This window comes from Phyllopteryx taeniolatus, chromosome 9, assembly GCF_024500385.1.
Source record: "Phyllopteryx taeniolatus isolate TA_2022b chromosome 9, UOR_Ptae_1.2, whole genome shotgun sequence".
NCBI lineage: Eukaryota > Metazoa > Chordata > Actinopteri > Syngnathiformes > Syngnathidae > Phyllopteryx > Phyllopteryx taeniolatus.
The window spans coordinates 17,235,900-17,524,257 of record NC_084510.1 but is presented as its reverse complement, the minus strand read 5'-3'; the positions used below and the strand labels follow the sequence as shown (position 1 = coordinate 17,524,257).

Genomic DNA, 288,358 nt, shown 5'->3' with positions numbered 1-288,358 from the left:
GCTCTCTATGTAATATTAACACTATTTGTAGAAGATTTTCCTTGTGAAAACCTCACAGTGCTTCGTTTCTATCCATTAGCATTGAACTGTTTAGAACAGGGATTCTCAAACTTTGGGTCCAGCTAGGGACTCCTTCGAGTAGACATTTTTCAAAGGACCCCCTCATAATTCTAACACCAATTATAAACCTCTTTTCGAGGAAAAAAACTGGCCCAACAAGTAAAATCATAGCTGAAATAATATAACAATATGTTTTGTTTTATTGCAAAGCAATACAATCAATCAATTAACTTTCATTAAGCAGACTCATAGTTTATATACAGTAAAGTTAAAAAACACACACAGTCTGGTACACGATAATACATATAAAGGTTTTATGGATACCAATATTTGTTTAAGGGTGCTGAAGATCGCTTTTAAGGGGGCTAGGACGATAAATCTTCGCCATAAACATACTATCAAATATTTTCGGGGGGCTTGACAAGTTTTTAGGGGGGCTGAAGTGTAATTTACACACATTATTTTGACTACACATTATTAACATTTCGTTATGCCATAAGGAAACATGCATAATATGTTTGGTTTTTTTTTAAATAGCAAGCATTTTGGATTAATTGTTTGTGTACTTAGGTAAACTCCAGGTGCATTATTATACTAAACAACAAAAAACAAATGTTGAATAAAATAAACACTCCTTTAATAGACTTGACAATTTCTGCTTTATTCTCTCTTATTTCTGTAAATTCCCATATAATCCTGTAAATTTAAACTGTACTACGAGGCAGTAGCAATCAGTGAAGGAAAAATAATATACACTTACGAATAGGCCTCCAAAAAGAACAAAACAAACACTGACTCAAATTGATCAGAATGTCTACAACATGATGTTTAACTGCCGGAATTATTCATGTTATGATATATTCAGATATATCCATCTAATGAACTACAAGTTTGTTTGTAGTATTACCCACAAGCATTTCCATTTAAATTGTACTATTTAAAACATGAAGTTAGCTGATATCTTGGGATTCATACCCAAATTAATGGAGTTAAATACAAATTGCTTTTACACAATTTGTATTCATGTATAGTACGGATGCTTACACATGTATATACACACACACATTACATTACACACACATGCGCCCGTGCACACACACACACACACACACACACACACTGGACTGAGGCCTGTGACTATAACAAGCGTTGCTGTCTGCCTCAGTCGTCTCCCAGGCTTTGGAGGAGGATGGTGAGGAATGTTAAGGAACCAGGGGAAGCCAAGCATCCACTCTCATCACAAGGTGGGGGTGCAGGGGAGGGACTTGAACGCACCACACAGCTCTCTCTTGCATCCATTCAGTCTGCAGAGACCCTAAACAGTCAGGCAAGCAGTGGAGCATCTCTGCTATTTTACCTGTTTTGTTGATTTTTCCTACCGACATTGTTCTCCACTTCATAGTTTTATGGTTATTCTATTGCTATATATATATAGTCTTGATCAGTGGTTGTCAAACTTTTCAACACTAAGTAACAACAAGTAGCACCTCAGAAAATACTTGACTCTCCGAGTAACACCATAATGACCACCATTAAAATACAGTGGTGTAATAGGCCCCAGCGTTCATCAAAAACAAGGCAGAAATATAGGCAAATAAAATAACTGTACTTAAGCGATTCAATCCAAATATATTGCACATAACAGTTAAATACAGATTGTACCTAAAGAAACATCCAAAAGGATTAAAGCTGCAGTGAATACTGTAATTTCATTTTTTTTTTACACCCAAGTCACTACTAAAGGAGAGGACACAATGATGACCCCTATCAGCTCCTCCAACTTCTTGCTGTATTTTTTAGGTTTTGATCTTTTACATTTTGTGTCGACCCCCGCGCCCCGCGCTTGCCTGCGCACTGGAAATGACACATTTTACTTAGCAATGGGTGGAGCGTAGACTCTTGTCTTGCATTTTAAAAGGCTAACTAAACATATTATTTTGCATTTCTGCAGCAGAAAATAATCATAAAATATTTACCTCTTCCAAAGAATACATCTTTTTTTCACACCGTCTGTCCTTCAAAACAGAATAAAAAACATAGAATCACACTGTGAGGAAGCGGGGGCTAGCCATAGCCTACGTCATATAAAAGCAACGGCTCTCTTGTTGTGATACAAAATTCCAGTGTGGGGGTGGCAGAAACAACATACTGCAGCTTCAACTGCAAATGTATTGTCCCAAAAAGTTAAATACAACTGAACTGTACTTAACAAATGTACTGTGTCAAAAGAATCTTCAAGCTACTTTATTATATTACGCCCAGTTCGAACATTTAACTCTTGATTCTTTCTTATGAAGGGAAGAGGGGAACCTGAGTACCACACATAGTACCTCTACCACACTTTGAGAACCACTGTAGATTAGATAAGAATAGATAGATAGATAGATAGATAGATAGATAGACAGATAGATAGATAGATAGATAGATAGATAGATAGATAGATAGATAGATAGATAGATAGATAGATAGATAGATAGATAGATAGATAGATAGATAGATAGATAGATATTCATTCATTCTGAGTCTTGGGGGGGAAGAAGAAGTCGATGCTGTGGGCTTTGGTTGGTTATGGATGCAACACTGTGTCCTGCTGTTAATGAGGCCCGGTGAGCTTGTTTTTAATGAATTGGTGAAAAGGTGATGCTGCGGCTGGTGTGCGTGTGTGTCTTAGTGTGTGTGATGACATTCTCTCATTTAAGCCCCAAGGTAGAATATCGCGTTGTCCAATACTGATCCAGCCGCCCCACCCATACACTCTTTTTGTCAATGTCATCAGACAGTATATGGTGTTTATTTATTCATGTACAGTTTCTATTCACATCTGCCAAGCATATCGTCCATGTGCAATTTCAGATATACAGTAGACCGCCGCTATTTGCAAGGGGTAGGAACCTAGGCCAACCGCGAATAGTGAATTTCCACGAATAATTGACGATAATTGCTAACTGCTCACGTCAAAGAGATTAGAATTGTAATTATTAGTTTAAACAAGAGTGTTGTCCGGCTTTTCGAGAAGAGGTGAGACAGGCTCTCGGTGGACAGGAGGAGCTTCCAGAAGACTGGACCACTACAACCAAGGTGATCAGAGAGACAAACAGGAGAGTACCTTGTGTATCTTCTGGTAGGAAAGGGGAGAAGGAGATTTAGTGGTGTAACCTTAAAGTAGGGTTACAAGGAAAGAAAGTGGGACACTGAGAGGACCGAGGAGAGGAGACAAGAATACACACAGATGTGATGAAGGGAAAAGGTAGAGGTGGTAAAGGCCAAACAAGAGGCATATGATGACATGTATGGCCCGGTTGGACACCAAAGAAGGAGAGAAAAATTTATACAGGTTGGCCAGACAGGAATAGAAATGGGAAGGATGTGCAGCACGGAAGTGTGATGAAGGATAGAGATGGACACTTTTCTAAATCTGCCTATCTTTAATGTGATTCTTCCATATGTCCAGTGTTTGGCCATTACTGTTACCAAAAACTGTCAACACCGGGAGCCTTTTCATTACTTCCTTCCTTCCCTTTTCAAAATGAATACTTTCTCAATGCAGCTTGTGTGCTTCTATGTTGCCGTCGGTTTTTGACACTCTCGCACTGTGCATCTCTCTACGTCTCACCTCTGCAGAGGTGTTTAATTTAGCAAAAAACATTTAGCTTTTATCATGGTATAGTTCCTTCTATTTTTCCTTTCACGCTTGGATCCAGTTACTGATTCCAACAACGCAAGGTGTATCTTTCAGCCACATCAGGTGATCTCCCACCCCCCATTGTCCACTCATTTTAGTGCTATAACTACAAAATCTTTTCTCATAATGAGAGGAATAATTTTGATAAAAGAAGATATTTGTTTTTGATTTTTCATCCATGTTGCAAAGTTGATTGTAGAGAATGTATACTATTATGTGTCAAGACGTGTGCAGCCCTCAAAGATGCCACTCCTGCTGTCACAAAGTTAAACGGTTTATTAACATCCCTGAGGGGCTTTTTCCATTTCCCTCCATCTCTACATGTCTCTCACTTCCACTTGCTGGGTGGGGCGTCAAAGCTCAGTGGACCACGCCAGACCTTGTCTATTTCTATCCCCTTCCCGCCTTGGCCCTATTTGATGACACATGAGGGCCCGGGGGCACATGACTGACCCCCTCAGTCAACCCTCATCGCCAGGATTGACAGATGTCAATCAAAGTCTGGGCTGCTGTGTGACCAGGGGGAACAATTATGAACAGTTTGTGTTGTTGGTGGTGTGTTTGTTTATTAAGTGTATGCTCATCATTTTGAAATGTCAGAGCTGTCCAATTTGTCAACTCTTTTGATTAATCAACATTTGTCAAAAATCAAACTGAAGTATCACTTTGTTATTAATTGTGTGTATTCTAGAACTCACGATATCTATCTTTTTTTATTACGTGTAACTGACCATGGTTGCTATAATTATCCGTAGCCGGGAAAGCCAGCTCATTTAATGTCACATCTTTGTGTGTCACCAGTTAAAGACGAGATGTCTCTTTCTGTCGTTAGTGCAGTGAGCTTGTCTTTGTTGTAACGGCACTGAGACATCCATTGTTGATCTTTATTTTTTGTTCTCTGCTGCTGCAAACCACTAATGACATAGCATCCAGATCAAACCCATCTTTTCATACATTCTGCAACTTTGCAGATGTAATGGCAACTATCACGTTGAGGTATGAGGTGGGTGGTGGCAAAAAAAACTTGCAATATCTTCTCCTTCTACAGCAAAAGAAAAGATATATAGTGTCGCTCATTTACATTTCAAACATATTATTTTATTCCTCAAACCAATTTGTCCTTCCATGTCTTATTATCGCATTGTGTAAATTTGATGCCACTTGGGCCAAGGATCTGTAACAATATTATTTGCCATATGGTACAAGTCTGTGCAGTGGACCTTCTGAACCTCTCAACTTTAAATTAAAAATAATTACATTCTACATTCCCCTGAACTCACATACCCCTGAAGTCATCAAATTTGGAAACCAATGTTCTCAAAAAATATGGTGCCATCATGTGTAACCTCAGCATATCTCGCAAGACGTCAGTTTAGAGTGTCAACGGAGGAACTCTGGTTGTGTGGTTTGCTTGTTATTTGGCTTTTTGTGGCTTCGTGCATGACATCATGTGAGACCTCGGCATATTGTGCAAGACCTCAGTGAAACTCACAACAGCTCAGTTCATTCACCATCAAGCCTTAAACACTGTTCTGTTGTGTTCTCATTTGTCTTTTCCTTTTTTATGGATTTTTTCCTATGCTTAATTCATCGTCAATGTAGATTGTTTGTTGAAGTAAGAATATTAAATATGAGATGATTTATTTAGAGGAAATTTTCCATTACATTTTCATGTGCCCTAACACTGAATGGATCCCTTTTTGCACAACTGCAGTGGTGGAAGCTACAGAAAAGAACATAACATTCCTATATTTGCAAACATTAAAGGAGCTATACTGTATGATGCATTTTTCACAATTTCAAAGATCCCTGGTGTCTTTATAACAATGTCTGTTTACACAATTTGTATGCCTTGCGAAAATCAGGCATTGAAGAAGCCAGCAAGTGAGTCAGTTTAGTGATCCAGTTCTCATTCCGCCCCATATACTGCTGGGCCAATGGCAAATCCGGCTTTCCTTGAATAATGACCAATGAGCTTTATCTCGCCGGGTGTGTAGCTCGACGGCAGTGTGTGCCACGTTTGGTTCTACTTGCGGAAGCAGAGCCCATCATGTGGTAAAAAAAAGCAAGTGCTCAAGACAGTGTAAGCAATGTTGTAGTGCATGACCACCTCACCAAACAGAAACAACTAGCTGCACCCCGATTCTGCCAACAACTTCGGTAGGCAATCAAGTAAGTGATGATAATCTGGGACCCCAGAAAATGCAATGCAACTCTGCTTATTTTGCGTGAAGCCACTGCTGCCTAATTTAACCATACCCCCACGTACAGTGTACATGGGGGATTTGGAGATAGTGTCATACAGACACTTCAAGTGAACACCCATAGAGATTAAATTTTAGTATCACTTGTGGGGTCAGCATTTGACCACCAATCCAACGCAATAAACCTTTCAAATAATGTAGTTAAGTGGAGCATGACATCAGCAAACATCAATACCCCTACCTCCATGCGGACCACTTGGCCAAATGCTGGTAACACTGCTAGCTAACGCTAATCTGTGCTAACACTGCGACCAAGTAATTGGCTGAGAAACTGTGAGGTTAAACTACAGAATGGCTTGCTTGGAGACATTTTCTGAAATGGACAGAAAGTTTTACTTGCTGTTGAATTTCACACTTGATGGGTTGAGACAAGCACTCCAGAGACCCATTTATTTGTATACAAACATTAAAAGTCATTCTTTTTTTTTTTTTTTTTTAATAATAAGTCTGCTTTTAGGGAAAGCATAATCTTACTCCATGTTTTCATCATAGATTGTCACTTAATTGAAATACCTCACTTCATCGAATTTAGTCTTTGTGCTCATTAATAAACAAATTACTTTGCTACTAGCAACTGTCTTAACAATGCATTATTATGTGGCATAAGATATTCGGAGAGAATAAAATTAAGTGATTTATGTTACTGAAAATAAACATCAATAAGTCTTATAGGAAATGTCTCATTAATTAGTCATCCCTTAATTGGCCCTAAATGCCATTAGCACACAGTGTGTGCTAACCCTGCCTTCATTATTAACTGAGATCTGCTTGGGCTTTTGCTCACACACTATTTGTGTTTGTGCGCACATCCATGCCAATGCACAGGCTGGCTCAGCTTTGATCAGTGGGGCTTGACATTGGTTGGGGATGGGGGGGTTGGCGGCTCGAGGTGAGGTGGTTGGTGCGGGGGCTCGAACCTCCCACTGCTACTGATGAAGACGAATGAGCTAACAAGACATGACGGAATTGCTTTTGCAAAGGGAGGGGGACCCAATGCAGTGGCGTGATGTTGTGTTGAGGGTGGCTAAAGGGGCAGGTTGATTTATCACTCCAGCAGCAGATAACCGTCTGCCCCCCTCCCTACCCCCCAAAACCCAACCCGATTTATCCACTGTGACCCTTTGGTCTTTAATTAAAGCCCCCAACCGCCTACATCATCCCATCCATGTCCTTATTACAAGAGTCACACCACGTATCATATAGACGTGAAGGTGCACGACAAGACAACACTACACATGATTGGGGAAGGGGGGCAAAGGGATGGTCGGTGAAATGCCCAAAATGTCACAACCATGTTGATTTTACATTCCATTACCACCTTACGGTCAGGAGAGTTGGGAGGAAATACAGAGATGGAGGAGAGTAATGAAGCTGAGGAGCTGAAGGTCAAAAGAAGAACGGTAGAAATAGTGATGAAATGGAGGACAGGAGGAAAACGGGCTGATTAAGATATGTACATAATGTGAGGGGGGGTATCAAGGATGACAAATTGAGAAACAGTGCAATCCTCAGAGAGAAGAGGAGGGGTAAAGACATATTAAATGGTATAGGAGGCCAGGGAGAGAGATGGAGGCTTCCTGATGAATTCATAAAAGAACCACGGAAGGAAGGATGGGGGAATCAATCCATCCATCCATTTTCCATACCACTTATCCTCACTAGGGTCACGGGCGTGCTGGAGCCTATGGAGGTTCAGGGTACACCCTGAACTGGTCGCCAGCCAATCGCAGGGCACATATAAACGAACACTCACATTCACACCTACGAGAAATTTAGAGTCTTCAATTGACCTACCATCCATGCTTTCGGGATGTGGGAGGAAACCGGGGAAAACCCACGCAGGCAAGGGTGGAACATGCAAAATCCACACTGTCGAGGCCGGATTTAAACCGGGTCCTCAGAACTGTGATGCATATGTGCTAACCAGTCGCCCACCATACAGAGAGAAAACACCGCTTCACCAATTAGCCTATTAAAACAAGATTGGTTTGCAGATGAATTTGTTAACTTTAAAATAAATGTGTTTCCAGATAGCACATTTCTTTAGTGATTCTTGGCAGAGAAAAAGCTTTGGAGGGAGGGGAAGAGTTCACCCCTGACAATTTATCACTGCACTGCCATTCGCTCTCTGAAATATCAGCCTATTAAAACATTCATTGAGCTGATTAAACTGCAATAAAACCTGGCAACATTTGCAGCGACGCTTTCAGTGAGTGATTTATGAGGCGAAAAGCCTTGTATGCCGTTCCCCAATGCCGATAAAAACAAAGATGTCCACCAACTGACAGTTGACTCCAAGAGACTTGTGTTTGATCTGCAACATGTAATATTATGTACAAAACAATACAGTCATCAATTAACACTAAAATACATTGTGATATTTTGATTTTATTGTCATCTCATGTGACAATTTGTAGCATTTATTGCTCTTTTCACATTTCACATTAAACGTTTTAGTCTTTTTGTCTCTATCGCATTATTCTGAGTCCCTTGAGTTATGACACACCCCACTACAATACGATTGACTGCTGAATCCAGGTGGAACATACACCCGACTGCATCCAGCCCGGAAGGGCAATATCTGACTTCAGTGAATTCCACTCACCCCAACCCTAACACAATTTGTACAAATGTACAAATGTGATACATATTTGGAATGGTCGTCTCATTTAATCTGATGGGATATAGCTCAATGAGGTGCTTGGAGATATTTAAGTCACCTGCAGTTATCTCTGTGTAACCGAAAATCAGTGAATATCAGATACTTCATACATTTTTGCCATCTACTTAATGTGCTAAGATGAGTGCTGAAAAGTTAACAAATAGGGAAAGTTTAGATGTAGGGGCAAAGACACGATGCGGTGACAAAGTGGCCGTCAAAAAAAAAAAAAACGATCCCTACACATGGAAATGGTTCCCTGACATAAAAAAAGGGCAAAAGCAAAAGAAGCTAAACATTCTATTTAAATAATGTCTACAATGGATTAATTATTTCTATCCGCTGAATGTATTGTTAGTTATGTGGACGCATGCATGTTTAGAAGCTATATATCAATAGTATTTGTTCTAATATTGATTAAGAAAATTACCTTGCCAATTTGACAAATCACCGAAGTTTTTTAAACGGAAACAACATTTTTGTACGTTAGTTAAGTCAGAGGATGTAACATTGCGACATTGATGTATCAAGTTGTTTAGTTGTTGGGCTAAAAGTTACACTACCATGCTAAAGTTGCTGAAGCCCAGCAACAGCGAGCACCCTAATTCACAGAAATACTCAAATTAAATCCTTGTCATTTAGTTGCCAAACATGGTGTGAAAAATCTTTCCATCCATCTATTTTCTGTACCGCTTATCCTCACTAGGGCGAGGGCGGGGTACATCCTGAACTGGTTGCCAGGTAATTCCATAATTACATACAAAGAAACAACCATTCACACTCACATACACACGTATGGGTAATTTAGAGTCACCAATTAACCTACCATGCATGTTTTTCAAATGTGGGAGGAAACAGGAGTACCCGGAGAAAACCCACACAGTCATGGGGAGAACATACAAGCTCCACACAGGCGAGGCCGGATTTGAACCCGGGTCCTCAGAACTGTGAGGCAGATGTCATAACCAGTACCTGAAAAAAAAAGGTTTTAACACTTATTGCAGAGTACTGAACTTCGTGCAAGCCACAGCCTCCGTATCTTCCTTGACAAATGGTCAGTCTTCTTGCCCTCATTCCAAATTGATGCCAGTAAACGGTGAAATGAGACTTGATCCCTCCCACCTGTATTGTTGCACCCAAACAACGCACAGTAATTCCCCTTTATTTGACATTGGCTATACATCAAATTTCTTTGTTCACACACTCGGAAAGTCCCAGAACGTAACGTGACAATCTCCAACTTGGTGGCGGCGAGCATGTCCAGAGTTGCGTGACGTCACAGGAAAGCTATCTATACATTAATAATTTTTATAAAGTTAAATTTTTTTTTAAAAAGACTGTCAAAAGCTAAATTGTATTATAATATATTATTTGTGATCAAATGTATTTATTACAGGGCATATGAGACAAAATGATATTAGCTTTTTTCTGGGTGTGTGGGGCAAGGAAAGAGTGAGGAATGAGGTGATCTAAATCTATTGACTTTTTTACTTTCAAAATCAATTATTAAACAGAATTTCAACTAATTCATGTCATTTTAAAACACCTCATGTCAGTTAAATGTCTCTCATAAATGAAAGGGACTAAAGATAAAGCTTTACAATTTAATGTAGCACATATCAGAATAAAACATACCCCGATGGAGATGTGCTGTCAGTCAGTCTGTGAGAACCGTATGTCATTATGTAACCTGTCTGTTTCACTTGGTCTTGACAGGTTTAGTGGGATTCAGATGAATGGAGCAGAAAGAAGGTCATATTGTGCCAAAATCCAGTGTAGAGTTCATTGCATTAGCTGAGGTGGAAAAGTTCCATGTAGGACTGGTGTTGTATTGATCCATATGGTTTATTACAGGCTGTGCAAGTGTTAACACTGTCCAGGAAGACAGGAGGGGTGATTATCTGGAAATGGCCTTATTGATCACTTCAGGGCTGTGCCTCAGGAGAGGTCTGCATGTCCCTCAACAAGACGCCTAGGCTTAGATAGATGCAACACAGAAAAACAACGTGAAACCGCTTGCTGAGATGTGTGTTTATGATAGTCTTTTTGTCCACTGGGATGTACAGCACGTGATCGAGGTCATTCTTCTGAACGGATAAGGAATCACGACCTCCATAGAGGATATGAGCTAAAAACGTAGCATTTAGTTCATAAGAGGTTTGAATCATTGTGGTACAAAAGCATATATACAGTACCTGCTAGTATTGTGAGGACAAAACTTGACTTTTTATTCTGAAGTTTACCGTAGGTGATACAAATGTTCAGCGTTGCATGAGGCTAAGGGAAATTGCTTGATAAACTAATTCCTTACATTATCAGGATGTATCTACAGTGTTGGGAGGTATTGAAGTACAAATACTTTGTTACTGTGTGTAGGTAGATTTTTCAAGTATCTGCCGTTTCAGTATTTAAAGTGTGAGTTTGCAATTGAAAAAAAAGTGTCAAAACGGACAAGGTGTCAATCATTTGCACTTGCAGGTACACTCATAACCGGCACATCCTCGCAGCCTTGTGCTGACCTGTTACCTCGGGCTTCAGGAGCTTTGCTGAAACTATGGTGGAATATCCACCTCCTGAATATAAAAAAAAAAAAACTCGTTTGTGAACAACTAGGCATAAGACGAGCAAACAGAAGCAGAGGGAAGAGACCAAGGCAGATGAGGATTCAGAAGCGACGTAGAATTAGTGACATTTCTGCTCGACATATACGTTTTTCATCTATTTTAATTTAATCGATTGTACATTCCCAAATAATAAAACTTCAAATGGACAACATCCAATGTTATTATAACACTTTATTACACAGAAATCATACTGCCAACTTGGCAGCCATGGCTAACGTTGACTTGTTTACAGTGCACGGCACGTACAACGAAGGCGGCAAGCTAAGTCAGGATAAGACTGATGCAGGGGTGTAAATGTGAGTGTGAATATTTGTTTGTTGATATGTGCCCTTCAATTGGCTGGCGACCAGTTCAGGGTGTACCCCGTGTTTCGCCCAAAGTCAGCTGGAATGGGCTGCAGCACTTCCGCGACCCTAGTGAAGAGAAGCAGTTTGGAGAATGGCGGGTACGTAGAGTGCACATCTCCTCCATGCTTGTGAGGGGCGTGACTTTGGTCAGAGACTCGAGGGAGGGGAGGGATTAGTGAGGTGATGCTACATTCAAAACTTGCTAACAGTTTTAAAACTGCAATCTTCCCTTTATTGTTTTTGAAGACTTTTTGTTACTTCCTACATTAGATATCAGGGAGCTTCTGACTTTCAAAAATTCTCTTTCTAATCTCAAAAAAGGCATACAGTAAATTGTGTCTTTCAGTTGTTAGCTAATTAGCTAACAATTTAGCATTTTTTGTTGTTGTTCGGTTCACAACATTAGCAAAGCTATGGGAACATGTTATTTTAATAACATAAAAGTCAAACCAACGCTAGCTAGCTTTTTTTCTTCTCAGTCCGAGCACTATGAAAGTTAATAAAAGTGGGAAATTATTTTGTGTGCATTTTTTTTAATCATGCAAAGTTATCATGTCTGTATAATTGACATTAAAGCGTCAAGATGCAGAAAAAAATTCATAAATATTCAGTTTTTAGTGACTTCAAATTTAACACCTTGTTGCACCAGTATGACACATCCTGCGAAGCGCCCCTTTTTTTTAGGATATGACATCACAAGGGTAGTTTTTCTCTCAGGCTGGTCAGCAGTTTTCATTAGTCCACCTTCTGATATCGTCATTTACGTGTACACAATTAAGAAATGCCAAAATGTGTTGCGGCTGGGTGTTCAAATTACTCTAGTGAGAATGTAAGCCTGTTTTCATTCCATCCATCCATCCATCAATTTTAAGAGCCGCTTCTCCTCACTAGGGTCGCGGGCGTGCTGGAGCCTATCCCAGCTATCATCGGGTAGGAAGCTGGGTACACCCTGAACTGGTTGCCAGCCAATCGCAGGGCACATACAAACAAACAACCATTCGCACTCACATTCACACCTACGGGCAATTTAGAGTCGTCAATTAACCTACCATGCATGTTTTTGGGATGTGGGAGGAAACCGGAGTGCCGGAGAAAACCCACAGAGGCACGGGGAGAACATGCCAACTCCACCCAGGCGGGGCCGGGGATCGAACCCCGGACCTCAGAACTGTGAGGTAGACGCTCTAACCAGTCGGCCACCGTGCCGCCCTGTTTTCATTCCCCAAAGATACAAATCTTTTAAACAAATGGACGAAACAGGTTCAGAGAACAAGGGACAAGTGGAAGCCAATAGCGTTGTTGGTACTGTGCAGCAAACACTTCACTACAGACTGTTTTTAAGAGGCAACTGCTATGCAGGATTCCGTTGGATTTCAATTACGATACAAACGGGTCCTAAAGCCAACCGCCATACCTACAAATTTGAAACGAAAACACAACTGAAGACCGCGAACAGAAGATATCAAAACAGCGCAGAGAAACAATAGTGATGAAACTGGCCCAGAAAAAAAAAAATTGTCATCTTTTGGGGCGTGAACTATTTGTAAGTATTTATAAGAAAACAATATTAGTAGCAAGTTGCAAGATGGGGAATTTGTCAGTGTACCCTGTGTAATATTAGTATAAATAGTCATGGAGGTACACTGCAATGTCAGTGAACGAATACCATTTTTTGTAAAACGTATACACAAAAAAACAATCGTACAGTTGATATTTACAACGAAGCAAATATACTGTAGATGATCAAAATGTTTTGCAGATATCAATGTTTATTGTTCATCACTCAACCTAGCTTCTTCCTCGAAAAAAAGCGATAAATCACTTGAATTCTTCTGCTTCTGTGTGCTCCGCCATCGTTGTTTACATTTAGGCTTACCCTCATTACGTCACAACATGGCGCCTGAAAATTATCCTTGCGATCGTCTGCATGATGGTGTAATTTATAGTAGTGTATGAAAAATAGGCATTAACAATTATTTTGTGTATAAAAAATAAAAGCTAAGTAGTTCTACTTTCTACTAATGTCTTGAGATAATCATGACATAGACCCTTTAAATCTTCACCTATACTTTTTACATTTGTACTTAAAAGTACAGTATGCAGTTTTCATATTGCGACCAAGATTTGAATGAAGCCTCACTCCACTCCCCGCCCCCTTGCGTCTCTACCTAAAGAAACGGGAGCAGGTGTGCCAATGATTGACTCAATATTCGGTCACACCTTCTGTCGCTACATTCTCTAATTGGCTATTCTTGTCACACCGTGACAAATTATAAAATAGTAATCTAAATTAAATTAGAGCCATAAAATGGGGGCAGTGCGGCACGGTGGGGGACTGGTTAGAGCGTCTGCCTCACAGTTCTGAGGACCGGGGTTCAATCCCCCGCCTGTGTGGAGTTTGCAGGTTCTCCCCGTGCCTGCGTGGGTTTTCTCCAGGCACTCCGGTTTCCTCCCATATCCCAAAAACATGCATGGTAGGTTAATTGACAACTTTAAATTTCCCGTAGGTGTGAATGCGAGTGCGAATGGTTGTTTGTTTGTATGTGCCCTGCGATTGGCTGGCAACCAGTTCAGGGTGTACCCCGCGGGCCTCCTGCCCGATGATAGCTGAGATAGGCTCCAGCACGCCTGCGACCCTAGTGCGGAGAAGCGGCTCAGAAAATGGATGGATGGATGGATGGAAAATGGGGGCAGAGAGGGAGGATTTTTCTAAAAAGCATTTTAACAATATTTACCTATAGGTGAGAGTCATAAAGACAGTTTTAACATATATGATAATAAGTGTTTTTACTGTAAACTCCACCTTTAAGTACATTTCAGAGTGTGACTTTAGTACTTTTACTTAAGTAAAGTATCTTTACTTCTAGTTAAGTACCGAGTGTGTTCACTTTTGTCACCTCTGTTAATCAAACGTTCAACTCTGTTATCGCTCAAATTGTTGCTCCAGCCCACTTCTTTGTGTTCACTGCAATCTGTTTTGAGTGAAAATGCTACAAAATCATCACAAACATTTCAGAATTAAAAAAAGGAATTTAATGCAGCCTTTAACAAGCATGACATTCAAACATGAAGACAGTTTCCCAGAACTTGTAACTACAGTAACCTACTTGTTTTTGCTGCGCCCAAGTGGCCAAAATGTATATGGTTTTGGGTTAGGCGTTGTTGTTTGTTTTTTAAGCCATGTTTTTTAATAATTACAATATGTTTAGAATGGTGTTGTACAAACAGAAAGTGTGGAACTGTTTTTTGTTTTTCAAACATTTCAAACAATATTTTTAAAAAAATTATGATGCTGCCTGCATCAATTTATGATTGAATTCAACTGTTAACATCCTTTGCGATTTCATTTGTTATATTGAATTATTCGATTTTATTAAAAGCAATATAGAATATATTCTGAGTGGAGTAAAATTTTAACGTTTGTTTGTTTAATATTGTATTCATTTATTCATAACAGGATTACACAAGAAAGAACTCATTCAAACTACTATGCACAATGATTTTTTTGTATTATTATTATTCACCTTGATTAACAGTGATGCCTCGAACAAAGGTTGTGGCTTCATGCTCGTGCAACAAATATGTAGGAAAATATATGTCCAAACGGCAAAAATCAATAACTGTACAAATAAAATGAAATATGAAACTTTTTCTGTTTCACTTGCGTACAATAATACTCAAGTATTTTAAGTAAATTCAAGCATCCATGTTTTGTTCATTAGTGTTCATTATTTTTAATTACTCTCTCTCTTTTATTGTCACAAATATTTATTCATATGCAACTTTTCTGCATTGTCAGTATCAGTAGTAAACATAACAATCACTCATGTGCCATTTGTGACACACAGTGGATTTATGAGATTTGACAATAAAGTGTTCAAAATAACTCATGCAGTTGATATACAGGTATGTGGTTACAAAAATAACCCCATTACATCCCTTCTGATTCTGGACGAAGGGCTTGAAATGTGAGTGTGCCGAAATATGTTGGCAATTTTGTCTGCCTCATCGTATGTCAGCTGGACAACATTTGCGAATGCGATTACTATCTGAGTTAGACGGGAGAGGCTCCTCGTGCAGAAGGGCTGCAGGGCTTTTCACCGTGAAGGACTATCTTCCTCAGCCAGCTTCAGCTCCAAGACAATGGCAGAAATTGCTCCATGTGACTCCACCAAAATGGGGAAAGGTCGGGCGATTGCAGTGCTGACCTCGGGCGGTGATGCCCAGGGTAAGTGGTGGGATTTCAGGGTGATATGTGTGGAGTGCAGAGGCTGAGGTAAAGTACAGCTTTTTGGGTAAATTAAAAAAGATTTCATGATCCATCTGTTTAGAGGCGGGCCTTTATTTTAACAGGTGATAAACTTGCAAGCCTAATGGACTCTGCCTTAAAGAATTTCAGCAACTACCAAAAGATGCTCTTGGAAAACAATTTCGACTGTATTTTTTTTTTTTCTCTCTCGTAAGAAATCAAAACTATTTTCAACAGTTTACTATTTCATGAAGTGAGGCCAATTTTCCACTGACATTTCACTTGATTTCACCTTTGACCTTCTTCTTGCCAGAGCATATGGCACTGCAATGTCTTGCTCTTTGAGTTTTTCCAGCCTTAATGAATTCTTACAGACATCCTCAACTGGCAATCCTCCACACTGACTCATTTTCACACCCCAGAAAGTCTCATTTCAGCCTTACATCTGAAGAACTACTCTTGCTCATCTCTCTGTGACACAGGATCTACTTTTCTCGCTAATTATAGAATCATGACCTCTCTGTCATGTGCTATTAAACCTCTTGAAGTAAAGTAAGCGAGCGATCCAACTCTTCTCTGTTCTTGTTTCTAACGTAAGGCAAGATACTCTTGGCGCCTGCAAAGTCAGTCTATCCACATCTTGCCCTTTAAGTGAACCCTGGAGTAATGAGAGGGCACCAACTGCCTTCACTACAAGTTTATGATATTTTCTTCATTTCTATAAAGTTGAGAAAATGTCATGCTTGTCACAAAAGAGTCAAGTGTGTCTTGTTTATTTATATACATGAAAAAGTATCCATCTATCCAGTTTTGATAGAGCTTGTCCTCATTTGGGCCGCGGGTGATCCCAGCTGCACTTTGGTCAAGAGGCAGGGTACACTAAGGACTGCGCAGCAGCCAATCGCAGGGCACATATAAACAAACAATTAGTCACACTCACATTGACACCTATGGACAAGTGATCTTAGTCTTCAATTAACCCTACATGCATGGTCTCGGTGGGAGGAAGCCAAAGTACCTGGAGAAAACCCACACACGCACGGGGACTGTATGCAAACTCCACCTGTTCTAGAGCAGTTTTTACCAACCTTTATTGAGTCAAGGCACCCGTTTTATGTAAGATACTGTAAATCTCCCAACAGAGCACCAAATAAAAATGTCACAAAAAAGATACTGAAATAATCATGATCTTTCTTAATTTACTTACAAATTGACTTACTCGATGTGAAATTTGAGCCTGTTTAATTGAACACAAAGCTGATATACTCGCAGGAAGCCGTGACTTATTCTGTTGTACGAATGGCAGCAGGTGGATGCCCAGGTTTATTGTATCTTCTGCCATCTAATGGAAGTGCATTTCATTGTTCTACCTGTCACTGTACATTGCTGACGTAGATTGATGAACAAAGATATATAACAGATTTTGGGAAAATTAAGTGACATTTCATAATTTACCAGCGCACCCGTGATGAGCTCTCAAGGCGCTGGGGTGATAGTCAATGTTCTACAGTATACCACTTGTCCTCATGAGATGTAGCCTATCCCAGCTGATTTAGGATGAGAGGAGAGGTACACCCTGGACTCATCACTAGCCAATCTCAGGGCATGGTGAAAATTTAACTGTAAATCAACTTATAATGAAGAAATGGGCGTCATTTGCATGTCAATTTAGCAATATATTGTGCTTTATATACAACCAAATGATATTTAAATGTAGCACTTGTATATATACATACTGTGCATAAAATAAAAAGCTTTTCTACCTGCATCTTTTTCAGTACCATTAAAGCAATGCTAATGAACACTGTGTTCTCTAGGCATGAATGCAGCTGTGAGGGCCACAGTTCGAATGGGAATACACACCGGAGCCAAAGTCTATTTTGTCCATGAGGTAAATTCTACTTGCATTGTGTTTTATGTTATTATGGTCAAATTTAAAGCCACTGTCAAAAACTGATCATGAACCAAACTAATCTTGGAACTCAGAATCAAAGCCAGCCACTGTCAGACACAAAAATTAATGAATGTTACAAATGAACCAATCAAACAACACGGAAGTGGTGGTGACACATAATAACAAAGACAACTTGACTTTGGCAAGGGCTCTGGTCACTGGAAGTGCTCCATTCCGAGAGATGAAGGCCACGTGTTGCCTGGAAAGGTTCTTCAACCAGGAATGAAAACCAAGAAGTTTCACAAGTCTCAGCTAATAATGTGCTCTCTTTCTCTCTCTGTTTATTGACAGGGTTACCAGGGCCTCGTGGATGGTGGAGAAAACATTCGCCCTGCTACGTGGGAAAGTGTGTCAATGATGTTGCAACTGGTGAGAAGAAAACCAATCAGTCCGTGTGGAAAAATAATCACTTCAAATTCCCATTATATAGCCAATAATCCGCAATATAAGTATAACAAAAAAATTATAAATCTGCGATGCATAGGACCAGCAAAACGTTCACCACGATATAGCGAGATCTTACCATATACACCTCTTATCTCATCACTATTTTTAACTTGTGACCATCAGGTCACACTGTAACCTTTTGGTGAGTAATTCTAGCAAAGCCTTAGCCTCGACGGTGTAATTGTATATGGGAATGAAATGGGCATTTAAATACCAGGGTTCTTTGAACAGCAAAAGTCACTGATGTAGCTTAGAATGACCCTTCTGCCTCTCCACCTGCTTGAGCCTGGTGTTTACCTATTCTCAGGGGGGAACTGTGATTGGGAGCGCCCGCTGTCAGGACTTCCGCACCAAGGAGGGTCGTACCAAGGCAGCCTATAACTTGGTCAAGCTGGGAATCACCAACCTCTGTGTCATTGGAGGTGATGGCAGTCTCACAGGTGCCAACCAGTTCAGAACTGAATGGAGTGGGCTACTGGCAGATTTAATCAAAGCTGGTGAGGGGTCATAACCTCCAAATGATTCTTGATTGGGTGTCCTGGTAATTGAAAATGTCTGAGACCACTGTCATTTTAACCGGTGCTCAGGTAAGATCACGACAAATGAAGCAAAGGAATCCTCCCACCTCAACATTGTGGGCATGGTGGGCTCCATTGACAATGACTTCTGCGGCACTGACATGACCATAGGCACGGACTCTGCCCTGCATCGCATCATGGAGATAGTGGATGCCATTGCCACCACAGCACAGAGGTAGACTTATACATAAATATATCATACGTGTCAGAAATGTTCCATGACTGGTGTCTCTAAAGATATATTTAAAACCCAAACAACAAATAGCAAGTTTTCCCTTTCACTGTGGCGGAGATGATCAACCAGGATATCTACAAAGAGATTCTGTGGCGTTTGCTTCATTCAGTGCGCAAAACGAGGCGACAGTTGTGGCAGGAATACTCTTTGCTGCTTCACCGTGCCTGCTCACGATGCCCTGAGCATCTGACATTTCCTGGCTGAGAAGAACATTGCCGTACTGGAGCAACCTCCCTACTCACCCAACGTAGCTCTGTGTGATTTTTTTTTCTCTCTTTTCTCTCGCAAGGTCAAGGGGTACAGTAAGGGGTTACGTTTTGAAGATGGTTGTGAAGAATCCTTCCAAGGGTGCATGAAGGCGTGGCATAGAAGAATAGGAAAGTGTGTTAACCTCCAGGTGGATTAGTTCTCAGAAAACATGTTTGGATTTGAAATGCAGTGGAACTGCAGACTCACCTATTTGCAGATTTCTTTTTCAACATTTTTTTTTCAACTTTTGACAAATTCTTTTCAATGTTTTTACTTTTTTTGAAGAACCCCAAAAAAGTTTATTCCCGCTTATTCAATAATTTTTTTGGGTTAATTTTTTTTTTCAATGCAGTTATAATCATCAATTATCTATAGATTTTTGCTATTGACGTTCGGGCCCAGTCGGGTCCACTGTATATTTTTTGTGGCACCAATCCTGAAATGTTTCTGACACACGTCATACTAATATGCTACACGTGAGATTATGACAGACCGAGAGGTTTTCTAACATATTAATTGTGTCCCTATACAGTCACCAGAGGACATTCATCCTGGAGGTAATGGGCAGGCATTGTGGGTGAGTCCAGCCTTTGTGTGAGCAGCAGTCATGGTGAAAACTTGGTGCTCATAATGTCTTTTTCTGTTACACACTGCAGCATCAAATAAGTATTTATAATATTTAAAATAGTGTACTTCTGCTCTATAAAATCAACATCAACACAACATTTTTGATTTTCTTTAAATTTTGTACCTTCACATTAAACCCCCTTACAAACCTTTGCACTGCGTTTTAGTCTCCGGAGGCTTTTATCACTTTCTTCACAGAAGTCATTTTTGGCATTACTGTACAGTAAAACTAAGGACAGATACACTAAGCCACAAACGCGCAGACCGGGGGCCAGACCCGGCCAGCCACATCATTTTAAGTGGCCCGCTAAAGAAATTTATGTTTCTTGTTTAAACTTGTACCAAAATTGCAAATTGTCTTCACTGTTAATAATGTTCAGACAAGGATTTATTTGGTTACCAAACGCCTTTTCACAATGAATTGAACAATAATTGAACAAACTATATTACTTGACTTCTGATTTGAAAACAATTTATCCAACAATTTGTTATGAACATGAAAATAGGATGAGTTGGTAGGATGAGTTGGTCATACATTTGTTTGTTTTCATAACAGCCCTCTGAGGGAAACCATGACTATAATGTGGCCTATGACAAAATTATCTTGACACTAAGCGGCACTAAGCGATGGCACTAAATATTGATGAATATGAATATTGAATGAACATAAATGGAATGAACTTCAATCCATTTACCTCCTGTAAATGGAACTTCATTCCATTTACAGGAGGTTTAAAGGGGCTTGTATTGTATAAAAGTCTTTTTTTTATGTGAAACAGAAAAAAAAAACTATTTTGCTCGTTTTAGGCTTGAAAACAGTAATACTCTCAAGTTAGAAATGTTTGCCATTCAGTGGAAAGTGAGCATGCTCATCATACAGCTGCTAAAATGTTCATCTGAAATTAGAATGGATTGGAAGTCAAACTGCATCAAATTCATTCAACTTTGGAGGTTCCACTGTATCTCCAAATTGTTGTTTTGTTTTGATGCAAAAAGCAACAATAATGCCATTTCTTCATGTTTCAGTTAAAACGAAGCTAACAAAATTGGAGATAGACATGATTTTTATTGGAAACTGACATTGCTTTTCTACTTAGGGTACTATTGTCCAGAACATTTTACTAATCAAAATCATATCATACACCAATTCAGTTTTCGAATACCTGTCATAGTGTTATTGTTTCCACAAACAAGACCCAAGCTCTTAACCATTGACTCACAGTTACCTGGCTCTGGTGACCGCTCTGGCATGTGCTGCTGACTGGGTGTTTATTCCAGAGATGCCCCCAGAAAAGGACTGGGAGGAGCATCTGTGCAGAAGACTGACTGAGGTAACTTTGATTTGGTCCTGCATAAACAAACAATTCATTAAAAATACTCCTTGTGGGTCTATTTTGTTTCTGTTCCTTTTAGCAAAGAAAGCTTGGCAACCGCTTGCATATTATCATTGTAGCAGAAGGAGCAATAGACCTCAATGGCCAACCCATCAGCTGTGAGTATGTCAGGCAGGTCAGTGACATCATTTAGTTTACAAGACTTTTTTATTTTTATTTTAGAAATACACCACTACTCATGAATCCAATACATTTCTGTTCAGTTGGTGTCGAAAAGGCTTGGCTTCGACACCCGTACTACCATCTTGGGCCATGTACAGAGAGGTGGAACACCCTCAGCCTTTGACAGAATCCTGGTACTTATCCATGACCTAATATAGAATATATAATCTACAATAATTTAATCACAAGGTATTGCTCGTTGGCTTCTCTAATGAGTCTGCTCTATGATCATTCAGGCCAGCAGGATGGGTATGCAAGCAGTGATGGCCCTCTTAGAGGCCACACCTGAAACTCCTGCAAGTGTGGTCAGCTTGTCGGGAAACATGGCTGTCAGACTGCCTCTTATGGAGTGTGTGCAAGTGGTATGTCAGCCAGAGCGCGATCAAAATATTATATTTACAATATTTATCTATGCCAAATACTTATGAAAGACAAGGATGCAGAACATTAGTATTCTCACATTCTTAGACAAAGGACGTCACCAAAGCAATGGCTGAAAAAAGGTTTGAAGATGCAGTGAAACTCAGGGGAAAGTGAGTCATCCACTTTTATGCTCTATAATACAACAATGGTAAGTGTTGCACTGAGTTTTCAATGTCCGTACATACCTGCAACTTTTTGAGAATAGGAGCTTTCAGCACAATTGGAACACCTATAAAATGCTGTCTCACATTCATCCTCCAGATACCAAGGCAAGATCTGTATCACATTTTTTTATATGACCCACTTGATCCTGTAAGTCTGACAAATGTTTCTGTGAATTTGCACCTACCAGAGCAATATCAACATAGCTGTACTAAATGTGGGAGCCCCATGTGCTGGAATGAATGCTGCAGTTCGTTCTGTTGTCAGAACTGGCCTACTCCAAGGTCACCAAATTCTGGCAGTGCATGACGGATTTGATGGTTTAGCCTATGGGCAGGTAATTTCTTGTTACACATCCATAGTTTTATAAATGCATTCCCTCTACAATATGTATTTGATGAGGGTGTTGAGCAAACCCGTTTTCCTTGCACAGATTGAGCCTATTGGTTGGACCGGAGTAGCTGGATGGATTGGAAAGGGTGGCTCTCTCCTTGGTACTAAGAGGTGAGGCAGCAATATGCCTGTGAATATACTCATTTATCCAGGTCATTTAATTGTCAGGACATTGAATCGTTCGTAACTGGATTGTTCTGGTTGTCTTAAAAGACATTTCGCCTCTCATCCAAGCAAGATAGGCTCGTGTTATCCTAACTAACCCTTGTTGCATGAACTGATGAAGCCTGCTCAGATGAGAAGCGAAACGTCTTCTCAGACAACCAGAACAGTCAAGTTGCAATCGATTCAATGCTCTGAGAATGAGACATTACTACCAATTGTAATATTTCTTAAACCATGTGTACAACCATGATTTCTCCTTTACTTTTCGCGAAGAACCCTGCCAAGTAAGCTCATGGAGGAGATCAGTCTGAACATCACGAAGTTCAACATTCATGCTATTGTCCTTGTTGGAGGCTTTGAGGTGAGCAGCAGTGGTGGTATTCTACGAAAGCTGCCTCTGCACTGTTGTAGTTAATGGTTAATATAAAAAACAAGTGTGTATAATAATAAAGTGTGTATAATAATGAAAGTTACTTTTTGCTTTAAAGCTACCTTTTTGTTCACAACATAGGCATTTGTTGGGGGTCTGGAGATGGTGCAGGCTAGACAGAACTATGAAGAATTCTGCATCCCTTTCGTCATCATTCCTGCTACTGTGTCAAACAATGTTCCTGGTTCTGCCTTCAGTATTGGCTCAGACACTGCTCTTAACACCATAACCTCTGTATACTTATTTTCACACAAAAACAAAAAAGATCAGCAAACATTTTACATTGTTATAATGCCCCTCTTTCTCTCCTATTTATTACCTTTAGTCATGTGACCTGATTAAGCAATCGGCTGCTGGTACCAAGCGTAGAGTCTTCATTGTTGAGACTATGGGAGGATACTGTGGATACCTGGCAACCATGGCAGGCTTAGCAGCTGGAGCTGATAATGCTTACATCTTTGAGGAGCCTTTCAACATTAAGGACCTGAAGGTCTGAGTAGAAGGATATACAACACAAATGTGACAATGACTAGCAACCGTAACCCTAATTTAATTCAATTGTTAATTTCAAACTCAAGGTTCATAAAAGATGCACAGTTAAAATTAAGAAAATACATCAAATCTAGTTATACAGTGCAAAATACCACCTCACGAACTATGCAAAAGCATAAGACGGTGTCTGGAAATGAAGGAAAACACACAATTCTTAGCAAGCATGTTTTGACTGATATTGTGAAAGTAAGTTAAAAATGACTTAGGCAATTTCGCTTTAAGGCTAACTATATGTAGCATTCTTAAAACATGACCATAAATGAGAAGAATACATCTGCGTGCAGAAATCTTCAAATAACTGAACTTTGACGTATTCAGAGCGGCATCTAATTGCCTGACCAGAAAATTTCCTCTGGCATCAAGTGGACGTATCTGTCTCCCTCTGATCATTTAATATAACACAGAGATATTTGCACTCATTGACACAACAGACCAGGAGTCACCAAGACAAATATGGCATAATGGTATTGCTTGTTCTTGGGTGAGTGTTGATAAGTAAGAGGAAAGGGAAGCAATACAACAGCTATACATATACCATAGACATAGTTACAGTACGCCCCGTCGCAAGTTCCACGTCTGAGAGTGATGTGTCTTTTTCCTTATTCTGGTGAAACTGTCCTTTTCACTTTAGAAAGTATTGCAGCATGTCATGCACTGTTGAGACCAATACAAAGCCTTTTTTTCTTTTTGCACCATCAGCTCTTTTCATCTGGAGAGTGACTGACCCAAGTCGTGTCATGACAACATAATAGCTCAAATGGAAATCCATCTTCATCTACCACTCTTGTTGTGGTCATCTTCAACAATTCAAGCATATGGCAGAAAAGCGCCTTTATTCGTCTGCATATTTTGGCTCATTTTGCCAAAAATTTCATAAAAATATTGAAAAGTAAACCCGTCATGACCATCAGGAAAAAGGCCTCACGCATTTCCTATTAGTCCGGTGAATTACAGTAAGGCACAGTTTATTTTCCCTCAACTTGCTTATAGATGAATGTGGAGCACCTGACGGAGAAGATGAAGACAACAGTGAAGAGAGGACTCATTCTGAGGTTTGGATGAAATCCATTTCCCAATTAAATCCCCTTGTAGAGACATTTCCTGAAGGCACATTGCCCTTCTTTTTTTCTTCAGAAATGAGAACTGCAATGAAAACTACACCACAGATGTTCTCTTCAATGTGTACTCTGAGGAGGGAAAGGGTATATTTGACTGTAGGAAGAATGTACTTGGACATATGCAACAGGTATGGCATTTTTAGAAAGGCAACAGTTAGATGTGAATTCACGTTCAGTTCCATGAATACAACAAAAACAGTACTTCGTCTTTAGGGCGGAACCCCCAGCCCCTTTGATAGGAATTTTGCGACGAAAATGGGGATCAAGTCTATCTTATGGTTGACCGAGAAACTGAAGGAATGCTCCCGACATGGTGAGAACTGAAAGACAAAATGCTGAAATGAAGAATAGTTTCTTGATGACATGTTCTACCTGTGCTAATATGTATTTTAAACTTCAAATCTCCAGGCCGCATCTTTGCCAACTCTCCCGATTCTGCATGTGTGCTGGGCATGAAGAAGAGATCTTTGATCTTCCAGCCTCTGACAGAGCTTAAAGAAAAAGCCGACTTTGAGTAAGTTTTTTTTTTTTTTTTTTAGTCAAAACACTGTGCATGTATTTTCAGGCAGGTGGGGCACAAAGAGAAACTCGCCAAGTCATTGTTGGATAGGCATGTGTTTGTGTGTCTTCAATTAAACCGTGTTCCTGACCGACTATCCCATTGCATCTGAATACCTAAGATTTGACATGAATGTATTGTTTAGATTTTCCCTTTTACACTTATTTTCTTCTGCAGACACCGTATTCCAAAAGAACAATGGTGGATGAGGCTGAGGCCCGTTTTAAAAATCCTGGCCAAGTACGATGCCCGCCTGGACACTTCCAATATAGCTGAAATGGAGCATGTCATCAAGAAGAAAGGCCAAGTTCCTCAGTAGTTTTTGCTTGTAGTTATTCTTGCCATCAGAACTCTACCGACTCCTGTGCAAGCTGTAGGTCTCAAAAATTGCAGCTTAAATAAACATTATACTGAAATGAAAATAAAGAGCAATAAACAATCTAAAACAATGTTGCATTTTATTTAAAGCTGACAGCAAAGACAACTGCACTAAATATGCAATTTGTAAGTTGTAACCCAACCCTACTGTGCGTGTGTCTGTGTGTATTACATTGCAATCAAAATTGTTTTCGCCCGAAAGAAAATATTTCATTGGTTGGAACATACGCACAGTAATACAATGTTTACATTTTTGATTCACTGAGATATTTAAATAACATTTGCAAAGTAAACATTTGAATGCTCAGAACAATTTCTGAGCCTGCAAAAACATTTAATCTTGTGATGCGGTGGTTACTGTAATAGCAAAGCAAACTTTAGTGTGCTATCCATAAAGAAATCAAGTTAACATGAAAATACTGTATCTTTAAAGTGCAGTACTCAGATTTGAGTACAATAAATAACAGCAATCACTCGATCCATCCATTTTCTATACAGCTTATCCTCAGTAGGGTCATGGGTGAGCTACTGAACTAAAGCCTATCCAAGCCAACTTTGAGCGAGATATGGGGTAATTTTACGTGAGTATTTTTGCTAAGAAGAACCATTATGTTCACTCTGTTTAAATGAACTACATTCCGCTCGCTACTTTCATTTTTAGCGACAGGTTTTGATTGCTTGCACGATCTATTTATCTTTGTCAGAGAGACTTGTGTCACCTGACTCTTGTTTCCCAAATCCAACGTAACTACTGGTAACCTTTGACTCCATTTGACCAATCAACCAACGTGATCTCCCCCATTACAAAAACATGCATGTTAGCTTTATTGAAGACATTACGAGTGTGAATGGTTGCTTGTCCATGTATGTCTAAATGTGTCCTGCGACTGGCTGAGGACCTGTTGAGGTCAAAGTCGTATACCAAGAAAGACTTGCCAGCTATGTGCGGGGGCACCATGTTGTTACCTACCTTATATAGTACCACCATGCGCCTAATGATTCCATGAACTAACTGTCAGCTTACCACTACTGATATCCATAAACAAACACTTCAAGGAACAGTGTGTTTGATATTACATAATGTGAACCCAATATGCAATTCTATATTTTTTTTATACACCTTGTATACGGCTTCCGTGTGCTGTACTTGGTTTGAATAAACTTTATTGATGTGTCATGGCAGCCAACACGGAAGTACGTCCACTACAAGTTAATTAGCCTACTATCGTATACAAATCAGTGTTTCCCACAGGACCGGAATGTATTTGTGGTGGTGGGTATGCACCGGCTGGCCGGAGGTTTTTGGGGGTGGAGCGGGGGTTAAAGTTAAACACTTACCGAATAACTTATAATAAATTAAAATATTTTAATTTTAAAAAAATACATCGGTCGGTACGGTGAAAGACCGTTTAGCACGTCTGCCTCGCAGTTCTGAGGAGCCGGGTTCGAATCCGGCCTCGCCTGTGTGGAGTTTGCATGTTCTGCCCGTGCCTGCGTGGGTTTTCTTCGGGTACTCCGGTTTCCTCCCACATCCCAAAAAACCTGCGTGGTAGGTTGATTGAAGACTCTAAATTGCCCGTAGGTATGAGTGTGAATGGTTGTTTGTTTTATATACAATTGGCTGGCGACGAGTTCAGGCTGTACCCCGCCTCTCGCCCGAAGATAGCTGGGATAGGCCTCAGCACGCCCGCTACCCCAGTGAGGATATGCAGTACGGAAAATGGATGGATGTTTGTGTGTACTGTACTTTCCGGTTTCACGCGTGACAAGGAAAACTACGTTACCCATAATATATTGCGTTTCCGGAATAAGCGGATGCACGTTTTGATTGGTTAGCAAACGCTTTTAAAAATAGTGCGCGGTGGCTACGTTGTAACGTTTCAAACTGATCACTACCAAGAGTTTTCCCCTTTTTCGCCCACTCTTTTGAAGCCATCATTCCGCTAGTAGTTTTTGTGACAGTATACATCATCGTTTTAGCTCATGTAAATACTAGTGCTACTGCGAAGGACTTCGAGTCGAAGTAAGTCGCTGTTATCTCTCTTGACAACATTACGTGTCGGTTACGTAGCGTCATGTTACTGCGGTGTCTGGTCGTTAGCTGAAGTTGCTCATTTTACAAATTTGACAGGAGGAGACTAAAGTGTTTTTTCTCTCAGCTATCCACAGACGTCATGAAGTGCATGAAAGTCGATTATTACATCAAGCGGACAGCTTCAGCCAACGAAGCGCAGCTCTTCTATCAAGAGCTCGAGGTTTGCATTAGAACGTTTTAAACTTAAAAAATACATGAAAATTAGCATCAGTGTGACGAGTAACTCAAGCCTTTGGTCGTTACATAAATAAACGTAGACCTGTTTCCTTTGCTAATAGAAAGCAATTTTATCTTATCACAGTATTCAGTGTGAAATACATTTTGAGTACAGTATGTTGATGTACATTGTGTAATTTATAATATTAAAAGTTACTTTGAAAAAGTCTTTGGATTTAACTTGAAAAAACTAAACACTTTGTTTTACATTTTGTAGAGACTTGTCAAGAATGGACATTGGTTTCAGGGGCGCACACAGTGTGACAGGGTTGTCAGAGCCTGTAACGATCAACTTGGACTTGGATCGCTGGATTTTGATCACATAAGCCAGTTGATAAAACTTGTGGAACTTGCCATTCATGGCTATGACATTAATACTGTTCCCCAAAATAGTCCACTATACATGGAAAAGATCATTATCCATATAGTCAAGAAGCTAAGCTCTTTGCAGGTCCACAGTCTCTGCAGCCGTGTTGCTGCATTGCTTTATACCAGAATATCCTCAACACAACCGGTTTGTATTGTGATTTTTATTCTTCATTTTCTATTACATACATCTTCCATAAACTCTTAACAGTCATTATGCCGCCTTGTCTTTAGGGTGAGGCCTATTATGTTCTTGTGCGGAGCTGCTTTTCCATCTTGTGGAACGGAGTCTCTGCTACCACTGATAAGATCCTCAATCCCAAAGACAAACTCCATTGCCAGTTTCAAGCCCTCAGCTTCCTTCTGTTGTTGGACAAAATAACTGCTGTTCCTTCCATCTCCAAGGCTCCTATATACACAGAGGATTCAGTCAGTGAATTTGCAAAAAGTAGTGAAGTAGTGAGTGAAGAGGATGCGTCATTTGTTATCCATGAAATGCACACCCTTTTCTCCAGATGTTTGAGTGGTAGTCAAGACTGCAAGATCAATGGGTTTACACAGTCTATTGATACATCAAACATATACACGCTTCTTGAAATGGTCCTCGTTATAATCAAGATGCTGTGTAAAGCTGGGCATCATTGTCTGGCTTCCAGCTTTATGAATGAAATTGGGGTCAATGTGAGGAATAATGCTGACTGTCAAGCTGCAGCTCTGGAGCTCGGGAAATGGGCAATTGAAATCCACTCTATGGTGACACCTGATGAGCAGAGTGATAAGATTTTGAGAGAGTGTGCCAGGGCATTGAGATCTCTTCCCCCTGACTTGGGTGAATGTGAAGCTCACTCTGTCCTGGAAGGATGTGGACTGCTGGTCTGGGTTGTGGAGAATTGCCATAAGAAGGGATTTAGTGGTCCTGTGCTGCTAGCCTGGTTTTCTTTTCTTGAGGCGCACCAAGCCCAGATCAGAAGGATCCTAAAGGTTGGTGGTCTTTAAATATGTGCTTTGTTTACTGCCATTAACTCTGTTTAAGAGCATTTCAATCTAACACATTTATTAGATTTAAATAAGAGTATTGGAGAAAAAAAAAAAAGCCACATTCAACTATATTTCTTGGGGAGGTTGGTCCAGAAGAATTTAACAATCCAGACCTTTAACCCCATTTAACATGTTTGGGATTAACTACAACAAAGAAATATCAATATTACCCTTTAAGCAACAGATATCTGAGCACAAACAGTGCAGCAACACACATAGACAGATAAAAAATACTTTCAGCCACAAGCATATATTATCTGCTGTGAAGAATGACTTAATTACTGCTGTGATGAGAAACCGAGAGAGGAGCTGAACCTCCAATGTAGTATGTCTGTCTCATACTGTTCCCAGGTGGCCAAGGTGTGAACACCAGAATGAGCAGCACAATGTGCATTGAAAGAGAGAGTGGGACCAAAACGTTTTAATTCTATTTGTCATTTATAAAGTATAATATTATAGTGTCATTTTTCTCCTTAACACAACACAATGGTTTTTAAAAATTTGATTAAACCTTTATTTGGGTAAGGGCATTGAGAACAGATTCTATTTTGCAATGCTGACCTGGCGAGGCAAAATAAAAGCAATTACAAACAAAATCTCCAATCAAAACGCACCATAGTTATCTTCACCCAACCCTTAACTGTTAGTATGGATCATAGATGTTGCGGTCACAGCGTGCATGACATCACTCCCTAAAAGGTGATTTTGAAAGTAAACAATGAACAGCAGTCCTCCATCTGCCAATAATTCATCCTTTAGTGAGCAACACACATACAGAAAGATTGGTTAAAATTTTCTTGTCACAGCTAGTCATCTTTCTTCACTGTACTTTTTAGCAGCAACAGCGAAGCGCCCCAAAAATAATGGCCTGATTGCAAAAATGCTACCTGTTAAGGGGTGGGTGGGGGTGAATGGATTAATGGAGTTTACAGTCATTTCAGTGGACAGATAATTTGTGACTTTTTGCATTAAGAGCTTGGTCACAGAACAACTTAAACTCATATCTCAAGGCACTGCTGTATTCCACATTGATTTTGATATTTCTTTTTTATTTATTTATTTTTTTTCATTTTCAGAAGTTTGAATTGAAAAGCGAGTGCAGCAGACTGCAACAGGCTCTTTGTGTCAGTATTTACCAAGGCTTTGGGTTTGCCTATGAGAGCTTTCTTGAGTCACAGGTAAAAGAGCTTCTTTTCCCATGAATGATACTTAAATAAAAAGTGACATGTTACCAAAAGTTCTAACAGTGCAGTTGGATATTTTTCACTCTCACTGTCATTGTTAGCTGGAAGACGGTGATACCCTGGCCAGAGTGCTGCTCTACTGCCAAGCCACAATTGGACACATGATGACTGAAATGCGCAAACTGTTAAACGAAAACCTTCTCATCAAAGCAGGTGGTTAGAAGCTGTTTTTAAAAGATCAATTTAAAAAAAAAAAAAAAAAGGGTCAATGAATTTTGAAAGGTATGATTTACACATCTTACTTTTTTCCCCCCCTGCTGTTATTCATCCATGCCTGTGTAGTGACTGCAGTGAGCAACTTGACCTGTGGCTTGTACAATCTCCGTCTGTATGACCAGGCCTTCACACTTCTTGAGATCCTGTGTCATGATCTAAGAAAGAATTGTCCTGCTTCACTCTCTATTGATAGGGTAAGCTTTTTTTATAAAAACAATTTATATAAACTGTTCAGCCTCATTAATTAAATGCTGATGATAATATGCTGTCTGCTAATTATTTAATTTGACTTTCCCCAGTTGAACCGGCCCTTCATGCTGGCTGTGCAGACATCCCGGCGAACAGGACACCTGGAACGAGCACTAGACTGGGTCATCTTGTGGCTGAAGGCCCTAGGGGATAAAATGGCATTGCATAAAACTGAGCCAATCTCTTTGTGGGTGAAAACCAAGATCGATGCTGCACGTAACTCTGAAGCGGATATCCGACTCAGGTCAGCAGAAGTTCTAATACTTTTCAATCTATTTTCATAATTTGACTGTTTTGCTTTTACCCTCATAGGACTATACGTGATGCTTTTGGTTCTGACATTCTGGATGAAAGAACAATGCTTTGCCTTTTGGATGAGGAGCTGCGTCTCTATAAGGAGGAGGCAGGCGACACCTCCCATGAACGCTACAACACTCTTTGCGATCTGCTTGACATCTGTCATGAGGAGAGCTCCCACACCCATCTGCGTGCTGTCTACCTCTGCGAAATGGCCCAGGTTGTTTGTTTTCAGGACTTCAGTGAACAGACTGATTGGTAAGAAAGAACTTGTCTACTTTCTATGTAGTTAAAAAGCTGAGTCTGTTGTGATGACTAAAAGAAAAAAATGTCTTCTACGCAGGGTTATTCTAAAATATATTTTGATTTTATTTGACATGCTCGTTTGTTTCTCTGTAACCTTACAGTACGGCTGTTGATTTTACCCATGAAGCTTTACGGCTCCTTGAAGAGGAACCAGAGACTCCTGAAAACACAAACCAACTGAAGGATGACAAGGCCCATGCTTTGCTTTGGCTTTTTATTTGCACTCTTGAGAAGAATCTTCAAGAGGTGAGCTGTGGTAGATATGCATGGCCCGAATTGTTAAGTGTAAAATTTTGTATTTTGTCACATAAAGAACGTGGAAATTAAAGTTAACTGAGATAATCAATTTGAAGTAAATAACAGATATTCCCGTAGAAACTTTGCGCTGAGATGTGCAGTTGCCAAGAATAAAAAAATACCAAACCAAATTTGTATTAACTATAACTGCTTAATTAATCACAGCATATCGTAGCAATCCTTAGGTAATGAGAGCAGCTCTTGAGAATTAAGCGGTCCCGCATTATTTGTGAGTTCAAATTTGCATCATGAAACAAAAAAGCAAAACTGCAACTCAGATTATTCGCTGCTTGGTTGCTGGCGTGGGAAGGGCGAAGCTAAATTGATGAGAAACATGCAACAGCAAAAGATGGAAAATGGCGAAAGTTTGGTAGCATTTTAGAGTGAAATTTAAGGCGAGCAACTATGACGTGTAAGGTTGTAACATGGACCTCTCCAACGAAGACTGAGTAGGACGGCTGAATGCACTATATACAAGCCTTCATATGTCAGGATATCCCCAGACAGGCTCGTGTATATAGTGTGTTCAGCAGTCATACTCGGCGTCTTCGTTTATCATAAACACCGTATTTGGCAACTGATTCAGTGCGGCCATCGTCACCATGTTTACAAGCAGCTGGTGAGTGCGTTTAGTGACACTGCGTAAATGGGACTGAATGTTCTTTTGTAATACAGTACATGATTGTAAAAATGGATTACTAGGAAAACTACTTGTACCACAATGCTTTAGTTAAAACACTGCTATCACACTGTCATAAAATGTAATTTATTTTGTTTTGTAATATACGAATAAATCAGATCAAATATTTTGTTTATATAGTCACCCAGCGCTGCAAGGAATCTAGTTATCAATGACCAATAACCATCGTTCCTGTCATACTGTTGCTTGTTTTTGTTTGCACCTTAAGGACACCCCCCCCCCCCCCCCCCCCCAATTAAAAAAAAAAAAAAAAGACACCAGTCAAGCCGCTAGTTTTTCCTCACGTTTTTGAGATTGTAGGGTAAAAGCTGCAGCTGGCTACTAGTGTGGACTGAATGGGTGGCAACAATGGGGAAATTAATTAATTATGCCAGTATTTTGATGATGATAACCCGTCAGCAACATCCATTTCCATCCATTTTCTACAACGCTTATCCTCACTAGGGTCACGGGTATGCTGGAGCCTATCAAAGCGAACTGCCGGCGAGAGGCGCGGTACACCCTGAACTGGCTGCCAGCCAATCACAGGACACACATAAACAATCATTCACATTCACACCTACGGACAATTTAGAGTCTTCAATTAATCTACCATGCATGTTTTGGGGATGTGGGAGGAAACCGCAGTACCAGCAGCAACATATTGAGAGACAAAAAAGAACTGTGAGCTTGTTCATTTTTGGAACAGTGAACTTGGTTCAAAATTTTGAATTTGAAACTATGACCTAAACTAGTTAATTTTTGGAACAGTGAACTGAGATTTTTTTTTTTGACTAGTTCGCCTAGAAAAAGAACTTCCCAACACTGAAGTTACTTTCATAAAGGGTGCTTAAAAGTTTTGGTCAGTGTAGTCACTGATGTGTACAGTATACTACCATCTGATCAGTAAGTGGGTAGACTTTGAGTCATGTAGGTGCAAAACATGCCAAATGTGGTCACAGAGGAATAACTGGTAAATTGGGTTGTGTACCCTGGCAGAAGAGGGTATTGGAGGATACTCAAGTACTAAAATATTCAATAGCTGCAGCCTTACATTCAATTCCCCCATTATAGTGTCATATTTTTATTGTTTAATCAAACCCGTGCTTCGGAGACCTCTGCGATAAACCTACAAAAAAATTGCTCTTCAAAATTAGAAAGTTGCTCCTCAAATGACGAAATGATTAGCAAAACTGCTCCTCAAAGAAAATGTAAATTTTATTTAATTTTTTTTCTTCTTTCAACACTTGATCATTTAGAGCCAGTGTTTAACTTAAAATTGTCCAAATCCTGATTCCGGCCTCTCAACAGTAAATATTCTGATTTCTTAAGTTCTTCATGAAAGCAGACAAATTGTCCTTTGTGTTTAATCAAAATAAGACATTTGCAAGCATCTGCTTTTACTTTAGAAAACGATGATCAACATTTTTGCTTATCTTCTTATGTTACGGACCAAACCAGTAACTGAATCACTGTCAATTAATAGAACAAAATAATGGTCAGTTTAATTTGATACAGGGCCGATAAAAAGTTTATTCTATTACGAAAATAATCGCTATTTGCAGCCGTAGTAAGAATAACCTGTAATCCACTATGTAGAACGTCACTTGACCAAAACTGGATAGCTGACTACCTGTGTATGCTATGCAGTGCTACCGAGCATAATTAGGGTTGATGACATGATTGAAACGGTCCTCTTTGCCATTCACCTGAGCGAGGAAGAAGTACTTTTACCCATTTTGCTGAATGCGGAAGTAGGTTGCATATGTACTGAATTGTCATAATGGACCTGAAGCAGCCTCAGAAGTGTTTTTCAAACAAGTAGCCCTTCGCATTATTCAGTACCCAAGAAGTAGTTGTTTCAAAAGGGTTGGTGAGTTACTCCCTCTCTTCACGTGATATTGCTTATTTGGTTTTGTTTAATCATTGAACAATACCAAACAAGCAAAAATAATTGGTTAAGAAACAGTAATCGGAAACAAAATATTTTGCAATAATGAAAAATATGTATTTATCAATTCTAAAAATATTCAATAGTGACAGCCCTCGATCATGTCTAAAATTAACCCTTTTTTTCAATTGCAGACTAATGTTAATGTTTTACTCGTTTGGCATCACAAATGTATGAGAAAACTGGTAATTGGTTAGCTTGAAGAATTCATTTTTTTCTTGTATTGTGGTGTTTATTCTGTTTTGTTTTGTTTTTGTTTTTTGCTAGGCAATTGAAAGGGACATAAAGCTTCAAGAGATGCGCAAGCAGTCTCCGTGTGTTGAAAATCCTATAGGGACTAATGATCTTGATTATGAAGACAAGCAGAAGAATGAGGACAACATCTTGGTATACGATGGCCTGCAATTCAGCTTGGCTGCACAGAATAGTATGTACCTTCTTTTTAAATGTATTTTTAATAACAAATTCTAGCACATCTTTGCAATATGTTCTATTTGTGAGGCTTGATTCTTATTGTTGTGACAATTTTGTTTTTATTCCACAAAGAGTTGTGCCAACCTTTAGGAAGAGCACTGACTGAGTGGGCCACTCTTCTACGCACTCAAGTTTTGCCTTCTGTGAGGAATCCTAAACAGACGAGTAACTCTATTGTGATCACTGCATCTCTCTTCAAACTAATGGGAAAGGTAACAATAAAGTGCATTTCTCCTCCCATTCCAAAGAGACTTGACCCACTTGACCTGTGGTGCTTTATACAAGTTGACAAGTCAATCTGATAAAAGTTTAATCATTTAATGTAATCTACTCTGGTTGTTTTAATTTATTTTACTTGAGTTCAAACCATTGCATGTTTACATTATTTTGTATTTCTCCAATGTAGCCTCTTCAAGCTTTGGAGGCATATCAACTTGCTATTGAACTTTCCCACCAACTTGCTGACACCCAAGGATGTGCATATTCCCTCTGTCAGTCAGCCAGCCTCTTCTTGGAAGTGGGCTCCACTGAACTGGCCTTGGTAATGCAATTTTCTGATGATGAAACTAACCACACATTATACTGTATCGCAGGCTCATTTTAATTTGTGACATTCCTGAATTATGTTTTTAGGCTCAGATTGAACGTGCAGAAAAAATGGTGGCCACTGATAAAAGCATTGAAGAACTTTCTTCTCTCTCCCTGCTCATCATTTTGCTGAAATCTCAGTGCTGTTACAGTGCAGGACTGGTAGGTAACAGCATAGCTGTACTTCTCATATTCTGAAGTTAGACATATGAGATCTTTATTTTTTTTGGGTCGGGGGACATTTCCAATTCCACAGGTGGATCGTGGGGTTTCGTATCTATGTGATGTGCTTAAAGAGGCCAATGAGCAGAAACGTTCCAAGAGCTTGTATATGTTAAGAGCTCAAGCACTCCAGACTTGCAGCTCCTACCTTAGTTTGGACACAACTTCCCTACCACAAACCCAACGGAGTCGAATTATACAGCTTGGTAGGTGATTTCTAACATACTGTAACACTTTCTGCTTTCATCAACATGGCATCATGTAGCTAAAGACTTCAGCTTTAACAAGGTTGTGTTTTATCTTTTTCTATCTCAGGATATAAAAGCCCAGATACTGTCTTGTGTGAAAGCCTGAAGCTTTTCAGCAGCCTGCTTGTCACTTTTGTGGGGAGAGGCTTGTATGGGGATTATGGAAAGGGCTCAGATGTCCGCTTCTTTGACACAGGTCTGTTATATCACACTGATGATAATTGTAAACATTAGATTTTACCTTGGTCACTTTTTGACCCCTCTCTTGATCTATGACAGGAAATAATCTTGTGTTTAAATGGCGGCTGCTGTCTGAACTATTGAACTGCTCAATGAAAATGATTATGCTGAGAACCAGCTGTGGTGCCATCAATGATGCTAGACTGCAGTGTCGAGAAGCCCTGAGACTGGCCATCAAGTTGCAAGCATTGAGCCAGTAAGTGCATGCGCTTAAAACCAGTATTGTCTCAAAACCTGTCACACTTCTGGCACCTTGTTGGACATGTCTTCAATGGATTTTCAACCAAGAGCACTTGACCTCAATTCAGAATTTCCCTATTAACTCAGTCAAAGATTACAATGACAGTTCATGTTTATTAGGCACTTTTTAATCTTCCTTAACATTGATGCATTTTAATTTGTTTCTCTTAGATGTGCTGAGCTGTTGGTGGTGAAAGCTGAGTTGGAACTAATGCAAGGGGAGATAGCTGAAAGTAAATTTGATTTAGACAAAGTCAGGAACCTTCTGGAAATTTACACAGGTTTGGACAAATGGGCATTTACTACTAGTTACGAGAATTAATCTACATCTTAAATATTTCTCTGCCACGGCTTTTCTTTGCTTGTTTGATGTTTAATTTCTAATTATCTTTTTCTGTGTGTTCAGATGTTTCAGATCCAGAGTTTAAGTCTGAGGTTAAAATCAAACCAAGAAAAGGCCGTCCATTGCAGAAAGCTCGTTCTCCGTTGCCTGTAATGGAGGATGACCTGAAGGACATTCTGAGCACAAGGTGGACTGTCAAAGAACCAATTGTGAGAGATCAAGCTAGCTCTCCGCTACTCAAGGCCAAACCTCATCGTTGGCTTTCATGCCTCACACACAAACAAACATGCCAGTGCCCTTGCTGCTCAGAGCCCCTCCTGGGCCGTGTCACCGCCCGCTGGACAGCTGCACAGGCTCATATGGTTCTCCAGCTGGACCCTTCTGAAGCCAAAGTGGGCTTTAAACTTCACTGGGCAACATTAGCTCGTTGTAAGACGATCACTGCAAAACTTGAGGCTAAATTGGCTGAGTTCATCCCTCTTTGTGGCCCTGCAAAAGGGTCTCCTAAGGCCTCTCTTATGCATGATGTGGTGGGCCGTGTGTACCTTCACATGGCTGTTTCTGGCCTTGAACCCAGTCACAGTAAGATCTGCAGCATATGGAAAGTACTTGAAGCTGGTTTAGCCTTTGTTGATTCTGTGCCCTCGCCAGAACTCAAAACTGTGAAAGCAGGTCTAATGGCAACTAAAGCCATTGTGTCATTGGTTACCTTGTCTACCAAAAAGGACTGTAGGCTGGAGGAACTTTTCCCAAATGTGTGGACTTTGAAGGCACCAAAACAATTGAAAGTTCTGAAATCGCACCAATCCTCATGCAAGGAACATAAAAGTTTGTCTATGTCTGAAAAAAAGAAGCAGATGAAGGTAAAGGTATCCAAGCCAAAGCTCAAAGTCCCAACCTCCACAGCCAAAGGGAAGGGTCTGTCTCCCATGACTCCAGTTATGATTCCAATGACTCCGTTTTCCAAGACTCCAGTGCTTCAATCAAAGTCATCTGCAAGAGAGCTTAGTGCTTTTGACTTCAACACAGTGGTACCCACATTGGCATTTACTCCAGTTCAGAAAGCAAAAGCCACAGTGCAGAAATCACAGAAAACTGCCTCTAAGCTGCAGTTTCAGGTGTTTGATGAGTTCCTACCCACTCAAAATAAAGTTCAGCCTGTACCCGCTGCTCCAAAACGCACTAAGAAATCTCGTTTCAAGGTGGGCATCAAATCAGAGGGAAAGAAATGGTGTGCTTGTTTATGAACTAATAATAATTTGAATTGTGTTACTACAGATGGAGTTTAGTGATGAGAGTGATGCAGAGAATGCTCAGGAAGAGCCAATTGAAAAACTGTCCCTAAAGAAAACCATCACAAGACAAGGTACTCGCAGAGGTAACGCTGCCTCAGCTACCCTTGCTGAGAAGATCCAACCTACAAGGCAGGCTAGGAGTAAGAAGAGCTACGCACTACCTCGAGACACCTCATCAGAAGATGAAACTTTGGTGTGTCGAGGTTCCTCAAAAAGAGGTGGAAGAGCCAGAAAGGTGTCCGGCAAAGAGTTGGAGTTAGAGGAGCCAGACAAAATGAGGGCAATTGAAGAAGAAACTAATGACGTTCTGGACTTGAGCTTTGAGTGTTTAGGTACATCGGACACTGAGACAAAAGAAGATGCCGCTTCAGGTAAAGTCAGGGATGTGCAACTAACCTGCTGGATAATTGATTTAAATGAATACAGTAGTACCATTTATCAGTTAAACGCAGCTGATGACATGATGCTGGTGATACTGACAGTTTATCTGACAATTTATTTTGCCTCAACAACAGACTGTAACGTGTGCAATCGCGCCTTTTAACTTTTTTGTCTCTTTTCTTCTTTGAAGACATAGATTTTGAAGTGTTGCGAAGGGATTTGTGTTGCAATTTTGAGATGAGTGACTTATTTGACAAGAAGAGTGGACATAAAGCAAGAGGCCCTCAACCCCATAATCCTCATCCAGACCCCAGGACGGGTGAGGCTTTACATATATTGTCAATATCTGAAATGCAAATTCATTACAAAAGTAGTTGTATTACCCTGCAGTCAGTGGTTTAAAAGAGGGGGGGGGGAATGTTCAGCTACCATTGGACTTAATGTTGTGCTGTATTACAGCATAAAACTGTTTGCCTGCTACTAGTGACCCATAAGTCTTATTTTCCTAATTGTATTCAGCGTGCTGCAGGGCCAAAATGGAGTACTGTATACAGAGTGCTTTATTGCATTTCCTGTAACATCAATCACGATTTATTTCGAAATAACTACACCTACTAATTGCACCCTCTAAACCCCTTTATAGCTGTAACTGGTTCCACTCACCTGCGACATCTTACATGTTTGAAAAGAAAAGGGCCTGCCCCAAAATGTTCCAATATGAAGCATGCAATTGCCAAAATGTTAACAGTTTATATCAAGGTGTACTTCAACTCCTGATCTTCTTCTGTACATTCTTTGTGTTGCAATACCTTTAGGCATACATTCCATTCTTGTTTATGGTGTTGTATGCGTGAACTGATTTATTCATCAGTTTTCGTCTGTTTTGCAGACAATCTTTCATTTGACGATATTCAGGTGTTACTCCGCTCAGCCTGGCTGGCCTTTCAGCACTTCCCCCCTCTCACCATTTTTCCAACCCTCTGTGCCTTTCTGGCACTATCTATTGGACACCAGGATCCCATAGCAACTGCAATGCTCCATTCCCAGTCTTTGGGCATCACAAGCCGGCATCGCACAATCAGACACCTAGCAAGCTCTCGCAAGTAAGAGTATTCTTCATGCGCTATGACATAATACAGTACTGTGCTGTCAACATCTGATATGTTATCTGTATATGTTCTATGAATGTTTACCTTTTTCTTTTTTTTTTTTTTTAAATATAGAAAGCTGAAAAAAGCATCTAGTGAGGTAGCAGATCAAATGGACAACCTAACTCTAGATGAGTCTAGTCCCACGACTACTCTTACAGAACAGAGGTTGTCTCAGTTGGAGAACATCTTTTCCTTTCCAACAGCTGATTGTTCAGCCTTTCCTCAAAGCCACTGCCAAGAGTTTATTCAACAAATTCAGCACCTTCCTTCAGGTAACATATCAGTTTTTTTTAGTGTAAATTCTTTGACTGTGAGGTGGGGGGGGGGAGAAGCAAAATGTTTCCATGTGCTTCTATCTCTCTGCCACAGGTGTGACTGTGTGTGTGATGTCAGTGCTTGGAGTAAAAGCTGGGGAAATGGGTGAAAGCATACTACTGTCCCGTCTCGAAAAGGGATCAGCTCCTGTGACTGTACACATTCCTACCTCCACAGAGCCGGTAAGCATAAGATGGCCATCTGAGAAGGCAAAGCACTGGAACATCTGTAAGGGATTCTAAATTTGAAAAACTAAAGATTTGAAACCTATGGGAAACATTTTAGTTAGAATCATCATTTGCCTGTGGAAAACATCAGCCTGTACTGCTTGTTGACATACAGCAATTATTATTATTATTTTTTTTACCACTTAAAATCTTCTATTTCCCTCTAGCAATATACAGTTACTTTGCTAAAAGCATATTACTTTCATTGACACATTAGCCACCAACTGTCTTCTGTTCTCCAGCTTTCTATTAGACTACTGGTCCAGGAGATGGACAGTATTCTGGTGGATCAAAAGGCTCTGTGCACTGTGTCTGAGAAAGCTCAGTGGTGGGAGGGCCGCAGGGCACTTGACTATCGAGTCGAGGTAAGGAACAAGAGCACTGCAGGAGAGGCTATGATGTAATAGTCAATCAAATCAATTTGTCACAATGTTAAATGCTATAGTTGCCAGGGCTCTAAACTAACTGTTGCAATGGTAGCACTTTTTCAGTTGGTCGCACCAGCACATGATTTGGTCGCACCAGCACATGATTTGGTCACACCCTTTTTTTAGGGAGATACAGCATGTCTGTTGCTCTCAATTTTTTTATATATATATATATATATATGCAACATATGTGATCTTTTAGGTTGCAACAAGGTCCAAAAAAAATCCTTTTATTTATATATATACATGGAGGACAAAGGATGTTGTGCTGTGCCTAAGATTGGCCAAAGGTATCAATTTGATTCTGGTTATTTTGTTTTAGCAATTGTTGAGAGAGATGGAGCGATTGTTGGGATGTTGGAAGAGCCTTCTTCTGCCTCTTTCATTGGATACCAAGTTGTCAGCTCAGTCCCAGCACATTTCCAAGATTTTGAGTTCCAAGGGAGTCAAAAACAGTGAAGAAATATTAAAGGTGTGTGTTTTTCTTCTTCTGTCTCCTCCATCTGATAAACTTACTGTAGAAAAACACCAAGTTATACAGTATGTTTGCCTTTTATCTAGGTTCTCCTTTCTGCAAGCTCCCTGCTGACCCAAAAAGACTTGAAAAGCTTTGCTCTGGGAGTTTGTCCTGAGTGGTATGAGGATTGTGAGCAGATTCTCCGATCAGCTGTTTTGCAGTTTGCAGACAGTGAGAAGCCTTGTGGCCATGTGGTTCTCATTCTGGACAAGGTACTGAACTATTAATTTGTGATTCATCATGTGGGAAAGTATGTCCTGTCTTTGGTTGGATCATCATTGATCCCACACTGATGTTTCATACACAGTATCTTCAAAAGTTGCCCTGGGAGAGCATCTCCATTTTAAGGTCTCGCTCTGTGAGCCGCATGCCATCTCTGCAGTCTTTGATTGGACTGAGTATTCAGAAAGAGGTATGATTAGTTGTATCAATAGACTGAGAAATCTGTAATATGGACTATCACTTTCCTCCTTTTAGAATGACCCTCAGTCCATCTTGAAGCATGGTGTGGACACAAAGAATACATTTTATGTTTTGGACCCTGATGCCAATTTAGAAAACTCACAGCAACAATTCAAAGAGTGGTTCCGCAGGTGAGGCCAATACTCACAATTCATTTTCACAAAGGCAAACTTTTTTTCCCCCTCACTTCCTACATTTTTGTGTTTTAAGTCAACTGGATTGGGATGGTGTGTGTGGATGTGTTCCAAAATTGGGACAGCTGGAAGACGCCGTTGCAACTAAGGATCTATACATGTAAGTTTGTGAGCTAAAGCTTGATGGTGAAGGACAGCCTACAAGTCTCGTCTATACTATACAATTAAAGAGATAAACATAGTTGGAAAGGGATTTTTCACAATACAGTACTCCTGCTTTAGTGGTACATTTTTAATACAAATAACTAGGGATGTAACAATTTGTTTTAGCAATGATATGATTCATGGTTGCCGATTCAATTTAAGGATGATATTGGTTCATTTCGAACGACATAACCCGAAATTATTCAGTGGCTGAAAATGGATTTAGTAACCTTTTTAGCAAAAATTCATCCAGGGGGACTAAAATAAATACCTGCATACTGGACGCTGTAGGTGAAATTTCCTAGATTGCTCCTGTTTCTTGTAATGGAATCAGGTAAAATTTTATTATGGTTATTAAATATAAATAATTTCCTGATTGACTTGTACAGTTTGGTAATAAAACAAAGAGGAACAGCAACTTATTATTTCAGCTATGATTTTACTTGTTTGGACAGTTTTTTTTTTTCTCTCAAAAAGATATTTAATTGGTGTTGGAATTATGCCTCACAGTTCTGAGGACCAGGGTTCAAATCCTGGCCTCGCTTATGTGGAGTTTGCATGTTTTACCCATGCCTGCGTGGGTTTTCTCCAGGTACTCTGGTTTCCTCCCATATCCCCAAAACATGCGTGGTAGGTTGATTGAAGACTCTAAAATTGCCCGTTGGTGTGAATGGTTGTTTGTTTCTATGTGCCCTGCGATTGGCTGGCGACCAGTTCAGGGTTTACTCCGCCTCTCACCCGAAGATAGCTGGTATAGGCTCCAGCACGCCCGAGTGAGGATAAGTGATACAGAAAATGGATGGATGGACATTTTCACGATAATCATTCATAACACTCTTCACTCACACTTGATCTCTGCTGAACAATGTGTTGATCACAAACGCATCTTTTCTCTCTGTTAGCAGCTAGCGAGCTAAGCTAACGAGCTTTTAAAGGCTTAATGCATGGAGAGTGCCACGAGTCACACACACACACCATCTTGACTGATAATTTCTTGCTTTCCTCCTTCTCATCTAGTCATAATAATGATAATACATTATACTTATATAGTGCTTCACACTCAAAAAACTCTTTACAAATGCACGTTATTCATTCACTCCACAATCACACTTGGTTTTGGTAAGTTACTTGTGTAGCCACAGCTGCTTTGGAGCAATCTGCCATCCACCAGACAGATGGTCTTAAATGTCAAGTGCTTAAAAACCACCACACACACACACACACAGAGTGGTGTCTTGTCCAACCACTACGGGCAGTACAGAAAGGAGTGACTAGATGTGGGGGTGTGGAAAAGGAAATGGAGAAAAGAGACTAAGAAGAATTTAGTGTTGTAGAAGAAGTTAGAGTTTGGGGAAGCTAATAGATGTCTAACTGGAAAATAAAGCAAATTAATACATATACACCTCCATATAAAGTCTGCCTTGCGTAACTCCAATGTTATTTCCTAGTATTGATATATTTTTATAAAGATAAAATGCCTGAATATCAAAATAAATAAAGTAGGCTGTGTGAGCTCTAGACAGGTGTAGCCTGGGAAAAGGAACAGAAAACATTATGTATATTTGCAAGTGTAAGTCATTTTAGCTGGGCTTGTTTCTGAAGGTTGTAACATGTTTTCCTTATAAGGAGTGGAACTTCCTGGCACATTCCCCCCCACCTCCTACTCAGAGTATAAGATGGATAGCGCTTCTTTGTTTAGAGAGACACTGCACAGTTGTGCAACTTGTAAAAATTTCTCCAATGCATTGTTACTCCTTGCCATTAAATGACAGACAACTGTCCAATGGGTCTCCAGGATCTTCATTGGTCTTTCCTCATATAAAAGAACTCACAATTGGTTGGTATGAACACTTGGCTAATATTTTCCCCCAACTTTAACAGATGCAATCGATTACTTTTTAAAACGGTTTAAATAAATGTTTTCGTTCGAAAGGCTAACTTGTTGTGCACAGATCGATCCAGTTGGATTGCAAGAATATAAATTAATACAGCGATATAATTATGAATCATTACACCACTAACTGTAACCTTGTCTTGTGTGTTATGTACTCCACCCTTTCAACACTTCAGTTATTTGGGGCACGGTGCAGGTGCACGATTCCTTGACAGCCAGGTGGTCCTGATGCGACCGATGAGAGCCGCCTCTCTGCTGATCGGCTGCAGCAGTGCTGCTCTGGCTGTACGGGGGGATCAGGAGGGACAAGGCATCATCCTCAATTACCTCATAGCGGGCTGGTGAGATAATAGATTGCCTTTTTACAATTACAATTGATTGATTTACATACAATATGAAAAAGTGCAAAAGAAGGCTGGGACTGCACAGTTTTACTCTATTGTAGAACACGGGATTTACAATGCAAAATACCCTTTGTGTAAGATGTTAAGACACTAGGTTGCGAAATCTGTCATTTATTTATTTTTTTAATTCCTCAGTCCCTTTGTTTTGGGAAACCTGTGGGATGTAACTGATCGGGATATTGATCGCTTCACAAAAGCCTTGCTGGAATCCTGGTTATCATCAGAGTCTGGGAGTGCCCTGCTGGATTACATGGGCCCTTCACGTCAGGCCACACACCTGAAACACCTCATTGGAGCCGCACCTGTGGTCTATGGTTTACCAATCCAGCTGCGGTAGTGGAAGCAATTCAGCTACTATTTAGGATGACCTGCATCTCTTCTATGAAGCATATATATATTTTTGTGAGCTGGTCTTTTATTTCAAGGGTATTAAACTTGACACACACACATACTTTATTTTGAATTTTTTTGTAATTGTGAAGAACTGCAATTTTACTTAATTTATAACCACTGTTGTTAAGTAATGGTTACTGAAGCCTTTGTTATTGTTGTTTTTTTTTTACTTTTGTCTTTTTAATGCACTTTTAATTGGTGCCATCTGCCCCAGACAACAGTAATTATTATATTAATTGTGTATTTGCATAAATTTACTTTACAAATGCTTTAAATAAATTTAGACTGAGAGTGACTGCTAAATCCACTACATATAGTGCCAACATAGACATTTAATTTCATTTTAATTCATATAGTTTGAAAGTTACAGCAAGTTGATAATGAACCCCTAAATTGAATTTGTTTTGGTTTGTTTTCAGATGGGCTGAGTACATTTTTGAATCAGTTGTATATAGCCCTTAATCACAAGAGTCTTCAAAGGGCTTCACAGTCCCACAGTTGACAGATTGACGACATCTCCTATTCTAATTTGTCTCCAGTAGTTGGAGCCGCTCTACTACGACAGACAGCCATTTGGAAAATCACTGAGCAATGAACGGTTACCAGTATAATGCTGATACATTTTGTGCGAATGATGCAGAGTCCTCTAGCAATTTAGAGCAGTTTGAAATGACTAATTGAGTGATAATCTGGTACAGTGAGAATTGTGACAATGTTGCAGATGCTACTAAGGCACACGAGTGGCCAGTATTATTCAACAACAAATATGCAAATAGTGCCGAGAGTCACGAGACTACTACAGTGAGTGCATGAATGTATAGAAGTGGCTTCAAGACAAAATTGGCAGCATGTTACAATGGAGTTGTAAGTTTTCAAGAAGTTAATGGAAAGAGGGAAGAACCTGTTGGAATGTTTTAGTTTGCATTGTTCGATAGCGCCTACCTGAGGGAAGGAGCTAGAAGAGGTGGTGACTGGGATGTGGATGGTCAAAGGATTTTGCATGCTCTAGACCTAGAGCATTTAAATCAGTGAATCCCAACCAACGTGCTGCAGCAACTGTTCTGCGTGAGATCATCAGGTTTACCTCAGGAAACTTAATTGGTATAAAAATTATCTATTCCCTACTAATGTAGCTTTATATGCACCCGTTGCCATTTGGGGAAAGCCATTTGAGCATTTATTCAATATCCTTTATATTCAGTTTAATGTCCATGAACTAGTAAACATTTTGTCTTCACCATTAAAACAATTTAGCGCACCACTTCTGTGACATTTCTACACACTAGAAGGACATCATGTCACCAGTGATGCATCAGGTATATGTCCATGCTGCTGCTTACAGGACACTCGGACACACACTCACTAGCTTTTGTTTCCACACTTGTGTATGGAAAATGAATTGAGAAAGTTGACCCTAAACCGTGAGACTATGAACAGAATAGGTTTTATGTTTGATCTAAACATGCCAAGTAGGGAAAAGTTTAAGAATGGGAAGGTTCCATCCGTGTTTGTCACTTGACTAGGTTTATGGGATGTTGAAGGGCTTAGCGGTAGATGTTACAGATAAGGAGATGAGGCTTGATAGCACTAAATGGTTGGGAAGGCAAATGAAAAAGGGGGATTGATCAATCCTAAAGAGTTGTTGACAAGTGTAATATACCTCTGTCTGTCTGTCGCTGGCTCTCTTTTTCTCGTCTGTTTTTTTTTTCTTCGTCACAGCCTCACCTGTCTTGGTCTCCATGATTCCTGCTTGTCTGTATGAAGGGAGGGCAAAGGTGATAAGTGTATGTGCATGTGTGTTCACAACATAGTGTGGTCAGTTTTAACAAAAGCTAGTGTGTGTGCGTGTCCTAGCGTCCTGTAAGCAGCAACATGGACATATACCTTATAGAGGCAAAACAGCATTAGTTGACATCTGTGTGCTACTAGTACTACTAGCAAAGCAATAGATGTTAACTTGTGGAATTTTAGTAGTACTGGTAGCATGCACTTGTTAACTTAGTCCAGGTTGGCCTAACTTGTAGCTGTCTTACTAATATGCCAATGTTGTTGTGCCCTAATGCTGGATGTCAAGGGTACGTTTGGAAATTCACTCCAAGCGCGCTCTCTACACTCCGTAGTGTTTGGAAACTCAGAGGGTTGTTGGGATGTGCCGTTCCTTTGTTCAGAGCACCACACTCTGGGATTGCCGGAGCGCAGGACGAGACGTTTACAAGCAGAATTGACACATTCAATATGGCGGACGCGCTGACGTATCCCTGCCAATGGCCAACACGCTCGTTCGTAAATTCATTGAAAATGAAGCGCGCTCTGCCTCTCTGAACACTGCATTAGCAGAGCGCAGTGAGAGCGTCAGATTTAATTAACGAACGTACCCCGAATAAAAGATCAAACGGCTTTGCATAGCCATTCATGGTACAAAATAATACATAAGCTTTTTGCTCAAACAGGTACAGCGTTCACGTAAGTACATTTGAGACGAGAGTTGTTTCAGTTTGTATTTATGTTGCAACATATTTCTTTGGTGCTGTGGCTCAGACATGGTTGGGAAACACTGATTTAAATGAATACACCAACGTGTAAATACTTGAGCTGCATGCCCTCAAACCTCCTCTGGGGGCGTCGTTTTATACAAAAGAACACCCCTCTTCTTGAACCGGAAGCAATCACTAACTTTACACTCCCAACATGGCGATCAATCTTGCGGATCTGTCGCTTCCTCAGCTTGAGGGACTAAAAAGCCAGTTAGACCAGGCAAGAATACTTTCGTATATTATTGTTGCCTGTAAAGTCAAATATTGTTTTTATATTGCCGGTAATCGAAATGAATACACATTGTGAGAGGGTTGTTGTTTGACGTAGCATGCTCACGCTCTATCAGCATGAACCCCTCTCTTTTTACCGTTAACATCCACTATTTAAAGCTAAATAAGGCATGCCATCTGAGACATATGTACATGTAACAAATGAATTTCATTGTCTAAGTGTTGTTTCCTTGGGGACAGTATTGACACTCTTGTGCGACATTTTAATATTGTGCAGGAGATTGACTTCCTGACGTCCTCAATAAGCCAGCTCAAAGTTGTCCAGGCGAAATATGTTGAAGCAAAAGATAATTTGAATTCACTAAACAAAAACAATCAAGGTGGGTGGAATGTATTTTCCAAATCTGTACTTTAACACATCATAGTTGTTGTTAAAGTTTGGCCAACGTCAGCTTTTCAAAACAAAATTGATTAGAACTGGCAATGATGAAACCAGCTCTCCAATGAGCATGCACTAATCACAAAAAGTTAGGGATATTCAGCTTATCTGTAAAATTTCAGGATGAACCTAAATTGCGCTAAAACCTTAACAGGCAAACTTAATTTGTAGAACTTTTGAATGCACAAGTCCAGCTGTCCAGTGTTTCAATACTTTTTACACAACTTGCTGTTGTCTGTCCACCATCTCATGAACTATCTAACAAGGAGCTGTACGGCAACATTCACAACTGTTTGAAGGATCACCTGCAGAATGTCATCAGCAAGTTGCGACAGAGAGGCTAGAAGAGTGTACATCCTTTTTAAATGTTTTGATTTTTTTTTTTTTAAATCAAACACCTGTTGTGAATTTTGCCATTCAGCTACTTGTTAGAGAGTTCATGAGTTGCTGGACAATCAAATTGACATTCAAGTCCAACCAAAAAAACAAACCTTAACCCTAATTTCAGATTTGAATCACAACAAATAACTTACTACTTACTTTTTTTCTGACGAGCTGCAACTGCTGCCACGCCGCATTTCCTTTAAAAAAACAACAAAATATTTCTTAACTATTAGCCTTTAAGGCCGACATCATTTGGACTTACTATGCCAAGTTTCTGCGCATGTACCCAGCTGTAGCTAATAGCCTACCACTGAGATGCCCGCGGAAGGAGGCATCCAATAGACTAGCACAAGGAGCTGCACAGATGTTCACAACAACTGAAGCCGAAAAGGAGCCGTTGCTGAGGTGGTCGGCGACCGCGGCAGAATCAATGGGAGAAAGTTGATCCAACACAGCGTTGCCAGATGACGAGAGCCAGCCGGCTAGATAGAAAGGAGGCAGCTGTTTTAAGGCAGCAAGGATTTATGGCACCGACAGGGGCAAAACCAACCAGGGGTTCTACCTTTTGCCACAGTATGGCGAATGATCCTAGTTCAGGTAAGCTGTTTTAAACTAAAAAGAAAAACTTTAAACGGATGGAGAAGCTGCTGCCAAAACTTGCCAGTGTAATCGCTTTCCGGTTCAACAGATAGTGTTCAACTAGTTAAATCAGATTTTTCATTTGTTGGACTAATATTTCAAAATGGTACAAGGAATAACGATTAGATTCTGATTTGGAAGCCATTCGTTACTGTCAAAATGAATAGCGAATCGGGATTTAGAGAGTGAGCCAGAGCCCTAGAGAACCAACAAGCTGTGCAAGAGTACTGAAAAATTAAACGTGCATTCAAAAGTCAAATTAGGTGTATTGTGCATTTTTGGTTCATCTTGACGTTTCACCCAAAAGCTGAATATCCCAAACTTTGAGTACAGCAGTGTAATTATGTAATTGCATCTCAAATTGGGTGACTATTGCATGAGTTTTGGTGTTTACAGACTCTCTTTTCTCTCGTCATGCAGGAAAAGAATTACTCGTCCCTCTTACAAGTTCTGTATCCTTGAGTTGTATTCAGCACCAGAGGTGGGTAGTAATGTGCTACATTTACTCGTTACATTTACTTAAGTAACATTTTCCATAAACTGTACTTGTCAGAGTACTTTAAATGCACCATACTTTTTACGTGAGTATTTGTGACAAAGGATTGATACTTTTACTCCGTTACAATGATCGACATGCCGTTCGCTACTTTATCCATTCCTCCGTGTGCGCGTCTATTTTTTGACTCCATCTTCGACTTCCGCGTAGGGTGCCCGTTGCACCAATCAGACGACACAAGGCAATCACATGACTGCGCACGTTGCCTTTGCGAACCAATCAAAATTAGTCATTTTTGGGGGACCCGCGTGAGTGTTTACTTTCCAGACCCTGAAAAACAACAGCTTTGTCATGCAGCTCTTAAATTGTGACTTCCCAAACTATTTCAGCTGACTTCTAACTTGAGGATTCCTTGTGTGTTTTTTGGACATACTTGGCAAATAAAGATGATTCTGAGAAAACACCTTGCGGTAAGTTGCAGAAGTTTGAACTTTGAACGCCCTGTTTACACCGATGTCCAGTGGTTGGAGTTCCTTTGTCTAGCCTCCCGGAATGATGGCATGCTCAGAGTCATTGCACTCAGTCGAATGGTGACTGTAGAGACGCTTCTTTGCTCATTAATCCATTGCTCGAGTTGGTCTTCCAACTCGGGCCACCTCGCCTTGTTTCCGCGGAAACTCAGCTTTGTCTTCTTGACTTGGCAAAGCTCGTTTTCCTGCTTCCTCCACTTGCGAACCATGGATTCGTTGATCTTGAATTCTCTCGCGGCTGCTCGATTCCCATGTTCCTCCGCAAAACTGATAGCTTGCAGTTTAAACTGTGCTTCGTAAGCGTGTCTCTTCGTAGGTGCCATTTTCGGGGGTCCTTAACCAAACCGATGTTGTTTTGCACAGTGCACATACCGGCGCTATATACCTACTGGGGTGTGCCTTTAGCGTCCTCTTTCATGCGCACCCTTCCCCATTTAACGTCTGCATGCTGTCCTCAGTCACGTCCGCCTTTCCTCTATATAAGCAGACTGTCGGCAGGAAATGCTCCCAGTCAGGCAAGCGGAGCTCTCATCAAAGTCACACAACATCGTTTACAGATTTTGGAACTTTGTGCACACACAAGGCGCGCCACATTATAAGGCGCTCTGTCCATTTTGGAGAACATTTAAGACTTTTAAGTGCGCCTTACGGTCGTGAAAATACGGTACTCAAGTTACTTGAGTAGTTTTTCATTAAGTACTTTCCTACCCTTACTCAAGTAAATTTTTGGGTGACTACTTTGTACTTTTACTTGAGTCCTATTATTCTAAAGTAACAGTACTCCTCCTTGAGTACAATATTTGGCTACTCTACCCTCATCTGTTCAGCACCAGCACTTTTGTTATTTTATGCTACTTGTATAATAAGTATTTATAGTCTGCTGCAGCCAAGATCTTTTTTTGTGCCAAAAACAGATGTTTCATTTGGACCATGTTTCCATTTTCAACATGGATCAATCTGCCGTTTTGGTTGTTATCGATGGGTTGTTTTAACTTTTTAATTAGGGCTATTTTAATGTACTTTCATCTACCTATGAATTTGAAGGAATTAATTATAAAATTTCAGAAGATGCTCAGTGGATTACATTTGTTTTAGAATGTGTTTCATATTTTGTCTCTGAGGGGCATTATCCTTGACAAGACTTGTTCTAGATGTATGTGCCTGGAACATTAAATGATGTGGAGCATGTTTTAGTGGATGTCGGGACAGGATATTATGTTGAAAAGGTAAGTAGGTGCTTTTAATATATTTCTGTGCGTTATGTTCAGTCCAGAGCAGGGGTGTCAAACTCATTTTTGTCACGGGCCACATCGCAGTTATGGTTCCACTCGAAGGGCCGTTGTGGCTGCCAACCCATATGAATACGTGATTGCCTCATATTATTACATATACACAAATTAATGGATAATTGCTTTTCAAATCAAAAGCCAGTAAAAACTGCTTGTTCAACTACAGTATGAATCAGTTTTATTTTAAAAGTGGGGTTGGAAACAAAAAAATACCTGTGATATCTTAATATTTTTAAAAGTGAAGCCAATTTGGAATTTTGGTATTTTAGCAAGAAACACAAAGTCGATGCACACTGTTGCAGGCCACATAAAAGGACGTGGTGGGCCAGATCTGGCCCCCGGGCCACCAGTTTGACACCTGTGGTCCAGAGCATCCATTATGAGCCTAATTTAAAACTGCAAACTTAAGGTGTAACTTGTATTTGCCTTTCCTATAGAATGTAGCGGATTCAAAGGCCTTCTTCAAACGTAAACTAGATTTCCTGACAAAGCAGATAGAGAAAATTCAGCCTGCGCTTCAGGAAAAACATGCCATGAAACAAGGTGAGTCCACCAACACTCTTCACAAATGTAAGAGTAAACGCCAACTGTGAACCTTTAAAAACACTGTTTGATTTACACTACTTTCTTGACTTGGTCGTGTGTGGCCTGGGTCCCATTCTGTAATGAATTCATTGTGACAGAGTAATAGCCTAATTTGAACCCATACTTGCTGAAGAGTTTGTGTCTTTGGTGTCTTGCAGCTGTGATTGAAGTCATGAACGTGAAGATCCAGCAGCTACAACAGAGTAAACAGGCTTCCAGCACCAAGGCATAATCATGACAACACTTAAATTAGTGCTTTACTATGTGTGTGAAAGAACTGTTAAAATGTCCTGCACTAACATAAATGAAATCTTGTTGCACAATTTGGGAATAAAGAAGCAGTGAACCTAACTTGGTATTTTTTACCCATTTGTAAGTTGTCCAGCACACTGGTTTGGTATTTTAACGTCAAAGTCAACGTTTCCTTTCAGCAAGATTGCTCTGCAGCGTACAGTATATCCTCTGAAGAACTGTAAATTGAATGTAATGTTCTACACCACGGGTAGGCTTAAAAATCAAAAGCAGAAAAGCTTGTCCACCCTGGGTTCTACATGGTTTTGTGGTGTCTGTGTATTTTCCTCTCTCTCAGCAGCATGATTGTGTGTTCTACTAGAATAACACTCAGTAGAGCAACACAACCTGATAGATCTGCACCGAAGGGTACACCTTCATTGACCATTTGTACATTCTACTGTAAGTCAACTGAGGTTGCGATCTTGATTGATTGGTAATTTACACCAGCCATAAAGATTTTTTTCAAATCAAGTTTAGCTTCAAATCATGTCATCAACCCTTAGCTATGCTCGTTAGCACAGCATACACAGGAAGTCCACTACCCAGGTTTTCCGTTCACGTGACATTCCGCATATAGCGAGCGGGTTTAGTTCTGATTATCTGTAAGAATGTAGGCCTGATACACACACAGATTTTTCCACTCTTAAAATATATTTTTATATGCTTTAAAAAAAAATCGGGCGTTCAACAGTTTTGTCGTAATGTGTGTGGTGTGTTCCGAGAATCTCAAGTTTCAACACAGCAGACCAAACACACATTGCACTGCCGATCTCAAAGTCTCGCGTGATCACAAAACCAAAGAAGAAAAAACAATTCCGGTTACGCGTCGATGTTTCCCGAGTGTTTCCGAAGGTTGCCGGAGCCTTGTAAAATGGCAACGTTCTCAAAAAGCGATTTGCTTTGGAAAATACTTCTTGCTCTCTGAGAAACCCCCTTTTATACATAAAACGACATCAGATAAGACAAATGTGTTTTCATTTACGATCGCTTCCGTATTCGTCAGTCTTGGGTGCTTCTTTGATTGGCTCCATTCTGGCTACGTCACCATTCTTGGCGTCATGACTCGGAAGAAGTCGGCGTCCCGCACACGCATGAAGAGTCCTTCATTCATTCATTTTTCGTACTCACTAGGGTCGCGGTCATGGTGAAGCTGGAGGTTAAGGGTCCAGTAATCATTCAACGTGACAGTTGTGGTAATTGTGACTTCATCGGAGTTATTTTGACAATACAAGGCGTTCTCAGTTTACAACGGAATTCCATTCCAAGCGTGGCGACGTAACTTGAATTGGTACGTAAATCAGAATATGTTGTATCTATCAATCTATCGAGTCATAATTACAGTAAATATAGTTGCAAGTATGTGAACCCTTTAGATTTCAGTAATCTGCTCATTGAATGTTATATGATCTTCACCAGAGTCACAACAATAGACAGTTTTCTTAAACTAGTACCACACAAACAAACAAAATTCTCATCAAACTGGAAAAAAAATTCCTAACATTTGCCAATTATAACAACAACAACACATTTTCAAATGGGAGACACATCTGGACTGCAAGCAGGCCAGTCTAGTACCCGCACTCTCTTACTACGAAGCCACTCTGTTGTAACGTGCAGAATGTGGTTTGGCATTGTCTTGCTGAAATAAGCAGGGGCGTCCATGAAAAAGACGTTGCTTGGATGGCAGCATATGTTTCTCCAAAACCTGTATGTACCTTTCAGCATTAATGGTGCCTTCACAGATGTGTAAGTTACCCATGCCATTGGCACTAACACAGCCCCATACCATCACAGATGCTGGCTTTTGAACTTTGCGGCAATAACAGCTCGGACGGTTCTTTTCCTCTTTGGCCCAGAGAACACGACGTCCACAATTTCCAAAAACAATTTGACCACAGAACACTTTTCCACTTTGCATCAGTCCATCTTAGATGAGCGCGGGCCCAGAGAAGCCGGCGGCATTTCTGGGTGTTGTTGATAAATGGCTTTTGCTGTGCATAGTTTTAAGTTGCACTTACGGATGTAGCGCCGAACTGTATTTACTGACATTGGTTTTCTGAAGTGTTCCTGAGCCCATGTGTTCATATCCATTACACATTGGATGTCAGTTTTTGATGCAGTGCCGCCAAAGGGCTCGAAGGTCCCGATCATTCAATGTTGGTTTTCGGCCTTGCCGCTTACATGCAGTGATTCAGGGAAGCTCCTTTTATACCCAATCATGGCACCCACCTGTTCCCAATTAGCCTGTTCACCTGTGGGAGGTTCCAAACAGGTGTTTGATGAGCATTCCTCAAGTTTCTCAGTCTTTTTTGCCACCTGTCCCAGCTTTTTTGGAACGTGTTGCAGCCATAAAATTCAAAGTTAATGATCATTTGCTAAAAACAATAAAGTTTCAGTTTGAACATTAAATATCTTATCTTTGTAGTGTATTCAATTAAATATAGGTTGAACATGATTTGCAAATCATTGTATTCTGTTTTTATTTATGTTTAACACAACATCCCAACTTCATTGGAATTGGGGTTGTAAAACAATGATCAACGTTTTCGCTATTTTCTGACATGTTATGGACCAAACCAGTAACTGAATCATAATCAGTTCATGGAAAAAATAAGTCAGTTTAATCTATTACAAAAATAATCGTTATTTGCAACCGTAGTATGTATAACCTGCAACTGGCATGTTGTTAAACCTGAAGCAGCCTCAGAAGGGTATATCAGTGTAGTAGCCCTTTGCATTAATCAGTACTCAAGAAGTAGCTCTTTTTCAAAAAGTGTGCTATTGTTTAATCGTTTTTATTGCTTTTATTTAAGTATTGAACAATACAAAAGAAACAACAATCGATGAATAAACAGTAATTGGAAAACAAGATTTTGCAAAAAAACTTTAATGCAAAATAATGTAAATTATTCGATTAATCAACGGAATGAATTATTCATAGAATGATTGATTAAAAACATATTTGGTAGTGACAGACTTAAATCTCAATCAAGGTCTGAACCGTGGTTGACTTCTTGACATCATGTCGTCATCTGCAGTTTCTAGCCCCCCCCCCCCGAACGACTGCAGTCCTGGGGGGGTGCAGTCCTGGGGCGGGGGTGCAAACTACGCAACCCTCATTGGAGAAAACACTTAAAATATGACAATAAATAAGAATTGTTTGTTGTGTTTGTTCTCATATTGGCCGTAGATGTCGCTATGGAGGCGAAGTGCCGCCTTGCGTAGCTGCCGGTCGCGACTCGCGAGCAGAGGACGCAGCTGTCACGCGCTGCACCAACAGTCCATCGAGGCCAATCGGTTCAAATGAGGCTTTGGTCTTAAAATGGGAATTAATTTATAATCCTAAACAAGTAAGATAGCCATTCGTGAACTTTTAAGTCGTAGCCTGGCGTGTATCGTGCTCCTTGTGTTTGGGTTCGGCGTGTTACCGGGGAGACTGTAGTTGAGAAAAAAAATCCACACTCTGAAGAAGTGTGGTGGATGTCTTAAGAGCATCCTTAAGGAATCTAAAAGCACTTGGACATTGTTTTACAACTGCGAACTGAAGCGGGCGTCGTCATAATATCCAATCCAAACATGGTAAGTTTTTGGCCTAGCTAGTACGCTAGCTAACGTGCAACAACCTGTTCCTCCTTTTTAGTACATCACCCGAATCGCACTTAAACTGCCAGAATGTTCTAGTAACGTTAATACCAACAGTCTTCTCTTGTAGGTGTTTTTATAGTTACGATGATGATTTTTGTGTACTATTCCGTCCCCGTCAGATGCCCAAATGTTTAACCTTTAAAAAGGTGAACAACAAGTCACGGTCAACTAGTAAACAGAAGACTGTTAGCTAGCCATGGCGGCTATTTATGGTTCACCTGTCTTTAGATGGCGTCTTAAACAAACTGTCATTTGTCGACCACGTCTAGTTTATGTGTATGTGTGCGTCATGTGACATGACTGCGGTCTTTTAACGGTTTCTTTAATCTTTTTGGTTTTGAAATATATGCGTAATGTGCAGCGGTTAGCAGGCCTACACGTGACTCGCTGTGATAGCTGTTATACAACTGAAGCTAAGCGGCTATCAAAGGCAGCCGAGCGATGAAGGTTACGCTGTGACATAAGGCGGTGAATAAAGTGCCGGCTCAGTTCCGAGTTTAACCTGGGCGCAGCAAATATATTTGCTGATTAACAAGGCCGCGCGGATTCGTTTACGCGTCCTTGCGTAGACATTTGGAGGTTTTTTTTTTTTTTTTTAACGTCAGCGCCACGTGCTCCGACGCGCTCCACAACAGCGGCGCTCCGCGCCTTAAACAAAAAAAAAGGAAAAAAAAAAGAGGCAGCGGTCGAGCACAATGTGGCCTCTCAAATGGGTCTCGTCTTAATTTAATATAGATTGGAATACATTCTGTAGTTTTGAAATAAACACAATACTTATTTAAATGACGTCGGCACACACGCCCGGCTTGAATTCAGGCTGGATGAAAGGCTTGCGTGTTGAATGGAGCCTGCGGAGACCAATGAGGCTCAGGCTTGTATCTGCGTAGTAGTCGTGCGAACCAAACCGGATTATTGGATTTCAGGTTTACGAGCCTTTGCCTTACTGTCGCTTTGTGGACGGCGGACGCGGAATGTGGATGGCATCTTGCCGAGGGGATTGGTTACACTGAAAAATGAAAACCTGAAATATAACTTGGTGTAAATTCAGTGGTATCTGAATGGTATGTAGCTTTACCTGAACATATGGCACACTGGATGTTTTTTTTTAAATTTTTTATTTATTTTTTTATATAAATTTGGAGTTTGTTCCCTGCTGTTTGTTAATCATACTTTTCTGTTTTAAGTATATAGATTGCTAGTTTGAATTTACTGCTATAGGATTGTGTGCGTGTGTGTGTGTGTGTGTACAACCCCAATTCCAATATAGTTGGGGTGTTGTTAAACAACAGAATACAATGATTTGCAAATCATGTTCAACCTATATTTCATTGAATACACGACAAAGACAAGATATTTAATGTTCAAACTGATCAACTTGATTGTTTTTAGCAAATAATCATTAACTTTGAATTTTATGGCTGCAACACGTTCCAAAAAAGCTGAGACAGGTGGCAAAAAAGACAGAGAAAGTTGAGCAATGCTCATCAAACGCCTGTTTGGAACATCCCACAGGTGAACAGGCTAATTGGGAACAGGTGGGTGGCATGATTGGCTATAAAAGGAGCTTCCCTGAATTGCTTAGTCATTCACAAGCAAAGCTGGGGGTTCACCTCTTTGTCAACAAGTGTGTGAGAAAATAGTCGAAAGGTTTAAGGACGATGTTCCGCAACGTACAATTGCAAGGAATTTTGGCATTTCATCATCTACGGTCCATATCATCATCAAAAGGGCAGCCGTGGACCAATGGTTAAGATCGTCGCCTGCCACTGTGGGGGGCCTAGGTTCAAGACCCCAACTGTACCATCCGCCAACATCCCCCGGACTCACGGCTGTGGTGTCCTTGAGCAAGACACTGATACCCCGAAATGCTCCCCGGGCGCTTCAGCTGCCCCCTGCTCCAGTGTGTTCCATTAACATGTGTATGTGTTCACTGTGATGGGTAAAATGCAGAGAACAAATTTCATGTGCATGCATGCATGTTCATGACAATAAAGGTGATTCTAAAAGATTCAGAGAATCTGGAGAAAGCACTGCATGTAAGCGGCAAGGCCAAAAACCAACATTGAATGCCCGTGACCTTCGTTGCCTCAGGCGGCACTGCATCAAAAACCGACATCAATGTGTAAAGGATATCACCACATGGGCTCAGGAACACTTCAGAAAACCAATGTCAGTAAATGCAGTCCAGCGCTACATCAGTAAGTGCAACTTGAAACTACTATACAAAGCAAATGCCATTTATCAACAACACCCAGAAACGCCGCCGCCTTCTCTGGCCCCCAGCTCATCTAAGATGGACTGATGCAAAGTGGAAAAGTGTTCTGTAGTCCGACGAGTCCACATTTCAAATTGTTTTTGGAAATTGTGGACGTCGTGTCCTCCGGGCCAAAGAGGAAAAGAACTATCCGGACTGTTATGGACGCAAAGGTCAAAAGTCAGCATCTGTGATGGTATGGGTCTGTGTTAGTGCCAATGGCATGGGTGAAGGCACCATTAATGCTGAAAGGTACATACAGGTTTTGGAGAAACATATGCTGCCATCCAAGCAATGTCTTTTTCATGGAAGCCCCTGCTTATATCAGCAAGACAATGCCAAACCACATTCTGCAGGTGTTACAACAGTGTTTCTTCGTAGTAAAAGAGTGCGGGTACTAGACTGGCATGCCTGCAGTCCAGATCTGTCTCCCATTGAAAATGTGTGGCACATTATGAAGCGTAAAATACGACAACGGAGACCCCGGACTGTTGAACAGCTGAAGCTGTATATTCAGCAAGAATTCCACCTACAAAGCTTCAACAATTAGTGTCCTCAGTTCCCAAACGTTTATTGAATATTGTTAAATGAAAAGGTGATGTAGCATAGTGGTAAACATGACCCTGTCCCAGCTATTTTGGAACGTGTTAGCAGCTATAAAATTCTAACTTAATGATTATTTGTTCAAACTGATAAACTTGATTGTTTTTAGCATTAACTATCTTGTCTTTGTAGTGTATTCAATTAAATGTCGAACATGATTTGCAAAGCATTGTATTCTGTTTTTATTTAACACAACGTCCCAACTTGATTGGAATTGGGGTTGTGTATATATATATATGTATGTATAGGTATGTGTGTATGTGTATGTATTTATGTATGTGTACAATTCCAATGAAGTGACATTTTGTTAAACACAAATAAAAATGCATATGTGTATGTATGTATGTATATGTATGTATATATATGTGTATATGTATGTATATGTATATATGTATGTGTATGCATGTGTATATATATGTATGTGTGTGTATATGTGTGTATATGTATGTGTGTATGTATGTATATATATATGTATGCATGTGTATGTATGTATATATATGTATGTATGCATGTGTATGTATATATATGTATGTATATATGTTATGTGTATGTATCTATATATGTATGTATGTATATGTATATATATGTGTATATGTATGTATGTATATGTATATATATGTGTGTATATATGTATATATATATATGTGTGTGTATATATGTGTGTATATGTATATATGTATATATATATATGTAAATGTGTATATAATGTGTGTGTGTGTGTATGTTTGTTTCATTTTATCTGTGTTACAAACTGTATTTCTTTTAATATTGTAGGTCACCACAAAGGAAACGGTTCTGAACCCTAATGCCAAAGTGTGGCAGGAGATTCCTACCCACCAGAATGGTATCTCGGAGGGGACAGATAATTCCTCTTGGCTGCATACCTATCCTCACAATCCTGACATGACTGAAGGTATAAATTTTTGTCTTGTCACAATAGTCTTCCAAATTTAGTCCCACCACAGAAGGGTTATGCCATTTATTTACAAAAATGGAAATCCATGTATTGCTTTTGTGAAAATGTTGATATCCTGTCTTTCACCTCCCATATTAGAGTACCCTGATGTTCTCTCTCCCGCGGGAAAAGGATGCAACTCTGACTTTGCTGACAACACTGACTATGCCTGTGTGCCAACAGAGGACAGTGTGAATGATACTGACACATTTGATGCAGGGTATTTAGCTATTAACTCCCAAAGTGAGTCAACTGTTGATGTCACTCAAGAACCACCGATATTAGAGAGTTTAAGAGAGTCTTTAAAGAAAAAATTGGAGTTCTGCTTTTCAAGGTGGGTTCTCTGACTGCGTAGAAACAGATATGTATGCATTTCCTCTCCCATATTGCATTCAGATCTTATTAAGAAACTTGTTTTTCCAGACAGAACCTATCAATTGATCAGTTCCTGATATCGGAGATGGACTGTGATCAGTTTATTCCAATCTGGACCATAGCATGCATGGAGGAAATCAAAGCCCTCACCAATGACATGGATCTCATTGTGGATGTACTGAGAGGTACCAGTTCTATATAAAAAGTGCATTGTTAAATTTGATATACAAATTATAACTTTTGGGGGGGTTCTATGTTGTTAAAAAATGTTGGCCATGTCTTTGTTAAATTTGTGCAACCCCACTAAATAAATGTGAACTTGTCCAAACATTGTTGCAACTTTTACCTTCACCACTTTGCTTGTAAATATTGAACTGAAACTCAGATCATTGATGAATGAACAAAGTATCTCGGTGATTGCTTTGGATGGTTTTATTTTCATCTTTGGTCTCGATTACAGAATCGCCATTGGTTCAAGTTGATGAGGCTGGAGAGAAGGTTCGTCCAAATCACAGTCGCTCCATTATTATTCTGCGAGAGGTGCCAGAGACTACACCAGTTGAGGTAAAGATGACCCGATATTGCAAATAAAGTACTGTCATTTAAAACTTGAATGCTTCCCACACTTTTAACCTCTGTTATTATATGTCCTTGCATAGATCAACATTTGTTTGGGGAGAAAATGTTAATTGAAATTACATGTTGGTGATAATGCGACGAAAGCTGTATAACATGTTTTGCAAATGTTGCAGGAGGTGGAGAATCTTTTTAAAAGTGAACAGTGCCCAAAGGTGTTAAGTGCTGAATTTGCACACAACAGCAACTGGTACATAATGTTTCAGTCTGATATGGATGCACTTAAGGTATACAGTTATTTGTATTATTTTGAGCTTTTTTAAAATTTATTTTTAAAGCATCATTACTTATTTTAATTGCAAAAAAAAATCGCCTTATAGCAAATGACACTTTAAAGAATATATGGGGGAAACATACTGCTTGTTTCAAATGTAAGAATCCTTTCTGTCCTCAGGCTTACAGATATCTACGGGAAGAAGTGAAAGTGTTTCAGGGGAAGCCAATCATGGTAACTTATGCGCATTACTTGATAAGCAAGTCTGTCTACTGCTATTTTTGTCAAATGCAACTCATTAGAGAAAAGGTTTTTTGTTTTTTTTTGTTGGTTTTTTTTTTCCCCCCTGTCTATTAAATGTCATTGTTATGACCCCCCAGTGATGATCAGTATCGCGCTTGGAAGGACCCAGATGCACTGACACTGGCTGGGGAGAAACTTTGCTTTTTTGTTTTTTCTCTCTTGTTCTGTTCTCTCCATCTTCATCCCTCTTCTCCCACTGTTTCTCTTATCCCACCTCACCACCCCCTTCCTAGTCAGGCCAGTGTTTTATGGCCTAATGACCGTGAGATTATGAGATCTGAGGGGACAAAGGCGACAGTTATAATTTTATTACTGGAAATGCTGATGATTCACATGTTTAAAAACTCTAATCTCGTCATTATTGTTTTATCATTCCAGGCCCGTATCAAGGCAATCAACACATTTTTCAGTAAGCCGGGCTTCAGTAGTGTGGACCCGAGTGTGTACAACCAGCAGGCCCAGCCCCACGTTGCATATGGCTCCCCTTTATACATGCCGCAGGTGTACAGTGCTCAGCAGCAATACCCAGTCTATCCGGCCCTGGCCCAGTCCTGGAATGCTACAACAATGCCTTACTTTGAAACACCTCTGGTAAGAGCATAAGATTGATTCATTCATTCATTCAGTCTGTTTAACTTTTGTCTGTCAGGTAAGGCAAATGTGAGTAGTTTGTTATTTGCAATGCTGACGTGACTGCAGAGTAAAATGAAAAATAAAACAATATAGCAGAGTAAAACAATATCAAAACAAGCAAACAATCTAAACGAACAATCTACAAATACACCTGTGACAGTGGCATAATTGCATTATTTCATAGCACGTGATGAATTGTTCTGAACAGCTTTAAAAAAAGGTGGAGCAATCATGTATATTTCCCCCTCACTATTTAAACGATGAATGAACATGTACAGTATGTGACAATTCATACTGTGATTTTAATTTGCTTTCACTCTTACCACTGTGGCACCCAGGCACCATTCCCTAACAATGGATTCATGACTGCTTACAACACTGTGGGGAACTATAAAGCAAATTCAAGCAGTAATCTACCTGTGTGCAGGAACCGGTAAGTGAAATTCATGATTACAAGATTACTCTGTTTTTGGGGTTGAAAAATTAAAGATCTTTTGTGGTGGACTGTAATGTGATGGAAGTCGATCAATCAATTATGTCATTGATATTTTTTCCAGCACAGTTCAGCGGGCCCTCACCTTTTTTGAGCCTCAAACTGGTTTCATGTAGACATTTTGACAGACCGGCATAGAAAAAAATAAAAACAAATGATTAAAAAATACTGAATGTAGTTGTTTTAAGTAGTGGGACCGTTGCACCTGTTTTTTCTCTTCAAGGAGTCGGCCATTCTCATCTTAGGTCCCATAGCGTAGTGTTTTGTAAGATGGAGCAGAGTAACCAGAAAATTAAACATTTCTGTCATTCACTGTTTGCATTTCAGTTGTGCTTTTATTATATTTGGGGATAGATTGCATGTTTTGCAAGTGACATAAGATTTAGGCGACAAAGATGGAGCGTCGTACTTCTTCCCCCGTTCCTCGCTACCAATCCTGTGGTCCTGTTGGTATGAATATTTTAAGATTAGCGGTGATGAGAGTATATGAAGCTAGCCAGACTAACGGCGATTCTTATTCACAACAATTTTATTTTCGTGATCTCCGACCCACTCAGCTGTATGAAGACGGTTGCCGTGTTGGCTGGACATATCGTTGCTCAAGAGCATGATAGTCTGGTAATGGTAGCAGGCTGGCGAGTTGAAAGTCCTCTGTAAATTTGCCGATTTGAAGACGATATGTTTAGAGGTGATTAGTTGACTTTGAGCTTTAAATGTCGATGCAAATTAAGTTGACTAATCGGTTCAACCCCTCCTCTGTTTAACCTCAATGTCCTATTTTTTTTCTTGATAACCCTCTTGTGTGCTGCATGTGTAACATTCAGATATACTGCTAAAGAAATGGGTCTTTTCTGTGTTCCTAGGAATCATTTAAAGGGACAATTGAGGCCTGGTGACCCGCTCACATCCCCGCTAATGGCTCCTCCAGCTCTGATGGATGGCCTGTTGAGACCATTGACCTCACAGCACCTTCAGACACCTGGGACCTTGATTGGCACCACTTCAGCTAGCCTGCCTTCCCTAACCCCTAAAAACACCATGCCCAAAGGGGATCTATGCGGAGATGGACGAGCTAGGTTTGTTAATGTCATCCTGTTCATTCACTTTATTTTACAATGTCAGTGTACCCACTAAATCTTTGCCATTTCTTTCATAATGTCCTTTTTTCCCCTTTATTTCAGGACAAATAACAACTACAGGGGCATGAGGAGAAAAAGAGATGATGAACATACTATGGTCAGCAACTTTATTATTATTTTTATTTTATTTTTATTTTTTACTTTTTATTAGACTTAAAACACACACAAACCACAATTTCATTGAAGTTGGGATGTTGTGTAAAATGTAAACAAAAACAAGATAAAATAATTTGCAAATCCTTTTCAACCTATATTCAATTGAAAAAAAACTACAAAGACAAAATATTCTTCAAACTGATAAAACTTTTTTCACTCATATATGTATGTATTTATTCACTCGTTCTGAATTTGATCCCTGCAACATGTTCTGAAAAAGCTGGTACAAGGCAACAAAACACTGTGAAAGTTTTACATAACCTTTTACATAACCTTTCCTTTTCACAACACTGAAAGTGTTTGGGAACTGAGGACACTAATTGTTGAAGCTTTGTAGGTGGAATTATTTCCCATTCTTGCCTGATGTACAACTTCAGTTGTTCACCAGTCTGGGGTCCCCGTTGTCGTATTTTGCACTTAATAATGCGCCACACATTTTCACTGGGAGACAGGTCTGGACAGAGGCGGGGGGGGGGGGGGGGGGGATACTGGGGGCATGTGCCTCCCCACCTTTTCCCCCATGTGTGCAATGGGCCCCTTTTCAGAAATGGAAAATTTCAAATTTTGTTCTGCTTACATGAAAAATGTGTGGTGTTGTCACCGGTGCTTGGGAGAGGTTGTTTTGGGATGTCCATTCAAGGAGGGCTTGAGGTATGTTCACATACTTTTAAGCCTGCTTGCAAGCAGGTGACAAAACATGTAGCCCAGCAAGCGAGTGCTAGCACTAACGTTTGTACGTAAACATGCCGGCGTTCTGTCGAATCATGCTCTAAAGCTTCAGTAATCATTGGTTTGTGCGCTTGAATAAATGTTGACAAGGGTGACCTAGTATGTTGACAACGGCAAGCAAAGGAGGCAGTACGGCAGTCACAATACGCATCCTATTGGGTGACGTCAAGGAGCGCTGTCGGAGAGTTGCCGTTGATATGTCACACTACACGGAAGAAATCCCCCAAAAAATCAAACATGATAGACTTTTCATTCTGGCGTCGTAAGGCAATCGTAGGACCAATTTGTTGGTTGTGGATAATGTCATACTATGAGAAGTTTTGTCGTTCCTGACAAAATATTTCAGGCCCGATCTTGGAACTAGCAAATCGGGCCAATATCGGGGATAAAATCCTATAGTCTGATCTTGGCATTACCTGTTTTCAATTATCCTGTGCACCTGTGCAATGTTCCAAATAAGTGTTTTTATTTTTTTAAGCATTTCTCAACTTTTGTTGCCCGTCCCAGCTTTTTTGGAATGTGTTTCAGGAATCAAATTCAAAATGAGAGAATATCTGGGGGCAAAAGAAATCACAATAACATTCTTCAGTTTGAACATGAAATATCTTATCTTTGTAGTGTATTCAATTTAAATACAGGTTGAAAAGGATTTGAAAATTATTATATTCTTTTAATTAGCATTTTACACAATGTCCCCACTACATTTGAATTGGGTTTTGTTGTCTAAAACGTTGCCTAAATTCATATTGCAGAAGCCAAGTCCTGTGACAGAAGTCGAGGCACCACCTCCACCAAATTTTGACCTGGCAGGTTCCAATTTCCCTCCATTGCCAGGATGTGTGGTTAGTGTAATGGAAGAGAAGACACCAGAAATGCGTTTGTCTGATGTTGTACGTGGTCTAAAAGTAACCAGTAAGGTAACTAGTGACCTCTCTGATAACCAACTTCTACCTGGAGGCTCATGTCAACTCTATCTTTACCCTCTTCTATACTCTTCCAAGGTTGTATGCAACAAGGTAAATGAAAATAAACCTTCAAACATCTCAGAACCTCTAGCTCTAAGTCCTGTTAGCCCAGATGTGACATCTTGTGCAGTGGCGACACAAAAACCAGCCGAGCCTGTTACAAGGTAGCGTTTTCCTCATTACCTGGTGTTTAAAATGAATAAAATAATTACATCATACTTATGTAATTCCTTGTTTTTCAGCATTTCTTCACCAGTCAAGGAGTTTGGTGAGGCCAACATTACCATTCCAAAGGAAAAAGTGTCATCGTCCATCAAGCCTGTTAATCCAACAGAACACGCTCCTTCCACCTGTAGCTACACGGTCTCTGAAGTAGCAACTCCCCTGTTTCACACCTCAGAACAGGTAAAGACCCACTTCTCACTTGGGGAAACTCTTTGCAATATCAACTCTTAGCCCCCTACTAATTAATGATGCATCCTTTTAACAAAAACAAAGGCAAAGTAGTAGAAATGTCAGATTTTGAATGTATGATCAGATTTCAGAAGGGGGTCCATTTGTGTTATTGTCATTTAAAAATGCAGTAATGTCCAAATGTCTCAGCACTCATTCTTACAATAAGTATCCCAGTAAGTCGGATAGATAATCAGGGCTCTAGAGTGCGACGTAATTTCTCAATGGTACGCCAAAAAAAAAGTCACGCAACTGCACCTAGCCATTCGAGGGAGAGAAAAAAAAAATCTCAGTAACTTTAAAAGCAGGCACACATTATATCCATTGTGGTCTCCTAAACCCGAGATAATGAAATGCCAGGAACAGTGATGTCAAGCTTTAAATATCGATATGGAGTAATGAAGTCGACTAATTGGTTGAACCTCTCATGTACAGTGCTTAACATAAATGAGCACACCCCAACAGAAATTAACAAAAACTGGGTGTATTCATTTCTGTTGAGTGCTGTGTGTTATAGGTAATCATGGTATAAAATGTTTTATCTTGACATGTATTGATTTCTTTTCTTACCTCTCTAACCAGGAGCCAAAAAAGCTGAGCTACGCAGAGGTGTGCCAGCGGTTGGCTAAGGATGGACCACCAGCACAGACACCTTCTCCGGTTCCCCCTGCCTCTACGGTCATTCAGCCCCTTCAAGAGCTCAAGGTTAATAGAGGGGAGGACCCACGTGCCAATAACAGGCATGCTGCAGATAAATCAGAGAAATGTGGAGACCGCTGCCCTCCTCGTCAAGCCACGCGCACATTTTACGGCTTTAATCGATCCACCCGAAATGGAGGTGCGGGGCTGAAGATTTGGGAGCATCCCAGAAACACTGGGGGAAACTCAGGCAAACCCTTCTCCCCTCAGCGTGGAATGAGGATGAGTGGCAAGGAACAGAACATACCCCCAAGGTCACCAAAATAACTGAACAATCTTGAAACCATGATAAACTGAGACACAAACGTGTAAATATTTAATGTATGCATATTTTTTAAAAAAAGACTGTAAATAGGAATATTTTAGGTTTAAGATGCTTCTGACGGAAGAGTCTTGTGCTGGCTTGTGAGAGTTTAATTTCTTAAATGGTGCATCAGCCCTTATCTTCTGGATTATCACAGCAGTACTGCCTAATTTGTTTTACTTTTTTTTTTTTTTTTTTTTTTTTTAATATAAGCCTTACTCATTTGTGAAGTGTGAGTGGCTGGTCAATCTATTGCGGTTACAAAAAATATGTTTATAACATCCCCAACAACTAAAACAATACTAGTCCTTCATTATCTGAAGTCTAGCATGTAAAGGCTGATATATATTAGCAATATGAAGTGAAGCTGAATTAGAGATGGTAAAATCAAATACAAAAATCGAGAGACCGTTGTTTGAGCAACAGAATTTAGAATTTATAATTTGTTCCTGCCAGTGTTGTTACTGTAATTTGTCAGGTGGAGGCATTGGAGACATGCAACTGTCATAATTGCAAAGTCTTTCAGCCTTTGTTAGTTTGTCTTTCACTACTAGTTGGTTTCCAGTTATGGAATAAAACAGTAGCTGTCAACTTCTGAAACAAGGTTCCATGAACTGTAAATGCTCATGGACTTCAGAGTATTTTGCTTATATTGTTTTTCCACTAGGATATCGCTCAATGCTGGGTTGCTGTTTTAATGGCAGCTTTGTAATCTTCAAATACAATAACAGTGGCATTCTCTGAGTGATATGTTCATTGGTGATTAGCATGCTGTCACATCTTTTCTTCTATTGATTTGTGCGACGAGGACGTTTTCGTGGTCAGCGAGTTAAGGCAATACTCTGGAAAATGACTTTTCCCGATTATGGTCAAATGCAAAGTGATTTAATAGCTTTGAGTGAGCTTTTGTTGGATATTGGCACATAGCAAGCTGCTTGATGTGTCCACTTCTCCCATTTTGCTTAACAGACCACCACCAGTTATGTACCTTCATTGAACATAGTGTGACCCAATACTTGGACATGAAACCCGGATTATGAATAAAATGCATATTGATAAAACATTTAATGTAAAAGTAATCAACATGTTTGTTAGGTGTGGCTGTACATTTAAATAGCCTTTGATTACTTTTGAGTATTGAATGAATGTTTTTGATGGCATACCACTTTTCTGTTTGGTTTTATGTGATAGCTAAGATGTTTTTTTTTTGTTTTTTTTCCCAGTAATAAGTGTTTGTGTTATTTCAGTGTTTAACTTCAGATTCTGATAAATATTTTGATGAACTTAATCAAGTTGACTTTCGAATCAAATTAATGGTCTTTTTTTAATCTTCAGTATGTAGTCTGGTAGTGCAAGTGGGCTTGTTAATAACGATGCAAGGTATGGAGTTAAAACCTTTCAAAAATAGTGCAAATCATTTGACCTTCAGATGACAAAACTAATCCCTCTGTGGTTTTGTCTTCTGTTTCGGATTTAGAATCATGTTAAAGCAAACAAGTGCCTTATTGTTTCATTTGAAGTGTACCCCATCATATCTGAATCGTCTGTTAAGTCTTACACTTGTCACTATGAAACATTTGCATTTGTAAATTGAATTTACACACTGGTATGAGATGTATAATTTTTATTTTGGAGCTCGATGAATGAAAAGGTTTTTTAAAACGTTTCTGATTGTGCTTTCACACTGTATGATTTTTGGGTTAATCTACAATGATTGGCTAACGTTTGAACTGTATCACGTCATTGTTATTGACTTTCCTGAAATATCTGTGTAAATGTAGTTAAAACCACAAATGCCGTCAATGGGTGGTGTTTACATGCAGTACATGCCCTCGCGGCGATACTCTTACGTAACCCTACGCGGTTGCAGCCCTCGCGAGATTGGGAATGGGAAATGAGGAATGTCAAGTGTCAACATCTAGCAGACGACAGCGCTGCAGCCTTGGTGCCCGGACGGAGCAGGGAGGGGAGCGAGCGAGCGACGGGGCTGCTCGAGCGTCGGGTCATCCTGGTGAGCCATTTTGAACCTCAGACGTAATATATTTATAAAACACACCTTGTAGTGTGCGTGTTTTAAAAATAGGTGTTTAATGTCATTACACCTTACAAGCGTGCTAACACTCAGTGGTTAACTTTGCTACAATGTTCAGCGATAGCACGAAGCTAACGAGGGTAAGCTAGTAGTTAGCATTTCATAGCTGACGTTTTGTCAGCGGTTGAACGAAACGAAATAATTGAAATGCAGTCTGTATTATTTGCTCCCCGGGTATGCGTTATAAATTTACATGTTAATTTTCACGTTCGTGGTAGCTGCATTTGCTGTCACTTTGTGGAAGCAATCTGGGTTTTGCTGTGGCAATCGAGAACCGTATGTTAGCTCTGGGCCTGTCTCAAACGTAGTCAGTAGCCACAGTAACACTACCCACCATGTTTTAAAACCTCTAGCTTCTACACGTTATTGTAAATACTACATTAACACTTCAACCTTATTATTGTAGGCTGTTTGGGTGTAATGTCTATCGTCCCTGAGTGGACGCCTCGGCATCCGTAGTTAGAGGTACAGAAGATCGCTAAAGCATTTCATCAATAGTAAGCCAAGCTGCATCAACTAGACACCTTCATATACCATACCATGTAATAATTGAATTCTATGTGCGAAGCAAACACAGATTTAATGAACGTGAGCTCATATTACTGCTCATTTAACTTAGATAATTTGATGTTGTCTGTACCAATACAATATATTAAACAGCACCCTGTTACCGTATCACCGATACATTATCTTGAAATATTTTTCAGAACTTCTGTGAGAGATGGGGGATGACCGCCCATTTGTGTGCACTGCCCCTGGATGTGGGCAGGTAATGTCATCATTCAAAATGATGCTATTGTTTTTTTTTTAAACTTCATTGTCATCTATATTTAATTTGCTCATCATATACTGCGATCAGAGCAGCTTGTTTATGTACACTAACGTGTGCATGTTTCGTTGTACACAATGTTCTGCTTTTTTTTCTTTATTGCAGAGATTCACCAATGAAGATCATCTTTCTGTGCATAAACACAAACATGAAATGACATTAAAATTTGGTCCTGCTAGAACAGACTCTGTTATTATAGCGGGTAATAACCTTTGGGCCTTCAATATTATATACTATATATTATGAAGCTTGACTCAATAGTTAATTGTTGTTGCTGTTTTTTTTGTTTTTTTTTGTTTGTTTTTTTACAACAACATCAATACCCAGACCAGACCCCAACACCCACACGTTTCCTGAAGAACTGTGAGGAAGTTGGACTATTCAATGACCTGGCCAATTCCTTTGAACAGGACTTTTGCAAAGTACAAGAGGAGGACCACAGGACAAAAAACACAGTGAGAATGAGAGTGAAAGTACACATTGAATTAATGAGCTGCTATTTTTCTTGTCAGATAAAAATGTTGTCAGGATTTCATTCAACTGCTTTGTTTTTATCTTCTAAGGCTTCAACTTTACAAACACAATATGCAACCTCACAAACAAAATGCACAGCAAAGAATGAAGATGATGATCCTTTAGAAGTGGATTCTTCTCCTCCTGATAGTCCGGATTCATCCTCCAGCATGTCAGATATCAGCAAAGACTCAAGGGTGAGGGGCAAAACTCAATAGCCACAAACTCTGCTCTTATACACTCTGAGATAGACTTGTTCTGAGTAGGACTTACAGTGGTTATAAGAAAAAGCTTACAAATCCCTGTTCAAATATTGAGTTTTTGTGATATAAAAAGAATAAGATCAAGATAAATGATTTCAAATCCTTTACCACCATTAATGTGACTTGTACAGCTCAATCAAAAATAAAGATATCTTTAGAGAGGGGAAGTAAAAAAATAGGCAACTGAGATAGTGTGGTTGTGTGCACACCCTCTTACAAATGGGGATATGGGTGTGGTTAATAATTAACCAACCACATTCAAACTCAAGTTAAATGGGAGTCAACCTGTCACCATTTACAGTTCCTCTGATTAACGGCCCCAAAATTGGGCTGTTATAGTAGGTTTTTCATATTTTTTTAGTCATAGCTTATAGCAAAAGCTGTGGTCCACAGAGAGCTTCCACAGCATAAGAGGGATCGCAAAGGAATTACCAAGGCATTAGATATACCATGGAATAAGGTGATCAGAGTCATCATTAATTAAGTGGAGAAAATATGGCACAACAGTGACATTACAAAGAACTGGAAGTCCCTCCAAAATTGAACAAACCAGAAGAAAACTGGCCTGGGAGACTGCCAAGAGGATGACAGCACCATTGAAGGAGCAGCAGGAATTTTTGGCAAGTACTTAGGAAATATGACAACAATCTCCCATCTTCATATGTCAAGGCTATGGGGTCGGATGGCAAGATGGAAGTCTTATCTTACAAAGAAAAACACCAAGCCCAACCTCATTTTTTAAAAACAAGCTTGAAATCTCCCAATGTCCTGTTTTGTGAGTACAAGTGCTAAAGGTGCTGCAACAACGTATTAGTTTGCATATTTATGCAACCACATTATTCCCCCCCCCTTTAAAGGTGCCATTATACCAAACCAACTTTTTATAGTATTTGGGATGTAATTTTTGCTCTATAATGCCTCAGCGAACAGGTGTAATATGAATTAAAATTGTCCACACTTTCCTGAGTTCCAGATGTTTTTCTGCCGAGAAGCCTGAAATCGGGTCATTCGAATTTCTCAAACTTAATCTACGTCACTAAGCGAAAATCTCTACCTACCCCTCCGCTCCCGAGTCAGCGCTGTCAACATAACAAACACGTGCTCTCACAAGTGGGTCTTCTACACATAGGTAACCAATCAGAAGAAAGGGGGCGGTCTTATCCAAATATGGCCAAAACGAATACAAAACTGGGTCAAACAGAATTAGTCATTCTCAAAAATATTGGTACCTCTGGGGTCCCAATACTTTTGAGCATGACTGTTTTGCCTATAACATATATTGTATTTGTCTGAAAAAAATCCTCTCACTGTTCTGCCATTTTGCAAATAGAAATAATATTGTTAATCCTGATTGAGCTAAAACAGGAACGGTTTAGTCGGATTTCATGTCAGACAGTCAAGAAAAAAAGCATAATGTGTTTTTTTATACAGCCATGGCTAAAAATATTGGGACGCAGGGGTGCCAATATTTTTTAGCACGACTGTAGCTGTCAGAAGGACCTTTTCTGGATACCCTTGTGACAAAACCAAGGTGTTTTTTTTAAAATGAAATTGACATTTATACTAAGTCCATGTTTGAGAATCACTCTATGGATGTCTAAATAAAGTATGGTAGCTTTAAGTTTTTCCCAATTGAGTTGTAAAGGTCAACATTTTTTAAATGTTGGTCTTGGTCTCTCCCATCTGAGCAAAAATCTGGCATTTGAATTGGGGTGTGTATACTTCTGATCCGTTTATGCTTTTAATATCAACTGCGCTATGGTGGCAAGTAGAAGCTGTTTTTCCTCTGCTCGTGGAGATAAACTAAATGCGACTGCTTCATTTGACAACAGGAGATTCTGACAAAGCCAGTAGCAAGTTCTGCCCAGACTCCAACCATTGTGCGTCCAGGTTCTCTGCCTCTACACATTAGCAATGATTCTCTTCACCCTACACTGCCATCTCCAACGTCTGTCATCACACAGGCGCCACCCTCTAACCGACAGCTCAGGTAAACTGACTGCGCACTCCAAGAACTCTTCAACTGTTCAGGTCAAAGGTACATAAAAATTCACATATCATTTACAGTGGGGCAAAAAAGTATTTAGTCAGCCACCAATTGTGCAAGTTGTCCTACTTAAAAAGATGAGAGAGGCCTGTAATTTTCATCATTGGTATACCTCACCTATGAGAGACAAAATGAGAAAAAAATCCAGAAAATCACATTGTCTGATTTTTAAAGAATTTATTAGCAGATTATGGTGGTAAATAAGTATGTGGTAACCTACAAACAAACAAGATTTCTGGCTCTCACAGACCTGTAACTTCTTTTTTAAGAGGCTCATCTGTCCTCCACTTGTTACCTGTATTAATGGGACCTGTTTGAACTCATCAGTATAAAAGACACCGGTCCACAACCTCAAACAGTCACACCCCAAACTCCACTATGGCCAAGACCAAAGAGCTGTCAAAGGAGACCAGAAACAAAATTGTAGACCTGCACCAGGCTGGGAAGACTGACTCTGCAATAGGTAAGCAGCTTGGTGTGAAGAAATCAACTGTGGGAGCAATTATTAGAAAATGGAAGACATACAAGACCACTGATAATCTCCCTCGACCTGGGGCTCCACGCAAGATCTCACCCTGTGGGGTCAAAATGATCCCGAAGCATGGTGAGCAAAAATCCCAGAACCACACTGGGGTACCAAGTGAATGACCTGCAGAGAGCAGTGACCAAAATATCAAAGGCTACCGTCAGTAACACAGTACGCTGCCAGGGACTCGAATCCTGCAGTGCCCCTGCTTAAGCCAGTACATGTCCAGGCCCGTCTTAAGTTTGCTAGAGTGCATTTGGATGTTCCAGAAGAGGATTGGGAGAATGTCATATGGTCAGATGAAACCAAAATAGAACTTTTTGGTAAAAACTCAACTTTTCGTGTTTGGAGGAGAAAGAATGCATCCAAGAACACCATGCCTACTGTGAAGCATGGGGGTGAAAAACATCATGCTTTGGGGCTGTTTTTCTGCAAAGGGACCAAGACGATTGATCCGTGTAAAGGAAAGAATGAAAGGGGCCATGTATCGTGAGATTTTGAGTGAAAACCTCCTTCCATCAGGAAGGGCATTGAAGATAAAATGTGGCTGGGTCTTTCAGCATGACAATGATCCCAAACACAATGTCCGGGGAATGAAGGAGTGGCTTCGTAAGAAGCATTTCAAGGTCCTGGAGTAGCCTAGCCAGTCTCCAGATCTCAACCCCATAGAAAATATTTGGAGGGAGTTGAAAGTCGGTGTTGCCCAGCGACAGCCCCAAAACATCACTGCACTAGAGGAGATCTGCATGGAGGAATGGGCCAAAATACCAGCAACAGTGTGAAAACCTTGTGATGACTTCCAGAAAACATTTGACCTGTGTCCTTGCCAACAAAGGGTATACAACAAAGTATTGAGATTAACTTTTGTTATTGACCAAATACTTATTTTCCACCAGCCATCCATTTTCTGTATCACTTATCCTCACTAGGGTCGCGGGTGTGGTGGAGCCTATCCACCATAATTTGCTATTAAATTCTTTAAAAATCAGACAATGTGCTTTTCTGTCAAATTGGAGTTCATTTAGGGCAGTAGTAGCTCATCTGTGAGGACTTGGGCTGTGGAACCGGAGCTTTCATGGTTCGAGTCCCACTGCAGACAAAAAAAAAAAAAGTCAACTAGTTGTTGTAGAGATGCTCACGTGCTTCCTGACTACTGTCGTGGTATCCTTGAGCAAGGCGCTAAATCATAGGTGTCACACTCAAGGCCCGGGGGCCAGATGCGGCCCGCCACATCATTTTATGTGGCCCGCAAAAGCAAATCATCCTAGTCAACTTCCGTGATTTTTGCTAAAATCTGTACCCAAATTCCAAATTGTCATAATAATGTTGAGATGTTGCATTTTTCTGTTACCAAACCCTTCTTATACAGTAACTTAAACAATACTTGAACAAACTATTATTATTATTATAAAATAAATAAAAAATCACGTAAAGCGTATCGGCTTAAAGTTAGAAAGAAGTCAAATTTATTAATTGATTGGTACACAATGTCTTATATTGTCCACAGCTCACCGACAAGCTCTTATCCCCTCGTAAGGCACCTTGCTAATGGGCAAACAGTCCCTCTGCTGCCCAGTCCTGTGCAGATGACCTCAGTCATATCTGTAAGTCCTTAGCAAAGTAAACTACGCATTCATTTTTTTAAATACTGTGACGTATCCCATTTGTAGCACCTCACCTTGTTATTTTTTATTGCTGTGTGAAGCTGGTGAGGCCCGGGAACTCAGTACCCAACATTCCTGGGATCCCAGGACCCCCAGTGGGTGGAGCTAGCAGCGGTTCATCCTCCCCATCAGGTTATCACCTCCAATCCGAGACAAAGATGGTGAGATGAATCACCACTCCGATTTGCTGCATCTTGTTAGACATCGTCACCCATTCTTTTGATTAGCTTAGAACTCATTGGACCTGTCGCCTATGTGTCTGCAGCGCTTAAAGGCAGCCCTAAGTAATCAAGGCCCAGGAGGTCATGATGGTGGCGGCGGCGGGGGGGCAGGCTCCTTCCCAGCAGTCCCCCAGAAGCAGCAACAGAGCCAGCAGCCCACTCAAAATTCGGATGCACCGTCACCTGCCCAACCACAGGTACGAAACCATAACACTGTGGGCTGCTCAGTAATTCTCGAGCAGCTTTTGTAATTATACGGAATTCGTAGACTAGGTAGGTTCACGAATGCGCCTGTTCATTAACAAACATACAAATATATACAGTATACGGATAACATTTTTGAATAAATATTACTTTGCACAAACGATGCTTCACTTCAGAAACAGTCACAACATCCAGCAGAACACTGATTCCTCTCACACAGCATAAACATTGTTCACTCTGTCCATCATGTATTTCAGTTGTTTTTTTTTTTTTTTTTGCTGTGAATTAGCCCTCCGTATGGCTTCCAAAAAATGAGAAGTGCAAGTGATTGTGCTATAATGATGCCACATAATTTTGCTGTTGGGGGGAAAAAAAGCGACGACTGGCTAAGCATGAGAATGATGTTCATGTTTCTGATACCGCTATGTTGTCTCGTTTGTCGAAATCTACCATCTGTTGCTGGAGCAGCCGGAGCTGTGGTACGGGCGGGTCGTCCGGCGGGTGTTCAGTTGCTCGGCTTCTTAATGCACCGTCCTCACACTCTGTACTATTCTTATTAACATAGAGGCAATAAAGGGTTCACATGTTTATATATTTATTTTTAACTAAACTCATAAAAACAAGGTAAATGTAAGTTGATTCTGGGGCTGGAACCGATTAATTCAATGTCCATTCATTTATGGGAAAAATTGCTATGCAGTCTTGGAACGTATAAAGTTTGTTAACCGCCACAAAGGTTCATAGCTAAGGAGGCTGGCTGTTCACAGAGTGCTGTGTCCAAGTATATCAATGGAAAGTCTAGCGGAAGGACAAAATGTGGCAGGAGAAGATGCATCATAACCATGGACTTCAGCAGATTATCAAACAGAGAAGATTCAACAATCTAAAAGAGATCCAGAAAGAGTGCAATGAGGCGGGAGTCACAGCTTCAAAAAACACCACAATCAGACGCATCTGGGAGATGGGCTACAACTATCGGGTTTCTCGGGTCAACCCACTTCTGCGCCAACGTAGGAAACGTCTGAGCCTGAGCCAACGTAGGAAGCGTCTGAGCCTAAGCCAACGAAGGAAGCGTCTCAACTGGGCCAAGGAGAAGAAGGACTGGACTGTTGGCCAGTGGTCCACGGTCCTCTTTTCCAATGCAAGTAAAGTGCACCTTTCATCGGGAATCAAGGTCCAGGGGTTTGGAGGAAGACTGGTGAAAAACAGAACCCAAACTGCTTGATTGAGGTCCAGTGTGAAATATCCACAGTCAGTCATGATTTGGGGTGCAATGTCCAGTGCAGGTGTTGGTAAACTCTGCCTTCTTAAATCCAAGCTCCCTGCAGCACTCTACCAGAATGTTTTAGAGGACTTCATGATTCCTTCTGCTCAGGATCTGTCTGGAGATGCAGATTTCATCTTCCAGCAGGACCTGGCCCCTGCCCATACCGCCAGAAGCACCAAAACCTGGTTTGATGCCCATGCCATCACAGTGCTTGACTGGCCAGCCAACTCGCCGGATCTAAACCCCATTGAGAATCTATGGTGTATTATCAAGAGGAAAATGAGGGGCACCAGACCCAAAAAGCAAAGAAGAACTGACAGCAAGCATCAAGGAAAACTGGGCTTCCATAACTCCAAGGCAATGCCATAGGCTGATTGCCTCAATGCCACAGTGCATCGAGGCCATGATTAAAGAAAAGGGATTCCCAACCAAGTATTAAAGATTAACATATGGTTTTGAAAGTACCATATTTTGATTGATTGAATGTGACCCTAATTTCTTTCTTTTTTTTAAGTGGTGATTTCTTCACAGTATTCTATTTTTTTGAATTCCTAATTTTGTGGGTTTTATGAGCTCATAGCTCAAGTTATGTAAAAATAAACAAATACTTGAAATTGTGGGCCCTGAATCTATCATTTCTGAAAGTTTAACTTTTTGAATGAAATTATGGTAATAAATAAACTTTTCCATGATATTTTTTTTTTTTGGAAAGGGTCAGTAATCCTATTGCATTTATTACCTAAAAGTAAGATTCCAAAAGTATGGTAAATATTGGTTATTTTGATCATTTCATTTCACGATTAAAATTGAACGGTATCCCACCAAACTCTACTGCTTAGTTGACACAGTACTTATGCAATCCACACCACCAGGTGTCCCCAGCGCAGCCAACTGGAGGCCGTCGGCGGCGAGCCTCTGAGATGGACCCCGACGAGAGGAGGCAGCGTTTTCTAGAAAGGAACCGAGCAGCTGCCTCACGCTGCAGGCAGAAGCGGAAGTTGTGGGTGAATTCTTTGGAGAAGAAGGCGGATGATCTTGCAAGCATGAATGTCTCTCTGACGGTGAGCGTTCAGTCATAGCAGGGTAAATCTGACCACTTACTTTTTACAATGCGAAAGAGAGCTGAGAGTATATAAACCAAGGATATAAACTCAAACTCACCTCAACTCAGCTTTATTTATAGAGCACTTTAAAAACAACCACAGCTGAAATAATGTGCTGTACACATAAATTAAATATTACATATAAAACACCCCCCTAAAAATAAGCAACAATAGAAACAATATAACACCATAACAATTATAATACATTATATTACATTTCGGGAGGCAGTAGCTCATCTGCAAAGGCTTGGGCTTTGGAACTGGAGGGTTGCAATTTGAGTCACACTGCGGACAAATGAAAATGGAAACTAATTGTTGGAGAGATTCTAGTATGCTTCCTGACTACTGTCAAGGAACCTTTTAGCAGGTCAGCGACCCCTCAATAATTGCAGCACTCTTTGCGTGGCTCTTCACTCAAGGCATTGACATCAATCAATGCCTGCACGTTGTAATTTGATTCTCTGTGGGGTGTGCAAAACAACTATACTACAGTGTGAGAGTTAAATTTCACCATAAGACCCTGTAAAGTGAATTCAGATATATGTTTTTAAATACAGTACACATTGGTGATTATTTCCCAAAACTTGCAAAGACTGAGAACTATGTAGTACTTGTCGAGGTATAGAATTGGTGTTTTTCAACATTTCATATTTCCTGATTATTATTGTTTTTATTTTTTTTTATTTGTGTGTGGGGGGGCTGGACTAAAACGGGGCCCAGTGACGCACTTGGGGATGAGTTGCACCTCCCCCACTATATAAGAATTTGAGTGCCTTTGTTCGCATTTGCGACATGCTAGCTAGCTACCTCTGCCAACACCTCGAAAATGTATCTTCCTTTTTGATAGTCGGTGGCATGGCCGCTTTAGTGCACCTTGTTGTCGGCTGTGAGTGCATACAGTGGGGTAAAAAAGTATTTGGTCAGCCACCATTTGCGCAAGTTCTCCTACTTAAAAAGATGAATTTTCATCATAGGTATACCTCACCTATGAGAGACTGGCTAGGACTAGGACCAAGACCTTGAAATGCTTCTTACGAAGCCACTCCTTCGTTGACCGGGCAATGTGTTTGGGATCATTGATCATTGACCTAGCCACGTTTTATCTTCAATGCCCTTGCTGATGGAAGGTGGTTTTCACTCAAACTCTCACGATACATGGCCCCATTCATTCTTTCCTTTACACGGATCAGTCGTCCTGGTCCCTTTTCAGAAAAACAGCCTCAAAGCATGATGTTTCCACCCCCATGCTTCACAGTAGGTATGGTGTTCTTTGGATGCAACTCAGCATTCTTTCTCCTCCAAACACGACAAGTTGAGTTTTTAACAAAAAGTTCTATTTTGGTTTCATCTGACCATATGACATTCTCCCAATCCTCTTCTGGCTCATCCAAATGCTTTCTAGCAAACTTCAGACGGGCCTGGACATGTACTGGCTTAAGCAGGAGGAGACGCCTGGCACTGCAGGATTTGAGTCTCCTGGCAGCGTAGTGTGTTACTGATGGTAGCCTTTGTTACTTTGGTCCCAGCTCTCTGCAGGTCATTCACTATGTCCCACTGTGTGGTTCTGGGATTTTTGCTCACCATTCTTGTGATCATTTGACCCCATGGGGTGAGCTCTTGCGTGGAGTCCCAGATTGAGGGAGATTATCAGTGGTTTTGTATGTCTTCCATTTTCTAATAATTGCTTCACTGTTGATTTCTTCACACCAAGCTGCTTATCTATTGCAGAGTCAGTCTTCCCAGCCTGGTGCAGGTCTACAATTTTGTTTCTGGTTGTCCTTTGGCAGCTCTTTGGTCTTGGCCATAGTGGAGTTTGGAGTGTGACTGTTTGAGGTTGTGGGCAGGTGTCTTTTATACTGATGAGTGAGGTGCGATTAATACAGGTCACGAGTGGAGGACAGAGGAGTCTCTTAAAGAAGTTACAGGTCTGTGAGAGCCAGAAATATTGCTTGTTTGTAGGTGACCAAATACTGTACTTATTTTCCACCATAATTTGCTAATAAAGTCTTTAAAAATCAGATGTGATTTTCTGGATTTTTTTTTCTTCTCATTTTGTCCTCTCATCGCTGAGGTATACATATGATGAAAATTACAAGCCTCTCATTTTTTTAAGTGGGAGAACTTGCAATTGGTGGCTGAGTAAATACTTTTTTCCCCCACTGTACATCACTCAGAAAAAGGTGGAAGAGGGAGGAATTTAATTTTATTTTTGTTTTTTTCTTTTTTTAAATAAGGTCCGACTTGACAGCCAGCGAGCTGCTTCGAGTTGGTGTGGCCACTTTAAAGTGCCTCGTTCTTGCGACGACCCGGTGGGATATATTATTTCAGCCTGTAGAGGCTTTAAGTGGATATATTTTTGCGGCTCAAATATGTAGTTATGTGTGGGCAAAAGAAAGATGCTTGATGAAGTAGCATCCATTTTTTTCAGGCTGTAGAAGTTGTGCTTGATTGACAGTTGTCAGATGAGCGGGGCATCGTTTCAACGCATTCAGGGAACATGCCTGAAGTGTTCAAGAGCGGAGAGAATAGTTTTTTTTTTTTTTTTTCAGGATTTTGAAGCCTCATTTTATTTGCTGGGCATTTAATTATTCTTCTTTTTTTTTTTTTTTTTTAAATCATTCAAATTCTGCGGGGTTGTTAACAGAACTCTTTGGGTTTTCAAATTTAGGAGACATTAATTTTTGCCTTAGAGGGAATTCAAGGGATTATAAGTATCATAGATAAGTTTTGATTGTTTGTGTATTATTTAGATAAGTATTTCCATGTCCATAGTCTTTGTAGAAGAAAAAATCACAAGAAATGCAATATATTATTTTTATTTTTTTTACCACAGGCTCAGAACCTAAATATCATAAAGAGAACGTATCGCCCCAAAGAGAGGATTCATAATAATTATTGTCTGTCTCTGGATTTCTGTTGCTGCCAGAATGAAGTAACGCTTTTAAGGAATGAGGTGGCTCAGCTGAAACACCTCCTCCTCGCCCACAAAGACTGCCCCGTCACTGTCATGCAAAAGAAAGCTGCTTTCTTAGGTAAGCCTTTTGCACCAACCATCAGCCATCCAGTGTTGTACTTGTGTTCTGTAGGATCCATCAATCATCTCATCCATCTAATGTGTTCTTACTCGCTCACCTTTCTAAGGGTGAATGTCTCATTGTCTGCCTTCAGCTGCAGGAGGAGAGGAAGCCTCTCGAGAGATTTCAGCTGAACCCATCGGATCCCCAGCAGCAGTCATCCAGCATGGGCCGTCCCCCTCGGCCCCGCCCTCCAGCCCAGGGCCCACCATCAATGGCATGAGTGTCCGCGCAGCAGAGGCGGTGGCTATGTCTGTCTTGGCTGGCATGGGATCTGGCCAACCGGGAGGGGTCGTCATGTTGACGCAGTCCCAGTCAACCTCGAGATGATGTGCTGACGCAGGTAGCCAGTATAAACTCAAGTGGCATTTCGGAGGCTGGACTTGTACGACATGTTAAATTGAGGGGGACTCCCTCACTCCCACACACCCCCAAAGTCAGACCCTCTCCTCCCCTCACGGCCTATGATAATCACACAAAGACATGGCATCAGGCCTTATCTCGCCCTTCTTCTCTCTGTGTATGTAAATAAGGAAACCACTGCGGAGTTTGCGGTCACATCCTGTATTTGAATGATAAGTATGAATGAAAAAACATCAGTCTTTTATCACTTCAGTCCCACACAAACTTGACCCACAAACCAGGCTTTGATGCATCTGACTAAATATTTGACTTAGAGATATCATTCACTCGCCTGAAGAGGCTCCCTCCTTTGTGCTGAAACAATGTTTTACTAATGCAGAGAACTTCCAGTGATGTGTCTGACTTGGTGGAGGCCTTTGTTGCTCTCTACTGTGCTTTTATTGTTAATTTTTCTGTCGGACACTTCTACTACCAACACTGTCTGGCCCACAAAAAATCACTCTTGTATTTAGCTCAGTTGCCTTTAGCTTTAAATACGTTGCCTTGGCATTTGATAGGTTTATGCTAATTTGGCTTATGCAATGTTCTAAACATTCATTTACGTCCTGACTCAAAGTAGCATTAATTTGCTCACTATATTATCTGCGATAATCGTGAGATTGCTACTTCAGTCTTCTGAACATCCCAAAGATTCTAGACTAACTGACTGACTTTGTATAATTTCATCCCATTCTCGACCCATCGCTCTGAAACGGTCAATCTGCATTGTGATCATTATTTATGCTTCCTCATGTCAGTTTTTTTTTTTTTTTTGCCCAGAGGTCTCTTCACCTTGTTTGGGAAAACATTGTCACTGCTTGAGATAACCATGAGCTTAACGATTGTTTTTTTTTTCTCTACATATTTGAATTCACTAAATATTTACATTTTCCTACTTTTACCATTTTTCTTCCTGGAAGTTGATGCTTCACCTTGTGTTTGGCAGTTCTTAATCCAGATCAATCATTTGCCCCCCTCTTAAACACATCTATCTTTTCCACAACCACTTACAATGAACGTATCGCTCAACACTTCTTACTGCATTAGTTAGGGTTAAATAACTTATTGCCAGCTGAAACATTTTAGTCACTGCAGTAATTATCCAATGGATGACTCCTACTGATTTGTCTAGTCAAATCCAGTTGGTGACTTTTTTTTTTTTTGCCAGGCAGTTTTTCAATTTGAGTTGATTGTTCCTCAAAGAACTTGGTGCTGTCAAGGTAGTGCATGACAAGCAGTTTGCCCCGCCTTCCCTTTAAATTCTTTTAACAGCCTCCAATAGACATAATCGATATATAAAATCCTATGACTGCATGGATTGTTCATGGTTGAGGTATACCACTTTGTCATGGTTTCAGTTAATTGATCTCCATTTTAGTAAGTTTACAGCGTTGAGTCTTAGCCTGAATCCTAACGGTTAGCTTTAGTTGAGTTCTAAGAATGAAATATGAAAACAAGCAGATATTAAACCATTTCCCCGAGGCATTTCAGTTGAGGAACGAGTAGTGCAATATATTTTTCTATTAAGGATAAATGTTTTTGCGTTTAGCCCAGCCACTGAGAGGGGTGTGGTCTTGCAGTTGACCAGAGAAAATGTGAATATGTGTATTATTGAATGAATGAACTTGGTGGTTATGCATGTCTGTGGAGCATTACAGATTTCCTGGGTGCTTTACAACATTTGAAAAGCAGTTTTGTATTGTGAAGTAGACAAAAGTGGTTGTGCAAGGTGCTTCTTTTGAAATGTTGTTTTTAATTGGAGATTATTTTATACCGCATCGTACTTCCAAGACTGTCCTGTCATTAGCCACTTGCCACTGTGTCGCCTTTAAAACAACCTGACATTCTTTTCAGTTGTTTTTTTAAGTCACGTGTCTGTGTTTTCACCCTTTTGTCTTTTTCTTTTTTTTTTTTTTTTTTTACCAGTCTTACACGTCTTTAACAGAGGTTAAACGACATACATCAAGAAATGTCTCCAGAAAATATTTGTTTTGAGTTTCTTAAATACTCAGGCCTCAAGATGGGAGAAATACTTGTGTATAGTCTGAATTCATTGTCTTGGGCAAATAAAATAACTTAATGGAAAAAGACAGCGTAATCATGATGTTTTCACTCACTCACTCTCTTTCCACTCAGGGACGCCAGTCAGAAGACACTGATGTTATTTTTGACCCAGCTCGCTGATGAATTTGAAATCTGATTGGTCTCTTTGCTAATAGTTTAAATTACTTCAGCCGACACTACTGATTCTGAAGGGCATAGGCAGATTAGCTTTACATGGCAGCACATGAGGGAGGCTGAAATCTGACTGGACAAAAAAAATCTGACATACACTTACTGTAAGCAGTGAAGGCCAGAGAAATGCTATGAAATGAAGCAAATAGGCTGTTGGGAATGAATTAATACCATTCATTGAACAAATATTGGAATATAGGTTGTAAATGTACAACCCCAATTGCAATGAAGTTGGGATGTTGTGTTAAACAAATAAAAACAGAATACAATGATTTGCAAATCATGTTTGACCTATATTTAATTGAATACACTACAAAGATATTTAATGTTCAAACTGATAAACTTGATTGCTTTTAGCAAATAATCATTAACTTTGAATTTTATGGCTGCAACATGTTCCCAAAAAGCTGGGACAGGGTCATGTTTACCACTGTGTTACATCCTTTTCTTTTAACAACATTCAATAAATGTTTGGGAACTGAGGACACTAATTATTTTAATTTTGTAGGTGGAATTCTTTCCCATTCTGGCTTGATATACAGCTTCAACTGTTCAACATTCCGGGGTCTGCGTTGTAGTATTTTACGCTTCATAATGCGCCACACATTTTCGATGGGAGACAGATCTGGACTGCAGGCAGGCCAGTTTAGTACCCACACTCTTTTACTACAAAGCCACGCTGTTGTAATGTCCAGAATGTGGTTTGGCATTGTCTTGCTGAAATAAGCAAGGGTGTCCATGAAAAAGACGTTGCTTGGATGGCAGCATATGTTTCTCCAAAACCTGTATGTACCTTTCAGCATTAATGGTGCCTTCACAGATGTGTACGTTACACATGCCATTGGCACTAACACAGCCCCATACAATCACAGATGCTGGCTTTTGAACTTTGCGTCCATAACAGTCCGGATGGTTCTTTTCCTCTTTGGCTCGGAGGACACGACGTCCACAATTTACAAAAACAATTTGAAATGTGGACTCGTCGGCCCACAGAACACTTTTCCACTTTTCATCAGTCCATCTTAGATGAGCTCGGGCCCAGAGAAGCCAGCGGCGTTTCTGGGTGTTGTTGATAAATGGCTTTTGCTTTGCATAGTAAAGTTTTAAGTTGCACTTACGGATGTAGCGCCGAACTGTATTTACTGACATTGTTTTTCTGAAGTGTTCCTGAGCCCATGTGGTGATATCTTTTACACGTTGATGTCGGTTTTTGATGCAGTGCCGCCTGAGGGATCGAAGGTCACAGGCATTCAATGTTGGTTTTCGGCCTTGCCGCTTACAGGCAGTGACTTCGTCAGATTCTCTGAACCTTTTGATGATATTATGGACCATAGATGATGAAATCCCTAAATTCCTTGCAATTGTACGTTGAGGAACATTGTCCTTAAACTGTTCGACTATTTTCTTACGCACTTGTTCACAAAGAGGTGAACCTCGCCCCATCTTTGCTTGTGAATGAGTGAGCAATTCAGGGAAGCTCCTTTTATACCCAATCATGGCACTCACCTTTTTTTCCAATTAGCCTGTTCACCTGTGGGATGTTCCAAACAGGTGTTTGATGAGCATTCCTCAACTTTCTCAGTCTTTTTTGCCACCTGTCCTAGCTTTTTTGGAACGTGTTGCAGCCATAAAATTCTAAGTTAATGATTATTTGCTAAAAACAATTAAGTTTCAGTTTGAACATTAAATATCTTGTCTTTGTAGTGTATTCAATTAAATATAGGTTGAACATGATTTGAAAATCATTGTATTCTGTTTTTATTTATGTTTAACACAACGTCCCAACTTCATTGGAATTGTAGACGAGTGATATGAGTCTTCGAAGGGCGTGTCGAGTAATGGAGGGTGTGTTTCTGCAAAGTGCGTATCGAGGCTTGCTTCATTTAGGGGTGGACCGGAAGTGATGACGTCCGAAGCCTCGCTGCCCGGCTGTACCACGTGACCTATTCGGGAAGCGCTTCACAGTTTGCTGTGAGGTTTGACAGCAATCTAAACTCCTCATGCAGGCTTCATTCAAAATGTGTGTGTGTGTGTGTGTGTTTTTTTATATAGAGTTGCGGTCATCTCAGTTTGGATACGGACTGTGTAGTTTGTATATGCTAATAGAGTTTGGAGTGTTGACAAGTTTGGACAGTAGCGATCCGGCACTCCTCGGAATCGTTGGAAAGAGGCTGCTGCCTGCTAACCCACCACCCTGGTCTAATAGCCCAGCTGTTGGTGCACTCTCTCTCAACCTGGTGTATGGTGGTCGCCTGAGTTCAAACCCCAAGCAGGACTGCACCGCATGAGGAAATATCATTGAGGCTTATCAATTACCTTTGTTTATCAAAAACTGCACCATTTCAGTTCCACCATTTCTTATTTTATTCATGGGGAAAGTATTTGTGTTCACAGAAAGCAAGGTAAAATAATACCTCACTGGGAGAGGAGAAATTACTGTACCCCAATTTAAAAATCTTGCTCTTGAATGAATCACTTAACACAAAAATGATGATAAACTATTATTTCTAAATAAGCACTTTCAAAATCGTCTGCCCTCTTCAGCCCATGCCATTTTGTCAAAGTGACAGAAAAACATTATACAACCTGCCACACCAGTGATGATGAACATTTTAAGCACACAGAATACATTCAAAAATAATATATTTTACACTTTAGTTTGGGAAAATACTTGGTCAAACATTGTTTTGTAATACATAATCATTCACAAGAGCCAAAAAGACGCAAAAATGCAACACAGCACATGTGGTAAAGATACAGCTGCCTGTGATTATGCACATGGCCAGTAGGTGGTTTCGTGTGCAATGAAGCATCAAGAAATGAACCATTACTCGAATCAGTGGCTGAAGTGTTACAATGCTTCATGCAGCTTCATCTCACATCACTAATGTTGACATTGGGCAGGAATTTTCCCTGTGAAACGTACTTTTCCCAAGTGTTTAATGAGTCTATAGAATGTATGAGTACTGAAATAAATGGACTCACCTGTAAAGGCTTGGCGGGGGCCAGTAAAAAAAAAAAAAAAAAAAAAACGGAATGGGGAGCATATGGCCCGCCGGCCATATTTTGGTCACCATTGTAAACTGAGGCGAGCCAATGATGACGTCACGCAAATGCGGTTGCACAGTCCAATCGGATGAGTCGTGTCCTCAGGGCTGCTGTGTTACAGAGCCACCAGAAGGGGACGCTCCCGTACCACTGTTGACTGTTGCTTTGGTCACGTGACACGCCGACGTCGAGTTGTTCCCCAGCTCCCTGAGTAGTCATGGCGGTGTCCGGGAGTATCGGGGATGGAGTAAGTACCGCAGCAGCAGCCTCGTGATTCCTTCTCGCCACCTTCATGCGGGACTGTATCCTCCGGTGGCCGAGATATCACGAAGACCCCGCAGGCTGCTCGAGCTTCCCCCCGCCATGGCCGACCGCGGCGTCGAGTTGTCGGCTCTGCCAAAAGAGGTCAGGGACCAGCTGGCGGAGTTGGACCTGGAGCTGTCCGAAGGTAAGAGGACTCACTCACACTGCGGCTTGGCGAGGAGGTGGATGTACAGCAGGTGTAGTGTTGCGTTTGGGATCTGGACACGACTGCAAATCCTCATGTAGTCACTGACCTCTTTTTGTTGTTGAAAGCATTAGCTTTTGCAATGTCCTCGTTGATTATCATGATCTTTGTCATGATTCGTGTGGCACTTGTACAGGTGATTGCTTCTCGTTTGTGGTTTTGTGTTTATGTTTAACTAACCACAACTACATGAGCATACACTTAGGTCAGAGAAAATGGGTCAAGTTAATCAACCTGGGGGGACTATTGCTTAGATCTGTATACAGACAGTATCTATATTTTAATGCATCTTCAAACATGATGCTGCGTGCTTTCCTCCCCAGCACCTCAAAGCCACTCGTTGCCCTGAATGTGGACCAGATACAGGAGGCTTACTTGTTGTGTGAGTGCGAGAAAACAAAATGGAATATGGTGGTGGTGGTGACTGTTATGCAAGTCAGTGAATCACAATGCAGCAGCCTGATTGGTGCTGTGCAGCTCTCAGGTGCCCTAAGGGTGGATGAGTAATGTCATGTTTGGCATGGAGAGCCCAACACTGGGGCCCACTGGTAATGAGCTGCAAGAGGGATTCTGGTCCTCGCTCACCTAAGTGCACTATTAATGATTATTGCATCATATATGCACAAATGTATGTTTAACATGGCCCATTAGAGTGTAGATTTGTCAATTGGGGATATAAGAAGATGGAAGTGGTGGTGAAACAGAAATTCCAGTCAAAGGGATAGACTGTCAATAAACATTCAGTGACATTTTTTGCTTGCATCAAGTCAAACTGTTTCTGCGCCTGTCAAAGATGTCAGACGAAACACACCGGACCACCCCATCCACTCACTGGTTCAAAATTTTTGCTCTACAGCAGCCAGATTTACACTCGGGTAAACCTTTCTAGTACCGTACAATAATAAATAGCTGGATTTCCTATTTATGGAATTCAACCTTTAAAACAGGGTTGTCCCACCTTTTCAGCTGAAGACCCAGATGCTGGTGTAATAAGGATCACAACAGAAAAAAATATATATTTTGGGTCGGGAAAAAATGCCTTTTTGCGGAATGTTTTTTGTGTTATGTTGCCTATAGAAAGTGTAGTTAAAAAGAAAAAAACCTTCAAATTAGAGCATACCATCCATCCATCTATTTTCTGTAGCGCTTTATCCTCACAAGGGTCGCGGGCGTGCTGGAGCCTATCCCAGCTATCTTCGGGCGAGAGGCGGGGTACACCCTGAACTGGACGCCAGCCAATCGCAGGGCTAGATTATACCAGTATAGTTTAATTATTTCTCAACATATCGCCTCGACCCTTTCATTTCATCTGCTACTCAGGGAACTCATTCTTCATTTTGCTGACAAGTTTCAGTTAAAAATATCCACCAATAAGCTCGTACGGGCTGAAATTCAGAGGGGTTCTCCAGGTCGACGCACCAAAATGACCGTAACATTTCAAATGGCTTCACTTGCCCTTAAAAACTCTTCTTAAATAGTGCAAATGGAATGGAACATTCTTTATGAGAAGAGTAGTGTGGGCAGTAGAGTAGGTCATGTTCTTTAGTAATCAAGTTTTTTGGGAAATGTATTTGTTATAAAGGATTTTATAGAGGCGTTTGAAGTGCTCATTCCATAATTTTTTTTATAAAGTTCCACAAAGATGGCAGCCACTCTCCACATTGCTATTCACAGGCATATATTCTTTATCCTCTGTGAAAAATGACTAATATTACTGCAGCTTATTGATTCAGTTGTAAAACAATCAGTATTATATTTCCCCCTGGTCATCAAAGGATGCACACCAGAAGGAGCACGTCAATGGGCATGAAATCATGACACACAATCTGTTAAATTCTTTACGTTCTATTTAATTATTACAATACTGTAGAGGGCTGTTTTTCTTATTAAAACATGTTAGAATTTTTTTATGTTGGCGTTTTCCATGGGGCTAGAGCAGATTAGCACATTCACTGCCATTGACGGCTTCAGAAGTCAAATATCCATGTTAACTGGGAAGGCTGGCAGTGAATTAGTTAATGGCATTTCGATTCATATCAATGGGGAAAGATGATTTGAGATACAAGTGTTTTGCAATACGAGCATATTCACTTTTAAACTTATAAATAAAGGCACCACTGTATGTTCATTATTGTGGTTTTAGATAGCTATGGTGCATTACAGCACTTCATTATTTCAGTCAATTGCAGTATTTTCCTTAAATTTTATATTGCTGGAAAGTCAGATTTGTGTTTGTGTAATGAGCAGTACAGCTAAAAGTGCATGTATAGTACCCCCTAAAAATGTGCCAAAATACCCTACAATATTCTCCTGTTGGCATCAGCTTGACCATACTGGACGTGCTAGGGGGACCAACACAGCAACACTGGTTGACCACTCCTGGTTAAGGAATTGGATACCATCCCACAGCAAAATGTCACCAGGCTGGTGAACAGCATGAGGAGGAGATGCCAGGCTGTGGCTGTGCATGGAGCTTCCACAGATTACTGAGGTCCCTTTTTGTGTAAAAATGGCCAATATGTTTCTTTTTCCTTTTTACTGTGGCAGCATGCTGTCGTCAAATCAGGTGCTTCCCCGCTACCTTTTTTGTACCAGGGACTGGTTTTCTTGCAAGGACAGTTTTCCATGGACTGGGTAGAGGAGTGTTGGGGATTGCATGTGATTTTTCGGGGGCAATATTTAGAGGAATTTAGTATGTTTTTATTTATAAACCAAAGAAAATTTGACTCAATGAGAGTACTTAAAGATAATGTTTTCCAAGTATCCATATAAATCACTCCTTTAATAATTGTCACCTTTGTTGGCGCTTTTCCCCTTTTTCAAAGGAACTCTCCAGGGAAATTTGTTTTTGGGTCATTGTTGCATGAACAAAGGTGCGCTACAGAGTTGCACACAGTGTGAGGACAGAAGTGGTTGTTTTTCCAAAATAGGCTTATATAATTTCTGGATGGAAAAAACAAAACCTATAATTCTAAGCAAGGTTATTGTTTTATTGTGGACCACTAGCAAATTATATACTGTATGGCCCACTGACTTGGGGTTGGAACCCCTGATATAATCCACCAAACAATTCAAAACTAGAATGAATACCAATCGGAGAATATTGTTGGGCACATTTTAATATGTGTCTACCTACATATATTCGGATATTTGCAATATTTTGTTGGACTTCTCAGAACATATAAAAATTCAAATTGCGCATCATTATCCTTTTAAAGACCTCAATTCTAATACAGTTCTTGTATTTGCGGTCATTTCATTGTGCATGTAGAACCCCAGTTCCAATGAAGTTGGGACGTTGTGTTAAACAAATAAAAACAAAATACAATACTCTGCAAATCATGTTCAACCTATATTTAATAGAATACACAACAATGACAAGATATTTAATGTTCAAACTGATAATTTTTATTGTTTTTAGCAAATAATCATTAACTTAGAATTTTATGGCTGCAGCACATTCCAAAAAAGCTGGGACAGGTGGCAAAAAAGACTGAGAAAGTTGAGGAATGCTCATCAAACACCTGTTTGGAACATCCCACAGGTGAACAGGCTAATTGGGAACAGGTAGCTGCCATGATTGGATATAAAAGGAGCTTCCCTGAATTGCTCAGTCATTCAAAAGGAAAGATCGGGCGAGGGTCACTTCTTTGTGAACAAGTGCGTGAGAAAATAGTCGAACAGTTTAAGGACAATGTTCCTCAATGTACAATTGCAAGGAATTTAGGGATTTCATCATCTACGGACCATATCATCATCAAAAGGTTCAGAGAATCTGGAGAAATCACTGCATGTAAGCGGCAAGGCCGAAAACCGCCATTGAATGCCCGTGACCTTCAATCCCTCAGGCTGCACTGCATCAAAAACCGACATCAATGTGTAAAGGATATCACCACATGGGCTCAGGAAAACTTCAGAAAACCAATGTCAGTAAATACAGTTCGGCGCTACATCCATAAGTGCAACTTGAAACTCTACTATGCAAAGCAAAAGCCATTTATCAACAACACCCAGAAATGCCTCCGGCTTCTCTGGGCCCGAGCTCATCTAAGATGGACTGATGCAAAGTGGAAAAGTGTTCTGTGGTCTGACGAGTCCACATTTCAAATTGTTTTTGGAAATTGTGGACGTCGTGTCCTCCGGGCCAAAGAGGAAAATAACCATCCCGACTGTTATGGACGCAAAGTTCAAAAGCCGGCATCTGTGATGGTATGGGGCTGTGTTAGTGCCAATGGCATGGGTAATTTACACATCTGTGCAGGCACCATTAATACTGAAAGGTACATACAGATTATGGAGAAACATATGCTGCCATCCAAGCAACGTCTTTTTCATGCTTATTTCAGCAAGACAATGCCAAACCACATTCTGCACGTGTTACAACAGCATGGCTTCGTAGTAAAAGAGTGCGGGTACTAGACTGGCCTGCCTGCAGTCCAGACCTGTCTCCCATTGAAAATGCGTGGCGCATTATGAAGCGTACAATACGACAACGAAGAACCCGGACATCAAGCAAGAATGGGAAAGAATTCCACCTACAAAGCTTCAACTATTAGTGTCCTCAGTTCCCAAACGTTCATTGAATGTTGTTAAAAGAAAAGGTGATGTAACACAGTGGTAAACATGACCCTGTGCCAGCTTTTTGGAACATGTTGCAGCCATAAAATTCTAAATTAATGATTATTTGCTAAAAACAATAAAGTTGATCAGTTTGAAGATTAAATATCTTGGCTTTGTAGTGTATTCAATTAAATATAGGTTGAACATGATTTGCAAATCATTGTATTCTGTTTTTATTTGTTTAACACAACGTCCCAACTTCATTGCAATTAGGGTTGTATTACCAAAGAGCATATACATCGCAATCAAATTAAGACTAAAATTTTACCTGTCAAAAATTTTTATCTTAAGTTTCAGTCTGCAGACCTTTTATTTTTCTTCCATATTCCATTCTACATACCTACAACTACAGCAGAACACGTGGTTTTCATGCTAAAGTGTCCCCATGGTCCACTTTATAACACAAGACCTGGATGGATTATACTATCGCTCAACATGATGTTAAGGCTGACCCCGGCTTTCCAGCGTCACTCAAGTTGTGATCCACATAACCAACACTTTCTTCCCTAGAGGGAGTGACCTCATCAAGCAACCAAGCTCTCAAGTTTGAGTGAAGAGCGTAAACTGTTGCAGCTTTTGTTGCAAGCGATGGGCTTTTCCAACTTTCACCAACGGTTTGTGGTTTTGTTCAATCTCTCGATTCTGTTCAGATTTTGAGGTGTGGTTCGAAATGGAAGGACAAGACCAGAAAACAAAACATTTCTGTTTGAAACGTCTCAGTTTGAGAGAGAGAGGCTAACAATCCTTTGGCCGTTTAGTGATACCGTACCTACTTATCTATATCTTTGATACTGCAAAAGTTAGGAAGCTGATTTTGGTATGTATAGTCCTACAGAATTGTTACAAATGTTATAGTATTTACTCAAGCATTATATACATTATTTCCAACTCTAAACTTCAAAGGTAAGTAAAAAGTTATCTCATAAGTTCTCTTAAAATATTACTGTAGATACTTCAGGACGTGGAGAAGCTTCTTTGTAAAAAATATAATGGGCATTCTAAAAGTTTCAGAGAAATTATTAATTATGCAAATGTACATTTATAAATCTGCAACCCATGAATAATATCAACAGAAAGAGAAATACTTCTACTGTACTGTAAAGATATGTAGTAGTTTAAAGGTGAGAAATTTCAAAAAAATTGAAAGAATCAGAGCGGTGAACGGAAAAACTTGATTTTTCTTCTTCCTCCAAATGCAGGTAGATGTGTGGAGAAATTCGAACATGTCAGAATGAGATCAACTTTCAGACCATTTCAGTCTTTTCAGGCTGGAGTACAAGTAGTAAGGTGACACCCCGAGTGGGGCTGTCCCAGGCCTCAGAGGATGACGCCTCTGTCTTTGCTTGCAACTTTACACCAAAGCCTCTGCGCTGTCCAGATGCCCTCGCCATGCTGCCACGTTCTCCAACCGTCAAATGCATCGCCCGTCTGGATCAGTGGTGTGATCTGCTTAGGATGGGCCGAGCAGCATCTGGCGCTCCAATAAGTCGGGAGCGCTCTCATGGCTATCTTTTTTCTGCAACAATCTTCCCATTGTTGTTTGAACTGGGGCTCCTTCCGTAACAAGCAGAGAGGAAAATATGCATCACAGAAATGGTTGTTTTCAGCAGCTTGTATGTGTACGTGGAAAACACCACCCACTTTAATGTCTAACTGCCAGGACACAAAGAAAGCCATTGAGGGGATCAAAGACTTTGCGATTGAGTCGGACTGGAATTTCGAACTGTGAGCTACAACTGTGAAAGCTGCTCAACTTGGTAGCGTGCAGCCCTCAAGGCATCTGTGCACTTGATTGTTTGGATGTTAAGACTGAGAACCCTACAGAAACTTACAATTGCTAATTAGTGATTTTTGATGCATGCCTGATGAGATTTCTAGTCAAATTAATTATTTATTTGTCATATAAAAATATAATAGTAAGTAATAATTCTCATTTGTTCACTGAATTTGGCCTACAGGAAACATGTAACTGTTATACCTGATACTGTAGCAGACTCGAGTATGCTTTTTTTCCCCCTCACAATTTAAAACGTTTCCCCAGGCCTTTGAATAACTTATAACACAAGGATCAAGAATTACAGCAGTGCCTTGATTTACGAGTATAATTTGTTCCATGACCATGATAGTAACTCAAAACACAGAGCAAATCAACTTTCCCCATTGAAATTAATGGAACTGCCATTAAACTGAGCACCAACAACATTTGTTAAACATGTCATTAATGAAAATTGCACTCTACAGCAATGTACTTTATAAAAACACAGGAATAGCATAATTAAGTAGAATGTAAGTTTGTGCCTCATGATTTTATGCATTGACTGTGTGGCTCCTTCTGGTGTGCATGCTTGGCCACCAAGCAGCAGTATAATAGATCCATCCATTTTCCGTACAGCTTATCCTCACTAGGGCCGCGGGCGTGCTGGAGCTTATACCAGCTATCTTTGGATGAGAGGCGGGGTACACCCTGAACTGGTCACCAGCCAATCACAGGGCACACATAGACAAACAATCATTCGCGCTGACACTCAGACCTACGGGTAATTTAGAGTCATCAATTAACCTACCATACATGTTTTTGGGATTTGGAAGGAAATCGGAGTACCCGGAGAAAACCCACACAGGCACAGGGAGAACATGTAAACTCCACACAGGGGAGGCCGGATTTGAACCCGGGTCATCAGAATTGTGAGGCAGATGTGCTAACCAGTCCGCCAGTATAATATATATGTGCGTATATACTAGACTTTACACCGATCTGATCGGCCGGATTGGTATTGGCCTTATCGGTATCGGCTGATATTTAGCATTTTATGATGATTGGCTGATCGGCTTTCATAATTCGCTGATCCGTTCCGAAAAAGACATTTACTCCGCATCTCCATCGTGCACAGTATATTCGAATCCAAAAGCTTGTTTATTTTTAGCCTTGTCGCATGTCTTTTGATGTAGTACTGTAAATATCTGACGGCCAATAAAGTTATTAAAAAAAAAAAAACATGTCTGAGGTGTAGACAGATAACACGTCTGAGACAGACAACACATATTGCCGAATCATACTACATGACAAATTTTCTCTTTCAGGATTGCACTATGTCAGACTACTGCAATAAAATCTTGTATTCCAATACCACCGCATCCCGTTTTTTACGATTATTGGGCTTTATCTTGTCAACTCAAATGCGACCGGATACACTCGTTACCGTGGCGACGACAACAAGAATATTATAAGAACAACATGGGGAAAAACGTGTGTTGGTGGTCACCGGTGCTCAGGAGAGGACGTTCGTTTAAGGCTTGCTTGAGGTATGTTCCCATACTTTTAATACGATATGGCTCGCAAGCAGGCAACAAAAAACGTTATGTAGCCTAGCAAGCTAGTGCTAGCACTAACGGTTTTGCATAAACTTGCTGCCGTTCTGTCGAATCATGTTCTAAATTTTCGGTGTGGGTGAAGTAATTGAATTACAATAAATTAATTTTATTACAGGAAGTTAGCACCCATTATTTCTGTCATGTTGTAATGTGCGGCACGGTGGCCGACTGGTTAGAGCGTCGGCCGACTGGTTAGAGCGTCAGCCTCACAGTTCTGAGGAGTTTGCATGTTCTCCCCGTGCCTGCGTGGGTTTTCTCCGGGCACTCCGGTTTCCTCCCACATCCCCAAAACATGCTAATTGACAACTCTAAATTGCCCGTAGGTGTGAATGGGAGTGTGAATGGGTGTTTGTTTGTATGTGCTCTGCGATTGGCTGGCAACCAGTTCAGGGTGTACCCCGCCTCCTGCCCGATGACAGCTGGGATATGCTCCAGCATGCCCGCGACCCTAGTGAGGAGAAGCGGCTCAGAAAATGGATGGATGGATGTTGTAATGCTGGTTTGACCTGACTATTAGAATACATGATCTGACTAGAGCAGTGATTTCCAACCTTTATGGAGCCAAGGCACATATTTTACAATCGAAAAATCTCACGGCACACCGACAAACAAAAATTTCACAAAAAGTTACTGTATGTACTTTCTGCCATCTAATCGAAGACCATTCATTTGTTCTGTCTGTCACTATGCCTCACTGGCATAAATAGATGAACAAAGATACATTATTTATTGTAAATATAATTTTTGGAGCAATTAAGTACAAGTATATACAGTAAATGAACGAGTCATTTAAATAGACACATTGCTCCATGTTATCTGATAGGACCGGTGATCAGTTATTGTTTTTTTAAACTCGCTGATCGGTCCCAAAAATCCTGATCGTGTAAAGCCTCGTATATACAAGGAGAATTAGCCCATCTTGAGCATGCAAATAAGCGACTATTCACCCGGCCAGCTATACATACAGCTGGGCCAATGGTGAGCCTTGCTTTCACTGCTATGCCGACCGGGAACCCGAGAGGCCCTTCTATTTGCAGGAGCAGAACCTTGTTAAAAAAAAGTGAGCGTCCATAAAGACAATACAAGCATTTTTATTGGGAAGGCAGCACATCATATAGTACAATGTGCATTTGTGGCGCATGGACACGTCACCAAACAAACCAAAAACTCCAGCCATCCCTTGCCGTACATCTGGATCCTTTGCCTAACCAAGCTGATCATGTCACGGGTGGAACAATTATTTTGTAAATTATCCTCTGTTACATATGTTACTTTACAGTTATATAACAGAAGAGAATTGTTTTCAAGAATTTAAGGGTTATTTTTTCATAAATTTCCTTTAATCAGTGATCAGTTGTACAAAGTATACTGGCATATTATCGGCATTTTGGGATGCAGGTTAATATAGTGGAACGACTACGTTCAAACGCCATCTATTCCGGAATGCCAGGTGACCTCCATTCATCTTTTTGAAATCTGTTTTGTCACAGAAAATTGTGGAAAGAATCTCAAAAACTGTCACCATCATAAAAGTTACGTGACATTCATACAGCTGTCATATTATGGTGCGGTACGCCAAGGTCTTGCACAATATAATGACATTATTCATAGCGGTTCAAAGTAAGAGATGTCTTGTGACTCTCGGAGTGAAGTATTTTTCCTGATAATTTTTGTTAAATTGCGAATGGTATGACCAAATGGTCATTCAATGTTCCACTGTGTAATATGACAACGGTATCCCTTCTTTCAGCCATTCAAGTATATAAACCAGGGGTTTGGAATCATTTTTCCCATCATTTGAGTTTTCATAAGGTCCTTCTGACAGCACCGTTAACTCCTCATCACACCTGATGAACCACTTTTTTCCATCCAAGAAAATAAGAACAATCTCTTAATCCAGCATCAATTACTGCAATACATACACAGGCTTTACATGTTAGCATGGCGAAAAGGCTATTCTTACCCGCTAGCAGCCTGTTCTATACTGAAAGGGGGTTGGGGAAACGAGAGATTACGGTCCTGGCTGCGTCTCTCAATCTAGGTCACAGAGTATCAGGGGGCAACAAGCCTGTGAGCAACACTGGGCCGGGATGTGACGGATCTCTCGCAACTACCACCACGACACCACCAAGCCCTTGTCTCTATCTGCTCCTCGTTTCACCTTTATTTGACTCCTTATCCCAGTTTTCACCAAGACTATCATTGTACACGTTTCCTCTTGTCAACAAATCTCATGAGAAAATCAGTTCCTATTGTCCTCAATCATGCTCTTGTTGGGGACTGTTTGTTTTGCATTTGACTTTTTACAGTGCATAATTATTCATTCAGAAATGAGTGCACTTTTTTTCATCTCACCAAAGAAAGCATGTTCCTCCATCATGGTCTGTGTTGCATTAAATCATACTCCACTTATTGCAATTATCTGTTGACAATAAATGGTCACTACCTTAACCAAACAAAGTAGAACAGCTCGGAGCTTCACAATAAAATGCAGAGGCCAAACTCTAACAAAATGAAGTAACATGTCAGCATGTGAACACGGCTGAATGACAGTCAGTACAGAAGCTCAAAACCTCAGAGCTTCACCTTTTTCACATTTAAAAAAAAAAAATAATAATAATAATAATAAAAGAAAAGAAAATTCCCCTCAGAATTATGCACAACACCCCATGATGACAACATGAAAACTTTTTTTTTTTTTAAATTGAAAAAGAAAAAGAAAATAGTTGTGCTATTTTGAGTTTGACCTGCATTTATGAGAAAAATATGCCTTAAAAGTCGTACTAAAATTCTGAGGTTGAGTGTCATGTAGGCGGCACGGTGGCCGACTGGTTAGAGCGTCAGCCTCACAGTTCTGAGGTGCGGGGTTCAATCCCCGTCCCCGCCTGTGTGGAGTTTGCATGTTCTCCCCGTGCCTGCGTGGGTTTTCTCCGGGCACTCCGGTTTCCTCCCACATCCCAAAAACATGCATTAATTGGAGACTCTAAATTGCCCGTAGGTGTGACTGTGAGTGCGAACGGTTGTTTGTTTGTTTGTGCCCTGCGATTGGCTGGCAACCAGTTCAGGGTGTACCCCGCCTCCTGCCCGATGACAGCTGGGATAGGCTCCAGCATGCCCGCGACCCTAGTGAGGAGAAGCGGCTCAGAAAATGGATGGATGGATGGATGGAGTGTCATGTATGACGAGACGTGCAAGACCTCAGCATCCGTTCAGCTAGCATCGGCGGTTCCACCCCACACGTTGTTTTTCCTTAGCCTTTTTGTGGGGAGTTATGTTTTGTCATGTTTTAATTGGGATGAACTTATTTTCCTCTCCTATGGCTGTTACAATGTTACTTAAAACATTGCCTGTGCATTTAGTTAATGTTCTATAATGTTTTTCGCTGGAACGGATTAAGTCTATATCAGTTATTTCCTCTGGAGAAATAGTTTTGAATCAGAAATGAGGTGTGTCCATCCCCAATGCATGCATACTGTATGGCAGTCTCCCGGGAGGACCAAATCATTGTAATGACAAAACGTGTCGCCCAGTGCACCAGCAGTGCTCATTTACATGTTCTTAGTCATTTCTAGGCAGGCTTGGAAGTGACAGTGAGTTGCTATTGGTTCTTTTCAGTAGATCTTTGACTAATAGAATGGAAAATAATAACCTTGTGTGTACGTGGGTTGACTGTAGACTGACTTTCTGCATACATGTGTGCATACTGTAGCACAGACACAGGCAGAAATGAAACTGATTTCTATTCAAATGCTCATTAAGTGCTGCACAGGAGCTGTTCCTATGATCTCTGTGCTGCTCGAGGCCACCAGGCGGACATCTGTTGCTCTCCATGTGTCACACACAAGCACATACTGGTTTTTGGAAAGGAATCCAGAGACTTACATAACATCTTAACTGTCTTTTTTCACCTTACTTAAATGCGGACACCCACACATAAACACAGCACCAACAGGCAATATGGAGAATGCATGGAGGCTTTGTGGACAGGAAAGATTGAATAATTTAGATGAATGCTCCACACAAACACACACTGTCAGTTGGGTGACTCAAATTTCTTGCTTTCAACTCCACAGTGAACTGCCTTGGCAACCTCACGGCTGGACCTCCTCATTTTAGTGCTCCCTTTGTGGTTGATCACATCTCTTACTCATCTCCTCTTCTAAACAATAAATGGTCAAATACCACAACTCACCTACAACTCAACATACAGATACAACATACAAGTCTGTTGTATCAAAACTTTACAATGCTCAGTCTGACGCAGTGTTAATGAAAACAGATATTGATACATTTGTCAATGAATAACATATAAAACATATTTGTCAATGAACAGCTCTTGGTACAGCTCTTTTAGTGGAGCTTGTGCACTGGTTGATATGTTGAGATTGAGTGTGCGGGCAGCGTGAGATTTGCAATCTTTTTAAGGACAAATCCCTTAAATGAGCAACATGCTTTATTATAGAGTAATGCATGCCTGCATGTCAGCACCACATTGTGTGAGTCACTATGGACCCCTTGCCCAGCCCCCAGCCTCTCTCTTACATGTATGTTGTTAATTTCACATAAGCCCTTTCTGAATTAAAGCGGCCATATATTGGATGCATAGCAATTGAAGGCTTTGATAAGATATTAAGCCTCAATGGGTAAAATGTGTGGTCTCAGCCCACATTTGGAGACTGTAACTGTGTATCCTTTTCCAACTCCCATAATCCAGTGTATACATATGTGAATACATTCAGACTATTTTCCTCAACTGATGGACCAAATTTACAACCGCTTTTTAAACAGTTTTTTAATTGACAAATGATAGGTAAAAATAATTTTTCATCTGTCGTTTTTCAATCTTAAGGAAAACCTGTAAGAAGAAGAAGAAGAAGAATCACCTTTTATTGTCATGAACATGCATGCATGCACATGAAATTTGTTCCCTGCATTTAACCCATGCCAAAAGCGTGAATTTCCCTGTAATATGGCATTAGGTTAAATTCTATACAATCTTTACAATTTCATACTGATCTAACGGAATAAAATGTGATAAAATTTGAAAGGGGGTAAATCCTGATCTGATGACCTTGGACATTTATAAGTATCTGAACATTTGTTGTTTGAAATTACAGCTCCTGAATGCACACAAAACAGATTCCATTAAAATTGGATGAGATTTGAGATGTAATTTGCTAAAGTTCATTTGCTATAATATGAACTATAATAGGGTTGAAGAAATCATATGCCACATTGTCAATTACATTTAATGGGAATGCTACTTTGAAAAAGACATGTCCATCATAATACAAGTGCATTCTGTTTATGTGATGCTTTTGTTGTTCAAACATGTAGTAGAAACACCATGCTGACCTGCACAGATAAACTTGGCTAACCACTAGAGTGGCTCAAGTGACCATGACAAATATTAGTAAAGTAGTCGAGCAGCATTTTATTTTCGGATCTTGTTTTAGTTGCACCAGTGATCTCACAGTGTATAGGTTGCTTCAAGTGTTATCTGGGTTACTTGTGTCTCTTTTTTTGTAACTGCCATGACTTGAGTGGAATTCCCACTTAAGAGTGTGTGTCTGCATGCAGTTTGTTGATGTGTGAAATGCAGTGTGTCAGGTGTGTCAACCACACCTCTTGTCAATCCTTGCAAAGAGGAGGTGAAGAGGAGTCACGGCTAATTTTCCATTGACTCCCTACACTCCTTTCCTGCTCCCCCAAGGCCCTATGCATGAGTGTATGCGCGTGTGTGTGTGACTATGCATGTAGCGTCAGCGTTCCTACTCTGTGCTGACTTAGAAACTAGCATCCAAACGGAAACGTGAGTCACAGTGTTACCTGAATTAGCCACACCCTCAGACACACACTCACTTCCGACTCGCACGACTGTAGTTGTTTCTTTTATAGAGCATTAATTTGCCTTTCCAAACAATTCTTTGTTAAAAAAAAAAGTCATTTATTTAAAAACAAGTTTTTGATAACTTTGTAATACTCTAGAGCCACAATGTGGACTCATTTTTCATACACTTAATACAAAATACAGTAACAGGAGGAACTCATGCTGACAATAAAAAAACAACAACAAAAAAACAGTATTTTTCTCGTTAAAAAACGAGAGCGTAGGACCAGGTGGGATTTGTGTTCTGTTACTGTTTAGAGTTGAGCAGTGATTCTACAAACTTGGCCACACACTCAAGTGATAGGGTTGGGCATCGAGAACAGATTGGAACCGGGACTAACGTTACGGTTCTCCCGGAATCGTTCATATTTAAAAATTTCGGTTCCTAGTTTCGATGCCTAGAGTCTGCCCACCCCGAAGAAGAAAGTGGCGAAAACCAACAAAGCTGCAGCGAAAACCAACAAAGAAGAATGCACATAAAGACGTGCTTGTGCCCAACGGCGGCAGCGGCGAACCAGTGTGTCTTAACTTTCTTAAAATTAATGACCAGTAGCCTCTGTGCAACACTTAGAATAAGATTAAATTGTGCAAAGGAGGCTTTGACGATGTGTAGCGTCTGACATCCTCCCTCCCACTCCGAGCCTCAGCCTACACCGCACGGAGCTTCAGTGAAGTCAACTCTCAGTCAATTGGGTGAGTGAAACAATAAAATATGTCTATGCCAACATTGAGACAGCTAACAAGGTAAATGGTTGATTGCAGTTTTGCACTGATGGTTTTTAGCGTTTATTTTAGTCTTTAAACCAACGTAAGCGCCGATGACAGTGAAAAAAAAAGCTTAACCTTGAGCTAAAACTTCACCAAAGCAACTTTACATCACAATGAATTGGGACAAAATTCACATAAATGTTGTTTCACAGTCACAGTGTCACAAACACTGACCATGTGCCTCATCGGTGGGGAGGGAACGGAATCAATGCTTTATAGCATTTGGTTCCAGAAAAAGAAGAAGAAAAAATTATAAAAAAATCACCGGTTCCGTGTAAAGTTACTTTTTGTGCCAAAATGCTGAGTTCCGGTGTGTACCCTTCAAAATATAAGGCTACAATCTTAAAACAGGAAGTCAATTTAAAACATGCACATATAAACCATTTGACATGATAAAACAGTCCCAAATGACGATTTTAACAATGCTATATTTAAGTTTTAGCTGAAACAATAAGTAATTAATATTAAGTCAATTGGGTTAGTTCCACACACATTGCCTTTTTAGTTCTTAGGTTTGATATTGATAGTGGTTATAAAGAACCCAGAGTCAAATGTTCACTTTAGTCGATGCTGCGGGCTGCTAAGAAAATGGATGTTCATAATTTGGGCACCCTTTATTTAAACTATGCAAACCTTTTTAACCCAGCCCTCTAAAAGAATCAGAATCGAGAATCGTTTGGAACCGGAATCGAAATAAGGAACCGGAATCGGGACTGGAATCACTCAAATTCAAACGATGCCCAACCCTAACTCCAATACATATGTTATGCCAGTTTACTTTAAGGGGAAGTTTTATTCCATAAAAAGTTGACGAGCGCATCATAACTGCTGTACTATTACGTTAGCACTAGCATGGGTGCTAAAATTCATCCATCCATTTTCTATACTGCATGTCCTCATTATGGTTGTGGGTGGGTTGGAGCCTATCCCAGCTGACTTTGAGGGGGAGTCAGGGGACACCCGGCCTGGACTGGTCGCTAGTTAATCGCAGGGCCTAATGCTACCACTCAAGAGTTGATCAGTTGTACAAACCCTGTGACTAAGATAGTCATGTTTATTTCATGAAATTTACTTTTGAGACACAATGTTATGACTGATGTTTATTTTAGTGTAAAGGAATTATTACTTTTAAAAAGTATTCATTTTACTGTTGCTTTAAGTTGTGAAATTTGACTGACAGATAACCACATGAATTGAGCAGAATTCTAAGTGTTCAGGAGACAGAAAGCAAAAAACACAATTTTATTATTACAATAGATTCCAAATTCCAGGAGAGTGATTCCAGCCAAGATGAAAACAAACCATTATTTGTGGTCCCTGTGAAGCAATTAGGTTTGGTTTCTGTCTTGTTCAAATAATCTTCAAACTAGTGAAATCAGAATCAGAATCATCTTTATTTTGCCAAGTATGTCCAAAAAAACACACAAGGAATTTGTCTCCGGTAGTTGGAGCTGCTCTAGTACGACAACAGACAGTCCATTGACAGAGAATACTTTTGAGACATAAAGACATTGAGAAAAACAGTTGAGCAATAAAAGGTTGCTAGTAATCTGGTAATGCCGGTACAATTTGGTTTTTTTTGACAATTGTGCAAAATGTCCGCTAGCAATTAGAGCAGTTTGATGGAATAATATAGCAATAGTCCGGTGCAATGACCATTGTGCAAAGGGCGCCGAGACTTCAAGGAATGTACCCAGTTTAAAGTGACGAGTAGTGCGATAATCTGGGACAATGTCAATTGTGCAAATGATGCAAATACTCCTCAGTCAGTGTGCAAGTGGTGCAGATGCTACTCTGGCATGAGTGGCCAGTATTGGTCAACAACAGATACGCAAATAGTGCAGCGTGGCGAGACTACTACAGTGAGTGCACGAGTAATGTATAAATCTATGTCAAATCAAGTAGTAGTAAGTCAAAAGTTACTAGAGAAAAAAACGGCCCTCCGGGAGCTGTTAGATGTGTGTCAAACATATATTAAAATGTTAAAAAGTGTTTTGGGTTTATGGACATGACAATTGGCTGTTTAATTTCATAATGCATGTAAAGTGTGTGTGTGGTGAGTGGGGAATTGTGAGCTGCATGGTCTACTCGTGAGAGGTCACTGACAGCATTGAGTAGGATGTTGTTTATACAGATTTAAAAAAAAAAAAAGTTCCTCTTTAAGGGTAGTTGAGGATTGTTTGTCAAATAAGCAACAATGACACAGTCACAACACGAAGGACCATGTCGTCTGCTGCATTCTTTATCACAGTCAGTCAGACAGGCTGTTTGTAGACATAAGTATGTTTTTGTTTTTATTGTATGCTACCTCAGAGCATCTTGTTGTGTAAAGGGAGGCTCTGTTTTCTATGGAAAAAAAACAGCTGCAACATTCAGGCATGTCTTCAGATCGTTTTCATTGTGCAGGTGTCTGATGTAATTTAATCATGTTGCAGAGAAAGCAAGCGTGTTTGTGATGAAGAAAAAGCAAGAAAAGGGGGATAGTGCTCGGCAGTTAATTACAATTCAGACAGAGTGCCTGCAGGGTGGAGGGAAAGAGCGTTGCTGCAATTCAAATCATCTCAGCCAAGCAAGAGTGAACGTTGGGAGACTGCGCTTCTCTCTTTTTGGTTGTTAAAAATTAAACTGAGTCGTCCTCACTATTGCCATTGGGATGAATGCACGCTATAGCTTGGAAACATTTGATTGTTAATTGGAGAATGGATGAGACTCGATCATTGTGAGAATTTGGGTTAGCTAGATGGGGCCTCGTCACCCTAGCAGAGAAGCGCTTTGCCTCCCAAATACACACAAATTGATTCTTTTATTACATTGTTTAACGAGTTTGAGTTTTGTTTGGCTGTCCCGCTCTCACCCAGTCGAGTAGAGGGATCTGTAACATGTCACCTTTCCACAATTTTATTTCTTCCCTATTAAATGGAACCTCTCAGGTTGAGGGGTTTGCTGGTGGAACATGTTTAGGTAAAAATATGCTTCTTAAAGGAGACATGTTAGTCCTATTTATTTAACATGTCTGTGAAATGCTTTCATCAAAATACTTCAAGGATCAAAAATTATTGGGTGTGACAGAAAAGTTCCACGAGAGATATAGTTCAAACCCAAATTACAAACTTCAAGTTTTCCACTTCAATGTGAGCCAGCCAATCAACCAACACGTCTGTCAAGAGATCCTGCGGTGTTTGCTTCGTTCAGTACGTAAAAAGAGGGGAGAGTTGTGGCAGGACAACTCACAATGTCCTGAGCATCCGACAGTTCCTGGCCTAGAAGAACATCGCTGTGCTGGAGCAACCTCGCTACTCACACAACCTGGCTCCATGTGATTTATTTATTTTTGTCTTCTTTCCCAAGCTCAAGGGGGGTGGGGTCATCAAGGGGACCCGTTTTGAAGACATGGATGACATCAACATGGCTGTGACAACGGAGCTGCAAAGAATCCCGTAAGAATCCTTCCAGGAGTGCATGAATGCTTGGTAGAGAAAAGAATTGAGTGCCCTTAAAGATATGAAGACAGAAGTTCATACACTGTATTGTGTGTATGTGGCACATGGACACATCGCCAAACACAAACACCACCCGCCACAGCATCAACAACTTCACCGAGCAATCAAATAAGTGCATCTTAATAGAAGCTTAATCTCTTCATCCAACAAAACTGGGTGCAGCTCTGCTGACCTTGCACAAAGCTACGACTGGCTAATTTAACCATCACAGTTAATGTTGCTACACTGCCTGTACAGATAGTACGGTGTTTGTGATGGCTGAAGTACAAATTGGAGTTTGGCCAGCATCTGGGTGCAGACCACCTTTAATCTTGGAGGAGCCACTGTATTCCTAAGCCATTCTCAGCAATAGTTTGCTGATTGGTTTGTTGGAGCCAGGATACCATAATGGAAGTGACATACAGAGAAGCTGAATTTCAAATCATCCAGATGGAAGAGTGATTACTTGGAGATTCATTTAATGCTTGTCCAGCCCCTCCCCCTACAAAGACGCTCTCTCTCACTTCCCTTCCGCAGTGAAACTGCCTGTTCACATGAGCTAAAAATAAAACGTGACTGGGCAAGGCCAACCGTTCCGTTCATGCATTACTTATGGTAGTGTTTACTTGTGTTCCATTTTTTTTTTCCCCCCATCAGAAAAAATATCCCAATCCCCTGAGCTGATAGTGTGTGTTGTTTTGGTTTAGTTGTGTGGATGTATATGAGTATTGTTTTATTTCCTCAAATATTGGTAGTCTCTACACTGCTACATTATGAGTGATAACACAATAACTGATAAGTGAAATGGCCATAATGGTGTCAGTATAACCTTAAAAAATGTGACATGACTCTGACCTTTATAACATTTTATATAGAAGAAATTGTACCAGAACCTCTATGTTGTGGTGACAAGCGTTAAACAAATTGAGTATGAAAAAGAGAGAGAGAGAAAAAAATGAGCTTGTTCATCTTGATGTCAGTCGTCTTGTGTGTCTTGTTCATGTCATGTTAAAACAAGCCATGAGGCATGCATTGCAAGACACCGAAATACCAATAGTTACTGCCATGATTGTAAAGTACAGTGAAACCTCGAAAGGCAAACACAAACCCCCAACTGTGTGTATTTAGAATCATTGTTTTTCCATGACAAGTAATGTAAATACTCTGTTTTAGATTGCCAACTTTGAACCATCAAAAAAACCACACACAAAAAGCGGCTTTTACTTCACAGCATATGCAATGTTAGAAATTTCACACGTGTATAAATAAATTAACAACCGCCAAAATTGAACAGAAAACCAGTATAACATATTTCAAAGTGTGTGTGGAAGTTAGCAGAAAGGATTCCTGCTGGGAAGGTGATTTACATAAAGACTAAGTGTATTGTTTGTTGTTATTTTATTATTCTCAGCTTTTTTTTTTTTTTTTTTTGACCTACAGTAGTTATATTGTACTGAGCAGTCAGGACAGTGTCTACCTACCACTGCATACTGTAAGTTCCTTTTCTAAATTCTATGGTTGTTATTGATCCTCTTTGGCTTCCTATTGGTACTCTCATACGGTGGCATTTGGAAATAGATATTACAAAATAACTTTTTTAAAAAGCAACGCAAAACACATAGACTTCTTTAGATGAGGTTAGTTAATAGTGGTTCTCTATTTTTGTAACACTGTTCAAACAGCAAACCGTTCGTCTTTAGAGGTCACACTGTCCATGGATCAAACTGACAAAAATTAATTGTTTTCTATACACTTGAAGCAATGTACAATTGACACTAATGGTGTGGGTGTTAAAACATGACTTTCTTGTTAAACTTCAACTTTTATATCATAATATTACAGCACTGCTTTTGAAAAATAAGGCTATTCTTGCTTTTATAAGATTTTTATTTGGACAAAATACGTCTTGCTAATAATGTAGGACATTTTTCCCTTTTAAAAATGTGAATTTATCGTAACATTACAAGTTGTTGTTTTTTTCTCGAAAATAGACAATAATAGGGCTAAATACTGGACTCTCAGGTAATTTTATGTTTTTCAGTGACAAAATGATAGAGGTACTGTATGTAGTATGAGTAGTATGAGTAATGGGGAGTGGGTTTTAAATCTTTATAGTTAAGTTCTGCCCAGATAATGCAGCATTTTTTCTCATATATTGCTGACATTATTTTTAAATTCACAAGCTGTGTTTATAGAGTAGAATTTTCCAAAGTGATTCCATCCATGGGCGGCAGGTGCCATGGACGACTGCTTAGCGCATCTGCCTCACAGTTCTGAGGACCTGGGTTCAAATCCGGCCTTGCCTATGTGGAGTTTGCATGTTCTCCCCTTGACTTGTGTGGGTTCCAAAAGGTTAATTGATGACTCTAAATTGCCCATAGGTGTGAATGTGAGTATGAATATTTGTTTGTTTATATGTGCCCTGCGATTGACTGGTGACCAGTACAGGGTGTACCCCGCCTCTCACCCAGAGTTAGCTGGGATAGGCTCCAGCACGCCCGCAACCCGAGTGAGGATAAGCGGTACGGAAAATAAATGGATTCCAACCATTCCTGCTTTTAGGCCTCTGTTCCCTCTCATCGCTCGCTTTGTTCGGCTGGGTCTCTCTCGTGTCCTCGTAATTTCATCTCAGTTTCCTGCCTTTCTCATACTCTGCGCCTCGGGGTATCTGTGAATCATCCTTTTTTTTTTGCCCACTCTTCCGTATGTTTCCCAATTTAGGGTTGTCCCCCCCCCCCCCCCATGTCGTATTTGACATCTCCGCAGTTTTCAGCATCTCTTTGTGGACATCCATCTGTCTAAAACAAGTGGTGATAAACCATATTCCCAATCGTTGCTGATAAAAGATTTAAATTAAATGTCTTTTTTTTCAGGTGACATTACACAGAAGGGCTATGAGAAGAAAAGGACCAAACTCCTGGCTCCATACATCATCCACACACCAGGTGAATGGCCTTGCTCTATTAATCAGCTGTATATATGTACAAGTTTTTAAATCAAAAACGTGTTTCCATCAAATGGCCGCAAAAGTCACCACTTATCTTCCACGAGACGTGGCATTGATGACTGCTGCCCCCTAGTGACATCGCGTATCTACCAACTACTGTACTGTGGGGGGCTTCCAAAGATTTATATTTTACAATCATGACCACAGCAGAAGCTGTCATTTGAGAAGTTTGAACGTTATGCGTCCAAACCCTTAGAAAGTAAAAATGGATATTGAGTTTGTCTCAACAACTCTGAATTCACTTTGTAGGGTACTAAATGGAATGAAAAGATGCATAGTGATTTTTTAATTTCTTTTGCTTAAAAGATCTTAATTATCTACAGATGCACAAAATGTGTTGCAGCAACAAAAACGCATACAGGAAAGTTCTTGAAATTTAACAATGCTTAGTCAAGAATTTCTAACTGGAACTAGAAGAATATTGAGTTCAGCCATGGGAAAACATCACTCTTCTCTATCTAGATTTTTTTATTGATGGTTCCCTCTTATCTTTGAGCTCAAACATGGAGACTTGAGTGATATTTTACAATTAGCAGCAAGTTATGTAGTATTCTTTTGAGTTGTATACTGTCTGTGTGTGTTTAAGCCTTATTATTTTTCTTTTCCCAACAGTGGAACCGCCAACGAGGAACAATGTACAGCCACCTGCTTCTAGCTACTCTTCCAGCCACAGGCCTCCCCCCTCTAGCGCATCCCGTTACCGTGAACGACGTTCCCGTAGAACACATCGCAGTGGAGGAACCAGGGATGACCGCTACAGATCAGGTCCGAAATGCTACTTATAAAAGAGGAACAAAATCAGCATTGTTCATACGTGTAAATGTGTGAGGCTTGACACAGACCCACTTTTTATTTGTATACACAGTGGGTGCGGAAAGTTTTCAGACCCCCTTAAATCTTTCACTCTTTGTTATATTGCAGCCATTTGTTAAAATCGTTTAAGTTAATTTTTTCCTCCTTAATGTACACACAGCACCCCATATTGACAGAAAAAACGTAATTGTAGAACATTTTGCAATTTATTAAAAAAGAGAAACTGAAATATCACACAGCCATAAGTATTCAGACCCTTTGCTGTGACACTCATATATTTAACCCGGGTGCTGTCGATTTCTTCTGATCATCCTTAAAATGGTTCTCAGCCAAACTGAGCAATCGGGGGAGAAGAGCCTTGGTGAGAGAGGTAAAGAAAAACCCAAAGATCACTGTGACCGAGCTCCAGAGATGCAGTCGGAAGATGGGAGAAAATTCTGGAAAGTCAACCATCACTGCAGCCCTCCACCAGTCGGGGCTTTATGGCAGAGTGGCCCGACGGAAGCCTCCCCTCAGACACATGAAAGCCTGCAAGGAGTTTGCTAAAAAAAAACACCTGAAGGACTCCAAGATGGTGAGAAATAAGATTCTCTGGTCTGATGAGACCAAGATTTAAATTTTTGGTCTCAATTCTAAGCGGTATGCGTGGAGAAAACCAGGCACTGCTCCTGACCTGTCCAATACAGTCCCAACAGTGAAGCATGGTGGTGGCAACATCATGCTGAGGGGGTGTTTTTCAGCTGCAGGGAAGGACGACTGGTTGCAATCGAAGAAAAGATGCATGCGGCCAAGTACAGGGATATCCTGGACGAAAACCTTTTCCAGAGTGCTCCGAACCTCAGACTGGGCCGAAGGTTCGCCTTAAAAAAAGACAATGACCCTAAACACACAGCTAAAATACCGAAGGAGTGGCTTTCGTGACTGTTTTTTACTGGCCCAGCCAGAGCCCTGACTTAAACCCAATTGAGCATCTCTGGAAACATCTGAAAATGGCTGCCCACCAACGTTCACCATCCGAACTGAACTGGAGAGGATCTGCAAGGAGGATTGGCAGATGATCCCCAAATCCAGGTGTGAAAAACCTGTTGCATCATTCCCAAAAAGACTCATGGCTGTATTAGCTCAAAAGGGTGCTTCTACTAAATACTGAGCAAAGGGTCTGAGTACTTATGGCTGTGATATATTTCAGTTTTTCTTTTTTGATAAATCTGCAAATATTTCAACAATTCTGTTTTTTTCTGTCTGCATGGGGTGCTGTTTGTACATTAATGTGGAAAAAAAATAACTTAAATGATTTTAGCAAATGGCTGCAATATAAAAAAAAAAAAAAAAAAAAAGAGTGACAAATGTAAGGGGGTCTGAATACTTTCCGTACCCACTGTATATTAGAATATTAGAAAAGCACAGTGATGTTATCCTAAGAGACAACCTAGAAGCTGGGGAGCCTACTCAATGAGGACCGTCCCTTTGCGAAGTGACATCACTTCCTAGCCATGTAGGAAGGAGGCCTTGTGGAGACCACAGGAATGTTTTTCTGGGGGGGAAGATAGCCAAGCAGTGGACTGCAGGCGGAAGATGTGAGGCTTTAAAATTAAACTCCCTCCAGACCAACACACACCTCTTTGCTCTCTTTTTCCTCCTCCTCTTATCAGCAGCTCTCCTGTGGCCAGAAGAAATTTAAAATACAACACTGACCCTTTTTGTTCAGAAACAATGGGGATAAAAGTATTTATTAACTCCCATTGGGGCATAAAGAGCCCTAATGACTGGTACAATTGACTGAATTAGCTTATTATGTTAAGACTTACTAAAATGTGTTCTACAAGTATTCAAGTTGAATATTAAAAGGGTTGAAATATCCTATTGGGAAATTAGTTTTGTATTTAATGGATAAAAGTGAAAAGCTAGTTTTGGTAAGGGACTTAATAGCAGTGACTCAGCTTTGCTGAAGGAAAGCACGTCAGGATCCCCCACTTTGCTATCGCCATGGAGACGTACTTAACCTCTCAGATGTGAAAGGAATCGTCCTCTCTCCTGTGGCAGGCTCAAATATGTGCAGAAGATCAGTAGTTACGTAATTGGGATGCTCGATGTGAGCTGCACTTGATGTTTTTATGTTTTGATGCCTGAATTAAGCCAGGAGATGCTATGTGTCACCGTGTGGGTTGCTTATACACACTGTGAACGTGTGGCTGCTCAAGTAAGTCCTTTCTATCTGCCTGTGGGTGTCATCAAGTGAAAGCATCTGCAATCATGTGCGTGGGTTAATGAACAGTTAGCCTGCTCTTGTTGTGATTACGCTTTCAGCGAGAATACACAGCCTTTCTTCGAGTAAACAGATTATTTAACAAAACGAAAATGATTACAGACGTTACAAAACGTAACACTTACAAAGCTCTTTCTGTACAGAATAAAGCAATGTTTATCTTTGTTGTTTTATCTGTCTCTGAGTAGGATTACAAAATTACCTAATTTAAGATATTAATATCTTTTTAAAAAGACTGCTGTATGAAAAGGGTGTATATATTTGAAGCCACCTAAAAAGATATTTTCAAAAGAAATGTGAAAATATTCTATGTAATTGCTTGTGAATGTTTTTCCTTAACTTTTTAAATGATATATTTTGTTACTTTAATCGTGATAATAATTTCCATGTCAAAGAATTATATGACAAAACATTTGAAAATACAGATAGATGTACAACATATTATTTTACACCGTTAATAACTATGTAATGATCAAAATTCCACATTTTGAAAAGGTTTTCCTTAAAAAAAAAAGATACATGTCTGGGGTTAAATGTTGTCTGAGTAACATAATTTTATATATATTAAACCTTTATGTTTAATGAATCTTCTAACATGTAATGTACAGCGTTTCCCCGGGATGGAATACTTTACCCCCCTTAAAAAGCTAAATGCTACGAGATGACGGCAAAACACCACTTAATAGAAGGTCCTCCCCTCACTTCACCAAGGCATCCTTTATATTAGGGCTTTGACCTTAGCACAAAAACAGCCACTAGGTGTGATTTTTCACAAATAATGGTGGATACTTAAAAATAAGTAATAATAATCTGCAAATATGTAAATTTACTAGTAGCGAATTGGAAATAATGCGGGTTAACACTGTATTGTATTTAGTTTGTTTTTTCGTCATTTTCTTCTTTGTAAAGCAGTTTGAGCTGCAGATTTTGTATGCATGTATACATCATTTGTATACAACAAAGATGACAAGTATTAGTTTAACAGCAGTAAATTAATTTTTGGTCTATTAACATGTTTTTGATCTGTTTTATCAGATATCCACTCTGAAGCAGTACAAGCTGCTTTGGCTAAACATAAAGAAGAAAAGATAGCACTGCCCATGCCTACTAAACGGCGTTCAACCTATGTGCCGTCCCCCATTGAAACACGCACGCCACCTGGTAGGGGAAAATGGCATGGAGATTTTTTAGAGACTTAAGTCAGTTACTTTTTTCATTCTAATGGCTCACCATTTCCCCTCAGACTCCTCATCGGCCTCTGAGGACGAGACATCCGTGCGCAGGCAGTCGTCTGTGGTCGTCCCCGCCCCTTTGTTCAATCCCAGTCTGCAGGGCCCCGACTGCTGGATCAATCGCTCTGCCCAGGGCTCGTCCACATCGTCATCGGCGTCCTCCACCTTGTCCCATGGAGAGGCCAAGCCGCAGCCTCACAACCAGCCTCAGCCTCAGTACAAGCCTCAGTATCAACCTCTGTACAAGCCTCAGTACCAGCCGCACTACCAGCCCCAGCCCCAGCACGAGCCGGCGCCGCCGCACGCTGCCGCCATCACCGACTTGATGGCTAATAGTCGCATCGGTGAGCCAGTACATTGCGTCTAGCTGAACACTTGTTCGACATTTTTGACAGAATAGTCTCGTTACAAGACGGTATGATACATTTTTATTTTTAGTGACCTGTAATTCATTTATAGCTCTGAATAGGTTGTGGTGCCTTATGTATGGGCACACCGAAAATATTTTTTTAAATTTTAAGTGAAGTGATTTAAACGAAGATTCACTGATGGTGTAGTGGTACATTGCGCCCTGCGACTGACTGGCTTCTAGTCGAGGGTGTAGTCCGCCTTTTACCCGCAGTCAGCTGGGGTAGGCTCCCGCATCCCACAACCCTGAACAGGATAAGTGGTATTGAAAATAGTTGAATGGTTGGAATTTAAGAGGAAAAGGTGCAATATTGCGAGTCTATTCTCGTGCTTTTAGTTTGAATGTAGCAGAGGATGAAGGCCTTTCCATTGCTCTACTCCTGTTGTTGCCCTTCCCTCAATTCCTTTCATTTTCAGCTTTGCATCTATACTCCCCCTGGAACCCAAAGACTTTGGTTTCCCGGAAGCTGTTTGGCAGGTCATGGGAATAAGGCCGCTGGATCACTAGTCAGCATCGTTTATGGTCAGAACTACGACGGTCTCTGATCCTCTTCGAACCTCCGCCCATCCCTCCTAATCAGGGCCCCAGTCCGATCGGGGAAACCCACAAAATAGGACTGGGGTCATATTCCATTTTAGCTGTGGTATTCAGCCAACTGGGCCTACTTTGAACACAGTTTTTTTCAAAGTGAATGCTTCAGGCCCGCGGGGAATGACACTAAGAGCATCCCGGGAGCGGCGAGAGGCAGGGGCTGGGAAAGACCGTGGCCCGCTTCGTGGCGGACCATCAGCTCGATCTAACTGCAGTAACTTTAAGATAGGCTATCGGAGCTGGAATGGATGCGGCTGCTGGCACCAGACTTGACCTCTAATGGTTCCTCGTTAAATGATTTAAAGTGTACTCATCGCAATTACAGGGCCTCGAAAGACTCCTGTATTGTTATTTTTTTGTCACTACCTCCCCGCATCAGGAGTGGGTCATTTGCGCACCTGGTGCCTTCCTTGGATGCAAGTATTAATGCAAACATTATGTTAACATATGTAAGTATTATTGATTTCATCCATAAAGGGGCTTCAAAATTTAACCCTGTAGTAAGCATCTTCTATCTTAGACTTGTCATAGCAGCATCACTGATATATATCATCATCATAGAGTTAATAAACTAATACAAATGCTACTGTTGATTAAATTGGGTCGTCCGCCATCCCTTTAACCACAGCCCCCCCTGAGAACAGCGCCCCGCCTCCAGATGTGACCGCTGTCGTCCCTCCAGCCAGAGGCCCGCGGGTTGACTTGCCCTCCAACGCTACAGTCCGTGGGATGAGTCGAGGGCAGAGCCGCTCCAGCATGATGGAGACTGCAGACGGTAATTGTCTACCTTGTGACTTTTTGTTTGCGTATGCTTATGGCAGCCTGCCTCTCAATCTTTCTCTCAATTGAATTCCAACTATGACATTAATCAGACTACTGCTTTCTTCTGCTCTCGCTCTTTTTCTGTCCTGTCACATTTTTGACTGACTGGTAGGAAGAATTAATCTGCAGAGTAAGGAAATACCTTCATGTATTTTGTCCGCAGCCTTGTGTCTTTGCTATTTTTACCCTTATTCTCCCTATTGTTTGTAAGTAATGCATACAGAAATCATTACACACGATGGACATGCAATCCCATGCCAAAAACACTCTTGACCCCACTCTCACCTTGTTTTCCTTGTGATGATTCCACTCAGCGTGTGCTGCTTTTTCATTCCCAAACTTGATGATAATGGATTCAAGACAAATGTGATTAGTCACAATTTTGTGGGTTGATGAGCAGCAGACTGTGAGATAATACAATGCTCAAACAGCTATACTTTTGTTAGCGTGTGCATGAGCAGAGTGTCCCCCCGCAAATTCACCCTGACCCTCCATCACCCCCGTCCCTTGGCCTTGTAGGAGTTCCAGTGAACAGCAGGGTGTCCACTAAGATCCAGCAGCTACTCAACACGCTGAAAAGACCAAAGAGGCCCCCCCTTAGTGAATTTTTCACAGATGACTCTGAGGAGATAGTAGAAGGTGAGACACTACAGCTGTTATATCATGTCATGCACACGTACACACATACAATACAGTAGATGTCCCAAATGACATTTACATACAGTACTGATCAATGTTTCTCAAACTGTGTGTTTTTGTGTGTGTGTGTGTGGTGGGGGTGTCCCACAAGCCATAACATTAGGTATTGCAAATTAATTTGCAAAATATTGTAATGTAGTAGTATAATTTTAAAACGTGGATAACCTACATACATGGACTGGAGTGCCAATAAAGAAGAAGAAGAATCATCTTTTATTGTCATGAACATGCATGCATGCACACAAAATTTGTTCTCTGCATTTAACCCATCACAGTGAACACATACACATGTTAGTGGAAAACACTGGAGCAGGAGGCAGCTGAAGCGCCCGGGGAACAAGCTAGTTACTCCTCCCTACCTTAGCTTTTGGCCAATTAAAGCTATAATATGATTGTAATATATCATCACATAAATATGACATCCCTGCATGAAAAATAATGCTTTTTTTTCCCTCCCAAGAACAAAAGGTGTTTTTTTTTTTTTTTATTCCAGAATAAAATGAGTAATATTACAAGAATACAGTTCTATTTTTTAAAATTATTTGTTAAAATGTAACTTTCTTTCCTCATTAAACTTTAATTTTAATATCATTCTATTACAGCATTATCTTGGAAAAATAAGACTGTATTCATGCATTATTACAACCTTTTATTCTGACAAAATACTTTGTGTAGAGATTGGGATTTTTTTTTTTCCTCTGAAAAATATGAATTCATCATAAAATTCCAACTTTTTTTCTTGAAAATAGACAACTTTTTAATTCCTGTGGCATTTAGGGGAATATGTGGTAGTTATGTTAAACAGGCGTTAGGATTATGAAGGGGTCCCAGGAAAAAAAAAAACATTATCCTTGTGAGAGGGATCCTTGGAGCCAAAAAGGTTAAGAACCCCTGTACTTTATAATCAACCCTTACATCTGTAGCTAATTATTGGCACATTGTGACAGAGGATACTTACTTCAAATGGTAAAGCAGCTCTTCAAATATTAAAACAAGAACCCTAGCGGTTTTCAATTTTTATTATTGTATTATTGCTTTTTTTTGCACCCCCTTACTACCTGTTAATGCGCTTATAGTGTAACAATGCTGTTCTGACGTTCTGTCTAACTCAGTCCCCCAGCCAGATCCCAACACACCAAAGCCAGAGGGCCGTCAGATCATCCCGGTGAAGGGCGAGCCCCTGGGGGTGGTCAGTAATTGGCCCCCAGCCCTGCAGGCTGCTTTGGCCCGATGGGGAGCGACCCAGGGGAAAAGCCCTGCCCTCACAGCTCTCGACATAACAGGCAAACCGCTCTACACGCTGACTTATGGTGAGACGTGGTTGTATTGATATCACTGTAATATTGATCGCTATATACAATATTGACAATAATAGCGTGCAAGCAACTGAGGTTAAACGCTTCAAAGATAGTTCATGATTTTAGACAATGTACTGTAATAGAATACTTTTTCTTTGGCAGCGTTTAAATGCGTAATCCTGTCACTCTCCGTCCCTCTGTCTTTTAGGGAAGCTGTGGAGTCGCAGTGTGAAACTTGCGTACACTCTCCTAAACAAACTGGGCACCAAAAATGAGCAGATTCTTAAGCCCGGAGACAGGGTGAGAATACAAAAGAGTCCCACAAGCATCACGTCAACAAGATAATACTGTTATCTCTTGTGCAAAGGGTGGAGGTATTGTTTTGAATGCTTTTTGTTTTTGATTTATTAGTTCAAAGCATTTCTTAAAAAAACAAAAACAAAATGCGAGACTATGGCAAACTAAACTGGACATTTTAACCACCCTTAACCTTAAATCTGTTCTCCCAAAATACATACAAACTGGAAACAGTATTTTGTCATGAAAATGAAAAACTTTCATTTCAGACTTTTTTGCCATGTCATAGAAAAGACAGGGATTTTTGTGGATTCAGCGGGTTTGGTTCTGAAAAAAAATCTGCCCAAGCGTATAGTCGCGACTGCCAAACCGCGAATGTGCGGTGGCCGACTGTATGGGGAATTCATTTGAGTCTCGACAGACCCATTCCCCCACCTATTCCAGAATAAAAAATGATACATTCTCATCATATTATATCATCCCTAGTGAACGAGACATGGTCTGCTCACATACGGATGCACAAACAAACATAAAAGGGCATACCACAATTATGTTTTGATTATGTGGATATCCAGCTGGTGTTTTTTGTTTTTAAAAAATAACAACAACAACACCACAATATGTTCAATGGCTTTGTAGGTGGCACTTGTGTACCCCAACAGTGACCCTGGGATGTTCTGGGTAGCCTTCTATGGCTGCCTCCTGGCTGAGGTCATACCTGTACCAATAGAGGTGCCGCTCTCACGTAAGGTGAGGTGTTCCCTTAATGTTTCTGTTCCTTAGGTATTAAGATAATTAACGTGTGTTTGTGTGTGCATGTGGGGGGGCATGTAGGATGCAGGCATCAGCCAGGTGGGCTTTCTCCTTGGTAGCTGTGGTGTGGGCCTGGCGCTGACCAGTGAGATCTGTCTGAAGGGTCTACCCAAGACCCCCACTGGGGAAATAATGCAATTCAAAGGTTAGTGCAAAGTTGACAAATCATATCAGCATTAAGGATCATTGAATACATTCCCTTCATCAACAATTATATGTTGGCTATAGTCAGGTGGGAGAATCTCTCAGAATGTTCTGCACTCCTGTTTCGAGGCCGGTGTCGTATTGAGCAGATTAGTGCTCACCAGGCAAGTTAGCAGGAGTCAGTAGTGTGGATGGAGGCTTTAATGCCTGTCAAACTCATTTTTGTCACGAGCCACATTAGTTACGGTTTCCCTTAGAGGGCCGTTACGACTGTGAAACTATATAAATGTTTAATCGCCTCATCATACAATTACATATACACAACAAATTGATGGATAAATAGTTTTGAAATAAGAAGTCCAGGATAATGGTTTGTGCAATTATTGTTCAAGTTACTGTAAAAAGCGGTGTGGTAACAAAAAATGCTTGGAATTTCTCAAGTTATTTATTCCATATGTCAATTTTAGCAAGAATCATGGATGTTGACGCACATGATTTGTTTCGCAGGCCACATAAAATAATGTGGTGGGCTGGATGTTGCCCCTGGGCCTTGAGTTTGACACCTGTGCTTTAGCTGATGCCATGTTGTTGTTCTTTAGACCACAAACCAAATCAGCAGCACCACTGATGGTTGCAGCCAAGTTGTGTGTTCCATTTTCCCTCTCTGCTTCCAGAAACTATTCATCATGTCCACATAATCAATAAAATTCTTAATGTTCAATTAATTGTTTATTATGCCCATCCCTAAGTTTTATTGGTTTAGTAACCCATGAAATAGTTCAAGACTCCAGGCAGGGATGTTCTCCGTCTGATGCAATTATTTTTCAATGAAGCCTACATCTGTTTACCTTCACTGATGCCCTTGTCTGGCAGGATGGCCTCGCATGAAGTGGGTGATTACGGACTCAAAGTACCTGACCAAGCCTTCCAAAGACTGGCAGCCGCACATCCCGACGGCCAACACAGACCCTGCCTACATCGAGGTGACAAAGCTGCTTTTCTTGAAATATCTAGCCGTCCATTTTCTATAGCACTTTTCATTAGGGTCACGGGTGAGCTGTAGCCTATACCAGCTGACTTAGGGCGAGACGCGGATTACACACCGGACTGGTCACCAGTCAAATGCAGGGCACATATAGAAAAACAACCATTCACACTCACATTCACCTGGACATGGACAATTTAGTTAATTAACAATTAACCTAACATGGTGAAAAAACAACACCAACAACAAAGAACACGGAAGGCAAAACTTTACTATTACATTTGCAATATAATATTGTTATTGTCAGATGGCATTCTACCCAGGCCGAGGAATCAAACATCTACGTTCAGTATGTTGAAGAATGGTGACCAGCTCTCTGTGTTTTTTTTCGTTCCGCAGATATTTTTTCCAATGCAATATATTCTATGATGAGATTTAACCAGTGATTAATATTGATAGATTCTTTATTTTTCTAGTTCAGTAAAATGGTTTTCTTAGCAATAGCTAACGCAACTAGTATTGATTGTGAATATTTATTTGGGAGTTCCATTATGCTTAAGTCACCGAGTGTGCACAATCTTGGGGAACGTAAAATTCTGCAATATAGGAGAGTTTCTGCATAACCTAACTCCACAAGCATTGAGCATTTAGATGATGTTCCCCATGACGTGCTTCAGTTGTGCACAGACTGCAAATAACTTATGTATTGTTTGTCTGAGACACCACAAAATAGTCCCACACCGACGACATGTAATTATCGGCCGATACCGATAACACCGATCAGATCAGATCGTACTTTAATGGTGCCCATGGGTATAAAATGGGTGCTAATAACTGTGATAATATGCATCAGATATTTTGGAATATAAAATGGAGACACAGATCAATTCATACCAAACCAAATCCTCTCTGACTTGACAATATTGGATGCAAGAAAGGAGGCCAACTGAACTGAACAGTCCTGATGCTCTTTCTCGCCCTCTTTACACAGTACAAGGCAAATAAAGAGGGCACCGTGGTAGGCGTTGCGGTGTCTAAGGTTGCCATGCTGACCCACTGCCAGGCGCTGACCCAGGCCTGCAACTACTGTGAGGGTGAGTGAGCAAGGACTTGTTATTCAATATTCTTTTGTCCGAGAGTTTGGTTTATCACAGCTGAGCTGATAGCAATTTGATGTCCTATCTGTCACAGGTGAAACATTAGTGAATGTTTTAGACTGTAAGAAGAACATGGGTCTCTGGCATGGGGTTCTCACGGTGAGTGGGTGTGCACGGTTACAAAGGTATAATAATGGAATTCACAAGGCAGTTTGCGTTATCACTTGTCAACAAATAACAAACAGTTGCATTGGCAGCATTAGCTGTCTAGTTGAAAACGATTGTCTTTGTTGGTCTGAATGGGTAATTATAATTAATGTATCAAGTGTTTGGGCTGTTTCTCATTAAATTCCACTATTACACCTCATAACATCAACACAATTAAAAAATATATATATTTGGGTGTTTTATTAGCTGCTTCATCAGCTGTTGTTTACTAACAGGCTGTGATGAACAGGATCCACACTATAAGTGTCCCCTATGCAGTCATGAAGGCATGTCCTCTCTCCTGGGTGCAAAGAGTTCACATCCACAAAGGTAAAAACACTTCTGGCTCACCTTGAGAATTACTAGCTAGAGGGTGTAATGTGATACATTAACTATTGTTCCACAGCCCGTTTAGCTTTGGTGAAGTGTCGGGACTTGCACTGGGCCATGATGGCCCACCGGGAGCAGCGAGACATCAGCCTGGTGTCGTTACGTATGCTGATTGTTGCTGATGGCGCCAACCCCTGTGAGAAATCCTTGTGACTTTTTCTTCCAAATGACACAATCATACCTTGAGCCCCGCCTATTTCCTTGTGTTGTTATTTCCAGGGTCGGTTTCTTCCTGTGATGCCTTCCTTAATGTTTTCCAATCCCACGGTCTGAAGCCTGAGGTCATCTGCCCCTGTGCCACATCCCCTGAGGCCATGACAGTAGCAATACGCAGGTGTGTCACTGACTCAAATTTGGATCCATCCATTTTCTACGGCGCTTGCGACGGGTGAGCTGGAACCTAACCCAGCTGAATTTGGGCTAGAGGCAGGGTACACCCGGGACTGGTTGCCAGTCAATCGCAAAGCACATATAGACAAACAAGCATTCACACTCACATTCACACCTACTGTATGGACAATTCTGAGCATTTAATTAACATAATGTATGTTTTTTGATTGTGGGAGGAAACTTGAGTACCAGGAAAAAACCCACACAAGTACAGGGAGAACATGGAAAGCCCACACAGGAAGGTCAGAGCTTAGATTCAAACCCCAAACCTCAGAACTGTGTGGGACACGCGCCAACCACAAGCACACTGTGCTGTCCCCACATTTGCAGCATACATATAAAACCCTTTTAGCATCTTTTTAGAAAAAAATGAAAGAACTATTGAAAGTCTTTTGATGTACCCATGTGCCAGTTTTTACGACCCACGTTTATACAGAGGACTGATAATGACCAAAGTCTACAATTTAAAATAATGCTGTTTAAGTCTAAATATTCTTTTCTCTGCTGATCAGTCAATGAGTCTATTGCTGCGGACTAATCAATAAAGTTTGATCAAACCCTCATTCGTATAGACCTGGATTACCGGGTGCACCACTTCCTGCCCGTGCCGTCCTTTCCCTTGGCGGCCTGAGCCATGGTGTCATTAGGGTCAATACGGAGGACAAGAATTCTGCCCTTACCGTGCAAGACGTAGGGCATGTCATGCCAGGAGGTGAGCTAAAAGCGCAAGAGAATGTGCCTAAGGAAACCATGAAAATAAACAATGTTTTTTTACTTTGTGTGTATCCAGCTCTAATGTGCATAGTCAAGCCAGACGGGCCTCCTCAGTTGTGTAAAACAGATGAGATAGGCGAGATCATAATCAACTCTCGGGCTGGAGGCACCATGTACTACGGCCTGCCTGGGCTCACCAAAAACACCTTTGAGGTATGAAAGTGGAGTTAAACTTCCTCCTGCACAGTTTTCTTCATTTATTTTATTTTGCCATCCCTTCTGTCCTTGTACTCAGGTGATACCGGTCAATGCTAACGGAGTTCCCATTGGCGAGATTCCATTTGTGCGGTCAGGGCTCCTGGGCTTTGTCGGGCCAGTAAGTTGGACTATTTGATCTGTGCTAACATGAACAATTCTTCCTTACTTTCTAACAACACCACTGTGCATTCACAGGGGAGTCTGATCTTTGTCGTCGGCAAAATTGAGGGTCTCCTCCAGGTGAGCGGACGGAGACACAATGCTGACGACCTAGTAGCCACGGCACTCGCCGTGGAGCCAGTCAAGACTGTCTACCGTGGAAGGTGAGAGGGTATTTAACATGCTACGGCTGCAGCGCTACTAAGATGCTATATGGGATTACTGTACAATGGAACCTTGATAAAACAGATCCCTATACAGGTATAACGGATAGCTGATAAACACGACCGTCGAGACTAAACGGTGTGTCCGAAAATAGTCTTTGCTGCTTTTGTCACTTAACATGCCATTGACGAAGTCTGTTCGTTCCAGAATTGGCTGCTGTTGTTTACAGGCACTGTGGCGCAATGCAGGCAGAGAATGGGACTGATGTATTTCCAGGTCACAGATGTACAATCTTACAAGATCCAATTCCAAAAGACATGCCTCGCGTGCCTACGTGACGGCCTTATTGAATGTGGGCCATTGATGTGGCAGCCATTTGATGATGGTTCTATTGTACGTAGAGTGCTCCTCAGAAAGAGAGAGGCATTGCTGCGGCATTAACTCTTCGGAATACAAAACACAAGTCTCTGTGGTCTGGAACATCAGAATCAGAATCATCTTTATTTGCCAAGTATGTCCAAAAATTTGTCTCCAGTAGTTGGAGCCGCTCTAGTACGACAACAGACAGTCAATTGACAGAGAACACTTTTGAGACATAAAGACATAGACAAAAAAAAACAGTCACTGAGCAATAAAGGGTTGCTCGTTATCTGGTAATGCCGGTACACTATAATTATTATTTTTTTTTGACAATTGTGCAAACAGATGCAGAGTCCTCTAGCACTTAGAGCAGTTTGAATGACTAATCTCGCAATAGTCCGGTGCAATGACCATTGTGCAAAGGGCGCCGAGACTTCAAGCGAGTATATGCAGTTTAAAGTGACGAGTAGTGCGATAATCTGGGACAATGTTGATTGTGCAAATGTTGCAGATACTCCTCAGTCAGTGTGCAAATAGAGCAGATGCTACTCTGGCATGAGTGGCCAGTATTGGTCAACAACAGATATGCAAATAGATATGCAAATAGTGCAGCGTGGCGAGACTACTATAGTGAGTGCACGAGTAATGTATAAATGGCCCCACAGAAATGTGACAACAAACTCAAGACAAAAAAATTGCCAGCATGTTGCAATGGAATTGTAGGTTAGGTGTTTAAGAAGTTGATTGCAAGAGGGAAGAAGCTGTTGGAATGTCTGCTAGTTCTAGTTTGCATTGATCGGTAGCGCCTACCTGAGGGAAGGAACCGGAAGATGACCGGGATGTGGAGGGTCCGACAGGATTTTGCACGCTCTTGTCTTAGTTCTGGCAGCGTGCAAGTCCTCAAGGGTGGGTAGGGGGGTACCGACAATCCTTTCAGCAGTTTTGATTGTCCGTTGCAGTCGGAGTTTGTCCTTTTTTGTAGCAGCACCAAACCAGACTGTGATGGAAGAACACAGGACTGATTCGATGACCGCTGTGTAGAACTGCCTCAGCAGCTCCTGTGGCAGGCCGTGCTTTCTCAGAAGCCGCAGGAAGTACATCCTCTGCTGGGCCTTTTTGGGGACGGAGTTGATGTTGATTGCCCACGTCAGGTCCTGAGAGATTGTAATTCCCAGGAACTTGAAGGTTTCGACAGTTGACACAAGGCAGCTGGACAGCATGAGGGGCAGCTGTGGCGAAGGATGCCTTCTGAAGTCCACGAACATTTCTACAGTTTTGAGCGTGTTCAGCTCCAGGTTGTGTCGGCCGCACCACAGCTCCAGCCACTCCGCTTCCTGTCGATATGCAGACTCGTCACCATCCTTGATGAGGCCGATGACAGTGGTGTCATCTGCAAACTTCAGGAGTTTGACAGCCGGGTGCGTTGAGGTGCAGTCGTTCGTGTAGAGAGAGAAGAGCAGCGGAGAGAGGACACAACCCTGGGGCGCCCCAGTGCTGATGCTGCGTGTGGATGAGGTGGGATAATTTTGTACTGTACTGTAATATGGGTGCCAGCACAAATACTCTTGCACGGTGACGTCATATATGCGGAAGAGGACTCAGCGACCCGTGCATGACTGGAGCATTGGACGTTAGCGGTATACTCTTTCTACAATAATTAAGAGGATTGGATGCCCACTGTTGAAATAAATCATCAGTCATCCACCACAGACGTCCGAGGACCTCGTGTGTCAGTCTACTTGCATATCCACCGATCAGATTCACCAAAATCGCTTTTCATCACCTGCGCCGCAACATAGACATGGGATGACCAGGCGTAAATGTAGACAGACTTTCTGTGCACCAAAATCTCGCTCTGCGAAGCGCATCTCCAAGCGCATACCCTCGCTGCGCTGACACCGCCTAGCTAAGCACAGGCGGGTCTGCCACGCAGAAGCAAGGTTTTCAAAGTGACTGATTTACGTGAAGCATGCAGGAAACAACAGCGTGCAACTCGCAGTTAGAAGCACAACAACCTGCGGAATACACTTCAAGGAAATTTTGGTGAAGGTCTAAATAAAAGTGTGATGACAAGAATCAGTTTTTGCCACGATGGCATGAGTGGAATCATCCACTCCCAGAATCATAATATTTTTTTTCAGTTGACCTATTTTGTCATGAAATATTCCGTGAACTGTTTTAGTTCGGACTGGTAAACCCTAAGTGTTACTGAGGGATGTGTAGGCAGGATGGTCCTAGCTGCAATCTCAGTGTGTGAATGAGCTGTTTGTTTGTCAAAATTGAAAGGGAGTTTTTTTTATGTTTTTTTTAATAAAGAGTACAGTACTTTGAAGATATTACAACCCATTACCATGTGTGTCTGTCTTTCCATGTATCAGGATTGCTGTGTTTTCGGTCACTGTTTTCTACGACGAGAGGGTCGTGATTGTGGCAGAGCAGAGGCCAGACGCCAGCGAGGAGGACAGCTTCCAGTGGATGAGCCGGGTACTTCAGGTACTAGCCCAGCCCAGATGTTTTAAATTGATAGTTGTCATTGTCTTGTAATGAGCAATTGTTCTAAGCCTAGTAGTTAGTTGTCTCTCTATTGATTTACATGTTCTGTCAAATCAAACATAATGTATACTCTATAAAGAAGTCAACTTTCTTTATCTCTCTTCTCTGCAGGCAATTGACAGTATCCACCAGGTGGGCCTCTACTGCCTGGCTCTGGTCCCAGCCAACACTTTACCTAAAACACCTCTGGGGGGCATCCACATCTCTGACACCAAGCAGTTCTTCTTAGAGGGCAACCTGCACCCCTGCAACATCCTCATGTGTCCTCACACTTGTGTCACCAACCTGCCTAAACCCCGTCAGAAGCAGCCAGGTATGTGTGTCTTTATTTGGCTGATGGAGATGAGGATTGGATTTGTAAACGTCAAAGTGAAAATAAAGGGTATGTTTAATCAAAAAAAGTATTTTTAGGTTTGTATTTTAGAACAATTTTGCATATAGATGACAATATCAAAATGATCTCTGTCCACGCGGACCTGCAAACACGACTGAAAATACCGTAATATGCATATCAAGCCTGTAGTTGGTGATGGTATTTTGTAAAGGCACACTATGCACAAGAACTTCTTGTCCTACCAGGCCTTATCCGAGTGCTCATGCTGTATTTGACCCCAACTACCTTAAGCATCGGATCTTGGATGTCCTTTAAAATAGATTCTTGACACAGCACATTAATGCCTTACAGTTTGAAAACTTAGCACTGATTGATGAGGAGCACCGAATTGAAATATGTAATAATAATTAAGCTTTTTTCACCAATTACGTCAAATATCGTTTAAAATAAAGTCACTATCCATCCATCCATTTTCCATACCGCGAATCCTCACTAGGGTCACATACACATAAACAAACAACCATTTACATTCACACCTACGGGCAGTTTAGTGTTTTCAATGAACCTACCATGCATGTTTTGGGATGTGGTAGGAAACTGTAGTACCCAGAGAAAACCCACTCAGGCACTGGGAGAACATGCAAACGCCACACATGCGAGGCCGGATTTGAACCCGGGTCCTCTGAGCTGTGAGGCAGATCTGCTAATCAGTCGTGTACCGTGCCGTCATACAGTAACTAAATAATTCAAATGTTTTCTATAGTTGGTGTTGGTCCTGCATCTGTGATGGTGGGAAACCTGGTGGCAGGGAAGAGGATCGCCCAGGCGGCAGGCAGAGAGCTCGGCATGATCGACGACCAGGATCTTGTCCGGAAGGTAGTTTGGCCTCCCACTTTTAAGCAGCTGCCTACTTTTAAATCTCTTTAAGCCATCCTCAGAGGATCCAGTACATGCATGTTCAATGCAAGAATGCTCAGATTGCGGTCTGGTGGTTCACCGTTAGGCATGGAGACTCTGTTGTAGGCCACAGGTCAGATTGAGATGTAAAAAAACTACTCTCTCTCTGTTTGTACTTCTCTTTGTTGACGTAGCTCTGTATGTGGCCCACCGTCATGGTAAGAATCATGGCCCCTTCCAACATCCTCCTCCTCACCCTAACCCGAACCCCAGCCCCCACCCCTTATTTTTGTCATGCTCTAACCAGTGCTGCACTGTGCTTTAATTTTGGTTGCTTGTTCTTGCCTGACACATGCAGAACTATGTGCATTTTCATGTCACATTAGCTATTTTAAGTTTTATTTTTTATTTTCAATTCTCTATTTAAAAGCTGAAATGTTTTGGCTAGAGTTTGGTACTTGGACATTGTTGTTTCCATGCTTAGCAGCTGTCTGTTAAGGAATGCAGCAGCTCTTGTTTTGTGTAGGTGTATAACGTTTAGTCCCATCTGGGCCCAAGCCCCTCCTGTACACTCACGGACACTTCGTTAGGTACACCTACACATTCTAATGGGATCCTATACAAGCACATATTTGCTGTCAAAAAATTTTTAATATAGCGGTTAAAGTTTACAATGGTGTCGACCTGCACTGCATCATACTGCACGTTTTGGTACTTCATATAGCGATCCGGGAGTTGCAACCTTACTGTCAGTATGATGCAATGTAGTTTTACACCACTGCAAATCACAACCACAATAATAAATGAATGCCTCTCTGACAGTGCTACTCAAAAGTGAACCTTACGATCTTTGTAGAATTTAGGATCGCATTATATTATGCAGGGGTACCTAATATTGTGACTTATGACTGTACGTACCATCTGTATTTAATGTAATAAAGCTTTCCTACAAGTGAAACGAAAACCTTTCTTTCAGCATCAATACTTGACGGAGGCTCTACAGTGGAGGGCACAGACAGATGCAGATCATGTTCTCTACGTGCTTCTTAACGCCAAGGTAGCTCTTTGATCTGACAAATCATATAAAAATAAAGCGTTTCACATGTCTTACACTTTGTTTCTCTGTCTCTCTCTGTGATTCCCTCCTATCCTGCAGGGTGTGGTCGTGAGCACGGCGACCTGCATTCAACTTCACAAACGAGCTGAAAAGATCGCCGCTGCGCTCATGGAGAAAGGCAGCATCAACACTGGCGAGAACGTTGTGTTACTTTATCCTCCTGGTAGGTTCCGCTGCTGTTATTCCCATTGATTTGATTGATTGATTGATTGATTTGCTGACTTTTCATCATCTCATTGTGTAAGGTATTGACTTGATCGCGTCATTTTATGGATGCCTCTACGCTGGCTGTGTGCCCGTAAACGTCAGACCTCCACACCCCCAGAACCTAGCGGCCACTCTTCCTACTGTCCGTATGATCATTGATGTAAGTTACTATGGTTAAATGATGTTGCTTCAGATGTTTACATGGCTGATCATTCATAAATAAGACAAGTTTCCTCTACCCTCAAGAAATTAAAACATACAGTAACGTCTGAATAACTGTTATTAATACTGTCAGGCATGCGGTGTAGTTGTACACCACAAACGTTTTGTTTTGCATCTCAGCTTCTGTAGTTGTACACAATGTTGTGACAAGTAAGCATATAGACAAAAGATGAGTTGTACTCGATTAAAGTCAGGAAGATAAGATATGTTTATTGCATTAATTTAGCATCTGGTTGTCACCAGGTCAGCAAAGCGGCATGTATCCTCACAAGTCAAAATCTTATGCGGATACTGCGCTCCAAGGAGGCTGCTGCATCTGTAAACATTAAAACATGGCCAACAATCATTGACACTGGTAAGCTACATGCAATTCTTCCTACACTTTCTACAGTTCATTAAGTATATATTAAATTGTAACTTTTCTTTATGTGGCTAACTTCCTTTATATGACTGTTATATTTTAACTTTCCTTTATATGACTGTTGTTGTTTGCAGATGACCTTCCTCGCCGCCGGCCTCCTCAAATCTATAAACCACCCACAGCAGAGATGATAGCATATCTGGACTTCAGTGTTTCCACTACTGGCATGCTCACTGGGGTCAAGGTGAGATTTAAATAAGATTTAAGTTTAAGTAAGATTTTCTTCCAAAGGTATGAGGTAAAGTTAAAACATATGTTTTCGGAAGAGTTCATGGGGAAGAATTGAAGGTAGTTACTGAGCTACGCCCCTTGTAGTCCAACATCAATGATTTCTTTTGGATGAATAGACAAAAAAATGACACAGGCAGTCTCATGGTCCAGTGGAGTGAGATCATTTATAGCTTCGAAGGTTGGACAAACTATAGATTTTGCACTTCCCTTTTGTGTAATAGACAGGTGTCCCAATATTTCTGTCCAAACGCTGTGATCCTCAAAGTGTGGTCTGGGTACCACTAGTTGTATGATGGCTCCCTCTAGAGGTGCATGAACAATCACTGAATTAAATGTTCGCATAGTGCATAATGTTACAGTGGCTTTTTCCTTAATCCAGTAAACATTTGTTAACTTGTAAGTACAACACATTTGCATTAAATCTCGTTTTCAAACTTTTATTTAGGTACTGTTTTTATTTGACATTATACACGTTAATACATTTTAATTGCATCATAGTTTAAGTCATGTTTCTTAATATTCCGTTAATGTTCAAATTCTGCACAGCAGCCTATTGCAGTTGCTTATAATAATATTGAAAATACTTTTTTAGGAATAAAATGTGCAAACATTTTGGTGAACACTTGGCAGCCAAGTATTTTTTTCAGGTGGCACTTGGTGTAAAAAGGTTGAGAACCACTGGGTTAATGCATGTAACCCTGTACTCACAGTCTAGTCATCCAAATGAAAAATGCTCTAAGATGTTGAAGCTAGTGATACAATTGTTCAGTCATTTGTTTATTAATAAACAAATGCACCCGGACTACAATTGATGCAGCTCTATGGCGAGGGATTCAAACAGAACCAGGCCTATCTAGTCTATATTGCTGTTCATAGACACATCCATTCGGTGGTATAGTATTCACTAATGTCTCTTTGTTGTTCAGATCTCGCATGCAGCAGTCAGTGCACTGTGCCGCTCTATAAAGCTGCAGTGTGAGCTCTACTCTTCTCGCCAAATCGCCATCTGCCTGGATCCTTACTGCGGTCTGGGCTTTGTCTTGTGGTGCCTCGCTAGGTACAGTAATTTAAACTTGCAACACACTTTCAATTTGTACTGTATGCTATCCTTTAACGCTGTCTTGCTTTTGATTTCTTGTACTGCAGTGTTTACTCAGGTCACCAATCCATCCTCATACCTCCTTTTGAGCTGGAGAGCTGTTTGTCTCTGTGGCTGAGCACCCTCAGTCAATACCGCGTCAGAGACACCTTCTGCTCTTACTCCGTCATGGAGTTTTGCACAAAAGGGCTGGGCACGCAAACAGAGTTGCTCAAGGTGCACACTGCCATCCTTATAGTTGAGGAGGAATACAGCTTTGTGCTTGTATTCAGACTTGAGAAACTTTCTTTGGATGCTTTTTTTCCAGGCCCGTGGGGTCAACTTGTCATGCGTGCGGAGTTGTGTGGTGGTTGCAGAGGAGCGCCCTCGCCTGGCCCTGACGCATTCCTTCTCCAAGCTGTTTAAAGACCTGGGATTGTCAACCAGAGCCGTCAGCACTGCTTTTGGCTCCAGAGTGAATCTGGCTGTCTGCCTGCAGGTCAGTCAGCTTCACCTTGAGCCCAAAGATGTGTTTCATATCTTTAGCAAATCTGGAGCATAATGCAAATGCTGTATATACGCGTGTTTGTGGTAGGGTACTACTGGTCCTGATCCATGCACAGTGTATGTGGACATGAAGTCCCTCCGCCATGACAGGTAACATCAGCACTGATCGTCATGCCTTCTACACTCGTAGTATTTCTTCACTGTAGTAACTTCAATGGCAAAACCCAGTTACATTTAATCAAACATTAACTTGTCTCTTTCATCTAAATTCAACATTTGTCTATTCAATGTACATTAAACGATTGTTTTGAACAGCTCCTTGGGGGCCTCATATTAAACCTTTGCAAATATGAGCATTAATATGATTTCATCCATCCAGACTGCCAATTAAATAACATTGATTTCATAAAGAGATCATCGGAACGTTTAAATCTGTGTTGAAAGAACTTTTATGTTGATTTATTATTAACACACTAATTGAAGCGCCCCAGCAACAAGTGTTACGCTCCAATAACATCACTGTGAATGTCATGTTTATTGTCAATGTCATTTCAGAGTGAGGCTGGTGGAGAGGGGAGCTCCTCAAAGTCTTCCCCTGATGGAGTCTGGCAAGGTGATTTATTGTCTAGTTCAGTGTTTCCAAACTTTATTGAGCCGTGGCACATATATTACTTGAGAAAAATGTCACACAAAACCACTAAACAAAGGAGTCACAATAAGTACGTACTGAAATAATGAGGATCTCATCTCAATTTAGCTACAATTTACTTAATTAGTTGAACACTAATCTGTTAGATGTGCAGTATTATGTTGTGTGAATGGTAGCAGGTGAAAACAAGTTAATAGCACCTTCTGCTATCTGGTGGAAGAGCATTTACCGTAATTTCTTGTGTATAATACGCTCTCGAGTATAATGCGCACCCCCAAAATTAACTCCAATTTTCAGGAAAACCCTTCTTCTTCTCCTGTATCATGCGCACTCGTGACTTTCCATCCATTGATATATTTATTTGCGATAAATGTTAGTGGTGATCCCCTCCTAATTTGTTTTTCTAATTAAGTCTGATCAGTATTATTATTAATAGTAAGGTTTGCTTGTTCTTTAGTAATGTATGTATTACTATGGCGCACACTAGTGTTTAGTTTTAACACTTTAACACTAACAACTTTATGGAGGTATTTTCAACCTGCTGGCTTGCACAATGTACAGAAAGCTTGAGAGGTCATGTTCCCAGATAACACGTCCACTCTTGGTGCAAGAAAATTAAAAAACCGTTCAAACACAACAAAAGCTGCAGAGGGCGGATAAACATGCATAAGATCTATTTACATTCACATTATTACAACTATTTATGGTATTAGGGGACTAACAAACTTAAAACAGCATTTTAACAACTATACAACAGTGCTAGGCATGCTCGGAAAGCGAGTTTTTTGTTTGTTTGTTTGTTTTTATCTTTATATGTGGGCTCTGTCACAGATAAAAATAATTTTAAGATTAAAAAAATAGTATTAATCAGCTTCTGCAAAGGGAATCACTCTTGATGACTGTAGGGGGAGCCCTCGATAAAAAATGATTACTTTTGCTTCAAATACCCACTCTATGACTGTATGTTGCTTTTATTTTCAGATACTGCCAGGCGTCCGAGTCATAATCGTAAATCCAGAGACCAGAGGGCCACTTGGAGACTCTCATCTTGGAGAGGTAGCCTCAACTGGCATTTTCAGTTTTTGGCATAAACACAGTTAAAGGAATTTGTGGCCAATCGTGAGCTTGTTTTTCATAGGTCTGGGTGAACAGTCCTCACAATGCCAGCGGCTACTACACCATCTATGGAGAGGAGAGTCTACAGGCTGACCACTTTAACACCAAGCTCAGCTTTGGAGATCCACAGACCTTATGGGCCAGAACTGGATACTTGGGCTTTGTGAAGAGGACAGAGCTTCTGGATGCCAGTGGGGGTAAAATAGGCTCTCAGACAACCAATTCAAAATGATAAACATACATTTTAAACATGGTAACAGAAAGATGTTTACACGTATATGCGTGCTCAGATCGGCATGATGCTCTTTTTGTGGTGGGCTCACTGGACGAAACCTTGGAGCTTCGAGGGCTTCGCTACCACCCCATTGATATTGAGACATCAGTGTCTCGTGCCCATCGCAGTATCGCTGAGAGGTGAGAATGTCTTTGACATACATTATTTGTGGTTAGTGCTTACACAGCAAACACTGACTACACAACATAACTTCTTCTGCATACAGTATGCAATATACAGCGGTGCCTTGAGACACAAGTGACGTGACTAAGGAGTTTTTCGAGATGGGAGCCTTGGTTCGGACAGTTTTTTTGCTTTGACAGCTGAGCAAAAATTTTCGATGGAAGTGCTGTTTGGTGGCAGTGAAGTCAACACTCCTCACAAAATGCACCAGTTTGGCGGATAGTTACCAATTCTTAAAAAAAAAAAAGAGGCTTCAAGCAAAAATAATTACACATTTATTTAAAACAACTACATGGTTTTGCCTTAAGTCTGCTTAGCTTAATGTTAACAAACAATGCAAAATGCTGGTGTTTTAACACTTAAAGCAATGAATAATTCAACACAAACGGTTCATCAACACACGTAGACAAACAATATAACAAAGATGCTTTGAAGAAAAATAATTACACATTTATTTAAAACAACAATAATTTCTCGTGTATAATGTGCACCCATGTATAATACGCACCCCCAAAGTTGACCTCAAAATTCTGGAAAACCCTTCCACCTTTGAACAATGTATTTTTACAATGCATGATTTTGCTTCTACCCATATGATTAAAACATGAAGTATTATCTGTATTTTGTTAGTTTTTTTTCAAATAATTATTCTGTAGTTAAGCACTTTATTTGAACACGTAATCCTTCCATCCATCCATTTTCTGAGCCGCTTCTCCTCACTAGGGTCGCGGGCGTGCTGGATTATACACGAGAAGTTTCAGTAATTTCATTTAACAAACGTCTGTCTTAATGCAAACATGGAAAATACCTTAGACAAGCTAGTTGGAATGAACATAGATGTTACAGAGCAGCAACATATAAACACATAACATCCTACTACACTAAAGGCACGTAACGCTGAATTCGGACTTGCCTGTATACTGTAAAAACCCTTAAAAAAAACAATTATACATTTTTATTTTCTTGTTTGACAATTTATTGTGGATGCTTGACAAGCATTAATTTTGAGCCTGCAAAATGGGTAAAATGTATTTTTAAAATACAAGTTTACATAGCCATAGCCAGAGATTGCAGAAAATAATCCAGTATAACCCTGCTGTTCACAGTGCTGTGTTTACTTGGACCAACCTTCTGGTGTTGGTGTCAGAGCTGTGTGGCTCAGAGCAGGACGCGCTGGACCTGGTGCCTCTGATAACAAACGTTGTCTTGGAGGAGCACCACCTCATTGTGGGCGTGGTTGTCATTGTGGACCCCGGGGTCATACCCATCAACTCCAGGGGGGAAAAGCAACGCATGCACCTTCGTGACTCGTTCCTGGCAGACCAGCTGGATCCAATCTATGTTGCTTACAACATGTGAGAGGTTGTGGCAATCTGTCACAGAGTCCCATGTGACACCCCACTGCATGCCTGTGACTGGACCCGTCAAGTTTGAATATTCACTGTGTTTTATTGATAGATTTGTGCAAATCATTCAAAAGCAGCAACCAGGAGTGTTTGCTGCCAGGAGTGTTTGATTACAAGTGAGTGAGCCCCCCCCCCCCCACCCCCACCTCCCTCACAAAGAAAAGTCCTTACTGACTTAAACTTTTGGTGTAAAGGGCCGAACATGAGACCACTTTTGAAATTCTGTATTATTGCCTTTAAAAAAAAAAAAAAATTGGAATATTTACCACAAACCTCCTGAAACACGTTCCTCTTAGTGGTGACACTGATTCAAAGAGCTACTACTCAACTTGAAATGTTTTTTACATGCAGCTTTCAAACAATGCACTCGCATGCATGTGCTGAGCCTCACTGATAAATATTTATATCTTTTTTAAGATGGTCTTTGACAGCAAATGTGTAACGAGCTGCTTGTCTGTTCGTTATTTAGTTAGATTATATGTCCTAAGAAGTCCTATTGAAGACACAGGACACAGCTTTCCTGCCCTGATATACTATTTCCTGCCTTATAAACTTTCAGCCATACATTCCTTATTCATTTTAATAAATCTATTTTTAATGGCTGTTTATTAATCTTTGGCTTTGATTGGCAAACAGCCAAAAGATAAAAAAATAAGAGGCCTGTACTGTACTTTCAAAGCCTCCATGTATTTTCGATACTCTGTCACTGTAAAGATATTTTTATGTGTATAAATGTATAAAACTCTACACTCATCAGCTGATGAATCCTAGAGGGTTGGCTTGGCTGCGAGATGGTAGCAGAAGGAAGACTGTAAATAAGATTGAACAAATTCGATGGTACTTGCAATATTAATCATATGCCAGTGGGTCAAAATAAATACCTGTAAATCATCAGACATGACATGATAAATATAATGTTGCACTTTCTTCAAAAACATCTATTTTATTACAACAGTAAGGCATTGTAACTAACATTTCAGGAACATATTACCTGGCATGACGGCCTCATGAGTTTACCAGGAGGGCTGTCGCTGTTTGAGGCCATAAAAGAAACATTTTTTAAAAATTGTAAATGAGCAGCACTAAGAACGCGCCTTTCTACCTTCACAGCACTGAAAGCGCTTTACACCATTGCCTCGTTTAGCCAATCACATGCTGACGATGAGCGAGGTAACAGACCAACTTGTGCATATGCTGATAACACAGCATCAGGAGCGGGTAGAGGTTATACGTGTAAAGATCATGGCAGAAACAATCGAATGACTGTTTACAGGATGTATGTTTATTTTGTTGTTACTTTTCCAAATAAGAGAACCAAATTCATCAAATATATGTTATAGTGGTACAGTACTGGATTACATCTGTTCTCCTCCACTTTAAGGTCATTTAAATGTGTCTCTTTGGAACATTGTGAAGGGTTCATTTGCAGTTCTATGAAGTTTGTCGTTTGGGTGGTCAGCAGCAAGTCATGTATTTGGATTCTTCACTATCTGGATCTGTAAACGCTAGTGGCAAAACATGACTAAAATCCGTTTAACTGGGAAAAATGGAATTATTTGCATTAAGAGGCATGTGCAAATGACATGCAATTGTGTGCTTCTTTTGTGATCTTTGCCATCATTTGTAGGGACTTTGTACTGGAAAATAGTATCTAGGTGATGAACACTTTTTACATGTAGTTAATGTTTTCAGATATGTCTCATTACAAACTGGCTAACACAATGTTGGAAATATCACTGCAAGATATGGAAATGCAACGCTTTGCACTGTCGTACATACTGTAAGTCATCTCAAGATGTTATATCCCCATTTCAAGTTTCATAGAAGGCATTCCGAAGTTTCCAAATCTACTGCTTGTCATTTGGTTTCACCCCATGTTTGGAGCAGAATGTTGCATCACTCAAAAAAAAAAATGTGAGCATCTCATCTTATACATATATATGTAGAGCGAGAGAGAGAGAATTTAGATATCAGGGAACCAAACTTAACACAGGGATGGACCAGGTGGTCCTTGGTGCAAATCATTAAATAGAGTATTTTGCATAAACCTTATGAACAAAGACAAGCAAATACTGTCCATCTACATTCCACCTGCATTGCTAAGAAGTCTACATGTCTCTTTTTGGCTTCCTGCTATTCTTCGTCAGTTCCTACACACTATGCAAACGTGATGACAGTGCAGTTTTGTTGAAGCTGGCACAGTCTGGTCAACAATGCTCATACATTTTGAATTACTATGAAGTCACTGATCATGTTTAAAAAGTTTTTACGGTGATGTTAATCTCTCGAGTTGTTCTGTTGATATTGTGTATGCACCCTCGGCATGTTGTATAAATATTAAGTATTTGATTAATTCTTAACTCCTCTGTGAAGGTATGATTACACTAAAGGAGGCAGTTCAACTCAATGTAATCCAGAAATCTAGGTGGTACACCCCTTCTGTTCTCACTTATTTTATAATTTGCTCAGTTGTACTTTGATTTATACTGTAAAAGTAATATAAAAAAATAAAGAAAAGCATTTAATCATCTGCGGTGAGTTTGTGCAATGGTTTGCACTTGTCTTTAGTCCTGCGCTTCATATTTGCTGTAATGAGTCTGTGTTGGGATTACATATTTTACCTCACAAAAATCTCATGGGACTCACATTCACACCTACAGCCAAGTAAGAGTCTTCAATCAACCTACCACTCATGTTTTTGGGATGTGGGAGGAAACCGGAGTGCCCGGAGAAAACCCACGCAGGCACGGGTAGAATGTGCAAACTCCACACAGGCGGGGCCGGGATTTGAACCCTGGTCCCCAGAACCGTGAGGCAGATGTGCTAACCAGTTGTGGCACGGTGGTGCCGGCTCCCTTCAACATATTATGTCAAATACACAATTTCCCCAGAAATTGATTGCTACACATTTACAGTGAATTAGATTTTAAATTAGAAGTGATGGAAAATTGTGGTACACAAATATTAAGGGTACAACAATTGTTTACTTTATGTTAAGAAGTGATTTGTTGTGCAAAAAAATCTTTTTTTTTTTTTTTTTAATTCATTCAAGAACAAACACATTTAGCAAGAAACATGAAGTAGACACATTTTCATTGCTTTACTAGGCTACATGAAGTGGTGCAACGGGCCAGATCTTGCCCCCTGGGCTTTGACTTCGACACCTGTGCTCCAGTGGTATGTGAAAGAATCACTGAAATGTGCAAACGGTGCATGATGTAGCAGTGGCATCAACTTTTTTTTTTTTAAATCCAGTACAATACATTTAATCATTTAGCAATGTTTGTTTTCAAACATTAATTTAGGTACAATTTCGATTCAACTTTTATGTGCAACACATCTTAATTTATTTACGTACTAAGTAGTTTTTATTTTTATTTTCTATATTTAAGCACAGTGTTAATGTTCCAACTGCGCATAATGTTAAAGTGATTTACAATATTAAACATACTTTACAGGAATAAAACCTGTTCCTCATTTGACCCTGTTATATTTAATATTGGTGATTATGGCGGTACTTGGGGAGCCTAAATACAACGAGGTCATAGCCAGATATTTTCCAGACATGAGAGCCTGTTGATGAACTCGCTGCTTAGAACTATAACTACAATGTCTTCATCTTCCCCTTGCAGGCTCCTTCGCTCCTCCACCTGTTTCTCTGTCACAGCTGACTCTGACTGTGGGGAACGTTAGGAGGTGGTGGCGAGTGTCTCGCGAAAGTTTCAACAAGAGTTTTCTAACCGGGATCTGGAAATTTGCCTGTCTTCGGCTCACACACGCACAAGCGTTCTACTTTCTCGAGACTCGTTTGATAATCTAACGCACACATATGCATACGTAGATACGACGTGCTCCTTTTGAGCTGCGTGCCTACGGCGACGCTAAACTAGGAAGATCAAAGTCGTCGGCGCATTCCATGTGTGTGGACGGCAAGACAGCCAGAAGAACAAGGACATCGGCACATTGTGCTGCATACGGTCGCGTACAATGCTGTACAATCACAAAGACGGACCTGGGAATAACCTTTCGCAGGTAAAATAAAATGTGTGTATTAAAATAAATCCGTATCTACAGCACGCGCTTTGGCGTTGACAAAAAAAAAAGGAAACTTCGTGAAAATCGGTTGGAAATTAAGCAAGTTACGACTTACTTTCGATATCCATGCATTGCCTTTGATGGGAACGTCGACCTCCCCAACATGGCTGCCACGATGGCACGTCGCATGGGGTGGGGCTGCTACAACACGCTGGTGTATCTACTTTTCATATCTATGAGCTAACGTCAGCGGTTAAAACATCTAAGCGACGTGATTGGGCCAGCAGATGCCGTGTTGCCCAATGCACTGCTGTAATTGGCGGGTGTTTTCCGCGTGGTCCTAGTGCTTCCCACGTGTCAGTTTATTATTGTTTTGGACAGTAAAAGAACTGCAGGGGACCAAAACTGCCATTTAAAAGTGCAGGAGACATGCCTCCCCTTTAAATTACGCCCCTGAACTAAAATGAGTTTGAAACCCGTGCTCAGGAGTACGCTATTTGACTAATAACGGATGTAGCGAATAACTTGACACAGAGGGGGCGCTAATGCAACCGAATGGATGTGGGCTGCCGTGGACTGCAAAGAACAAGAAAATGAGGCGGGTGGAAGGCGTGGTGACGCGCTCCTGCTCTGTGACGTACTTTGTCACAGAGACTCTGCCGTACGAGGCCCAAATTAATGACGTCAGGTTTTTTTTTTTGTTTTTTTTTTTTCCTTCAGTTGGACACTATTGATCTTGGATATTTGTGAAGATTTTGGGGCTGGATACAAGCCTACTGTATCCGGCAGCTGCGGGCATCTTGAAAGATTTGAGTTCGAAAGGTTTTTAACCCTACCCGCGGAGTAACTTTCCCTGGTATCTGTTGTGTAAAAGTCTAAATACGAATTCTCCCAAGTCCACGCCGTGATCGGGAGCTGTTCGGCGGCCTTTGAAAGGTAAGTTTGTCCTGCTGCGGTATTCCGTCTATCGGGCTTCTGTCGCTGTCCGCTCCGCTCCGCCCGCCGCGGTCGTAATGGCGGCTGTTGCTTCGTTGAACTCCTCCGCGCCCTCACGAGTAAGGTAAAGTGGAGTTCGCCTAATGGCTCCCCCGCGTCGCTGACGTCTCTTGACGCGGCAGACCGAAATGCCAGTGACAGTTGCACACATTCGCTCAGCGGAGACGCGCAAAAGTTCGTCGGTCGTGTGAAGCACAGCGGCGGCACTTGGCTCGCGCGTGCTTCGCTAACTGTTGATTTGAGCGCTTCAAAGAGTCAACATCCGCTTTTTTTCCCCCCTTTTTCAAACGAACGTTAGCGAGGCAAACTCGACGCCCTGGCGAAGCCGACACCATTGCTACCCACAAGACTCTTCTAACGCTTGTCTCCCGACCTTTTGTCTCAGTTGGAGTCGTCCACTTTTTTTTTGTTTTTTTTTTGGAAATGTTGAACACACCAACTTGCGATAATACGGCGATGAGGGGTTGTTTAAGTACGTCACAGAGTGCGGGGCCTACAACCAGTGTAATGGTCCGCAGCTGCACATTAAAAAGCGACCAACAAGAATTCCTCAAAGAGGAAGTCGTCTCCGTGGGGCAAAGAGATTCATCTATACATTTATTAAGTTTGGCAAAACCTTATTTGATAGCCGAGAAAGACTGCCGATATTCTCAATGACCATTTTTAGTGGCTGGAAAATTGTCCTCCTGCCAAATCGGAAAAGTGCCTACTTGTATGAAAGCTTAGAAGTAGAAAAGTATATGGTTTATCTGGAGTTTTACACCACAACAAGGACAATAACGCTCCTCACGGGAGGAATAAAGTATCCATCCTGTTAAATTCTCAAATTTGGTAACTACATATTAAACTATCAAATTGACACATTGTCATGCTTTGACGTTATTGGTGTTTTTATTCCCCCAAACGATTCTTTTCCACAATTATTGTATTATACGTATTCGTGTCCCTCAATGTGGTTTGAAGTGTTGTGAAAAATATGCTCCAACCATTTCCACGGAATAGAAAATTATTGCTATTATAAATAGTCTGACAACCCAACATTAATTTTACACCACAGTAATAATAATGATTTCCCATCACTAGACTAATAAAGTGTCAGTCTGTCTGTCCATCATTAAATGTGTTCAATTAATACCTCTAAAATTTATATTGTCATGCATTGAAGTTATTGATGTTTAAAAGAATTACTGATAGGGATGCACAATAACACTTTTTTCCCCCCACTGATACCGTTAACCTGCTGCTTCTCCACAGACGATACCGATATCGTTAAGCGTTTATATCGGGGGTCTTAAAACATTTCCAGGGTAAGGACCCCAAACTGATGGAAAGCTGTAGTGGTGTAAGGACCCCAAACTGATGGAAAGCTGTAGTGGTGACTCCCTACTTATGTATATTGTATATAATTAATGTGTTTTATTTTAAACTGGTCCAACAATAGGATGCCTTTCTTTCTTTTTTTTCACAATACACATGTACAATGGAGATGCCGTGTATAAATGTACCTTGTTGTGCAGTCTATCATTCAAATAATACATAGGTTCAAATATTCATAAAAAAATATATATATTTTAAACTATATAAGAACAGCTGATTATTCATGTTAATGTGTACTTAAAGACATTGAAATTTGTGGCAGGGTGAAGGAAGGTGAGCCATTGAACGAGGCAGCTCTTGTTATCGGTCCAGTTTTTTCGATATTGGACCTATTGGTATCATTTCCCCCCCCCAATATCGGTCGATAATTATCGGCCCCTATAGTTCTCGTGCAATCCTAATTATTTACAAAGGTCACGTGTCCCAAACCTTTCCAAATGGCCCTTTTCCAAAAAAACCTGCCTCAAAGGTTGTAGTGTAAACAATATGTGGCAATGTTTTTGAGTTTCCTCCAAGCATATTACCATTAGAAATGGTCTGACCCAACATTAGTTTCGAGTTTTGTGAGAAATATGCCCCAACCTTTTTAGTTACAAGTAGCATATAAGGATTAACTCTGCGTGTCTTTTGCTTTTTCCTTTTTTTTTTTCAACACTTTTTTGAAAGGACAACTAAGAAAGAAGAAAATCCAGTTACTATAAAGTAAGGGGTCTCACTTTGCAAACAGAAAAGTACAGTTTGGTTTTAAATTCATGACAGTTAATATTGTTGAAACATTTCCTATACAGTTAATAAAGTATTTATATTGGAAGCAGTTTGGATTTGGGAACAAATTATTCCAAATATAATCGGTCCCAATGGGAAATTTAGTTTTGAAAGTCGACCAAATTGAAGTTTGACCATAGTCACTGAATGGTCTGTGCTTCAAGTTTGAGTTACCACTGCATCAATGCATTGGCTTAAACAATACAGTGCAGGCTACAAGAAATTCATCCTAATTGTGCTGTAATTGTATCTGATTTTCTCTGATGTGAAGCCAGGTGGTTGTTTATGAGATACAGTATCTATCCTTAATGACCACACACACACCAATACAAAATTATTTGTACCTATACAACATTACTATTAGTTTAGATAGATATATGCACTTAAAGCATTGCAACAAGTTTTCTTTCTGTATACTTTTTTCACATTAGAAATTGTGAACCGCAATAACCAAAGTGGAATGTTCATGCATATGAGACCCCACACAATCTATTTGAAATTAATATGGAAATGACTCAAAAAGGTTTGTAGAGTTTTCTCCTTTGGCAGTGACTTTTTCCTTCATTATTTGCGTACAGGGTAATGATCTTGAAATCATTTTCCATGGGAACTGAAATGTGGCCACTTTTCTTCCCTAGTCTTCTTTGAAGGAAAACATAATTGTCTCCAGGGCTGCCTTCCACCATGTTTTTGAGCACCGTAACATGCTTCTGATTTCATCGCTGACTCAATCGCATGCTCTTTGCTGTCTTCTAATTCGCGTTGGTTCATCCTCTTTTCAGTTGGTTTGCGGTTGTCGTGTGAAGTGGGACGCCCAAAGACTAGTACTCTCAGAGCTATTAAATACAGTGTGTACAAAAAGTATTCAGACCCCCTTAAATTTTTCACTCTTTGTTATATTTCAGTCATTTGCTAAAATCATTTAAGTTCATTTTTCCCTCAATGTACACACAGCACCCCGCATTGACAGAAAAAAACAGAATTGTCGACATTTTTGCAATTTATTATAAAAGAAAAAATGAAATATCACACAGTCATAAGTATTCAGAGCCTTTGCTCAGTATTTAGTAGAAGCACCCTTTTTCAACAAGTTTTTCACACCTGCATTTGAGGATCCTCTGCCATTCCTCCTTGCAGATCCTCTCCAGTTCTGTCAGGTTGGATGGTGAACGTTGGTGGACAGCAATCTTCAGGTCTCTCCAGAGATGCTCAATTGGGTTTAACTCGGGGCTCTGGCTGGGCCATTCAAGAGCAGTCACGGAGTTGTTCTGAAGCCACTCTTTTGTTATTTTAGCTGTGTGCTTAGGGTCAGTCTTGTTGGAAGGTGAACCTTCGGCCCAGTCTGAGGTCCTGAGCACTCTGGAGAAGGTTTTTGTCCAGGATATCCCTGTACTTGGCCGCATTCGTCTTTCCTTCGATTGCAACCAGTCGTCCTGTCCCTGCAGCTGAAAAACACCCCCACAGCATGATGCTGCCACCACCATTTCTCACTGTTGGGACTGTATTGGACAGGTGATGAGCAGAGCCTAGTTTTCTCCACACATACCGCTTATAATTAATGTCAAAAAGTTCTATCTTGGTCTCATCAGACCAGATAATCTTATTTCTCACCATCTTGGAGTCCTTCAGATGTTTTTTTAGCAAACTCCTTGCAGGCTTTCATGTGTCTTGCACTGAGGAGAGGCTTCCGTCGGGCCACTCCGCCATAAAGCCCCGACTGGTGGAGGGCTGCAGTTATGGTTGACTTTCCCGAACTTTCTCCCATCTCCCGACTGCATCTCTGGAGCGCAGCCACAGTGATCTTTGGGTTCTTCTTTACCTCCCTCACCAAGGCTCTTTTCCCCCGATTGCTCAGTTTGGCCGGCCGGTTAGCTCTAAGAAGGGTTCTGGTCGTCCCAAACGTCTTCCATTTAAGGATTATGGAAGCCACTGTGCTCTTAGGAAACTTAAGTGCAGCAGAAATATTGTTGTAACCTTGGCCAGATCTGTGCCTTGCCACAATTCTGTCTCTGAGCTCTTCAGGCAGTTCCTTTGACCTCATGATTCTCATTTGCTCTGACATGCGCTGTGAGCTGTAAGGTCACACAGGTGTGTGGCTTTCCTAATCAAGTCCAATCAGTATAATCAAACACAGCTGGACTCCAATGAAGGTGTAGAACCATCTCAAGGATGATCAGAAGAAATGGACATTACCCGAGTGTCACAGCAAAGGGTGTGAATACTTATGGCTGTGTGATATTTGTTTTTCTTTTTTAATAAATCTGCAAAAATGTCAACAATTAATTTTTTTTTAATGTCAATATGAGGGAAAAAATGAACTTAAATGATTTTAGAAAATGGCTGCAATATTACAAAGAGTGAAAAATGTAAGGGAGTCAGAATACTTTCCGTACCCACTGTAGGTTTGTAACTATCATTAAACTTTGGAACAAATACAAACATTCTGAAATGTTATCATGGTTTATTGGTAAACCATTAACTGTTTTATCACTAAATTTAAACAAAGTCTCAAAGTAATCAATTGGGTTTTGAAGACAAAGGGATGTGTGTTTTTTGTAGATGTCACTTGGTGGTTCTCCTGTGACCCTCGTCCACCTGCCAGGGGGCCAGCTACAGGTTCAAGGAGTGATCCAGTCTCCACAGTCCTCGGTCATTCAGGCCCCACAGACGCAGACTTCACAGGTCAGACCAAGGCTACGTTCAAGTAGTGCTGTGCAATATGGATACAATATTATATCCTGAAAACAATATGTATCCCAAAGTAGTATTTTTTTTTCTTTCTTAATATTAAATGAAGCGAGTATGAGACAATTTTATTAGTTTCTTTCTGACAAAGGCCATGCCCACAAGAAACGGAGCCAGTGTATTTGTGTTTCGTTGGTAAAAAATTTCCCCTAATCACAGAATTGAAATGAACGTCTCCAGATACTGACACGCTGTAGTATATATGCCAAGCCTGAAGTGGCGCTGTACGACTGCCACATAAAGTCACCAAAAGACAGAATAAGAAGCCTGTGCAACGTACACATACAACAATGGTGGGGAATGCGAAGCGTGCAAGAAAGGATACGTGTGGACTGATGACAAGGTAGAAATTTTGCTTGGAATGAAAGTCCAGATCACAGCCAAGGTAAAGAACATCTGCCACGGATGTTGTTATTGTTGGTGGTGTTGGAACATGGTCTCGCGAGAACTGGGACTACTGTGTCATCCTCTCAGGAAAGATGTATATGTGTTGTGTACACAGAAACACAATGGCAGCATTTTCAAATTATTCACTCTGGGACCCAGTTTTAAAAAATGATCGTATTCGGGCTTCAAAAACACCGGTAATGTGTTGACAAAAAAAACGTAGAAATAATTTTAAAAACCTTTGCAGATACACCATGTTTCCACTCGTTTCCATGTGGACAAATTCAGAGAGTGACTTTAGACGCCCTACACTAATATATATGGTAAGAGGGTTATATCATACGGTAAACCTTGTTATATCGCAATACAATATATATCGTAATATCGCACAGCACTACTTTCAACCAGACCGTGTCTCGTATGATTTCTTGAGCTGATTACTCGCCACACTTTTATGGTAAAGGGTTCAGATAGTGAGGATTCACAGGATTCGTCAGAAAGTGGAACCACACCGCAAAAGACCAGAGAGCTTCTGGCCAGGCGACCGTCATACAGGTGAGAAAACCAAAAGCTCCCACTCAACTTGTCATTGGCTCGGTGAAAGAACAGCTTAATTGTGTTAACGCTTCTTTGCTGATTACACGTTAGAAAAATCCTAAATGAACTTTCATCTGAGGGTGTCCCGCACAGTGAGGGGAAGGACAGCTCGACAACCACAGGAGTGACGGGTGTAACCATACCTGCACCCATCTATCAGACAACCACCGGCCAGTACAGTATGCACCTTTCCTCTCCTCCACACACATCAAACAACATGACTGTTAAAAGACCTTTCCTGATTTTGATGCAGTTGTTTTGTGGTCATTCTAGTTACCGTAACTCCTAATGGAACAATCCAGCTGACAAATCCAGGACCTGATGGCATTCAGGAACTGCAGGTTGCTATGGCTAACCCAACTGGAGGGCAGCAGGGCACAACCATCCTCCAGTATGCTCAGACCCCCGACGGCCAGCAGATATTGGTACCAAGTAACCAGGTGGTCGTACAGGGTGAGAAAATCTTTTTTTTTTTTTTTTTAAATACTCCTAATCATCTCATATTGTTGATGTGTATGAAGGAGAAGTCACCCATGGAAAGCTAGCAGTGGGGCCAACAGCCATTTTTTGATTGATGATGAAAAAGCTAGACATAGGTGAAAAAAATTCAATTCCTTTCAAAAAATTATTGTGAGCACAATCCCTAACAAAGTCCCATTTTAAATATTCAACAGTTTAACAGAATAAAATGATAAAATGAGCCATCGGCTGCTCTGTGTTGTTTTAAGAGTAAAACTGCATCCCATCCAGCTCTCGTGCTTTTTTGCCTCTCGTGTAGAGTTGTAAGATAAAGCAGCGACATCTGCAAAATATATACAGCGTGGAAGTATAAACTTTGGGTCCAAATATTCCAATATATTGCTAAATCACTGCTAAAGTAGAAATGTAGCGAGCACCTTGTCTTTGGCAATGGTCAGTGGAATTGTATCCACAGTTGCCTTCCACCAGACTCCTTTCTTGTCATACGGAACAAATAAAGCCACTCATGTTGTATGTTGCTGCGCAGGAATTAATGTTGCCAGTTGCTTTTTCAAAAACTGAGCTTTGGTAAACTAGCTCCTCTCTGTTAGTAGCCATGTTGTTCGAGGAAGCAGTTTCAACTGAAGCTGCTAAAAATGGTTGATTTTTTTAAATCTTTTTTATTTATTTTTTTTTTTTCCTGAGCCAAAAACCCCTCAAATTAATAAATAAAATTGATTAATCATCCAGGCCTAGTTTATTACCGCAGTCCCAAAGTGGGTTGGTTATTATTTCTTTCTAGCATGACATATTAAGATGAATAGTTATAAATCCTGCACTTCTACCAGAAATTTGACCTCTGTTCTTAAGCCATCACACTCGTGACCAGAGTCCTAATCATGTCTTTCTAAGATGCAGGGGGAGAAGTGCAAACGTACCAAATTCGTACAACACCGACCTCGGGATCGCTACCCCAGGCTTTAGTGATGGCCTCTTCCCTGGGACTGTCTCAGAGCAAAAGTGAGGATCCAACTATGAAGAGGGAAATTAGACTTGCAAAAAACAGGTGATTGATTGCATGCAGTATCTTTTCATGTTACACTGACATGTTAAAAAAATTAATAAATAAAGAAATCATCTTTTTAGTTGGACTTACTAGTTTCCCCCTCCTTCCTCATGACAGGGAAGCAGCCCGGGAGTGTCGGCGGAAGAAAAAGGAATATGTCAAATGCCTTGAGAATCGAGTGGCAGTGCTTGAGAACCAAAACAAAACCCTGATTGAGGAACTCAAAAGCTTAAAGGAACTTTATTGTGTCAAAACAGGATAAACTGTTGAAGTGCAGAGACTGTGTGTCAGTTGGAACAGCTCTCAGCTCTTTGGACGCAGTCATGTTTCTGGGAACGCTTCAGGTTGAGATCCACGATCTTTTTACTCCGCTTGATATAACAATGATATATACATATATCTAAACAAAAAGAATTTGGACTTTTTTCCAGCTATTTTTTTTATTCACTAATGCTATAACATTTATAGTTGTGTATATTTTAAACTGGGAGGTTTGAAATTATAAGCTTTTGCTTTTTCACTCTCGAGTTTTAAATGTTGTGATTTTAAAAAATGTTGTTGGGTGTTTTTTAGGTCTACCAACAGCATTTACAGAATTGACTGTATTCGTTCTATGTGAACATGTTTGCTTAACGGAAATTTCTCTTATTCCCACTAAGGAAATGTAAATATTCCTTCCTTATTTTTGTGCAATGGGATATAAAGGGTAACAGAAATATTGTGTGATTGTTCATTGGCCATTACTGTTTTAGACAATCTGGACAAAAATTTTGCACAGTGTTTGAGTAACAATTTATTTCTTCATGATAAGGATGGGGCTGTGGAACAGTGTTTGAAATGTTGCTCATTCTGTCAGTAAATAATATATATTTTCACTCTGTTTTTGCTAATCATTTTTGGCATAAGTGAACATCTTAGCAAGGGATGGCCAACCTTTTCCTATCAGGTCATTTTTAAAAATGATTATTAATAAATCATATGAGTATTTTGGGGTTCATAGCTTTGGGCTTTTTATAATTGTATACTCAAGATTTGATTTGGTTTTAGAATTGCATGATGGGTCCGGATTGGATCAAATGCTCGTAGGCCGTAGCTTTCACAACCCTGCTCTAAGCAAATCGACTACCCCAGCCACCTTTGTCTCACTATTTTGCAGTATGATCATAGGATGAGAACACATCAGTCGAAATGTCACCTGTAATCATTTGATGGAATGGCCCATAATATGGGGTCGTATCACGGAAGTCACTGGAGCCTCAATGTGTTTTAGGTGGAGCTGAGAAAAGCCAGCTGATTCGAGATCTTTCCATGTTTCTCTTGTAATCATACATCCATCGCCGATATAGAACCACAAAGGATCGAGCGTCTGTTGGAGGAAGAACGTCCAGGTTGAGGGCTTTGACACCACATGTTCCATGAAGTAGAAGGCCCCACCCTGGAAAACAAATGCAGTGTTGTAGATATAATTTATATATATATTTCCGACTATTATATTGCAACAGAAGATGATAAATTGTTTAAATCGGTTTGGCTCAGGCCTTTTCCCTATGAAGATTTTACTTGGGTGGTTCTTCACCCGGCTTCAACCCACAGTCCAAAACAAACTACGGTATATTTTTGGTATACAGAAGACTACATTTACCAGTAGGTATGAAAGAGTGTTAGTCCTGTCATTAACTGTAGTTTGAAGTCAGCCGCAGGAGATTTTGGTGCAAGCAGCAGTACAGACCACTAATGAAATTAATTATGTATATTGTAGCTTTGTGTGTGGAAGGCAGTCAGAATCTTTTTTTATTGTTCATTGTGGTAATTTGGTCACATGGTTTTTATTGTTCATTGTGGTAATTGGGTCACATGGTGTCAATGGTGGTAGTAGTAACTTTTTTTTTTTTTTTTAATCCAGCCTGTCACACGGCTTACTCAGTGTCAGGGTCGTGTACACTAACATGGGTTTCTATATTAAAAGATTCTCAGATGTGATGGGCACTGAAATGGTAATTAAATCAATGATGCACAAATTATTCTAGCTCAGAGTGGCGTGCATTACATTGAGGTGTTTGTAATGCTCTGTTCAGTCTTTTGTAAGTATTGAATATTTGAAACAATTTTCATGATGCAGTGGAGAACATGTAGACATTTTTTTAAAAGCACTCTCTATATCTGTGTCTCAGTCAATTTTTATATCGTTGATTTTAGTAGTTTCGAAAGTGAAACCAATAACTACACACTGAAATATTTTGATTGTATTTTGTATAATATGACGATTATAGTTTACAGTTAAAATAAACCTGCAATTACCCATCCCGAGAAATATTGCATTAAAAACAAAGGATTTTTTAATACAGTAATTTGGTAGGAATAGTACTCAAGTTTCCTGCTTTACTTTTTGGATTAATGTAACTTTCCTACAATATTCTAATTTATTGATGAGCCTATATATAACGTACTTCGTTTTAAGCATGCAGGTCATGCAATTCTGCCCGTTTCGTTTGTATTAAAACCATGATGAGCGCTTTCATTAGTGTTCAGTGTTTGCATTTTTTATGTGATTTGATTCAAAATCCGTTTTTTTTTCTTTGCTTTATCAAAATGAGAAATGTTCTAAACTGCGCACACTTTTTTTAAATTATTGTTTTTTTATTTCATTTTTTGAAATTATTATTTCTCAAAGGATTTCCTGCAGCAGCGGACACTCACAGTTTTCAGCACACGCCGGACCTCCTTGAGAACCAGTTTCACGTCTCTGACGGAACACAGCACCAACGTGCACACCACCACGTCCACAGACTCGTCGTCCAACTCCTTCATGTCCTCCGCGGAGGCAACCAGGAAACCCTCATACGTCAGGTGCTTGTTGGCGTCCATGCTCCTCTTCAGGTACGTCTCGAAGTGCGGGTTCGGGTCCGCGCAGAGCACCGTGCATCCATACGGGTAGAACTGGAAGTTTGCCCCGCTGCCGCAGCCAATCTCAAGCAGCCGGAGCGAACCGTCGCTCTTGGCGAATCCGCACACGTTCCTGAAGAGCTCTTTCTTCATGCGATGCATTTTGTGGTTGTACGAAAACGTGATCTTGTAGGCCAGCAGCGGAAAGAAACGTTTGTAGGCGGCGCGCAAACCAAACACCTCCGCTAGGCGCAAGGGCAAAGTCAGCAACAAGCAAAGGAGCCTGCACGCTTTCAACAGACAATACCCCATGTTTGTTTGTTAGGGTCTCAAACTGTCCACGTCAGTCTTCTGAGAACGGAAGAGATACGCCTCTTTCGCAGATTAGGCGTTTAATCGCATCATGTCTGATGCATGGTAACCACACGATGGCGCCATTGCATCACTTAGTGTTCACACAAAAAAAAAACAAAAAAAAAAGTCCACTGGATTTAAAAATGTATTAACCCCAACGTGACAACATGTGAGCCACATCGAGCAAAGCGTTTATTAATTAAATCTAGAATATAATAGTAATGTATATAACACAATTCATGTATTATTATATAATACTTAAGGTATAATTAAGTGCGTGTATGCGTTTTTTGTTGTTGTTGTCCTGTTTGGCTGTTAGGCCAAGCAGACTGGAGGATCTGTATCCCTTTTATGCTGGAACAGTTTTACTGTGTCACAGTGGAGTTTTTAAGATGCTGCTGTGGTTTCTAATTATTATAATTGATGTTTATTGAGAATCAGAGTCGATCAGTCGAACATCCATCCATCCATTTTCCGAGCCGCTTCTCCTCACGCGGGTCGCGGGCGTGCTGGAGCCCGTCCCAGCTATCATCGGGCAGGAGAACGGGGTACACCCTGAGCTGGTTGCCAGCCAATCGCAGGGCAGATACAAACAAACAACCATTCACACTCACATTCACACCTACGGGCAATTTAGAGTTGTCAATTAACCTAACATGCATGTTTTTGGGATGTGGGAGGAAACCGGAGTGCCCGGAGAAAACCCACGCAGGCACGGGGAGAACATGCAAACTCCAGACAGGCGGGGCCGGAGATTGAACCCCGGTCGTCAGAATTGTAAGGCAGACGCTCTAACCAGTCGCCCACCGTGCTGATCAGTCGAACAGAAAACAGCCAAATCCCCCCCACCCAAGACCCACCGTCCACCCAGAGCAGCGACGGAGCCAGAGGGGAGCCTGGGGTAGAACTGGATCCCTCTGAAATCTGATGGGATCCCCCAGGTGATTGACATATCACGGAACCACGCGTCTTGTCGAAAGAAGCCGTTTGCATGTTGAAATCAGTGACGCCTTTTGACTGCTAAGTCCGTCCTGTACAGTAGTATGTACCACAAAGAGTTGTAATCCACATTTATTAGGAGAAAAGAAGAATCGCCACAGAAGAAGAGGATTTGCCCCAGAGCCAATCTCCGAGGTCATTCTAAAGTAAGTTTTACAGTGGTGTCCTAATGAGTCACTGTTTAAAAACACTTGTGTGTTCAGATAGGTTTTGCTAGACGCCACGGGTATCAAGCTAAAGTTTGCATTAAGTTACATCTCATGGCGGTAAAAACGAGAACTTCTCACCCAGCGCATGCAGTGTTTCATTAAGCAGTAATAATTTAATTCGGGGACAGTCCCTCTGGATTGGCAGACTGCGGTGGTGGTCCCCCTTTTTAGGAAGGGGGACCGGAGGGTGTGTTCCAACTACAGGGGGTTCACACTCCTCAGCCTCCCTGGTAAGGTCTATTCAGGGGTGCTGGAGAGGAGGGTCCGTCGGGAAGTTAAATCTCAGATCCAGGAGGAGCAGTGTGGTTTTCGTCCTGGCCGTGGAACAGTGGACCAGCTCTTCACCCTTGGCAGGGTCCTCGAGGGTGCATGGGAGTTCACCCAAGCAGTCTACATGTGTTTTGTGGACTTGGAGAAGGCGTTCGACCGTGTCCCTCGGGGGGTCCTGTGTGGGGTGCTTCGTGAGTATGGGGTACCAAACCCCCTGATACGGGCTGTTCGGTCCCTGTACGACCGGAGTCAGAGTTTGGCCCGCATATCCGGCAGTAAGTCGGACTCGTTTCCAGTAAGGGTTAGACTCCGCCAAGGCTGCCCTTTGTCACCGATTCTGTTCATAACTTTTATGGACAGAATTTCTAGGTGTAGAGGGGGTCTGGTTTGGTGGCCTTAGTATTGCATCTCTGCTTTTTGGAGATGATGATGTGGTTCTGTTGGCTTCACCAAGCCGTAACCTCCAAATCTCACTGGATCAGTTCGCAGTTTAGTGTGAAGCAGCTGGGATGAGAATCAGCACCTCCAAATCTGAGACCATGGTCCTCAGTCGGAAAAGGGTGGCATGACCTCTCCAGATCAGAGATGAGATCCTGCCCCAAGTGGAGGAGTTCAAGTATCTTGGGGTCTTGTTCTCGAGTGAGGGAAGAATGGAACAGGAGCTCGACAGGTGAATCGGTGCAGCGTCTGCAGTGATGCGGACTTTGTATCGATCCGTTGTGGTAAAGAAGGAACTAAGCCGAAAGGCGAAGCTCTGGATTTACCGGTCGATCTACGGTCCTACCCTCACCTATGCTCACGAGCTGTGGGTCATGACCGAAAGAACAAGATCCCGGATACAAGCGGCCGAAATGTGTTTCCTCCGCAGGGTGTCCAGGCTCTCCCTTAGAGATAGGGGGAGAAGATCGGTTATCCGGGAGGATCTCAGAAAACCAGTCAGTATCTAGTGTGACCACCATTTGCCTCGCGCAGTGGAGCACATCTCCTTCGCATAGAGTTGATCAGGTTGTTGATTGTGGCCTGTGCAATGTTGTTCCACTCCTCTTCAATGGCTGTGCGAAGTTCCTGGATATTGGCAGGAACTGGACCACACTGTCGTATACGCCGATCCAGAGCACCCCAAACATGCTGAATGGGTGACATGTCCGGGGAGTATGCTGGCCATGCAAGAACTGGGATGTTTTCAGCTTCCTGGAATTGTGTACAGATCCTTGCAACATGGGGCGGTGCATTATCATGCTGCAACATGAGGTGATGGTTGTGGATGAATGGTACAACAATGCGCCTAAGGATCTCGTCACGGTATCTCTGTGCATTCAAAATGCCATCATTAAAATGCACCTGTGTTCGTTGCCCATAACATACGCCTGCCCATACCATAACCCCACCGCCACCATGGGGCGCTCGATCCACGTTGACATCAGCAAACCCCTCACCCACACAATGTCACACACGCTGTCTGCCATCTGCCCTGAACAGTGAAAACCGGGATTCATCCGTGAAGAGAACACCTCTCCAACGTGCGAGACGCCATCAAATGTGAGCATTCGCCCACTCAAGTCGGTTACGATGACGAACTGCAGTCAGGTCGTGACCCCGATGAGGACGACGAGGATGCAGATGAGCATCCCTGTGACGGTTTCTGACGGTTTGTGCAGAAATTATTTGGTTATGCAAACCGATTGTTGCAGCAGCTGTCGGGGTGGCTGGTCTCAGACGATCTTGGAGGTGAACATGCTGGATGTGGGGGTCCCGGGCTGGTGTGGTTACACGTGGTCTGCGGTTGTGAGGCCGGTTGGATGTACTGCCAAATTGTCTGAAACGCCTTTGGAGTCGGCTTATGGTAGAGAAATGAACATTCAATTCACGGGCAACAGCTCTGGTGGCCATTCCTGCAGTCTGCATGTCAATTGCATGCTCCCTCAGAACTTGCGACATCTGTGGCATTGTGCTGTGTGATAAAACTGCACATTTCAGAATGGCCTTTTATTGTGGCCAGCCTAAGGCACACCTGTGCAATGATCATGCATCTTGATATGCCACACCTGCGAAGTGGGATGGATTATCTCGACAAAGGAGAAATGCTCACTAACACATATTTGTGAACAATATTTGAGGGAAATGGCCTTTTGTGTATGTAGAAAAAGTTTTAGATCTTGGAGTCCAGCTCATGAAAAGTGGGAGCAAAAACAAAAGTGTTGCGTTTATATTTTTGTTCAGTGTAAAATGGCGTTGTCCTCAATAAACGACTTGGTTTGGAAAATACATCTTGTCGTCTGGGGAACCTACTTTTATCCAAAAAAAATGACATCGGGTAAGACATGCTTGTTTTTATTTACGGTCTTTTCCTTTTGTTGAGTCAAGGCGCTTCTTGACTGGCTATATTCTGCTCCACGTCACATTTCACAGTGTCATGACTCGGGGAGAAGTTGGATTTCCCCCACACACATGAAGACTTTTGGCCATTGATTTTGAACACGTTCATTATTGAAGATTGTCAGCACCGACTTGCTTCGCACCCTAAAATCGGGACGACTCTACTCTTAACACACATCAGACCTTAGGACAATCAGATTTGTGCCCAAAGTTGACTGCGGAATGGAGCAGAACGTCGCTGGCTTGGCGCTCCACCTTTAAACCTCTCGCCCAGAGTCAGCTGGATTAGGCTCTTGCTCAAATAGAAAATTAATGGATTGAAATTGCAATAGTCATCGAATTAGTGCCGATAACAGACACTCCTTATGGGCACTCATTGAACTACTACACTGAAAAATCTTAAACCTTTTGACCCCTGAAAACTGTGAAAAAAGTTACTTACGTAGGCCTAAGTACATTTTCATAAATGTTAAGTCATTATTGTTGTATTTCTTGCACTTATATATCACTATAAGATTTCAATATTATCTTTGTATTATTATTACCTTTCTTCACTGATTGGCGATGGAAAAATTGCATTAGAGTAGGCCCCATCTGGACTTAAGTTAGCAAATAGGGTTCTCTGGCTGACAAAGAGATACGTTCCACACAGATTGATGAGCAGGGTTGCTAGTGCATCAGAATTGTTTTATTTTTCATAAAATGTCCTCTGAATCCCCTGACTAGAAAAATTAAACGAGCATCAAAGTGCCCGGCGACCAGGACTATGGACGATAGAGATGGCCTTCAGTGTCAGGTGAGTGGGCCACAAATCTATTTTACACCGTAGCCCATGATGTGTGGTTTGTTGAAGAAGATGAGTGGCGCTTTCATATGTCTTAGTTTAAGGTCAGAGAAGCCGGCAGCCTGCAGATGTGTCCATGTTGCCCGGGTGACCTCACATCCATCACCGATGTAGTAGCGCACAGGCTTCGAGACGTGCTGGAAGAAATATGTCCACGTTGACGGCTCTGCGGCAACATGCTCGAGAAAAAAGAAGGCTCCACCCTGCAATGAAAATACATCTTAGTGGTACACATTTATTTTGAGTTTATTTATTTATTTATTTTTTTCCTGACTTAAGCATATGGGACAATATGGCCCATTGTGAATACCATCAGCATTCCACACCCCACGATTGTTTTTAAAGGGGCATCACCAAAGGTTATTTGGGCCTGGGCAGCAACGCGCCTTTGTACGCCACTGGCTGGCATAAGCTCCAGCTCACCTGTGACCCTAATGTCGACTATCGACGATGGTTGGAATATGGACTAATCGGATACATCTAGGGAACAGCTTGGGATGTGTGTACTGTATATGTGCCCTACGATCGTCCCAAAGTCCAGCACGACTGTGTCCCAGTGCACAAAGGCCTGCTTGGATGAGTTTGGTGTGGAAGAACTTGAGAGCCCTTATCCGTTTTTTAGACACAAGCCGAGTAGTTGAGCACGAAATGAGCCCCGCACGCTAGTAACTAAGGCCTGACTCACTATATTAAATCCAGGAATATAAAATATTCACAACGCATATTATAAGTTTATGATCCTATTAGAGGAGCTGGACTTACAGACCTCAAAACCCGGCGCACCTCCCTCAGAGTTTGCGGGACATTGTCCACGGAGCAGAGAACCAGCGTGCACACCACCACGTCCACGCACGCGTCCTCGAAGCAGCGCATATCCTCCGCCGAGGCCTCCACGAACTTCTCATACGTGACGTGCGGGTTCTCGCGCATGTTCCTCTGCGGGTACTTCTCAAAGTGGTGAGCTGCTCTCTGGGCTGCTTGAACTCGGACAGACACGCGAACAGCTCCTTCTTCTTCTCGTACATCTTCTTGTTGTACAGCTTGGAGAGACGATGGTTTGGGATTCCAACTGGTTTACATGTGTTGCACTGGCACAACCGAGACTCGATTTCCTATACAGTAATATAAAATGTCATATCATACTGTATTACCGGAAGCTACATTATTTCGGAGCCGCAACTTTAAAGTTGAGGTGCTCTCTGTGACCACTAGAGGGCAGAAGAGCTCAGACACACAATGACCATAAATCCTGTTTCATGTCCCCAGCGAGGTCAAACTTGACCACAGTGGTGAGCGGTGAGTGACATTGATTTACGAGATTGATTCAATTCGTGAGCACGTGCGTCACTTAAATCACTCGTATCTCAAATCAACTTAACCCCATTGAAATGAATAGAAATCCGTTGCAGCCACACAAAATGTGTAGTGTTATTTAATAAGAAAACTAACACTCTACTATACTTTATCAAAAGATATACAGTAATAACCTAATTAAATGGAATGCAAATAATTACACATTAAAAACCGTCATACTGGTTATATGAGACGTTCCTCTCATCGATGAACTTCACATAGAATTTACAACAGGACCTCCTGTATGCCAAATGCCATTGTGAAGAAAGCTTAGTTATTATTATAATTGTTATAAAAATAATTATTGTTATTATTCAACATATTGTGTTTTGCTCTTAGCTCCAGCACTTTGTTACACCTGCAGATGTAGTTCTTTATACTGTAAATAAAGTTGAGTTGGGTTGTTAAGTTTTCTCATGATGATCAAATCAAGGGGCATTCGAGCTCTCCTTCTGATGTGCGCACCTTGGCCACCGGGTGACATTATATAATACATGCTACAGGTAGATAAAGCAGGTAAAAAAAAAAAATAAAAATAAGTATCATAATGTGAATGCTGAAGAACATGTTTAAGTTACACGAGAAGCACTGGCCTACATTTAGAACCTTAATTCTAAGATTTCATATTCCCAACTATGAAATGAAGAGCTCTTCATTTCATAGCATTTCTTTTGGCTGTACTGCTTCCAGTACATATCATTAGATGTTTTTTTGGTTTTTTTTCCCAATCAGATTTCAGCCTCAAGTGCTTCCATGTTACTCTAATCTGCTTTAAAAAATAAAATCTCAACCAATTCAAATGATTCTTACTTAAAAATGTTCAGTATTCCTACTTTTTGAAGATTTCCATGTTTCCATGAGAAGATAATTTATTCATCCATTTTCTCCACCACTTATTCTCACTAGGGTCACGGGCGTGCCGCAGCCTAGCCTAGCTAACTGCGGGAGAGAGACAGGGTACACCTTGAACTGGTCGCCAGCCAATCAATGTATGCATGTATTTATTTATTTAAATGAGCCCTTATTCTATAATTCTACTCTTGTTTGAAGTCAGCTGTGATACGATCCAGCTCACCTGCAATCCTAAATGAGGATGAGATAATAGGTGGAGCTTTTTTTAGTCTCGCATTCTACGTTTCCTACATTTCCAATTCATTCCAGGATTTAAGTTAAGTGACAGCGCTTCAATTTCAGATGCATTTTCTACAGAAATTACACTTTCAAGTTGAAATTAAACTCTCTTTTTCAAGAGAGACTTGGGTAAGAGGCCAGCATTTTAACAGCTAAATAAATTATAACGTGTCTGACCAGTCATTCACCACAATAAGAATGACAAGAAGAAGAGTTTGCCACTGACATGTAGTGACCAAATAAGGTCAAAGTTAACCTGCGCTTCTATTTCTTCTTCTAATACTACTACTCTGCCTCTCACAGGTCAAACCTGGTGCTATGACAGACATCTGGTTCGGGTTCGGGGGAGGGGACTCATGATTGTCAGAGGAGATGTGTGTGTTATCTGTGTTGTGTGCTGTGTTGGTCATCTATAGCTGTAAGAGAAGTAAGAATCATCCTCATCATGCATGGGGTCTCTCACTTTTTAAAAAGATGTATGTCTATACCCCGCCAGAAATACTGACATACGCTGCATATAATAATAATATACAATACAAAATACAGTCATCACAGTACAAAAACAACCAACACACTCACCTCAGTGTATCCAGTACTATTTAACGTGTGTTTTTCTCTGTCCCTTAAAATCGACTTGAATTTACTAATAAGAGTAATCAGTTCAGAAATACTGGATTTCAAGTCCTTCCAAATATCATTCCAGGAGAACGTGTCCTCACATTTGAAAGCCTTTTTTCCTAAGTTCTGTCCTCCTTACCCTTGGGATTTGCCTCTAGTATGACATGAGTGAAGAGCGTATTGAATTAGTGAGCATATAGTCACAAAGTAATGAAGGAAGCAGCCCAAGAACAGCTTTACCAAACCTGCGACATACTGTACAGTAGAAGGATGGTTATCCTGCTGCGGAATACAGAGTGCAGTGATGAGTTTTCTTTCCATAACCAGTAATGAAATGCAGGGCACAGTGATCAGTTGTGTTCATGAAAAGCAGATCACCGTAGCATAGTAACAGCAGAAATGTTGTGGAGATCAAATATTTCCAAACATTGTGGGAGAAGCAGCGTGAGTTTTTGTTTCATCAGATTTTCATTGTGCGGTTTAATTGACAGGTTCTAATCAATGACCGTGCCCAAATAGTCATCCATCCATCCATCCATTATCTGAGCCGCTTCTCCTCACTAGGGTCGCGGGCATGCTGGAGCCTATCCCAGCTGTCATCGGGCAGGAGGCGGGGTACACCCTGAACTGGTTGCCAGCCAATCGCAGGGCACATCGAAACAAACAACCATTCGCACTCACAGTCATGCCTACGGGCAATTTAGAGTCTCCAATTAATGCATGTTTTTGGGATGTGGGAGGAAACCGGAGTGCCCGGAGAAAACCCACGCAGGCACGGGGAGAACATGCAAACTCCACACAGGCGGGGACGGGGATTGAACCCCGCACCTCAGAACTGTGAGGCTGACGCTCTAACCAGTCGGCCACCGTGCCGCCCCAAATAGTCATATGATATTCAATTTCAGGCTCTTGAGTGGGAAAATGCATCATTCGTCAGTGTCCATGCAACAGACAACACAGCAAGATTTGACAGTTGTGGAAACTTTAGGATTTGTTACTGCTGTTATGAGCGAGACCTACAATACTGTACATGGTGGTTGTAATGTGATGGTTTGGGGCTCCTTCGCTCCTTCAGGACCTGGACGACTTTGTGATTGATGGAACCATGAATTGTGGTCTTTACCATGCAGAAAATCCCGCAGGAGAGGTTTGGCCATCGGTTTGTGACCCCAAGCTGAAGCGCGCTCAGGTTCTACAGCAGGACAACAATCCAAACACACTAGCAAGTCAATATCTGAATGGCTTGGGGGAAAAAAAAACCAAAAACTAAAGGAAGGTTTTGGAGTGGCTGCATCAAAGTCCTGACTTGATAAATGAAATCACCATTTAAAAACTGCATTTTATTTTTACTTGGGTTTTTGTTTTCTGATATTTCCATTTGTTTTTCGACTTTAAACATCTAAGTGGGGAAACAAAAAAAAAAGAATTTAAAAAGTGGGCAAATGCTTTTTAATGGCGCTGTTTATGAAGACCTTGCCTACCCTTTCTCTAAATTGTCCGTAGGTATGAATGTGAGTGTGAATGGGTGGACTGGCTCGTGACCAGTCCGGGGTGTACCCTGCCTCTCGCCCAAAGTCAGCTAGCTGGGGCAAACAGATCTGTATTGAATAGAAAATGCATCTTGGAAGAAAGACAAACAGCACCATCTGGTGGGATATCGCCCTCCCCTGTTAATGCAGAGTCTCCACCGTATGAGATTTCGCCTCACGTTGATCCAGGGAGGTGCAACCTTTGAACGCCCGTGACTGGTTAAGAACATTTGAACCAAATCCTTGACGTTGGCAGACTCGCTTTGGGGGCTTGTAAAAAACAAATCTTGACGTTGATCGTTATGACTGTGTGTCCAGGCTGTCCGTCTATTATTTTTGTACGGCTTGCGTTGCTGCGGTCTCCCGTGCGTCGTTGAGACTGCAGGCATTTGCCGACACTCCCTAACAATTTGCCCAGAGTCATCAATTATGCAGGGCAGCCGCGCGCACGCCGAGCCAAGATAGCAGCAGCAGCAGCAGCAGCAGCAGGAGCAGCAGCAGCAGCTTGAGCATCAGCAGCAATATGGCGACAGCCGCAGTTGCCCCACACGCTTTTCTACACCTGCGTTCCCCAGGACGCCGTGTGGATTCTTGTTAAGGTGCAGGAAAGTAAGTGGACGAGCCGTTTTGGTTGCTTTGTGTCACGGTTTGGTCGCCGCGCGGGTCGCAGTCCTACTTTGGCCGCTGACTGCATCCCAGTGCCGCAGAGCGCTCCCCCTCTCAGCATCCTTCCCGGCTCCCGAGGAGGGCTGGCCCCGGCTCACACTAAACTATCTTATGTACTCTCTTTACAATGATATCGCGAAGACGATCGCTAAGAGTTTTGCCGGTGAGCTTTTTTTTTTTTTTTTTTTTTTTTTCTTCTTCTTTCCCTCCCCGAAGATAAAGCGAGAGTCCGCATGTTGTTTGGGGTGTTGGCCTGCATGTTTGGAAAGACATTCGATTGCTCCGTACAACATACGCAGATACAAAGTGCGATCAAACTTCTCCCAATGGCCGCAATGACTCCTGTTTCCATTTTAGATGATGCATTTGCATCATGAATTTATTTGTTGATGCACCCCATCGCTCCATCTTCTTTGCACCATTGTCCCCCCCAAAAGATGCGTCTTTACTTTGCGAGTTCTCACGGCGACAGTGGCACCTCCTTTTGTTCGTTTCCCCTTCATGTGCTCCATTGGGGTGCGGTAAATAGCCCTGAGGGGGATTATTTATAAATGTACGTTCTGGGCGGTGTAAAATGGGTTCTGCTGATTTGGGCTGCTTTGAGTCGTCAGGATATAATCGGTGCCCTATATGAGTTAATGTGGTCCCACAGCAGCAATGCACTATACAACACTGCAGTAGGTCATTTTAAGACTTTGGCTGTACCACACTTCACTGCTAACGGGTGCCTCTTAAATGCTTAGGAATGCAGCTTAAAGGTGAGAAGGTGGTTATCATCCTGCTCGGGGGAGAAAATGGCCAAATGCTTCATGTCACGTGGGTTCCGATATTAGTCCATTTCATCGCTGACGCTCAGAACTCAACGTATGAATGAAATCGTACACATACGAACGTGTATGGGAGGTTATTTGAGGCCTCTGTCATTTGGCAGCCAGTCTCATCAGAGATGCTTGACACGGGCCTGTTAGACTTAAGTCAAATACAGTAATGCGATGCTTGAGGACGTGCAATGGGGGGTAGGAAATGGATTGAAATGAACTAAGCACTGTATTGGTCCCTAAGGTTATTAAGTAATTATTAACTAATGATGCAACGTTGTATATGATGTTGTAACTGTTGTTTTACTTCTTTCATACATTCAGTGGAACCTCCAAGGTCAAACACAATCTGTTCCAGGACAACGTCTGATTTGATCTCATGTCAAAACAATTGTTCCCATAGGAAATAATGGAAATAATCCTTTGCAGGCCACCGCCATAAAAATCTTTATTTACTGTACAGGCAGTCTGGGCCCATGGGAGTGTGGGTGTTTCAACACCCACACCTTTCCCTGCGAACGGGTTCAACACCCACACGTTTCTTTTTTTAGTGAGCTTCAACTCGGAAATGTTATGGCACACCCCCCAGCTCTCCTGTTTTCATGCAGTAAATGTTTACATTCCTAAAAGTCGTAGAAGAAGTCAGTCACTCCTAAGATCAAGATGTTGTTCTGTCATTTAAGAATTTTGTTAATTGTCTGGAACTAACGGTTGATTAAATGTGCCCGAAAAAAAGTGAGGGCAAATGGAGTGCACTACCTGGCTACAACAGCAGAGGCGCTATTGAGTGAGTCTCAATTTTGCCATTGAAAGAAGGCCAACTTTGAAACCACATCCGCCTCTGACCCCTGCTATCACAATCCTCGCGATGGCATTATGTTGCACATTGAAACAGGAGTTCAGAACATTGCTGGAATCTAATTTTTAACAGTCACACTAGTGTGGAAGTCTTACGCAATCTGCTGATGTCTCACGTGACATCATATATGACGATGTTTGAACCTGAAATTAAAATTTTCCAGGAATTGTTGGTTGGGTTTAGAATTGTATGAAGTTTGTGTGTTTAAAATTTGCGATTACACTGTATATAGGGACCCGATACGAGTGTAATATCTAAAATATCTCAATCTTTTTATATGAGAAGTGTGGATGAACCTTTCTCATTATTGTTATGTCACATTCAACTTAAAAACATATTGAATAGACTCTTCCTTCATGGAATGTCAAATGAAGTTATTTACACAAACCTGAAGTCCACAAGTTGAGTTAGGTTTGCCCTTCACTGCTTGCATTTTGGTGGCAGCAGCAACAAGAAATGACTGCAGGAGATGACAGATCAGCATTTTATATTCCGGGCTGCGTGTGTCTCTCTGATCAAAGTGACTGCGACGCCTCTTCCTCTTTTGGACCAAATCGGACCAACTCCAATCAGATGTTAGATAATTAGACGAATGGAGGGAGAGGAATGAAGCGGCTTTATGTCAAATGATGGAATGCAGACAGCGGTGTGTGCGGGTGTCTCTCCCTGCACAAAGGACACAGCGGCTCACTGAACATCGACAAGCTTTCGGGAGACAAACGAGACTCAGCGATTTATTTTATTTTATTTTTTTCTTTGTCGTGTCCGACCCACATGACTCATAATACATTTTGTTTGAGACTGCTTTTTATTGATGATTCATTGTAGAGTTGTCCGTCTGCGCAGATTGTAATAAAAAAGGCCGAGGTCAAATTGCACCGTGGCGTGTTGTCCTATGGTCTAAGGAGCGTATTGACATTAAAAAGCATTAGCCTACTTGCCCTAACGCGGCAGTATACAGTATTGTTCAGTTACAGTGTACATGCACTGCTGGCCATGCTTCTGCACCCGCTTGCAATCACCTTGAAAGGAGATCAATGGGTGGAAGGAGACTTGGAGGTTGTGCCGAGGTTGGGTTACTTCAAGCACAGTTCATTCCCAATCTGGGTGACGGTGACGGTTTTCGTTCGGAGTACTGGATTGTTGGATCAATCTGCCTGACTTCCTTCTCGCTGGTTGAGTTTCCCGTCTGTAACATTGCGTTTGTCCAGCATGTGGAAGAGAGGCCAGCAAATGGCTTGTAGACCATCTCTTACACATATCCTGTATGTGCCATATGCTTTTACAATCTTAATGTGAAAAAGTAATTGTTTGTTTTCTTGGTCATTCAAGAGGAGATTACACCTCGTGGCCTGTGTTCCATGATGTAAAATACATTCTTCCATAACACACAACCATGATGAAGTATGGAGCTCAGTTCTAATAGCTATTAAGAATTCTGCACAATTAATTTGTCATTTGGGTTCATTAATCTGTAATATGGGTTAATTCAAGATGTTGGATGTATTTAAACTAGAGATTCAATGTTGTTCCGTTAAAGCACCTCAGAATCCAGAGAAATTGCATCACATATTATGAGTGAAGTGTTTTAGTAATACAGGATGATTAAATGAATCAAGTTGTTTTACTTGTTTGCAGTTTTCAGTATTGTTTATTTAAGGAGAACTGGCTCTCACAAAGGGTCGCACTTGAACATATCCGTTCATCCATTTTCTACTGTTCAGGGTCAGGAGTGAGCTTGAGCCTCTCCCAGCTGACTTTGAGTGAGAGGCGAGGTACAGTACGTCCCAGAATGGTCGCCAGACAATCACGGGGCACATATGGACAAACAAACCACAAGCACACACGCAAGAAAACACACGCAAGCACAGGGAGAAGGTTTAAACCCCACGTTATAAAGCCTAAACTGAGATACGAACCTGGAACCTCTGACCACGAGGCAGACATGCACACACATGCATTATGATTATATGAATAAAACAATGTTTTGTTGACCTGCCATGTATAATTCAAATCATTGATTTCATTTAATAGAAATTGTTTACAAATATACTGTATCACTCCTTCGTTGTCAACTCAAGGAATTTAAATAAACAGTTGATTTTAAATGGATTGGAGAAAAGCGCTTAACCTTGCGAACATACAAAAACTAAACGAGTTTATCAATACAAATTCTTCTTCTCTTTTTTTAAATAAATGCTTCTGTCTTTCAGAGAGGGTTGTCTGCTATGGAAAACAAATAAAGAAGAAATAGCAGCAGGATGAAAACATGGCCGCACCCATTCTTGCACCCCCAGGACCTGACAGCTTCAAGAAGTTTACCCCGGAGTCGCTCATTAACATCGAGAAGCGCATCAATGACGAAAAGAACAAGAAACCAGCCAAGCCCAGGTCGGACAGCAGTCACCGCGACACGTCAGACGAGAATGTGCCCAAGCACAACAGGGACCTGGAGGCTGGGAAGAGCCTGCCCCTCATCTATGGCGATATTCCAAAGGGCATGGTGGCCACACCGCTAGAGGATCTGGACCCCTTCTATGTCAACCAGAAAGTTAGTTAGTTACACACTCACTCACTCACTCACTCACAAAAGTGGGGCACTTCGGGAAAACATTTGGGAGCTAATTGGTTAATGTGTCTGTCAAACCAATCAGATTAGCAAGTGGAAGATTAAACTGCTCTACATGGCACTACCTCACGTAAATCCGTTTTAAGGTTGACAAAGCTGGATTTAAATGGTGCCAGTGTACATGCCCGTTTTCAAGAAGCTATTTTCATTAGCATCGCCGCTAATTACATGCTACAACCATAGCGATTACAGAAGTGTTCGCTACAAGTGCAGTGCTCTGTCACCTTCACTAATACTTGTGTTACATGCACAACTTAGTTACCCTTACAACAAGTTATACTTATATCTGGCTAGGATTTTATTTTAAACAGCCTTTGGAATAATACAAATAAGTCTGAATTGTTGGAAAGTATGGTTTTCACTGTCTTTTCTTTTTTTTCCCCTTCATTGAACAAACAAAGTCAGAGTATGATTGACTGAATTACTTATTTTGACTGGTTTTCAATATGGCATCCTTAATTAGAAGACGCTTTAAAATGGAAGTTATTATTTAACCTTAATGGCAAGGATATTCGACTCTAAAAGCTGACCTTTAGACGTTGCAAAAACATTTCCGTGTCCTTGCTTCAATGATGTCAGAGGTTTACATTTAACAACTAAAAACACAAATGTGAGGCACAATCATGCTGTTCATCTGCTGCATGTTTCTGTGCACTTTAATGGAGCAACGTTTTGTATATGTTGAGAAACTCACTGCGTCATCTTCACTTTGAATGTGAGTAAGGGAGAAAAGATGGAAGACGGTAGCAGGAACGGACAGCAAGTGAGAAAGGTCATGCCCGAGGCACGTACCTGTACCCTTATTTGTGTGGAGGAGTCACATGGAGGAACCCGTCTTTTGTGTATTGCAATTTGCTTGTCCTATTACCTCCACCAAGCACAAAGGGGAGACATCTTGTTTTGATTTACGCTTGTTGTTTAATTTTTGATATTGTTAGTCTAATCGCATAGTTGCGCAAGTCATATTTAAATGTTTTTGTACAACAAGAAAAAAACTAACATTTTAGCAAGCACACTGGTATATTTTATTGATATTGAAAATGACTTGGGCAATTATACTATGGGGCTAACGATGTGTTGATTAGCCTTGATCCTACAAAATTGTGCCGATTTCCTTGAGATTTTGTCGAGGGGTGGTACGTGTAACAATTATCCATCCATTCATTTTCGGAGAGAATCAGGATAAAGGTTTGGATGCATAGGTGTGGATTTAGTTTCACTTAACAATGCAACACTGAGGGTGAATTTTCACTAACTCACAAACGTTCACCAATATCTGCAAAGCGTTCCAATGCTTGGAAAGACATGAAGTCATGACCTCAAAAGGTACATGCAGCGCGCGTATACTTCTTAAACCAGAGCCACTGGTGTGGTTTCAAAATATGTTGTTTAGTATTCTTCTATTTTTGCAGCTGCTGCTGACTTTTTCACACTCAAGTGGGCGGCAGTAACTCGGACAGCAGCTCAGTCTTGTTTGCTTGCGGACTGTTGGGCCGCACGTTCAAGACCTGCTGCAGATGAATAATATTTGACTGTAACTGCTTATTAAGTGGTATGCGTTCCAAATTGTACCTGGAAATTTATTGGAGCACATTAACAAGACTAAATTACTTCATATGTAACATTTCGTAACTGTTTTATTTATATATTTTATTTGACTTTGTTCTGTTGCCTCATAGTAAGTGCTCGGGCTATTTTGAACACCCACTCAAGTAAGCAAATATTGTTCCTTGTAGAGGTGCAACAATTAATCGATTAATTGACAACCAATCGATTGTCAAATTAATTGACAACCATTCCAATAATTGATGAATTGTTTAGAGACATTGTCCAAATGCTCGGAATGTTCGCCTCACAAAAGCAAATATTCTCAGATTTCTGAAGTCCTCCATGAAAGCAGACTGATTATCTTTGTTTTTAATCAAAAGAAGACATTTACAAACATCTGCTTTTAGTTTGGAAACGAATGATCAACATTTTTGCCTATTTTCTCACATGTTACGGATCAAAGCAGTAATTGAATAATAATCAATTTATGTTTGCATTTTCTGCACTTTCAATTTGAATATAATGTCCTGTTTTTGAACAAAGGGATTGAAATAAAATGTTTTTTTTTAAAGAGTCATCGATTAATTAAAAAAATAATTAACAGATTAATTGTTTATTAAAATAATTGTTAGTTGCAGCCCTAGTTCCTTGCAATATGAAGGGCTATAATTCATGATTATTATTTACTCACAAATAAAAAAATAATATAGCCTACGTGAATGTGGCGAAAAATATAAATAATGGAATGAAAAAAATTCCCTTAGCCACACTAAATTTTTAGCAAAACGTATTAAGATAAGGGGCGGCACGGTGACCGACTGGTTAGAGCGTCTGCCTCACAATTCTGAGGACCGGGGTTCAATCCCCGGCACCGCCTGTGTGGAGTTTGCATATTCTGCCTGTGACTGCGTGGGTTTTCTCTGGGTACTCCGGTTTCCTCCCATATCCCAAAAACATGCATGGTAGGTTAATTGACGACTCTAAATTGACTGTAGGTGTGAATGTGAGTGCGAATGGTTGTTTGTTTGTATGTGCCCTGCAATTGGCTGGCAACCAGTTCAGGGTGTAGCCCGCCTCCTGCCCGATGATAGCTGGGATAGGCTCCAGCACCCCTGCGACCCTAGTGAGGAGAAGCGTCTCAGAAAATGGATGGATGGATGTATTAAGATAGACAGACAGATAAATAGATATAGAATTAGAAAACAATATAGGCAAAAATAGTCCTGATTATTATATTTGAATGTTACTTTTTGTCATGACACAATAATGTAAGGGTCTTTTAACCAGACATTAAATTACTTTAAACATTAGGGCTCTATTTTTGAGACTAGCGCAAATCCACGCAGCGCATGGCGTAACTGCGAGTGGGCGGATTAGACCGGGTTGACGTAATCCCGCAGATGCACGCAGCTGGTGTATTTAATCAAAGGGACTGTCTTCGCCAGTGGCCGTAAATCCAGCCCACTTTACTCGCCGCCACTTAAAGTGGCTTATTTCATTCATTCCCTTTAAGTGAGACGCAACGATGGTCTCGCTTGCATGGAGAGAGCGATCCATGCTGACTGGAGTATTGTCATGTGGCTGGTGTGGCAAAAGACAACGTAATTAAATACAATATGAGCTGGTGATAACCGCGGGCGACTTAAATATTTCCGTGGCCCTCGTGAGTCCATCCCTACCCATGCACGGTTGTTCGTGTGCGTGCGTGCTGGTCAGTGGGGTGATTTAAAGAAATAAAAATGGGCTAATAATGATGATAATAATGATGACGTGTTCAATGAATTGCTTTCTGCAAGGATTCCGTGGGTTCGATGTCCGCCGTTCACATATTTATGAATGAAATACAGTACTGATCCACCCCACATGTCCACGGAGCTCGTGTATCTGTCTGCCCATTCTGCGAGGAGGCGGGCTGAACCCGGTTTTGGTACTTACGTGGACCGGCGTGCCCCCAGTCACAAGTGTCACATGCGCCGGGTGCAGGACAAAGGACACGCCTTGGCTGCGCTGACCCTGCGCAGCTTGGCGCTGACCGCTCTGCCAAATAGGCAAACGTGCAGCCAGACTGGCGCTGACATGAATATCAAGATGTACATCATTTGGCGCACGTTGCACAGTCTACGAAGATAGAGCCCCAAAACTTCAAACTACACTGAAGTAAAATGTCCTTTGAATTCATTTAATTTGAAGTTGCACATGATTAAAATGTGTTAAAGTAATATATATTATTTGATTATTTTTGTGGAAAGGAGGGAAATATTACATCAGTTTACCTCATTTTAATCATGGGCAACCGCAAATTAAATATATATATATTTTTTTTTTTCAGTATTACAGTCCGCATATATTGTTCAGTTTTGCTGTGGCTTGCACTTCTGATTAAGTCCCGCCTTCCTGTACGGTCTCACTGCACTGTGATTGGACAGCGTTTTTTCAATGGTTTTGCAGTTGCTGAGCGATTTCTCTGTGTGGCGTTGAAACAAAAATATACAGCAGAGTGTAAAATGTAATTTCCCCTTGAGGGATTAAAATGAAGTACAACAAATTAAATGAAAATTTAATTTCATTTAAGTGCCTTTTGCCACACGCATGTTTGTACCTACTCCTTCCTTGTTTTCACACCTCTCCATGATGCCCATCCCCTACACTTGACCGACAGTAGTCCTATTGCATCACACTCTCTGTCAGTGTGTGCGTGCGTGTGGGTGCATGTGTGTGTGTGTGAGTGTCACAGTCAGATGCAGGAAACCTGATCACAGCACTCGTGCATCACAAAGAGAGGAAGAGGGGGCATTGGTGAGGAGGAGAAATGCAGCGTTGCAGTTCCTGTTTTCCCCTGTGATGCCTTGTAGACTGCCTGGGCTTTTCAAATGCCTCGTGTGATTAGACCACGCTCCTCGAGTCATCCAGCGAAAGGCGAGGATGGGATTGATGCGGCACCGTGCTTTTACTCAAATGCGTGTACTTGGCATAGGAGACAGCCCAAGTTAAAAATGACTATCCTGACTCATTCCTTGCATTGCTTCCTGTAAAAGACGCGGCTCTCAAAAGCCCAGTTCTCGTCACAGTATGTTTTATTCTTACCACATCACTTACATTACATGACAACCAAAAGTCTTTATTTCTTACGCTCTCATTTCTGCCACCTCTTCTCCACTGTTCTTCTTTTCAGGGTGTTGTAAATTAGAGCAGGGGCTAGGCTTTAGTGCTCTGTCTGAGTCCTCAGTCTCTGATGACACAGCATCCTGCTGCACTGAGTGAGGGAGGGATGGGGTGGTGTGTGTGTGTGTTTGCGCAAGTGTGTGTGCGTGGGTGACTGTGACTGCATGCTAGGTGGTTGGTATAAAGAAGGAGGGTGGGGTTTTGCATCAAATTGTTCAGGTAAAGATTTAGAATGATACAGTACATTTTTGGATCATTTGCAGGCATGGTGTATATTTAGTCTGAGCCTCAGAAGCATCCATCTCAGCATTTTAAGCATTCTTGGCCCACCAGGTTGCATTTTTGCTGCTTGCAATATTGATTTAGGAACCACAGTCAGCTACTCATCACACCACGGGCTCCAGTCCAGATAGTGCCGATGCGTTCCAATACATAGTTATAATTCTATAAAGAGGGCTCGTGTGTAAGTTATTTGCGCTGTGTTACTCTTTTGTGAAGGTCATTTCATACTGCAAGTCACAACGAGCTACACACGCACACCCCTAAAATGGCCATTTTAAAAAATCTTTTCCATCCATCCATCCATCTCAGGTGTGGCTCGTCTGCAGCTCCTCAGCTTTCCTTTCTGCATCACAAGCCCTCACCCCAGCTCTACCTCATATCTTTCCTGCTCTCCCACCCCCCTTTAAAAGTCCCTCTCTGTTTCCCTTCTCCACTCCTTGCAAGCTGCATTCTGCCACCTAATTGTTGGACTGTGTCTTTAGTTTGACAGCTTTGCAGCAAATAAGGTGCATAAAGATTGCCCTTCTGGAATGTCTTTGTTGAGGGTACGTTCGTTAAATGAGAAAAGTCTAGAATTCATCACTTATGAACACTTAAATATTAGTCACAAAGTCACAGCGTGGAATATGGGAAGACGAGGGGACAAAGCAACCTTGACGTCAGTTTTTATATTATGTTTAGACTGCTTTATGTAGCTTCAACTGCTTATTAATTTAGAAATCAACAATAGCTTTTATTTATAATTGATCATTTATTAGGATCCATTAGGTTTGCTCTTGAAGACCCTGTAAAGTGAATTCAAACATTTGTTTCTAAACACAGTATACATTTTTCATGCTCACCATAACAAGAGATTTTGGAGAAGTTGGTTTAGCAAAATACATCCCCTTTAAATTCATATGTAAGTCAAGGCAGGTGAGCGAATACTTATATAGTGAATAGATAGTGATTTGGAACCCATCCAATGACAATAAGACTTTTGTATGGGAAAAAGAAATGGCTGATAATAACTTGTAATAATTGCACATTACACATTGTCCAAAAAACAAAAACAAAACAAAAAAAAACAAGTTTGGTGATGCCAAAGATGCTAACCTTCAGCTCATACTGTACATGGCATTACTCTTAATTCCATTGGCCGTCACTGTTAGGTATCTTGCTCATTTTAAAAATTGCTCATTATTCATATCTCCTTCCGTGCACACATTGTATTTGCTTTGTCAGCAAAACTCTTCCTCTGACCTCTGGGAGACACCACACACACATGAATTTAGATCATGAGCTTTCATCTTGTTGATTGTGTGGAGTATTATTAATATATTGTGCCTATACTGAAGAAGAATGTATTAAAGTTAAGCATAAAGGTGTTGGGACCTTTTGACTTGAGGTTGAATTTCTGAATTTGGTATTTTAGCTGTACAAACCGGGCGGAACGGTGGACGACTGGTCAGAGCGTCTGCCTCACAGTTCTGAGGACCGGGGTTCAAATCCCGGCCCCGCCTGTGTGGAGTTTGCATGTTCTCCCCGTGCCTGCGTGGGTTTTCTCCGGGTACTCCGGTTTCCTCCCACATCCCAAAACATGACTCTAAATTGCCCGTAGGTGTGAATGTGAGTGCGAATGGTTGTTTGTTTGTATGTGGCCTGCGATTGGCTGGCAACCAGTTCTGGGTGTACCCCGCCTCGCTGGGATAGGCTCCAGCACGCCCGCGACCCTAGTGAGGAGAAGCGGCTCAGAAAATGGATGGATGGATAGTTGTACAAACCCAATTCCAATGAAGTTGGGACATTGTGTAAAATGTCAAAGAAAAGAAAATACAATTATTTTCAAATCCTTTTCAACCTATATTCAACTGATTACACTGCAAAGACAAGATATGTTGGGGAGAAATTCACTCATTTTGAATTTGATGCTTCCAGCACATTGCAAAAAAGCTGGGACAGGGGCATGTTTACCACTGTGTTACATCACCTTTGCTTTTAACAGTACTCAATAAGCCTTTGGGACCTGAGGAGAGTTATTGTTGAAGCTTTGTAAGTGGAATTCTTTCCCATTCTTGCTTGATGTACAACTCACCTTACTCAACAGTCCGGGGTCTCTTATTCTTGTATTTTGTTCTTCATAATGGGCCTGCACACATTTTTAATAGGAGACAAGTTTGGGCTCCTGGCAGGCCATTCTAGTACCCACACTCTTTTACTACGAAGCCACGCTGTTGTAACACCTGCATAATGTGGCTTGGCATTGTCTTGCTGAAATAAGCAAGGGCGTCCCTGGAAAAAAACGTTGCTTGGATGGCAGCGTATGTTGCTCCAAATCCTGTATGTACCTTTTAGCATTAATGGTGCCTTCACAAATGTGCACCTATGGCATAGGCACTAACACACGCATACCATCACAGATGTTGGCTTTTGAACTTTGCACTGATAACAATCCGAATGGTCCTTTTTCTCTTTGGCCTGGAGGACTTAACGTCCATGATTTCCAAAAATAATTTGAAACATGGACTCATCAGACCACAGCACACTTTTTCACCTTGCATCAGTCCATCTCAGATGAGCTCAGGCCTAAAGAAGCTGGCGGCGTTTCTGGGTGTTGTTGATATATGGCATTCGCTTTGCATGGTAGAGTTTTAACTTGCATCTGTAGATGTAGCGATGAACTGCGTTAACTGACAATGGTTTTCTGAAGTTTTCTTGAGCCCACGTGGCAATGTCCTTTAAACAATGACGCCGGCTTTCATTCACTGCCTGTCCTCCATGTTAACATGGATATTTTATATATACAGACACACACACATGCACACCCACACTTGGCCCACTGCCGTTTATGGTTGGGGAGTGGTTGCTGAGAGCATGGAGTCAGCAGATCTGCCACTGATCAATGACAGCATTTGCCGTTCTCTTCCAGTAAAAGCTTTAAACCTGGGCTGAAGAGCATCATTTGGCTAGCACAGAGTGGCGCTTCACATGCATCTGTTTGTTGCTTCTGTCATGGTGAAAGCACTGCAGGACTGATGCAAGCAGCACCTCTGTGCCGTGTTTGTGCTGCGTCCTTTGTAAAGGGGAGGGCCATTACATCACACACCGTTGTCACACAGCAGCCAGGGCAAAGACTAGGTACAACTGAAGGTGTAAAGCAGTATCATTGAGGGGATGTTCCTGAAAAATATCCATCATAATAATATCTATACAGTATATGGACAAGTCATGTGCATTGTGAGAAGCAGTGGTGTGCTTGAAGGAGAAACTCAATGCAGCACAAGCCCGTGACTCAGACATTATCTCATGAGCAAGTCAGTCAACACTTCTTCAAAAAAAGAAATAAAAATGCTGGACCTAAATATTGTAACATATGCCATATGTTTGCACGAATTACTGTCTCTCTTTTTTTCTCTCTCCCTCTTTCTGCAGACATTCATAGTGCTAAACAAGGGGAAAACAATCTTCCGCTTCAGTGCCACGCCCTCCCTGTACATCATCAGCCCTTTTAATATTTTTCGGCGAATAGCAATTAAGATTTTGATACATTCATATCCTTTCAAGTACATTTTTTGTTGTTGTTTTCAATGTTTTGTTTGCTTTGCTTTTCTGTATGATAAATTATCACCCAAAAAATGTATGTACACACACACACACACACAGACACGACACGCACAAACCCTAACTCGTGTATAGAGCCTTAACGTCCTCTCACGTTATTCAGCATGATCATCATGTGCACCATTTTGACCAACTGTATATTCATGACATTTAGCGAACCCCCAGAGTGGTCCAAACAAGTGGAGTAAGTACTACACTTCTTTATATTGAACAGATTCATTAAAAAAAGACCATTCTTCTCTCTTTACTATAACTACCGCTTGTTTCTTTTCTTTCTTTCCAGATACACCTTCACTGGTATCTATACATTTGAGTCACTCACAAAAATTGTGGCCAGAGGCTTCGCGATCGATGGATTCACTTTTCTCCGAGATCCATGGAACTGGCTGGATTTCATGGTCATCTCAATGGCGTAAGTATTGTTGTTGTTTTCGTTTTTTTACAATAGTAACATTTTGATCATTTGAATGATGACAAACTAGCTAACAGGTATTTGACTCCTCAAACACACTCATAGCCTTGAAATACACAATTTGTTATTATGGTTATGATTGATTTGATGTGTAATGTTTTAGTCTCCTTGTTTAGCTATACTGTATGTGAAGCCAGTAACTGTCCAACTGCTATTTGCGCCTAACAACTTATCTAGTAATCAAAGTACTGTTTTATCGAGGTTGCTTTTACTTATGTTAGCAATTTAATTATCGCAAAACTATTTTTTTTTACGCCAGTGTGCACGACACCCTCCTCATTTGTCACTAAAGTTAAGAGTTTAATAAGTGTTTTATTCTTAATTCTTTGTAGGTAAACTATTTGTGAACTTTGCCTGTTTTTTTAATTTATTTTTTTAATAGGGACAGTTTGAATGTAGAACATATTTATTTTATTTCCATTATTTCTATGTACAAACAAATTTCCTGAATATCTGAATATTAATATTAATATTAATTATAATATTAATTAATATTAAGTCCTCGAACAGATTGTGTTTGAACTTTCAGCTTACTATAACATATTTTGTATGTTGACTTTAAAACAACAAAATTGGATTTGATTTTAGCGGTGTAACCGTTTTTTTGTTTGTTCTGTAACTTTCAGCCGATTTGCCTCACCCTAAATTGGGGCTTAGTGGGGACAGCACACGTTCCCTCGCTCCAATTTTTCAGTTCGTAAATACTTTTCAGGACTTACACTATATCCATGCAAGCAAATGGACAATGATTATTGAAATGTGATGTGAGAACATTCTCAGACTATGTGGTTCCAGTCTTTGGAATGACTGCTGAGTGCCTGTGTCTGATCCACCTTGCAGGTATATAACAGAGTTTGTAAACCTAGGCAATGTGTCAGCTCTGCGTACGTTCAGGGTTCTGAGGGCTTTGAAAACAATATCAGTTATCCCAGGTAAGAGAGACCAGGTGTTTGTGTGGGTGGGAGGGCGAGTCGCCGGGTTGATGTTAGCTGTATTTTTTTTTTTTGGGAGGGTGCCTATCCTTTCCTCTTCCTCATTTTTCTTCCTCCTCCCACTAGTTGGACCGGGCTTCTCTAGTTCTTTCTTTCTTTCTCACTGTGGTGTCCCCTCCTGGTCCTCGATGGTGGTGATGCTGTCGTGCTCCTGCACGTCCATGCGTGTGTGTCGTTATTGTGTGTTGTGTGTCATGGAGTTATGCTCTTTGTGTCGTCCTACCTCGTTACAGATATATAACAGAGTTTGTGGACCTTGGGAATGTGTCGGCCCTCAGAACGTTCAGGGTTCTCCGAGCATTGAAAACTATTTCTGTCATTCCAGGTGAGACTTACATTTAAACACTAAGGCTGAGCTTAGCTATTAGCCATCTTCATTTTCTCACTCCTTTATTTATATGAAGCAAATGTAACAACTATTTGATTTCTTATTTTTACTAATCAAAAATGGTAGTAATACATTTTTGATAGGCATAGCAGTCTACTGGCAGTCTGAACATTTGAACACCAATGTACAATATCCAATGTTAATCAAAGCTCCAGTGGCGTAGGGTGGGTTGCCAGTGCAAAAAAAAAACAAAAAAACAACACCCTTTCCTCTGCCCCCGTGCTACGCCGCTGTGCAGCTCCTTATGACAAATTGATCTATTTTTATTACAATAATAATTTTTTAAAAATCTTCTTTCCAAAGACTATGTTATTCCTTGAGACTGCCAGGCCTAATCTGACTGCAAATCAGTGCTGCATGATGCTTGGAGACACATGCTTTTCACAGGTTTGGCTTCAATAGAAATATTTAGCTACAGTATTTCCAAGACACCAAACGTTGCCTTTTTGCAGAATCTTTTGGAAATGTCATGACAAATGAGATTAATTCATCATATCATTTCACATGACACACACACACACACACACACATACAGTGGATATAAAAAGTCTACACACCCTCTTTCTAATGCCACATTTTTGTGATATAAAAAATGAGACCTGTATAACCATTTTAAAATTATAACCTGTACAACTCAATTGAAAAAAAAGTCAAATTAAACAACTGAGTGTGGACACCCTCTTATAAATGGGCATGTGTTCAGAATGAACTAATCACATTCAAACTGATGTTAAATGGGAGTCAGCACACACCTGCCACCATTTTAAATTAACCCTTAAAAACCCCAAATAAGGTTCAGCCTGGTGATTAGCAGTGTTGTGTTTGCACCAAAAACAGCTTTTAGAATTATGGCCAAAAAGTCCAACCTTGGTTTGATCGGCCCATAACACATTTTCCCTTGTGCGTTTGGGAAATTTCACGGCATGCCACCCTACTTCATAGCCCAGGCATATGATGAAGATAGGAGATTGTTGTCAAAAGGTTTTACACTATCAGGATTTTTGGGGCCGATCACCGATGAGCAAGTTAAAAAGAAAAACGGTAACCGATCATCGATCCGATCACAAGATGGAGCAATATGTCTATTTACATGACTTGTTCATTTATTGTATATACATGTGTACTGTATACTGTATCCATCCATCCATCCATTTTCTGTACAGCTTATCCTCACAAGGGTTGCGGGCGTGCTGGAGCCGTCCCAGGTCAAATTATTCTCTAGCATTTTAGACAAAAGTTAAAACATCAATGACCTCTAGGGGGCATTGAAGGATTGGCCACTGACATAAATTTATACTGTAATTGAATTACATTATTGCAATGAAATTCATTTAATAAATACTGTTAATGACATGTCCCGGCTATATGGACGGGTGTTGTCCAGAGTTTGAGTCCGTTTGACACTTTTCTTTCCCCAACACCCCCCCACCGGCTAAAAATAAACTAGCTTTTGGATTCATACGCGACGAAGATGCAGAGTTTTGGATGGATGGATGGAAAAGATTTTTTTTTTTCTTCATTGATCGGATCGGCGACTTATGACATGCTAATTATCGACCGAAACCGATAACGCCGATCAGATCGGTGTAAAGTCTAGTTGTCACATGTACTAAACAGCCAATACTTGCCAGAAATTCCTCCAGCTCCTTTAAAGTAGCTGTCGGCCTCTTGGCAGCCTCCGTGACCAGTTTTCTTCTCGTTTTTTCATCGGTTTTGGAGGGACGTTTCCGAGGACTGGCTCATGGTAATATCACTCTCGTGCCATATTCTTTGCACTTGATGATGACTGTCTTCACTGTGTGCCATGGTATAGTTAAGGGCTTGCAAATTATTTTGTACCCTTCTCCTGACTGATACCCTTGAACAGGGAGATCCTTCTGATGCTGTGGAAGCTCTCTGTGGACTTTGGCTTGTGCTGTCAGATGTGACTACAAAAATGTCAGGAAAAACCTACACCTAAACTTTATTTGTGGTTAATCAGGGGCCCTTTAAACAGTGGAAGGTGTGTGCTGATTCCCATTTATTGTGTTTAAATGTTATTGGTTCATTATGAATATAGACACATTCCCAGTTATAAGAGGGTATGCACTCATGTGCAACCACATTATCTCAGTTGTTTGATTTGACTTTTTTCAATTGAGTAAAGGTTATACGTCACTTTAAGGGTGTAAAACATTCTGAAATATTACCAAATCTGGCATGTGAACAAGTGTGTGTGTGTAGACTTTATATCTACTGTATATCACCAGTGCAAACATTAAAATCAGTCTTTAGCCTCTGCATGAGTGGGAACGGTTAGTGAAACCACAGTCCTAATGCCAGTTTCCAGACAGATGACACACATTGAGCATTGTCAGCCTTGGCGTTTAAATGACCTGCACGGCACCTTTCATTGCTCCTCCTCGCCTTTCCTCTCTTTCTCGTCTTCATCCCCCGCTTTGATTTGTTGAGTGGAGGTTATTTTTGTTAACTTGCAACTAATAAGGGATGTTTCCTAACACGATTCACTGATTTATCTGCCACATTGACTGATGATCCGCCTGTCAGCAATTCAGATGACATTCAATGACTGAACTGTTTGACACGAAAGAAGGTTAGGTTAAATGTTGTTTCACAAATCTTTAAGGTGCAATTCTGGCTTATTCAAATGTTGAACTTCGGGTTTAAGACAAGTAGTGTTCTTCTCCGCCCCCACCTTTTTTTTGTCCGAAAGAGACATCAATATTGAAAAGCTCAAGCAAAAATTATTCATAATCAGTACTATATTCATGTCTACTGTCTACTCATGTAAAGAAATACCATGCATAAGGTACATCTTTCCAGGAAAATGTATTTTCGTCTCAAGGAAACATCCCATGTAGGTGCAGTGATTTTTTTCAAAATTGTTTTTATTTGGATGTATTTTAACCTAAAAGTAACTGAATACTGTACATTGAATATTTGTATACAGCAAATATAGAAAGTGAACACCCTATTAAAATACCAGGCTTATCTGATGAAAACTAGAACATGTGCAAGAAGATGTTTGTATACTGTAGGTGTGCATACTCTAAAAGTAATATGGGCTAAGGACAATCGCCTGAAACAAACTGGAGATGTTGAGAAGCAGGACTGAATGCAGTCACACCTGCATTAAAAATATTAAGCCCTCAAGCCAACACACCCACAAGCTACACTTTTATTGTTCTCTGTTTCCATTATTTATGGTTAGAAATCAGAGAATTCCACTTTGGATGCTAAATATGTTTCAAAGCTACACACAATTCTAAGCTTTCCTCTCTAGTGTCTCTGTTGTTGCCCTGCTTTATCCCTGTGCTGCAGCATTTTATTTAGTGACAAAACAACAACTTGATACGTTGCTAATGTTTTTTTTAATGTGATTAAAATCTGGTGACCTTTATGTTAGACTTTGCTCAGGCAGTGGAGATGCAGGAATGATTTTAATTAGATTTAAATAACAATGTGGTTGCGACCCTCAATGTCATAAGTGTAAATGACAAGTTTAGATTAGTTACTTAGACTATTAGACACAAAAAGCCACATCAGTGTTGAATATAGCATTTTACTTTGTGTAATTTGTGTGAGCAATTTGGTTCCTTTCTATCTATTTGTATGTATGTGTGAGCTTTCCTGTTTTTATGTATGTGTACTTGTGCACATGCATGTATGTGTGTGCTTTTTGTGTGTTGTCAGGCCTCAAGACCATTGTGGGTGCCCTGATCCAATCTGTGAAGAAGCTCTCAGATGTGATGATCCTGACCGTCTTCTGCCTCAGCGTCTTTGCTCTGATCGGACTGCAGCTCTTCATGGGGAACCTGAGGCAAAAATGTGTATTTTGGCCTATCGATATGAGCAATATGTACCTGTCCAATGGCTCCAAGGGCTTTGACTGGGACGAATACATCATGAATGACAGTGAGCCATGATGACCCCGTTACTTCCTGAAATAATATGACAGCAAAATAGCCAGTGCTTATTCCATTTTTCCATTTCCAATTATTTTCTCCCTAATATTATTGTCCTATTTTAGGTTATACGCAGCATGTGCTTTACAAGTAGTTAATGACGGCATCCCCTGTATTTTTCTTTCCACAGCTAACTTCTACTTTTACCCTGGTCAGGCTGATGCGCTATTATGTGGAAATAGTTCAGACTCAGGGTAAGTTAGTATTTCACTCACTTGATGCACATCGGTCAGCAGCCAAATGTACATGCAAACAGTAAAATATGTGAGCTTGCTAACAGGGTGGACATTTATGGCTAATGTTAGGATGTAATGAGCACATGTGGACCTTCACTTAGCAACATACTTCAGTTAGCGAGCTGACAGTGTACAGTTTAAAAATTATAATTCGAATGTCTGAAATTTTTTTTTTTAATATCAATTGATATTTCAGTATGACATAGTGGTCATGTTAAGATTGACAACATCCAACTGCACATACAGTATATGCTGAAAATTATGAAACATAAGCATAAGTAATGTATTTATTCCGCAACCATCCACTGTTTCAGCCTCCACTGAAGAAAGACAAAATGCTGATAGTAATGTCAGGGGAAGCTACCACGTCATGACAAGGTGGACAGAAATTTCAGGGACACATGAAAACATTTTCAACATAGATGTAATAGATCAAAATGACGACATGGTGGGCGGCTGGTTAGCACATCTGCCTCACAGTTCTGAGGACTCAGGTTCAAATCCAACCTCGCCTGTGTGGAGTTTGCATGTTCTCCCGTGCCTGCGTGGGTTTTCTCCGGGTACTCCTGTTTCCTCCCACATCCCAAAAACATGCATGGTGTGTTAATTGAAGACTCTAAATTGCCCTTCGGTGTGAATGTGAGTGCGAATGGTTGTTTGTTTATATATGCCCTGCGATTGGCTGGCAACCAGTTCAGGGTGTCCCCGCCTCTTGCCCAGTGTCAGCTGGGATAGGCTCCTGCATGCCCACGACCCTGGTGAGGAGAAGCGATTCGGAAAATGGATGGATGGACTTGATGGACTTGTACATTTTCATGATGACTAAGTGAGATTATGTTTGATTGAATTAATTGCACTGAATTCTTTTAAAGTTGTATTTCAAACTCAATTTAACTGAACTTTATTTCTCAACAAACCTTACTGTGTACTTTGTGACGACATTCTTGTAACTCTGACGATTCTTAAGAGAACACAATTAAGCAAAAGCCAAGACTGTTTTCTGTTGGTCAAATATAATGTATACCTAATGGGCTAATGGAGCATGAAAGAGATTCATAATTAAGGGAATAATACATGACATAAACATTTTGTCATCCTTCCCAAAAAAAATAAAATATAAAATCTGTCAAAAAAATATGCATTCCTCTTGTGTCCTCTAGTTTATTTAAACCATTCAGTCTGGTTTATTAATTTATTTAGAAGCAATCACTCTGGACAATTGACAATTGTCATTAGATTAAAGGTTATGTTTCATATGCTGTGGTTTCAATTTATATATATATTTTTAAACAGTGCAGACCGCTTTATCACAGAGCTGACACAACAGATGACATTTTGATGGTGACACTTCAATAAAGACGTTAAGTAGTATGAAAATGATATTCACACGTAGCTACTCACAATTTGTACTATTAGTAATATTTTTATCGCCGTGTTCGTAATGCAAAGTGATGCCATACAAGCAGACCAATAATGCACCTTGCGTCTTCTAGCGCAGACTCTTTCGTCATGCCTACAAACATCTCGGCTCCACTTTCTGCTCCAGAGTGCATGAGAAAGAGAGAAAAAAAAAGAGAAACTATTAACCGAAACGAAAGGTTTGGAGAATTATCATGAACCCTCCCACCCCTACTTACGTTACTTAGCTGTACTAAAAAAATCATAATCACATCATTTTTATTTTTAATCATCTCAAACCAGCCTATGAAACTTGATGTTTGACCAGCTAGCTAAACTGTTAAAATGAGCTTACCTGTCTTTGTGAGTTTTGTAGTGACGGATGCAGTTCAACGTCGTTGTTGTTGTGTTTTTAATGCGCGATTTGCAGCATGCAGGTTGCCATCCTCTTTTTGCAGACTTCATCGACAACATAATCCTTGAATCCAAATTGAATTATCTTTGGCGCTCCTTTCATCGTTGTTCATGCAGGTGGCTACGTCACACTGGCAACCTCGCAACAATGCAGACTAGGTTGCCAGGTTGGCGCGAATGACCCCCAAAATGTTTTTTTTTCTTTCAAAATAAGACAAACTGTCTCAATTAAAAGGCAGATTTCGAAATCTAAACGAGATGACTTGTCAAGTCATGTAGTTCAAGTCAAAGTCAAGTCTCTTGGCTACCAAGTCAAAGTGAAGTCAAGTCTTTGTGAAGTATTTGGCAAGCAACTCGCAAGTCATAAAACTGGCAACTCGAGTCGACTCGAGTCAAGCTATTTGACTCAAGTCCCCCCATCTCTGCTTTATAGTGATACTGACCCAAAATATTTAAAGATAATGGATATCAATTCTTATCCTGCCATTTTCAATTTATTTATCGACATTTACTTTTATAAAGGTACATTTATTTGCTATGTTATTAATAAACTGTGATGATTTAAGTCTGTATGAGATCCAGCAGATGGTTTTAGTCTGCCATTACACTTATGAATGGATTTGAATGCAAAGTGGATGTGGAAAAGAAGGTGGTCGTCTACATGGGGTGGTTTAGTGTACAAAGTTAAGTCTGTCAGCGTCTCAACGTATCAATGTTGAGCTTTGTATTGGTATTGGTATACTGTTAGATTCTTGCACTGTAAAGGTCATGCGTTTGTTTTGCTGTGCTCCTCTTTCAGACGATGTCCTGAGGGGTTTACATGTCTGAAAGCCGGAAGGAATCCCAATTATGGCTACACCAGCTTTGACAGCTTTGGATGGGCCTTCCTCACCCTCTTTCGTCTAATGACCCAAGACTTCTGGGAAAATCTCTACATGCTGGTAATAAAACAGGGTTTTTTCACACTTAGAAGAAAGAAAGAAGTCAAACCACACATTTGATCACAGCATTAGACCTACAATGAATTCCCTATTTTTTTTATTTTGTAAAAAGACTAGGCAGCACGGTGAACGACTGGTTAGCACATCTGCCTCACAGTTCTGGGGACCAGGGTTCAAAATCCCGGCCAGTCCTGTGTGGAGTTTGCATGTTCTCCTGGTGCCTGTTTGGGTTTTCTCCGGATACTCCGGATGTGTGAATATAATTTCCATACTACTGAACGTGTCTATTGAAGTGTGACCATCAAAATGTCATCTGTTGTGTCAGCTCTGTGATAAAACAACCCAACAACATGCGTGATAGGTTGATTGAAGACTCTAAATTGCCCATAGGTGTGAATGTGAGTGCGAATGTTTGTTTGTTTCTGTGCCCTGCGATTGGCTGGCGGCCAGTTCAGGGTGTACCTCGCCTCTCGCCCGAAGATAGCTGGGATAGGCTCTAGCACGCCACCCTAGTGAGGTTAAGCGGTACAGAAAATGGATGGATGGATGGAAAAAGACTAAAGACTTATTGCAGCTCGAGGGCAGGCTTTATTTTTCATAATTTTCTAGCCTTATTTTACATACATGGTGATTTTGTGTTTGGTAGGCTTTTTAAGAACTCTTTTCTGTGGTATGTCAAATTTGCAAGTCATTTCTTGGTCTCTTTGGTGGGTCTTTAAAGCTGGGCGATCAAATAGCATAGCAAACGTGTTGTCACCTTATCAGATCTTGATATTCAAGATAATCTTATTAAGATAGTCACAAAACAAACTAGTAGCCATCATGTGTTTTTTTTAAGTTCTTATAGTGGGCAAGGGGGAACTCATGCCCAACTATGTCACTGAGCAACTTTAGCCAAGGCCCAAAAAATCAGCAACACAGAAATGGTGAAAACAAGTAACATCTCCATTTTCATGTTTTAGCAATTATCTTCGAAGATGTTTAACATATTTAGAAACAAATCTGAATTTGAATTTACTTTACAGCAACTTTAATTGTAAATATTTAAACAATATTTAATGAAATAATGCATGTTCAGCTCCATCTATCCATCCATCCATTACTGCCAGGTCTTTTGCGAGGGGTGCCAGGGAAGCTGTCTGGAGAGTCTTCGATTACTTAAATGCATTTTTTTGGGACTGTGCGACGGGCACAGCACTTGGAGAACGTGCAAACTTCACGTAGAAAGCCGTGACCCGATATTTTGACCTTCATCCCAACCACAGCCATCTTGCTGCCAGCCGTTCATTTTCACCCCTAATCTTCTAAATCTTCTCATTGCTACGTCTGTGTTTTGTGTCAGACTCTGCGAGCGGCAGGGAAGACCTACATGATCTTCTTTGTGCTGGTCATCTTTGTGGGCTCCTTCTATCTTGTCAATCTCATCTTGGCTGTGGTAGCCATGGCCTACGAGGAGCAGAACCAGGCCACCATTGAAGAGGCTGAGCAAAAGGAGGCTGAATTCAAAGCCATGCTGGAGCAGCTCAAAAGGCAGCAGGAAGAAACACAGGTTGGTACGGTAGCATTTGTACACATCTGCTGATATGCATAGTGTAGTCGCATCATGGGCTTCTATTCCATTCAGGCTGCGGCCATGGTGACATCTGCAGGCACTGTATCGGAGGTCGCACTGGAGGATGAGGGAGGGGGTCATTTGTCCCGCAGCTCCTCGGAGGTCTCGAAGCTGAGCTCCAAGAGCGCCAAGGAGCGTCGCAATCGCAAGAAGAAATGGCGCCAGAAAGAGCAGGAGAAAGAGAAAGGTGACAGCGAGAAGGTTGTCAAGTCTGAGTCTGATGACGGCAGCAAGAGAAGCACCCTTCGCTTCCCGGGAAGCCGTCTGGGCAGGAAGACATCAATCATGAACCAAGTAAAGTACCAATGAAAATAAATATGTCTAGTTCATTTAGACCGCACATTTAAGTACATTTGCATGCTCTAATGAGATCTAGTACAAGAGCACTACCACAATTTCTAAAAGATAATTATGCTCACTTTTGATTGAAGCCACAGTAATAATTCAATATGTTTTTATTATGGTTGTAGTTTGCAGTGGTGTAGAACTGTACTGTACCATACTGACAGTTGTTACTAGGTATTGCTATGCCTTATAGCATATTTGCCCAAGTCATTTTTAAGTTGCAGTCACAATATTAATTTTAAAAAATACGAATGTGCTTGCTAAAAATGTATGTAGAATCTCTTTCATCCAGGTCAGGGTAATCCACAAAGGTTGAATCAAGGCAACTGGACTCTTCTTGTTTATTGAATGTTTTTTTTTTTGTTTGTTTCTTTTCCCCGTTTTTCCCCAAAATTTCAAAATTGATTCAGGCAATTATACTAATCATATATAGACCTAAATAAATAAGGTAAATAAGATCACCAAAATATTTTCACTTCACAAGTAATTTGTAGTTCAGCTTAGTTTGGTGACCAATTTATCGTGAAAACTCTTCACTGTTTCGCCATTTTTTTCCTCATTTGGAAATTGTTTAAATGTGCTGCTTGATCATTTGTGAAGCCTTTTTCTGGGAAGGGGTCCTGGGAGTGTCACCCTTTAGCACTAGTGTGGCTGAATGGTTAAGGCATTGTACTGAAGATACAATGGACAATTGTCCTTGTGGGTTCAAACACCACTCCTGCTATATAATACTCATGTTTTGGTTTAGGATCTAAGGGCTTATCTTTTGTGACGTCAGATCTCTTCTGACTCACCTATTGTCTGACTAGCTTCAGTATCAATGTTGTCCATCAAAATTGGCTGTACGTAGGCATTGTCATTATTTTCTTCTATGGGCTTGGTACCTTTTGGTACCTAGTGGAGCATAGGTGACTTAGCCACATGCTTATGCTGCTGCTATCTTGCAATAAGTAAATTTTTAGTGTTCTATGGTCATTATCATATTGATCAAAAACAAAATAAAGAAAAAACATACACTCTTTCAGACTCTTTCTATGAGCGGTCATGGCGAGCACGACAAGGCTGCTTCCTTTTTTTTTTCTTTCTCTCTTCCGTTCGGTGTGAACGCAGCATAACACAGGCAAGACGTGGTTGAACGTTGCCCTCCTTTTCACTTTTCCGTAGTTTCCGCATGGGTGCATGTGCAGACTGGTTTGGACGCATGCGGTCCCAGTCATACTACATTTTGGAGTTTACGTCATTCCATGGATGCGCATTGGCCCTCGCATCCTTGTCGACAAACATGCTGCACTAATGCTCATTTCTAATCTAAACGGCAATCCCGGAAAACTGAAAGAAACAGAGCTCCTGTATCTGTTTTTTTTTTTTTTTTTTTTTTTTTAATGTTGGATGGGAATACAGGCATATCTCCCCTTAGAAGCACTCCTCGTAGCAGGCACCCATTGTTGTTTTTTGTTGCTCTGGCGCATACATGCGTTCAGTCGGTGCGGACTGAAGACCGGCGATAAAATCGCCTTTGCCCCTTTCTTTTCGTTTGTGCTAGATCAACAAATGTGCTGTTTTTTTTTTGGTCTCCTGAAAAGTGATGGTTTTGGAGATGGGAGGTTTCTGCCGGACGCCAGCGATATGCTGAAGTCTCTACTGTAAGTGGATGTAATGCATGAGAACTGTTTGACCTCTGAGTTTTTGAGGCATTTTTTTCCTAAAATTGTGGACGATTTTCAATGTGCACATTTTTTTTCATAGATTCCCTATTATTCTAAAAACAGTTACATTTCGGTTGAGCGGACCTTATTGCAAACAAATTGCTTTATCCAACAACTTACATGCAGTATCAGTATCATAAACAATTGGAGGATGCCCTGCATACACTGAAGCCATTGACTAATTTCAGGCTCAATATTCCACCTTACAGTGGTGCAGAACTGTATTCCATCATTCTTAGAAGTGTTTTAACTATGTTTGAGTGTCCTGAAAGGTGGCTATAAATAAAATGAATTATTATTATTAATAATAATACATTCTTGTCTTTGAGGAACTAACTATAAGAGCTGTGATTTATTTATGCTACAAAAACAGCCAATAATCTTTTGGGCGTTGGTATGGAAATAACTGATGGAATGTTAGTGAATGAACCAAGCATTGTTACATTTGTACAGAATATACAGCAATTGCTTCTTTGACTCTACTTCTTTTGTATTCACATGGAACGTCACTCGCCCTCCTCAACTTTCCCTTTATTCGAACATTAACTAACATTAAGGAATTCCGCCTGTCTGTCTATCCCTCTCCAGTCTCTACTGAGCATCCCGGGCTCGCCCTTCATGTCACGCCACAACAGCCGCAGCAGCATCTTCAGCTTCAAAGGCCGCTCCAAGGACATGGGCTCAGAAAACGAGTTTGCCGATGATGAGCACAGTACAGTGGAGGAGAGTGAAGACCGCCGGGGTTCCCTGTTCATCCCTTTCCGCCGGAACAGCTACAGCGGCTACAGCCAAGGCTCGTCACGCATCCACCCACTGGCGCCTCATTCGGGAGGGAAGAGGAACAGCACAGTGGACTGCAATGGCGTGGTGTCTCTCATCGGCCCGGGGCCTGGCAGACGGCTTCTGCCTGAGGTGAAAATAGATAAGGCAGCCACTGATGACAGTGTAAGGACGTCCATGGGACACCAATACAGTTTAGGCATGACGGTGGCGGCCTCAGTCTCTGCAGCTTCTCCTTCACAACCTAATTTCCCCTTGGCGATTGCTCCTCTCTCTCCTAAGTTCTGTAGTTTCCTTTTCTTCCACTTCCGACCTGTGAATCTAAATGCAGTATTTCTATATCTCTATACCTGTGTTATTGTTTTTTTCATCTCATTGGGCCATTTAAACTGCTTGAATGCCCTTGTTGGGGTGTTTTCTGATAGAAAAAGCATAAAGTAGCTAGAATAGTCTCCACAGTGCATTGATTAGTACAGATAGTCAATCACATATGACTACGTTTGATTCCACCAGCTGGGTGTAAATTACAGGTGCTAAGCAAATTGTACTGTATCTTATATATATTGCTGTACATCGTCACGAGAGTCAAACATTATTGCTGTCACAAAAGGTTGAACGTTTGTTCGTTCCTTATAATACAGTATGGTAAACACGGTAAACTGGAATAATAAAAGCTTGTCTGATATCAGGGCACGGTGGGCGACTGGTTAGAGCGTCTGCCTCACCGTTCTGAGTACCCAGGTTTGCATGTTCTCCCCGTGCCTGCGTGGGTTTTCTCCGGGCACTCCGGTTTCCTCCCACTTCCCAAAAACATGCATGGTAGGTTAATTGACAACTCTAAATTGCCCGTAGGTGTGAATGTGAGTGCAAATAGTTGTTTGTTTGTATGTGCCCTGCGATTGGCTGGCAACCTGTTCAGGGTGTACCCTGCCTCCTGCCCTGATGATAGCTGGGATAGGCTCCAGCACGCCCGCGACCCTAGTGAGGAGAAGCGCCTCAGAAAATGGATGGATGGATGTCTGATATCAGAGTCCGATTCTTGGTGTTGGCAGCTATGGCAGCGTTTGTTAGTGTTGTGGTTCACATCGCGGACATGGCTTGTAAAATAATAAACAGAGCCAGAGACAGCTGATCAAGCTGAAGATGGCCGAGCTGTAAACATAGTAATAAGGTCGTAATGTTGAATCATCATAAGTTGCACAAGTTGTAGATTGGTGTCTACCTACAGTAAGCAATGTCCAGCATGAGCTCCAGTAGTTTCCTAAACAACTTCAACACTTATGATGAGTTTAGGGCATAATAATCGATTAATTGATTGTTAAGAATTCTATTGTGTGCAGTTGGTTGTTATCGCTGACTCCTTAAAGCAGTTAAGGTGAAAATGTATATTCTATGTATAATAATAGACAGTAATATATCTTGTAGCGGCTGGGATGAGAATCAGCACCTCCAAATCTGAGACCATGGTCCTCAGTCCGAAAAGGGTGGCGTGCCCTTTCCGGGTCGGGGATGAGATCCTGCCCCAAGTGGAGGAGTTCAAGTATCTTGGGGTCTTGTTCACGAGTGAGGGAAGAATGGAACGGGAGATCGACAGGCGGATCGGTGCAGCGTCTGCAGTGGTGCGGACTTTGTATCGGTCCGTTGTGGTAAAGAAGGAGCTAAGCCGAAAGGCGAATCTCTCGATTTACCGGTCGATCTACGTTCCTACCCTCACCTATGGTCACGAGCTGTGGGTCGTGAGTGAAAGAACAAGATCCCGGATACAAGCGGCCGAAATGAGTTTCCTCCGCAGGATGTCCGGGCTCTACCTTAGAGATAGGGTGAGAAGCTCTGTCATCCGGGAGGATCTCAGAGTAGAGCCGCTGCTCCTCCACATCGAGAAGAGCCAGATGAGGTGGCTGGGGCATCTGATTCGGATGCCTCCCGGACGCCTCCCCAGTGAGGTGTTCCGGGCACGTCCCACCGGGAGGAGAGCCCGGGGACTACCCAGCACACAATGGAGAGACTATGTCTCTTGGCTGGCCTGGGAACGCCTCGGGATCCCCTCGGAAGAGCTGGAGGAAGTGGCTGGGGAGAGGGAAGTCTGGGCGTCCCTGCTAAAGCTACTGCCCCCCCGATCCGACCTCGGATAAGCGGTAGAAAATGGATTGATGGATGGATATCTTATATATTATGCATTACTTGGTTGCAACCAGCAGAGGCACTGTTGATTCAGTCTCAACTACTTAGTGTCTAAAGCAGAAGATTAACGTCAGCGCTAACTTGATTGTTATATTTCTCTATAATTGTTCAAAGCAATCTAGTCAAATGCTTATCTTACATCGCACTCATTGTAAATGCAAGTAGAATCCTTCATAAGACGACTTCAGCCTCAGTTGTAGTGTCTTTCCTGGTTTGAGGTCATTGGTAGTTCACTGTATCCCCTTTTGATCTCTGTGCTTCCCTTCCTGCTCTTCTCTTGTTCCGTCAGCAGTCCCATTACATTTTCCTACGTTATCCACTGCTGCTGAACCACTGAATGGTGCAAGATGAATTCCGATTCTTCCTTCTAGGAGAATATCCCTGCTCATTCTCGCTAGCATGATAAGAGCCCGGTTGTATTGTCAAGCAGCCTATTTTTTTAACCTCTCTCCAGGTGTAGCATGATACAGCAGCAAATAATGTCTTGAATTCCTCGATTGACCTGCATGCCGTTGCATGTAGACTGTCATTACGTTCTGCCTAGTAAATGATACACTAGGGCTTTAAACTAGTATGTGCTAAGGTTTTCAATGGCATCAGCGCTGAAAATGTATCATTTGTAGGCACTTGAACAAGCTAGCCTGGCTCTCTCACTCACTCCATTAGTGAGTCACGTGTGAGTCGCAGTAACACAAGGAGCTGCATCTTTGCTCCTGAAGCCTGTTACGGTGGTATTGATTCATCGTCATGTATCAGTATATTGTATATCAGTGGCTGTGAAGGACCCACGTGGAAGCAGCACACCAAGCAAGCTGCCACCCTATCTTTCAAAAGTCAAACAATTTCGAGTAGTCGGAAATCTCCAAACAGAAGATCATGCTTCTTTTGTTATTTTCTGATTGAGCTGGGCAGTGGAATTTCCTGGTAATATGCTGCCCCCCACTGCTTTGGAGTGTGAAATAATGGCGTGCTAGCTTGTTCAGATACTTACAAACTTGTACCTTTAATTTGGACATGTAGGCCAAGGCTAGTGTAAAAATAAATAAATAAAAGGAAATGCTACATATTGGCATGTTATGTAATCCTGCCAACAAACAAGTAAGATGATACACTAATTTAAATTTGACAATTTTAACCGATTAGTGTTGAAACAAAGCTTTTGTGGCTCTGTAATGGAGAAAACACTTAAGTAGGGGGCATCCTTTTATGGTTTAGCGCTTATCTGTTAAAGTATGCTTCTTCGTAAGTATACATTTTTGTCTTTTTTCTGAGTACAGACCACAGACGTGGAGATTAAGAAGAAGCACTCTGGCTCTCTCATGGTATCTGTGGATCAGCTCAACTCCTCCTTCAAAGGAAAAGACCGTGCCAACAGTCAGATGAGCGTAGTCACCAACACTCTGTTAGAGGGTATACAATGTGATATACTGTAATTGCATAACTTCTTTTTGCTACATTAATGGTCAAGTGTAGCCCCATAAAACCCCAATTAGAGTTCTAATTCAAAGATCCAATGTCAATATTGTAGAGAAAAACTTGTTACACACGTTTTCAGTTTATGTGACTCCTCACTCTTGCACTTTCCTTCCATCTTTGGAATTTCTGCAGAATTGGAGGAATCTCAGAGGAAGTGCCCTCCCTGTTGGTACAAATTCGCGAACACATTCCTCATCTGGGAGTGCCATCCCAAATGGCTGAAGATAAAGCATATAGTCTACTTGATTGTCATGGACCCGTTTGTTGACTTGGCCATCACCATCTGCATTGTCCTCAACACCCTTTTCATGGCCATGGAGCACTATCCAATGACGGAACAGTTTGAGGGAGTCCTCTCTGTAGGCAATCTGGTGAGAAGAAACACGTTTTGAGTTCCTTATTAACCTTATTGGCCGTCCATTTAGAAAAAAAATATTGCAGGTTTCCCCCCTCTACACATGCATCAGTTTGGTATGTGCACTTAAGACTACCCATACATACTGTACCCTATATAGGGCTTTGATGAGGTCTCATTAAAGATTTAGTTCCATTTTAACGTAGCCAGTCCGCATGCTCTCCAACTCCTCATCACCCGCACTCATATCAAGCTCCAATTTCCGTTGTTTTGCTTACCTCAACTTCTGCTCAAATGACTTTGTTATACACTAGTACCAAACACTCAGTCTGCAGCCTTGAAATAATAAGAAAAACAACAACAACACATGCCTGATTGGCAGACTATGTAGCAGGTTACCACTGCAAGCTGTCTGCCTGACAGCACTGTACAGTCTTCTTTTGGCAATAGCCCTGACTCAATGCCAGTACGGGAAATTAGGTCATTGGCTTGGTAGAGGATGGTGCAGTATGACTCATTGGGTGTTCTCTTCACCACATGATTCTGTATTTGATGTAAAATGTGATAAAGATTCAGAGTACAACTTCTGCCTCATGTGAGTTCTTTGACAATAGTGTTACATGACTGTATGACCTTGTCTTATTAAATCCCAAACCTTTGTAAACCGCACTCAGTTTTTCTATGATGCATCACTAACTAATGCCCTGGCGATACGGTACATAGTACTACAAACTACCCGTAGTTTGGGTTTGAAATCGATCTTTTGTGACACTAGTCGTGGAACTTTTCAGACACACTTTGTACAGCAGTGATAACTTAACTAATGCTTAACACTGCCTGCATTGTTGTTATTGGCATCCCTTTTCAATAAAACCCATGTGATTTTTCTCTGTGGGTCTGCAGGTTTTCACAGGCATCTTCGCTGGAGAGATGTTTGCCAAACTGGTGGCCATGGATCCCTACTACTACTTTCAGGAAGGATGGAATTGTTTTGATGGATTCATAGTGACACTGAGTTTAGTGGAGCTGGGACTCCAGGATGTGGAGGGTCTATCAGTGCTCAGGTCCTTCCGATTGGTAAGTGGAAGCCTTCTTCTGTCCCCCTTTTTTGAACCATATGGAAACATAAAAATTAATGAGGGATACAGGCATCCATCACAGTCCAAATATTAAGATTCTGGAATAATTTTGTTTCTCCCTGTCTCTTGTAGTTGAGAGTGTTCAAACTGGCCAAATCATGGCCCACACTCAACATGTTGATCAAGATCATTGGTAATTCGGTGGGGGCTCTGGGTAATCTGACCCTGGTACTGGCCATCATTGTCTTCATCTTCGCTGTGGTGGGCATGCAGCTGTTTGGCAAAAGCTACAAGGACTGTGTGTGCAAGATCGCAGAAAACTGTAAGCTGCCTCGCTGGCACATGCATGACTTCTTCCACTCCTTCCTGATTGTATTCAGAGTGTTGTGTGGGGAGTGGATTGAGACCATGTGGGATTGTATGGAGGTGGCAGGACAGACAATGTGCCTCACAGTCTTCATGATGGTAATGGTCATCGGGAACTTGGTGGTAAGTAAAAAAAGGGCCGGGTGACATTGTGTAGAAGCTTTTGAAAGCAAGAAATATTGAGGTTTCAATCATCCATAGGTGTTGAACTTGTTCCTGGCTTTGCTGCTGAGCTCGTTCAGTGCAGACAACCTCGCAGCTACAGATGATGATGGCGAGCCCAACAATCTCCAGCTCGCTGTTACTCGCATTAAGGCAGGCATTGCCTGGTTCAAGTCCCACATGCGTGTCTTTGTTGCCACTGTGCTCAAGAAGGTATGCATAATCGTAAAGCACTAAAATGGATGCTACCCTGCTATCCCCCAATTGTTTATGATACTGTATATGTACCGTAAACGTCAGCTGGTTTAATAATCAGGTTTCATTATTAAGGTCAGCTGAAATGAAACTTAACTATTTTTTGAATGACACTGAAACTATGAGGAAATCTGACCCATGATCTTCATGCAAAAAAAATCTCTGTGGACACTGTGGGATCAAATTAAATAAAACCAAAAAATGCATCTTGTACACTTAGAGGCACAATGTTTTATCTTGGAGTGATACTGTATTTTTTATTCACTTTGTAACACTTACCAGGTGTCTTAATAACATGCCTGGGACATGCTTTTGTTAATTTCCCCCAAGAATTGACACCTAAAGCATACTATAGGCAGCATGGTGGCCGACTGGTTAGAGCGTCAGCCTCACAGTTCTGATGACCCGGGTTCAATCCCCGGCCCCGCCTGTGTGGGGTTTGCATGTTCTCCCCGTGCCTGCGTGGGTTTTCTCCGGGCACTCCGGTTTCCTCCCCCATCCCAAAAACATGCATTAATTGGAGACTCTGAATTGCCCGTAGGTGTGAATGTGAGTGCGGATGGTTGTTTGTTTGTATGTGCTCTGCGATTGGCTGGCATCCAGTTCAGGGTGTACCCCGCCTCCTGCCCGATGACAGCTGGGATAGGCTCCAGCACGCCCACGACCCTAGTGAGGAGAAGCGGCTCAGAAAATGGATGGATGGATGGATGGATGAAGCATACTATAGTCCCACTCTTTTTCGGCTCTACTGCATGTCTGGCTTTCGTCTCTACGAGGACGAGGGGTGGAGATAGGGGGTGGCTACTTGTTGAGCCCGGAGTCTAAAAATCGAAGTGTGAACTGCAAAGCGTATGCAAGCCCCCCACAAAGGCAGCACTTCATCACCAAGCCACCCAATTACACTTGTCAATTAGTGTGTGGATCCGTGTATGTTATTATCTGAACTGTTATGTCACAATCCAGTGATATTCATAATGGCTTACTCACATTTTTGGAGCTAGGCAGCGCACAAAAGATTTAGTTAGACCCAACTATTTGTATACAAGCAATTAAAAAGTAAATTTTATATCATATGTCCCTTTAAAGGTTTTGTACACATGACGCTTGACTTTCACTAATTTGGAACATACCAATATCTTGTTAGTATTGTAAAAGTTATGTAGCATATATGGATTTGGGATAAAATGTAATTTGAGAAATAAATTCGGTGAAGGTGAACGCCCGCGTTCACTTCTGGGTTAGGCCGATTTACGTTTTAACGTTAAAATCAGATTATCTCGTAAAGGGGCGCCACGTCTCTTTTTAGATGTGTAAAACTTTAGGAAAAAGTGACGAAAAAAACCTCTATGTCTAATAATCTGAAGTTTGCTACATGAACTAAATAAGAATCCTAGATCCCAGTGGCCTCTTATCATATCCAAACACACAAATGATACAGGTAGTGCGTTTTATATAAATTTTTATGAAATCTAACAGGGGTCTAACTACAGGGAAACAATGCAGAGAAAAGGAAAACAAGGAACAGGTAAGCATTCGTAAAGCAAGTCGAACTTGTGGTGTAGGTGTGAAGTGAGGATGTGCGTTGGGCAATGAATAGAGCTGAGATTCCTGTTGCTGTTAATTTAAATCCAAATATGCACCAATCTGTACTTTAGTAGACTGCACGTTGGACATACATTGCGTGGAACACAATTTAGGCAGGCTGCTCGATGTCCCGGATCCTTGGCCGGTCCAGTCGAGGACAGGTGGTTTTGACGGAAAAAGGAGGGGGAAAAAAAACAAAACAAAAGCTTCAAGTGCAGAGCGGCCGAAGCCCGTGGGTGGCCTGGTCGCCGGGCGCTCTGAGCGGATGTGGGCCGCCCGTTTCCTTCCCAACGGAGCTTCGTCTGTGAGCTGCCCAAGGGGGGAAAGGTCAGGCGCGTCCTCGCCACCTCGTGGTGAGAGGTGGGCCGTTTTCGGCAAGGATGAACGAATGAGCGAGAGCAAGCGCAGGACAAAGGAGCTTCGGCCTTTTGTGCACAACAGCGAGAGAGGGAGTGCCCCCCCCCCCCCGGTGAACAAAAGGGAGATAGACCGCCTCTTAATGTTACTTTTCCATCCTAGGATTATTTTGTGGTTTAAAACCAGTGGGATAAAATAACATTAATTCTCAGCTAATGCATTGTCATACACACACCCTGTTTAATCTATGCAATGAGTGTTTCAATTTTATGTGGTGGCTAATAACACTTACTGTTCATTTGTGTAACATTTCTGTGTTTGTTATGAGTTCAACACAAGCATATTCGGTTGGGAAACAAATTTAACCAGCAGACGTTGAAATTCGGAGAAATACAATTTTCTAACTTTTTTGGGTCGTTTTCTTGAGCCCTGCACACACAGGGTGTCTTCTGATGACTGGGAGCCCAGGTTTCTGGGGTAACTGTTAATTAATTTAAAGTCCGGGTGAGAAGTCAGGTTTTCTGGTGTCTGCTTTTGACGAGCTCCTTCAGACTGGCTGGGATATCATTTAGCAGAGATGCAGCCTAGTTTGAGATTGGGGGTCACGGTGCCATCTGGCGAGAGCATTTCCGTTACTGGTACAAACACTAACTAAATATAATATATGACAATTTGAGCCATATGGTGTAGACAGGACCTTAAGTGACACAAATGGCCTCTATTGCTGACAGTGTAGTAATGTGAGCCATTTACTGTATGCTATCAAGTAGAATAATGTTCCATCCCTACTTTTCTGTTATCTGACTTTCAGCCTGTTGAGGATGAACAAAAACCTCTGGATGAAATGTACGAGAAAAAGCTCAACTGCATTGCGAACCACTCTGTGGACATCAACCGTGAACTGGACTATGCTAAAAATGGCAACGGTACCACCAGCGGCATTGGGAGCAGCGTTGGAAAGTACATGATTGATGAAGACTACATGTCTTTCATCCACAATCCCAACTTGACTGTGTGTGTTCCTATCGCTGTTGGAGAGTCGGACTTTGAAAACCTTAACACAGAGGACTTCAGCAGTGAGTCAGATGTGGAGAACAGCAAGGATGTAAGTAAGACAGACCAATGTGAAAATCGACTGCACATAATGTGGTCAAATATATGATCAGAATGTATTTCAATTTATATCAGGGTAGAAATATATAGCAGTACTGTACACAATACACATGCAAGTTTATCAGTTAAATGTAGCAATTTGAATTTTGATTTACTCACTTTAGTAATACTGGTGGACCGACCAAATCTCTAAACCTGGACGACTATACAAATGGGAATGTACAATTAAGGATTGTGCCCTCCGTCACGTTACACATGTTAGAAAACAGCTGGAATCAAGAGGTCAATTTTTTTGTTTTTTTTGTTTTGCAATATGCCGGCAATATAACATTGGTATTCATGACAGTGGCCTATAAAACAAATTACATTTCACAACTGTTGGGGGAGAACCAGAATTTTTTTTATTTTCTTCCTTTTTTCCCTTTCCCCTCAATTTTGATGTGGATGTGTACATCATGGAAAATTCTAAGTCAAAGACAATCTTGTTCGGGTACATAAACAATTTTTAGGAAATAATAAATTGAAATAACCTGCCTCTCTCGTCTAAAATACAGTATAAATACAGTATATATATATGGTGTTATTGATGTGCTTTATGAAATTTAACACAAAGTGTAAGAAGCAGAGCGGTGTGTTTCTTTTGCCTTTTTTATGGTAGAAAATTAGATAATACAACACTCTATTATGTACCTGTACCAGGTTTATGTTCCACTGGGCTCCCTGAGCCACCCTTACAATAGCTCTTGCTGCACCCCAGCCAGCCACAGGATACGATGCAGGAAGCGACCGCACGCAAAACCACGACCAACAAATCAGAAAAGCAATGACGTATCCGGATGTTTGGAGAGAAAGAGAGACAAGAGCGAGTACGAGAGCAATTTTCAATGCAGCTTTTTGCTGACAATTTCAGATTACAAAGTGCAGTATCACTTGCTCCTGAATTGAATTAGTTTGTGTTTGCAGTTGCAGAAATATGTTTAGACTTGGAAGTTAGTAGTGTGCTAGTTTTTAATTCAATTCTATTCATTTTTAGAGCAATTATTTGTGAGAGAGAAAAATTAATATATATATACAGGGTGATTGAAAAGTAACTCCCTATTTTAAAATACATAATTTATTTATATGTTGTAATATTTTTTGCAATTTTATTTTGTGTATGTTCCATGATTAAAGGAGCAAGTCTATTCTACCAAACCAACGACTTTGGAAGAACTTGAAGAGCGAATACGAGAAGTTATGTCTTCCATCCTTGTGAAATCAGTTCCCAGTTGAGAAACTGGTGGCTAATGCTGGCGCCCATATCGAATTTTAAATAAAACTCCATCTAATACACTTGCTTCTCATGTACATTTCTTGTAAGAATTATAGTTCAGAAATAAATGACAAGTACCGACATTTCTCGTGTATAATGCACACACATGTATAATGCGCACCCCCAAAGTTGACCTCAAAATTCTGGAAAACCCTTCTACCTATGTATAATGCATTTTTACAATGCATGATTTTGCTTCTACCCATATGATCAAAACATGAAGTATTTTTTCAAATAATTATTTTGAAGTTAAGCACTTTATTTGAAAATGTAATACTTAATATTAATACTTATTATTTACTTGCTCTTATTTTGAAATTCACAGCCTTACTTTTATTTAGTAAATGAGAAAACACACAGTGCTCATATGTTTGATAATCCAGGCAGAATTTGTAAGATGGGTACAATTCTTTAAAGAAAACATGATGGGCGAGGCGAAACATTAATTTTATTTTAATGGGATTCAAATTAAACTGTCAAGCATTTCAGAACAGCATTATCATTAAACAAAACATAACCATAAAGAAATTAATGATGGTTGTTGTTCAGTCATATTTTAAGAAAACAATATTTCACAAATTCTGCCATGGTATGTAAACTTATGAGCACAACTGTACATACAGTATATGCAGTCATACGAAACCTTGTCATATTGGAATTAAAGTGTAGGCTACACCTTTTTTGTAACCTCTGGGTGGCGGCATATTAGAATGAAAATGTACACCTTCCTCATAACTTGTAGGTGGCGGTGACATTGGAATGAAAGTGTACAGCTTTTTCATAACCTCTAGATGGTGGCATACATTTAGATAATGTGAAAGGTTTTTCATTTTCCCCTATACCTATGTATAATGCGCACTATTGCCTTTTGACAATTGTTTGGGGGGAAAAATGCACATTATACATGAGAAATTACGGTACTTAAAAATAGGGAGTTACTTTTCAATCACCCGGTATATATATATATATATATATATATATATATATATTATCTGTCCTGCGATTGGCTGGTGACCAGTTCAGGGTGTACCCCGCCTCTCGCCCGAAGATAGCTGGGATAGGCTCCAGCACGCCCGCGACCCTGGTGAGGATAAGCGGAACGGAAGATGAATGAATATATTTTATCTGTACCTTCCACTCAACCAATTCAAACAAAAATCTCTTCAACCCTGGGAATATTATTTATGAATGCATAACAATAAAAGTATTAAAGCATACGTTTAATTGCTTCCTTCTGATTATATGCTAAAAGCTGCATGGTAGAGAGTCACGGCGAGGACGAATAACTGTAGTATGCATTACTATAACACTTACAGCATTGTAGTAATAAATCAAGTGATTCATACAAATACATATGGGCCCTATTAAAATGACTGTACGCTCAACCTGCTTAAGTGTCTGTGTTTGGGCCTCTCTCCTAGCTGGATGACACCAGTTCGTCTGAGGGCAGCACAATAGACATAAAGCCTGACGTGGAGGAGGTGGCAGTCGTGGAGGTTGTCGAGGAGTACCTTGACCCAGATGCCTGCTGGACAGATGGTACGTAGTAGAAATACCATCAGGAAAGATTGAGTGCCCATTTCAATAACGCACATCGCATCGTTCGCCTACTTATTTGTCATCCAGAATGTGTGGCAAAATACAAGTGCTGTGATGTCCCCATCACTCACGGCTGGGGGAAGCACTGGTGGTTCCTGAGGAAGACCTGCTATCTGATAGTGGAGCACAACTGGTTTGAAACACTCATCATCTTCATGATCTTACTTAGCAGTGGAGCCCTGGTAAGATACCAATGCCACTTGTTTGTTGCACTTACACATAAAAGGGGGAGTTTGCAGTTTGAAAACCGCAATCATGGCCATTCATAATGACATGCGATTATGAAAGTGACTGGTTGTAATTAGTAGTCACAGAGAACACTGTCCAGCTTCATCAAAATAGCGGCGCTAGCAATACAAAGCTAGCATTAGCACTGTAAACAAGCCAATGTTAGCCTTGGCTGATACCATGGTAGCCTGACTTATTACTAGTAGAGTGTGACTATAACACTAAGGGCTCTATTTGCGTGACTGGCGTAAATCCAGCCCTGTGCTTGGCGTAACTCTGCGAGGAGGCGGTTTAGACTGGTAGTTTTGTGAACCGCCGTAGCCTAGTGCATTTAAAAATGGGACATCTGCGCTGGTGTGAGCGCCATCGCATCCGACTTCAATTCTCTCCAATCGAAGCGGCTCCTCTCATTCACTTTAAATTCGGTGCGCGAGTGGCGCACTGACAGACATTTGTTTAACAAGGCGGAAGAAGAAACGTATATGCTAGAGTCTGGCAAAGTACGCTTATAAGGAACTGCAAGCAAACCTCTACGGGTGGATGATGTAAAGTCGGCTCAGGCGGAGATCACAGATCTGTGCCGTAAAGTTAGCACTTGGAGAACGGCTACACAAACCAATCGTTCGTGTCCGTGTCTACGAAAATAGAGCCCATTATGTTACAGTTGTATTTTTTTGGAATGTAGTGTACAATCAATTCAAAATCAAAAAGAGGTGTTAAAGAACCTGTCCAGCAGAAATGTTGCCAATTTCACACCGCTTCTGAATCCTCAGCTCCCAGAAGTCCCATGCGCTACTTCTTTTTGCTTGTTTTTTACCCAATTGTTAGCAAACAAAGGATGGGCATTTTTTCATGTAGTTTCAACAAAGCTACTGAAGCCCAAGGTAACAGGTCAGCGCTAGATTGCAGGTGTATGCTCGTGAATGTGCTCGCAAATGCGCGGCAAATGATTGACACCTTTTCAGTTACACTTTCTTTCTCTGATTGGTTGTTCTTCCAAGGGCACTTTGGTTTCTGAATTCAATTTGAGTCAAAAATTAAATTATTGTCAGCTTTATACTGACAGTTTTAACAAATGACAAAAAGTAATTTTTTTAAATGAAAACTGCAAGCAACCCCTTTTAAATAAAGTTAAATTGTAGGGCAGAGTAATTGAGAGTCAAGGAAAAATAATCCTTTCTATGAGATGGACAAGGAAGACCAGCTCCTGCTTTTCTTCTGCAGCTGCTTCTTATGAAGTATGTTTGTTGCTAATGGAAAGACAAGCGCTTTAATGCACCAACCTTTCATCCGACAAAATCCAGCTTACTTTAGCAGCTTTCTGGAGCGAGGAGTGCCTGTGGCCAAATGAAAACAATTGCTAAAGAATGTTCACTCGCAGTGCTGAAGAAATGGTGCAAAGTTGGTCTTCCTTCCTCTTTTTCCGTAATTTGGAACAAACCCACTTTGGAAGTGTAAACAAACTATACAAGCTGATTTGAACTAGTATAATAGTTCAGACATTACAACTTTTTTTTTTTGTAACAATGTTATAGATAACAGTATTGGCTGAAGGGTGCCCTCTTGTTATGTTTTTTTTTCTGCTGTTACAACTTTAAATGAGCTGACCATGAGCTCTCCCCCATGGTAGGTTTTGCTTAATCCTGCGCGCAAATCAACTACTAAATACATGGTCATGAAAACAGGACTTGTCTCTTGTGCTTGTGAGAGAATGTTTTTTCAATGTGAAATGCAGTAAATGCTGAAACAGATCACAGTTCATGTATTTGATACTTGTGTGCTGGTCCATAGGCCTTTGAGGACGTCTACATTGAGCAGAGGAAGACCATCCGCATTATTCTAGAGTATGCCGATCGGGTTTTCACCTACATTTTCATTCTGGAGATGTTGCTAAAGTGGGTGGCTTACGGCTTTGTCAAGTACTTCACGAACGCCTGGTGCTGGTTGGACTTCTTCATTGTGGATGTAAGTACTGGAATATTTTAGTGCTCTAGTCTAGTGAGAATAAGCGGTACAGAAAATGGATGGATGGATAGTCCTTTACTTTAGTGCTAGACTGCTGAATCTTTTTTTTTAATTGTTGAGTGTTTTGAAAATAATTTGCCCCAAACTAACCCCCCTGACCCATGTTGGAAGTATGTCAAACTATATCTGAACTATGTGTCAGCACAACATTTCCACCATGTCGATAGAGTGTGTTGCAGTAGGATTTTTTTAGCCTTGCTGTGGGGATTCATACATACTCATAAATTTCAGGATGAAACTAAAATTCACAATAACCTTTACAGGTGAACTTAAATTGACCGTCTCTAAACCTTTGAATGTGCATGTCCAACTTCTTTGAATGGATTTGAATTCAATTAGAATTGGTGTATAGGAAATTTGAAAATGTTAAAATTTTCACAGATCAAACACCTGTTGTGAATTTTGCCCATTAGCTCCTTGTTAGAGAACAGCAAGTTGTGCAAAAATACTAAAACACTGAACAGTGGGACTTGTCCATTCAAAGGTTTGGAGAATGTCAAATTAAGTTCACCTATAGGTTATAGTGCATTGCTTTCTCTCTAACTTTTTTTTATGAGTATTACAGGTACATCTCAATAAATTTGAGTATGGTAGAAAGCTAAATTTATTTCAGTACTCATAAATTATATAGATTCATTTAACTAAATACTTGGCAGAAGGCAAATTCCTTCCTAATTTCCACAGTAAAAATAATTTTCATTGTTTCTTGATTGTTTGTTACATAGTATTGTACATTCTAGAGATCGTGAATTTGGGTTTTCTTTTGCTGTAAGCTATAATTATCAAAATTACACATATATTGAAAAACAAATGATGAGACATTTCACTCTTAGTGTGTGTCGTGCATCTCTATAATATGAGTTTCACTTTTTTAATCGAACTACCTAACTAAATTAAGCTTTTGACACTCTTCTAATTTACTGAGATGTATACAGTATGTGCCTGTCGCCTGAAAATATCTACCAACCCATCCTCTCTTTTAATGACACTATGCTCTAATGTCTTCTCTCTCACAGCAGGTGGCTCTACTGTATGCACTTTAAGTTAAGCGTGACAGAGGGTCTTGTTTGAGGTTCCATGGTAAGGTTTGTGTTGCTGTGTTTGGACTTTCACAGGTTCTTCTGTTCCCACCCTGACAGTCCTCAATCTTCTCGTTGTCCTGTTTAAGTGAGATGTCCTCTGGTGTAGCAACTGTATTGTTTTGTACATGTCTGTAAGTTATTGTGGCCTATTGGTTGAATGTCTGTGAGAACATCCCTCCTCAGATTATTTTCCCTTCGTTGAACTATCGTTTTCCCCTCTCACTGTGCCAACCACAAGTTTCTTTCCAGGTGTGCTGTCGAGCTGGTCATCGCTCGACTCGCTTGCCAAACTTCACCAAAAACAGACAGAAGTAAACAAGAAATAATGAAGAAAAACGCTTGGGTCTTACAATACAATTCATTGACTAAATGTTATATATTGTAGGTGTATCTACAGAGAAGCTGCAGTTCATGTGTATCTATTTATGTTTTGACAATTCCACTATCCTTCCAGTATGAGTAGGGCCAGACCTTTTCGCTCTGTCCCCTCTAACCATGTGGGTCCTCTCTTCCTTTGCTTCTGTCCCCTGTCTGTCCCTATCTGTGTAGGTGTCTATAGTCAGCCTTATAGCTAATGCCTTGGGCTTCTCCGATCTTGGCCCAATTAAGTCACTCAGGACACTGAGGGCCTTGCGACCCCTCAGGGCCCTGTCACGTTTTGAAGGGATGAGGGTAAGGCCCAAGATACCAGGCAGCTGGTGCATCTGCATGCCAATTGAAGAAAAGGCTAGCAAATGAAATTGATAAAATTGTAAACCATTTTGCATGGATGCAGATCATCTCAGATGGTAAAAATATTTTTGTAAAACATCATTTATGAGGAAAAGGATCCTAAACTGGCTTGTGCATGAACTTGGTTGCTGCTCCCCTAAATACTACATGACAGTCTCCAGAGAATTCTTTTGATAACTGTTCTGAGCCTGATTCAATGATAAAGAGGGGTTGTCACATTCTTATTGGAACCAAAGAGAAAAATAAATGTTTTAGGCTCAGAAGCTTGTGCCTGTCGCTCCGTCACAAAATGTGCTGTTCACTGATCTTATCGCAGTTTGGCTTTGGTATTGTCACACTGGAAGACCACCAAACTTCTGGTTGCATTTGCTCCCCACCCCCACTCATCCTTGCTCGCCACCCATCTACGTATTGGGTAGTCATATGGATGCAATCTTCTCATGTTTGGCAAATCCTAGTGTTGATGTGTGTGCCTCTTAGGGTTTTTTTTCCTTCCATACTTTGGTTTTATACAAATCAGAAGTAGTATTCGGGCAACATTGAAATGACAAAAAGGAAAAAGTTGTCTTAATGTGACAAGAATAAAGTTGCAACATTATGAAGAAAAATGTTGAACGTCACTACAGTGAAGTTATAATATAATATAATATATAGCAATAATATTACAAAAATAAAGCTGTTTTTGTCCAGAGACTTTCTATATATTAATCATGGAACTATCAGTAAACGTTTGTTACGAACACTTGGTTCATAATGAAAAACAAAAAGAGGAGATTTGTGTAGTTCTTTTGCAGGAACCAGAAATAAACACAATTTAATTTCATCTTTTACACAATGATATTAAACTTATTATCCTGATGATGGTGTTCATGTGACAAAACATTGACTATGTCATTGTTTGTAAAATTTGTAAGCCCTTTTCACATTGCACTTGGCTTTTGTGGGGTTCACAGCGGGGCACAGTGTAGGACGGTGCAAGCATATGGCGGCCCAGTGCTAGTGTGTCCATATTTGGTACTGGTTGCTAAGCTACCTAAAAGGGGAGTAGCCTGGTGCCTTTTCCTGCTGATTTGGACATAAAGTAGTTAGAAAGGAAAGCCCAGGAGACATAATACGAGTGAAGCATATGTGGCTTTGCTATATTTTATTTATATCTAACATTTATTTTGTTAAAAATATTAAAATCACGTTTCTACCCCTTTCAACCAAACTGGCATATTCAGCATGGTGGAAATCACCTTCCATTGCTGTGTCTTCTTTAGCACGTCACAGCACGTCATTTTATCTTGTGTCCCAAAAGACGCGACCAAACAAATGACGCACTGTCATTTGCATTTATTTTTACTTCGTCATTATCATATTCCTCTCTCTGCACAATGCTGCAACACATTCAAAATAAATGGGTTGGTCGACGGCTCACTGCACTCTGCTAAGTGCAGTGTTAAAAACTCTTGAAAAGGCCTATATCCTGAACTATCCTCAACTAAAGGCTTGATTTCAATGTATAGTTTGTGCTCGTAATACTACAACTTTAACATCGGAAAATTAGGATTTTCCTTCTCTTAATATGACTTTATTCTCCAGAAATAACATTTTTCTCATAATATTACAACTGTAGTCTTGTAAGATTAGGACTTTATTCTCTTAGTATTACAACTCTATTCTCATAGTATTATAGTTTTTGTGTGGGTGTGGCCCTAATACTCCTTGGTAGTATACTCACAGCACCTATGTCTATTAAAATGCACATTCATGTAGTCTCCTACTTATGCTAATTGAGTTATTGTATTTCATACAACGTATATCGCAGTTTGTATGCTCGATTACACATTTTCATGTTACCTGCAAGTCACTATAGCGCCTGTTAATTTTTCATCGACTTTAATGAATATTCTTCAGTGCAATCTGAGGATGAAACACAAAATTTTATTTGGATTTGGATATTTGCATGTCAAAGAGGTGTAACAAATAGATTTCAATACAAACATCTGATCGGGTGTGTTCAAAAATTGGTTTGACACCAACCATTGAAGTAGGCTACATACAAAGAAAACTATGAATTGATTGTAAAGGAGAGTACCTCTGTCAAGATCTGATTTGATTTGGTAATATTCAGATTTGCGTCAGCCTGGAATTTTAACTTTTGCATTGGCCAATTAAATAATTCAAGGCAATCTAAGAAATCCTTATTCTACACATAAATGCAAATTGGAAAGAAACTACCTGCCCCTTAGTGAAGGGACACCACTGCAAACATTTAGTCTTCACTGTCACTTTCATTCAGTACTCAGCTAAAGTGTAGTACTTCTCGTGTTTTATTTTGATCGGCCTAGAAAGTTTTCTTAAGGAGAGAGGGAATGTGCATTTCAGTATACACGTGTGTTGATGTCCTCAGTGTTTGTGTGATTTTGTCAATGCAAACCACACGCGATTAGAGTGTGTCCTGACTTATTCTCTTCAGGTTGTGGTGAACGCCTTGGTAGGGGCCATTCCTTCCATTATGAACGTGCTACTGGTGTGTCTCATCTTCTGGCTCATCTTCAGCATCATGGGTGTGAACCTCTTTGCTGGGAAGTACTACTTCTGCTACAATGACACAGAAGAGCAAAATTTCCACCCCAATGAAGTTAACAACCGAACGGAGTGTTTTGCACTCATTAATGATAACCACACTGAAGTCAGATGGAAAAATGTCAAGATCAACTTTGACAATGTGGGGGCAGGCTACCTGGCACTTCTACAAGTGGTGAGGAGGACCTTCTATACGTCATCTCTCTTGATACAAAAGTGTTTTCTCACACACTATGTCTCAACCGTGCAGGCAACATTCAAAGGCTGGATGGACATTATGTATGCAGCAATAGATTCTAGAAAGGTAGGGTTAATAGCTTCCCAATTGTTCGTGAGCGACAGAGGTTGAATATATTCACTTTTGCAACTTTATAGGTGGGGGATCAGCCGCTGTATGAAGACAACTTGTACATGTACATCTACTTTGTCATCTTTATTATATTTGGCTCATTCTTCACCCTAAACCTCTTCATTGGTGTCATCATTGATAACTTCAATCAGCAAAAGAAAAAGATAAGTTTTATTTTCCCCACTTGTGCACCTTCTTGATATATATCTACTTCACAATTGTAACCATGTTGTTTTTTATCCTTTACTTTGGAGGTCAGGATATATTCATGACGGAAGAACAGAAGAAATACTACAATGCTATGAAGAAACTTGGTTCAAAAAAACCACAAAAGCCTATACCCAGACCACAGGTAACATTTTAACTAAAGATAAGTGTCATCATCTCCAACAAGCACGTTCTTCAATCCCAATTCCAATGAAGTTGGGACGTTGTTAAATATAAATAAAAACAGAATACAATGATTTGCAAATCATGTTCAACCTATATTTAATTGTATACACTACAAAGACAAGATATTTAATGTTCAAACTGATAAACTTTATTGTTTTTAGCAAATAATCATTAACTTAGAATTTTATGGCTGCAACACGTTCCAAAAAAGCTGGGACAGGTTAATGTTTACCACTGTGTTACATCACCTTTTCTTTTAACATTCAATACACATTTTGGGAACTGAGGACACTAATTGTTGAAGCTTTGTGGGTGGAATTCTTTCCCATTCTTGCTTGATGTACAGCTTCAGCTGTTCAACAGTACAGGGTCTCCGTTGTCGTATTTTACGCTTCATAATGCGCCACACATTGTCAATGGGAGATAGGTCTGGACTGCAGGCAGGCCAGTCTAGTACCCGCACTCTTTTACTACGAAGCCACGCTGTTGTAACACATGCAGAATGTGGTTTGGCATTGTCTTGCTGAAATAAGCAGGGGCCTCCATGAAAAAGACGTTGCTTGGATGGCAGCATATGTTTCTCCAAAAGCTGTATGTACCTTTCAGCATTAATGGTGCCTTCACAGATGTGTAAGTTACCCATGCCATTGGCACTAACACAGCCCCATACCATCACGGATGCTGGCTTTTGAACTTTGCGCCCATAACAGATGGTTCTTTTCCTCTATGGCCCGGAGGACACGACGTCCACAATTTCCAAAAACAATTTGAAATGTGGACTCGTCGGTCCACAGAACACTTTCCCACATCAGTCCATCTTAGATGAGCTCGGGCCCAGAGAAGCCGGCGGCGTTTCTGGGTGTTGTTGATAAATGGCTTTTGCTTTGCATAGTAGAGTTTCAAGTTGCACTTACAGATGTAGCGCCAAACTGTATTTACTGACATTGGTTTTCTGAAGTGTTCCTGAGCCCATGTGGTCAAAATCATCTTTATTTGCCAAGTATGTCCAAAAAACACACAAGGAATTTGTCTCCTGTAGTTGGAGCTGCTCTAGTACCACAACAGACAGTCAATTGACAAAGAATCCATTACACATTGATGTCGGTTTTTGATGCAGTGCCGCCTGAGGGATCAAAGGTCACGGGCATTCAATCTTGGTTTTTGGCCTTGACGCTTACATGCAGTGATTTATCCAGATTCTCTGAACCTTTTGATGATATTATGGACCGTAGATGATGAAATCCCTGAATTCCTTGCAATTGTACGTTGAGGAACATTGTCCTTAAAGTGTTCGACTATTTTCTCACGCACTTGTTCACAAAGAGGTGAACCTCGCCCCATCTTTGCTTGTGAATGACTGAGCAATTCAGGGAAGCTCATTTTATACCCAATCATGGCACCCACCTGTTCCCAATTAGCCTGTTCACCTGTGGGATGTTCCAAACAGGTGTTTGATGACCATACCTCAACTTTCTCATTCTTTTTTGCCACCTGTCCCAGCGTTTTTGGAACGTGTTGGAGCCATAAAATTCAAAGTTAATGATTATTTGCTAAAATCAATAAAGTTGATCAGTTTGAACATTAAATAACTTGTCTTTTTAGTGTATTCAATTAAATATAGGTTGAACATGATTTGCAAATCATTGTATTCTGCTTTATTTATGTTTAACATAACGTCCCAACTTCATTGGAATTGGGGTTGTTATAAATTTTTTAGCAAAAATGACAATATGTTCCGTTTTCCTTTTTATTCTCTTAGAACAAAATCCAGGGCATGGTGTTTGATTTTGTGACCCAGCAAGTGTTCGACATCTCTATCATGATCCTCATCTGCCTCAACATGGTCACCATGATGGTGGAAACAGACACTCAGTCAGAAGACACAGATTATGTGCTCTACTGGGTCAACTTCATCTTCATTGTTGTCTTCACCGGCGAGTTTTTACTGAAGCTTTTTGCGCTGCGTCACTACTACTTCACCAACGGCTGGAACATCTTTGATGTGGTGGTTGTCATCCTCTCCATTGTGGGCAAGTATTTACAAGGGTTCTTACACATAGAAGACAAGATGTGTCAAGTATTTTTGGGGAATTTGTAAAACAGACTTCAATAGGTAATTCAATATTTATATGACATGCATTAATATTATTTGATAGGAATAATGGGCCCCTTTCCCTCTTCTCTGCAGATAAGTAAATCAACACCCCATCACTATATGAGGAAATACAGTACTCACAAAAGTATTAGAGTACATTTAAAAGGATAACACATGGTGTACCACAAGGTTCTATCTGAAGACTTTTGATACTTCAGCTGGTGATCGCAATATACTGTGTAGATGTGATACAATCTATGATTTTAGGAGAACAAGATTAATCTCAATAAATTGCCAATTGATTTAATGGCATTAAATTGGATAAATTGTCATTCCTGTTAATGCCAATTGATGGAAAATACATTTTTCTATTTCTTTGTATTGTTTTTAGGCATTTAATAAAAAACTATTGATTGCTGGGAAACATCTACTGGCCATAAAATGATCATGTCACAGGCGATCATTGGGGAATTACAGTTCAAGTGCTGTTTTTAATGACTTCATATTTTTATGTCTTGTCTGTTTTTGTTCTTTTCATCCATAGGAATGTTCCTCGCCGACTTGATCGAGAAGTACTTTGTGTCACCAACATTGTTCAGGGTGATTCGACTGGCTCGTATCGGTCGAATCCTGCGCCTCATCAAGGGCGCCAAAGGCATCAGAACTCTACTCTTCGCCCTGATGATGTCACTCCCAGCCTTGTTCAATATTGGCCTGCTGCTTTTCCTGGTCATGTTCATTTTCTCCATCTTCGGCATGTCCAACTTTGGCTACGTAAAACACGGGGCCGGAATCGACGACATGTACAACTTTGAGACCTTCGGCAACAGCATGATCATCTTGTTCATGATCACTACGTCAGCTGGCTGGGACGGCCTGCTGCTACCCATTCTTAACTACCCTCCAGACTGTGACCCATTGCTGGAGAATTCTGGAACTCCTTCAACAGGAAACTGCGGCAACCCATCTGTCGGCATCTTCTTCTTTGTTATGTATATCATCATTTCTTTCCTAATTGTGGTCAACATGTACATCGCCATCATTCTTGAGAACTTCAGTGTGGCCACGGAGGAGAGCACTGACCCGCTCAGCGAGGATGACTTTGAGACCTTCTATGAGATTTGGGAGAAGTTTGACCCCACTGCTTCCCAGTTCATCACATATGCCAAGGTTTCCGACTTTGCGGATGCACTTGAACACCCGCTGCGTGTCCCTAAGCCCAACACCATTGAACTCATTGCCATGGACATGCCTATGGTGAGCGGGGACCGCATACACTGCCTGGACATCCTGTTTGCTTTCACCAAGCGCGTGCTGGGTGACAGCGGTGAGTTGGACATGTTGAGGCAACAAATGGAGGAGCGATTTGTGGCGGCCAATCCTTCCAAGGTCTCTTACGAGCCCATCACCACCACTCTGAGGCGCAAGCAGGAGGACGTATCAGCCAGAATCATCCAAAGGGCCTACCGCGCCTACTTGACGAGGCGGGGTTTCGTTTGCAAGCGCGTTCCAACCAACAACAGAGTGGAGAATGGCGGGAATAATCAGGAACAAGAGAAGGAGGCCACGCCCTCAACTGCCTCCCTGCCCTCCTACGATAGCGTCACCAAACCTGACAAGGAGAAGGAGGACGACAACGAGGGCAAGGGAGGGAGGAACGAGAGAGGAAGAAACCAAAAAGACGTCAGGGAATCCAAATGTTAAGGCGATGGGATAGTCATATTCACGCTATTAACACCACAAATTATAACACGAGGAAACTCACACTCGCACGGATGTACAGATTATTTCATTTGCAAGTCAGAAAAGATTGAGTGTTTTTATTTTCGGCCTTCAGAGAGAAGCGCTCACACTGTCAACGGCTTGAAGACTCTTGAACTCCTCTCATAATCAGCTGTGACATCGTTGTATCTAGATGATTTACGTCCACACAGGAGACAAGGAGCCCCAAACGAAGGACTTCACAGATTCCAATGGAAGACGGTGTTATGGAAAAGATAAGGAAGTCTTACAGGTGCCTGAGTTGCACTGTGCAAGTACGGAAATGTCTCTTAGAGCAAAATGACCATCTAAGGATGAGTGACAGACACAAATAATAGAGCGCATCGGGAGTATTTTTGTTTTATTAAAGCAAGAAATTGTTGATGTGAGCAGCAAAAATGCAAACCAATATAAAAGGAACACTATTTAGCATTTTGCCTATGCCACTTAACTCCCATTATTTATACCCACGTCCAAATGTTTTTTTCTTTTAAAACATATGGGCTTTCACACCAATTTGTTCAGGGTCTGTTTATTACGGGGGTGAAGTCAAGCCAAGGGCTTACGTACATTTACTCAGAAAGTGTTCCAAAAACAAATACATAGGTAATTGTGCTTGTTTGATGCATAGAAATGATTTGCATGACGGCATGTTTTTGACCAGAACTCTTGCATGAACTTTTCATAGTCCACAAAACACTAACACTGCGGTGGTGCGTTACGAGGGTCAATCATCTGAAACGGAAATCTTGTCTCATCACTCAAGACATTACAATTGTTGCCTCTATACATAGAAGAATGGAACATGTTGGTATATTAAAACACATGCACGCACGCACACACACACACACACACACACACATACACACACACGCGCGCGCGCACACACGCTCACATGCACACACACTAGTGGATTGCAGTTGTAATGTGAATAATTATTTGCTGCTCTCGAAGATGAAAGAAAAATGAAGGACGTGATGTCATAAAATCAGAAGCTTATATTTAACGTTTCTATGCACCTACAGTATGTAATGCTCCATTTGCTTTTATTGTTTTAAGTGGTCAGTGGGGATTTTACAAGTATGGCCTTTTTATTGGTGATGCATTTCCTTTCTGAAAGGGCTGAGAGGAGATCTTAAGCTTATTTACGTGTGCGTGTGTTTTCCTCCTTATTTTCTCGTTTTATAAGCCTCATTTGAGATGTCGAAGGAAACATGTTTGTCCGATTTAAGCCGAGTAATGAGAAAGGCAAGCGTTGGAGTGTGTGGAGAAGCCAAAGAGATCTGTCTTGTTCTTCCTCACAGTGAAGGGGGTTTGTGTTTATGACTAAATGTCCATGTATTTTTGATTACAGTATTTTATTTTGCTCTCAACAGAGACCCCGAGAATTGTATGCAATGCTTGAAAAAAAAAAAAAAAAGTCCTCCCCTTTTTCTCAGGAGATATTACACTCGTTGAGCTCTGCTACACAATGCAAGTGAATGTGACGGGCGGATTTATTAACTCACATTTTACGCCTTTGTGTTTAATACCATGATGATGGTGATGATGATGGGAAACGATCTCAGCTGGCCGCCTGGTTTCAGTAAGAGTCATGGTCCATTCTGCTGGAGAACTTCCTGCTTATGACGTTTAGACCTATAGGGCTAGAAGCATCTCAGTGAAACAGACACATTTTTCGTTCTCGCTTACAAAGGTGCTGGTTAAATTGGGTGTGGATTGCAGTTAGAGGAAGTCATTACGGTTTTAATTCTGAGCTGAAAACAAACAAATAAAACAAACAAACAAATGATTCGCCACAGTAGTACATACACACACAGGAAACAGCGTGAGGTGATGTGACAGACTTTTACGATTTAACACACGCTGACGCTCTGACCCGCTCCGCAACGCACTCAATACCAAATAACTACCAGAGCATTAGATGCATCTCACGGCGCTGTGAGCACCCACGCCGCAGCAGATCTTTAGCACTGTGTAGAGATGTCACTTCCTGTTTAGGGATGGTTAACCCTTCCATGTGTTCCCAAGTCCTGTAAATGGTCCACTTCCTGCATGAGCGCTCCAAAATCACTGTGGGTGTTGACCAAATAAAACCATGAATGATAAGCATAAAAATTCTCTCTTCGCTCATCATGTATTTAAAAAAAAAATCCATTCAGAAAAGTGGATTCATTTGAAAGAAGAAGAAAAAAAAACAAGTATGAGCTTTTTGTCTGAAGCTAAAAATTAACTCGTAAGAACCTAATGTAATATTTAATTTTAATGGCATGTGCAGTTTTTTTGTAAATACTGGACTACGTCAAAAACTACAGCTATTAATATTACACTCAAATATAAATAAGCATAAATTGAATGGCTTCCAGCTTCTGCCCCGTCACACTTGTTAGACTGTAACATGTCTGTCAGAGTAGAACTTTTTTATTCACTTTTCACACAAAAAAGAGATTAAGGGAAAATAATCTATATTACAAATCAATACCTTGATATACAGAGCTATATTGCATATATTATATATATATTCTACTACATAGATAAATATATATATATATATATATATATATATAGTATATATACTGTATATATTAGAACAATGTGACGCAACTCGCCTGTCCACTCTTTGCAAGGGGGTGAAAACACAATTCAACACGCAGCTGTCTTTGTGTGTATATTCCGTCAATAACCAAAACTGGCCCACCCAGCACCCAAAGGTGCCAGTGCAAAATGCATGGTGTTAAACTGGCTGCTTGCTGAGAATCGGGGAACCTGCCTTGGTGGGAGGATTGCACTAACCAACATACCCTTTTGTACATTAGCAGCAGTGTTTTGCCCCTTATCTTCTTTGTGTACACACACATCCATAATGCTGGTATGAAGTACAGTATGCCCCTCACTGGTGTGTGAAGTGTTTGCAGATTACAGCTCTAACCCTCCGTCATGTTTGTCATACACTGACGCCATCCCCACTGCGATATGTGTAAAAACCCAAGGGTTAGTCGTCTTAGTTGCCTGTGTGTTTGTTTCTGGTGCAATATCTCTAAACGGCACGTGCCTTTTTAGCTTCCTATTTAGTCTATCAGTAAAGTCGGCAATCCGGAGCTCCAAAACCCACAGAAGAAAAAAGAGCACGATAGTAGCAATCTATTGCTTCCAAATGAACTGGTATATTGCTAACTCACCACGTAGGTTAGATTGTCTGGACTAACATATTGTAGAATCATGTAATAGAAGTTATCTCTCCTCTTTCTCTCTCTCTCTTACTCTGACTCTCTCCCTCTCTCTTTAGCTTTCTCCCTATGTTCTGTTTACAAGCTTTTGGGCTGGTAAAAGCTTGCCTTCTCTTTTGCAGGTTTCTCTCATTTTCAAATGTTGGATTAGCTTTCACAATATGGGGCCATTGTTTTGATTTAGCATGACTGGGATATCATTTTTTGTTTGTTTTGTTTTGTTTTGTTGCTGAAAATAGGCTGACTGGGCGGGAAAAAAACAACAACTTTTGAATGTCATTATCTCTTGCCACTAATGCAGCCAGAGAGCGGAACATGTTGCACAACCACACGAGACAATTCAGTGAGAATCAGTGAAAGAATGTCTTGATTTGAGCACGAATCTATTTCCAAACAATAAAGCAGCCTTCCAGTTAGACTTGTGACTGCTGTGGTTTTTGGGTGACTTCCAGTTTGCCTGTGCCAATGTGGATGGTTTGTTGCTGCTTAAAGTTACATTGTGTAACACAGTCATTACCAATAACATCTACCTATTTCCGCAGGTGATGGCGGCTGTGGCTCAATAGGTAGAGCGCGTCGTCCAGTGACCGAAAGGTTGCTGGTTTGAATCCTTGCTCCGACTGTCCACATGTCGAAGTGTACTTGGGCAAGATACTGAACCCTAATTTGCCCCCAGACGGCCTGGCAGCGCCTTGCATGGCAGCAGCCGCCCATTGGTGTGTGACTGGGTGAATGTGAGGCTTTGTAAAGCGCTTTGGGCACTGTGGTAGTGTAGATAAAGCGCTATATAACTCCAGTCCATTTACCATAGCAAGCTATAAGTCAATGGTATTTAGTCTAATATTGAATAACAAGACGTCAACTTGACAACACGTACAAGTTTGTTAATTGAAAACATTTTGTTTGCGAAGTCAGTGTGCTACCATATAACATTGAAGTATCATGTTATTTTGTTGTTGGGCAAAAGGTTGTTTTACTAGTGTATGCTAAAGTTAAGTGCCAGCGAGCACCCTTATTCACAGAAACACTCCAACAGACTCGTTCAGGTGCTACATCCATCCATCCATTTTCCATTTTATCCTCACTAGGGTCGCGGGAGCCTATCCAACTATCTGAACCTGAACTGGTCACCAGCCAATCGCAGGGCACATGTAAACGAACAACCATTCGCACTCACATTCACACCTACGGGCAATTTAGAGTCTTCAGTCAACCTACCATGCATGTTTTGGGGATGTGGGAGGAAACTGGAGTACCCGGAGAAAACCCACGCAGGCACGGGGAGAACATTCGAACTCCACACAGGCGGGGCCGGGATTTGAACCCCGGTCCTCAGAACTGCGAGGTAGATGTGCTGCCAGGTGACACATATGGCATCATAATTGTAATTTTTGTTTACAATTCCTAAAAGGTGTACCACAAAAATAAGTAAAAAAGGGAGGAAGTTGGTCTTGCAGGACAGTCGTTATAACCAGTGACAACTAACAAACATCCAAGAGTTGGTGCCCAATCAGCTTGGTTCTCTCCCTACAAGGGGGAAGTTTACCCGGAAAAGGAAAGATTTTAACACTTGACTGAGGAGGACTGAACTTTGTGACAGCCACAATTTCAGGTAAATGCAGACGTGCTCCCACCTGTATTACCAAACACCACACAGTAATGCATAATAACTATTTTAATAACAACAATAACTATTTTTCCTTATTCAAAAACACGTGACAAAAATAAAATTGTGCTTTGGGGGTAATTAATGTTATTTAATTTCATTTCAATGAGGAAAATTGATTTGATGTATGGGTAAATTGAGATATGAGCTTTGTCACGATACATAATGAATTTGAGACTCGAGGTACCACTGTAAAAACAGCAGTTTTTACTGCCGGTTTACCCTACATGCTAGTTTGTAAGGTGTACACACTTGATACAGTAGAATGCTATACAATAACAGTCACCAAAATGGCTGAGAAAGGGAGAGAGAGGGGGTGGGGGGGGCAGCACTGCAGTGCAGATGTATAAATGCAGTGGCCTGAGCTGAATCAGCAGGCTCTGACTGTACCGTGCTCTTCTGTTTAACACACATTTCCTTCCATGGCGAGCAGAGGGAACTACTGCTCAAGATGACGAAAAAAAAATGGAATGGCTATATGCAGGCAGACACACACACACACACTGACACACGCACGCACACAAACACACGCACACACACACACACGGAGAGTCTGTATATTGGTATGCCCTCAGATCTGAATGTCTTTAGATTAGTGTCAAGTAATTAACTAACTAACTCGCAACTGTGCCGGATAGCCACCAATGAAACGAAAGCATTCAGTTCTTAAATAGTGGGGGAGGGGCAACTCATGCTGGACACCCAAGTGTGTTGTTTTAGTCACGCCCCCCAGAAAATCAGGGAAAGTGAAATGGGGGGAAACACTTTAAAGTGGCACAAAGCAGGCCCAACGAATGGCATGCAAATTTGACACACCACAGAGAAGAGTAATGTTAATAAGTCTACCAAATTTGAATATCCATCCATCCATTTTCTGAGCCGCTTCTCCTCACTAGGGTCGTGGGCGTGCTGGAGCCTATCCCAGCTGTCATCGGGCAGGAGGCGGGGTACACCCTGAACTGGTTGCCAGCCAATCGCAGGGCACATACAAACAAACAACCATTCACACTCACATTCACACCTACGAACAATTTAGAGTCTCCAATTCATGCATGTTTTTGGGATGTGGGAGGAAACCGGAGTGCCCGGAGAAAACCCACGCAGGCACGGGGAGAACATGCAAACTCCACACAGGCGGGGCCGGGGATTGAACCCGGGTCCTCAGAACTGTGAGGCTGACGCTCTAACCAGTCGCCCACCGTGCCGCCATATATATATATATATATATATATATATATATATATATATATATATATATATATATATATATATATATATATATTGAAGTATCATGTTATATATATATATATATATATATATATATATATATTGAAGTATCATGTTATATATATATATGTTATATATATATATATATATATATATATATATATATATATATATATAAAATATAGAAAAAAAAATATTTAAGTATATAAAATCAGGTTTCAAAACTTGAATATTAAGGGCCACCTCGCAGCTCTCAGATGCTGTGGGCGTGTTGAATGGATGCGCCAAAAGGAGTCAAACATACTGAGGGGATGATAGCTTATATGATGTAAAATCCCGTTAAGAGGCTCAGCTTCAAAATTGAATGTTTACTTGTGGACTATAATCATAAAAATGAGAACAAAAGTCAACTTACCCTTGTTGTTAGTGACAAAATGTCATATCCGAACACGGCACCTGACGACAGCGGGACGGTAGGAGGAAGTGATAAATGGGCCTTGTTATGGAAGGTCAGCACAGCTAACTCACAACTGAGCAGCATAGCCAAACGAAATGAAGTCACTTTGTCCTTATATAGTGGGGGAGGGAACTCGAAAGTATACGCCCCAGCCCCGTGAACACCCCACTTTGTGAACAACTGTGTGAGAAACTAGTCCAACAGTTTAGCGGCAAGGCCGAAACCCAACATTTAATGCCTGTGACCTTCGATCCCTCAGGCAGAAGGACATTAAAAAACGGCATCACTGTGTGAAGGAACACTTCAGAAAACCATTGTCAGTTAACACAGTTTCTCACTACATCTACAAATGCAAGTTAAAACTCTACCATGCGAAGCGAAAGTCATACATCAACAACACCCAGAAACACTGCCCGCTTCTTTGCGCCTGAGCTCATCTGAGACTGACTGACACAAAGTGAAAAAGTGTGTTGTGGTCTGACGAGTCCACATTTCAAATTGTTTTTGGAACTCAAGGACGCCGTGTCCTCTGGGCCAGAGGAAAAAGACCATCCGGACTGTTATGGACGCAAACTTCAAAAGCCAGCATCTGTGATGGTATGGGGCTGTGTTAGTGCCAATGGCATGGGTAACTTACACATATGTGAAGGCACCATTAATACTGAAAGGTACATACAGGTTTTGGAGAAACATATGCTGCCATCCAAGCAATGTCTTTTACAGGGACGTGCCTGCTTATTTGAGCAAGGCAATGCCAAGCCACATTCTGCAAGTCTTACAAAAGCCTGGCTTTGTAGTAAAAGAGTGCAAGTACAAGACTGGCCCCATTGAAAATATGTGGCACATTATGAAGCCAAAATACCACAACGGAGACCCTGGACTGTTGAGCAACTGAACTTGTACATCAAGCAAGAATGGGAGAGAATTCCACCTCCAAAGCTGCAACAATTAGTGTCCTTACTTCCCAAATGCTTATTGAGTGTTGTTAAAAGGAAAGGTGACATAACACAGCGGAAAACATGCCCCCGTCCCAGTTTTTTTGGAGCACATTCAAAATTAGAGAATATTTGCAAATACATAAATAAATAAATAATTAATTAAAAAAAAAAAAACAATCACAAACAATGACGTTTCTCATTTTAAACATTACATATATTGTCTTTGTGGTGCATTCAATTGAATATAGGTTGAAAAGGATTTGCAAATCATTGTATTCTGTTTTTATGTACGTTTTACACAATGTCCCAGCATCATTGTAATTGTTTTTTTACATGAGAATGTTTCAGCACTGTGCATAAGAGGTCATCCAGAATTACGTATCTCCCTTATGTCTGCAAGATATCAGTCACAGCTCCGATGTTGCCCCGGTCTCGTGTCAACAGTATGTGAAGCCATGATTTGTCATTCTCCTTTGTGGGTCTTCTATGTTTCAGCAGGAAGAAGACAAGAAGGGAAGCCCTCAGACTGGGCAGTAAGTACTAATTCGATTCAAATATCTAACCCCCCCCCGTCCCGTCCCCCACCCCCCAAAAAACATTTGATATCGCAGTGAAGCAAGTTGTAAAGCATTTATTAAAATGGTTCCTCGACCCCATTTTAAATATTGAACATACATGCAAAAGGGCCAACGTCAACTTTCTAGTAGATATCAAGCGCTCTCTAGCGGCATAGTGAAACAAATACACTCACATAAAGACACGTCCATACTGACCATCGTCAGAGAGGCATCGAGTAGAAAAATATTTATTATTGTCGTTGTAATTTGTAGAAAGAGTTGAATGTACTTTGCCCTCTCGTGAGGCTTACTCTTACTATTATGCAATGCAGTTCCACACGGCAAACTACAACTGTAATAATAATTATTATGTTGTCATTAATCCTTTCCCCCCCTATGAAAGTAAATCTTATCCGTGCAAAGGCATAGATTGTATAATCAATTGCAGCACTCAAATTGCAATATTTTAATTGCCTCTTTATCGTTGACACAAATCTACTGTACCGTTGCTGCGTAGTTGCCAATTAAAGGTCAATAGTAGCCTGAAGGTGTCGCTGTAATACTTGCTATCTGGTTTAGACTGGAGTACTGTACACTGTGTGTGTGTGTGTGTGTGTGTGTGTGTGTGTGTGTGTGTACGTATATATATATATATATATGCAATTGAGACAAATGACCGAGTGTACGGGATGATTTATAAAGGCATTTGGGCAGTGATCAAACACAGCCCTCTTAAAGCAATTTAGTGTTTTATTATTATTCATTTAAAGAGCTTATCGTTAAACTTTTATGACAATGGATGGAAGGAATAAACACAAACAGAAGATACAATAAGATCGGTGCTGGCATGTCATGATAATATGTAATAGAAGATGTAGAAGACAAAACACCAGTGCCACATGTAGTTGTCAACATTGTACATTTTAGTGAAAGACAACACTCAAGCGTCAAACATTTTTGGTTTGATAGACAAAAAAAGAAGAAGACAAAATTTCGATTTTTGGGGTGCAGGTATCCGATATCTTCATTTTCATGACACAACAGTTTTAGTGAGGTAGACTATGACAAGTCAAAGTAGCGAAACATTGCTCCTAATCTGGCATATGAAAGGACATGAAATAAATATTTCCATGTACACTGTCTTCAAAATGAGGTAGAAATGGTTACAGAGAATGCACAAGATGCTACAACAACAAAAAAGATAACACTGAAATCCATTTTGGGTTGAACAAAACTCACTGAATGAGAACAACAGTTTGTGTAGCATATTGCTTGTGTGACAATGAAGAGCATTCAGTTCTTGTAGCTAAGCGCATAAATACTTTTTAAAACACTGGGGTTTAGTTGTGTATCACCTTTTAAATCTCTTGTTTAAATTTGAAACTGTGTGACGAGGCCATGCGTCACAATTTAAATGGTATGTCCAGTATTTGCTCCATGCAGCAAAAAGGCTTTAGGATATAATTTCCCCACACTGAATCTTGTCCATGTTTTGTGCCCTCGTTTAAAACTACTTTTTAACCTACGATCAATGAGGGTCATGCTCTTCAATTTGATTTAAAATGGCACTAAGCAATATTGTCACAATAAACTTCCTCCCTTGTGGTGCCAATTCATCAATCAGCTGCTGTAAAAAAAAAACAGAAGCCAAACACTTAGACATTAAGACAATATATATATAAAAAAAAACATATCTATGGAGAACATATATTGAAGTGTCTTTGTTTTTTACTTACCCATTATGCGTGGTTTGTCCATAAAACCTTTCGCCCTGCTGCAAACTACATAAACTAACACATAACATCATTCATCTCTTCACCAAAATCTAAATAGGAATCTATACATGAAGAAAATATGTTTCATATATCTAAAAATGTCATCGATCTACATTATGGCATGTATTGTAGTTTCTAAAAAAAAAAAAAAAAAAAAAAAAAAATGAATTACATTCAACATTTCAGGCCCTGGTACAAATAGCCACTTTTATTCCCAGAGCAACAAAGCAGTGTGTACGTGTGTGTGCGTGTGTGTATGTGCGCGCGTGTCCATGCATGCGTGCGTGCACATGTGTGTGTGCGTTTTTGTGTATGTGCATTTTCACTGTTATTGTCAAAGGCCTTGTAAATTCCCTGAAGAGTTCAGAGTATGCTTTGCTTTTCGACAGCTCCAGTTTTGCTCCAAAGGGCTCCCGACAAGCACTCCAAAGGTAATAACATACATTCTTATTCATCATCATTCTGAGGTAACAATATTCTTCCTGAGTATTCAATAACATGACGATAAATCTTCCTTTCAAGAGGCAAAAATAAAGACAATGAATATCAGTAAAGTAAATCCAAGCAGGCCCATTTTGCGCATGTTTACATGCCACGTGCCAATGACCACAGCCACTCAATTACATTAAGTTCAGCAGTATGTTGCATGATTGTTGCTCATAGTTAAGACAAAATGTTGGCTGGATTCTTGTAGAAGTTTCAGAATAAGCCTCTTTGAACATCTGCATGCAAACAACGTGCCCCAAAGTTGCATACATTAAGTATACTGCCCAAAACACTTTGAAATGTCCAGGAATGATATCCTGTCGTAAAACAATTTAAAGGCCAGCTTTCCATAAGCAGCATGATTTGTATAAACAGGACAACAGTAGCATTGAACAGGTTGAAAACAAGAGGCAGGAAGCAAAAGAGGGTGGGGGGCACATTTAAGAACATTCATTTCCTCAAGCCTCTGAATCAGCTACTGTATGATTGTGCTGAAGTAGTACGGCAATCTCACCTTTTGAATTATTGCTCTCCCTACTTTTTGGTCAGAAATGATCTTTGTCGGCTGGTAGAGAACATTGCAGTCATGGGCCTATTAAAACTCATGGCCACATATAATAATTATGCCAACCCCCCAAAAAAGCAACATTTCCACGGTGCTGCCACAGTAGCAGAAAGGAATAAATAGATCCTGAGAGAAGCATACATTTCAACTTTCTTTATCTATGCAGAGAATTCCTTACCCTAACATTACATCATAAAATGCCCGTGTGTATCTTTGGGAAAACATGGAGAATGAAAAAGATGAGGTACTGTATAATAAACCTTAATCTTGTGCCCTCTTGTGGTTGCAGGTGATATTCAAACGTATCTGTTGATACTTGCAGTGTTCATCACCAACTGTTTTGGGGTTAAAACCCCTGGTTCCAAACACAAGGGAATCTTCTTAAAAGCCGTGTGGGTCATCAGTGGCCCCCGGTGGGGTCCTCCGCTTGGGTGTGTGATGCCGGTATCTTCATAGGCATCCTCTGATGAGAAAAGCTGTGCTCGCCGGCCGCGTTCTCTACCGCTAGGCGAGATGGGGGGCTGTAATCCCCTGTTCCGCGATAAGAGGGTGACATGAGGGGCTTCCCAGGTTTGTAGGGTTGCGGGTCTGAACCGGAACCGCTTCCGTCGTAGCCGTTGCCGTGCCCGTTGCCTTTGCTGAGGCCGTTCCCGTATTTTCTGTAGCGTGATCCCTCTACCTCGCCTCCCTCTTGTCCGTCTTCTCCCATCTCAAAGGCCTTGCGTTTCAGCGGTGCTCCAGACTCGGCGCCCCCCCCGAGGCTGTGCGACGGGTAGCTGTAACTACCCCCCACCATAGTGGGCCTGGGGGCCAGAGGAGTAGGGGCACTAATCCCTGGGGGTAAGTAGGAAGCACTGGGGTGGCTATAACTGGAAGAGAGGCTGTTTTGGGGGTAGCATCCTGGCGGGTAGTTGTAGACTGGAGTGCTGGCGCTGTAGCTGGGCACGAGAGTGGGTCCGGCCTGCAAAGAGTGAAGAGGGGCATGGGGAAGTGCTGTGCCTGGCTGAGGGCAGTATCCTGAGGACAGGTAGGTGCTGTTGTAGGCAGGAGGATAGTCCTGGGATGACGGGGCACTGCAGGAGCCAGCAGCACTGTAGCTTGGGTCGGTGGCCAAGTTACTGCTCACGACAGTCACACTTCCTGTGGTCGGGATGCCCACAGATCCTGAGCCCACCTTGGTGCCAGTTAGCGCTTCAAGTCCGGGGTAGCACTCGATGCCCTGGCTAAGAGCCCAGGGTTCCGATTCAGTTTTCAGAAAAGCTCCAGGCTCTGGGTAGGCCCCTGGAGCAGGACGCTCGTAGGGGAGCTCCAGTCCCGAGTACTTCTCCGCGTAGCGCTTGAGAAGCGAAGAAGCAGTAAGGGCTGATATGTCATCACTGGCCCATGGGTAACCTGTGTGAGCGTAATTTCGGCGAGCGGCAGAGGCGTAGGGCTCATGTTTGTGGGCAGACGGGGGTGAAGTGGTGGAGGTGACGTCTAGGTGCTGCTCAGGCCACTGAGTTATAGGGGCGGTGTGCTCCGGAGACCAGTGCATCTTCAATAGACCTGCAGAGAACTCTACAGTTAGTAAAATTTACATGACTGGCAGCGTGTGTTCAGTTCCCACTCAGTGACAGTGTGACTGTGAATGTTTCTACAGTATGTGTGCCCCGTGATTGACTGGTGACCAGTCCAAGGTGTGTCTCGCCTTTTGACCCAAGTCAGCTAGGATAGACTGTAAGCCTAATGAGGATATGGGTAATCAAAAAAATGATTTATACTTAGCAGACAATGGCAACATACACGTTTTGCAACTCAAAGATAAGAGACACAACTAACTACGATGTCTAACTTTATCTGTCACAATGAAACCCATAGACGCAGGTAAGCTAGGTTAGCTTAACAATTTAGCTAACCAATATCTGGTCAAACTTTAACTAAATTTCATGTCAGTTATGCATTTGATTGAAAAGACAATATAGTGATAGACAATACAGAGACTGGAAACTGGAAACTATACCATAAAAAATGTGTGAATGTGTTAGCATAAACATGTATAGCCTACATAGATGTTGTTGTGCTATATCTTCGTGTCCACCATATTTGATGTGGCAGAGGCCTACGTCATTTTTAATGATGACATGTTTACTTCCATATACTGTATATGCCAATATTTATCATCACAACAGTGTTACATAGGCCTACATTGTTGGAAAAAACAAAATATGTTTTCATTAGTCTATGACAAAAACATTTCATAAATTAATCAAAATAGAAGATGGGAATACTATTTTTGGAACGTGACAAAATCTCAGCTACTGTATAAAAACAGTATGAACACACAAATTGGAAAAAAATAATTACACGTCACATAAAGGTGTGACACGTGTTCTGCACAGCCCAAAACATTTTAGTGGGCCACCATGAATCCAACGTATTCCAGCAGGATTCAGTTGTCCAGATTAAAATAGGAATACTTTGCTTTCAAGAAGATTAGGAAGCAAAGAGTCACTCTGGTTAGCTGAGCATCATGTCAGCGCTTAGCCTGTGCTCTTCTACACCATCTCATTGAGGCAGGGGGGACAACTGCCCTAATCTTTATGAGAAGCTGCCAACATTGCCCCCAGCCTGGTCTCCACGGCGATAAGCCTCCATTGGCCGCAGCTCTGTTCTCTGCCTTTGCCTCTCTCACATTGGGGCCATTGTTGTCTCTCGGCGAGTCTCCTAGTCAACAAAGCCACCCCCACCAAGCGTATGATTTAATTCGGCCCAAACCTCAGGGGTGTGCTGGACAGGGGGCTGAGCGTGGGCGGGGTCATTTGTAGCGGGGAACCAGAGTCATGCTGCATGCTGACTGTAGCACTTAGTTCACTAGTGCAAAAAATGTGTTCATGTGTGATTATAGTATACACACACAAGCAGAAGGACCTGCTGGGGGACTGTCTTGACTGGTTTCTTCAGCCCTTGTCTACCTGACTAGCATTAGGCTGACATTCCATGCATTGCAGAGTATTTTAATCTGTACTGACTCCAGGCATGGCCCAGGGGGGCTTCTGTACAACAGCACAAGACAGTGCCCTAAAGTTACCGCTATGGAAGTGATTTTCTGTCTCATGATTGTGTCGGAAAACAACTGAAGAAATGGTATTTAAACCAACAGTTGTGACGATGCACAAACGGTTTGTATGATGAAATTATGCTTTATAGGGCAAGGAGAGATCTTTATTAATTTAGTTCAACGATGAATGATTAGGAAAAACGAAACATAAACATAAAAGTAAATGTATTATACTCCTAGAGCATTATTATAGTTTGTGTACATATCAATAGATGTTTTACTTACTTTTACTTTGCTGTGGTTTCCTTATCAAACGTCACATTAATGGTCATAGACTCCTTACATCATGATCAAGTTTGTAATTGTTCTAATCTTTTTTTTTTTTTTTTTTTACCTCTGCCAAGGAGGTTCTGTTTATGTTAATCTTCCAATTAATAATTATTTATACATTTAGAATACAGAAACTCGACATGCAGAAGTTGTGTGGCTATGAAGGTGTACAATTAGGACTGTTTGGCCTTGGAGGAAGTCTGCAGTCTATACTTCTAGTTCACTGCCTTTTTTTAAAGGAATTAAACACACACACTTGCTCATTCTACTTTGACGCTTTCTACATGCAGATTAGTGCCGGTTGTGTCACATGTCCACCAGGACCACCAGATGGGCCTCTAAACGGTCCACATGTTGATCCCAAATTAAATGATCCTTCAGCCCAATAATCCTGCTCATCCAACCCCGGGATGGCAGCGCTCTCGGCCATCAGAAGCCCCGCCCAGGATCGGAGAAATCCCTGCACTCTGGGGAATTCCTGATCATGGCGCTAACCCATACATAGGCAGCATAAACAGGCACAGGGTCACAAAATCGTACACAAACAAACACAAGTAAAAGGCAAAACAATGCTTCCCCATTCTTCAGTCAAAAACACATTCATATTGATGGAGGAGCATCTCCAGTGTTTTCTCACATTTCTATGACCATGTATTGATTGAGTCAATATTAGCACTTGACTTTGCTGAGGGAAGTCCACAGCAAAGCCTTTTGGGCCTCAGTCACGTGTGTTTTGCATCCCATAGCGATTATTTTACATATGGCCATCATCTTTATTCATTGTGCATAAATTAATAGAGATAACAGTGAAAAGGGAACACAAGTATGTTGGAGAGCAATATGTGGTCTCTTACTTAGCATCTTTAGTATAAAATGAAGGTCTCCTTAAGGAAGGAAATAAATGACATTGCTTTTCATGAATAGCATTCAATTTCCCAATTTGTAGCAATGTACAAAAACTTAGCAAAGCACTACATTCATATATCTAAACAGTGGAGGGCCAACACAGATTGCAGGCCAATAGTTTAAATCTACTTTCACCCGGTCTTTAACAGATGGCTCATAATCAATTAAAAGACATATTCGACCACAGCAATCTAGTGCGACCTGGAATCCTCATCAAAATTCTACAGAATGGAATTTAAAAACTGGGAGTGGATCACAGAGCTCAGACGCTGGGAGATCGAGTTGGAGTGTGTGCAGATTGGGAAAGTAGACTAATGAAGGATTAAAGGACATAGGCTTTATCTCAGTGGTGTCACAATCTGACACTCAGCGAGACAAACTGAAGAAAAGACCAGCACCACTGGAGGGGTTGTAACCTCCATCAAGTAATTGTGAGATATGGCGAAAGATCAATCTAAATATTAATCGTGGTGCAGCATAATACAACACATGTGCTGATTGATAGAAGGCATTATATCAACAGCGTTAAATGGCCCTCGAACACTGATTAAAATACTTCAACATTCAACCCCTGACAATTATTATCACTTGTCATATATTTATTGTGGTCATAATATTGTAGTACTGTGTATATTTGTGGTTTTAGCCGCACTATAATGGTCTTGCATAAATATCATTAGTTTATTACGTGCACACAAATATTTGTCCTTATAATTATTATTTTTTAAAATTTTGAAAATTAGGCACATCATTGATCTTATCCGACAATTACGGAGAAACAATCAACAAACAGCAAAGATGCTGGTAATTTCTAACATAATCTAGATCATTCTAATATAATATGCTTTTAGAACTTTTAGATGTGTCTGTAAATTGTAAATTAATACCTCACACACCAAGTCTTAGTCATCTCAAGATAACCATACCACTATATATAAATTCACTTTAAGTGAAAATGTGACCAGGGTACAAATCATCTTGTGCTACACTTAGCATGCAGTACAACCACCCCTAAAATGGTGCATGCCAACAGTTAACAGGTAAATAACTTCCACTTAAAAAAGACGACAAAGTTAATACCTTTCTGACAATCAAAACTGGGCATTAGCTTACCCAAGGCAGAATGTTTGATGCATTTTTTGCTACACTTCTTGTATTGAATCTTCGGACTAAAAATAAAAAAATGCAACTACTGTAGTTGTTGGAGAGATGCTAGTCTGCTTGCTGGTTACTGCAGAGGTGCCCTTGAGCAAGGCTTTGTCCCCACTGCCCCAACTCAGAGTAGGAGTTGAATTTCCCCTTGAAGGAAAATAAATATCGGAAATGAAAAACTCAATATTAAAATTAGATTTTGTACCTTCACAACCTGTATGTTACTGCTCCTTGCCTGATCAATACTTAAGAGACAGTATATCTAGGTTTTTTTTTTTTTTTTTTTTAAACTGACCAATTAACATTAATGGACATTGATGTCAATACTGTAATTCCGGCAGCTGTACTTTTACAGTCAACTCCACAAATTTTCCAATTCAGGTGAAATGTATTTCAATGTGCATATCAGCGACCCATTAAAAGTGGTGATGTGTGCTGGAGCATCAGACATCTGTGTTGGAGAGAGGGTGTGTATGTGTGTGCGGTGGAAGGCCGGTGGGGGTTAGCCCAGGAATTAGGAGGGATGAGTGAGGGAGCCCCGGCCCTAATCTAGCAACTGGTGTTGGCTTGGAACTTGTGGAGAGCCCTCCATTCTTGGCCACGCTTGGCTTAGCAGCAGACAAAGATGAGAACTAAGCCGGCTTGGTACTGTGACAGCTTTCCTTAATCAGTGTGATCATCATACAGTCATACTGCCAGTTTGATGCACATCACACATCTATGGGCGCACGGATCACGCCTTAACGGGAAATACCCACTCATGGTTCAGCAAAGTTTAACTAAATTGTGAATCGTGTACTGTGGTCATTTCCAGTTATTGGATTTAGGGCCTGCAAGCGTGTTAGTGATTGTTTTCTGGTAATGTAATACAATAAATTTTTCTAGGGGTACTCTATAAAGGCTTAATCAAGATTCAGTTTAGGCTCCGGAGATGTAGGTTTCTGCTATACCGACAGTATATGAAAGTGTAAGAGGAGGTCACAATATATAAACAAACAACCATTCACACTCATTCTCACCTATTGACAATTTAGAGTCTCCAATGAACCTGACATGCCTGTTTTGGAATGTTGGAGGAAGCCAGAGTACCCACAGAAAACCCAAACAAGCATAGAGAGAAAATGAAAACTCCACACAAGTTGGCCGGAGCCAGGATTTAAACCCCCAATCTCAGAACTATGAGGCAGATGTACTAACCAGTCGGCCACCATGCCGCCTAATATGATTATATTTCCCGTAATTATTTAATGAATTGGTATGGATGACATGTTTTTCTGTTCGTGCGAAAAAACACCAAGGGCTTCATTTTAGTGACCGGCGCCTTAAATCTGTGCGGAGGTGGGTTAGACTGGGTTTTCATAATTTCACAGACACACGTGAGCCGGCGTATTTAAAAGACGGACGTCTGCACCGTTGTGAGAGTGGACACAGCCGACTTCATTCGCCGCCAATCAAAGCGGCTCCTGTCATTCCCTTTAAAAACGACACAATGACAGCCTCGCATGGAGACATCTCTATGCGGAAGAGAATGCAGAGATCTGTGATTGACTGTAGCATTGTCACTGCTCTTGGCCCATGTGGCAACAGACAACGTGAGCGGGTACCCTTATTAAATACAGAATGAGCTGGGGATAACAGCTGGCAAATTAAATACGTCTAGGGACCTGATGCATCTATCACCATCCGGGGCACCCCCGATCGTTCATGTGCCCCTCAGTTGTGTGCCGGCCAGTGGGATGATTTAAAAAATATATTAATGATGATAATGATAATATTAATAATGTCCATCCATCCATCCATTTTCTGTACCGCTTATCCTCACTAGGGTCGCGGGCGTGCTGGAGCCGATCCCAGCTATCTTTGGGCAAGCGGCGGGGTACACCCCGAACTGGTCAACAGCCAATCGCAGGGCACATAAATAAACAACCATTTGCACTCAGATTCACACCTACGGGCAATTTAGAGTTTTCAATTAACCTACCATGCATGTTTTTGGGATGTGGGAAGAAACTGGAGTACCCTGAGAAAACCGAAACAGACACGGGGAGAACAAGCGAACTCCACACAGGCGGGACCGGGATTTGCACCCTGGTCCTCAGAACTGTGAGGCACATGTGCTAACCAGTCGTCAAACCGTGCCGCCGATTAATAATGTGTTCAATGAATGAATTTCTACAATAATTCACATATTTAAGAATAAAATACGTCTGACAGCCACCACACATTACAGCAGAGTTCACGTATCTGTCTGCCTGTGCTCCAAACAAATTCACCAAAATTGCATTAGACCAGCTTCTTCTACTTACTGTGCACAATTTAGAAGTGGTCCCAGCAGGTGTAAGTTTAGACTGACTTTTTGCCACCAAATTGTCACATGCGCCGGGCACATGTCCAAAGACACAGACTCGATGTGCCGGTACGTCCAGCTCGTCGTGGATGTCTGCCAAATGGGCAAACACACACAGTGAGCCTTGTACTTGCACAAAAGTTAAGATATGCCAGTTTTTGCACTCCGCCGCAAATAAACCAACTACAAAAATACAGCCAAGTATTTTCCTGAATTTGATCATTAAGCAGATAAAAATACAAATTTGTTGTTGTAGATCACAGCAACACATCATAATTTTGAATTTTGTAAGAAAAACATTTTAGATTTTGGTGGGGGTCACCACAGAGATACTAACTACTACTAATCAACTAATCATTTAAATAAAATTTCATGTTGTGGTTTCATCTTAAATAGCTTCCCTTCGACAACTCACACAACAACTTCGACTTTCGCATTGGGTGCCCGTTGCGCCAATCAAACGGGATCACTAATGTCATTTGACTCCAATTCACCAATCAGACGACACAAGGCAGTCACATGACCGCACACATAGCCTTCGCGAGCCAATCAAAATGACTCATTTTGGGGGGGAAAAACAACCGCGCAACTGTTTATTTTACAGACTCCAAAAAAACAACAGCTTTATCATCCAGCTCTTCAATTGTGAATGCCCAAACTTATTCCAGATATTCCAGCCCACTTCTAACTTGAGAAAACACCTTGTGGTAAGTTGCAGATGTTTCTATTGTTGTTTTGGCAGTGGATATGGCAAAAATTAGCACTATCCCTATGGTGTCGCACGCGCACACACAATCAATAAGTCTGTTCAGCAAACAGCTTCTTCATGAAGTCATTTCACCGAATAAAGCAAATAATATTTCTGTAGTGCCCAATGTATGTGTTGTTGGTTTTTGGGCAGTTAAAAATGTAAATGGTGGCAGGTGTGTGTTGACTCCCATATATTATTATTTTTTTAAATTTTATTTGATTATATTATATTAAACAAATCTGAAGTTACTCACAAGTTACTGTTTACTTGAGTAGTTTTTTCATTGAGTACTTTCTGACTTTACTTTTACTTGAGTTATATTATTCTAAAGTAACGGTACTCTTACTTGAGTACAATTTTACAATATTTGGCTACTAACTACCCACCTCTGCATATACTAACCTGTATTCCTCAAAAGTTGCATAAAACTGTTACTGGTATGTGCAATGATGTCACGCAAGATTTCAACATACTTTCAAAGCAAGAAGTGTCATTCTTCACCATACTTTGCATCACAGTTATTAAACGTGGAATTTTTAACTGTTTTTAAGAATTACAGTGGTTAACTCCTTTTCTCACTCGTACAATAGTTAAGAATATTAAAACATGAATTTCAGAACCACCTATACAGTTAATAAAGATTTTATGATTGGACATTCTATTACATAATTTTCAAAGTAATCACCAAAATAATACACCTTAAAGGTTGTTTTTAAATGAGTTTGTGCTCTCAGTCACCATGTAATATCCAAGAATGGCCCAAAGAATGAAAAGTGTAATCATAGATGTAAATACTAATGTGATTTGAATTTCACTTTAGTCGTATAACTATACAAGTTGTACTAGTAGTCCTGTGCCTTACAACATTACAGAAGACGACAGAACATGTTAAAAATGGAGGAGAAGCAGAAGGAGTTTACATGAACTGGTAGAATGGCACTTACACTATGGAATGTTTTTTTTTTTTTTTTTTTTAATGGAAGGCTGACCTGGAAGCAGCCATCATTCCAAGCTGTACCACCAATTCATTGATGTTGCCAGGTATTAAACTATGGAAGATAAATCATCCAATTAGTGTGATTAATCCATTTCATAGATGGAATGAGAGTGATCCAAGCATCAACATCTGATGAATGATGATGATGATTATTTTGTTTAAACCTAAATCTGGTAATGAGATCCATCCACATAACAATTTCACTCAAGTACAACATACGTTATGCAAGTCATGGATGTTTGCAGGAGCTAGGTGGACCTGTAGTCCACTGCATGGTCAATTTGAGTAATTAGGGGCTAATTAGATGAAAGTAGATGTGGGGGAAGGGTCTGAGAGGGAATGGGATTTGGGGGGTTGTGAAGCATCAGAAGTGGCTGTGGAAGGGGAAAAAAAACACACCCGCCGGGAGTTCTTGATGCTTATACTCCACTCCCAATAAACAAAAGTCTTCCATTTCCAACAGGATGGACATTTGCACAGCACGTCTCAAGTGAAGCGGGCCTTTTGCTCTAGCGGTGTTCGGCAGGCAAACAGACAGAGAGACTCTTGGTCATCTTTCAGATGAGTCAGGCTGCTGGAATGCCAGGAATCTAACCTGCGATCTATTTACACAGCACATATCCTCTCTCTGTCCATGCGCTACACACGTACTGTCCACTTCCACAGAGGGGGACTGTACTTGTACAAAGTACTGATAAATGGCCTCCCCCGCCCCCTGCCCGAGTTTGCACATTACTGGGTCATTTGGGCTAGTTAAAGACTTCACACTACTGTGTTGAGCAATACAAAACACATCAGTGGGAGCACAGGGATATTAATGAAGAAAGCAATATATTCCCTTTGCAGCGTTATCTCCTTTTGCTTGTAGAGGGGGCTGCATTGTTATGTAAGCAGTGAGCAGAGTCCAACATGAGGAGCCAAAGTAAATGAAGGAGCTTTGGGGAGAGGAAAAAAAACCTCCCTCTACTTTCTTCTTTTGCTCCAAGTCTGCACAGGCCACAATCCACTGTATTATGTCATAATTGGATTTTACACAAAGCCTCAATCATTGGAACGTTTGCACTAAAACAACCCTGAATTAAGCTCACAGCAATCAATATTGTTTTCTATTGCTTCGATTTTCTACTTCAGCTTTATTTCCCTCCTTTCTGAAAGCAGCCTCTTTCTCTTGGCACTATTGTAAAAGACGACTGTGTCCGAGCCTGTGTGGTCAGTTTTCCCTTCCCCCATCCCTTCAGCTCTCGCTCTCTCTCTCTCACACACACATGCACGCATGCACACGCACGCATGCACATGCACACACACACACACTCACATGTGGCAGAGGCCGCCCTGGCCCCCTTTTGCTTATTGTGTCCACTCATATATCAGGCTGCAGCTGACCAGTCCCTCCTCACGTCCTCTCCATCTGCCCTTTGCTGTGCTCTTTTTGCTCCTTTCATCACCACATCTTTGCCATGACACCTAATGAGGACCTAAGATGTGCTACAATTTGCTTAACAAGCTGCTTTAATTGTGTGTGTGTAGGCGGAGGACACATTAACGTGTGCTTCTATACACAACTAATGAGAGGCTGTTGACACCATCTTAGTAACAATCCAGCCTACATTCACACAATCGCTTCACCCTGGCAACTGGCCGCTAAAAAGAGCTAACAGTAACATCACTCTCTTGATGTCACATTGTGATAAAGATGACCTGCAATTAGAAGTGGTCCTCGTATTTGGACTCTTTAAGACTGCACAGTGGTGCAAACAAGAAGTGCAACCATGCAATTAAAACAGCAGCGGCAGTTTAAAAAAGAAAAGAAAAAAAGAAATGAGAAAAAAATCTCAGAAGAAGATGTGAATCTTTTTTGGAGGGAGGAATGTGACAGATGCATGCGAGCACTACTTGTGTCTAGCCTAAAAAAGTCCCTCCTCCCTGAAATACCCTTTTACCATCTTACATTTCTCATCTCTCCCTGGCATTACTCTCTGAAAATGTGAAAATAAATTCCTGTTGCATTATTCCAATCAGGTTAGCAGCGTAATCATGTTAAAGCTAGCCTTAATCAATAGTCCAATAAATCAATATAAGCATGTTCATCAGCCTGGATAGCAACCTCTTCTGATTACAACAAACATGAGGGAGTATTGCACAGGACTGTTTAAATGTGATATTTAGACCTATCATATGATTTCAGTTTCATAGGATTTTACATGCATAGACAATATTTCTGATTTTATATTTGGCCTTAAAAGTTTAGTGAAAAAAAAAAACATCCCCTGGAATAATTAGGAATTGTTACATATCCACCACCAAATCTTTTCTGTGAGAGCACAGACATCTTATTGTCTGAGTGAGTGTCTAAACAAACGTCACAATATTCACACAGAGGGGCTGAAAAAAAGAGGGGAAGCTGCACACTTTCTGTGAAATTCCTCAATCCAAAGCCTGGAGACTCAGCTGTAAAATCCATTAGCATGTCTGTCCTGTCTACAGGACTTCCAGAAGACCCCCTTGTTTTCCTCTGCTGCCACAAGATGAGATAACGGTGCTTAATTAGGAGTCCAAAACACAAGATGTACAGAACTAATGCTTTTTATCTATTTTTTTTGTATGCCACATGGACATGAGGCTTAGGAGGTCTCCATTTGAACATATTCATGCAAACTTACTGTAAGGGGTGACAGAACTGAGCATTCTGCAGCCCTGGCCCCAGGTAAGGAGGACAGGACCAGGTCCACTGGGTGCTAGTGAGAGCACCGCTGCATGCTGCAGGACCCCCCCGGGCTGCGGTCGGTTGGGCGGATGCGAGCTGGGCTAGTGAGCGGACCCCTGCACCTTTCCATGGTTCATCTCACACCTGGAGGCGGCTGGGACACACGGCCACCTGAGGAACGCGCACACGCCAATGTCAGAGCCATTAGACACACGGAGAGACTGGCTCGTCAATTTCTATTGATGCAACTCATTGAAGGGAAGAACGGGATATGTACAGGAACTGCTTTCTAAAACTATTCTTAAAAAGTGACTGTTACATTGTCTTGTAAACTAACACACACACAATTATATATATATATATATATATATATATATATATATATATATATATACACACACACACATATTTGCATGCCTACGGTTTTGGCCAACAATTTTGCATATGTGAGATGAAGAGAGTAGCTAAATGCTCTAAAAGACAGAGAGGACTTGTACACTCTGACCACAAAACCACACGGTCAGTTGGCAGGCATTCAGTTCCTAATCCTTTAAAAGACCAGATGCACCGCAAAGCAAACAACAACACCAAAAAAGATCACAACACATTTACATGTCCAACCCTTTTTCGAGAAAATAAAAATAGTCACATTATGAAGAATGTATTCAAAATGATTATGAGCTAACATGTCCAGTCTCAACTCCTTTCCCTCCCCTGGATTGACCTACGCAGTGGGAATGCCATGGAGGAATAAGCAACAGCATGTATAGCAGAATCCTAAAATACATGGGACAGACCATATAACATGAGGAGTGCAAAACTGAAAATTGAAAAGCTGACAAGACCTTTAATGCTGAAAGTTAGTAGATGATTACTTACCTGATCATACCTGCATTTGCTTGCCAAATATTTGAAAAAGTAATCCACTACAATCCACAAAACAAGCGGGGAGTCCGAGAGAGAGTGTGTGTGTGTGCGTGTGTGCGAGTGTGTGTGTGCACTCCCTTCTGGGACCATATCTTTCTCTCCTCCACTCCCTCGATCGCCCTTCAGCCTCCCAACCCTCCCTCCCTCCCTCCCTCCCTGGCCTAGTGACAACAGAGCAACACATACATCCCCTCCCCCAACTGCACAAACCCTCCCCCTCTTTTGTTAAAACTATTTCAGCACAAAAAGAGAGAGAGAGAGAGAGAGAGAGAGAGAGAGAGAGAGAAAGTGACCAATCATGCTATGTCAGAGAAGAGCCAGATTCCCCCTGAAGTGCATAAATATGTGCATGCATGCTTATGAATGTGTGTGCGCATGTGTGTGCGCGTGTGCATGCATGCTACGCTTTGGAACACTTTGATGAATGAGCACGTATGAGGGACACACACGACTGAAAAATAGTGAATTTTCTCCTTGGCTGACCACATGAGAAGTTCAGTTATTGTCAATGACTTCTATTGATCAGTTGCATTGATCTTAGTATTGTTGGGTGGGTGGGGTTGCAACAACCATGTCAATATTACCTAATTCCTGATGTACCCCATCCCCCTACACACATGCACGGACAAGAGCAAATGACCTCAGCTTTGGCCTCAAACATTCGACTGTGGGTTAATTTCCTCACCTGTAAGTCACCAAGATCCATTCCCTTCCTATACGTAAACACATTGTTTTTAATCTCCATTTGTTCATGTCTTCCCCCAGTCTAGTGTCCTCTATTTTGCTTAGCGCCTCAAACGTGGAAACACAGCTGTGGTTCTGCATTTAGAGTTATGGTGTAGGCGGGACAACCCGGTCAACTCCTCATGTTACTCCGCTGTAAACAGTCACAGCTCAGCAGTACACACTCCAAACACAACACCAGGCCCTCCGCCAACACACACACACACACACACACACACAGTACGTATGTTGCTATGGACAATAGTTCACTAGTATTTGTCATTGCACAAGGGTGTATTTATACTTCTTTTTTTTTTTTTTTTTTTAAGGTTGGGTGATAAATTTAATTTTGCTCCCCTAAAGATATTACTGGTGAAGGAAGGATTTATCCATCCACTCATTTTGTATACTGCTTATCTTCATTAAGGGTACAACCCGAACTGGTTGCCAGCCAATGGCAGGGCATGGCAAATTTAGACAACAAGCTCCCATTCACACCTAAGGACAATTTAGAGTCTTCAATGAACCTGACATGCGTGTTTCTGGGATGTGTGAGGAAGCCGCAGTGCCCAAACCCACGGATATGAGGCGGGATTCAAACCCCAAACCTCAGCTCTGTGAGACAGACGTGCTAACCACTATTACACTGTGCCACTAGAGGGAATTATAATCTATTTTCTTCTTATGATTATTTTCAAACATGGTCGTCTGACGAGAAGCAGATAAGGTCAAGCCGTAATTTCATCAGCACTTTACCATGTATACTGTATTTGTTCTTCAAATTATATATGCATGTCCAAAACATAGGCTGGTTTTGTATGCATCAACGAGGAAGTATGGTGGCCTTCAAGGACTAATTGCATTTGGTAAAACTCCTCATCTTGACGTTTCCCTAACATGGTCAATACCAACAATGTGTCATGTGTTTGCCTTAGGTTTAATTTTCAGTGGTCCAATATAACACTGTATTCTAATTAAGTCTGTATTGCACTGTATTCTAATTAAGTCTGTATTGATTATTTTCACACATCTATCTGAGTAATTAGGTTGACTTTGAATGTAACACTGAAATGTGTACCAACTGAAATTAAATTGTGGTTTGCAATTGTGTTGGTGCATGTCGCATGTTCCAATATTCATTTTGATCTGAAAATTGTATTTTAAAACCAAACTGTTCATGAACATTTCACAGAACTCTTATAAGTGCACTATTTACAAGGTACAGTCTGGATAAAATTCTGATTGGGGTGTGTTAAGATTGTAGATTCTGCCCTGTTCATGGCCCGATCTAGTCCAAAAGCACTTTGGCTTGAATAGACACCATTGAAATGTTTGGAAGTGTTGGGTTGCTATAAGACCTTTTATCAGGTGCCTCAAATGAGTCATGTCTCATGAAGCACTCAGCTTTTTCACATTTACGTGCTTTGCTGAGGACACTGAAAAAAGCAAAAAAAAAAAAAAAAAAAAGCCTCACTGTTGTTTTCCATGGAAGGAAACAATGCATCTAAACAATCCCACAATGTGCTGCAGGGGCTGTTCTTTTCATCGTAGATAAGGCAGCGTTAAGCTGAAGCTTCCAGATGTGCTCTCTTGTTACAGAAAAGGCACCTCCTCGTGTCGCCATGTGGCCCAAAGCAGGTCACTGGAACAAGCTGGAGGAGGGGTGGGGGGGTGGGGGGGGGGGGGGTTAAAGGCTACAAAGACGCGTGTACACCTATGAGAAGGCTGGAGTTTACGCCACAAAGTGCCTTTGCTTGCTGTGGACAGTGTGCAGCAAATGCACTTCAGAACACAAGTATTGACACAGACACACACATAAGGCCATGGTGCAAACCGCACATGGTAACTCTACCCTTGGTCCTTTTGGGCCTGTGGGTGGGATAGGTCACATGATAGTACCCTGGAGAAGCTCAGCTGTTTGCCACTCTAATTCTGTCTCAAGCAGCTGAGCACTGGCCCACTGCTCCACTGAACTGTCCCAGTAATTATAATAGGACGTGCATGTGCTCATGTACGCGTGCTTGCATGCGTGTGCGTTTGTGTGCATGAGTGAGAAGGGGGTTAAACACAACACACAAATCTTTCTTTAAACTGGACTGCCTTAATACAAATGTCATGCCTAGCAGCGCAGTTGTTGTGCATGACGAATCATGTAAAGGGTGAAATGTGCAACAGCAAAAGAAAAGAAGGGAGCAAACAGGAACAGGATATCTGATAAAAGAAGAGGAAATGTAATGGAAATGCACCACTGTGTCACTGCAGTGAAATGATAAGGCTTTTTTCATTATATTAGTATTATGAACAGCTTATAACTTTTAAGATGATCATTAAACACATACACTACATATATGCATATTAGGGTTGGGGCAGTACACGGTAACCCACGGTACAGTCCCTACATCGGTTTTTGGGCCACGGTTCGGTACATTTTCGGTACCTGTTTTGAGCATAAAGAGAAAAAATTGTTCCCCTCCCAAAATGAACACTTTATTGTGCTTGTCATCAAAAACTGAATTTTGTAGTGTCCTGAATAATATGACTTATTTCCAATGGCGGGCAGTAAGGTTGGGACCAGGGCCTTCAGTGACCTAATCCACCTTTTAATAACACCATCACATCACAACAATAATGTACATAAATCCTACACATGTATAACTATGTGTGGCAAAGAAGAGACAGAGGCATTCCCCATATTTCAAAAACATTAAAACTTTAAATAAAATACATCATACTCACTGGAAATTCTGATGGAGATGCAGCAGACATTCCTTTTCTCCTGCCTGCTTGTGTAAGATAGCTCATACATACTGCTCCAAAATCATTTTCTGGGTTGAAAACAAGCCTGACAAGAATATGTTGGTTGACCAAGCTCCACAAAGTCAGGTTCTTTTTCAGTCACAAACTCAGCTCAACCAATCAGAGGACTCTTTAGCTGAACCAATCAGAAGGCGGGAAAAATACCGTGACTCAGCCTGCGTGAAGGTGCACAGTGGTGAATCTAAAATCTGATTGGTTAGACCATTTCAATGGTTGTGTGTGTGTTTGATTTGGTTGATGCCAACACTTGGGATTCTGAAGGCCATGGGCAGAATACATTTACATGGCAACACATTGAAGTTGAACTCCGATTGGACAAAAAACAAAAATCTACAGCTACAGCACTGTACATTACTGGAAGCTGAGCAAAGCAGCCAATACATGCTATGAATTGAAGACAAAATACTGTTGGAAATGAATTAATATGTATTATTATATATATTATATATATATTTTACAAAAGACTGTTGTAAATAAATTCATCCATCCATCCATTTTCTGAGCCGCTTATCCTCACAAGGGTAGCGGAAGTGCTGGAGCCTATCCCAGCAATCATCGGGCAGGAGGCGGGGTACACCCTGAACTGGTTGCCAGCCAATCGCAGGGCACATATAAACAAACAACCATTCGCACTCACATTCACACCTACGGGCAATTTAGAGTCTTCAATTAACCTACCATGCATGTTTTGGGGATGTGGGAGGAAACCGGAGTGCCCGGAGAAAACCGACGCAGGCACGGGGAGAACATGAAAACTCCACAAAGGCGGGGCCGGGGATTGAACCCCGGTCCTCAGAACTGTGAGGCAGACGCTCTAACCAGTCATCCACGTGCCGCTAAATTAATAATAATTCATAAATATATATTATACATATGTTATACTATATTATTAATAATATATTACTAATTTGATTAAGTTGTAATTGTAGTTCAGTGATAGCGTTTAGGCCAGCAGAGAAGGCTCTGAAAGCCCTCATGTCACAAAACTGCTTATTTGAAGTGAACCGTTACTTAAGCGCAATTCTTCTGAATGGATAAAATTGCCTCTTATTTACGGTGGCCGAGACAGGTCACAACAGTTGTAAACACCACAACACAAGACATTAAAACCACAACACAGCAACATCGAGCTCCAATGGAAATAACTGCGGGACTCCTACTGATTTTATAATTAATCCGGGTTACCGGGGACTCCTATTGCCGACGGACCAAGTGACTGAGGTGGGCTTCCCTTTATCTTTAAAAAGAAAACATCTATTAAAAATGATCCTAAAGAAATTGGAATTGTTGGAATAATAACTAAATACCTCACCTGCATTTTATATGAAGTAGACTGACTTTGCTCCTGAAATATTGACTCTTTTAGCCTTCTGTGAATAGACGATGCAAGGCGTCCTCATTGTAGTTTGTAGCTTAAATGTTCAGGCTTGAAATCAGGCAGATTGACAGAGTGAAACTAGCTGCTAAAGAGTTTGCCATAAAAAGCTAAAAACGCAAACAATGAATCTATATGAGATTCGCATTAGTCTGCACAATTAGCAAGCCGTCTCCAACTATTAGCATGCATCAAATTAGCTTGTAGCCTACATCTCACGAAAGAAGCGATTTTCAGATTTTCCCTGTCAGGGGTCGCCACAACAGCGAGTCACTCGCATGATTCGTTTGGCACAGTTTTTACAAAACCCATGTCCCTAGTAACTTCACAAACTTGTTTTTAACTGCACATTTGCACATGAAATTACTTAACAAACGATATACAATACTTACAGGCGTCACTTCTGTGTCTCTATCATCTGCGTGCACACGAGTCACACGTCACATGACTCACAACACTTCCAGTTCTACGGTGCTTGCGGCAAAATAAAAGCATTAGTTTCAAAATACGGGTCTGTTTGTATAAATGCACTAAAACTTGCCTGACAAGCAGAACATTCCACGTGGGCCGGATTGGTCAGCGTAACGGGCCGGTTCTAGCCCGCGCGCCATACACTCCTTGACACGCTTGGTGTAATACGTCTCTGTCTGTGGTATATATATATATATATATATATTTATAAAGCTGTTTTGAATGCAATTACATTGTGCAAGTGTACCTAATGAAGTGTCCAGATACAGTATCTGGTACATGGACGTTAGTAAATATCAGTAGGCTATTACTAGTGGTGATGTTTTGGTTGTGTCATTTGCAGTTTTAGTGCATGAGAAACAATACTTAATTTAAAAAAAATAATAACCACGAGAGGAGCTGCATATCCATACACACATGCACAGCAGCACGTGTGTGGAATAAGGCCCATGTCGTTCTTGTGCACGTTCCCCATCATCAAGTGCAGAATGTCGATTAGCTGAACTCACTTGCCAAGTCCTCTGTGTCCCCTTGAGGTTTAATGGCATCTCTGTCTCAATGATCTCCAAATTATAGACGACAGTAGTCTCACATAGGCAGCTTTATGTGCAAAGAGTTGTGCTGAGGAGGAAAAACAGGGCAAAAGGAAGTTCGGAATCACAGTGTTTCATCTTCAAAACAGCCTTGTTGCACTTCCCTTTTAAACACATGCACACACGCACACACACGCAAACACAAACACACAACAGCATTGCCATGCTCCATGTTAAGAGTGGCTTATTGTTCTCAGATATAGAGGACACAATATCCCAGCCTGGTAATAGAGGTTAGATTAATTGCTGACAAATCTGTATTCAGCAGTTCCTTTTTGCTCCGCGTGACAGATTTATGACAGAGATTGATGGAGGGGTGGACCAGCCAGGAGCCGCCTCTGTTCACTGAGAAAAGAGCACCACAGCTCACTGGGTCCAACAGCGAACGAGAGGCAAATAAGATTTATTTGGTCGGAGGCGCTTACACACATGCTGTCTTTGAGCTCGATATTAATTTATGTTCTTGATACTTTGTGACGTCACAAATAGATGTCGTTGTCATTATTGCAGTTTTTAATAGAAGACAAAGTATGCAATTAAATAATAGTGTTCCCTTGTTTTTCGCGGTTAATGGGGACCAGAACCCCCCGCGAAAGGCGAAAAACCACGAGGTAGGATTTGCCCCCAAACTCATAGGAATTTTCGTGGATGTGTATGTGGGTACCAGAATGTTTCAAATATCTAAACAGTATTTATACTTTACATATTTGAGACAAAGATTACAACAGTCCACGTATTTACTTAAATCTTTTAATTATAAAACATTATACAGTAATTAATTACTCATTGTCTTTTCCCTGCAATCACCAATCCACAATGCCAATGCAGCTTCCATTTTCACAATTCTCTTATTACGCGGAGTTACCACACGGTTCGCTTCCTTATTGAAAGTTATTGAAGCAGTTTTGCGGATGTTTGCTTCCTCTTTCTTTATGTACCGCACTGTAGATTCATTCACGCCATAATGGCGTGCCACAGATGCATAACTTCTGCCCTTTTTGATCAAATCTAAAAGTTTCACTTTTTCGCTGATTGTCATCATCTTCTTCTTCCTCTTGGGCGCCCCGGAGGAAGCTTTCGCAGTGGCACAGCGCTTCGGCGGCATTGTAAGGGCTTGCTTAACTAATCAAAAAAATGATCGCTTAAACAAAAAAAGTTATTGTGACCACAACAGCGTGGACGAGACTGGCGAGACACAACAAGGGAAGATGCTGGGTGAGGCTACGATGATGGGCAGCCAATCAGCTCACGGGATAAATCCACTGATGCTCTCATTGGTCGATGTCGCGCCGGTAACCAATCACGCGCCTTGTATGAGTGCCCGTACAGTACAGGCAAGTACAAAGCCTCTGCGTCAACTCATCTCTTTGTTTGGCATGCAGGGAAACCTTCTCTCGCGCGCATCAACATGAAACAACGCGTCTTTCCACAATATGGCTGTATTTTTTGTTTTTTTTCGTTTTATGAATATTTTGGAAAAACCCGCGAAGCACTGAAGCAGCAAAACGCAAAGCGCGAAGTGGCGAGGGAACATCCATCCATCCATCCATTATCTGAGCCGCTTCTCCTCACTAGGGTCGCGGGCGTGCTGGAGCCTATCCCAGCTGTCATCGGGCAGGAGGCGGGGTACATCCTGAACTGGTTGCCAGCCAATCGCAGGGCACATAGAAACAAACAACCATTCACACTCACAGTCATGCCTACGGGCAATTTAGAGTCTCCAATTAATGCATGTTTTTGGGATGTGGGAGGAAACCAGACTGCCCGGAGAAAACCCGCGCAGGTACGGGGAGAACATGCAAACTCCACAAAGGCGGGGACAGGGATTGAACCCCGCACCTCAGAACTGTGAGGCTGACGCTCTAACCAGTCGGACACCGTGCCGCCGGCGAGGGAACACTGTATACTCAATTAGCATCTTTTTAAAAAAAATAAAAGCTTGGAAGCATTCACCAGAAAACATATCTTAGGAGCTATTTGAAAGTTATGATAATGATACGGCCTAACCCCACAATTGCGTTGAAATTATGGAGAAATACTACAAAATCATTTAAGGGGGTTTCAGATTGGTTTTAGGGGGGTTAAGACACTAAAATTTCGGACTAACAACATACAACCAAATTAGTTTTTGGGGGGGGTTTAACAACATTTTACAGGGGCTGAAGCCCCCCCCCCCTCCAAAAAAAAGGCCTAGCGACGCCACCGGCTGATAGTCAGCTGGGATTGGCTCCAGTTGAACCCGTGACCCTGATGAGGACAAGCGATATACTGTAGAAAATGGATGGGTTTTGAAGCAGATGGACATAGGTAGAATGCAAGGGACATGCAGCAAAGGGAATGTCAGTCACGTCACTTTGCTGGTCTCTGTTTAAACTCTGAGGTGAAAAGGCATCTAAAACGTCTCGTGCACCCCACTCCTCCCCCGTGATGTCACGGCCAACCTCGTATCTGATTGGCCGAGGCCAAGGCCCGCCAGCTGTTTGCAATCAGCAGTATTGGGAGGAGGGATCACATGACACCCTCGGGCTCAGCGTGCACATTTAGATATACATAAAGGGTGCTGTGCATCTTTAACCCGGTAGCCCTTCCTTCCCACAGGCTATTCCTTTGCAGCGAGGATCACCTCCAGATGTGCACTCTAGGGTCCAGTGCGGGGGAGGGGGGCACCGAAGGAGGGAAGCAGATGGTTTGAAATCCTGCCAGTGTAGACAAGAAATAGACAAGATGGGAATGATGGGAACAAATGTTCTTGAAAGGATTGTGTCTGCCCCCTAGTGGTACATCCATCCATCGTCAATAGTGAGGGTGTGCTGCCTATCCCAACTGACTTGGGCGAGAGACAGAGTACACACTGGACTGGTCGCCAGTCAATTACGTCCCAAAAGTCCATCTATCCATCCATTTTCTGAGCCGCTTCTCCTCACTAGGATCGCGGATGTGCTGGAGCCTATCCCAGCTGTCATCGGGCAGGAGGCGGGGTACACCCTGAACTGGTTGCCAGCCAATCGCAGAGCACATACAAACAAACAACAATCCGCACTCACATTCACACCTAGGGGCAATTTAGAGTCTCCAATTAATGGATGTTTTTGGGATGTGGGAGGAAACCGGAGTGCCCAGAGAAAACCCACGCAGGCACGGGGAGAACATGCAAACTCCACACAGGCAGGGCCGGGGATTGAACCCGGGTCCTCAGAACTGTGAGGCTGACGCTCTAACCAGTCGCCCACCGTGCCGCGTCCCAAAAGTCAACATTAAAAAAAAATAAAAAGAGAAACTGTCTTAAAGTACTGTAATATTTTCTTCTCAACTTTTTTTCTAAGAGCTCAGTTTACATTAGTATATCAATGTTTTATTTTTGGACAGCAGTATTTTTTCTAACAAAATAATAATAAATTATTAGCATTTTATATTCAATATAAAACAAATATTAGCCCTAATAAACATTGTGTTATCAACCAGTTCCACGCAATTTTATTTTGTTAGGTAAGCAATATTTAGTCACACACACACACACACTTAAATTTACTCTATAAACATATACATTAGTGATTGTGTCTAATTAGTAAAACACTGAATACTTTGCTTAACAAACGACAATTTTGTACAATGATGAAAAAAATGCCAACTATAGTTTACAGACATGCAAACACCAAAGGCATGAAAAAGGTGCCAAAAAAAAAATTGTAGGGGCCCCCGCAGAGATTTTTTTTTTAATTTTAACATAAATTAAGCAATCTGGAAGACTCTGAAGAGTACAATAAGGCAAAAATAAACACATTTTCTTCACGCAGAAAAAAACTGCTCAAGTACATGTTGATGTACAAATTTAAGATTCAAATTAAATTTCCCTCATTTCTTTGCTTTTGTGTTCTAGCCTCCAACTTGAGCCAGTCCCATCTCCACCTGCACCTGATGCCTGTTTCAAGCTGTGCCACATGAATAGCATCCTCCTCTTTAAGCAATCTCATTCTGGAAAAGAATTTACTAAAATCATTGTCTGTTTCACTTCATTTTTCGCTAATACCAACTTCAAAGGTTAATCGCAAATGCATCCTCCAGGAAAATATTAAGTACAATATTTTTCTGTTTTTATTGGCTATTTCCTGCCATTGGCTGGCAACCAGTTCAGGGTGTACCCCGCCTCCTGCCCGATGACAGCTGGGATAGGCTCCAGCACGCCCGCGACCCTAGTGAGGAGAAGCGGCTCAGAAAATGGATGGATGGATATTGGCTATTTCTGAATTTGAAGTTAGTTCATTCTGTGTTGTGACATAATCCTTAACAGCACTCCGTTGCTCAATACATTTAACCTTAACATCAGTAGACTAATTAGATCATTGCAGCGGCGTTTCCTAATTAATACAAAATGTACTAGCGGATCAGCTTTTGTCGCCGATATTACGTGTGCTTCGCGGTTCTGCTGTGACCACAACCAGGGCCACGACCCGCAGCACCTCAACGCGAAAATATAAAAAACCAGCGCAACAAATACGACACTGGCTAATCTGATGAGCAAAAATTTTGCTTAAACGTAAGAGTAGCAATAGAGGATGTTTGCTCCAGAGGTGGGTAGAGTAGCCAAACATTGTCCTCAACTAAGAGTACTGTTACTTGACAATAATGTGACTCGAGTAAAAGTAAAGTCATCCTCCAAAGAATTACTTCAGTAAGAGTAACAAGTACACAGTGAAATTATTACTCAAGTACTGAGTAAATAGTGAGTAACTTCTGATTTTTTTTAACCACAGCATGAACATCAGTTAAAAAAAAAAAAGAAAAAAAAAGTGAACGTGCATATTTTGATGTTGCTGTGTGTGTGTATGCACTGTCAAAACTACAGAACTACAAAAAGAATCTGCAATTTACCGCACGGTGTTTTCTTCCACGTTTGGTCAGACAAATACTACAATACATGAAAGCTGTTGTTTTTGTTTGTCTAATGTAAACAAGAGTAGCAGGCCGTTGCCTTCATGGTAACGACAACCTTCCCAACATGGCCGCCACGTACGCACGACGATCAGCGGGCAGGCCTATCTATTGTCAATACCTATGTCCGGGAAGCCCAATGGAAGTCGGTATGTGAGGTCATGTGATTTTCTTGTGTTGTTTGATTGGATTTACGCAAACAGCGCTCGATGCGGAAATCGAAGTCGGACTCTCGCGCAGGAAATAGTTGATAAATAAGCAGTAATTGATAAATAAAAGTAGCAAGCGACATTTATATCATTGTAACGGAGTAAAAGTACCGTGACTTATTAACAGCAGAAGCGGCGGAAATATTTTCCTGGTCTCGTCAACTCCTGTGACTTGGAGCGCACAGGCGGAACCTCAGTCCGCATATGAGTCCGCCGCGGAGTAATATTCATAATTACATCTGTGTGTGGATTGTGGATGTGAGGAATGGATCTAGCTAGATCTAGAGTACGAAAGAACCTATGACGTCAGCGACGGCGACCCTCCCCCCCTCATCCCCCCAGGAAAAACTCACCGGATCGATACGATTCACTTAAATGGGCGATTTTGAGTTCAAAACGGCGAATTTCGCCGAAAGGCGACTGATTTGCGTGTATGAGATTACAATCAATTTTGTTAGACTTCTTTTGTTTAATGAACAAAATGCAACTAAGGAGAACCAGTTGACAAGAAAGTATGTATTAAAGGCAACACTTTAATCAGCACATTGTTTGAAGCAAGTATTGTGTAATAGTTTATTTTTCTTTTTACATAATCCCAAAAACAACATTACATATACGTACATATAAAACATGTACACTTGAGTTTGAGACAATCTGAGTGTTTTAAGTAGAGCGAGCTCTCACTCTTTATGGCTTTGTGTCAACTGCAGTACAGTTGATCATCGACCTTCCCTTGACCTTGAAGCTTGGTCACATGTTAATCAGAGGGTCAGAGTGCACAGCTTTACTCACTATACATGATCACGAGCAGGTCTTTTTCTTGACTGAAAACTTTACTGTATATATAGAGAAAAAGAACAGTCCAGTTAATTGCGACATGGGTTGTGATGCTCTAAAAATAATGCTACAGGAGGTGGTGGTTCTTCTGCTGTATACTACCTACATTGAGTACATCTGACAACATTCTGCTGCATATCAGCCGTACATTCACATAGAGATTATTATGTTGTCAAATCAAGACACACGATACACAAGTAAAAGAAATATGGTCTTGGCGCAGATCACTGAACAGTTTGTTTTGGTGTATGATAGTTTCTAAAATATTTAGATCTATACGTATTTGTCATTCAATTTCAACTCACTCGTGGCTTTGTATATGTACTGTGCACTAGTGTGATTATATCATGCCATCGATTAGCCTAAATATTGGTCCTCATATACATACAGAATATTAACATTCAAATGTTTTACATATATAATTGAAAGTACAGGACACGAGTAGACAAAACTATCATACAGCCCAAGAAGGTGTTATAACATGACAACATGATACAGCGAAAGATTACTGTGCCTAGGCACTGCAATCTAAAATATGCAGATTAAATATACAGCGCAAAAGACTATAAAACAAATAGTGTTTCCTACTTACTGGTGAATAAAAGGCAGATTCTAAGACACATAACTTATTATACCACTTTCACATTACTCTTCTTGTAGTTTAATGAATTCAAGGTCATTTAGAGGTAAAGAAATGCCTCTTGTCAACTTTTCTATTAAGCCACCGACCTTCTTACGCTATATACAGAAAGTAAAAAATAAAACAGGTTGGAATATCATTGGTGGCACGGTGAAAAACTGGTTAGAGCGTCAGCCTCACAGTTCTGAGGAACCGGGTTCAATCCCCGGCCCCGCCTGTGTGGAGTTTGCATGTTCTCTCCGTGCCTGCGTGGGTTTTCTACGGGCACTCCGGTTTCCTCCCACATCCCAAAAACATGCATTAATTGGAGACTCTAAATTGCCCGTAGGCATGACTGTGAGTGTGAATGGTTGTTTGTTTGTATGTGCCCTGCGATTGGCTGGCAACCAGTTCAGGGTGTACCCCGCCTCCTGCCCGAAGACAGCTGGGATAGGCTCCAGCACGCCCGCGACCCTCGTGAGGAGAAGCGGCTCAGAAAATGGATGGATGGATGGATGGATGGAATATCATTATCGAAAATGTTTTTTGTCAATTATTACAAGGTCATTTTGTTTAACAGATCTCTTGAAAGTAAAACGAACGTTATAAATATACTTATCCTCATAAAGTGCTACTACAAATAAAGTATGCTTTAAGTCTGAGTGTGGATCAACTATGAACTGATCCTTGAATGAAGATCTGTATGTGACTGTAGAATTAGTGTGATGGATGAAAATGCGCCACTGTGCAAATGTGGAGTTATTTCAGAACATATTTATTTATTTCACTAGCACTGAAGTTTCATCAAGGTCTACATGACACAAAGGATCCCTGATTAACAAAGATGTATTATTAAGCTCCTTACAGTTCAATTGAAATAGACTTTGGGTAAATTATTGCTCAAATAATGTTCAACCCGCCCCAACCCCTTCAAAATAAAGCAAATATTAGAAAATTACGGCTCTATAACTCAAAGGCGCCAACACATCAACCACCCAAAGTTCAGGAGTTTTAACAAGCTTGTCTGAGGTAAAGAAATAAGATGCTATACTTTTGGCTGTTTCCACTGATCTAGATCCTCTAATATTTACATTTATTTAAAAGCCTATTGCATACGGTGGCCGACGGGAAAATGCACTGAAAACGACCATATGTTTCATAGCAGGAACGACGCAAGATGAAAAACACACAAGCACATAAAACAACAGCAAACGAAAAATGATGCAAGATTAAAAAATGCTTCAATCAGAGAAAACAGCTGCAAAAGAAAATTGCTGCAAACACAACTAAACACACACAAATCCCAAAACAACTGCAAGAGAGAAATCCTGCAAGTTTAAGCCACACAAAGGAAGTCCGCCAGGCCACTAGTGGGCGCGGCCTCCGGGACGGACCAGTCCTGTGAGACCATAGGCACCACAGGTATGTATAGGTACATACGACGCGCCCATTTTGAGCTCCACGAAGACAGTGACGCTAAACTAAAGAGGTCAAAGTTGTCAGCGGATTCCACGTGGTGCTGCATACGGTTGAATGCCATACAATTACCAAAAGGGAACGGGAAGTCCATTTCACATATAATTTGTGTGTGTGTGTGCTTTTTATCAAATGTTGCGTATTGATAGCATACGCTTTGATGTTGACAAAACAGTAAAACCTCATAAAATCAGTTGCGGAATGAGCGGGTTACGACTAATTTCAGTCCATGCATTGCCTTCCATGGGAACGACGACTTCACCAACATGGCCGCCACGTCGGTTAATCGGGCTGCTACGGGGCACTGGCGTATCACGTGTCTATGAAAGGCACCCTCTATTCTCACAGGACTGGTCCTTCCCGGAGGTTGCACCCCCTAGTGGCCTGGCAGACTTCCGTTGTGTAGCATGAATGTGCAGCATTTCTCTCGCAGTTGTTTTGGGGTTTGTGTTTTTTTTTGTGTTTGCAGAATTTTTCCATTACATTTTTATCTTGCAGCAATTTTCATTTGCTGTTGTTTTTTGTGATTGCAGCATTTCTTTCTAGCAGCATTTTTTCTTCGCAGTTGTTTTCTGTGACTTGCAGCATTTTTCTTTTGCTTTTATTTTATGTGCTTGTGGGCTTTTTGTTTTGTGTCATTCCTGCATTTGCAGCATATGGTCATTTGCAGCGCATTTGCTCCTGTCGGCCACCATAATATCACGACACAAAACTGACACAAGTACACGTTGTGCACTCAATCCAGGGAATGATTACCAACAAGCGCACATACAGTACATGATTAGCTAAATTGCCCAGCGGTTTGAGCCATCAAGGGTTAAAGTGATGCACAGTAATTATATTTTCATTTTTATTCTACTACTAAAAATGGAAACGATTTCTATTCAAACAATATATCCTAACTGGAATCCTCTGACCCACAAAGCTTTGAAATACATCAAACAAAACAAAATACATACATATTTCATTTTGTGGAGTGTGGCCGTGTTGCATGAGTGGACTCCTGTTGGACTGGTGTACAATATTTGAGAGTCCACTCATACACGAAGCTGGAAATGAGACAACTTGTGAAAGTATTGCTGTGCTTAACTTTTGTAAAATTTTATTCATTTAATTTGTGTATACTTAAATCTTCTGTTTTTGATAAGTGTGAAAATCTCTCAGTGAAGACCCAACGTTCTCTTCCAAACTGCATTTGATCCTTCAACAATGGCAATACATGTAAATAAACATTTAGATATAAACACACTTTGTATTTACATTATACAAATAACATAAAAGGTGCATCAAAATAAAATATATTCATATTAACACGAGATTCAAATTAATATTTGAACGCAGAAAAGCAAAGTGCTGATTCCGACACTAAACAATCATTTCGTGTAGTCTATACTGGTCATTGTTTGTGGTTTTCCTCATGGCTTCATCACTGTTTATTTTCCAGGTTAGCAGGATCAGGCTAAAACTACCAATTTCCCTGAAAGTGAGTTAGAGGTGACACAAGGGCCAAGGAAGACCCAGTTAGATTTTACATCCAGATAAAGGTGCAGACAAATCATTGCTTTCCCACTTTTTAAAAACAATTTTAAAATGTGTTTTTTTTTTATTTTTTATTGTCAGTCAATAAATCATGAATCAGAATGACAAATCCAGGATCCACATTGGAATTGTTTGCCCCTGGTACAAGTCTGCTCTCTACTGAATGCCCTTCATCGTTTCGCTATCAACATTGAAGGGGATTCAATCTTATGCTAATTAATTCTAACCTGTCATACTACATTTCAATGAGAAGTAATTTCAATTAATATGGTTCTGTTTTATGGAAATGCAGTTATAAAGTTGTGCAATTTAGGGTTCCCATTGACTTTCATGTTAATGGTTAGTGGGAAGCCTCTGTCCCACTCCAAATCTTCTTGCTATTAGGCTGCATTACAACTAATCCTATCTGCCTGGCTGTGTTTGTATGTGTGCGTTGGAGTGTGTGTGCACATGTTGCTGTCCTGTACTCCTAAGTGTTGTGTGGTTGTAATTACAGAAACTTCCCCAAATCACTCGGATGGCGTGGAGGTCCCAAACAGCCAAATCACATCCTGGGGTCCAGGTGCACAGTTATCTGGCACAGTTACCTGCACTGTAGGAATTTTTACTCATCAATGAAGGTGATCTCTTCAATCCTACAAAAGCAAAAGCCAGTTTAGAGAGCAGTGTGCACAGTTTGGCTGATGAGCTGCTAAGACAACACGGACAGAGACAGGGAATAGAGTGAGTGCATTTCCACACAGGGTGAAGCCTTGCCTTCTTAGCAGACACAGGACGAGAGTCCTTTTGATTGGAGCTGAGAGATTTCCACATGGTGGTTTTAGACATTTCATCAGATATATTAATATCAGAGGGATCACACCTGGGGAGTGAGGAGGGGAGAAGGAGAGAAGAAGAAGCTCAACATTGATGTAGGGAGCAGGAGTGGCAGTGTCACAGCATTAGTACAAACGGGGTGCACACAAAACATACCAACATACTGTACATTTACAGGAAAGGAAAGGCAATTCACTGTGTCCACATAAACATTGTTGTATCCCCCTCTAGAAAATAATCATACATAAAACACCCCAAAACACATTTGCCGGCTGCCAGTTGCATACCAAAGCGACAGGTGGTGCTGTGACCTCTTACTGTAAAGCCATTTTAGCGTTTAGCTGGGAGAAAGACATCTCCAGAAAAGGCTCAATAAATACATCAAATTGAAGACAAAGTAAATAACACACATGGAGTGGAATGAATATCACACTGCAATTTCCATTCTTCTTAATTACGCCTTACAGATCTCAGAGGTATAATGTTTACAGTGTGACAAGATATATATTCATACATATTTAGTTTTTTCTTCTCGTTTTGCCAGCTGTGGGTCTTGAACCCGCAGATCCAAACCTAAAGTTATTGCAACAAAACTAAGCAAAAGATGAACAAAATCACTAAGAAATGTAATAATAATAGTAATGATGGTAATATAAATAATAAATTCTCACCACACGCAAAATGCAGGAACCAACATTTTTTTGTGTGGCTGCGAGGTTATGGGTCGCCACTCACCTGGGGTCATGGGCCTTTGCAGTATGCACTGGTTTACTGCTCTCCAGTGGAATGTGCACAACTGGAGCATCTTCACTTTTTGTAGTGAGCATAACCTGTGACTCCTGCAAAAAACAGAACATGTATTTGCATGGACATTTTTTTTCTGGATGTTTTTTTTCTGATTTAAATTCAGCATTTCGACTACCTCCTCAATCTTTTTGGAAGCATCATCAAGGGTTTTTTTCTTCCATTCCGGCATGAGATCATCTAGGTAGCTGAGCTCCCGATTGGAGAAACACAGGTCCAACAGTTTGCGGATGAATACCAGAGCCAGAACCTGCAGACATGGAGGGGAAAAAAACATGTAGTTGAAGTAGAAAGACACTGATAAATAATGGATTATTTCTTCAATCCGTCCGTTGTGAATGTTCGGCTCACCATCATGGGGAAGACGATAGCAGCGGGGGAGGTCTTAATGACCCAGAGAAGCACGAGACAGGTCAGCTGGGTGAGTGTGAACAGATGAACCTTCCTCAAGGGCACGTGACGCAGGTAGATGAAGTCCGGCTGGTGCTTGGCCGGCATCGCAAACAACTTCAGACGGTCAAAGAACTGTGGACAAGCAATGTGGATTCATTGGCATGAATGCAAGTATGTCAGAGGATGTGCAAGTGTACCTGTTAACACTTTATCTAACTGACCCATAGAATCAACAGGCACTATATGATGACATCCAATATTGGAGCCGTAGTAAAATTCTGCCAGATTTTTTATTTATTTTTCTTATTATTGAGACTGCCAGGTGTTCATTTAACAAAACATGTATTAGTTTATATTGTCATTGTTGTCAAAACCACAAAAAGCGGTTAAGAAGCACTCTGTTAAGCAGTGTACTATAAGAAAGTATAAGAACACAAGATTATATACAACACACACACACACAAAACACCCTGAAAACCTATATGCAAGGGGCATGGAGTCAGCAGTATGTCAGAATGCTGCTTTAAGCACGCAATATTACATAGTTGCACTTAGAATGAAAATTGTGAAGAATACTGCAGTGGGTGGGATGCAGTATGACAGAACAGTATAAAAGTATATGATTGTAATTACAGCAAGATAATCTATATAGTGTTGATATACAGTATACGTACATGTTGTACATATACTGTATAAATAACTGTATTTAAGTTTATATTAGTGAGATGTAAAGTATAAGATATACAGTTGAACAGTGGTTTTCAAAGTGTGGTACAAGTATTGCTTGTGGTCTGCAAGCTCCTACTAGGGGTACGTGAAGGAATCACTGAATTAAATGGTCAAACTGCACATAATGTTACAGTGGCTTAAACTTTTTTTCATCCAGTGCACTACATTTTATAAGTACAGTTCAGCTGTATATATCTTTAAAGTATAATACCTTTGCGTTACATCTTTTGGAACCATTTGTTTTCGGACATTTACTTTGCTAAAAACATTTTTCATGTGCAATACATTTTTATTGAATGATTATCTAAGTACTGTGTAGTTATTTTCTGATATTTAAACACAGAATTAAAGTACAAATTGTGCATAATGTTACAGTGGCTTACAACAATGTTGTTGTTTTTTTTGGGGGGGGGGGAATAAAACCTCTGCCTTGTTTTTGATGAACACTTGAGACTACTATGCAACAGCAGTCATTGCAGTGGTACTTGGAGAGCTTAGTATTTTTTGAGGCGGTACTTGGTGTAAAAAGTTTGCAGTAGTACATCGGTCTTAGTTAATATTTTGTCCCTTCCGTTTAACTAAAACTAAATCCACTGCTTGTACTACTAAACTGTTTTACTAAAATTATGGCATGTTGAAGGCATCACAGTGGAATAGTGTTAAGCACATCTCCTTCATAGTTGAGAGGTTCTTGGTTAGAATCTCAACATCAGCCATCCTGTGTTGAGTTAGGATATGCTTTGTGTATGTGTGGTCGTTTTCTTTTTTTTTTTTGGGAGGAGGGCGCTGGCATCCTCCCACATGCTAAAATCATGTTAGGGTCATTGAAGGCAACTGTCCAGAAATGTGAATGTGAGTCTGAATGATTCTTTGTCAATATGTGCCCTGCGATTGACTGGTGACCAGATATCTAGTCTTTGTAAAGGCCATATTTTGAATATAACTCTTATATATATGATCCAATTTAGACTTTGCAAGTGTACCTAATGAGGTGTCCGTTGAATGTATATGTCGCATAGTACAGTACCTGGATGCCCTTCAAGGATGAGGCTCCCATGTAGAGGAAGACACCATATAACACCGGCATTGGAATGAACTGAGGAAGAAAAGACATTTATAAAATGTATGTAAAGTAATGCTCTGACTCAAGTGGGTGTGACATCCAGAGGGTGGCAGCACTCACCTGAAGGGCCCCAGTCATGAATACAGAGCATCCCATGAGCAAGAAGATGACCAGGCCGGTGAGCCTCTGCTCTCTGATCCCCAGAAAGCGAGGCTGCTCTCCAGGAGCTGAGCTCTCAGACTCCAGCTTCAAACTGTTCACGTGAGTGATGGACAAGACGGTTGCGGCAACGAACCACGGCAAACCCATGATGGAGCACACGGCCAGCATCAACCCCACCATCAGGAGGTCCAAGTGGTACCCGCAACCTTTCTGAGAAACAAATGGAGAAACCTTTAAAGTCAAATGTCCCGAGGCCTCTGGCTCTGTTCTAAAGTAACAAAACTTCAGAGTTCAAAACCGTCAAGCATTACATCACATGAAACATCATAATATCATGCATGGAAATGTATGTTTAGTAAAGTGGTTCACAGCACATTTGTGACCCCGGCAATGAAGCTTTCTGCCTGGTCCGGCTCCGCAGCATGGGGACGGAGGAAAATGTAGGCCATACTGTACTGCCCCTCAATAAATGTTTGATAATATTAGTTTTCTGTCAACAAATCATTCACTAATCCATCTCTCGTACCCAAAAATGCCAAGGAGCCCTTATTCACATACTGTACATACTGCGCAAGCATGCAGACTTCTCTCGCTCACCCTCTCTGACACACACATTAAGCACTACAAATATGGCAGGCATTGTAGGTAAATTAAACACAGGGCTTAGCTTTCTAATGTGAGATGCTACCAGGGAATACATATGCTTCCCATTCCACTACGGACCGCCTCCAAACTGTGTTATGTCCTATGATGTACTGTCAGGTGTAACTGCGTTTCTCATCCGCACAGTGACTATTGGTTTGTGGGTCAACGATAAACATGATGAAATAAAGTTTAAGTGAGTTTAAGTACCAGCAGTTTGTGCTCTTTCCGGTTGATGATGACGGCAGTTATCTGTTGGTCCATGAAGATGAGGATGGTGCAGAGCAGAGCAGGGATAGAGGCCGCCAGGACCGTCCACCAGGGGTTGCGTCCTATTGGGTTGATCAACCACCCTCTGTCATCTCTGGTGGGCTAATGGAGGAAACAGTTCAAAAGGTGCACATATAATCTGATCTAATCTTCCAGAAATGTGCGTATTTGCCCAATTTACCTGGAATTTGCTGGGCACTTTTAACTTCTGGGTGGGTACTCCTATGATGTAGTCGAGCAATACCATGAAGACAATGGTGAGGAAGACGGCAAAGTCACTGATCATGGACCGCACCTGATTACATGAGGACAGACTACTCAAAGAAATGCTGTGACTAAAGCGCACTTGTACTGTAGTCTGATAAGGATCGTTTTAAGACAGTTTTAGTTTTATGGCCTAGAGGGGCGATTGTTTCTCAAGGAATCAGCAAGCTCCTAGTTTCATCTCTTCGGAGACCAGATCAAGGTTACCTTAAACACTAAATGTCTATCTTTGGGTTGCCTAACTTTATTATTATTATTTTGTGTGTGTGTGTGTGTGTGGGTGGCAGGGGCGGGGGGTGAGCAACATGTTAGTAGTGGAAGGTTATGGTTTTCCTCAGGTGACGGTGAAAACCATACACTGTAACTGTATAGGCATCACATCATATTATTTCATAAACACAATTGCCCCTTGCATGACCCAGACAATTTAATGTTTTCCGTAACAACACAACCATTGTATAGAAACACTACCATTCAAAAGTTTGGAGGTCACGTAGAAATGTCCTTTTTGTTTTTGTTAACAATGTCTGGATGGTATGTCTGTTTAAATCTTTATTTAAAAAAAAACAGAACTTTTCATCTTCTCTTTTAAATTTTTTAGCTATTTATTTATTTTTAAAAAGGAAATTTTTAACTGACCTCAAACTTGTGAAAAGCAGGTTATGTTGTATTAACAATAAATAAAGTGGCGGCACAGTGGAAGACTGGCTAGCATATCTGCCTCACAGTTCTGAGGTCCGGGGTTCAAATCCCGACCCCGCCTGTGTGGAGTTTGCATGTTCTTCCCGTGCCTGCGTGGGTTTTCTCTGGCACTCCGGTTTCCTTCCACATCCCAAAAACATGCATGGTAGGTTGATTGAAGACTAAATGGTTGTTTGTTTCTATGTGCCCTGCGATTGGCTGGCAACCAGTTCAGGGTGTACCCCACCTCTCGCCCGAAGATAGCTGGGATAGGCTCCAGCACGCCCGTGACCCTCGTGAGGATAAAGCGGTATGCAAAATGGATGGATGAATAAAGTTTGAAATGATTGCATAAGTCACTGATGGTGTAGTGGTACACTCGCCTGACTTTGGAGCAGGCAGCGTGGGTTCAGTTCCCACTCAGTGACGGTGTGAATGTGAATGTGAGTGTGAATGGTTGTCCGTGTCTATATGTGCCCTGTGACTGACTGGCGGCCAGTTCAGGGTGTAGTCCGCCTTTCGACCGAAGTCAGCTGGGATAGGCTCCAGCGTCCCGCGACCCTAACCAGGATAAGCGGTGTTGAAAATGGATGGATGGATGATTGCATAATTTAGGATAAGAAAGGATTTGGTGAAAAAAATGCTTGTATTATCAGTTAAAAGTAAAGAAACTTTCAATATCAGTAGAGATATTCTGCCAAAATGAAAAAGAAAATAAATATGAGGTAGACCCACTTTAATTGCTGTGCTCTATCTGCACCTTGGATGGAACCTTTGCCATCAGTGTGTGCGTGTGTCTCTGTGTGTGTGCGTGTGTGTGAGTGCAACCCCATCGCCCTTTTGCTGATTACCTTGGTGGGGAAGTAACGACTCGTTTTGAACTGTTTGAGGAACGCTGACATGAAGAAAGTGGAAAAGAACAAGATGACGGACCAGAAGAGGACATCTGGGGTATAGGGGCCATGATGGCCACATGACGTCCCAACAAAGTGTCCCTGGAGACTCACACATTCCTGTCGGAAGAGGACCAGTTTGTCTCAGATGATTTGAACAAAGACTCCTACAAGTACATTAAACAGCAGCTCCGGTGAGTGAATAAGTGACTGAAGGAGCACCATTAGGTGGAAAAATCCATTGACCATTCACAAGACAACCTCTGGTTGTGCTAAGTGAAGAAAAGCTAATCGATGAAATGTCCTTATCAGTGTTTACCTCCAGAGAGGTTAGCCGCTTGAGAGAAGAGGAAGGGGTCAGTTGCTTATTAACAAATGCAAACATGAAAGAGCAAATGCATTTTGTGTTTGCGTGTGTATATCTTGACAAAATTTGGTTACCTTGACAGTGAGATTGGCCCAAGGAACAGAAGCAGCTGTGATGTTTCGCTCGCTCCACAGCTCTAAAGTTTTATTGCTTGGACTATCAGGCTCTGTACACCGGCAGCTAAAGTCAGAGAGAGCACAATAACGATCAGAGAATGAGAACCTGCTCAAAAAAAAAATTATCATGTACAGTGGAACCTCTATGGTTGAACATAAACTGTACCAAGATGCTGGTCAACCTCTGATTTGTTTGGATTTGTCACATACGTTTTTTCCCCAAAGCAAATAATGGAAATAGAAAGCACAGTATGGACATTATAAAACCTTTATTAACTCTCATCAATTTCATTTTACCATTTCCAATTGTCAAATAAATGTAGAAAGAAGTTAACCACTGTCGATTCTAAAACGTCCAAAAAATTTAACTCAATCTTAACATTGATAACAAGTCATGTTGCGTATGAATGTGAGACTGATGACTTCACGTAATTTCCTGTGTACATTCTTCTATTCTTCTAACATTCTTCTACTTATTTTTCTATCATTGTTGCAAATAATTCACACAAGCCAAAGAAAAAGCAAAACACAGGCTCTGATGCTCACTGAATTGAAATGTGAGGTATGCCGATGCCTTGTGTGAAAGGTTTTTGTGCAAAGGCACTACTTGTCTTATAGTTTGATCCAGGCATTACAGTGGAGAAATTATTCGCATAACCCCCATTTGTACTCCTAAGTGTTATTTATCAGCTGCCCCTTCTTTTGTTCCCTTTTTGTCGTCGGGCACTTCTGGGTGCCACCTGCGGGTGCCACCACGTGCGCGAACGCCCGCCGCAACCAAGCTGGCGGCGTTATCGATCGAGGAAGTCTACCATACGGCTCTGATCGCTTTCCGTAGCCACGATCGGTCGGAGGGCCCTCAACGAACAGCTGCCGGTATCCCGGACGGATCCCGCACGCCTCTGAGGACCAGAGCTCAGCTCGCCACCAGTTCCACCGGCAGGCATCCCAAATAGGACAACAACTTTCCTTTCCTACTTCTTGTTATTTTTGTGTATCTGGTTTTCTTCAACCGAACCTGCTTCTTTCCCGCCTGAAGTCTGGAGGAAGACCACCCCAAAGACCAGCTGATCAGCGTTCGTGAGGCGATACTGCAATCCTTACTATGATGTACAACACTAGTGGGTAATAATTGTGGGGAAATTACAAGCTTCATACGAAATCCCAACTTTGCCTTCTCTCGCTCTGACTCAACGCGTTAAACGCTCACACACTCATTTATTTTAACCCAGCGACCACACACGATGTACTCTTTTCCATTTTCGTACGCCTTATTTTCTTTCTTTCGTTTACCATTAGTGTTATGTTCTTGTTGTAGTTTGTAGTTGTAGTTCTGTGTTTCATTAAATATGCCATAAAATTCCACTCGTGGTCGTATTTTGTGTGTGTTCTGAATTTAAGTAAACCTCTGTAACCTAGGACTCAAAATGTCGTAGAGTGTAGCAACCTCCAGATTCTGAGACTGATTAAAAAGGTTTGTCGTCATTTCACCTAAAGTTAAACTTGAAAAATTTTACGTGGTGCCCTTTCCGAGACATTAGTTCGATTTTTAACAATTCAAGTAAACTTACGATAAACCGGAAGTAACGCAAACGTCGCTCCCGGTTTATTACTTTATCCTAAATTAATTACAATTCTTATTTCATACATAATCGCTACATACCCCAAAGCTAAGGTAGGGAGGCGTAATTAGTGTTGTATCTTACTTTTATTAGAACGCCAGTCCCCATATGAAAGTAAGCACTTTTTAAAAATGTATACAAGATAATTTACAGCAAATTATTTTGCAGACCCTCAAGCTACAGCTTGCGGATCCATGGGGGCCCTAGCATTCCGAACTGCTTGCACAGGAATTAACAAGGGAAGCCCCAACCAGGTGCTGCTAATGAAGTAATTTTGATTAACTGATAATCATCTATGAGCACTTCTGACGATCTAGAGCCTTTAGAAAATGTTTGCTTTTAGCAGTAACGCCCATTAAATTATGTTTACAAAAGCTGTTGGACGAGACAAGAGCAACTGGTACAGCAGACAGACCGACATCACAGAATCCTGTTCTAAAAGAATGCAGTAAGATTTAGTAAGATTTTGCACAAAACCTAATCAACTGTATTTAGTGAAGAGGACTTTTTGAGGGATTATACGTACAGATCATCCATCCATCCATTTTCTATACCGGTTATCCTCATTAGGATAACGGGTGGGCTGTAGCTATTCGAGCTGACTTTGGACAAGAGGCCGCAATCGCAGGGTACATTTAGACAAACGATCATTCACACTGACACCTATGGGCATTTTTTTTTTTCAGTCTTCATTTCATGTGGGACGAAACCTGAGTGCGCCCAGATCTTGGGGTAATCTCTAAACATCTGTGCTGCCACGATGCCTAATAACGCTTAATGTTTGGTACAATTACCTACTTAATTCTCAACAGCCCATGTTAAGGACTGTATATGGCAGTTAGCAATTCTGAAAATTCTCCCAACTGAAAGAGATCCACAAACTGTGTTCCTCACTATGCCAGTGTCAGCTTGTCCAGATCGCTGTGTGCGTTGAAGGGGTAGATTTCTCCCAGGTGGCAGAGCTTCTCCAAGGCCTCATAGATGAAGATAATGCAGATGAGGGCAGCGAAGGCCTCCTCTGTGAAGCGAGTAATGTAGCACACTAGAGAGCTGGCGTCTGTGGCAACAAGCAACAGACACAACAGTGCCGTCCACAGGCCAATGCAGGCCCTTAGTGACAGGTAGGAGAGGCTGTAGTCCCTAAAGAGTTAAATGACCATTAAGTAAACACATATCAGACACAGCTAATAAAGCTGTGTCAAAGAGCTAGACTTATTTGATACATACTTGCAAAATTTGAAGAGGATTTTCTCAAACACCAACACAGGTCCTGTGCTACCCAAAATCGTGAGAGGCTGGCCAGCAAACAGTGAGTAGGCTACTCCAGTCATGGATGCACCGAGTAAGGACTCTATGGCACTCTGGAATACAAAATACATCTTGCTCACAATTACTGATAATATGTATGATGATTGTTCTCTTTTTCTCGTGCGCACAGTTTAGGACACAGGTGTCAAACTCAAGGCCCGGCGGCCAAATCCGGCCCGCCACGTCATTTGATGTGGCCCGCAAAAGCAAATCAGGTGCAACTTCCATGATTCTTGTTAAAATCTGCACCAGAATTTCAAGCATTTTTTTGGTTACTGAACCCCTCTTTTACAGTAACTTGAACAATAGCTGAACAAACTATTATCCTTGAATTGTGATTTCAAAACTAGTTATCCATCAATTTGCTGTGTCTATGTAATAACATGACGAAGCGATGAAACATTTAGATGGTTTCATAGTCATAAAGGCCCTCTGAGAGAAACCGTAACTACAATGTGGCCCGCCATATAAATGACTTTGACACCCCTGGTTTAGGAATATGTAGTTCTTTGTAGACATTCCATGCAAGTGTTTGTTCTTACAATGCGTCCCTCTGTTGCCTCTCCAAGCAGCCCTCCAAAGGTGATGACAGGAGACATGCAGGCACAGTAGAGAAAGAGGAATGAGGCCACACACTGCAGGCTCAGACCATCTTTATAATCACCCAGATAGAAGGGAGCCTTCCTTTTGATGTCCATTATCAGACCACCAAACAACCTGGTCACAACACAAAGGGATCAAAGTACACAGAGAGAATGTTATGCCGTCTACATATATCATTTGATTTTCCATTTGAGTACTCTGTCTGGGACATGAGAGGGTTTGACATTTTGAAGATTACGCTTCTGCTAAATATCCACATAGCCATGCAGAAAAACACTATATGGACAAAACTAATGGGTCATCTGGTCATTACAAAGGCAGGATGAGAAAATAGAGCAAAAATTGTAGGTCTTCTCTTTAGGTTGCACTCTTCTAGGAAAACTTTCAACAAGATTCTGGAGTGTCTCTGTGGGAATCATTCAGTTTTAATTAATCTCAGAGGCGATAGCCAAGCATGCCTTTATGGACCTTGCGTTGTGCAATGGGGCAAAGCCATGACACAGAAAATGGAACAGGACAACTTTAACCTTGGGCCAAATGTTAACACACAGTTAGACGCATAGAAATGACGGAAGAAAAGGTGTGTTCTACAATTTTTGACCTTATGCAGCGCATTCACAATTGTGATGCAAATTATTTTTTTTTCTGATTATCCTAAAATACTCAATGTAAATGACTGTTAGCATAATTTTTGTCATCAAACGTCATTATAATTTGAAAGTTTTTGGAAAAAAATCTCTCAATGATAAGAGTATTTTTTCATTTAAAAAAAATGCAAATGTACTGTTTCACATTATTATGCACAACAGAGTTTCAGAGAAATGTATAGGTTGTAAAGAACTGAAAATTAGTTAACCTCTACATCATTGGTTGCTATGGGCTTACAAGGAGAGAAACATGGTGTTGCCCCCTGCATTCTCCCCCAACCTCAAACCTGTTAGGAAACATTGGAGCGTCCTAAAAAGAATCTTGAGGGTAGGAGTTAGTTCACATCCAAACAGCAGCTCTGGGAGGCTTTGATTTCAGTAAACATGACCTCTTAATGCTGCAAATTCAACAAGTGACTATTGTCAGTTATTTACAACTTATAAAATGTAATTTGGAACAGTGCATTTTAGGTTTTTATTAATTAAAAAAAACTACTGTTACAATTGGGTGGCTTGTTTAAAAACATTTAAATTATACTGTACTCTAAAGGCTGATGACTTAAAAATAATGTTGCCTGTCATTTTCAACGACCATTTAGGAAAAAATAAACATTTGGATAATAATTTGGAACGCAGTTGAGTGCAGCTGGGATACATGGATTCACCTTCCGGTTCTCTGCAGCTCTGGTCCATGGTGCTCCGCATGTAGCTCTTCCTCTACTTGGTAGGCTGTGCCATTAGGGACACCAGGCATCTTCCTCTTCTCCTTCAATTACAACCAAAAAATTAAGGTCAGCTATCTTCAGGATATGGCTTTTCTATTGCACCAACCAAAGCATTAAAAAACTGTGTGTACCTGAGATGGGACATTTTTGGGTGGCTCAATGCGGATCGAAGGGTCCCATTCCCCTGGTGGCAGGACAGTCACCTGGTCCAGGAACTCATCTATACCAGCCAGTAGGTCACTTCTGTCCTTTGCCTTGTAAGCTACACCATGGAAGATCTAGAGCACAGAGATGTAAAAGACATATGACACATAATGGTCTGCTTTCGCAAGATTATTTTTTTGTTTTTATTTTTTTGGAGAGGGGTTGCCGACTGAGCTCTAAATTTAGGTCATGAGCCATATAAAGATGTGAACACAATAATATATTTCAACAATTTGTAGTTGCAGTGCATTTGCATTGAGGTCAATTGGGGCAATGAACAGCTAGATCCAGAGAGTCAGGTTTTGTTTTGGAGGCACGTCTTACCTCATCCGTCATAATGGTTGCCATAGAGCGCCCGATCTCATGGTATTGCTGAGCTTTTCCATCTGGGCCCAGGAGAATGAAGAGGAACCTAAAACGATGAGTCGACGGCATACAGTATATCGTGTCCTCACTATTGAATGTACTGTACATAATTGAAGTGTTGTTGATGTGACTGTAGGGAGGTATTGCTGTCTACCTGGTAGGTATCGGGACCTCAGTGAGGCCAGTGAGCAGCACAGCGGGGGAGAGGCGAACAAAGGCCACAATGGGCCTCTCCAAGAAGTCCAGCTCTCCGACCAGCACATTGGAGGCCTCTGCTCCCTCTGGGATCTTCTTCATGAAGTGAAGGTCCACCTAATAAATATCAGTTGTGTGGAAATAGTTTTAAGAGACATGCTGTAATCCCTTTCATCATGGTATAATGCATTACAGTTTGTCCTACGTGAAAGCTTCTTCATATCTTTTTTGTATAAATATGGGACAATAAATTCTCTAATGACCAAATTTTAAAGTAGGGGTGACCAAGTTTTTTTAAAACTGAGAGCTACTTCTTGGGTACTGATGGCCACACTTCTGAAACAACAAATTAGCCCAAATTATATTCAATTATAAGTTATAATAAATAATGACATAAAGACACTGATTATAATTAATAATATAATAATATAATTTCTCACAATATCTATCAACAATGATTAACAAGGTATCAATATGGATTAACAGATATCAATATGCAACACTTTATTTCTGTAAATCTACCATTATTTACAGTTCTAAATGTTCACTTCCACAGCATTCCTAGGAAATAACAATGTCCCATTACTGGTGAGCTACTCATGTGGTCCTTTGGGGGCTATCTAGTGGCCGTGGCCAACATGTTTGGTGAACCCACCAAAGTCTATCTCAATTTTTCTCTTCTTGGCCCCATTTTAGCATCAAATGATTACGTAGTTTTTCATGTATAATATGCTTATCTGTATAATACACCCGCCCAAAATCGCACTTTTGCAGCGGAATTTTCCTTCTATGTATAATACACACGCCAGAATTGCTATTATCCATGCAAAAAAAATGTAAATATTATCACCGCATAGTATGCCTTACCTTTGCGCATGCGCTAAAGGAAACAAAAGCAGAAAATGCTTGCCTTGCTCTACACGTACGCGGTGAGGACAGTGATACTTCCGTCTAGGGAAGCAATTACTTAGTCTAATTAAGCTATATTAGACTAGAAATTATAATTGCACGTGTGTGCAAGGTATATTACAAATTCACGGGCAAAGGTTTCTGCCTTCTAGTAAACTAAGACGCTGAATCCGATGCTGTGTTTCGTCAAACATTTGTTATATTGCTAAGAGGTAGCAGCAGGGAAGTTTGTTGCATTGATTTTCGCCAGGCTGTCTAAGCTTGTCTAATTTGGGTAATTTTCCTTTGACCTATGTTTAGGACACACTCTCGATTACGAATGAAATTGGTTTGCATAAAAAAATAAAAATAAACATATTATACATGAGTAATTACAGCAGTTGGATTGTTGACCAACTACTAAACATACAGTATGAGCAGCAGATGAATAACTAATATTAAAATGTGGCCTTCATAGTATCCATTCACACATAGACTATTATGCACATAGGTTCTGTGACACAAGAAAGAAAATATGGACTTAGTTTTCTTGGAAGACGGGACAATTAAAAATTGTTCCACATGCTATTTTACCTTGCTGAGGTCAACTTGATGCCCGTCCTGTCCTGCGCCGTTTTTAGCTGGCTCTGCAGGGGGTGCAGGCTGGGGAGATGTGGCTGACCCCGCTGTGTGTGAGCAACAAATAGAGTGGAAAAGGATTTTATTCTGTGCAACATCTTTTTAATGTCTTAACAGATGTTGTCTTATAGTCCAATGCTTTTGACCTTTTGCCCCAAAATGCTTTGTGAGTCATTGTGTCTTCGTTCTGGATCTCCATTACTTTTGTATTTTCAGTTTGTTTTCTCTGTTTATTATTCTAGATCTGCAATCCACAGCAATATGGTCATAACGTATCATATTTAAAACTTGACACAACACCAAATGAACAAAATGAATCTTTAATTGTTTTCATGACTCTTGAGAAACACTTGTAGATGTCATTGATAGACATCCACACACAATTTGAACTACAAATGCAATGTTGTAGAAGAGCTGGATGAAGTGGCTGGGGAGAGGAAAGTCTGGGCTTCCCTGCCCCCGCGACCCAAGCCCGGATAAGTGGAAGAAAATGGATTGCTGGATGGATGAAAGGTTGCAGACAACCGCAGTGTATCCCATTGGTAAGTCTTCAATTGTTTATAATATGGCATATGTACAGTGTAGGCCTTACACGATCTTAATGCGTTCCGTGACCCCGTTTGAAACCCAAAACATTTGAATACTGAGGAAAAGTTTCCCATTGAAATGAATGGAAATACGATAAATCCATTCCAGCCCCAAAACTAAGTTATATTTACCCTTTTTTATATATATCAGCATGTGGCTAAAAAAATATATAGTGCAATACAGAAATAGGTGAAAAAACACTATTATAAAGAAAAAATACACAAAATAAACATGATCATTGTTTATTGCTCATTAACTTTAACTTAGGAGGGGAAAGTGGAGGAGGACTACAGCTCCTCATTGAAGAAGAGTCTGATTCAGGTTTTTTTTCTTCCTTTGGTCTGTTTCTTTTCAAATTAATTGGTTGATTTTGGCACAACAAGCCAATCCAGGGAAACTTATCCTTTTCAGCTCTGATAAAAATTCTGAAAGTGCGACATCACATTGTCAATTAAAAGATGAACTGCTCTGTTGGACAATTTGCTACCCTTTACTTTTGATCATAGAGCTTTAGTAATAAAAAGAGATTTTTGGCGCATGTTGATATCTCGACTACTATTACAAACACAGTAAATTTGTATTCAACAAAACTTGTTAGCTGTTAGTGCGCACAAAAATCCTCTTCGGCGGCAGGCACTTATAATGTTTAATAAATGAAAAACCTGTCAGATGGGGCTCAGACTGTTTGCGAGTCCCCTCTGCGATGGAGCGCACGATGGGCATGAGGTTCTTCTTCTTCTCATTCTGGTGGTGGTGCCTCTTTAGCAAGGCCTCCCGCACTTTAACCCTCACACTGTCGTCCAGTTCATGAGACGCCTCCTGATGATCCAGGACCATGTCTGTGAATGTGTGAATGCCAAAGCTTGCATTAACATAAGATACATTAAAGGTATTATAACAACAATATGTGTATTTTTGGAGACGTGTCTTGGTGTTGAAGTACAACTGTAATACTAATTGCAGGATATTTGATACTGGTCTTGTTAGACTGCTCAGTGGTGGTCAGTGTATGTCCTTGCTAATAAATCCTCCAACAAGGATTTATTTCTGTCAGTAAAGTGTCATATTTCCAAAGACATCGCTAAATAATTGAATTGTCAAAGCAATCATCAACACATCTTGATCTTACTGCCAAATCTTTCACTATGCCCTTTCTGAGATGCTGAGTCATTAATTGAACTTTTCAATACTTCTTTACTGTCTGGCACTCTGCATCCACACACGCATACACCCATGCACGCACACACGCACACACGCACGCACACACACACACACACACACACACAGTCCACATTAAATCTGAGCACATCTCAAGGCCAGTGCTGATGTGTTGAGTTCAGTGCTAGTATAACAATCAGCCTTGCTAATTGGACCACCAACAAGGGGACAGCAGAACCATGGCTGAAAATACACCAATTCACAAATAGGTTTATTCGCCACATGAGAAGTCTAAACAAATAACCTCACTGAAATACGATCTTAATTTCTCCCAATTTTTCCACCCACTCAAAAAGATGTACCTAAAAATAGGCATGTCGCTAAACATGTCTTTGTTCTAATCCAGCCTGTGGGCACCATGTAGGTGACCCCAACGACCACATAAAGTCACCCATGGGCCTGTTCTGAAATAGCTTACCAGTGATGGGACACTGTGATTTCCTAGGAATGTTGTATAAGTGATCATGTGAAACTGTAAACACTTGCAGAGATTAATAGACATAAAGTGTTGCATCTTGATATCCGTTCCTTGAATCATTGCCATGCTGTTGAACAGGTTGGAAATGTGGGTAGGACTCAATGGACAGTCTTTTAATGGTTCAGGTTCTACCTGGAGAAAATGAGTTATTTCATAACCATTGGAAGTTTTCAATCTCATATACGGCGTCCCTCAAGGGTCAGTTCTTGCACCCCTTTTGTCCAGCTTGTACTGAATATGCTACCATTGGGTCAAATTCTTCGGCACTTTAATGTTGACTATAATAGCTATGCAGATGACACAAAGTTATATCTAGCAGTGTCTCCAGATGGATACGGTTCAATAGAGGGATAAGTATGTATTGTAAGGTAACTGTTTTTAGCAGTAAATTGCGGAGCAGGATTGCTGTGAGTAAATACTTGGAGTCACTCTCTTTAAAAAACATAAACAAAGAATAAGTCTGAAACCTTGGTGTGCTGAGAGATTGCGATCTGACTTTCAGCAGTCATATTAAATTAATCACTAAAACAGGCTTCTACCAGCTGAAGAATATATCCAGAGTGAAGGGTTGCATTTTCCAAGAAAACCAGGAGAAGCTCATCCATGCTTTTATCTCAAAAGAACATTAAACAGATGCAGGTCATTCAGAACGCTGCAGCTCAGGTTCTGGCCAGAACAAAGAGATCAGCGCATATTATTCCAATTCTAAAGTCTCTACACTGTCTCCCAATCAGCTATAGAATTGACTTTAAAGTTCTGCTACTGGTCTATAAATCACTAAATGGTTTAGGTCCTGAATAAATTAAAAAAATGCTAATGGAATATAAACCTAGTATGGCGCAAGGTGAAGCAGAATTTAGCTGTTATGCTGCACATAAATGGAAAAAGTGCAGTCAGCCTCAAGTCGCAATGTTTTTAAGTCTCATGCTTATTACTGAGCATTTTAGAGTATTTTCATTTTTAAAATGATCCTTCTTGCACTGTACGCTTTTAGTAATTTTAGGAAGCTATCATTTTTTTCTGTAATTTATTTTTAAATGCCTTTTGCTCTTTGTTTTTAAATGCTTTTTATTCTTGTAAAACACATTGAGTTACCTTGTGATATTTGCCTTGCCTAACATGATCAGTGTCTTCACACAGATGCAATATCATTAATTATTAATACAAGCATATAATTAAAGCTAATTTGAACAAATTTGGTATTTCAGAAGTGTGTATTAAACTGCTAGCCTCACGCATTAATCAGTATCCAAGAAGTAGCTCTCAGTGTCTGCTTCTGCAGGTGCTTGTGGCAGGAGTCACATGGAGATATGTATGTGTGTGTGTGTGTGTCACTGAATCTTTTTGAATAACTTGAAGTGAACAGACAGTGGTCATTCAGTCACAAGCACTTAGTTAATGATAATATTTGTGCTGGCAGATTTGTCTAACTGCATTTGTTAATCTCATGCCTTTACATTTAAACACCTTAAGTGTGAATTTTGTATATATATAAAATATCCTTTAGACTATCATTGTACATCCATCCATTTTCTGAGCCGCTTCTCCTCACTAGGGTCGCGGGCGTGCTGGAGCTTATCCCAGCTATCATCAGGCAGAAGGCGGAGTACACCCTGAACTGGTTGCCAGCCAATCGCAGGGCACATACAAACAAACAACCATTCGCACTCGCATTCACACCTACGGGTAATTTAGAGTCTCCAATTCATGCATGTTTTTGGGATGTGGGAGGAAACCAGAGTGCCTGGAGAAAACCCACGCAGGCACGGGGAGAACATGCAAACTCCACACAGGCGGGGGCGGGGATTGAACCCGGATCCTCAGAACTGTGAGGCTGACGCTCTACCCAGTCGCCCACCGTGCCGCCTATCATTTAACAATACCGTGCAATCTACTTATGTAAAATTACGTCACAGGAAAGTCATTATGAATCGTTTCACACCTTTGTTAGATTGACAAGTTCTGTCTGTCTCCACTTTTAGGGTTATGCATTCTTTTAACTTTAGCCTATATATCTGGTGGGCTTCACTCCTGAAGATTGAGTGCAATTTAAAGTTTTGACTTTTCAAACATAATAATGACCACTTTTAACTGCCACTATCAGAGTCAGAGGTAATCATTTAACATTACGTTTATTATTGTGGTTGCAGTTGCAATGGGGTAGAAACAAACTGCAACCGCACAAGTTGTAACGTAAATGTAATAAACATAACTATGTTGATGGAGAGGGTTGGCTGTCTTTTCCATTTGACTTGTATCGAAATATACAAAGAGTTGTGTGCACAGTCAGTGGTAGAAGGTTGCAGACTAGGTAAATTGGGGTATCCGTTTCACTTTTTTCAGGTTTTGTTGGCTACATTATACAACTACGCATTAGTTAGGCCATGTTTTGGTACTGTAAATGTATTTCAAATATTCTGTTGCATCCTTCTCTCATCTCAAGTTAAGAGTCTTTTTTGTGAGAATCTTTTGATTGCCATGTTATTCCAGGTACAAAGAAAGGAATCCATTTTTGATTATTTTATCAGTGAGTCAACATATTACTGTATATGCTGCACCTGCAATCTCCTCAATGCAGTCAGCGTGCATGTCGAGCAACACGCTGCCATTGATGATGCAACTCCTCAACTCAAAGAGACTGTGGAGAGAGAGTGTAGCCACGTATGGCTTACTCCATCTCTCGCCGCCATCCTCCACATCTTCCTCAAACTTCAGCCACCTGGGGACAGACCAAGAAGACATCAGCGGCGGTAGTATAGTTAAAAATAAAAATAATAATTTACCAAGACACACAACATCTTAGAAGGGGATTACCTACCCTTTTGACTACTGCTACTCAAATTAGTAAACAGCTGACAAACCAGTAGGAAAATAGATGTGTACTCTAGAACTCAAAGTTAACTAATAGTAGACTAAGTCATGCTAAGATGCATAAATCAAAAATAAAATGTTATAAAAAAAGTGCAATGATGCTTTTAACGTTAATTTTCACTCGGGGGACGATAGAATGCCAGTCTTTAGCACAAGCACTTTATTGGTGACTGTCATGGTTGTTTCCTGCAGTCCACTTTTTGGAGCTTGGGTGGCGCTTCGTGCCTCGTCTCCCTCTCTCCCTCTCTCTCTCTCTCTCTCTCTCCCCCTCTCTCTCTTCAAAATCAGCACCACCTTGGCCGCGCACCTGTCCTCTATCGGCACTCATCACTGCCTGCATAAAAGCCTGCCGGATCCAGGAAACCATCGCCAGAGTATTAACACATGATTGTGGTGCACAACCCTCTCGCTCTTGTACGTAAGTCACTCGCTTTCCCGAAATCATACTTAGCTCCTTGTGTTCTCCTTCATCTCCAGTGCTCCTTCTGTGCCACCCGCCTCGCTGTCTGCTCCAGCCACGCCGCCAAGCTCACCCACTGGCTCACGTCCCCTCTTCCTGCTCGCTCCTTGTCCCGACATTCCACCATCTCACCTTGGATATCCTTACCCTGAGCGAACCTTCAATAAACCATTCTAAATCTACTCCCTGCGCTTCAGTCTGCTTTTGGGTTCAGTCAAAGCTGATACGAATTAGTATTGTGACAGAATACTCTGGCCATCATGGACCCAGCAACACCAGAAGTGTTGATGGAAGCGCTCGCCCATCAGAGCGCGTAAATAGGCAGACAGGACAGAGTCGCCCGCGAGATCATGGAATCTTTGAATACCCTCACACGATAAGTATCCCTCCTGTCCTCCCAGAGCCACTTCAGCAGTTCTTCCGTGAGTATTCCTCCCGAGCACGTACAAAGAACCGTACTCCGGGGACCTAGGTTCAATTTTTATTAGACTGCTCATTAGTCTTTGAGCTTCAACCACTTAGTTACCCCACGGACAAATCCAAGATTGCATTTATTATTAACCCCATGCGTGGAAGAGCTGCCAAATAGGCTACCGCGCTTTGGCATAATTCCTCTCCAGTCCTCGCGATAATTCATTCTTGGACGAACTTCAAAAAGGTTTTGATCACCCCGTCAAGGGTAGGGAAGCCACTCGGCGTCTCCTAGCCCTCACCCAAGGTTCAAGTTTTGTGGCGTCATACTCCATAGATTTCAGAATTCTTGCAAGTGAATGTGGTTGGGACGATGCCGCTTTAAAACAGATTTTTGTAAATGGATTATCCGAACAGCTCAAAGACGAGCTTGTAGCAAGGGACGAACCCACCTCTCTCTCTCTCTCTCTCTCGGAATTAATTACACTAACCATCAAATTGGCCAATCCGCTTTGTGAAAGAGTTTGAGAGTGGGGAAATAGAACACGCAGCATAGCACCATCCACGGGCACAGCGCCCCCAACCACTCCACCGCACCCTGAACCCCCCGTTACCTCCTCTTCACCTTCCACCAGACCTGAGGAGCCCATGCAATTAAGCAAGACCCGTTTAGACCCCCTGGAACACCAGCGCTGTGTTACTCAGCGATTATGCATTTATTGTGGATAGCCAGGTCACTTGATTGCCACCTGGCCCCTCAAACGAAAAAGACCGGGCTCGCCACAACCTGAGAGCGTCATGGTGAGCCAAACACACAACTCTCCTAGCTCTTCCTCCCGGTTGACCGTTCCTTCGTGTATTCTTGGTCCCGCTCGCAACAACCCTGTTACCACCCTCATTGACTCCGGTGTTGATGACAATTTTATTCATGAGGGCCTGGCGTGCCAGCTTCAGCTTCCCCTCAAGCCCCTCCCGTTCCCTAAGTTCACTTCCTTGGATGGGGGTCTCATTTCTCTTGTTACCCACCAAAGTGCACCATTCACCATGCTCATTTCCGTAAATCACAGTGAAACCGTCCAGCTGTTTGTCATTCCCTCCTCTGCGACTCCGTTAGACCTTGGTATCCCCTGGCTCCAGAAACACAACAATAACATTGATTGAACTCATCTGTCCATCACTAGTTGGAGTCCATTCTGTCACTCCCATTGTCTTCTCTCGGCCGCTCCTCCCTCCAGTAAACCTCCACCACCTGCCACACCTGTCGATCTCTCCCATGTTCCGGAGGAATACCATGACCTCTCCCCAGTGTTCAGTAAAGATCTTGCCATTTCAATCCCGCCCCCACTGCCCCTATGACTGCTCCATTGACCTCCTGCCCGGTGCCCCTCTCCCTTCCAGCTGCCTGTTTAACCTGTCCCATCCAGAAAAGGAAGATATGGAGGAGTATATCCGCGACTCCCTTGCCTCCGGACACATCCGGCCCTCCTCTTCTCCACTGGGGGCTGGAATATTTTTTGTCGACAAGAAAGATACCACTCTCCGCCCATGTACTGACTTCCGTGGTCTCAATGACATAACAGTGAAAAATAAAGCCCCCCTGCCACTCATTGACCCATCCTTCGAATCCCGCTGCGACGCTCAAATATTCACTAAGCCGGATCTACGCAACGCGTATCATCTCATCCACATTCGAGAGGGGGACGAATGGAAAACTGCCTTCAACACTCGCCTCGGACACTTTGAGTACCTGGTCATGCCTTTTGGATTAACCAAACCTTCATCAATGACGTCCTCCGTGAAATGCTCAACCGGTTCGTCTTTATATATCTTGACAACATCCTCATCTTCTCTCAATCCCTTGACGAACATCGCCAGCATGTCCGCCAAGTCGCTCGCAATTCCGCCTCCTGGAGCACCTTCCTTCCATGGGTGGAATATGCCCATAACTCCTTCATGAGCTCCGCCACAGGTATGTCTCCATTTATGGCCTGTTACAGTTTCCAATCTCCATTATTTAAGAAACAGGAGCATACAATGGCGGTTCCCACGGTGAGGGAGCACCTACTACGGATCCAATCTGTATGGAAGGACGTCAGGGCTGGTCTGACTCGTTCTGCTGAGAGGAACAAGCAGCTGGCAGATCTCCATCGCTCTGCCCTGCCAGAATACAAGGTGGGTCAGATGGTTTGTCTCTCCTCCCATGACGTCCCTCTCCAGACGGAATCCCGTAAGCTCACTCCACGTTTCATTGGTCCCTTCCCTATCACCAAAATCATCAACGCCACCTCTGTACAGTTAAAACTTCCCCTATCTCTTAAGATCCACTCGACATTTCATGTTTCCCTGCTTAAGCCTGTCTCCACTAGGGCCCTTTGCCCTCCGGACTTACCCCCTCCACTCCCCCGTGTCATTGACGATCACCCTGCCTTTAGGGTGTCGCGCATCCTTGATGTGCAGCCACGGGGCAGGGGCTTACAGTTTTTGGTTGATTGGAAGGGGTATGGCCAGGAAGAAAATTCCTGGATATCCCGCAAGCTTATTTAGGATGACTCTCTTATTAGAGACGTTTATGAAACGCACCCAGACAAGCCTGGGAGGACGCCGGGAGGCATCCGTTGGGGGGTACTGTCATGGTTGTTTCCTGCAGTCCCCTTTTTGGAGCTAGAGTGGCGCTTTGTGCCTTGCCTCCCTCTCTCCCTCTCTCTCTCTCTCTCGCTCTCTCTCTCGCCCCCCTAGAAAATCAGCACTAAATTGCAGCGCACCTGTCCTCTATCAGCACTCATCACTGCCTGCATAAAAGCCTGCCGGATCCAGGAAACCATTGCCAGAGTATTAACACGTTGTTGTGGTACACAGGCAGACCCTCGCACTCTTGTATGCAAGTCACTCGCTTTCCCGAAATCATACTTACCTCCTTATGTTCGCCTTCGTCTCCAGTGGTCCTTCCGTGGCCCCCGCCTCGCTGTCCGCTCCAGCCACGCCACCAAGCTATCCCCCCTGCTCACGTCCCCGCTTCCTGCTCGCTCCTTGTCCCGACAGTCCACCATCTCACCTTGGATATCCTTACCCTGAGCCAACCTTCAATAAACCATTCTAAATCTACTCCCTGCGCTTCAGTCTGCTTTTGGGTCCAGTCAAAGCTGATACGAATTAGTATCGAGACAGACTCATTTAAATTGATTTTATATTATTCTTTAAATAAATTATATTATCATTTATCATTAACATTCAATATTGGTATCAATCTAAATGTAAATAAATGAAACATTTAAAAATTAAAGGAAAAACATCACAATGCACGTTGGGGACACGTTATTAGGATTCCCACGTAGTTTCTAGGCAGGACATGCACCGCTGCAACATGATTGGCTCCTACGTGGCGGGAAGGGTAGGCTACGCACATGTAATGAGATGACCATCCCAAACATGTTTCACATTTGTACGAAATAAAAACAGAGGTTGAGGTTAGGTTTAGGGCTAGGGTTGGGTCTTAAGGTGGTTTAGGATAGGTTCAGGTTAGGATAAGGGTGGGTTAGGGTTAGTGGGAAACATATTAACGACTCCACTTTTAAGTCACATACTTGTTGGAAGCGTACCTCTGAAAGCAGTAAGACGTGTTTTACAGAGATACAACAACCAATCAGAGTGCAGCAGCGCGTGTCCTCAAGCCAGTAATATTGGAGCAGGGCGTGTACTGCCTAGAAACTATGTGGGAATCCTAATAACACGCTTTGGACAGCAGTTCATGCAATTATCTCCTTGTGATCATAAATTGATAAAAATGTCAGTAGCAAAACATAAAACAATGGCTCAAAATATGAAATTAGTACTTTGTATCTCAGTGTGAGGGAGCACTTGAGCTCTTCCTGGTCAACAAATTGTCCAGTAGGCTCTAAATGTGAACGTCCATCTCTGCCGAGCCGTCAGAAGCTTTTATTACCAGGCTTTGTTTCCAGTGGCTCTCAGAGGAAAATACTGACCTGGCAGTTTCCTTCCACTCCGCATCTTTGCCATCTTTCACACAGATCTCATCCAGCTCAGTGAACAACTCGTGGGCCACATGCTCAGCATCTTCCTCAGTTCCCAGAATGAACTGGACACGCTGCGATGGCGTGTCTGACAAAGTGGAAAACATGTGAGTGTCATGAGATGAACTAACTTGTCACAGTTTTACAGTATTTATGGATAGGTTTTTGTTTATAATTGTTTATGATTGTGTGTGTGTTGCGCTGATAACTCAGTACAACCCCAATTCCAATGAAGTTGGGATGTTGTGTTAAACATAAATAGAAACAGAATACAATGATTTGCAAATCACGTTCAACCTATATTTAATTGAATACACTACAAAGACAAGATATTTAATGTTCGAACTGATAAACTTTATTGTTTTTAGCAAATAATCATTAACTTTGAATTTTATGGCTGCAACACGTTCCAAAAAAGCTGGGACAGGGTCATGTTTCCCACTGTGTTACATCACTTTTCTTTTAACAACATTCAATAAACATTCGGGAACTGAGGACACTAATTGTTGAAGCTTTGTCGGTGGAATTCTTTCCCATTCTTGCTGAATGTACAGTTTCAGCTGTTCAACAGTCCGGGGTCTCCGTTGTCGCATTTTACGCTTCATAATGCGGCAGACATTTTCAATGGGAGACAGGTCTGGAATGCAGGCAGGCCAATCTAGTACCCGCACTCTTTTACTACGAAGCCAAGCTGTTGTAACACGTGCAGAATGTGTTTTGGCATTGTCTTGCTGAAATAAGCAGGGGCGTCCATGAAAAAGATGTTGCTTGGATGGCAGCATAGTATGTTTCTCCAAAACCTGCATGTACCTTTCAGCATTAATGGTGCCTTCACAGATGTGTAAGTTACTCATGCCATTGGCACTAACACAGCCCCATACCATCACAGATGCTGGCTTTTGAACTTTGCGTCTATAACAGTCCGGATGGTTCTTTTCCTCTTTGGTCCCAAGGACACGACGTCCACAATTTCCAAAAACAATTTGAAGGTCATGGGCATTCAATGTTGGTTTTCGGTCTTGCCGCTTACATGCAGTGATTTCTCCAGATTCTCTGAACCTTTTGATGATATTATGGACCGTAGATGATGAAATACCTAAACTCCTTGCAATTGTACGTTGAGGAACATTGTCCTTAAACTGTTGGACTATTTTCTCATGCACTTGTTCACAAAGAGGTGAACCTTGCCCCATCTTTGCTTGTGAATGACTGAGCAATTCAGGGAAGCTCCTTTTATACCCAATCATGGTTCCCACCTGTTCCCAATTAGCCTGTTCACCTGTGGGATGTTCCAAACAGGTGTTTGATGAGCATTCCTCAACTTTCTCAGTCTTTTTTGTCACCTGTCCCAGCGTTTTTGGAACATGTTGCAGCCATTAAATTCTAAGTTAATGATTATTTGCTAAAACCAATAAAGTTTATCAGTTTGAACATTAAATATCTTGTCTTCGTAGTTTATTCAATTAAATATAGGTTGAACATGATTTGCAAATAATTGTATTCTGTTTTTATTTATGTTTAACACATCGTCCCAACTTCATTGGAATTGGGGTTGTACAAGTGTAGTTGTGCACATAAGCATACATGCAGACTAGTTCCTGTTAATTAGCAGACTTGTCAATCTTGGCCTAGGGGTGTGTGTGTGTGTGTGTGTGTGTGAGTACAACTGCATCGATAGCCATGATTGATCAGTCATTTAAAACCTATGTGTGACGTAATTTTTTAAATTAAAAAAACATTATTATTATTGTAAAGAGTAGTACAAATTGTACAAATGTATCGCAAAACTGTCAACATGGAGGGAATGTCTTTCTGTGTGTACCATGACAGGGCTTCTTCTCATTTCCAACGCTTTGTTGTACTGTAATGCTCCCTGTCCTCTTGTCTTTCTTACGATGCCGAGAGCCGTGAGCCTTGTGGTGTCGATGGCTCTGCCGGGGCATCCGAACACCCACAAAGAGAGTCCTGTGGCCTGAAAAGAAGGTGAGAGAAGTTATTCAATATTTATTTTACTCAAGAAAGCAATGTATACTCACCGCCCAATATGTCTTGAGGAAAGAAGGACTAAGATCTCTATTTCACACAGATAATATATTGGAAACAAAAGTAAATACGGATTAAATCAGTTGCTCTCGAACCCCCGAAAGGCTGCTGTGGTAGTCACTTTCCCCACTATATAAATGATCCGGAGGCACTTCAACAGCATTATTTCGAATAGAACAAATTTCCATCAAGGACTAGTATTTTCTTTAGAAACTGAAGCTGAGCTGAAATGGTCAAATGAAAAAATGAATTGAGGACTAAAATGTTATTTAATACATCATAGCATTTAATATTAATTCATTGATATCATGCATATTTCCCCTCAAAAGCTGCCAGCAGTTTAGACGCGACTCAGATCAGATTCAGTTCAGATCGCGGCAATTTGATGGGATGCTTCGTAGTTGCTCTGATTTTCCCGATGCTGTGACATCATTTCAACATCTTTGAAATAAAAATTGTTGGAGTACTTTTTGTACCCACCTTCGAGTTCTTCCTTCTCATAGTGAATGTTCAGCACTGAGCTGGTCCCACCCTGGTCTATCACCACCTCCTCATCCGGCCGCTGAATGACAGACAGACACACAACAACGATCATAACACCTTTAAAAGTGTAATGAATAATCTTTCCCATCATTGAAATTCAGGAAAATTGAGTAATACTGTATGCATACTTTTTTTCAGCCGCCAAAATGTGCTGCATTGAACATACTCTGACTTTTTGAAAGACCATTCCCTCAGGTCATAATGTCCAAAAGTGAATTAAAGCATAAAAACGTTAAAGAGAGGTGAGCACAGCCACTAATTACATGAAACATGAACAACACGAGAGAAAGACTTCATATATTACATGAGATGAAAACATAAAACAAGCCAGTTGAGGAACATCGTAACGGAATCTTTTTCCATTTCTCCACACCACCTCCTCTGCTGAAAGTATACCTCTGAGTGTTTGAGAGAATATAGTGTGGAGACTGACAAAGACATCTATAAAGGAAAGCAGGCAGCTTACTAGTTGTACAACACATTTTAGTGCATGAGCTGACCACACACATGCAAATACAATTTTATACTCTAGGTACAGAATGTTCTCACAAGAATTTAGTATCCTACAAAAAAAAAAGAGAGCCATTTATAGTTAGATTGTTCAGTTCAGATGGCAGTGTACTATCCACTTCAAAAAAGTATTGGTGCAACATATGCCAAAGAAAGGATATTTTAAACCATGAAATTCAGATGTTTTTGGAGAGGCTTGGGTACAGGAGGGCTTACTGTATTAGTTATTCTATCCATCCATCCATTTTCTGAGCCGCTTCTCCTCACTAGGGTCGCGGGCGTGCTGGAGCCTATCCCAGCTGTCATCGGGCAGGAGGCGGGGTACACCCTGAACTGGTTGCCAGCCAATCGCAGGGCACATACAAACAAACAACCAGTCGCACTCACAGTCACACCTACGGGCAATTTAGAGTCTTCAATTAACCTACCATGCATGTTTTTGGGATGTGGAAGGAAACAGGAGTACCCGGAGAAAAACCACGCAGGCACGGGGGAGAACATGCAAACTCCACACAGGCGGGGCCGGGGATTGAACCCGAATCCTCAGAACTGTGAGGCTGACGCTCTAACCAGTCGCCCACCGTGCCGCCTTAGTTAGTCTATAAAACAAGAAATTATTCATTAACTATTAAGAAGTAACAACAAAGTAGGGCAATGTTCATTATTCAGAGAAAAAGCTAACCAAATTCTTGTGAGATCATGCTTGCATGGAATAGAGCACAGGTGTCAAACTCAAGGCACTTCCATGATTCTTGCAAAAATATGTACCAAAATTTCAAATTTTCACATGTAATAAATAATAACGTTGAGATATTGTAAGTAGTTTTGGTTACCAAAACCCCTTTTTACAGTAACTTTGATCATAAATGAACAAACTTTTATTCTTGACTTCTGATTTCAAAGCTGGTTATACATCCATTTGTTGTGTGTATGTAATAATATGATGTGGCGATTAAACAATTATATGGTTTCACAGGCATAACGGCCCTCTAAGGGAAACTTAACTACAATGTGGCCAGCGACAAAAATGAGTTTGGCACGAGGCTCCTTCCACTCCCTCCAATATACATAAGCTGTAAGGTCAGAGCAAATGTTTGTCTTCAACAAGTGCGTGTGCAGGATGCAGACTGCATGCTAATCTGACAAACAACAACAACAACAACTTTATCAATGGAATGGCACAATACAAATCATCATATACAACGGGTCTCAAAATCATGACCCTCTGGTGCCTAAGCCAAGAGACTTTTAGACGAAGCTACCAAAATGAATCAGTGCAGGTCTAGGTCACGCAATCTGCCATAGTCATCGTTCATTCCGCTATTGAATGAGTAGCTAATGCAATACTCATTGGGTGTAATGTTGACAATGTATCTTCCTCAAGTGTCATTAGTGAGGCCTGTGAGTCTGAATTAGTGAGGAAATGAGAATATTTGGAGCTGCCATGTCATGATGCAAGATGCCGGTTTAAACCTCAGTGGAAAACATGCTTAATCATTCATGCCAGGATAAAAACAGTTACATGTCACAATAATGAAAGTTAATGGTAATTTAATGGCAAAGCCATGTGGGCACCTGTACTTGATGTGTTATGTTTCACTTTGCCATCATCCAGCATATCAGTCACTCTGTAACTAAGCATGACTTTATCCCAAGAGAATTCTGTCTGTTCAAACAAGGCTTTAATTGGAGGAGCCCTGATGAGGCCAACCACTGATTTGGAGTTTAATATTAAAGGCAAGGCCGGGATTTGAACCTCAGTCCTCAGAACTGTGAGGCAGATGTGCTCTTTGTAATTGCAAAAATAAAAATAAAATTTGTTGGGGTTTTTTTCTACTTCAAAACATATGTATCGGTACATATTATGTCATTGCACAAATTAGAATTTTATGGATGCAACACGTTCCAAAAAAGTTGGAATGTGTTGCAGCCATAAAATTCTAAGTTAATGATTATTTGCTAAAAACAATCAAGTTTATCAGTTTGAACATTAAATATCTTGTCTTTGTAGTGTGTTCAATTAAATATAGGTTGAACATGATTTGCAAATCATTGTATTCTGTTTTTATTTATGTTTTAACACAACGTCCCAACTTTATTGGAATTGGGGTTGTACATTCAAATGACTGTGTTCAAAGAACAATGCCAACAGATCATACCTTCCACTAAAACAAATTAATTAATAAAAAAAACAAAAAAAAACAAAAAACACCTAACACAATAGATATTTACTGCAAAACAATGTAACTTTTGCTGTGGCCTTACAGAGATACGTTCAGGAATACTTGGCTTCACATTGGCAAATCCAACACACATAACAAACACGATGAATATCTCAAAGACGTTCTACGATTTGGTGACGCCAAAACAGTGAGAGTATTGTTGTTCTGAGAAGTTGTCACAAATTATAGTGGGGTGAACGGAACGGGCACACACACAGACAGTGCGTGTGTCTTCATCTCCACTAAACCCCTGAGACTGACTCACAGAACCCCAGGGGTTTGATCGGACCCAGGTTAAGAGCTACTACTCTGCAGCCAGTAGAAGAAAATGTCAATAACTCAGTCAAAGGTGTTCACTCATTGATTTTGTGGGTGAGAAATCTTACTAAAGCCTTGGCAAAGCTCTGTGATCTTGTTATCTGTATTCTAATGTGAATATACTGTATACAGTACAGAATCTCTGTCTGAAATAAAAAATAAGATTCTCTCTCTTTCGCTCTCTCTCCCACACACACATGCATACACGCACACAAAGAGTGTTATCAGTCATTGCAGCCGTGGCTGGTGAAGTGCAAGCTTCTATGCAGTGTGTGGGTTTGCAGCTCAAGCTTGAGGCACCATTAGAGTTGGAGCTTTACCAAACATATACAGTAAACACCAAACAAGAGAGCTTGATGAGAGACAGAGACTATCATGGGTCTTTGTCCCAGAAATAGCAACGCACCATCAGATCGTCAATTGCGCATTTGGTTCAAACACGCACACATGAAAGGCCCTGTGACCAAGTAGCCATTTAGATCTTTTGTGTTACGCCGTGTGCTTCTCTTTTCCTACTGGCATATTCATGTGAGCGTTTTTGTTTTTCTTTTGTATTTGGAGGTTAATGGTTCCCTATCATTCACCACTCACCTCCACTGTGTCACATTTAAGTGCTTCACATAATTAAAGGCTCACAAGACACTCAAGGGTTTTTCCTGCAGGTGAGTGCACATACCTCTGTGAACACATGCACACATTTCCACCAACAGGGAACATCCAGTGTGTTTCTGCAGCCTGCTTTTATCTCTTGGCAACTGACCTTTTTCTATGTTCTTGTCCCTGAACTACAGTGACACGCGGCTAGGGAAAGTTTATGATTCTCAAAACTCATTTTCCATGCAGATTACAGACACTCGTCCATGGAAATTGTTCTCAGCAAGATGCAAAATGGCTGTCTTGCCCTTGTGTCCCCTTCAAATGCCACACGAAGTGGAAAGCGATAATATGAGACAAGGCAAAATACAATCATGTAATGTATGTCGATCACAGTCTGTCAGTCTCAAATATTCAGGTGCTCTTTTGCAAACTTCAAACTAGTAGCAGTGTTTTTTTGTTGTTGTTTTTTTTACAGTATTGACGTCGTCTGTGGTGTCCTCCAATGACATCCCTTTTTATTTTAATCCATAGATTTGTCAACAGAGATGTCGACATGTCGCAGAGAATTCCATAAATCTTTAGCCGACATTCTAGGATTCTTCTTTACCTCTTTGAGCATTCTTTTAACATTAATTGCCGCACAATTCGAAAAAGAAGCTCACCACTCTAAAATGCAAAACCCCCAAAACACTCAAGAGACGATGTGTACATTCACTTCCTGTGTATATTCCTCCTCTTCTCTAAACACCCCTTATTGAGGCTACGCCATCTTTGGTTAAATGTTGAAAAAAGCAAATAACGCGCAGTTTTCATTATTTGATGTTCGCTGTATCTATGCTAATGTCATGCATGGTGACAGTTAGCGCCCTTCGAATTGTACGGCCTCATTTTAGAGGTTCCACTGTAAAAGCGCAAAAAGACACGTTTCTGGCCAAACAAACGAGCAATTACACACTTTCCCTAAATCTGACAACGCAAACAAATCCCTGATCTGGCCACATTAATATATTCTTTAAGCACTTAGAAAACAGCAGAAAGTCCTCAGTCAAGCACCTAGACACATGGAATCCCAAATAGAATGGTGGCATCATTTGCCTTCGTTTGCTAAACAAACAAACACATATAAGATGTCTCAATTGTTCTACTTTTCAAGATGCATCCCACAAAGATTCTCACAATAGAGAAAAACAGCAGTCGTATACAGTGTCCTACTGACTTAAGTATCGCAGTCTCTTCAGAATTCAACTAATGACTTACGACCATTTCCATCACATGGCCAAGCTCTCAAAATAATATATTTGAATGTCTGAATGCTCTCGTCATTGAAGGACATTGAATTGGTCAGAACAAATAGAGCGTCAATGATTTGAATCATACTCTCCCCCGACCAAACAGCCCCAGCCCCCCTCGACAAGGCAGGTCAATCGATGTCCTTTGGCTTTTACTCCATTAGGACTGCAGAGGCATGCTAAGTCCCATGAAGTGGCATGGCATGGGGCATATTGCATCACAGAGGCTGTGTGTTTATTTCAGACACGGCAGAGCACAAAAGTCCCCGTACACTGTGTATATGACAAAAGAAGGTAGCGTTAAGTTAAACTTAAGCTATCAGAAGTGCTAATGAGCATCAGTCCTTGTTGGTGGCGCAGGTTGCTAAAAGCGGATCTTTACTCTGCATGAGCATGATGACCAAATATTTGCATATTCATTCATATGAATGCTACCATGAGTTCTATATACAGTGCAGTGAAAAAGTTTTGACCCCCTTTTCAAATTCTTATTTTTCTTGCATAGTTTAACCACTTTGTTTAAGATCATCAAACAAATGTTAAATTCAGACACAGATAACCAAAGTAAACATGAAATTCAGTTTTGAAATGGTGATTATGGGCCCCCAAATGAGTAGCTGCACCTCTGGGAGCACCTAGGATTGCGTGCCACAAATCCTGCTTAGCAACAAGAAGCCACATTACTGTGTCAGCAAGACAGTACTTTTTTTCCCTTCCAGTTCTGAGATTTTGTAATGAATCAATAATGATTTGTGTTTTCATAATGTTGATGTTTGGGGGGAAAACAAACAAAACAAAAAAACATCAGACAATAATAGAGAGGACTGTATTGGTATGTAGCCCACATGCACATTTTTGTCATCCAGAAGGGTGCTCCAAAATTACTTATACGTTAATTTAAATACTGTATGAATATCAGAGTAACTACTGGTACATGTAATGTAAAGGAAGAGATTTATTCACAAAATGACAACATTTTATGACCAATTTCACAAAACTTCACAAATGTTCAATAAGCGCTCTGCCAGTGTCACTCATTTCTTTTGAGCCTTCTTTTTCAATTTTATGTCAAAACCTCTTTTCCAGTTGCTGTATTTGAAATGAATTTCCTCAAAAAAATAAAAATAAATAAAAGCAGACTGCTCACTCTCGTTTGAATGTGTTTGCACATTTTGTAACACATAAAATGCCCTTCCATTGCAAGCCAATGTATTTTTTTTAACCTGGTAACAAAGGAGTACGTAAAACATTAAACTAACGTTAAACTTACCATATAGTTTTTACACATCCTGTTAAAATTTGGGTTCATTTGAGCAAGAATAGGCTGTAGGAGGTCGACAGTAGCTTGGTAATAACGACATGACGGATAGATTGAAGACTTTTACACATTATTGTAAAAAGCTCTTCTGGCAACAGACTGACCCTACTGTACTCCAACTGGCAGACCTGATTCTGTCTAATTAAGCACTTGTCGAACGTGTTCAACATGGATTCCATCCACCCTTCTCGCCTCGCAAAAGAACCCTTAGTTGACAGCGGGGACACAGATCCTGACTCAAACAACTGGACCTGTCACTTCCAGACTGAGGTCCGTGCCCGAGGGGAGCCGTGACGGCGTCTCTGTGCCGCAGCCGCACACACGCATACACACATGATAAACACCATTAAACACTTTGGTGTTTGACAACTCGAGACGTGTGACAGTGGCTCACTCGTCAATACGTGACAGGATGTAATGGCGAGACAGGAAAGGAGAGAGCGGCTGTTCTAACGACTGCTTTAGCCCACAGGCAGAATGAGTCATACTGCCTCCACCTCGCTCAACGCCTCATGTTCCAATCTGCTCTCCAGCCTTCCACCTCTAATTGTTTTAGTCCTACAAAGATCGGTTTAGTTGGATTTGTGGCTGCATGATGGATTGAAGCAGTCGATAGGAATTGGAGAAGTGTTACAATACACTTCATTTCTTTCAATGTCAGTTATAGACAATTAGAAGTTATTCGTGTGCTAGGCACTCATGAAACGAAATTGTTTTACAAGAATTGATTAATTTGGAACTAAAAGTGAAGTGTTGAAAAGGGTATAAAGCTGGCTTCCTTGACTGATTTACAATAAAAATGATGTATTGAAACATGAAAGTCAGCTATATGTGAACCACTACATCCAAAGCCCCGCTATGCCTTATAGCTTTACTACACTAGACTACTTTCCCAACCTTTATTGAGCCAAGGCATATACAGTATATTACATTAGAAACACACCACGAAAGAAAAATGTCACAAAAAGTATGACTACTGAGATAATGATAATCTCACCTCAATTTACTCACAAATTGACTTACTCAATGTGAAATCTGGGGTTGTGTAATTGAACACATGGCTGATATAATTGCAGGAAGGCAGCCACGACTTACACCGTTGTATGAATGGCAACAGGTGCACGCACACCATATTGTACCTTCTGCTATCTAATGGAAGAACATTTAATTGCGCTGCCGCTCACCATATGTTGCTGGCATAGATAGATGAACAAAGATATATCTGTAATTAATAAATAATAATTTTCAGACATCATGGCACACGAAACGCCAGGCTGGGAATCACTGGACTAGACAATCATTGTGTAGTCCATCGCTGCAAGGACAACGTGATGAAGGATACATTTATGGCAGGATGGAAGCCAAACTACGCAGGTAAAGGTCCTCCTTGGTTGAGGTACAACTTCTAAAAACAGAACGTAATTGGTGGGATAGTCCAAAACTACAGCAATGCTTTTAATTATAATTCCACTTACCAAATAGACTACATTGACCTATCTCAAAGTCATCAAGATGATTAAAATAAAAGGTTATTGGGACGCATGCCAAATAGTTACTTTCAAAGAAGCAAAGAGCTATGACTGTTGAGGTAATTAAAACTGGGACAAATTTACAATGCGTAATGTCAAATTATATTTGATCATAATGTAATACTGTATGCAAACCAGGGGGTTTTCTATCTTAGAGCCTCACACTAAATATTCCGTTATTATTCAGACAAAAGTCATATTCAGATTCATTTCATTTTTCACATCTTGTTTGGTTAGTTACACTGTTTCAACTGCGCAGAGACTTTTCTCTGAACTTCTTCACTTCAGTCAAAAGGATACATTACAACATTTGCTTCACTTCACTTGTGTGCATTTGTCTCACATGTGTAGTTTCTCTTTTGAACTCCTGAAGAAGCAGGATCCTGCTTATCTTATCACTGGTAGGGTGTGAGAAACCACATGGTTCGACTGCCTTATGATGAAGTGTCCGATTTTCATATCGTCCAAGGTGTAATGCTGCGTTCATGAAAACCTCTGATTCCGAAAAGTGCATTGGAACGTCAGACTTCCAATTCGCAATAATATGACAGGCTTTACCGAGCCGAAGAAATCTGACATCACACAACAATAGCGGTGCCGGAGTGAAGGTGAAACAGAAATTTAACAGACTACAACATACTATATACTAATTTATTATTAATGTTAAAAGCAATTACAAGAGATATCTGCCTTTATTACAATCTATGTTTAAGGAAATTGGTTTGAGGATGTTGCAGCAGCAGCATGGTGGCCGACTGGTTAGCACATCCGCCGTGGGTTCAAATTCAGGCTGCGGCCTTCCTGTGCGGAGTTGGCATCTTCTCCCCATGCCTGTGTGGGTTTTCTCTGGCATTCCGGTTTCCTCCCGCATTCCCAAAACACGCATGGTCAGTTAATTGAAGACTCCACATTATGGCTTCCAGGAATGCGAAGTTATCAATGTTCTTTCACCATCATTCCTGTCATACTGTGTTGCGTGTTTTTGTTTGCACACTTAGGACAAAAGTCCTGTTTTTGTTTTAATTCCTTATTTAAAAAAACAAACAAACAAAAACCACACCATCCAAGCAACATGTTTTTCCTCATGTTTTTGAGATTGTAGGGTGAAAGCTGCAGCTGGCTACAAGTGTGGACTGAATGGGTGGCAACAATGGGAAAATGAAATGCCGGTATTTTGAGGGTAATAGCCCGTCAGCAACAACAACTATGAACTAGTTCGTTTTTGGACCGCTGAACTTAGTTCAAAATTTGGAACTAAGAAATAAACTACTTCATTTTTGGAACGATAAACTAAACTTAGAACTAGTTCATGTAGGAAATGAACTTTGCCCAACTCTGAACCTGTATTATTTCACATCACAAAAATCGCAATGTCCATTTTTCCCAATATTGTGCAGGCCTACTCCAAATTGTCCTTAGGTGTGAATGTGAGCGTGAATGGTTGTTTGTCGATATGTGCCCTGCGATTGGCTGGTGACCCTAGTGAGGATCAGCGGTACATAGAAGGGATGGCTGGATGGATGGATGGATGGATGGATGTTGCGGTACATAATGCAGTACAATGCAAAGATTTTTTTTTTCTTGAAGTATAGTGTAATGTTTAAAGACATTATCAGCCACACTGTATTTGTTGTTTTGTTTTGACTGGAATTCTTTGGTCGGATCATAGAGGTTCACAGTGGGAAATTACCTAATTCCCAGTAGTCTGAGCTGCAGAATATGTTACCAAATAAGGTTCCGTGTCCTCTAAAATAAATATTAGAAACTGCTTTCATTATGATGCAGTTCTATATAAATGCAAACTACTGCCACAAGAATAAACACTTTGCTCAATTTAGGCAAGAATAATATATTTAAAAGGTTAAATCGTTGATACAACTTCAGAATATAATAAAATAGGTTGGCGTTTGCATGTTCTTCCAGTGATTTTGTAGGTTTTTGCAGCTAGTCCGTCTTCCTCCCACATTCCAAAAACATGTTAGGGTCATTGAATACTCTAAATTGTCCTTACGTTTAAATGTGAGTGGGAATGATTGTTTGTCTATATTTGTCTATCTGTGATTGGCTGGGGACTAGCCCGGGATGTACCCGCGCCTCTCGCCCAAACTCAGCTGGGCACACGTGCAACCCTAATCAGGATAAGCGGTATAGAAAATGGATGGATCGCACATGTGAAGGATATTCCTGTACAATTGCTCTACATGCGGATTTCAATGGGAGCCCAACAAATGAGATCACCTGTAGTTAACCAAAACATCCTCCTGACTCCATATATGGCCAGCCATTATAGAATGATATCATTATTGATCATCGACATGGCGTGAGTCTGCTATGAACCACACTGAGCCCCCCCGCTGCAAGCAGAGGGCACTTAGACCAAACATGCCTAGTCCACATCAGCACCTGACTGCAGCTCTGATCATACATCACGTCAGAGAACATGCAGCATTCTGCAGTATGCCCAAGAAGCCCCGCTGCTGGAATGACTAATAATATGGTCGCACATGCAGACGGCGGGGGAGAATGGCGTCAAGGTCGTTCGAGGGTAACTTGAGAACAGCCACTATGTGTTTTGGCCATTGGCGACCACTTTTGCAGAACCCCGTAATTAACGAGCATCAATGACGTCACCGTGCGTTGCAATGTGACAGCAGCTTCCATAATGACTGAGTTGCATGTCACAGTAACAATGCCAACAATCCACAATCACAGCCCATCGCTGGCATCGCCTTCAACTTATCACGTGGAGCATTTATTTGGACATATAACATTCCAACGTGCTGCGACTCTGGACGCAGCCATTAGGAAATGTTATTAAAAAGTTCCCAAACACATCTTAGTCATGTGAAATGACAAATTCAAGTTGTGCACAAGTTACTCGTCAACACGTCATGCATGCGAAGCACAGGAAACTAGACTGTACCTGGTAGCTCAGGATGCTGTCAGGTTCGTGGACGGGCATGCTGGTGGCCTTTGCGCTGACCTGGAGGAGGGAAAGGTGACACTTTCTCCGCCTTGGACCTTCGCGTTGAAGAGCAGGACGTTAACACGAAAACAGTGGCGAGCTGGCCCCAGCAGCCGCTAACATGTCGCGTGTCAACATCACTCCCGAAGGAGGAAAACGATTTTGCACATCCTCTGACAGTGGGATGCTTTCCCGGCCGCGCTTTCCAGCTCCCCCTCCCTGCGCACTCGTGCCTAGTCCTGGTCCTGCAGGCTGCCGGAGCAGGATGCAGCGAGTCGCCGCACGATCAGCCAATCACAGCTCGGGATGCAGAGAGCGCTTCAGCTTCGACCAATCGTAGCAAACGTATCGACATTTCAGCCAATGACAGAGTAGACAAATAGCCTAATGGCGACTATTACAACCTCATAGATGCCCGTCTAGTTGATTTAATGTAAATCTTATTAAAATAGTTGACTGTAGTATGAATCTTAAGTAATGGATTCTCATTCCAGTTGAGTATTTCAATCACAATAAATAACATTCTTCTTATTATTATTATTATTATTAATGTTTAATTAATCGATACAACCATTTTCTAAAGGGCTTATAGAAGTTGGAGTATCCAGAGAAAACCAATAGAACACGTTGATGATGATTATTATAAACATCCCCTGATATATAGTTTGCCAGGCATTTTAACGCAAAGTATGTTCATGTTACTTCCGGGATATATCATTAGCTTTACCTGCAGAATCTGATGATATCCATCCAGTACAAAGAGTTTCAGCAACACATCATCCTATCGTTATAAGATATAATAATATCATACTTACTGTATGTAAGGCATGGTCAAATAGCTATTTCTTTAACAATAAATTTAGTTTAGTGGATGCTGTTTGCAGTGGTGTAGAATTGCATTTCATCATGTTGAGAGCTGTTTCCAACATGTTATTTGGGCCGAAATCTTAGAAACACCTCTCAGTATGATGACAAAAATTGCTTAAGTTGGACTAAAATATACACTTGAGTAATTTAACCGAATGAATGAACATGAAATGAACGTGAATCCCATATTTTTAGCCTTGTATACCAATTGTTTCACAATACTATTTTAACAACAATAATCAAACTAATGCAGACACTGAGGGCGTTAGTGCCACCATGCGGAAAGACTTGGAATTACACAAAGCAGCACATCACATTGAGCTCATGTGACGGTGTTTGACGGTGACGAGAGATATTGAGTTTGAATACGCCCTGTGCGTTGTTAGACGATCAGACGGGATTTGTTGTCACAGATGATGATGACTTGACACTGAATCAGAGGATGACCGACTGAGCAGCTGTCAATTGCGAAGATGTTTCGCCCAGGCCTCACCGCCAGGGGACATCTTCAATCCGAAGACCCATGGTCCACTACAGGTGATTGCGCAACAGTTTAGTTTTTTGTTTTTTTTTCCCTCCTTGAAACGCCATTAACTCGTGACGGCATGTGACGTGTTGCTAATAGTTGTTGTTTTTAATAGTGCATGTGTGAGGCATGCGTGCATGCACGCGTGTTGTGGTTGCCATGGTAAATGGAAACAGTGGGAGCATGCACGCGGTTGGTATGGTTACAGTCTGTGGGCGCAATGAGGGCAGCAGCATATGGGGTGACGTTTGTAAAGCGGCTCGCTCTGAAAATAAAATTGTCACATTTAGTTTCAAACAGTGTTTAAAAAAAACTGGTGTGAATTTTCGAGAGTCACTTTTCTGCACATTTAGAACTATATTTGTCAACTCTACAGCTACATTCAAATATTAGCTGTTGTACCTAAATCATAAATCTAAATGTTAAATGTAAATTTAAATATTAAATCTAACTGTTAAATATATATCTAAATATAAATCTTAAATGTAAATGTTAAATGTAAATATTAAATATATCTAAATGTAAATGTTAAATGTAAATATTAAATATATCTAAATGTTAAATGTTAATTCTAAATAAATATATTTGTAAATGCTAAATCTAAATGTTAAATGTTGAATGTAAATGTTAAATTGTTAGCTAAATGTTAAATGCTAAATCTAAATGTTAAATGTTAAATCTAAATGTGAAATGTATATCTAAATGTGAAGTACATTTGTAAATGTTAAATCTAAATGTTAAATATACATCTAAATGTTTAATGTTAAATCTATATCTAAATGTTGAATGTAAATGTTTAATGTATAGCTAAATGTTAAATGTTAAATATAAATGTTAAATATAGCTATAAATTTGAAATATATATCGAAATATAAATGTACAAGCTAAATGTTTCGGGTGGAACTAAATATTGAGCTAAAATGCAAATCCAAACCGCCCACAGGCGGAAGTACCAAAATAAAAGCTCAAGGACAGACTGTGTCTATAGCCCCCCAAAAACAACATAAAAAGCATCTTATCTGGGGAAATGGACTCTTGGACACAGGTTATAGTTATAATAACTACATGAAATAACAAAGTCCATTTCCGCAGGTATACATACATACATATATATATGGGTGCTTTTTATATGACATTTAGATTTAGCATTTATCATTTACATATATATTTAGAATTTATATTTATATATATATTTAATATTTAGATTTAGATATATATTTAACATTCAGATGTAATTTGTATTTAAATTTACATTTAACATTTAAATTTATGATTTAGGTGCAACATTTAATATTTTGATTTAACAATAGCGTTGACAAATATAGTTCTACATGTGCAGAAAAGTGACTCTCCAAAATTCACACCAGTTTTTTTAAACACTGTTTGAAACTAAATGTGACAAAATGTTGCTGTTATTTTCATAG

General features: G+C 41.1%; 11 protein-coding genes, 1 long non-coding RNA gene and 1 pseudogene across 32 annotated transcripts in view; 9 read left to right on the top strand and 4 right to left on the bottom strand.

The window, feature by feature from the left end:
• Positions 1-1,338, top strand: part of LOC133483405 (uncharacterized) — a 2,028-nt gene extending 690 nt beyond the window's left edge. Inside the window, exon 3 of the long non-coding RNA XR_009790102.1 lies at positions 1,226-1,338. This is a non-coding gene — a long non-coding RNA (uncharacterized LOC133483405). The remainder of the gene's footprint in view (positions 1-1,225) is intronic.
• Positions 1,339-15,674: 14,336 nt separating this feature from the next.
• On the top strand, positions 15,675-25,782 carry pfkmb (phosphofructokinase, muscle b). Of its 2 annotated transcripts, XM_061785931.1 has the most exons (22): positions 15,676-15,864; positions 17,703-17,776; positions 18,131-18,208; positions 18,594-18,783; positions 18,874-19,039; positions 19,881-19,925; positions 21,198-21,306; positions 21,389-21,484; positions 21,573-21,665; positions 21,768-21,893; positions 22,000-22,064; positions 22,160-22,223; positions 22,307-22,453; positions 22,550-22,620; positions 22,948-23,035; positions 23,186-23,338; positions 23,430-23,594; positions 24,647-24,708; positions 24,791-24,902; positions 24,988-25,087; positions 25,183-25,288; positions 25,511-25,782. In XM_061785931.1, the coding sequence occupies exons 1-22, from the start codon at positions 15,780-15,782 to the stop codon at positions 25,650-25,652; spliced, it is 2,337 nt and encodes a 778-aa protein (XP_061641915.1). In that variant the 5' UTR covers positions 15,676-15,779; the 3' UTR covers positions 25,653-25,782. The 2 variants fall into 2 exon arrangements, with proteins under 2 accessions (XP_061641916.1, XP_061641915.1); XM_061785932.1 differs by lacking the exons at positions 24,647-24,708; positions 24,791-24,902; positions 24,988-25,087; positions 25,183-25,288; positions 25,511-25,782 and adding an exon at positions 24,356-24,640 and having other exon boundaries at positions 15,675-15,864.
• A 1,739-nt stretch (positions 25,783-27,521) lies between these two features.
• On the top strand, positions 27,522-45,128 carry espl1 (extra spindle pole bodies like 1, separase). Of its 2 annotated transcripts, none has more exons than XM_061785427.1 (32): positions 27,522-27,734; positions 27,871-27,966; positions 28,240-28,536; positions 28,623-29,369; positions 30,503-30,604; positions 30,712-30,823; positions 30,953-31,080; positions 31,186-31,379; positions 31,448-31,690; positions 31,840-31,984; positions 34,933-35,092; positions 35,212-35,351; positions 35,546-35,680; positions 35,773-35,889; positions 35,984-36,155; positions 36,265-36,393; positions 36,477-36,633; positions 36,849-36,958; positions 37,084-38,222; positions 38,299-38,686; positions 38,887-39,015; positions 39,586-39,799; positions 39,920-40,119; positions 40,217-40,344; positions 40,632-40,754; positions 41,140-41,289; positions 41,379-41,546; positions 41,642-41,746; positions 41,812-41,927; positions 42,007-42,090; positions 44,205-44,369; positions 44,568-45,128. In XM_061785427.1, the coding sequence occupies exons 2-32, from the start codon at positions 27,886-27,888 to the stop codon at positions 44,767-44,769; spliced, it is 6,480 nt and encodes a 2,159-aa protein (XP_061641411.1). In that variant the 5' UTR covers positions 27,522-27,734; positions 27,871-27,885; the 3' UTR covers positions 44,770-45,128. The 2 variants fall into 2 exon arrangements, with proteins under 2 accessions (XP_061641411.1, XP_061641412.1); XM_061785428.1 differs by having other exon boundaries at positions 27,843-27,966.
• A 2,321-nt stretch (positions 45,129-47,449) lies between these two features.
• Positions 47,450-52,303, top strand: pfdn5 (prefoldin 5). 2 transcript variants are annotated; one of them, XM_061785429.1, is made up of 6 exons: positions 47,450-47,579; positions 47,868-47,970; positions 49,473-49,504; positions 51,230-51,304; positions 51,805-51,910; positions 52,111-52,303. In XM_061785429.1, the coding sequence occupies exons 1-6, from the start codon at positions 47,514-47,516 to the stop codon at positions 52,182-52,184; spliced, it is 456 nt and encodes a 151-aa protein (XP_061641413.1). In that variant the 5' UTR covers positions 47,450-47,513; the 3' UTR covers positions 52,185-52,303. The 2 variants fall into 2 exon arrangements, with proteins under 2 accessions (XP_061641413.1, XP_061641414.1); XM_061785430.1 differs by lacking the exons at positions 47,450-47,579; positions 47,868-47,970 and adding an exon at positions 48,013-49,010.
• Positions 52,304-55,451: 3,148 nt separating this feature from the next.
• Positions 55,452-68,468, top strand: larp4ab (La ribonucleoprotein 4Ab). 3 transcript variants are annotated; one of them, XM_061784395.1, is made up of 15 exons: positions 55,452-55,825; positions 59,523-59,661; positions 59,803-60,037; positions 60,127-60,263; positions 60,539-60,642; positions 60,831-60,941; positions 61,109-61,162; positions 61,610-61,822; positions 62,203-62,297; positions 63,221-63,433; positions 63,539-63,593; positions 65,134-65,298; positions 65,383-65,510; positions 65,589-65,751; positions 66,382-68,468. In XM_061784395.1, exons 1-15 carry the CDS (start codon positions 55,823-55,825, stop codon positions 66,763-66,765), a joined length of 2,199 nt encoding a protein of 732 aa, XP_061640379.1. In that variant the 5' UTR covers positions 55,452-55,822; the 3' UTR covers positions 66,766-68,468. The 3 variants fall into 3 exon arrangements, with proteins under 3 accessions (XP_061640379.1, XP_061640381.1, XP_061640380.1); XM_061784396.1 differs by lacking the exon at positions 55,452-55,825 and adding an exon at positions 56,685-56,952; XM_061784397.1 differs by lacking the exon at positions 60,831-60,941.
• A 152-nt stretch (positions 68,469-68,620) lies between these two features.
• Positions 68,621-83,095, top strand: atf7b (activating transcription factor 7b). 3 transcript variants are annotated; one of them, XM_061784399.1, is made up of 13 exons: positions 68,621-68,813; positions 69,602-69,663; positions 69,829-69,925; positions 70,051-70,178; positions 70,287-70,433; positions 72,332-72,379; positions 72,464-72,489; positions 74,580-74,676; positions 74,778-74,897; positions 75,002-75,154; positions 77,301-77,489; positions 80,458-80,563; positions 80,700-83,095. In XM_061784399.1, exons 2-13 carry the CDS (start codon positions 69,616-69,618, stop codon positions 80,933-80,935), a joined length of 1,395 nt encoding a protein of 464 aa, XP_061640383.1. In that variant the 5' UTR covers positions 68,621-68,813; positions 69,602-69,615; the 3' UTR covers positions 80,936-83,095. The 3 variants fall into 3 exon arrangements, with proteins under 3 accessions (XP_061640383.1, XP_061640382.1, XP_061640384.1); XM_061784398.1 differs by having other exon boundaries at positions 72,332-72,489; XM_061784400.1 differs by having other exon boundaries at positions 72,332-72,489; positions 80,673-80,842.
• Positions 83,096-86,029: 2,934 nt separating this feature from the next.
• dip2bb (disco-interacting protein 2 homolog Bb) lies at positions 86,030-135,768 on the top strand. 4 transcript variants are annotated; one of them, XM_061783685.1, is made up of 40 exons: positions 86,030-86,738; positions 107,801-107,872; positions 108,547-108,699; positions 112,049-112,174; positions 112,257-112,589; positions 113,874-114,020; positions 114,180-114,197; positions 114,587-114,706; positions 115,879-116,076; positions 116,273-116,364; positions 117,001-117,111; positions 117,196-117,319; positions 118,192-118,301; positions 119,295-119,397; positions 119,495-119,559; positions 119,844-119,937; positions 120,014-120,133; positions 120,217-120,331; positions 120,960-121,099; positions 121,178-121,314; positions 121,397-121,477; positions 121,555-121,682; positions 124,422-124,536; positions 124,708-124,909; positions 125,694-125,806; positions 126,022-126,045; positions 126,804-126,884; positions 126,984-127,107; positions 127,190-127,311; positions 127,617-127,728; positions 127,869-127,978; positions 128,952-129,082; positions 129,172-129,340; positions 129,432-129,602; positions 129,699-129,760; positions 130,166-130,223; positions 131,241-131,315; positions 131,398-131,572; positions 131,666-131,789; positions 132,939-135,768. In XM_061783685.1, the coding sequence occupies exons 1-40, from the start codon at positions 86,654-86,656 to the stop codon at positions 133,189-133,191; spliced, it is 4,893 nt and encodes a 1,630-aa protein (XP_061639669.1). In that variant the 5' UTR covers positions 86,030-86,653; the 3' UTR covers positions 133,192-135,768. The 4 variants fall into 4 exon arrangements, with proteins under 4 accessions (XP_061639669.1, XP_061639670.1, XP_061639672.1 ...); XM_061783686.1 differs by lacking the exon at positions 114,180-114,197 and having other exon boundaries at positions 86,031-86,738; XM_061783688.1 differs by lacking the exon at positions 126,022-126,045 and having other exon boundaries at positions 86,032-86,738.
• Positions 135,769-136,847: 1,079 nt separating this feature from the next.
• Positions 136,848-146,540, top strand: atf1 (activating transcription factor 1). 4 transcript variants are annotated; one of them, XM_061783690.1, is made up of 7 exons: positions 136,848-137,270; positions 142,971-143,093; positions 144,007-144,098; positions 144,192-144,319; positions 144,414-144,593; positions 145,512-145,665; positions 145,783-146,540. In XM_061783690.1, the coding sequence occupies exons 1-7, from the start codon at positions 137,226-137,228 to the stop codon at positions 145,925-145,927; spliced, it is 867 nt and encodes a 288-aa protein (XP_061639674.1). In that variant the 5' UTR covers positions 136,848-137,225; the 3' UTR covers positions 145,928-146,540. The 4 variants fall into 4 exon arrangements, with proteins under 4 accessions (XP_061639674.1, XP_061639675.1, XP_061639676.1 ...); XM_061783691.1 differs by having other exon boundaries at positions 136,861-137,270; positions 145,518-145,665; XM_061783692.1 differs by lacking the exon at positions 136,848-137,270 and adding an exon at positions 137,827-138,209.
• LOC133483085 (N6-adenosine-methyltransferase TMT1A-like) lies at positions 145,890-149,076 on the bottom strand. Its single transcript, XM_061783694.1, has 2 exons — positions 148,363-149,076; positions 145,890-147,100 (listed from the first exon to the last, which is right to left on the bottom strand). The coding sequence occupies exons 1-2, from the start codon at positions 148,858-148,860 to the stop codon at positions 146,867-146,869; spliced, it is 732 nt and encodes a 243-aa protein (XP_061639678.1). The 5' UTR covers positions 148,861-149,076; the 3' UTR covers positions 145,890-146,866.
• A 3,518-nt stretch (positions 149,077-152,594) lies between these two features.
• On the bottom strand, positions 152,595-155,437 carry LOC133483502 (N6-adenosine-methyltransferase TMT1A-like; annotated as a pseudogene).
• Positions 155,438-158,592: 3,155 nt separating this feature from the next.
• scn8ab (sodium channel, voltage gated, type VIII, alpha subunit b) lies at positions 158,593-211,764 on the top strand. Of its 3 annotated transcripts, XM_061784416.1 has the most exons (28): positions 158,593-158,840; positions 162,788-163,125; positions 171,607-171,725; positions 171,890-171,979; positions 172,079-172,207; positions 173,493-173,584; positions 177,341-177,562; positions 177,743-177,806; positions 180,460-180,601; positions 181,944-182,150; positions 182,226-182,507; positions 184,853-185,176; positions 188,503-188,635; positions 188,834-189,072; positions 189,960-190,133; positions 190,268-190,624; positions 190,703-190,876; positions 193,671-193,964; positions 196,706-196,823; positions 196,911-197,065; positions 198,903-199,076; positions 200,768-200,890; positions 203,412-203,696; positions 203,772-203,825; positions 203,897-204,034; positions 204,118-204,222; positions 206,023-206,293; positions 206,903-211,764. In XM_061784416.1, exons 2-28 carry the CDS (start codon positions 162,844-162,846, stop codon positions 208,060-208,062), a joined length of 5,907 nt encoding a protein of 1,968 aa, XP_061640400.1. In that variant the 5' UTR covers positions 158,593-158,840; positions 162,788-162,843; the 3' UTR covers positions 208,063-211,764. The 3 variants fall into 3 exon arrangements, with proteins under 3 accessions (XP_061640400.1, XP_061640401.1, XP_061640402.1); XM_061784417.1 differs by lacking the exon at positions 200,768-200,890 and having other exon boundaries at positions 158,594-158,840; XM_061784418.1 differs by lacking the exons at positions 158,593-158,840; positions 162,788-163,125; positions 171,607-171,725; positions 173,493-173,584.
• A 6,334-nt stretch (positions 211,765-218,098) lies between these two features.
• si:dkey-195m11.8 (fidgetin) lies at positions 218,099-243,529 on the bottom strand. 5 transcript variants are annotated; one of them, XM_061785352.1, is made up of 5 exons: positions 243,397-243,529; positions 238,064-238,175; positions 237,476-237,557; positions 231,198-231,412; positions 218,099-220,562 (listed from the first exon to the last, which is right to left on the bottom strand). In XM_061785352.1, exons 4-5 carry the CDS (start codon positions 231,220-231,222, stop codon positions 219,418-219,420), a joined length of 1,170 nt encoding a protein of 389 aa, XP_061641336.1. In that variant the 5' UTR covers positions 231,223-231,412; positions 237,476-237,557; positions 238,064-238,175; positions 243,397-243,529; the 3' UTR covers positions 218,099-219,417. The 5 variants fall into 5 exon arrangements, with proteins under 5 accessions (XP_061641336.1, XP_061641337.1, XP_061641339.1 ...); XM_061785353.1 differs by lacking the exons at positions 237,476-237,557; positions 243,397-243,529 and having other exon boundaries at positions 238,064-238,174; XM_061785355.1 differs by lacking the exons at positions 237,476-237,557; positions 238,064-238,175; positions 243,397-243,529 and adding an exon at positions 235,628-235,760.
• Positions 243,530-243,844: 315 nt separating this feature from the next.
• slc4a8 (solute carrier family 4 member 8) lies at positions 243,845-285,789 on the bottom strand. 2 transcript variants are annotated; one of them, XM_061785314.1, is made up of 25 exons: positions 285,500-285,789; positions 274,731-274,812; positions 274,030-274,179; positions 272,160-272,295; positions 266,996-267,156; positions 263,404-263,580; positions 262,109-262,200; positions 260,586-260,743; positions 260,390-260,477; positions 259,993-260,139; positions 259,802-259,902; positions 258,429-258,603; positions 257,806-257,939; positions 257,473-257,718; positions 254,915-255,020; positions 254,432-254,593; positions 252,817-252,930; positions 252,576-252,737; positions 251,682-251,933; positions 251,526-251,594; positions 249,728-249,901; positions 249,495-249,626; positions 249,308-249,411; positions 248,513-248,618; positions 243,845-248,391 (listed from the first exon to the last, which is right to left on the bottom strand). In XM_061785314.1, exons 1-25 carry the CDS (start codon positions 285,536-285,538, stop codon positions 248,386-248,388), a joined length of 3,273 nt encoding a protein of 1,090 aa, XP_061641298.1. In that variant the 5' UTR covers positions 285,539-285,789; the 3' UTR covers positions 243,845-248,385. The 2 variants fall into 2 exon arrangements, with proteins under 2 accessions (XP_061641298.1, XP_061641299.1); XM_061785315.1 differs by lacking the exon at positions 254,432-254,593.
• Between the last annotated feature and the right edge of the window lie 2,569 nt (positions 285,790-288,358).

Excerpts from the sequence above, each read along its gene's own strand:
- slc4a8 (XM_061785314.1), bottom strand. The coding sequence starts at position 285,538 with ATGCCCGTCCACGAACCTGACAGCATCCTGAGCTACCAG. Across the intron at positions 272,296-274,029 it reads TGAGAAGAAGCCCTGTCATG|ACACGCCATCGCAGCGTGTC; the intron begins GTACACACAGAA and ends CCACTTTGTCAG. Across the intron at positions 267,157-272,159 it reads GAGTGGAAGGAAACTGCCAG|GTGGCTGAAGTTTGAGGAAG; the intron begins GTCAGTATTTTC and ends GTCTGTCCCCAG.
- atf7b (XM_061784398.1), top strand. The coding sequence starts at position 69,616 with ATGGGGGATGACCGCCCATTTGTGTGCACTGCCCCTGGATGTGGGCAG. Across the intron at positions 69,926-70,050 it reads AGACTCTGTTATTATAGCGG|ACCAGACCCCAACACCCACA; the intron begins GTAATAACCTTT and ends ATCAATACCCAG. Across the intron at positions 74,898-75,001 it reads TCCAATCCGAGACAAAGATG|CGCTTAAAGGCAGCCCTAAG; the intron begins GTGAGATGAATC and ends ATGTGTCTGCAG.
- espl1 (XM_061785427.1), top strand. The coding sequence starts at position 27,886 with ATGAAGTGCATGAAAGTCGATTATTACATCAAGCGGACAGCTTCAGCC. Across the intron at positions 30,824-30,952 it reads AAACCTTCTCATCAAAGCAG|TGACTGCAGTGAGCAACTTG; the intron begins GTGGTTAGAAGC and ends ATGCCTGTGTAG. Across the intron at positions 39,016-39,585 it reads TCATCCAGACCCCAGGACGG|ACAATCTTTCATTTGACGAT; the intron begins GTGAGGCTTTAC and ends TCTGTTTTGCAG.
- si:dkey-195m11.8 (XM_061785352.1), bottom strand. The coding sequence starts at position 231,222 with ATGCTCAGTTCTGTCACCCCTTACA. Across the intron at positions 220,563-231,197 it reads CAGTTCTGTCACCCCTTACA|GTCTATTGAAGATGCACTGG; the intron begins GTAAGTTTGCAT and ends AGTTCTCTGCAG.
- dip2bb (XM_061783685.1), top strand. The coding sequence starts at position 86,654 with ATGGCCGACCGCGGCGTCGAGTTGTCGGCTCTGCCAAAAGAGGTCAGG. Across the intron at positions 121,478-121,554 it reads TCCTGGGCTTTGTCGGGCCA|GGGAGTCTGATCTTTGTCGT; the intron begins GTAAGTTGGACT and ends GTGCATTCACAG. Across the intron at positions 129,603-129,698 it reads ATCTGGCTGTCTGCCTGCAG|GGTACTACTGGTCCTGATCC; the intron begins GTCAGTCAGCTT and ends TGTTTGTGGTAG.
- pfkmb (XM_061785931.1), top strand. The coding sequence starts at position 15,780 with ATGGCAGAAATTGCTCCATGTGACTCCACCAAAATGGGGAAAGGTCGG. Across the intron at positions 22,224-22,306 it reads TTCATCCTCCAGATACCAAG|AGCAATATCAACATAGCTGT; the intron begins GCAAGATCTGTA and ends TGCACCTACCAG. Across the intron at positions 23,595-24,646 it reads TCAACATTAAGGACCTGAAG|ATGAATGTGGAGCACCTGAC; the intron begins GTCTGAGTAGAA and ends ACTTGCTTATAG.
- LOC133483085 (XM_061783694.1), bottom strand. The coding sequence starts at position 148,860 with ATGGGGTATTGTCTGTTGAAAGCGTGCAGGCTCCTTTGCTTGTTGCTG. Across the intron at positions 147,101-148,362 it reads TCCGGCGTGTGCTGAAAACT|GGTGGGGCCTTCTACTTCAT; the intron begins GTGAGTGTCCGC and ends TTTGTTTTCCAG.
- pfdn5 (XM_061785429.1), top strand. The coding sequence starts at position 47,514 with ATGGCGATCAATCTTGCGGATCTGTCGCTTCCTCAGCTTGAGGGACTA. Across the intron at positions 47,580-47,867 it reads TAAAAAGCCAGTTAGACCAG|GAGATTGACTTCCTGACGTC; the intron begins GCAAGAATACTT and ends AATATTGTGCAG. Across the intron at positions 51,305-51,804 it reads CAGGATATTATGTTGAAAAG|AATGTAGCGGATTCAAAGGC; the intron begins GTAAGTAGGTGC and ends CCTTTCCTATAG.
- scn8ab (XM_061784416.1), top strand. The coding sequence starts at position 162,844 with ATGGCCGCACCCATTCTTGCACCCCCAGGACCTGACAGCTTCAAGAAG. Across the intron at positions 190,625-190,702 it reads TGGTCATCGGGAACTTGGTG|GTGTTGAACTTGTTCCTGGC; the intron begins GTAAGTAAAAAA and ends AATCATCCATAG. Across the intron at positions 203,697-203,771 it reads ACCTGGCACTTCTACAAGTG|GCAACATTCAAAGGCTGGAT; the intron begins GTGAGGAGGACC and ends TCAACCGTGCAG.
- larp4ab (XM_061784395.1), top strand. Across the intron at positions 61,163-61,609 it reads TTCAGGGGAAGCCAATCATG|GCCCGTATCAAGGCAATCAA; the intron begins GTAACTTATGCG and ends TTATCATTCCAG. Across the intron at positions 65,752-66,381 it reads TGTTTCACACCTCAGAACAG|GAGCCAAAAAAGCTGAGCTA; the intron begins GTAAAGACCCAC and ends CTCTCTAACCAG.
- atf1 (XM_061783690.1), top strand. The coding sequence starts at position 137,226 with ATGCTGTACAATCACAAAGACGGACCTGGGAATAACCTTTCGCAG. Across the intron at positions 137,271-142,970 it reads CTGGGAATAACCTTTCGCAG|ATGTCACTTGGTGGTTCTCC; the intron begins GTAAAATAAAAT and ends TGTTTTTTGTAG. Across the intron at positions 143,094-144,006 it reads CACAGACGCAGACTTCACAG|GGTTCAGATAGTGAGGATTC; the intron begins GTCAGACCAAGG and ends TTTATGGTAAAG.